General features: G+C 42.7%; 7 protein-coding genes across 12 annotated transcripts; 2 read left to right on the forward strand and 5 right to left on the reverse strand.

Moving 5' to 3' along the window:
- Nucleotides 1-18,503: 18,503 nt before the first annotated feature.
- Nucleotides 18,504-75,529, forward strand: LOC110498004 (fibronectin type III domain-containing protein 5-like). The gene is made up of 6 exons (XM_036953824.1): nucleotides 18,504-18,761; nucleotides 57,811-57,936; nucleotides 59,515-59,716; nucleotides 69,886-69,969; nucleotides 70,368-70,501; nucleotides 71,068-75,529. The coding sequence occupies exons 1-6, from the start codon at nucleotides 18,504-18,506 to the stop codon at nucleotides 71,125-71,127; spliced, it is 864 nt and encodes a 287-aa protein (XP_036809719.1). The 3' UTR covers nucleotides 71,128-75,529.
- Nucleotides 75,530-92,023: 16,494 nt separating this feature from the next.
- On the reverse strand, nucleotides 92,024-174,467 carry LOC110498005 (low density lipoprotein receptor adapter protein 1-B). 3 transcript variants are annotated; one of them, XM_036954934.1, is made up of 10 exons: nucleotides 174,131-174,466; nucleotides 136,114-136,256; nucleotides 134,902-135,014; nucleotides 133,527-133,641; nucleotides 133,099-133,171; nucleotides 113,086-113,181; nucleotides 105,936-106,069; nucleotides 105,328-105,362; nucleotides 94,363-94,394; nucleotides 92,024-93,450 (listed from the first exon to the last, which is right to left on the reverse strand). In XM_036954934.1, exons 1-10 carry the CDS (start codon nucleotides 174,405-174,407, stop codon nucleotides 93,404-93,406), a joined length of 1,065 nt encoding a protein of 354 aa, XP_036810829.1. In that variant the 5' UTR covers nucleotides 174,408-174,466; the 3' UTR covers nucleotides 92,024-93,403. The 3 variants fall into 3 exon arrangements, with proteins under 3 accessions (XP_036810829.1, XP_036810828.1, XP_036810830.1); XM_036954935.1 differs by lacking the exon at nucleotides 92,024-93,450 and adding an exon at nucleotides 93,457-93,872 and having other exon boundaries at nucleotides 174,131-174,467; XM_036954933.1 differs by lacking the exon at nucleotides 94,363-94,394 and having other exon boundaries at nucleotides 174,131-174,459.
- Nucleotides 174,468-179,603: 5,136 nt separating this feature from the next.
- Nucleotides 179,604-208,442, reverse strand: LOC110498006 (macoilin-2). Its single transcript, XM_021574534.2, has 11 exons — nucleotides 208,161-208,442; nucleotides 204,036-204,177; nucleotides 203,077-203,203; nucleotides 197,324-197,450; nucleotides 196,540-196,718; nucleotides 195,922-196,429; nucleotides 183,854-184,012; nucleotides 182,636-182,818; nucleotides 182,437-182,557; nucleotides 181,823-181,997; nucleotides 179,604-181,687 (listed from the first exon to the last, which is right to left on the reverse strand). The coding sequence occupies exons 1-11, from the start codon at nucleotides 208,238-208,240 to the stop codon at nucleotides 181,485-181,487; spliced, it is 2,004 nt and encodes a 667-aa protein (XP_021430209.2). The 5' UTR covers nucleotides 208,241-208,442; the 3' UTR covers nucleotides 179,604-181,484.
- An 8,706-nt stretch (nucleotides 208,443-217,148) lies between these two features.
- rhd (Rh blood group, D antigen) lies at nucleotides 217,149-220,626 on the forward strand. Of its 2 annotated transcripts, XM_021573120.2 has the most exons (10): nucleotides 217,149-217,468; nucleotides 218,096-218,282; nucleotides 218,552-218,702; nucleotides 218,787-218,934; nucleotides 219,046-219,224; nucleotides 219,429-219,566; nucleotides 219,640-219,767; nucleotides 219,981-220,060; nucleotides 220,146-220,219; nucleotides 220,355-220,623. In XM_021573120.2, the coding sequence occupies exons 1-10, from the start codon at nucleotides 217,318-217,320 to the stop codon at nucleotides 220,379-220,381; spliced, it is 1,263 nt and encodes a 420-aa protein (XP_021428795.2). In that variant the 5' UTR covers nucleotides 217,149-217,317; the 3' UTR covers nucleotides 220,382-220,623.
- Nucleotides 220,627-220,632: 6 nt separating this feature from the next.
- LOC110498008 (transmembrane protein 50A) lies at nucleotides 220,633-231,040 on the reverse strand. 2 transcript variants are annotated; one of them, XM_021574535.2, is made up of 7 exons: nucleotides 230,816-231,024; nucleotides 229,984-230,094; nucleotides 229,779-229,891; nucleotides 229,575-229,642; nucleotides 221,820-221,912; nucleotides 221,626-221,686; nucleotides 220,635-221,383 (listed from the first exon to the last, which is right to left on the reverse strand). In XM_021574535.2, the coding sequence occupies exons 2-7, from the start codon at nucleotides 230,083-230,085 to the stop codon at nucleotides 221,338-221,340; spliced, it is 483 nt and encodes a 160-aa protein (XP_021430210.1). In that variant the 5' UTR covers nucleotides 230,086-230,094; nucleotides 230,816-231,024; the 3' UTR covers nucleotides 220,635-221,337. The 2 variants fall into 2 exon arrangements, with proteins under 2 accessions (XP_021430211.1, XP_021430210.1); XM_021574536.2 differs by lacking the exon at nucleotides 221,820-221,912 and having other exon boundaries at nucleotides 220,633-221,383; nucleotides 230,816-231,040.
- Nucleotides 231,041-237,598: 6,558 nt separating this feature from the next.
- On the reverse strand, nucleotides 237,599-240,202 carry mgst3b (microsomal glutathione S-transferase 3b). The gene is made up of 4 exons (XM_021574537.2): nucleotides 239,684-240,202; nucleotides 239,036-239,158; nucleotides 238,410-238,482; nucleotides 237,599-238,021 (listed from the first exon to the last, which is right to left on the reverse strand). The coding sequence occupies exons 1-4, from the start codon at nucleotides 239,807-239,809 to the stop codon at nucleotides 237,921-237,923; spliced, it is 423 nt and encodes a 140-aa protein (XP_021430212.1). The 5' UTR covers nucleotides 239,810-240,202; the 3' UTR covers nucleotides 237,599-237,920.
- A 16,463-nt stretch (nucleotides 240,203-256,665) lies between these two features.
- On the reverse strand, nucleotides 256,666-264,836 carry syf2 (SYF2 pre-mRNA-splicing factor). Of its 2 annotated transcripts, none has more exons than XM_021574540.2 (7): nucleotides 264,723-264,836; nucleotides 264,206-264,301; nucleotides 263,915-264,040; nucleotides 261,945-262,062; nucleotides 261,134-261,224; nucleotides 260,434-260,532; nucleotides 256,666-259,527 (listed from the first exon to the last, which is right to left on the reverse strand). In XM_021574540.2, exons 1-7 carry the CDS (start codon nucleotides 264,813-264,815, stop codon nucleotides 259,362-259,364), a joined length of 789 nt encoding a protein of 262 aa, XP_021430215.2. In that variant the 5' UTR covers nucleotides 264,816-264,836; the 3' UTR covers nucleotides 256,666-259,361. The 2 variants fall into 2 exon arrangements, with proteins under 2 accessions (XP_021430215.2, XP_021430214.1); XM_021574539.2 differs by having other exon boundaries at nucleotides 264,683-264,781.
- Between the last annotated feature and the right edge of the window lie 23,522 nt (nucleotides 264,837-288,358).

A 288,358-nucleotide genomic window follows, 5' to 3' on the forward strand; every position in this document is an offset into this window, starting at 1 on the left:
TAAAAAAAGAAAAGAAAAAAGTGTATCAGACAGCAATATTAGAAGACATGATGACGCAGAGCAGTGATGATCAGCACGGTAATATATTGTTTTTAGCTAAATTACTATCTAGTTAGCTACTGATGTCTTCAGTGTAGCTAGCTGTAGTGTGTGAAAGTGAGCACTGAGCGAGATGTGAATCTGGGTCAACAATTTGTCATATAAACATCCATGGAAGGCCAATGTCGCGGGCTTAGCTGCATGTTTGATATTAGCCGGAGTATCTAACATTACATTATAAAAACATACTTATACTTTCAGAGGACATTCCTGAACCTAAAGACTCAGAGGAAGCTGCGTGCTCGAATAGTGAAGTCACAACCTCAGAGCCCTGCACCATCAGTCGCCAAATGTCCATTCTTGGATGGTTAACAGTGCACTGTCAATTGATTGTAAAAAGTCACACAATTTATCTAAATTAAACAGGGGTGGCCAAACTCATCCACAGATGATGTTCCTAAACATTATTCAAGGAGATAGTGTGGATCTAGGAATGCATATTTACAACTGTCACACTTATTCAAATAATCATAGTTTGACCCATAGCCTTTATTATTTGCATCATTGGTGCATCTGGTTGGTAGATCTGGTTGGCTCCCCACTGGCCTTTGCTGGATAATATTTAATAAATGTGATGAGACAATACATGGTTGGAGAACAAAACTGCACGGACACTGGCTGCACTCAGGTTTGCTTTGGAGTCTGTACCTTATCATTCCTGAACTGTACATCATTACGTCTGCCTATATATTTTCTCAGAGAAGAGAAAACACACTTCGAGCACAACCAGCGAATACCTGCATTTCATCAGGGAGACCGAGGCCTCATACCAGGAGACACTTGAGGCCCAACGTCAGCAGCAGGATCAGCTAATCAAATCACTTCAGTCAGCTGCGGGAAGATGAGGCAGCAGCCAGTGCAGCAGACAGGACAGCCAGTGCAGTAGACAGGACAGCCAGTGCAGCAGACAGGACAGCCAGTGCAGCAGACAGGGCAGCCAGTGCAGCAGACAGGACAGCCAGGGCAGCAGACAGGACAGCCAGGGCAGCAGACAGGAAAGCCAGAGCAGCAGACAGGACAGCCAGGGCAGCAGACAGGACAGCCAGGGCAGCAGACAGGACAGCCAGTGCAGCAGACAGGACAGCCAGTGCAGCAGACAGGACAGCCAGGGCAGCAGACAGGGCAGCCAGTGCAGCAGACAGGACAGCCAGGGCAGCAGACAGGACAGCCAGTGCAGCAGACAGGAAAGCCAGGGCAGCAGACAGGACAGCCAGGGCAGCAGACAGGACAGCCAATGCAGCAGACAGGACAGCCAGGGCAGCAGACAGGACAGCCAGAGCAGCAGACAGGACAGCCAGAGCAGCAGACAGGACAGCCAGAGCAGCAGACAGGGCAGCAGACAGGACAGCCAGGGCAGCAGACAGGACAGCCAGGGCAGCAGACAGGGCAGCCAGTGCAGCAGACAGGACAGCCAGGGCAGCAGACAGGACAGCCAGGGCAGCAGACAGGACAGCCAGGGCAGCAGACAGGACAGCCAGAGCAGCAGACAGGACAGCCAGAGCAGCAGACAGGACAGCCAATGCAGCAGACAGGACAGCCAGAGCAGCAGACAGGACAGCCAATGCAGCAGACAGGACAGCCAGGGCAGCAGACAGGACAGCCAGAGCAGCAGACAGGACAGCCAGAGCAGCAGACAGGACAGCCAGAGCAGCAGACAGGACAGCCAGGGCAGCAGACATGGCAGCAGACAGGACAGCCAGGGCAGCAGACAGGACAGCCAGGGCAGCAGACAGGACAGCCAGGGCAGCAGACAGGACAGCCAGGGCAGCAGACAGGACAGCCAGGGCAGCAGACAGGACAGCCAGTGCAGCAGACAGGACAGCCAGAGCAGCTGAGGCGGCCCAGACCGCTTCGTTAATTAAACAACAGCTGCATAGCTGTATTTGGACAGTTTGCCCAAGCTATAAAAGGACTTTAGACACCAGCAGTCACTAGACTAAACTGGCTGAAGGTCTTTTGCACTACACCAAAAGCATTGGGAATTTGGCTTTCATTTGGTTTTCATTGAATTTAGCCTACTGTTAAACAATGAAAAGGATGTAGATTTAGCAGATTTTGGAGCTATAAACTTCTTCAACATGCTTAGTTGTGTTGATTTTTAAATGTAAGAAATAAAGTTTAGACATAGTGTACTATGATTTACACACTTTTATTAAACAACAATCAAACATTGGTCAAACATAGAAGATACAATTGTGTATGTAGTATGGTATTCGCCGGGGGTAAAATAAAAACTATAGCATAAGAACATGCTGTACAGTACCAGTCAACAGTTTGGACACACCTATTCATTATCTTTAAAAAAAAATTAGACATATTTTCTACACTGTAGAATAATAGCGAAGACATCAAAACTATGAAATAACAGATATGGAATCATGTAGTAACCAAAAACTGTTAAACAAATAAAAATGTTTTGGATTTTTGATTTTTCAAAGTATGATGACAGCAGTCGGTTGCTTTAGCCTTACCACCCAGTCGAGCCCAATGTTTGCAGTGCTGATCATGGCAACGTCATCTCACTGAGTCTACCTTTAAATGATAAAGTAAACATCAATGTGATTCAAAAGCTTGAAAACCCCATGAGAAAAAATGCTTGAAAATCTATTTGATGTTTGCCCCCAGCCCCAGCCCCAAAACTAAAACCAAATATAATTAATTCTGGTTTTATTTTATTTTATTTTGTTTTGGAGTTAAAGCCCTTGGTGTGCATGCACACCCACAGAGAGAGATTTGGAGAGAGGGAGATAACACCAACCCTTCTCAACCAACTCACTTTCATCCGTGTCTGCTACTCTGATCCTGTGGAATCTCTGCGTCTGTGTTCCTCGGCTGAGGAGCAGCTCTAATTGGTGCAGGCTGGGGATGGAGATGCTCCATGGGGCTGAGGAGTCATGTGGGTCACCCTTCATTAGTGAGGGACTGGGACTGTTCCTTCTCTCCCTGTCAGATCCACATGCTGCATCTTCCATCTCCACCATCCTTATCTCTTATCATCTAACATTGTGTTTCCCAACCCTGGTCCTCGAGGACTCCCAACAGTACACAGTTTTGTTTTAGCCCTTGACAAACACACCTCATTCAACTCATTGATGCCTTGATGATTAATTGATAAGTTGAATCATGTGTACTTGTCCAGGGCTACAATTAAAATGTGCACTGTTGGGGATACTGCAGGGTTGGGAAACACTGATCTAACATGACTGACAGCAGGGAGCCATCCATACCCTGGGAGCCAACACACACATGTGAATGCACATACATGCACAATGCATAGAGAAGGGCTGCTTAGTGCAGATGCAAATACACCACATCCTATCAATACATTTCATTAGTCTATACTGTCTTCTTGGAAAGACAATAGCAATTAGAAAAGTAAAAACATAAACCGAAAGGTATCAAAGCTCTTTAAAGCAGACAAATCTCATGGATTTTCCATCAATATTTCGAAAAATGTTATTAGCTGTGTCACAGCCTCGCTAGCCATAGTGATTCCTCAATGGGGTTTTTCTGCTCCTCACAATACTCTGAATATTTCATCACACCCACAGCAAATAAAGAGCTTCAATATTCATTTCCTCTGAAGCAAAGATTCTTCATCTCCTCTCCTCTCCACTCCTCCCCTTTCCCTCTCCTCTCCTCTCCTTTCCAAAATTTCAAAGAGCCACACAGGCTTAGAAGAGATATGTTTTCCCTACCACTTACTGGACCTTATTATAAAGTGTTACCAAATGCTTGAACTGAAAGTGCACTCAGAGATAGGGAAACAGACTTGTACTTATTGGAGCAGTCAGAGAACTTTCAGCAGAGCCTGTAAGAGGGAATTGTAACACATTTCATCCACAGATTTTAAGCAGCACTCATGACTCAAATAGTGAGAGGAAGATGAAGAAAGAGGAGCCATGGGTGTCTGACACAGAGGACTCAGGTGTTGGGTAGATACCCACTGGGAACAGATGTCTGTTCAACGTATATTTTGGATTTGTTGTCAACTAATGTGACATCAACATCAAATCAATGTCACCATGTCATTGGCTTTAGGTCAAAAGTTGGGTGAAAAAAACATGAAAATTCCCTTGTGGTAATGACTTTTTGCAAACCCAATCAGTTTTTCACGTTGATTAAAATGTAATCACATTGCATTTTTTTTGTTGAAACGACGTGGAAACAACTTTGATTAAACAAGCTTTGCCCAGTGGGTAATGACTGAAATGAATGCCGTGGAACCTGTTCCCAACATTCCTGCACGCTAAACTGCCAGGGAATATTACACAGCTGATCTGAGCCCATTTCAGAACGTCACTTACAAGGTAAGACATTCACCCACACACTCATGTTAAATTAAAACAGCCTTGCCAGCTCTCTGTCTGTCCTTCTATGAGGTGTGCTATTGATCCTATTCCCCCAGGCCTCATAAAGTGATGGTTTCCAATCAGTCAATATTCATCGCTCATAAAAACCTTTCATGGTCTGTCATGTCTCCACCCTCTGCTGCTACAGTATGGTCTGTCATGTCTCCACCCTCTGCTGCTACAGTATGGTCTGTCATGTCTCCACACTCTGCTGCTACAGTATGGTCTGTCATGTCTCCACCCTCTGCTGCTACAGTATGGTCTGTCATGTCTCCACCCTCTGCTGCTACAGTATGGTCTGTCATGTCTCCACCCTCTGCTGCTACAGTATGTTCTGTCATGTCTCCACCCTCTGCTGCTACAGTATGGTCTGTCATGTCTCCACCCTCTGCTGCTACAGTATGTTCTGTCATGTCTCCACCCTCTGCTGCTACAGTATGGTCTGTCATGTCTCCAGACTCTGCTGCTACAATATGGTCTGTCATGTCTCCACCCTCTGCTGCTACAGTATGGTCTGTCATGTCTCCACCCTCTGCTGCTACAGTATGTTCTGTCATGTCTCCACCCTCTGCTGCTACAGTATGGTCTGTCATGTCTCCACCCTCTGCTGCTACAGTATGTTCTGTCATGTCTCTACCCTCCGCTGCTGCAGTATGGTCTGTCATGTCTCCACCCTCATGCTGCTACAGTATGTTCTGTCATGTCTCCACCCTCTGCTGCTACAGTATGGTCTGTCATGTCTCCACACTCTGCTGCTACACTATAATTATTTTGCATAAGTGCCCAAAATAGGCGGTCCAATGCCGTTAAAGGCTCAGCTATCCTGTAGAAACAGGAAACATTACAAGCTTAGAGAAAAAGGTTCTACCTAAAAGTGACTTGTTAATTGATTCCGTATAGAAGGTAAGCTGTGTGGTGTTGTGTGTTATTGGGGAGCAGTGTTCATAGTCGGCTGTGGTTCTGTTCTGTGTTGTGGTAATGTACTGTGAAGTGGAGGGGCTGGGGAGTTGGTGACACATCTCCGTGGTGGTAACATCGTCTTCTAAAAGACTCATTATCTCTTCCCTCCTCTGTTTCAGTCCATATCATCTATCAATGTAGACAATAACAGAGACAATCACAGAGACAATGCCAGGATGTTGTAGCGGGACCCAAGAGCATCCACAGTCGTGGCTGAAAATAGGAAAACAAATAATGTGCCATAGCTGGAAAGAACATTATGGAAAAATGTATTATGCTGTTTAACAAAACGTTTATTGTGTCCTGACCCTGCTTTCACATTAGGTCCAGTTAGGTGTTGAATTTGGACATGGAGCAGCTTGGCATGGTGTGTGGATCAGATGTGGTTACAGTACGTGCAGTGTGTAGAGTACATCAGAGGCCAGGGCTCATCAGAGGCCAGGGCTCAGTCCTCTCATTTGTAAATATTTATTTGTACCTTTATTTTGACATTGAAGTCATACTGAGACAAGGGTCTCTTTTACAGATGATCCCTGCATAAATACAAGTCAGTATACAACATCCATCCATGTCAGAGGACATTGGGAGAGGATGTGGAAACCTGCCACCAGGGGCAATAGTGAACACAGTTACCTTCAAGTAGGTGTTGTGGACGGGGATGGTGAATGGGTGTAAGTGTAACAGTATAGCTTCCATCCCTCTCCTCGCCCCTACCTGGGCTCGAACCAGGGACCCTCTGCACACGTCGACAACAGCCACCCCCGAAGCATCGTGCCACAAAAGCCGCGGCCCTTGCAGAGCATAATGAGATAATGTACAGGACACTGTAATATAATGATTTACAACATCTCATCCATACTCATAGTGTGTAGTGGACACCAGGCATATGCCCACATAATGGGATTGATTGTATGTAATGACTAACATAAACTCGCCATTCACTAATTTACAGGACAGCACATCTCCGCGATGAAGTTATAAACAATGTGTTACAAAACAATCAATTTGGTGATTATACAAAACAGCACACATACATAATTAAATACATACACAACTATTAGGGCACAGGGCGAGACCCAGACACAGACACGGGAGGCAGATGGTTTGAGTCTCTAATTTTTATTATAATCCAAGGGGCAGGCAAGAGAATGGACAGGCAAAAGATCATAAACTAGGTCAGAGTCCAGGAGGTACAGAGTGGCAGGCAGGCTCGAGGTCAGGGCAGGCAGTATGGTCAGGTAGGCGGCTTCAGAGTAAAGCCAGGCAAGGGTCAAAACTGGGAGAACTAGCAAAAACAGAGAAAAGGAAAAAACAGGAGCACAGACATAACATGCTGGTTGACTTGACAAACCAAAATGACATGGCAACAGACAAACAGGGAACACAGGAATAAGTACCCAGGGGACTAATTAGGAAAACAGGTGACACCTGGAGGTGGGTGGAGACAATCACAAAGACAGGTGAAACAGATCAGGGTGTGACAACAACTCTTTATTCAGTAGTGGATACCACAAAAATGTACTTTCATTGTTTGGCATACACTGTTGTAATTTTTAGCTGCAAGATTGTCTTGGGGTGAGACAAGGACATGTAATGCACACATGCACTCTCTTTCCTGCTCTCTCACACGCACACAAACATACACACACACACACAAACGTACACACACACACACACACACACACACACACACACACACACACACACACACACACACACACACACACGCATACAGCATGATGTCTCTGAACTCCTCTGGCTCTTAGATGTGGTGTTGCTGAGCAGCTGGTATATTTCTATACTGATGAAAGAGGGATGGAAAGATTGAAGATTGAAGAGGAGGAGTAGTGAGGGAGAGCAGAGAGGGGCTCAATCAAACAATTGCCTAATCAGCCATCTATCTACAGGGGCTCTGTGTGTACCCTCACATCGTCATCAAACATCAAGTCAGCACAGATCGCTACACACCACCATCAAACATCAAGCCAGCACATCCACACTATCTAGTTTAATCTAGATAGTGTGGATAGTCCTGACCCTAAGTCCTTAGCCTGGGTGCCAGTCAGTTCTACCAAATCTCTATCAACATGTTAAATGTGCAACCAGAGGGAAAAAAATTCTAGATCACCTGTACTCCACACACAGAGACGCGTACAGAGCTCTCCCTCTCCCTCCATTTGGTAAATCCGATCACAACTCTATCCTCCTGATTCCTGCTTACAAGCAAAAATTAAAGCAGGAAGCACCAGTGACTCGGGCTATAAAAAATGGTCAGATGAAACAGGTGCTAAACAACAGGCCTGTTTTGCTATCACAGACTGGAACATGTTCCGGGATTCTTCCGATGACATTGACGAATAGACCACATCAGTCACTGGCTTTATCAATAAGTGCATTGAGGACGTCATCCCCACAGTGACTGTGCATACATACCCCAACCAGAAGCCATGGATTACAGGCAACATTCGCACTGAGCTAAAGGGTAGAACTGCCGCTTTCAAGGTGCGGGAAGCTTACAAGAAATCCCGCTATGCCCTGCGACGAACCATCAAACAGGCAAAGCGTCAATAAAGGGCTAAGATTGAATCATACTACACCGGCCCCCGACGCTCGTCGGCTGTGGCAGGGCTTGCAAACTATTACAGACTACAAAGGGAAGCACAGCCACGAGCTGCCCAGTGACACGAGCCTACCAGACAAGCTAAATCACTTCTATGCTCGCTTCGAGGCAAGCAACACTGAGGCATGCATGAGAGCATCAGCTGTTCCAGATGACTGTGTGATCACGCACTCTGTAGCCGACGTGAGTAAGACCTTTAAACAGGTCAACATTCACAAGGCTGCGGGGCCAGACAGATTACCAGGACGTGTACTCCGAGCATGCACTGACCAACTGGCAAGTGTCTTTACTGCCATTTTCAACCTGTCTGAATCTGCGTTCAACACCATAGTGTCCTCAAAGCTCATCACTTAGCTAAGGATCCTGGGACTTAACACCGCCCTCAGCAACTGAATCATGGACTTCCTGACGGGCCGCCCCCAGGTGGTGAGGGTAGGTAGCAACACATCTTCCATGCTGATCCTCAACACCGGAGGTCCCCAGGGATGCGTGCTCAGTCCCCTCCTGTACTCCCTGTTCACCCACGACTGCATGGCCCGGCACGACTCCAACACCATCATTAAGTTTGCTGACGACACAACAGTGGTCGGCCTGATCACCGACAATGACGAGACAGCCTATAGGGTGGAGGTCAGAGACCTGGCCGGGTGGTGCCAGAATAACAACCTCAATCTCTCAACATAACCAAGACCAAGGAGATGATTGTGGACTACAGGAAAAGGAGCACCGAGCACGTCCTCATTATCATCGATGGGGCTGTAGTGGAGTAGGTTGAGAGCTTCAAATTCATTGGTGTCTACATCAACAACAAACTAGAATGGTCCCAACACACCAAGACAGTCGTGAAGAGGGCACGACAAAGCCTATTCCCCCTCAGGAAACTAAAAAGATTTGGCATGGGTCCTGAGATCCTCAAAAGGTTCTACATCGGCAACATCAAGAACATCCTGACCGGTTGCATCACTGGGGCACTTCAGAGGGTAGTACGTACGGCCCAGTACATCACCGGGGCAAAGCTGCCTGCCATCCAGGACCTCTACACCAGGAGGTGTCAGAGGAAGGCCCTGAAAATTGTCAAAGACCTCAGCCACCCCAGTCATAGACTGTTCTCTCTACTACCGCATGACAAGCGGTACCGGAGTGCCAAGTCTAGGAGAAAAAGGCTTCTCAACAGTTTTTACCCCCAAACCATAAGACTCCTGAACAGTTAACCAAATGGTTACACGGAATATTTGCATTGTGTGCCACCCCCCAAACCCCTCTTTTACGCTGCTGCTACTCTCTGTTTATCTTATATGCAAAGTCACTTTAACTACACATTCATGTACATACTACCTCAATTGGCCCGACCAACCAGTACTCCCGCACATTGGCTAACCGGGCTATCTGCATTGTGTCCCACCACCCACCAACCCCTCTTTTTACGCTACTGCTTGTCTCTGTTCATCATATATATCACTTTAACCATACCCACATGTACATACTACCTCAATAAGCCTGACTAACCGGTGTCTGTGTATAGCCTTGCTACTCTTATTTTCAAATGTCTTTTTACTGTTGTTTTATTTCTTTACTTACCTACACACACATACTTTTTTTCTCTGCACTATTGGTTAGAGCCTGTAAGTAAGCATTTCACTGTTTGGTCTACTACACCTGTTGTATTTGGCGCACGTGACAAATACACTTTGATTTGAGTCTGCTGTCATGCTAAACATGTTTAACAAGGAGTACAAGGACTAAAATGTTCTAAAACTAAACAGACTGGTACCCAGGCTAGTAATTCCTCACATCAGGACACACATCCCAACATGGCTGCTTCTACATATTTACTCTACACTTGCATACCCTCAAATTCTTCTGATTGTTCTCATTAGGTTCACAGTAAGAGAGGAAGCTTAAAAGAGATATGATGAGAGAGAGAGAGAGAGAGAGAGAGAGAGAGCATAATGGAGAGAGTCAGGATGGAACTGAACTTTGTTCTGTCAGTGAGCAAGTGCAGTTAGTGAGTTAGAGCAGTGGAGATCATTCCTCCATTAGAGTGTTTAACACACCTCAGAGGGTATATGATGGTCAATGGACTCTAAGCACACATTAGGAGCTGAGGGTATATCATGGTGGTCAATCTGTCTGTCTAAGTACACCGCAGGGACTTTGGATATTGCATGCTGGTCAATTCAACCTATCACTTGTGGATATACTCCTGTCAGTGGGATCTGGGCTGTGGGGTGTGTAACTGGTCGGTTCAAATAATTTCTCTTTTCATTTGCTATACCACAATAGCTTATCATAGGTCCAATTTGTAGTAACAGTCCTTGTGCAGTGGTCAGTAATACCTACAGTGCCTTGCGAAAGTATTCGGCCCCCTTGAACTTTGCGACCTTTTGCCACATTTCAGGCTTCAAACATAAAGATATAAAACTGTATTTTTTTGTGAAGAATCGACAACAAGTGGGACACAATCATGAAGTGGAACGACATTTATTGGATATTTCAAACTTTTTTAACAAATCAAAAACTGAAAAATTGGGCGTGCAAAATTATTCAGCCCCCTTAAGTTAATACTTTGTAGCGCCACCTTTTGCTGCGATTACAGCTGTAAGTCGCTTGGGGTATGTCTCTATCAGTTTTGCACATCGAGAGACTGAAATTTTTTCCCATTCCTCCTTGCAAAACAGCTCGAGCTCAGTGAGGTTGGATGGAGAGCATTTGTGAACAGCAGTTTTCAGTTCTTTCCACAGATTCTCGATTGGATTCAGGTCTGGACTTTGACTTGGCCATTCTAACACCTGGATATGTTTATTTTTTAACCATTCCATTGTAGATTTTGCTTTATGTTTTGGATCATTGTCTTGTTGGAAGACAAATCTCCGTCCCAGTCTCAGGTCTTTTGCAGACTCCATCAGGTTTTCTTCCAGAATGGTCTTGTATTTGGCTCCATCCATCTTCCCATCAATTTTAACCATCTTCCCTGTCCCTGCTGAAGAAAAGCAGGCCCAAACCATGATGCTGCCACCACCATGTTTGACAGTGGGGATGGTGTGTTCAAGGTGATGAGCTGTGTTGCTTTTACGCCAAACATAACGTTTTGCATTGTTGCCAAAAAGGTCAATTTTGGTTTCATCTGACCAGAGCACCTTCTTCCACATGTTTGGTGTGTCTCCCAGGTGGCTTGTGGCAAACTTTAAACAACACTTTTTATGGATATCTTTACGAAATGGCTTTCTTCTTGCCACTCTTCCATAAAGGCCAGATTTGTGCAATATACGACTGATTGTTGTCCTATGGACAGAGTCTCCCACCTCAGCTGTAGATCTCTGCAGTTCATCCAGAGTGATCATGGGCCTCTTGGCTGCATCTCTGATCAGTCTTCTCCTTGTATGAGCTGAAAGTTTAGAGGGACGGCCAGGTCTTGGTAGATTTGCAGTGGTCTGATACTCCTTCCATTTCAATATTATCGCTTGCACAGTGCTTCTTGGGATGTTTAAAGCTTGGGAAATCTTTTTGTATCCAAATCCGCTTTAAACTTCTTCACAACAGTATCTCGGACCTGCCTGGTGTGTTCCTTGTTCTTCATGATGCTCTCTGCGCTTTTGACGGACCTCTGAGACTATCACAGTGCAGGTGCATTTATACGGAGACTTGATTACACACAGGTGGATTGTATTTATCATCATTAGTCATTTAGGTCAACATTGGATCATTCAGAGATCCTCACTGAACTTCTGGAGAGAGTTTGCTGCACTGAAAGTAAAGGGGCTGAATAATTTTGCACGCCCAATTTTTCAGTTTTTGATTTGTTAAAAAAGTTTGAAATATCCAATAAATGTCGTTCCACTTCATGATTGTGCACCACTTGTTGTTGATTCTTCACAAAAAAATACAGTTTTATATCTTTATGTTTGAAGCCTGAAATGTGGCAAAAGTTCGCAAAGTTCAAGGGGGCCGAATACTTTCGCAAGGCACTGTATGAGAACTTAAGAGTGGTATCTGTAAGGATGGGTGGTTAAACAACACACAGTCAGGTCTACAAGAAGTTTGTGGAAGCTATCCCTCATCTCTCAGCTCACAGATGGAGAGAGAGTTGTGCAGCTTCTTGGAGTAGCAGTCCGTGAATAGAGCAGACACCATTTGCTGGAGTAAACCTCCAAACCTCCAAAGTCTCCCTGCACAGTCTAGCCCCAATGCTTAACGCCGTCACTTTCAAAGTCTTCCCATTAGTGTCAATAGCCGTGCAGCATTATCCATGGTGCCTATGGATTACAGAACCCAAGCTGCGGGAACTGCGGGATGTAATTCCAGAAAATGTGGCAGAAAAGATTTCCACTGTCATTTTCCTTTCATATGTGGCCAGTAGGAGAGGAAGTGGAGAGGAGGAGGAGGCAGGAAGCTGAGAAAGTTGATTTGTCAAATCGTGGCTGAATGGAGGCTCCAGTGATTGAGGGATTATAATGATTATCAAGCAGAAGCCTGTTGTAATGTTATAGGCACAACCAGCACAGCTTTACCACTTTTTTAGGCCAAATGATTTAGATCTTATACCTGGCTAATGATACCCATCCATCCTCCTCAAATGGCTGGGTAGTAATCTAACACGTCCAGTGTTAAACACACACACACGCTCGCACACACACACACACACGCTCGCACACACACACACGCTCGCACACACACGCTCGCACACACACACACACATGATCGTACACACACACACACACACACACACACACACACACACACACACACACACATGATCGTACACACACACACACACATGATCGTACACACACACACGCTCGCACACACACGCTCACACACACACACACACACACACACATGATCGTACACACACACACACACGCTCACACACACACACACACACACACACACACACACACACACACACACACACACACACTCAAGGGTTGACTTTCTGTTCCTCACCGAGCTCCATCTACATTCACCACATCAAGTATTGCTGATGTTACAATTTGTCTCAGAAAGGGTTTCCTGAAGTTGTGACTCTTCACAGTGAATTATGAGTGATAAGACAGAATGAGGGTAATTTGCTGTTTGGCAAATGTGATTGTGTTTTTAATCAGGCCATGCCTGGCCACCCACTAAAGAGGTGTCTGGCCCGAGACGACATATTGTATGGTCACAGTGAATAGAGTGGAGCTGTAACTCGTTTGGCCTTGTCACTATCGTAGGCTTTATGATTAAACACACATCCTCATTTAACGGCCCTCCTTCAAATGAACCACTCGGCTGTGAAACAGCGTAAGTGCTCCCTAAAGAGGAGTCTGGGTAGAGAGGGGAGGTTCAGGGCCGAGGGGGAGCGAGGCATTGGAGAAATGGCATATTCACCACATTGCTATTCATGGTTTTGTCCTGTCCATTAATTACATTCCAAAGCATTTCTTACAAAGGTGCTCCTGTGAAGAGTGGCTCCTCCACGGAAAAAATGGATAAAAGCACGCCTTGCCACCGTCCACAAAGTAATTTAGATTCATACATGAATAACTCTGGAGAGAAGGAGAAATTAAATTAAACATGGGCAGGATTTATGCTCCATGTTTCCACAACTTTAGTGAGTCTTATCAAACTCTCACACTGTCTACGTCTATTTTTCAATTATTGGTATTTTTTTCCAGAAGTGCCCAGACGGCAGGTTATTACTTAGAGGAAGGGCCCCAAACTTCCCTGATCAATAAAGTGCCAGTGGAGGAAAATAATTAATTTATTTGAGGCTCCCTTTGGCGGGATCAATGAATTTTAATTTCACCACTATGGCATCTCTGTCCGGAGCTACGGCCACCACTGAGGGGAAGGCGACACCGGAGTCAAAAACACCAATATTCCTGGAGTTATTCAATCATGAATGACAACCAAATCCGCATTAGCACAATAGCACAGAGTACTGATGAGGGTTAGGAATTGGCTGGTGAATTGATATTCCACAGCCACAATTCCCCTGCTACATGAATCAGGAGGCTGGCCTGTACATTCGTATCTCAGCAGGCCAAGGCCAGGAACAGCACCCGTAATGACCAACAATACCATTCTCCATCTCCACACGGCAATATAAATGACTCTATCGATTCCTCGAACTGCCATTACACTGCTCTACTGCTACCCACATCACTGCCATTACTGACACTCTTATGACTGGAGTTGACTAGTATGATGTGAGTAGCCCCTCCACACACACCCTCTTTCTACAGTAAGCTTGTGTATTGGTCTTCGGGCTCTGTGGTACGTCAGTAGAACAGAGTCCTCTCCATCTTGTCTGAGGGCACAATTAGCATTCTGTTGGCAGGCTGGGAGTGAGGAGGGGGGAGGAGCGGGGTTGCTGACAATGATGAGGGGGTGATGGCATCAGGCATCAGGCTCGTAGGTATGCACACACAAACTCACAAACTCATACAGTACACACACGCACACACTCACCTTGTCTGTTACACATGCAGGGCATACAAAGTCTGTCAAAATTATGGGTAATGATGTCATAACCTCTTTGTCACACCAAGAACGCATTATCATTAATTAAAGAAAGTACATTGGTGCAGAGAACCCCCCCCCCCCCCTCCCCCATCCCATTGCTCACAGATATGAGTAAATCGCATACATGACCATTCATATCATCTCAGGCATGGCTCAGTAGGCAGGGCTGGAAATTGCCAGAGACCTCACAATACAATATTATCATGATACTTAGGTGGCGATATGATATGTATTGCAATTCTATTTGTATCACGATTCTATATGAATTGCAATTCGATCATTTTGGAGGTAAAATCGCTCAAAACATGTTTGCTCACCATTTAAAACGTTTAAAAATAAGATGGAGCACGAGCTATAGGATGATAAATACCTGAGTTTTGAAGCAGGTATAACGACTAACGCTAGCTAACGTAAACAACCAATAAAAAAAAAAGTACAGTATTGATATAAAATTTGCTAAAATATTACTGCCATACTCACCTGTATCGATTTTTCCCTCAACCCTATTAGTATTTGCCAATACTGCTTCAGAATATCAAGTTTGATGCAGATACAATCATGATGCAGATACATCTGTTTAATTAGAAGGCATGTGAGAGGCCTCCCACTTGTCCATTCATTCATCTGGCATCGAACTAAACAACAAGCAAAGCTATTTTAATCCTTGTTAAAAACAGGCCTGGTTCATCTCATCATCAGCAACATTTTTGTCCTCCCAACAATGTATTGGCATTGTGTCACCACTCCAGAACTTTTCTCTGGAAAGCAATTAAACAAAGCAGGACCATACCGCAGCACTGATTAAATCATCAAACATGCTCTCCTCTAATTGCCAATATGTCATTTGGCTCTGCCAACTTAATGCTGGGGTGGCATTAGTATTAACCAGTGTGTGGACGGACAAGGGCAGGGGTGTGTGTGTGTGATATAATATATATAATGCAATATAATCTTCATTCGGATCGTCCACCTAGCTGACATTTATTCTGATAAATCATGAGGTTAAAAGATGATCCTTTTCACATCGTTTACAAGTGGCTGCCATTCGATTATGAGCGCTTGCCAAGTCCACTTTTTGAAATTCTCTGACAGGTCATTTTTCTTCTTTATCGATCCATTCCCCTGGTGTGTGGAGCACATCAATAATAAGCCACCCATCAGCTCTCCATCTGGTTCAATGGCTTTTTGATGTGAGGAGGGAGGTGACTCGTCACTCAGTGTCACACCTCTCTTTGACACCTGCCATTCTGGCAACACAGGTGGGAGTGTGGGTGTGGGTGTGGGACAATATGGAGGAGGGACACTTTCACTAAAGACAAAATGAGACATCTGCGCATAGGGCTTATCTGTGCATAGGGCTTATCTGCGCATAGGGCTTATCTGTGCATAGGGTTTATCTGCGCATAGGGTTTATCTGCGCATAGGGCTTATCTGCGCATAGGGCTTATCTGCGCATAGGGTTTATCTGCGCATAGGGCTTATCTGCGCATAGGGCTTATCTGCGCATAGGGCTTATCTGCGCATAGGGTTTATCTGCGCATAGGGCTTATCTGCGCATAGGGCTTATCTGCGCATAGGGTTTATCTGCGCATAGGGTTTATCTGCGCATAGGGCTTATCTGCGCATAGGGTTTATCTGCGCATAGGGTTTATCTGCGCATAGGGCTTATCTGCGCATAGGGTTTATCTGCGCATAGGGTTTATCTGCACATAGGGCTTATCTGCGCATAGGGTTTATCTGCGCATAGGGCTTATCTGCGCATAGGGTTTATCTGCGCATAGGGCTTATCTGCGCATAGGCTTATCTGCGCATAGGGTTTATCTGCGCATAGGGTTTATCTGTGCATAGGGCTTATCTGCGCATAGGGCTTATCTGTGCATAGGGCTTATCTGTGCATAGGGCTTATCTGCGCATAGGGCTTAGTCCTGATTCGAGATATGTGTCATTTATGCAATCAAGTCTTTTGTGTAGATATTTAACAAAAATAAATGGATGTGGCTATACCATATGAATGTTGCAGCCAGTTGAATTACACCTGACAGATTGTTGTGTTCTTCGGCTGTCGTGGCCTGTCCTCTATATTTTCTCCAATTCAACTGTCCCGATCTCTGCCATTCCATTTCCGAGGCACACTCCCACATCCCCATTCTCCTGTTCTCTGCTCCCATTCCATGAATCATTTTAAATGTGAGAGAATGTCTCATCCGCGCCACAGACAGAGATAGACTGCTCCACCCCCAGCATGTAATCCCTGCAGCAAATGTAACTGCGTTAAGCCTACTATTGTGGCCCATGTCAGATTTGCATAGGAAATGGCCCATGCTGTTACATACGTTCCAGTGTTTCAGTCAGTATATTACTTTACATTAAGCTATTAGACACAGAGATGAGATATAAGACCTTTAACAGGTTCACAGGTCATTATGAAGAATTACAGAGCTCATCTGTAAACATGTCTCCCATAATCGATCTCTATCAAGTACTGAAGACTAGTGGTATGTGCTGAAGGCTGTTAGCTAGTGAGTGAGGGATTTACATTTTGTTTTGTTTTATTTAACTAGGCAATTCAGTTAAGAACAAATTCTTATTTACAATGACAACCTACCAGGGAACAATGGGTTAACTGCCTTTTTCAGGGGCAGAAGAACAGATTTTTACCTTGTCAGCTCAGGGATTTGATCCAACAACCTTTCGGTGACTGGCCCAACGCTCTAACCAGCCTTCAGCAGGCTACCTGCCTGCTACGCTGCCTTATCATCATGGCTAACTGTGAAAAAGACTGCTTCAAGATATGGGATTAAATGGCCCATGTGTAATATATATTATTTGAGACAGAGGTAAGGACTTTGCGCAGGTAACTGTGTGGGGGAGGTCTTTTATATTTGGGATGTAGGTGTATGCATGTTCACAGTGTATGAGGGTGTTGGGTATTTGGGCTGCTGTATTGTAAGTTACAGATAGGGATGGTATTTAGTATTGGGACAGTTTATGCTGTGTTACAGACAGGGATGGTATTTAGTATTGGGACAGTTTATGCTGTGTTACAGACAGGGATGGTATTTAGTATTGGGACAGTTTATGCTGTGTTACAGACAGGGATGGTATTTAGTATTGGGACAGTTTATGCTGTGTTACAGACAGGGATGGTATTTAGTATTGAGACAGTTTATGCTGTGTCACAGACAGGGATGGTATTTAGTAGTGGGACAGTTTATGCTGTGTTACAGACAGGGATGGTATTTAGTATTGGGACAGTTTATGCTGTGTTACAGACAGGGGTGGTATTTAGTATTGGGACAGTTTATGCTGTGTTACAGACAGGGATGGTATTTAGTATTGGGACAGTTTATGCTGTGTTACAGACAGGGATGGTATTTAGTATTGGGACAGTTTATGTTGTGTCACAGACAGGGATGGTATTTAGTATTGGGACAGTTTATGCTGTGTTACAGACAGGGATGGTATTTAGTATTGGGACAGTTTATGCTGTGTTACAGACAGGGATGGTATTTAGTATTGGGACAGTTTATGCTGTGTTACAGACAGGGATGGTATTTAGTATTGGGACAGTTTATGCTGTGTTACAGACAGGGATGGTATTTAGTATTGGGACAGTTTATGCTGTGTTACAGACAGGGATGGTATTTAGTATTGGGACAGTGTGTGATGCGTTACAGACAGGGGTGGTATTTAGTATTGGGACAGTGTGTGCTGTGTTACAGACAGGGATGATATTTAGTATTGGGACAGTTCATGCTGTGTTACAGACAGGGATGGTATTTAGTATTGGGACAGTGTGTGCTGCGTTACAGACAGGGATGGTGTTTAGTTGCTATACTGTATGTTCAGAGAGATGGCAGACCTATGTAGTATTGGGCCAGTGTCAGTGTGCTGAAAGTTGTGGTGAGCAGCAGCAGTAACAGCAGATGGTGGATAACAGGTGGAATGTGTGACCAGTCTGATGGCTAATGAGTGGAGATCAGCCGGAGAGCAGCCAGCGAACAGCCGGAGAGCAGCCGGCGAGCAGCCGGAGAGCAGCCAGAGAGCAGCCAAAGAGCTGCCAGAAAGCAGCCAGAGAGCAGCCAGAGAGCAGCCAGAGAGCAGCCAGAGAGCAGCCAGAGAGCAGCCAGAAAGCAGCCGGAGAGCAGCCGGAGAGCAGCCGGAAAGCAGCCGGAGAGCAGCCGGAGAGCAGCCAGAGAGCAGCCAGAGAGCAGCCAGAGACACTGGTAGATGCTGAGCCCCTGGGACACTTCATAAAACCCCTTTTTGGATTGCTACATTTGAACCCCAGCACATGGATACTGTGGAAGAGGGATGGCTGATGTGGGATGAGGTGCTGGAGGTTAAATGAGAACTAATGCCATGTTTCCTTGTTGCCATGTTTTCAAGGCTGCAAGTAACACAGGTGCTTTTCTATACAGGCTGTCTGTGCTGAACTGGTCAGTTAGATGTATTCCTTGAACAAAGTGGGACATTGTATCTGCTCATAATACTTAATAAATGAAATGCTTAAGTTTTGATTTATCACACGTTTAACGTTTTTGTATTCAGAGAGAAAAATATCTGAACATACTGTAATCTACAATGTCCATCTCAGATGCAATCTGCAATTTCCCAAACTGAACTCTTCCACTCTCCTTCCATAAAATGAAGTTTGGCATAGCATGCTGTTACTGGGCATAAATCATATGCTTTATCATTCCTGCAGACTCAATAAAACTCCTCTAAATGTAAATGGATTCACACGCGGCTGCCTTTGCAGGCTGAATTTAAAAGAATAACCAAGTGTGTTTAAGGGACGTAAACAGCTTTCTCACTATTGTGATGATCAAACATACCAGCTGGTCCCCATAACCTGCCTGGCTTTCCTCTGGCACATATCCATAAAAACACACTATTATCAAGCAGCTTCTATCAGGCACACAAACAAACACAGGCTGGGGAATGTCTTTCAACTAAGAGGAATGAGAAATGTTGGATCATAACATTTTCACAACCACTAGCTACAGCAATGTCACAATCAGCATAGCTAGAGAGGGGGAAAGAGAGAGGAAAAGAGAGCGAGAGAGAGAGATGCCAAATATAGAATCAGATTGTGTGAGTAAGAGCTGGGGCAGAAGAGGTCTTGAATGATTACCACCATCTAGTATAACGCTGACAGCAGGTGGAAATTATAGGCATTTAGCAAGACACCCCAAATAAAGAAGTGGTTCTGCAGGTGGGGACCACAGACCACTTCTCAGTTCCTATGCTTCCTGGCTGATGTTTTGGTCTACCAGGAGACAGGCCAGTACATCAGGAGACGTGGAGGAGGCCATAGGAGGGCAACAACCCAGCAGCAGGACCGCTACCTCCGCCTTTGTGCAAGGAGGAGCAGGAGGAGCACTGCCAGAGCCCTGCAAAATGACCTCCAGCAGGCCACAAATGTGCATGTGTCTGCTCAAACGGTCAGAAACAGACTCCATGAGGGTGGTATGAGGGCCCGACGTCCACAGGTGGGGGACGTGCAGGACGTTTGGCATTTGCCAGAGAACACCAAGATTGGCAAATTCGCCACTGGCGCCCTGTGCTCTTCACAGATGAAAGCAGGTTCACACTGAGCACATGTGGCAGTCTGGAGATGCCGTGGAGAACGTTCTGCTGCCTGCAACATCCTCCAGCATGACCGGTTTGGCAGTGGGTCAGTCATGGTGTGGGGTGGCATTTCTTTGGGGGGCCTCCATGTGCTCGCCAGAGGTAGCCTGACTGCCATTAGGTACCGAGATGAGATCCTCAGACCCCTTGTGAGACCATATGCTGGTGCGGTTGGCCCTGGGTTCCTCCTAATGCAAGACAATGCTAGACCTCATGTGGCTGGAGTGTGTCAGCAGTTCCTGCAAGAGGAAGGCATTGATGCTATGGACTGGCCCGCCCGTTCCCCAGACCTGAATCCAATTGAGCACATCTGGGACATCATGTCTCGCTCCATCCACAGACTGTCCAGGAGTTGGCGGATGCTTTAGTCCAGGTCTGGGAGGAGATCCCTCAGGAGACCATCCGCCACCTCATCAGGAGCATGCCCAGGCGTTGTAGGGAGGTCATACAGGCACGTGGAGGCTACACACACTACTGAGCCTCATTTTGACTTGTTTTAAGGACATTACATCAAAGTTGGATCAGCCTGTAGTGTGGTTTTCCACTTTCATTTTGAGTGTGACTCCAAATCCAGACCTCCATGGGTTGATAAATTTGATTTCCATTGATAATTTTTGAGTGATTTTGTTGTCAGCACATTCAACTATGTAAAGAAAAAAGTTTTTAATAAGAATATTTCATTCATTCAGATCTAGGATGTGTTATTTTAGTGTTCCCTTTATTTTTTTGAGCAGTGTATTTCTATTTCTGAGTCATTTGTCTATTTAATTACGTAAATCTGGTTAGGAGCAAAAAACAATATAAAACATTTTTATTCTACAAAGTATGGTATGTACAAGGTATGGTATGTACAAAGTATGGTATGTACAAAGTATGGTATGTACAAAGTATGGTATGATGTGCTTCATTAACAAGATTGGACCAGATGGTGGAGACTGGAGTGGTTCATACCGGTGGTGGACAGGTCAGGCGCTTAGAGGTGACTGTCTGCTGCGTGGCCTGTACAGAAACACAACACTTTACCTCAAACTAGTGCTCCATAGAGATGGAGGTGTGTCTTGTTGTTGACTCCTATTCTGATATTGTTGATTTTTTCTTGTCGTCCTATACCGACTACTGTGCTCAATAGGGGGAATAGTTCAAACCTGCAAACCAAATACAAACAGTGAGGCAGCTCTTACATATAATTATATCAGAGAAGATTTCCATCGAACATCCAAGGAAACTCATGAGATGACTCAGCAACCATCTGGCCAGTTAACGATCAAGACCAACTTTATAAATACTGCCAAGTATCAAAGAAACACATCAATGAATCTGAGTGGTAAACATCTGATGACAGGATAATTTCCTGTTTACGACCAGCTATCCTGTCTCATCCAATCACAATAAAGTTTGTGAGTGCTTCTGCAATGAGGCAGTAGTCCTATTCCAGTGGCTGTGCTGACGAGTAGCCAGGGTCAACAACCTGTTCTCTCAGCCAACAACCAGCACAGTTGAGAAAACCAGTGCATCTATGAAAGGAGTCCCCAAAATGGTCAACTTGAAATGCTCTTGGTTCCTCCCTAAATGTTTTAGGCCTCCTATTTGGGTAAATGATGATAGTTAAGTAGGTACAGTAGGTGATGAACGCTGCCTTTATAATGTGGTTAGGCTGTTTATGAGTGATATTAAAGTGAGCTGCTTTTATCAATGGGTAATGAACACTTTATACTATTAATATACTGTACTTCCACCCTGCTTCAATCGATCTTCAATACCTGAAAGCTTTAGACAGCACCACTCTTCTCACTTCCTTAATTGCCTCCTTTATTTATTTGCATATTTATGGTGAAGAGTATTGATGTTCTACCTCATAAATGGTTAAGGTGTGTTTGAATTACAAATAATTTGCATATTCAATCTATTTCTCTCTCTCTCGCTTGATAATTATAAAGAAGTATTTAGCTAAGAGACCAAATGAGCCAGAAATGTGAAAGCCAATGACTGAGTCAAACCTCAAATGGATGGGAAGAGAGAGTTCCACCTAGTGTACCAGGTTCTCTCTACAGACTTCCATGGTACGTGACTCTCAAACAGTGGAAAGGCCACAGAACAGACATGTAAATTCACAGCCGCAAGGGCCATCCAGCAGGCGCTGTTGTAAATATCACACCCTGTGTCATGCATCTTCTCATCAACAACCATGTGCTACTGGTTTGCTGCTCAAACCATCTCTCTCTCTCTCTCTCTCTCTCTCTCTCTCTCTCTCTCTGCTTCCCCTTCTACTTTCCCTCTCCCCATATCTCTCCATATCTGTTCTCTTCATCTTTCTCTCTTCATCATCTATTTCTTATTCTCTCCCCTGTCCTGCTATTCATCATCTATACAGTAACAATTCAATGCTGCATCCTCTTCCTCTCCCCTGGGGGATAGCTTGATCTCATTGTCTAGTGACCCTCCACTCTGCTGTATAGGCCTTTAGTGCTAAGGGAGACACAGAAACCCCTGTGAGCCAGGAGCGTCAAGCCCTGAGAGCTCCAATAGAGAGACAGACACACTGGTCACAACACAGAGTATATAATAGACTGGCAGGCTGTGTGAGGTGTACACAACACACTGCAGCTGACCCCTACTAAAGTCATGTTCACCTCTGCTGATTTTCTATTTCTCCCTTCATCCCCCGCTCTGTAGCCATCCTCATCATTATATCACCCCAAGAACAATTCCCTTCCTCTCATTCTTCAACGTCATCTCTCCCTCCTGTACATCCATCACTGTCCGCTCCTCTTCCTATTCCCCTGAACACATGCAATCTTTTTTTTAACTCATCCTCAATCTGTCTGTTTGTTGCATTAGAGTACTCTGGCCAAGGCTGGTCCTGTGAACATTGCTCTCTGTCTGTATCAGCATTCAGCAGGTAGGTCTACGTCAGCCCTGAAAGATGGCTAATAGCAATGACCTGCACCGAAGGAGAAGAGAAGGATAAAGAAAGAAAGAGAAAGTGGGTGAGTGAGGAAGAGAGAGAGAGAGAGATCTCAAACCATGGCTTGGGAGTGAGAAGATTGACAGGTGTTTTCCCCATTCCAAACTATTAGGCTGTCTTGGACAGGTCCATCTTCACAGAGTGAAACTAAGTTTGGTATGATCGGTCATTTATATCCTACTCTATACAGTTCATGCTTGGGGAAGGTAATTTAATCATGGGAACACAATTGCGATGTATTCCAATACATTCCTCTCCACACAGAGACAAATCAATAGTGAGAAAGAGACTATGAGGACAGACCTCAGCGATTTATTCACAGATTACAGATAATACAGATCGCCTGCAAATGTGACCTATTAATGAACATACATAGATAACAAAGTCCAATAATACAAGTGTTTTAAAGAATAGCAGGGTCTATTCAATCACAGTGATTAATGACCCCACTTCCTGTGTGGGTAGCCATACAACTTACTGACACATTATCATGGACAGGGGTGTGTTTAATTTTGCATTGCATTAATGTTGATATCACTTTCCATGATTTGATGGTGTAAACCAAATTTAACGGGAAAACATTTGCAATCCAAACATACTGTAAAAGCAGGGTTTTCTCCCTATACTATGATGAATTTCCACTCAACTTTACAATGAGTACATTTCCATATGTTTTAACTAGTCTGCCTGGAATCTGCTAGTCTCCACATTGAAGCAACATGTTGCTACCATGGTTACCTGACCAAATGGACACACCCTTCTCATGTCAACCACATCAGTAGGAGCATTTCACTGTAAGGTGGGAGACACCTGTTGTATTCGGAGCACGTGACAAATAAACTTTGATTTGGTCAGGACATCATATGTTATGCTTAAATCTTGGCGGGTCTGTGGAAGACAAAGAGAGCGTACATACTGTCTGTATACATTACGTCAGTAAGATGTATGTGTCAAAGTACACCATTACATCCATGTGAAGGAAGGACACGTGGGCGTGTAGAAAGACAGCCTCATAATCAGAGGGCAGAGTGAAACTCACACTTTTAAATATGCATTGGTGCGTTGCCCTCCCTGGTGGATTAGTTCCTGGAATATTAGTCTGCTTTCCTCTTACACTCAGATCATGCATTACCAAAACATTACTTGAAGCAGTGCAAAGCCTGTTGCACGAGTGCACATAGAGAACTTATAGTGTGTGAGTGAATGTTTTTTTCTCCATCAAATAAACAGCCAATTCTAAAAGAACATTCATGACAAGACCTGTCATGAACTGGAACCAATATGAATTTCAAAATATCTATTTCTCTGTCATGTTGAAAACAAACACACTGTTTCCCCTGTGCCAGCCAGCCAGAGCTGCACATACCGGCCTTCTCAGAAGACGACAGTCACCGGTAACAGAAACACAAAGTTGTCATAGTGTCACGAAGTCGGTTTCTCTCCTTGTTCGGCGATCGACGTCACCGGTCTTCTAGCCATCGCCGATCCACCTTTCAATTTCCATTTGTTTTGTCTTGTTTTCCCACACACCTGCTTTACATTCCCTCATTACTAGTCGTGTATTTAACCCTCTGTTCCCCCCCATATCATCTGTGTGAAATTGTTTGTTATAAAGTGTTTCTGCACTTTGACTGGTTCGCAACAGGTTATTTTGTACCCATATTTTGTTGTTCTGGGTGCCGTTGGTTTTGCATATTAAACTGCTCTGGTTATTACCCAGTTCTGCTCTCCTGCGCCTGACTTCCCTGTAGCCAGTCACGCACCCCTTACACACAGCCCCATTGTCCTTGTCAATGTCCCCCTGAAATAGAGTTTATTATAGCGGGTGGAAAGGTTTGTCAGCCCCAGCCATTAGCCCCATGGCCGCTGGCAGGGAATCTCTCATTGGATAGTAATAGTTGTGGTTAGTGGGCCATTTCATTGAGATTGACAGTGAGTGGCAGGTAAAGAGGAGGATGGGGAGGCTTCTGTCAAGCTACAGTGGAAATGTGAGTTTCCTGCACTGCATTTACTGGCCTGTCACTGCAAGAACAGACGTTATGCGAAAGAGGAATTAAAAGCCATACACAGGAAGTCTGATGCTCTTGCTTCCATCTCATGAGGAGTGAAATATTATTATGATGTTCTATCTAATGTGTATTGCGTTTTTGACAATTCACAGCTCCATCATTTTGACATTTACAAAATGTCAAAAACAATTCCACAGTGGTTTCCTGGAGCGATGTATGGAACTTCAATGACATTGCAGCCCTGAACTGTCAGCATCTCAGCATCCTACAGATGCTGCTTGGGATTTTTCCTAACTCAATCACTCTCATTCACATGAACTGATTCATAAGAGGTGGATTTAGAGCTTTCTGCTTTGATGACTGGTGCAGAGAAATAGGAAACTAGTAGAAATAAGGCGTTGGTGTGTGATAGTGAATGAGATCCACTAAACCTGGGCAAAATAAGAAACTGGCTTGAACTGACTGAGCTAGTTTGACAAAAAATACTGTATGACACCATTCCACACATTCTGTCGCCTACAGCAAATTCCTTTGTTTATGGATTTGTGTAATTTCAAGAATTTCAGTGAGGTATTTATTTTAACACAATGCATTCCAGTGCCAGCTTCCCATTCAAATTGCTACATTGTGGATCTAAAAGGAGGTTATTATACGTGAAATCCAAAGAAAATATGTTTAAACAAAACTAAAATAGCATGCACATACTGTAATTGGTCGAGATTATCTGGGCATTTCATGCCAAGCAGCACTGTGCTTTACTGATTTACCTGACTATCAGGTACAAAGAACTGCCTTTCTTTTGGTGTGCAAAGTGCATCATTTAAATACTCTCTGATGCTTCATCTAATGATCATTTCCCCTCCTGCATCATTTCATACTTGTTTCATAAAATTAACATTACTTCTTCACAATTGCGTTGGATATTAAACCGTAGATGAATTATGGGACCATTGTAGAGGGAGACCATTTTCCGACTAGGGCTGCAAAACGCACTCATAAAATATATAGTAAAATAACTCTCTGCTATGCAGAACCATTCAGATTAAATTGACTTTTCCACTCAAGTAGCAAATGTCCCCTTGCACTGTAACCATGGAACCGAATGTAAAAAAAAGGTATTTAAAATATGGATTGAAAATGTTCTCTCCGTTACCCCTGAAAATCACCTATTTGATCATACATTAGAAGACACAGGGCCCACACTGTTATTGACATTGAATAGAACTGCATAGACTACAACTAGAAGCGGTGTCCATGGTCCTGAATGTAGACTAAAACCTTGAGTGCTGTCCATGGTCCAGAATCCCTTCCTTGGCTCATTCATTACCTTATTCATGGGTGTAATTATTTGGATAGACTTGCCTGGCTGAATTAGCTCTGACTGAGGGATAGCCCTAAATATTAAGGCATTGAGACATATCCTATTGTGGCACTAGGCATGGACATCCATACATAACTATTAACTGCGCCTGATATTGTCTAATAGGTACAGTATTTATACACACAGTGGCCAGTTTATTAAGTACCTCATTCACGAAAATCGTTCGCTCCTACAGAGTGAGTCACGTAGTCATGCTTGCTATATAAAGCAGGTAGTCTTGCTATATAAAGCAGGTAGACAGGCATCAAGGCATTCAGTTCCGTTTCGATTGAACGTTAGAGTGGGCAAAACGAGTGAGCTAAGCGACTTTGATCATTGTATGATTGTCGGTGCAAGGCGCGCCGGTGTCAGTATCTCAGAAATGGCCGGCCTCCAGGCTTTTCACACACGACAGTGTCTAGAGTTTACCAAGAATGGTGTAACAAACAAAAACATACAGTCAGTGGCAGTCCTGTGGGTGGAAACAGCTCGTTGATGAGAGGTCAAAGGGGAATGGCAAGAATCGTGCAAGCTAACAGGCGGGGCCACAAACTGACAAAGCAAATGACAGTAGAACAGTGTGCAGAACGGAATGACACACACATGTCCCTCTCACCACACACAACTTGTCGGTCCTTGTCACAGACGGGTATTGCGGCAGATGACCACACCGGGTTCCACTCCTATCAGCTAAAAACAAGAAAAAGCAGCTCTTTTCGGCACATGATCACCAACACTAGACAGTTGAAGAGATGAAAAACATGGCCGGCTCCGACAAATCCCGGGTTCCTGATGCGCCATGCTGATGGCAGATTCAGGATTTGGCGTATGCAGCATGAGTCCATGGCCCCATCCTGCCTGGTGTCAATGGTACAAGTTGGTGGCGGTGGTGTAATGGTGTGGGGAATGTTTTTCTGGCACACGTTAGGTCCCTTTATACCAATTGAGCAACATTTCCATGCCCTGAAGAATTCACACACACACAGTAGTGGAGTAGATCCACGACATTAGACATAGACATAATAATTGATTCAATTAAGTGTTCCTCAAGAAACTATTTATCTAAAGCAGTGATCACCATAAGAAGATAGACATTTTCATAAATGGGGACTTTTTGGCACATCTGCTCCTGCTACGCCCTCTGGTGTTCATCTGGTGTCTTCTTGACCTGCAGTTACTCCTGTACACTCTCTCTCTCCCTCTCCCTCTCTGTGTGATTGTGTGGTTGGAGACAGGTGTGCTGGAGTCAGAGCAGATCCCTACCAGCTGCAAGTTCCATAATCAAGAACTCTACAAATACTCAGTCCTGCCACTTCCATTCTGCCAGTTTGGAATCTCTGCTCAGTCAGTTCATGAGTCTAGCAATGTATGATTACGCAAGATCCTGTTACGCTGCTGTGCCTGTTTCCCTGCCTGACACGTTTATCCTCTCATTGCAGTTACCGCTGTCTCCTGTTCCACATCTCACCACCCAACTACCTTGCTCTGGATTTTACTCACCACCGCTACCTTGGATTCCCTTCAGGACCTGTTTACCCTGTTCTACTTGGCTAACTCCAACCTCAGTCTCCACATCTGACTTTTCTGCAACTCATCTGAGCTTCAACTCGTCTGCACTCCATATCTCTCTGTGTAACAACAAATATTTTGGTTCATTCAGCCCTGTTTCCCCATCTGTCTGCTCTTGGGTTCCCCTGTGTCGCTCCGCTTAACACTTTTGGGGATAAAAATAGCCACCGTGGATCATGAGTTTCGTTGCTAGTCCTTCCGTGACCGTTAAAATTTGTTTTGTTTAATTTATTTCTGAAACGGCATATTTCTTGTGTTAAACCTAAGAGGCTTTGTGGCGGTGTGCCTGTTCAGATTTTCCACTTTTCTGACGGGAGTGTGTCTCAGCACAAAGTGAAGAAATTAACTCTGAATTCAATGGAGCTGTAATGAGATTAGGACCGGGAAGTCAATCATTCAATGGCGAACTCCACATGAGCAGAGTGCTCATCCTCTTCTGCAAAAACAGTGTCGGGGGCAAGAATCCAAGCCACATGAACATTTTAGCGCATGTCATACATTTGCAGGTGTTTGGAAATTGTTTAGAAATCATAGATTAAAATCCATATTTTTGTGAATTGGTTCAAAGTATGAGACAAGGATTTGAAGTAATTTAGGTTACCTTCCTGTGAGTTCACACCAAAGCCCTGCATCTGTTTTCGTGACTCATAAACTGGTAATCTTCTTCCCTTATTTATTTCCCCTCTCTCTTCCCTTTATACAGTTTAGCAGATACTTTTATCCAGAGCAATTTACAGTAGTGAGCATATACATTTTTGTACTTCTTCATACTGGTCCACCGTGGGAATCAAACCCACAACCCTAGTATTGCAAGTGCCATGCTCTACCAACTGAGCCTCTCCTGTCATGGCCTTATCTTCCAGTCCCTTCCCTCCTGATGCTCTGGCCAGCTAGCCTCACATAACATATTCTGGGTCAGCATTCTAATCAGGTCAGCCTGAGACGGCGAACAAAGGAGTCCTGTCCTGCTGCTACCTCCACTGGACCTCCAACCAGAGTATCACTGCCCTTCAACCAGAGTAGCCCTGCCCTTCAACCAGAGTAGTCCTGCCCTTCCACCAGAGTAGTCCTGCCCTTCCACCAGAGTAGTCCTGCCCTTCCACCAGAGTAGTCCTGCCCTTCCACCAGAGTAGTCCTGCCCTTCCACCAGAGTAGTCCTGCCCTTCCACCAGAGTAGTCCTGCCCTTCCACCAGAGTAGTCCTGCCCTTCCACCAGAGTAGTCCTGCCCTTCCACCAGAGTAGCCCTGCCCTTCCACCAGAGTAGCCCTGCCCTTCCACCAGAGTAGCCCTGCCCTTCCACCAGAGTAGTCCTGCCCTTCCACCAGAGTAGTCCTGCCCTTCCACCAGAGTAGCCCTGCCCTTCCACCAGAGTAGTCCTGCCCTTCCACCAGAGTAGTCCTGCCCTTCCACCAGAGTAGTCCTGCCCTTCCACCAGAGTAGTCCTGCCCTTCCACCAGAGTAGTCCTGCCCTTCCACCAGAGTAGTCCTGCCCTTCCACCAGAGTAGCCCTGCCCTTCAACCAGAGTAGCCCTGCCCTTCAACCAGAGTAGTCCTGCCCTTCAACCAGAGTAGCCCTGCCCTTCAACCAGAGTAGTCCTGCCCTTCCACCAGAGTAGTCCTGCCCTTCCACCAGAGTAGTCCTGCCCTTCCACCAGAGTAGTCCTGCCCTTCCACCAGAGTAGCCCTGCCCTTCCACCAGAGTAGCCCTGCCCTTCCACCAGAGTAGTCCTGCCCTTCCACCAGAGTATCCCTGCCCTTCAACCAGAGTAGTCCTGCCCTTCCACCAGAGTAGTCCTGCCCTTCCACCAGAGTAGTCCTGCCCTTCCACCAGAGTAGTCCTGCCCTTCCACCAGAGTAGTCCTGCCCTTCCACCAGAGTAGTCCTGCCCTTCCACCAGAGTAGTCCTGCCCTTCCACCAGAGTAGTCCTGCCCTTCCACCAGAGTAGTCCTGCCCTTCCACCAGAGTAGTCCTGCCCTTCCACCAGAGTAGTCCTGCCCTTCCACCAGAGTAGCCCTGCCCTTCCACCAGAGTAGTCCTGCCCTTCCACCAGAGTAGCCCTGCCTCCCCTCCACCACCAGTCCTCCAATTCCCCCCCCCCCCCCCCCCCCCCCCCAGGACTCCTTGACAAACCCTCACCTCCCCACAACCTCCTGGATTTGAGATTTCACAGCTCCTAATCCAAAACTAATTTTGAATTGAGGGATAGTCCTACGTAAATCAAAATATCAGGAAATATTAATGCTCAGGTAAATTGTCTGCTTTCCCCTCCCTCAAATGCTGATTCAGGCTATGAATTCCAACAAGGTTTGGGATTACATTTTGTTTTCAGTGGGTTATAATCCATCCCTTAGGCTTGCACATGGTCATCATGTTCATTCAGAACAGATAGATATAACTTTCAGTCCTCCTTGAAAGTCACACAATATGAGTTCTGCCTCAGCAACTGGAAATGGCTGCACGTTTTTACCACTGTAAATGCACACAAAATACATTACAAATGAACCCATCTATCCAAAACCAAGGCCAACCATGTCTGCCTCAAACACCAATGGAATGCATTAAAACCTGTCAGTGTGACCACTGTAGGGCCTCCACAGCCTGATCTACATCCATCTATTAATGATCATCAAAATCAAGCTCTCTGATCAACCCAGAGAAACGCCAAATCAATAGTCCCTCAGCTCTTGTTTTCAATCTCTCCACCATATTGCTAGTCCACCATGAATGACTGGACCAATTAATTGTCTATGCAAACAGAGCCATTGGCTTCAACAGTCTCCACGTGGACGTGGCAGATGGGTCCCAGGCAGATTGGGAAACTTCAAAGGGTCGGGAAAACAACTATTTTTCGTATTCTCACTAACTCCAGTCTAATGTTTCTCTTTATGGCTCCCTTTTTACTTTGAGATGATTATAGCAACCATAGAAATGTACACACACACACACAGCAAAACAAACCCAGACAGAGTGTAAACATTCAGTATCTTCCATCAGTGAGGACCTCCGGGAGAATGGATATACCACAACGTCCATTAAAAACAGCTCTGATTTATTAGTGATTTTTCTGCTTGATCTACGTTTAATATTGTGAACTGTAAGGTATCAGTGAAGCCCTTTCCAAAAGCAAATTACACGCTTGGACTCAGTCCTTTATGTGTTTGCTGAGTGGAGAATTTAAAGCCCATTCATATTCTATAGGCCCTAGACTTAAGAGATCTCTTGCAATTCCTCAATTTGGGTCCGGTCAACAATCCACTGTGCTGTAGAAAAAAACAAAGAAAGCGCTGCAACATCCGGGACTCGCATTAGCCGCTGGTGGGAAATGGTGATTCATAAAGAAAGTAACCATATTTTTTCTGTTTTTTTCCCCCACCTTTTCCACCTCACCCTTAAAGGAGGAAATTGATGCATTTGCATACTGAATGGAGAATATTACATTTTTGAACACGGTCCACAGGGATAGGAGTTTATAACTGTGCATAGATTCACTTCGGAGGGTAAGATGAAACAACTCAATATCGCCATCTGCCGGCCTTTGGGCTCAAATTCTCAGTCGGCTCTATGACTCTGGAGCAGAGTGAAAATCACTTACACAATTACACAAGTGTTGGTATTGGTATTGTTTGAATAGAACACACATGACCAAAGCTGGACGCTACAACTTGGTCTCAGAGCATTTCGTAATAATCTGTATGTAAATCTGACACACTACATTTAGCATGATATGTATGTTTTAATTTGTGGATGTCCATAATATGATATGAATTCCAATTTGTTGTGGCTAGGTGGCTAACGTCAGACTGGGGGTTAAGGTTAGAGTTAGATGTTAGGTTAAAGGGTTAAGGTTAGGAGTTAGGTTAAAGGGTTATGGTTTGCGTTAGGGGAAGGGTTAGTTAACATGCTGAGTAATAGCAATATAGCTCAAAAGTAATAAGTAGTTGCAAATTTGCTAATTAGCAAAAATGCTAAAGTTGAGAATATACTCCTACACATCCACCCCAACCAACCACTCTTCTTTAATTGTTGCCTTAAATAAGTAGCTTTCTGTCTTATGCAACAAAGTCCTGAATTTACATTTACTATGTTATTATGCTAGTCTGAGACCAGCCTGGACTGAGTAGCAGCAGTATACTTCACCTGATGTCCCATTAACCATGCACAAGTGACACACTGAGGGTTTTGCATTTTAATGTTGCAACTCATAAACATGTACAGTAGCTAATTTCTAAGGAGTGTTCCTCTTTATCTTAAATGTGTGAGGTAAAATATAATCAACCTATACGGAATTGACTTGGAAACACTTGCTTTTATGACATTGCTGCAAAGAACAATTACACACACACACACGCACACACTTGCACACACTCGCAAGCACACCTTCATTCACTTATTCTCTATCACACGCACACACGCCATCACCCAGCCAGATGCTGTAAAGCTGTGTGTAGTGTGAGAGGAAGTGTGGTGTGGTGCCTGTCTTGGGGACACCGAGGACATTCGCTAACGTCGCTTCTCAGTTGGGCAGCCCGACTTCGGACGCGTGCTTTCTCAAAGTGAAGCATGCGCACACATCATTGAGCGGCGACTGATGTAGGCTACAGCTCAGGTAAGATCGGCTTTCATGTAACTTTTCTCTGTAAAATAATTATAGGCAGTTATATATATTGAAATAGAGGAGGTCATGGGTGTGGTGGTTGTGGCTGCTTTAACTATAGTGAATGGACGGATTTGTGCGGTTCAACAGCGTGTCAAATAACTACATAAGTTATTAATCTATGCACAGGCGGCTGTTTTTAGCGTGGGCTTGTACATGCATTATTTGATAATGGTGTAGACTGAAAATAATAATTAGATGCGACGGGGTGTCGGTGACAGAGTGCACTCGATCACATCACTGACATGACAGGCTCAGAATATTTAACTGGTCAATGACAAATGGGACGTCCGCTAGATTGACTTGGTCTTATTGATATCAATCACAGTGATAGATAGCTTCACCCCATGTGTAACTGTATGAAAACTGAAATTATTAAAAGTTTAGACTTAATTGGAATGAATTTTTTATTGTGAAAAAAAGTCCTTACCCCAGGGCTCTTCAACGGATGAAATAGGGAAACATGTTTGTATGTCCTGTCAATAAATGACCAGATCAGAAACAGAGTGCACATTTTTCTTTATTGCATTATTTCTATCCTGCAGGCATAACATTTTGTCAGAGCCATAATACACCATAATAATTGCCTATAGAGCACTAAGTACCCACAGGTTAAATCAACGTTTTTTCCACGTCATTTCAATGAAATTACGTTGAACCAACGTATAATAGACGTTGCACTGACGTCTGTGCCCAGTGGGTAAGCTATACAAACTATGCAAACTTGAAATATGCCCCATATCCTACCCCACTGCTGTATAGCCTACCAAAATGCAAATCTGAAATGTCTGAATATTCAAGCTTCAACACCTGAACTCAAGGCTCTCACAGTCTTTGTCTATAACTGAGAAAAATACAGTGACACTTTAAGCAAAATTCAAAGTTATTGCTGTTTAGTGTAACCAATAGCAATCTGTGAGATGCTTTCATACCTAATTTAATCATAATGAATAAAGTTTACAAGTGGACATTGTGTGCATAGAGGTATAATTGCTGCGCATATTAATAATAACAGGGGCTTAGAGTGTATGCCTGTGTGTTTGTGCATGATGCATCTCTCCTCTTTAGCCCATGATTACGCACGCGAGAGTCAATGGACAGGCATCTCGAGCCAGTGGCACAGGCAGTGAGAGCAGCGCGAGCACGTTCTGTCTGCGGTAGCCTAGTTGAATGCCACTGAGCACCACCCAACTTCAGTGGCACAGATGTGTCTGGTCTGGTCGTCTCTCGTCTGTACTTCAATGTCTGTAATTATCTCTCGTAGTTGAGGAAGAGCGGTCGTGGGCGACACACAAGAACAAGGTCCGCAGCATGTTTAAGCATGTTTAGCCACTGTTGAATGCAGGTGGCAGAACGCAGTCGCTGTCCCTGGTGCTGAATGCGCTCGCCAGTCGATCTGCGGCAAGCGTTGCGAGACAGTAAACGTTTTTTGGTCGAGAAAATACCCATGGACTGACGTGAATGCTGAACAACAACCAAGCGGTTAACATAGCGCTGTGCAGAGTAAATTGGATCTCAAGTCCTCTAATGTTTGAAGGATGGAGAGATTTCTCCTGTCAACCGTGCCACTGCTAATTCTCAGCTGTCTAGGTGTCTCTCGCGTTTTAGCGGGTAAGTTAATATTTCTGTAGGCTACTTAAAAATATATATTTTTCAGCAATTATTCACCCAGGCATTCACGTATTCGCCATGCAGTGAGAACGCTAAGGTTAATGTGTGAGCGTTAGGGGGATTGCATTGGTGTTCGTGCAAATAAACGATGGGAATAAGTGAATGTTTGTCCTAATTTGTTTCTAATAGGCATTTAGGCTAGCCTATTCTGTGCAATGAGTAATGAAGCCTGTGTGTGTAAGATCCTGTATTGATACAATGCAACATACATTTTACACTGGGACTAGTCTATACTGGTGAAGAAACCAAAGAATTTGGTAATATAATAGGATATCTTTGGGAAAAACACTCGATATGCTATGGAACAAGAGCCGTTACGTTTCTGGACAAATTGATTTGTAACAATTCAGCACCAATCGTTTTTTGTCTACTTTATGTTTCGAGGATGTTTTAATTACTGTAGCCTATTTCATATTTAGTACCAATAAGCAAGAATAGTACTAGACGTTGAGCCAAGCAGTTGCCAAATGATTACTTTCATAAGATTTAGACTCATATGATGTTAAACTGACTTAAATCAAATCAAATCAAATCAAATCAAATCAAATTTTATTTGTCACATACACATGGTTAGCAGATGTTAATGCGAGTGTAGCGAAATGCTTGTGCTTCTAGTTCCGACAATGCAGTAATAACCAACAAGTAATCTAACTAACAATTCCAAAACTACTGTCTTGTACACAGTGTAAGGGGATAAAGAATATGTACATAAGGATATATGAATGAGTGATGGTACAGAGCAGCATAGGCAAGATACAGTAGATGGTATCGAGTACAGTATGTACAAATGAGATGAGTATGTAAACAAAGTGGCATAGTTTAAAGTGGCTAGTGATACATGTATTACATAAGGATACAGTCGATGATATAGAGTACAGTATATACGTATGCATATGAGATGAATAATGTAGGGTAAGTAACATTATATAAGGTAGCATTGTTTAAAGTGGCTAGTGATATATTTACATCATTTCCCATCAATTCCCATTATTAAAGTGGCTGGAGTTGAGTCAGTGTCAGTGTGTTGGCAGCAGCCACTCAATGTTAGTGGTGGCTGTTTAACAGTCTGATGGCCTTGAGATAGAAGCTGTTTTTCAGTCTCTCGGTCCCAGCTTTGATGCACCTGTACTGACCTCGCCTTCTGGATGATAGCGGGGTGAACAGGCAGTGGCTCGGGTGGTTGATGTCCTTGATGATCTTTATGGCCTTCCTGTGACATCGGGTGGTGTAGGTGTCCTGGAGGGCAGGTAGTTTGCCCCCGGTGATGCGTTGGCCCCCGGTGATGCGTTGACTTAACCCGAACATGTTCATAGATAACCAACTGTGTGTGTCTGTGTTCCAAGTAAAGCTGATCTTTGAATTTAATTAAGTAGCACAATGTACAGGTTCAAGCCTAATGTCCCAGGTAATGAAATAGCTTTAATAAAATAATATATTTTTTACTATCCAGAAAAGAAGAAAAGAAGAAAAAAATTGGCTTTGATTCACATGTACTGTTATTACATAATGATGGAGTAGGATAACAAATCTATGCAAATCTTATTCTAAACACATCACAGTAATATGTCATATCTATGCAGCAGGGACCAAAATAACAGTTAATGGACCACTGGCACACGTTGGTATACAATCTGTGGAAGAAAATAACAATTTCACATTGTTCCTTGGAAGGCGTGCTGGCAGATCTATGTGTGGGAGTGAGCACGGGGAATAGACTGGTGAGAAGAACCCCAGCAGAATCCATATTGTGCCTGCCCGAAACACATGAGTGCTGCGGCTTTCACAGCTCATCTTGACGGAGTGCTGCTAATCAAACTGACACACTACTGCAATAAGAATTCACCTCTGGTCCACGCAACCTTGCCCTCTCCAGCATTTACATTTCAGCTGGATTGCATTGCTCCCATCGTCCTCCTCTTTATACCACCTATCTCTCTTTCGCACACACACTCATACATACACACAGATACTTAGACACAGCCTAGACACAGACAATTTCATGCATGCACACACACACACATCCTTCCTGTGTAAGCACATCATGTTTTGCAAAAAGTGGAGTGCACATATGGGTGGCATGGTTCCCCAATCTAGCTTCTCATATCCTCTTCTCTGGTTACCTGTCATGCTTTCCTTTCTCCTCTACATTGACTTTCTGAAGACTTTTGAGAAGAAACACATTCTGAAGAGTATTTTAGACAAGTGCAATGTTCCCTCCAATCCACTCCAATCCAATCTCCATCCAGAAGTGCCCTTGACTCTCTCCACTTAACACTTCTACTAAGGAGATGGAAGAGGATTAATGGTCTCTCTGATTGTCTGAGTGTTCTTCAATCCTGGTCCTGGAGACCCACAGGGTGTTAGAACTGGACTGGAAAAAAGCCTGCACACTCGATGTATCCCTAGGTCCACTGCATTGAAGAACACCATTAGATCTATGAATTAGGGGCTAGCTGCATCGCTATGTGTATTGTCTCTCTAGTACTGTCTTGTGAAATGACATACAATAGGTGAAAGTTACTGTAGCTATAAGGAGTTTGATGTAGATGGAGCAAATTCTCTCTGCACTGCCTGCAGGACTGGCTCAGGAGTCAGTGCTTTATCCAATCGTACAGCACAATCAGAATGTATGAAACAATTAGTGTGAGTAGGACGGACAAATTGAAACAAGCGTGTGGGTGGGCGTCAACACACTGTAAACTTTATAGTTGTGACATCCTTTAATGTGTTTCTATTTATTGTGAGTCATAAAGTGTAAGTCACCCTGGACTACGAATGCAAAGCTAATGTTTCCATTTAAAATTAACCTCACACTCTTTTAACGTGGGTGTAAATTCCACCAGACATTGTACTACTCTGAAACAGGCTCGCCATGACACACAATAAATCAGTCAATCAACCAATCAAATCAAATCAACCAATCAATCAATCAAATAATTAAACAGTAACCAATTAGTAGAAATGCCCAGCAAGTCCTCCTTTAGGGACCCTTTCATGTTCTGATGAACCGAGTAGCTGTTCTAAAGAAACATGTTTTTTACTATATAATGTAATATGACTATTAAACTCCCCCAATGAGGACTCTAACGCTAGTGAACCAGAGGAGTCTTGGCACTCGCTAACCCTGCCACAGATTTTCAGTAGCGGTAGTATATTAACTGTCAAGTGTCAAGTCATCACACCATCCACCTGGAGGAGTTACAGCACCCAGACAGAGTAGCCAAAGGTAGTTAAACACTCATCATCTCCACTCTACTGCCAAATCACTAGCTGTGGAAGTGATGATGTCGCCGGAGGGGATGGCTCCTAACCAACTGTGCTATTTTGTTTGTTTTTTCGCATTGTTTGTAACTTATTTTGTACATAAAGTTGCTGCTACCGTCTCTTATTACCGAAAATAGCTTCTGGACATCAGAACAGCGATAACTCACCTCAAACTGGATGAAGATTTATTCATTATAGAGTCCGACATGAAGGATACACTGCTTCCCGGAGACCAGGTCCAAATCCCCGTCATTTGCATGAAGAAAAGACAGAGATACTGGGGCGAAGGTCGGGGTGGCTTGTGAGGATTCGTAGGCGAGTGAGTAAATTGCCACTACCATCGGTTCTATAGGCCAATGTGCAATCATTGGAAAACAAACTGGATGATCTACTGTTGAGACTATCCTACCAACGGTACATTAAAAACTGTAATATCTTATCTTACAACATGGATAACACAGAGCTGGCTGGGTTTTCCGTGCATCGGCAGGACAGAGCAGCTACGTCTGGTAAGGGAGGGGGGGGGGGGGTCTATTTGAGTACCTCATGATAAGCTGTAGACCACACTATCTACAAAGAGAGTTCTCATCTATATTATTTGTAGCCGTCTATTTACCACCACAGTAAGACAGTAAGACCTGCTGGCAGTAAGACCTCACTCAACGAGCTGTATAAGGCCAAAGCAAACAAGAAAATGCTCATCCAGAAGTGGCACTCCTAGTGGCCGAGGACTTTAATGAAGGCAAACTGAAATCAGTTTTGCCTAATTTCTACCAGCAAATCACATGTGCAAACAGAGGTAAAACAAACTCTAGACAACCTTTACACCACACACAGAGACGCATACAAAGCTCCCTCGCCCTCCATTTGGCAAATCTGATCATTATTCTATCCTCCTGGTTCCTGCTTGCAAGCAAAAACTAAAACAGGAAGTACCAGTGACTTGCTTAATGATGCGGATGCTACGCTACAGGACTGTCTTGCAAGCACAGACTGGAATATGTTCCGTGATTCATCCAACGGCATTGAGGAGTATACCACCTCAGACACTGGCTTCATCAATAAGTGTATTGATGACGTCGTCCCCACAGTGACCGTACATACATATCCCAACCAGAAGCCATGGATTACAGGCAACATCCGCACCGAGCTAAAGACTAGCGCTACTGCTTTCAAGGAGTGGGACACTAATTCGGACGCTTATAAGAAATCCCACTATGCCCTCAGATGAACCATCAAACAAGCAAAGCGTCACTACAGGACTAAGATTGAATCCTACTACACGGGGCGTAGTAGGTGGCAGGGCTTGCAAACTATTGTTGACTACAAAAGGAAACCCAGCTGCGAGCTGCCTAGTGACGCGAGCCTACCAGACGAGCTAAATGCCTTTTATGTTCGCTTCGAGGCAAGCAACACTGAAGCATGCATGAAAGCACCAGCTGTTCCGGACGACTTGTGTGATCACGCTTTCCGTAGCCGATGCGAGCAAGACCTTTAAACAGGTCAACATTCACAAGGCCGCGGGGCCAGACGGATTACCAGGGCGTGTACTCAGAGCATGCACGGACCAACTGGCAAGTGTCTTCACTGACATTTTCAACCTCTCCCTGACCGAGTCCGTAATACCTACATGTTTCAAGCAGACCGCTATAGTCCCTGTAACCAAGAATATGATGGTAACCTGCCTAAATGACTACCGCCCTGTAGCACTCACATCAGAAGCCATGAAGTGCTTTGAAAGAATGGTCATAGCTCACATCTACACCATTGTCCCGGAAACCCTAGACCCACTTCAATTTGCCTACTTCCCAACAGATCCACAGATGACGCAATCTCAATCACACTTCACAATGCCCTTTCCCACCTGGACAAAAGGAGAACCTACGTCAGAATGCTGTTCATTGACTACAGTTTAGCATTCAACACCATAGTACCCACAAAGCTCATCACTAAGCTAAGAACCCTGGGACTAAACCCCTCCCTCTGCAACTGGATCCTGGACTTCCTGACAGGCTGCCCCCAGGTGGTAATGGTAGGCAACAACAAATCTGCCACACTGATCCTAAACACTGGGACCCCTCAGGGGTGCGTGCTTAGTCCCCTCCTGTACTCCCTGTTCATCCATGACTGCGTGGCCAAGCGCGACTCCAACACAATCACCACACAACAGTGGTAGGCCTGATCACCAACAACGATGAGACAGCCTATAGGGAGGAGGTCAGAGACCTGACAGTGTGGTGCAAGGACAACAACCTTTCCCTCAATGTGAGCAAGACAAAAGAGATGATCGTGGACGACAGGAAAAGGAGAGCCGAAAGGCATCCATTAACATCGACAGGGCAGTAGTGGAGCGGGTCGAGAGTTTCAAGTTCCTTGGTGTCCACATAACCAACAAACTATCATAGTCCAAACACAGCAAGACAGTCGTGAAGAGGGCACGACAACACCTTTTCCCCTTCAGGAGACTGAAAAGATTTGGCATGGGTCCACAGATCCTCAAAAAGTGTTGCAGCTGCACTATTGAGAGCATCCTGACCAGTTGCATCACCGCCTGGTAGGGCAACTGTTCGGCATCCAACCGTAAGGCGCTACACAGGGTAGTGCGTACTGCCCAATACATCACTGGGGCCAAGGTTCCTGCCATCCAGGACCTATATACTGGGCGGTGTCAGAGGAAGGCCCAAAAAATTGTCAAAGACTCCAGTCACCCAAGTCATAGACTCGTCTCTCTGCTACTGCACGGCAAGCGGTACAGGAGCGACAAGTGTTAGCCTTATTAACAGCTTCTATCCCCAAACCATAAGACTACAGAACAATTAATCAAATGGCCACCCAGACTATTTATATTGACCCCCCCACTGCTGCTATGCTGTTAATTATCTATGCATAGTCACTTTATCCCTAACTACATGTACTGTACAAATTACCTTTACTAACCTGTACCCCCGCACATTGACTTGGTACCGGTACCCCTATATAGCCTTATTATTGTTATGTCATCTTATTGTGTTCATTTTATTTCATTTTTTGCTTTAGTTTATATAGTAAATATTTTATTGAACTGCATTGTTGGTTAAGGGCTTGTAAGTAAGAATTTCACAGTAATGTCTACACCTGTTGTATTCGGCACATGTGACAAATAAAATGTGTTTTGATTTGGCTAAAAAGTTATTTCTATAATATTTACTGGTGAGGTGGTTTATCAGAAAAGCATCTAAAATCACAGTATGTTAAACAAACTAGGGGACATGCACTGTTGTTCCTGAAGGTCTGTCTTCAACATCCTCTTTCTTCACTTTAGTCTACTATTGTTCTCCTTTATGCTAAATAATGTTCTGAATCTTTTGAAATATGAATAATACGAATATTAGCCCATAGCTACTGTTTTGAACTTCATCTGGCTCAGGTGATTTCTCTAAATGGCTGGTTGTTATCTAGGCCAACCACTTCTGATTGGGTGAATCATCACAGTTTCAAAAGAGCAGGCTGTTTAAACTTGGACAATACCCAGCAGACAGACACACAACCAAAAGAGGAGGAAACAGAACATGCGTAGGGTTATACAGCAAAGGAAGGGTAGCTTACACGTACGTACTACATGTATGTAGGAGGCAGGGCATTTTACGATATAAGTAGAGTGTGTGCCAGTGTCTGCTTGAGTGTGTGTTTATGCATGTGTGTGGTAACAGTTTAATGGTAATCAAATAGTAATCATTCATTGGCTGGCTGTATTATTACATGTTTAATGAGTTATCTGGCAGTAGATCTGTAGACAAAAGTAGAGAATTCTCTCAAGAGGGCACTTGCAGCTCAGCATACACATAAATTAAAGCCATTACCACCACTAACAAGCACTAATAAAGCCATGTTAATCAAACAGAACAGCTTTAATGACACGCTGATGGTATTTTTGAACACAGCAGGCAAACACACTAGAGAGAAGGCAAATGTCAACGAGCACGAGCAGTGCTGCAGCACCAGCCAACAGCAGCAACAGAAACAAGTGGAATCTTAGACCAAAAAAAATAGTCTGGTTGGTATTGCCTTAACTCAGACACTGTAAAGAGAGAGGGGCCTGAGACAGGGCTTAGACCACACACACACACACACACACACACACACACACACACACACACACACACACACACACACACACACACACACACACACACACACACACACACACACACACATAGGGATGCTGATGCTCTGCTGCCTGCCCCTGCACATGACTCACAGCCCTAGAATGCGCAGATTAAGACGGATTAAGACAGAGGACTAAACCTTGTTGCTTTCCTGCTGGCTTCTGAGATAAAATGGCGCCGGAGCAGAAGGAAGAGGTTTTACATGCCCCCAACCAATTATGTTTTTTATTTGTTTATCTGCGTTAATTTGTAAGTAATTTTTTTACTAATTTTGTACATAATGTTGCCGTCTCTTATGACCGAAAATAACTTCTAGAAATCAGGACTGCAATTACTGACAACAGACTAGCAGAATCTATTTTCTTATTTGAAGACTCTCGAATAAGCCAGAAGGGGGAGTATATACGGCTCCCTTGGGAACAGGTCCTGACCCCCGTGATCTGCGTGAAGAGGAGGTGGAGAAAGAGAGGCTGGAGAGTGGGCTGCCTGCTGAGAATTCGAAGGCAATCGAATAAACCCCCACTTCCCTAAATTCTGCTAGCAAACGTGCAATCTTTGGAATAAAATCGGCAAATTACGGGGATTATTAAACTACCAACGGGGCATTAAAAACTGTAACATCTTATGCTTCACGGAGTCGTGGCTGAACGACGACAATATCAACATACAGCTGGCTGGTTATACGATGTACAGGCGGGATAGAACAGCGGTGTCTGGTAAGACAAAGGGTGGTGGACTATGTATTTTTGTAAATAACAGCTGGTGCACTATATCTAAGGAAGCCTCGAGCTATTGCTCACCTAGGTTGAGTATATCATGATAAGCTGTAGACCACACTACCTACAGAGAGAGTTCTCATTTGTATTCTTCGTAGCAGTTTATATACCACCTCAGTCAGAGGCTGGAACTAAGATTGCATTGAATAAGCTGTATTCCGCCATAATCAAACAAGAAAACGCACACCCAGAGGCGACGCTCCTAGTAGCCGGGGACTTTAATGCAGGGAAACTTAAATCAGTTTTACCAAATTTTTATCAGCATGTTAAATGTGCAACCAGAGGGAAAATAACTCTGGACCACCTATACTCCACATACAGAGACGCTTACAGTACAAAGCTCTCCCTCGCCCTCCATTTGCCAAATCTGACCATAATTCCATACTCCTGATTCCTGCTTACAAGCAAAAATTAAAGCAGGAAGCATCAGTGACTTGATCGCTAAAAAATTAGCTACAGGACTGTTTTGCTTGCACAGACTGGAATATGTTCCGGGATTCATCCAATGGTATTGAGGAGTACACCACATTTGTCATTGGCTTCATCAATAAGTGCATCGAGGACGTCGTCCCCACTGTGACCGTACGTACATACCCCAATCAGAAGCCATGGATTACAGGCAACATCCACACTGAGCTAAAGGCCAGAGCTGCTGCTTTCAAGGAGCGGGACTCGAACCCGGAAGCGTATAAGAAATCCCGCTATGCCCTTAGACGAGGGAGAGGACCCGACTTCGGCGGAAGCAATTGACTTCCGCCGAAGTCAGGTCCTCTCCTTGTTCGGGCGGCGCTCAGCGGTCGGTGTCGCCGGTCTTCTAGCCATCATCAATCCACTTTTCATTTTCCATGTGTTTTGTCTTGTTTTTCCTCACACCTTGTTTCAATTCCCTCAATCATTTGTTGTGTACTTAACCCTCTGTTCCCCCCCATGTCTTTGTGTGGGAATCTTTTTTGTAAGTGCTTGTGCACGTGTTTTGCTAATAAACTGCTCCGGCTATTACCAAGTTCTGCTCTCCTGCATCTGACTTCCTGCCACCGATTACGCATCCCTTACATTACTGCTGCTCTTTAATTACTTGCCATTTTTATCTCTTATTCTTATCCATCTTTTTTTGAAACTGCACTGTCGATTAAGGGCTCTGTAAGGTTGTATTCGGCGCATTTGACTAATAAAATTGTATTTTATTTGATTCTGTGAGGGTATGTATTTAGGAACTGTTGAGTATGGTTAACTGAAATACATCTCAACACAACAGCATCTGTTCAGTGTCTTTTTACAGTGGAACTCATTTCAGCAGCTTATTTTCCAGCGCCCCATGTAGTGTACTCCAGCGCACCATGTAGTGTACTCCAGCGCACCATGTAATGTACTCCAGCGCACCATGTAGTGTACTCCAGCGCACCATGTAATGTACTCCAGCGCACCATGTAATGTACTCCAGCGCACCATGTAGTGTACTCCAGCGCACCATGTAGTGTACTTCAGCGCACCATGTAGTGTACTCCAGCGCACCATGTAGTGTACTCCAGCGCACCATGTAGTGTACTCCAGCGCACCATGTAGTGTACTCCAGCGCACCATGTAGTGTGCTCCAGCGCACCATGTAATGTACTCCTGCGCACCATGTAGTGTACTCCAGTGCACCATGTAGTGTACTCCAGCGTACCATGTAATGGACACCAGCGCACCATGTAATGTACTCCAGCACACCATGTAATGTACTCCAGCACACCATGTAGTGTACTCCATGGCACCATGTAATGTACTCCAGCGCACCATGTAGTGTACTCCAGCACACCATGTAATGTACTCCAGCACACCATGTAATGTACTCCAGCACACCATGTAGTGTACTCCATGGCACCATGTAATGTACTCCAGCGCACCATGTAGTGTACTCCAGCGCACCATGTAATGTACTCCAGAACACCATGTAATGTACTCCAGCACACCATGTAGTGTACTCCAGCACACCATGTAGTGTACTCCATGGCACCATGTAGTGTACTCCAGCGCACCATGTAATGTACTCCAGAACACCATGTAATGTACTCCAGCACACCATGTAGTGTACTCCAGCACACCATGTAGTGTACTCCATGGCACCATGTAGTGTACTCAATTGCTCACTTTTTGTCTGAGTCCATATTTTCTAAATTTCTGATCTCAAAGAGCTGAGCTAGATGGAAATGAATGGATGTGCTTGTGTTTGTCTGAGACTGAGGGGCATTGTTGCTGTCATTGAGAACACACAGTAGATAGACTTTGAGAGACAGACACTAGCTCCTGGCCATCAGGTCTGCGATGGCCAGGACAGACTGACGTGTCCTTGCCATGTCTCTGACGCAGTCTGGAGTTAGCTCTGTTACCAAGAGTGGGTGGTGAGGAGGGGAATGGCAGGCGGTATTGATGGGGGGAATGAGGTTTTGGGTTCAAATTTGCCACTTAGAGCCCATGAATGCAATATGATAATGGAGGGGTGGTTTGCGCCAGTGACTGCTATAGTGCTGTTATAAGTTCCTGTTATACACACACACACACACACACACACACACACACACACACACACACACACACACTCACACACACTCACAGCCCCCTTGGCAGCTCACCAGAGAGTAAAAATACTGTTTTTATTTTCTCCTCTCTGTTAATGTCCTGGGGGATAGCCCAGATGGTGTGAGTTACATTAGTATGCTTCCAGGAGTTTACCTGTATCAGTTTCTCCCTCTCTCTCTTCTGTAATAACATGCTGTCTAACTCTGCTGCCAGATCTCTGCTGCGCTAGTTCCAGTGCTAATCCTCTCTGCTGCTGCTGCACAGTCTAAAACTCAAAATTTCCCTAGTCTTCCTGAAAGTTAATGTGTGTGCATGAGATAGACTGGATTGGGTAGCAGGAGAAAGAGTAAGAGCTACAGGCCTGGGGACATTCAGGCCGTTCAGACAGGGAAGAGGGAGAGAAGCATTCCCCCCCCCCCCCCCCCCCCCCCCCCCCAGAGGCGGCTCTCAGAGCAGAACAGTCATGCTCACCAGGAGAGAAAGAGAAAGTCAGAGAGAAAAGGAAGAGAGAGGCACAGAGAAAGAGAAAACAAGAGAGGGAGAGAGAGGGAGACCAAGAGTGTGAGAGAGAAAAAAGTGAGAGGGAAATACAGCCAGACAGAGAAAGAAAGTGAGAGAGATAGAAAAAAGCAAGGCAAAGAGAGAAAGCCAGAGAGAAAGTCAATGCCGACATCTCTTTCTCTCTCTCGCCACCATCTCCATCGCAGTGCCATCCTTTTAGGCAGGCAGCTAGACATTACCACAACAGCTGCCTCAACAGAGTGGCTTACACTCTACAGAGAGAGAGAGAGAGAGAGGGAGGGATAAGGAGGAGAGAAATAAATAAAATTAGACAGGAAGTGAGGGATGAGGAGAAAGAGGGAAACAGGGACAGGGAGATAGATGATGAGAGAGTGGATAGGAGAAGAGTAGGTTACAGGGAAGTGGAGTGATGAATAGGAGCGAGTGAAAGAAGGAGAAAGGGAGAATAGTGAAAAAATCCTATCATGTTTATGTGCTGTGTGTATTATGTGCCTAGCTCTACTGGGACATTGATTGTGCAGGAGCCTTGATGGGGATTAGATTTCATTTGCAGTTAACAGACGAGCAGATGCAGGTGCTTGTCAAATAATCAGCACCGCCACCCATGCTCTGGTTATGGTTATGTTTCTGGTTTTGTTTCCACTTGCCACTGTAGAAATATGTATTCAATGTTTATGTATTTTTATTGCTTGGTTGAATTTACATAGCAATAAGGTGTTATGCCATTGGTTACGCTTGCAGATAGGAAGAGATTGCGAATGTAAATTATTCTCAGTCTGATATTGACATGCAAGCAATAGGTCACATTCTGAAATACTATATTCTAATTTCATATTTACAGTGTGTATGAGTTCACTGTGTACATGTCCTGATGTATATATATGTGTACGGTACCTGTTAGATATCGGGGGCATCCTGGGATGTGCTTTTGCATGTTATTGATGTAGGAGCAAGTTATTTTTTATTTATGCTTTATTTAACTAGGCAAGTCAGTTAAGAACAAAATCTTATTTACAATGACGGCCTAGGAACAGTGGGATAACGGCCTCGTTCAGGGGTAGAACAACAGATTTTTACCTTGTCACCTCTGGGATTTGATCTAGCAACCTTTTGGTTACTGGCCCAACGGTCTAACCACTAGGTGTGCTCTAGTTGTAATGGCCGCATTAGCTCCCTGCTAATTCACAGTTATTTCCATGCTAACAGACGAATCACAAATCTTCAGCCATGTCCCCCACGTCTGAATGATCGGCTATGAAAAGCCAACTGACATTTACTCCTGAGGTGCTGACCTGTTGCACCCTCTACAACCACTGTGATTATTATTATTTGACCCTGCTGGTCATCTCTGAACGATTGAACTTCTTGGCCATGCATTGTTATAATCTCCACCCGGCACATGTCAAATACGACATAAGAAACTGGAGGTGTTGAGTACCATGAAGGGTTACTCACATTACCAATAACAAAAGCAGCACAGCCATGATGTCTACTTTGATTCTCTTTCAGACCAGATGTGTTAAGACAACTGGTGTCCTTAATCTTTATAGACTTAGGATCAGTTTCATCATGTGTGAAAGTCAATAGCAACCGTTTCCTGAGTTATTCAAACAAACACTATGAAGAAAGAGCCTGGTTCCTCTCTAGGTTTCTTCCTAGGTTTTGCCTTTCTATGGAGTTTTTCTAGGGAGTTTTTCCCAGCTAAGATGGGGAGAAGTCTATCCACAAAGAGGGACAGTAAAATTGCAACTGGCTCAGAACAGGGCAGCACAGCTGGCCCTTAGATGTAAACAGAGAGCTAACATTAATAATATGCATTTCAATCTCTCCTGGCTCAAAGTGGAGAGAGATTGACTTCATCACTACTTGTATTTGTGAGAGGTATTGACATGTTGAATCCCCAAGTGCAGAACAGACTATGGGAGGTGCACAGTACTACGTAGAGCCATACTACGTATGTACTACGTACATGAAAGTTTATTCCACGTCAAGTAACTCATGCAAGCAAAGAACTTAGATTTAAAAAATAGATAAACATACACCTTATGGAACAGCGTGGACTGTGAAGCAACACAAACATAGGCACAGACTAATGCATACAAACACACAATAACATATGCACTATACTCACGTACACATGGTTTTTGTGTTGTATCTATGTGGTAGTTGAGCAGGGGCCTGAGGGCACACAATCTGTTGTGAATGTATTGTAATGTTTTTAAAATTGTATAACTGACTTAATTTAGCTGGATCCCAGGAAGAGTAGCTGCTGCCCTGACAGCATCTAATGGGGATCCATAATAAATACAAATACAAATCTGTCACACTGGTACCGAGACCAGTATTCTTGTCTTCGTGGCACATCTGTTAATTGCGCGAGTGAGGGGGAGTGTGAGTGGGTGAGAGAGTGATAGAGTGAGATGATATTTTGGAGCTCGCCTCTTTGCTGCTCTCTTGGCCGGCGGGTTGGAGAATTCATTTGGTAAAAGTAAATAACTAATTTCTCCTCAAAAGAGGAAAGCCTTGGAGGTATGCTTATCACAACACTCATTTGTGGAGTGGAGCTACTGCATGGAGAGGGAAAAGACAGAGAAAAGACACACTTATGCATACACACACTGGTCTCTATGGTTTTGGGCAAGGGGTTTGAAGCCACACTCTGGTTCACATTCTGAGTTGTACATTTCCACAGTAAACTAGACCATACCATTTTCTATGTTAAACCAGGCCTTAATGAGCTCTTGGTTCGGAGCTGTCTGTGCCACTGTAACTCTGTATGTACTGTAAACCTGGAGTGTGTCTATTTATCCGTACTTCTTCTGCCAATCACAACCAGAGGGATGCATAGTACAAACCATGTTAACAGTATGCAAGTGAGTCATAGCGTGCTGTATTTTAGAGGCTGTGGATTGATCTGGGGGTGATGGAAGGATGCAGAGATTATGAGGGGGTGGGGAAGTGTTAGGGGTTGGTTATTCTATGCCAAGCCTTAACTTTGACGTTCTATTGTCTGAAGTGGAGGAGGCACTGAGCAGCTCCCACTGAAGTGTCAGTCCTCCTGAGCACTCTTTACATTCAGAAGGACTAGGATAATGTCTGCAGTCCACCTGTCAAACTAGGCCCTACTGGAGCACAAACACACCAGCAACATAGATGGAGACAGGTACAGATGAAGAGAGAGAAAGAGAAAGAGGGAGAGTGTTGAGTCAGATAGACAAGGAAAGAGAGAATGGCTGAACGAAAGAGGAGGGAAAGCGAGTATGTATGAGAAAGATGGAGATGAAGAGAAAGAGTGACCAAGAGAACAGGAAACTGTTTTGTTCCCCGGGCCCATGCAGCGGCAATAAGCAGCGGCAATAAGCAGTGGAGATAGAGTGAGATTGAAGAGCTAGATTTAATAAAACAGGTGATAGTGCATTCATAATTGAACATGCCATCATGTTATGGCTCCCAGTCTCTCCCTGCGCGCCTATCGCAGACCTTAATTATTCAACAGCTGCTTTAGATGCCAAATGAGACACATTAACTATATTGTTCCAACTCCGCCTCGGCCTTTCCTGCTGTTTCTTTAACTGCTGTGGGTTTGAAAGTGAGTATGTGACTGCGTGCGGGCAGGCAGGAGTGGGCGCCAAGGTCCGTTCTGGTAAACTACAGATCAGCACAAACCACTGATTTCTCTATCATGGCACACTAACTATGAATGAACAAAGAACACACCTGCCAACTGTTTTTGATAATGCAGGGACGTACTGCACAGTACAGTCAGCCTGAAGAAGAGTAGGAATGACTGGGAAGCACAAAAGGAGAAGTGTTTCCTCTTGCAATCTCAATGACACGTTTGGAGGATATTGAAAAGCCACTTGTGATTCCACCAGGGTGCTCGTTAGCAGTAGGCGAGGACGTGTTAATGAACATGTGCTAATTTATCGCCGCTCATATCCCCAGGAGGGCAGACTATGGCTGAGACAGCAACCCAAGGTTCAGTTCATTTGTCTGTTTACGGTCTCTCCCCACTGGGCACAGATGCCAATTCAACGTCTATTAATTTCATTGAAATGACGTGGAAACAACATTGATTCAACCAGAATGTGCCCATTGGGTCATTGCACACACACATTAGTGAGAAGCACCACCGTATGGGTCCACTTTGATATTCTACTCCCCTTAGCTATTACTGCCAGCATGTCTGTCTGTCTGTGTGATATTTACCAATGAAATGAGAAGGGTGTCATTGATTGCTGCAGTAAGAGCTGTATGAGCACAGAGGCGTGAAAGGATGAAATGCTGCCGGACCACACCAGGGTCTAAGATCAGCAAAGCAACTCAGTCAGACTCAGCCTTGGTTCAACACTCAGAGAGTGCATCTCTCTGGGACAGACGGACAGTACAGAGGGAAGGAAGGTCACAGGGGCAGGTGTGCCCACATCTCTGACTGTATTAATGTGTGGCTTGTGTCACAGCAGTGCAGAGAGACAGACAGACCGACAGACAGAGAGAACGGCTGGTCGGAGCTTTGCAAGAAGGGCCTGGGCAGGTCAGAGAAGTACATTCATTAATGAGAATGAGACTAGGTGGGAGACAGCCAGGGTTTGTGTGTGTGTGCGTGCTTACGTGTGTGTGTGTGTGTTTGTGTGTGCAAGTACTTAAAGGTCTAATGCAGCCATTTTATTTATATATCACATCATTTCTGGCTAACAGTTACAACTAGCTCTCACAGTATCACGTCAGAATCAGAAGTTCATCCATGTTTCTCAAACGTCAAATTTCAAAGTTGTTTTAAACGCCAAATGTAAAAGTGTTTAAGGTTAAGTTTAGGCATTACGTCCGCATTTTTAAGGATAGTGTTACGTTTAGGCATTAACTTTGAATGGTTAAGGTTTGGGATAAGTTTTGGGTTAAGGTTTGGGATAAGGTTTGGGTTAAGGTAAGGGATAAGGTTTGGGCTAAGTTTTGGGTTAAGGGTTGGGTTAAGGTTTGGGTTAAAGTAAAGATTAAGGTTTGGGTTAAGGTAAGGGTTAAGGTTTGGGTTAGAGTTTGGTTAAGGTTTGGGTTAAGGGTTTGGGTTAAGGTAAAGATTAAGGTTTGGGTTAAGGTAAGGGTTAAGGTTTGGGTTAGGGTTTGGGTTAAGGTAAGGGTTAAGGTTTGGGTTAAGGGTTAAGGGTTTGGTTAAGGTTTGGGTTAAGGGTTTGGGTTAAGGGTTTGGTTAACGTTTGGGTTAAGGTTTGGGTTAAGGTTTGGGTTAAGGTAAGGGTTAAGGTTTGGGTTAAGGTTTGGGATAAGGTTTGGGTTAAGGTTTTGGATAAGGTTTGGGTTAAGGTTTGGGTTAAGGGTTGGGTTAAGGGTTGGGTTAAGATTTGGGTTAAGGTAAGGGATAAGGTAAGGGATAAGGTTTGGGATAAGGTTTGGGTTAAGGTTTGGGTTAAGGGTTAAGGTTTGGGTTAAGGGTTGGGTTAAGGTTTGGGTTAAGGTTTGGGTTAAGGTAAGGGATAAGGTTTGGGATAAGGTTTGGGATAAGGTTTGAGTTAAGACATGAGTTAAGTTTTTGGATAAGGTTTGGGATAATGTTTAAGTTAAGATATGAGTTAAGGTTTGGGATAAGATATGAGTTAAGGTTTGGGATAAGGTTTGAGTTAAGATATGAGTTAAGGTAAGGGATAAGGTTTGGGATAAGGTTTGGGTTAAGGTTTGGGATAAGATATGAGTTAAGGTTTGGGATAAGATATGAGTTAAGGTTTGGGATAAGGTTTGGGATAAGGTTTGAGTTAAGATATGAGTTAAGGTTTGGGTTAAGGGTTGGGTTAAGGGTTGAGTTAAGGTATAAATTAAGATATGAGTTAAGGTTTGGGATAAGGTTTGAGTTAAGATATGAGTTAAGGTTTGGGTTAAGGGTTAAGGTTTGGGTTAAGGGTTGGGTTAAGGGTTGAGTTAAGGTATGAGTTAAGGTTTGGGTTAAGGGTTAAGGTTTGGGTTAAGGGTTGGGTTAAGGGTTGAGTTAAGGTATGAGTTAAGGTATGAGTTAATATATGAGTTAAGGTTTGGGATAAGATATGAGTTAAGGTTTGGGATAAGTTTTGGGATAAGGTTTGAGTTAAGATATGAGTTAAGGTTTGGGTTAAGGGTTAAGGTTTGGGTTAAGGGTTGGGTTAAGGGTTGAGTTAAGGTATGAGTTAATGTTTGGGATAAGGTTTGGGATAAGGTTTGAGTTAAGGTATGAGTTAATGTTTGGGATAGGCTTAACAAAAATCTCAAAGCAACTTTCTATCGCTGGATTGGAACTTTGTATTCAGAGGCAGATGCACATGCCCAAACATACAGCTTTGCTCTTCTACATCCCCCTCGCCTTAGAAGTCTGCAGGACTTCAGCCACCCTCGAGCAGTGCTCTGTAATTAAGGGAGATGTTAGTGAGCTGTCACCCACTGAACACAGTCACCCTCATGACACAGCCCAGCGCTCTACACACTACTGCCTGTCACTCTGATGAATCTAACAAAGACTTGCTAGTGTCTGCTCCCTCACAAGCATGCACACACACACACACACACACACACACACACACACACACACACACACACACACACACACACACACACACACACACACACACACATATACAGGAGCTTCATGCACCCATTACTTTAGAGGAGGCAAGAAGTACGTGAGAATGGAGGGGGGGGGGGCTTTTTCCTGCAATATAGCTTTGTTACCAAAGTACCTTATACCACCCACCACTGCGACCTGTATACTCTAGTGGGCTGGCCCTCTCTACATATTCGTCGCCAGTCCCACTGGCTGCAGGTCATCTATAAGTCTATGCTAGGTAAAGCTCCGCCTTATCTCAGCTACACCCATCCGTAGCACGCGTTCCAGCAGGTATATCTCACTGGTCATCCCAAAAGCCAACACCTCATTTGGCTGCCTTTCCTTCCAGTTCTCTGCTGCCAGTGACTGGAACGAATTGCAAAAATTCCTGAAGCTGGAGACTTATATTTCCCTCACCAACTTTAAACATCAGCTATCTGAGCAGCTAACCGATCGCTGCAGCTGTACGTAGTCCATCTGTAAATAGCCCACCCAATCTACCTACCTCATCCCCATACTGTTTTTAATTACTTTTCTGCTCTTTTGCACACCAGTATCTCTACTTGCACATCATCATCTGCTCATTTATCACTCCAGTGTTAATCTGCTAAATTGTAATTACTTCGCTACTATGTCCTATTTATTGCCTACCTCCTCATGCCTTTTGCACACACTGTATATAGACTTTATTTTTTTCTACTATGTTATTTACTTGTTTATTGTGTTATTGGCTTGTTTATTGTTTATTCCATGTTATTACATGTGTAACTCTGTGTTGTTGTTCTTGTCGCGCTGCTTTGCTTTATCTTGGCCAGGTCGCAGTTGTAAATGAGAACTTGTTCTCAACTAGCCTACCTGGTTAAATAAAGGTGTTCTCAACTAGCCTACCTGGTTAAATAAAGGTGTTCTCAACTAGCCTACCTGGTTAAATAAAGGTGTTCTCAACTAGCCTACCTGGTTAAATAAAGGTGAAATATACAGCACTGCTCTTTACCTGTTCAATTGTCATTTTAATCAGGGTGGCATTCTGACTGTTGTAAATCACACATCTCAATATACTACACTAACATGCCTACCCACTTGGCACAGACATCAGTTCAACATCTCATTTTTATGTGAATTTTAATAAAATAAGTTGGGTGGAAAAAAAATGAAATTCCCTTACATTGATGACAAATCCTATCTGTTTTCCACGTTGATTCAACGTCACCACATATACTTTTTTTGTGGGGGGTATTAGAGCCAAATGGAGAAAAATCAGATCAAACTGACTCAGTGACTGGAAGTACTGGACGTGAGGAGGACTCTTTGCATAGAGGATAAATAGTATATGTCGAACTGGGGAAACATTCAGAGGACATTTCTTCTCACTGCATGGGCCGCTCTCTGTCTTTTTATCTGTCTGTCTCAATATCTGCCTGTCTTTCTCTCTCTCTTTCGCTCTCTCTCTGCCTGTCTTTCTGTCTCTCTGTGTCTCTCTCTGCCGGTCTTTCTGTCTCTCTCTCTCTGCCTGTCTTTCTGTCTCTCTGTTTCTGTCTCTCTGTCTCTCTCTCTCTGCCTGTCTTTCTGTCTCTCTGTCTCTCTCTCTCTCTGCCTGTATTTCTGTCTCTCTGTCTCTCTCTGCCTGTCTTTCTGTCTCTCTGTTTCTCTCTCTCTGCCGGTCTTTCTGTATTTCTGTCTCTCTGTCTCTCTCTCCCTGCCTGTCTTTCTGTCTCTCTGTCTCTCTCTCTGCCTGTCTTTCTGTCTCTCTGTTTCTCTCTCTGCCTGTCTCTCTGTCTCTCTCTCTCTGCCTGTCTTTCAGTCTCTCTGTCTCTCTCTCTGCCTGTCTTTCTGTCTCTCTGTTTCTCTCTCTGCCTGTCTTTCTGTCTCTCTGTTTCTCTCTCTGCCTGTCTTTCTGTCTCTCTGTTCCTCACTCTCTGGCTGTCTTTCTGTCTCTCTGTTTCTCTATGTTTCTCTCTCTCTGCCTGTCTTTCTGTCTCTCTGTTTCTCGCTCTCTGCCTTTCTGTCTCTCTGTTTCTCGCTCTCTCTCTGCCTGTCTTTCTGTCTCTCTGTTTCTCTATGTCTCTCTCTCTCTGCCTGTCTTTCTGTCTCTCTGTTTCTCGCTCTCTGCCTGTCTTTCTGTCTCTCTGTTTCTCGCTCTCTCTCTGCCTGTCTTTCTGTCTCTCTGTTTCTCTGTTTCTCTCTCTCTGCCTGTCTTTCTGTCTCTATGTTTCTCTCTCTCTGCCTGTCTTTCTGTCTCTTTGTTTCTCTCTCTCTCTCTCTCTCTCTCTCTCTCTCTCTCTCTCTCTCTCTCTCTCTCTCTCTGCCTGTCTTTCTGTCTTTCTCTCTCTCCTGCTCTGTCATAAGCACTCATTCACTAGTTGGGTTATCATGCACAGAACTGGCAATACACAAAGCAAATGTGTGTGTGCGTGCATGTGTATATGCATACATCCATTGGTGCGAATGCACAAACAACTGATTTGTGTCACAGTCACAGAAATTATTGTATCCCCCTGCTGGCGGCGTTGGGAACTAAACACTGTCTGTCACATTTAGACCGGGGACTTGGTTTAGTGGTGGCTGCTGTGTGTCTTCACTGCCATTCCCTGGAGAGCAGGGGGACCAACCCACATGATGATTAATAAAGAGATAATGAGTGTGATTTGTCACCCAGTTTACGATGCCGCCTGCATGCCAGCCGACCAGCCTGCCCCAGTCGCCCTTCCCTGCAGCTTTTTTAGGAATCCCAAACAAACAAACACAAACTCTAGAGTCAAAAGAAACAGCGACCCAAAACCAACATGTAAAAACATCCACCTGAGCTTTGGTGGTTGGTGTTTGGTGCTCTGCACTAGAACAAGGCGCTTCACACTGCATCCACCTCTCAGCTGTTGTTATTCTTTGTGTCAACAGCAGGCCAAATAACACAAGTGGAGTACGTCCCAAATGGCACCCCATTCCCTTTATAGTGCACTACTTTTGGTAATATTTGATATCTATACATATTATACCTCCTATGTGACTCGTGATAAGACTATGCAATTAATATGTTAACAAAGTCTACTGCAGTTGGCTAAATCAGGGTCACACAGTGTTTCTCAGTGGTCTTAAACAAATCTACTGCAGTTGGCTAAATCAGGGTCACACAGTGTTTCTTAGTGGTCTTAAACAAATCTACTGCAGTTGGCTAAATCAGGGTCACACAGTGTTTCTTAGTGGTCTTAAACAAATCTACTTTGAAACAAAAGTAAACACCTCACACACATGGTTACGGTCTTTAAAAAAAGACACCTGTAGTATGTCAGAAACAGATTTGAAATGTATTAAATTGTTTGTTTGCATCCCATTATTACACTTTATTTACACCACAGAAGAATTAAACATAAAAATAAATAAAAAATTGAGATAGAAACTCCACATTTTTGGCTTTTAATTTGTTTCAATGTTTATTAATAATTAAATTGTAAAAAATATGAATAACATTCCAAGCATGAGGCCACTAGGTAATTTGACTGCAGGAAAGGGCCTCATGAATTATCTGACTCCATAAAGATGATCTAGAAATATGCAAGAGACTATAGTTGAGTTTCAGTAATAGGCCATCAAGAAAGGTCTGAGTATGGAATTACAAATATATTTAAATACAAATAGATTTAATATCATTGTAAAATTAACAGATTCACATACAAGGCAGAGAGATACATGATTACTGTTAAGGTTTTCTTGTGTCGAAGGAGAGGAGGACCAAAATGCAGCGTGGTTATCTCGATACATCTTTAATAAAGAATATAACGAACAATACAAAAACGTAATGTGAAAGGAGAAAAAAAATAAAAAAAATAAAAAATAAAAAAATAAAAAATAAAAAACAGCCCTATCTGGTGCAAACAAACACAGAGACAGGAACAATCACCCACGAAACACTCAAAGAATATGGCTGCCTAAATATGGTTCCCAATCAGAGACAACGATAAACACCTGCCTCTGATTGAGAACCACTCCAGGCAACCATAGACTTACCTAGACTACTCTACTAAACACAACCCCATTAATCTACAAAAACCCCTAGACAAGACAAACACATAAATCACCCATGTCACACCCTGGCCTGACCAAAATAATAAAGAAAACACACAAAATACTAAGACCAGGGCGTGACAATTACAGCACTGCATATAGACATAATATGACATTTGAAATGTCTTTATTCTTTGGGAACTTTTGTGTAATGTTTAATGTACATTTTTTATTGTTTATTTCTCTTTTGTTTATTATCTACTTCACTTGCTTAGGCAATGTAGACATATGTTTCCCATTCCATTGAAATAACATTGAAATTGAATTGAGACAGAGAGAGAGAGAGAGAGAGAGAGAGAGAGAGAGAGAGAGAGAGAGAGAGAGAGAGAGAGAGAGAGAGAGAGAGAGAGAGAGAGAGAGAGAGAGAGAGAGAGAGAGAGAGAGAGAGAGAGAGAGAGAGAGAGAGAGAGAGAGAGAGAGAGAGAGAGAGAGAGAGAGACAGAGAGCACGGTTACATGCACACGATAACCCGATTATTGTGGATAGTCAGATTAATATAATAATTAATTTAAAACTTTTACATGCTTTGCAAGAAGAACGAGTTCCCTAATAATCCTGTTTACACATCTGAAGTCAGGCTACCTGATGGGACTTAAATAAACTCAACAATCAAAACAAACGTTCTACCACGGTGACTTTTTTGAGAAGCCTGCCTGATTCTGTGTTCAAACAGTTTGTATGTAAAAACTGTTTCTAGAGTGCATACTTTCAGTTTTTTCGAACTCACCATTCGCCTATAAGAGGGAGGCTTGTGTTACCGCTGCTGGCACAAATACACCCTGGAATGTTGAATAAAGCTCTTTACATGTCCTAATGATTCTAAAGATTGCTCAGAAAACCAGGTGTAGATATAATCTGTAGGGGCGGCGCAGAATAGATTTTACCATGTCTCTCCTCAGGTAATAGGACACACACACAACAAAAATGAATTACACAGCAACAAATCATTACTTTGAAGTCATGTATCATATAAGCCCTAATGAAACTGCCAAGGTAAGCAGCACGTACAACGTATCATTACACCGAATAACAAAAAGTGATCCAACTCTATACAGTACCCCATTTTGAGTTGAGTGTAATTTAACTGAATATTCAACTGATGCTAAATGTGAACCTATTCAAAATTCTACCCTTAATTGCAAGGCTATTCAAAATCCAACCCCTTAATAGTAGCTCCACTCTAGATTTGATTGCAGTTGTATTTCTTATGTATCATAATTATGCTGAATGGATGTGAATAATGAATCAGGCCACAGCTCTCCCTCGGTAAGTAGTAGTGAACAATTAAACCACCTCAGGAAGGCTGATGGCCAATCTGTAGCCATACTGTCTAGACTAGCCAAGCTCTGAGATTTTCTGAATTGTTTGAAGTACTCTATTGAGGCAGTGTAAATAATACATGTACCCATGACTGTACCCACTCTACCCAGTACCCACTAGACAGTAAGAAAGTCTACTTAATTTGCTTCATGTGTATCTCCTCTCTCTCTTTTTCTCTTCCTCTGTGTGTTTGCAGACAGCTTGTCGGCTCCTGTCAATGTGACCATCAAGGCTCTGAAGGCCAACTCTGCCGTGGTGACATGGGACATCCCCGAGGGGGACCCCGTCATCGGCTTCTCCATCACACAGCAGGTGAGAGAGACAGAGCGCAACATGGAGGAGGATACACTCACACACACACCACACACACAAACACACTCAAACACACACACACTTGCCAACAGGAGATTAATTAGTACCTGTCACCAATCGTTACCCACCATCTCTCCGCTGCGTCCCCGGCCAGCCACTTGTTTTTCAGAACCGTTGTCACAGGACGTTATGTTGTCGGGACGATCCTACCAGAGCGCCTGTCTCCTCGACGACGGCAGTGGATGATGACAGCTATGTAAAGAGGGAAAAACAATATTATTTATCTTGGCACACACAGTCCCTGCACAGCACACATCTTTGCTTTGCACATCTCTGAACACTCACTCTGTAGTTCAGCATAGTAATGCAGATGGACAGGAGTGTGGTCAATCTGACAGTCAGTGTAGATAACTTGGCCAATGAGACAGCAAAGTGTAGGTTAGGATTAGAGCAGGGGGGTCAAGACAGATCCGACCCGCGAGGGAACAAACTCAATATCCTTTAAAATGACTAAAACCAAATTGAAACTGTTTAGAAATAATAATAAAAGTTTCTTGAGTTTGTTCAGCTAGATAATTATCACCGAAATTAAAGCTAGACAATCAGGGAGCATTGAAAATTCCATAAACGATAGATAGAGATAAATATTGCTTGCAAATTTTGATGGCGAGGAAATGTAACCAATTTTGAGTTTGGCCCCCTGGACCTCGTTAAAGACCAAATGCAGCCCCCAGATGATTTCCTGGTCTCAGAAGCCCACATGAGAGCCCTGGTCCCAGAAGCCGAGATTATTTCCTGGTCCCAGAAGCCCAGATGAGAGCTCTGGTCCCAGAAGCCCAGATGATTTCCTGGTCCCAGAAGCCCAGATGATTTCCTGGTCCCAGAAGCCCAGATGATTTCCTGGTTCCAGAAGCCCAGATGATTTCCTGGTCCCAGAAGCCCAGATGATTTCCTGGTCCCAGAAGCCCAGATGATTTCCTGGTCCCAGAAGCCCAGATGATTTCCTGGTCCCAGAAGCCCAGATGATTTCCTGGTCCCAGAAGCCCAGATGATTTCCTGGTCCCGGAAGCCCAGATGATTTCCTGGTCCCAGAAGCCCAGATGAGAGCCCTGGTCCAATCCATCTCCTGACTGCTGCTCCCTCTCTCCACTCCTCCACATACAGCTCCTCTCCACACAGTCTATTTCTGTCTACTATTACTGCACAGTACCTGCATGCTTCTACTACTAAGACTTGTTTTTGTTGTTTCTTGCCATCTTTTCAAAATATAACTCTTATTTTTTTATATACATTTAAAAAATGATTATTAGTTATTTAATGTCCTTGTCTATAACTGTTCTGTACTTTGTGATGTACAGTATTTGTATTATGTGGACCCCAGGAAGAGTAGCTTTTGCATGTGCAGTAGCTAATAGGGATCCTAATAAACTAAACTAAACTAAACTTATTGGGAGTGAGTGGGTGATATCTGTGAGAAGTTCACTACGGTGCAATGTTGTGTGTGAGACTTCTCTTCAACATCAGTGGATATGTGTTACACTGCTCGCTAAACGCCCCTCTGTGATGATGTGCCAACAGAAAAAGGATGTGCGCATGCTACGCTTCATCCAGGAAGTGAACACCACCTCCCGCTCCTGTGCATTATGGGACTTGGCGGAGGAGACCGACTACATTGTGCACGTGCAGTCCATCAGCATGAGTGGGCCCATGAGTCCGCACAGCGAACCCCTGCGCTTCCGCACGCCCAAGGAGGCCGAGACACAGGCCTCCAAGAGTAAAGGTAAACACCTCAACAAGCAAATACACACAGTACCTAAGGTAAAAACTAAGTCTAAAGTACTTCTCCGGGTTCCTGTACCTTATTATAATACACGTACAGTGCCAAAAAAGAACGAGGAAACTCTGTGCACAGCAGTGCCTCAACATACCATGTCTAGAGTACAGCTTGCAGTTGGAATCTTTACAACTCTTGACAGATTCCGTAAAGGCCAATTAAAATCAATAGGGACATAAAGCATGAAATTAAGTTCCACAACAGAATGCTCTTAAACATCAAGCACTCTTACCACAATTCCTGAATACAACACCTTCAGGGTGCTCTTCATGATGCATTGATGTGTCTACCCCAACTGCCCACAGGCCCTGCCCTGTGCTGGCACCCCTTACCTCACCCCCCTCGCCCACTCGCTCCTTCACTCACTACTCACCCCCCTCGCCGCCTCGTTCCTTCACTCACTACTCACCCCCTCGCTACTTCGCTCCTTCACTCACTACTCACCCCCTCACCGCCTCGCTCCTTCACTCACTACTCACCCCCTCGCTGCCTCGCTCCTTCACTCACTACTCACCCCCTCGCTGCCTCGCTCCTTCACTCACTACTCACCCCCTCGCCGCCTCGCTCCTTCACTCACTACTCACCCCCCTCGCCGCCTCCCTCCTTCACTCACTACTCACCCCCCTCGCCGCCTCGCTCCTTCACTCACTACTCACCCCCTCGCTGCCTCGCTCCTTCACTCACTACTCACCCCCCTCGCTCCTTCACTCACTACTCACCCCCCTCGCCGCCTTGCTCCTTCACTCACTACTCACCCCCCTCGCCGCCTCCCTCCTTCACTCACTACTCACCCCCCTCGCCGCCTCGCTCCTTCACTCACTACTCACACCCCTCGCTCCTTCACTCACTACTCACCACCCTCGCTGCCTCGCTCCTTCACTCACTACTCCCCCCCCCCTCGCTGCCTCACTCCTTCACACTCTCCTCCTCGCTCTTTCACTCACTACTCACCCCCTCGCCACCTTGCTCCTTCACTCACTGCTCACCCCCCTCGCTCCTTCACTCACTACTCACCCCCCTCGCTGCCTTGCTCCTTCACTCACTCCTCACTCACACTCACAGGAAGCAGAGGCAAGGACAGCAAGGGGCCTGTGATTCTGGGAACACTTCTGTCACGGGCATAGGCTGTTTGCACACACGGCCGTAGGCGCGCACACATAAACACACACGCGCACACACACACTAACACACATACACTTCTCGCATGTAACTTAGTAGAGACATTCTCATGATTATCAGCTAGGAGAAACTAGCAGAAAATGCTACCAACAGCTCCATCACATTGATGTCCAGTCCCCAGGGGCCCCAACCTTCCCAGAGCTACATCCATATAGGTGGATGAGAGGAGACGAGACCCTGTGCAGTGAAAGTGGTGGTAGTGTATGAGCGATGGCTGGGCTGAGATGAGATGGATCTGGCTGAGGCTGATTTGTGCGTGCCTCTGAGAAGTGTTTGTTTCCCTGTGTAAAGCCAGGCAGACACCTTGAAAAATGACTGTAGTCACACACACACACACACACACACACACACACACACACACACACACACACACACACACACACAGTTGCTTTGTTGTAATAGTTTGTTGCCGTAGTTGCAATAGCAATGTTCAGTAGTGTTGGCAGCGCAATGGTACTATTACCATTAGTAGAAGCAGGAGTCAAAGTTTATGATGATTTGTATATTCATACGCTACATATACAAACGTATATGGACACCCCTTCAAATTATTGGAATCGGCTATTTCAGCCACACCTGTTGCTGACAGGTAAAATCGAGCACACAGCCATGCAATCTCCATAGACAAACATTGGCAGTAGAATGGCCTTTCTGAAGAGGTCAGTGACTTTCAACGTGGCAATGTCATAGGATGCCACCTTTCCAACAAGTCCGTTAGTAAATTTTCTGACGTGCTAGCTCTAAACCCGGTCAACTTTGAGTGCTGTTACTGTGAAGTGGAAACTTCTAGGAGCAACAACGGCTCAGCTGCAAAGTGGTAGGCCACACAAGCAAATAGAACAGGACCGCCAAGTGCTGTCCTCTGTTGCAACACTCACTACGGAGTTCCAAACAGCCTCTGGAAGCAACATTAGCACAATAACTGTTCATCAGGAGCTTCATGAAATGGGTTTCCATGGCCGAACAGCCGCACACAAGCCTAAGATCACCATACGCAATGCCAAGCGTTGGCTGGAGTGGTGTAAATCTCGTACCCATTGGACTAGCAAGCAGTGGAAACGCGTACTCTGGAGTGATGAATCACGCTTTACCATCTGGCAGTCCGACGGACGAATCTGGGTTTGGCGGATGTCAGGGGAACACTACATGCCCCAATGTGTGCCAAATGTAAAGTTTGGTGGAAGAGGAATAAAGGCCTGGGGCTGTTTTTAATGATTCGGGCTAGACCCCTTAGTTCCAGTGAAAGGAAATCTTAATGCTACAGCATACAATGACATTCTAGACGATTCTGTACTTCCAACTTTGTGGCAACAGTTTGGGGAAGGTTCTTTCCTGTTTCAGCAAGACAACGTTGACAATGCATGACAATGCTGTTCACAAAGCGAGGTGGTTTGTCGAGATCGGTGTGGAAGAACTTGACTGGTCTGTACAGAGCCCTGACCTCAACTCCATTGAACACCTTTGGAATTAATTGGAACGCCGACTGCAAGCCAGGCCTAATAGCCCAACATCAGTGCTGACTTCACTAATGATCTTGTGACTGAAGGGAAGCAATGTTCTAACACCTGGTGGAAAGTCTTTCCGGAAGACTGGAGACTGTTGTAGCAGCAAAGGAGGGACCAACTCCATATTAATGCCCATGATTTTGGAATGAGATGTTCGATGAGCAGGTGTCCATAGACGTTTGGTCATGTAGCGTATATTTATGTGTTGTGAAATCCAATGAGGCCATTTAGAATAGACATCCCACTCAAGGGCACAACATCCCACTCAAGGGCACCACTCTGGGACTCAACAGCCTTCTGGTTCAGCTCAGACATCCATTTCCCAGAACACTGCACCATATCACACAAACACAGAGAGATCTATGTACAAACAATCACACTTTACCATCCCACACAAATACATACACACACTTTTTTATACATACCGGTAAACACTGACTGCACCATTTAACAGACACTGCAGTAAACACTGCAATGAACATCACACACATCCATCCATTTCCCCAAGCACTACACCATCGCACATACCAACCAAGTTCGCCTACACATTGCATCCCAAAAGCACACAGTCATCATACTAAGGGAGAGATGACCTGTGCTAAATGTACCGTCCTCTCAAATGACTCTCTCGGTTTGCTTGTATTGCATAACCTCTCTGGCAGTCTCATATACACAGTGACATGTATTTATGGATCTCAAGGGAAGCCACCAAAAAAAGTGTCAAGGGAAGCCAGTTTGGATTTGGCTTCCCTCCAATCATATCACATTGAGAGTAATTGACAGAAAAACTTTAATAGTTGCATCTCATTGTGTGGTTGTCCGGTGGCTAGCTAGCTAAAATTGGTCCTTTCCTAAATTAGCCATGGATGGAGATAGGGATTTGGACTTGTGGTTTTACTTAATTCTCCATAGTGGCCAATAATTAGAACTGTGATTCTGATCAAACCATAAATTCATACATTGTTCCCCTGGCCTGAGCGGATGGAAGTTCAGTATGTAGCTAGATGTAGAAGGCTAATGTTAACTAGATAACGTTGCCCATGAAAGGAAGTTAGGCTAGCGAGCAATAATTTTCGCCAGGTAGCCTAGGACAGTGGTTCCCAAACTTTTTATAGTCCCGTACCCCTTCAAACACTAAACCTCCAGGTGCGTACCCCCTCTAGCACCAGGTTCAGCACAATCTCAAATGTTGTTTTCTGCCATCATTGTAAGCCTGCCACACAGACAATGTACGATACATTTATTAAACATAAGAATGAGTTTTTGTCACAACCCGGCTCGTGGGACGTGACAAAGAGCTCTTATAGGACCAGGGCACAAGAAATAACATAATAATAATCTTTACTTAACCATCTTACATATAAAACCTTATTTGTTCATCAAAAATTGGGAATAACTCATCACAGGTTAATGAGGAGGGTGCACGACTGAGTCTGGTGCACATTAAATAGTACCCGCAAAACACCAGTCTCAACTTCAACATTGAAAAGGAGACTCGGGGATGCTGGACTTATAGGCAGAGTTGCAAAGAAAAAGCCATATCTCAGACTGGCTAATAAAAATAAAATATTAAGATGGGCAAAAGAACACAGACACTGTAAAGAGGAACTCTGCCTGGAAGGCCAGCATCCCGGAGTCGCCTCTTCACTGTTGACATTGAGAGGTGTTTTGCGGGTACTATTTAATGAAACTGCAAGTTGAGGCCTTGTGAGGCGTCTGTTTCTCAAACTAGACACTCTAATGTACTTGTCCTCTTGCTCAGTTGTGCACCGGGGCCTCCCACTCCTCTTTCTATCCTGGTTAGAGCCAGTTTGCGCGGTTCTGTGAAGGGAGTAGCACACAGCGTTGTACGAGATCTTCAGTTTCTTGGCAATTTCTCGCATGGAATAGCCTTCATTTCTCAGAACAAGAATAGACTTACGAGTTTCAGAAGAAAGTGCTTTGTTTCTAGCCATTTTGAGCCTGTAATCGAACCCACAAATGCTGATGCTCCAGATACTCAACTAGTCTAAAGAAGAACAGTTTTATTGCTTCTTTAATCCGCACAACAATTTTCAGCTGTGCTAACGTAATTGCAAAAGGGTTTTCTAATAATCAATCAGCCTTTCAAAATGAAAAACTTGGATTAGCTAACACAACGTGCCATTGGAATATAGGGGTGATGGTTGCTAATAATGGGCCTCTGTATGTCTATGTAGATATTCCATAAAAAATAAACCGTTTCCAGCTACAATAGTAATTTACAACATTAACAATGTGTACACTATATTCTGATCATTTTGATGTTTTTTTAATATACAAAAAAAGTGCTTGTCTTTCAAAAACAAGGAAATGTCTAAGTGACCCCAAACTTTTGAATGGTTCTGAAGCAATTCCAGCGTTGCTTTGCTGTGTGCTTGGGATCATTGTCCTGTTGGAACGTAAATCTTCTCCCCAGTCTAAGTTCGGTTGCACTCTGAAGCAGGTTCTCTTCAAGGATTTGCCTGTAATTGGCTCCATTCATTGTCCCCTCTATCCTTACCAGTCCCTGTCTCTGAAAAGCATCCCCATAGCATGAAGCTGCCACCACCATGCTTCACGGGAAAGGATGGCGTTATATGGGTGATGAGCTGTGCCAGGTTTTCTCCAGACATAGCGCTTTGCATTCAGGCCAAAATGTTCAAATTTGTCTCATCAGAACACATCATAGTTAGCCTCATGCTCTCTTTCACGTGCCTTATTGCAAACTCCAGGCGTGTTGTCGTGCCTTTTTCTCAGGAGTGGCTTCCGTCTAGCCCTTCCCCCATAAAGCTCCGATTGATGAAGTGCTCTAGAGACTGTTTTCCTTCTGGCAGGATCTCCCATCTCAGCCAAGGAACATTGTAGTTCTATCAGAGTGGTCATTGGGTTCTTGGTCACATGCCTGACCAAGGTCCTTCTTGGCGGGGTTGCTCAATTTGGTTGGACCGCCAGCTCTAGGCAGAGCCTGTATAGTTCCATATTAGTTCAATTTCCCAATGATGGAGACCGCTGTGCTATTGGAAACTTTCAACACTCTGGACATTGTTTTATACCCTTTCCCAGATATGCAGTACCAGTCAAAAGTTTAGACACTCCTACTCATTCAAGGGTTCATCTTTATTTTTACTATTTTCTACATTGTAGAATAATAGGGAAGATATCAAAACTATGAAATAACACATATGGAATCATGTAGTAACCAAAAATGTGTTCAACAAATCAAAATATATTTTATATTTGAGATTCTTCAATGTAGCCACCCTTTGCCTTGATGACAGCTTTGCACACTCTTGGCATTCTCTCAACCAGCTTCATGAACTAGTCACCTGGAATGCATTTCAAGTAACAAGTGTGTCTTGTTAAAAGTTAATTTGTAGAGTTTATTTCCTTCTTTAATGCATTTGAGCCAATCAGTTGTGTTGTGACAAGGTAGGGGTGGTATACAGAAGATAGCCCTATTTGGTAAAAGACCAAGCCCATAATATGGCAAGAACAGCTCAAATAAGCAAAGAGAAATGACAGTCCATCATTACTTTAAGACATGAAGGTCGGTCAATCTGGAAAATTTGAATAACAAAGTTTCTTCAAGTGCAGTCACAAAAACCATCAAGCGCTATGATGAAACTGGCTCTCATGAGGACCGCCACAGGAAAGGAAGACCCAGAGTTACCTCTGCTGCAGAGGATAAGTTCATTAGAGTTACCAGCCTCAGAAACTGCAGCCCAAATTAATGCTTCACAGAGTTCAAGTAACAGATACATGTCAACATCAACTGTTCAGAGGAGACTGCATGAATCAGGCCTTCATGGCCAAATTGCTGCAAAGAAGCCACTACTAAAGGACACCAGAAAAGACTTGCTTGAGCCAAAAAACACGAGCAATGGACATTAGACTGGTGGAATTTTAGATTTTTGGTTCCAACCACCAGGTCTTTGTGAGACGCAGAGTAGGTGAACGGATTATCTCCGCATGTGCGGTTTCCAACGTGAATCATGGAGGAGGAGGCGTGATGGTGTGGGGGTGCTTTGCTGGTGACACTATCAGTGATTTATTTAGAATTCAAGGCACACTTAACTAGCATGGCTACCACAACATTCTGCAGCGATACGCCATCCCATCTGGTTTGCGCTTAGTGGGACTATCATTTGTTTTTCAGCAGAACAATGACCCAAAACACACCTCCAGGCTGTGTAAGGCCCATTTGACCAAGAAGGAGAGTGATGGAGTGCTACATCAGATGACCTGGCCTCCACAATCACCTGACCTCAATCCCATTGAGATGGTTTGGGATGAGTTGGACCGCAGAGTGATGGAAAAGCAGCCAACAAGTGATCAGCGTATGTGGGAACTCCTTCAAGACTGTTGGAAAAACATTCCTCATCAAGGCAAAGGGTGGCTTCTTTGAAGAATATAACATATATTCTGATTTGTTTAATGTGACTAGGGGGCAGTATTTTCATTTTTGGAAATATAACGTTCCCGTAGTAAACAGGATATTTTGTCAGGACAAGATGTTAGAATATGCATATAATTGACAGCTTAGGATAGAAAACACTCTAAAGTTTCCAAAACTGTAAAAATATTGTCTGTGAGTATAACAGAACTGACATTGCAGGCGAAAGCCTGAGAAAAATCCAATCCGGAAGTGCCTCATGTTTTGAAAGCGCTGCGTTCCAATGCGTCCCTATTGAGCAGTGAATGGGCTATGAACCAGATTACTTTTTCTCCGTATTCCCCAAGGTGTCTACAGCATTGTGACGTAGTTTTACGCATTTATGTTGAAGAATACCCGTAAGTGGCTACATTGCGCAACTGGTCACCTGATGGCTCCCAGAGTGATTCTCGAGTAAAATACAGAGGTAGCCATTATTCCAATCGGTCCTACTGAAAAACCAATTGTCCCAGTGGATATATTATCGAATAGATATTTGAAAAACACCTTGAGGATTGATTATAAACAACGTTTGCCATGTTTCTGTCGATATTATGGAGCTAATTTGGAATATTTTTTGGCGTTTTCGTGACTGCAATTTCCGGGCGATTTCTAAGCCAAACGTGAAGAACGAACGGAGCTATTTCGCCTACAAAAATAATATTTTTGGAAAAAAGGAACATTGGCTATCTAACTGGGAGTCTCGTGAGTGAAGACATCCGAAGCTCATCAAAGGTAAACAATTTAATTTGATTGCTTTTCTGATATCCATGACCAAGTTATCTGCTGCTAGCTGGACAAAATGCTAGGCTATCGATAAACTTACACAAATGCTTGTCTAGCTTTGGCTGTAAAGCATATTTTGAAACTCTGAGATGACAGGGTGATTAACAAAAGGCTAATCTGTGTCTCAATATATTTCACTTGTGATTTCCATGAATAGGAATATTTTCTAGGAAGATTTATGTCCGTTGCGTTATGCTAATTAGTGTCAGTCGATGATTATGCTCCCTCATGCGGGATGGGGAGTCATTAGAGGTTAACACTTGGTTACTACAATATTTTTATATGTGTTATTTCATAGTTTTGATGTCTTCACTATTATTCTACAATGTAGAAAATAGAAAGAATGATGAGAAGGTGTGTCCAAACGTTTGACTGGTACTGTATGCCTCATCACAACTCTATCTCAGAGATCTACAGGCAGTTCCTTGGACTTCATGTATAGTTTCTGCTCTAACATACACTGTCAACTGTGGGACCTTATAGAGACAGGTGTTTCTTTCTAAATAAATCATGTCCAAACAAGTGAATTGGGAGCATTTGGCTGTCCAGCTTTGATTTGTTAATGCCCATCGATTGACTGAATCGCTCATTGGGAGAACATGCAGGAGGGTAGTGGAGCTACCCAGGGCCCTCAGAATGTCAGAGTCACTGCCTTCTTCTGTTTGGTCTTTAAATGGGGTGCACTCAGTATGCTGTTGTGTGGTGAACTTTAGCCAGCAATCTCCTGAAGTTGCAAACAGTCCAATATGTGATGTTGCTTTCAGTTGCTTTGTATGAGTGGACCATGAACACACACAAACATAGGCCACACATGCATGCAAACACACACACACACACACACACACACACACACACACACACACACACACACACACACACACACAACTCTGATTCTTTTTGGCGCTTTATTTGTAATAATAATGATTATTGAGTTCTGTCTAAGGCCCAGCACAATCATTCCTGGCTGCTGTGATTAACTGTCTCTCTCCAACCCCTTCAGAGTGGGGATCCCCACTGGCCCTGCCTCAACCTTATGTATTCACTTCATGCTCAGCTTCTACTGAATCATTTGACACTATTAGCCTCTCTCAGACAGAGTGATCTAATAGAGGCGTCTGCTGTGAGTTTCCCACATAGCAGCGCTCTTCATTGGGGAGCTACGCTGAACAAAAATATAAACAAAAATATAAACGCAACATGTAAACATGTAAAGTCCCATGTTTCATGAGCTGAAATAGAAGATCACAGAAATGTTCCATATGCACAAAAAGCTGATTTCTCTAAAATGTTGTGCACAAATTTGTTTACATCCCTGTTAGTGAGCATTTCTCTACCTGACAGGTGTGGCATATCAAGAAGATGACTAAATAGCACAATCATTACACAGGTGCACCCCGTGCTGAGGACAATAAAAGGCCACTCTACAATGTGCAATTTTGTCACACAACACAATGCTACAGAAGTCTCAAGTTTTGAGTGAGCGTGAAATTGGCATGCTGACTGCAGGAATGTCCACCAGAGCTGTTGCCAGAGAATGTTGCCACATGTATGGCGTTGTGTGGGTGAGCAGGTTTGCTGATGTAAACATTGTGAACAGTGTGCCACATGGTGGAGGTGGGGTTATGGTATGGGCAGGCAGGCATAAGCTACGGACACCGAACTCAATTGCATTTTATTGATGGCAATTTGAAAGCACAAATATACTTTGATGAGATCCTGAGGCCCATTGTGGGGCCCATTTTATGTATTTGTTATCTGTGACCAACAGATGCATATCTGTAGTCACAGAGGCTGAGGCTGTACACAAGTTTTTAGGGTTGTGTCAGAATCACCTGAAATCATGAAAAACCTGGTCTGTTTGAAGCAGTGCTAATTGACAGAGAGACAGAGAGTGATAAGTGGTGCCATTCTGGGACTGGAGAGGAATAGCAAGATCAGTCTACACAATACACTGTCAGCAGACAGTTCTATCCAGCTAACAAGGAGCAGAGCAACTACAATGTATATATAGTTACAGTAGAGAGGAGAGGGTATACGGGGCTCACTGAGGTTATGCCCTTCCTATTCAAATGATGACAGTCCCCCATCATTAATCTGGCCTGTTGTGAGCACCAGTGGAGTTATTTAATAAGATGCCAGTTACCAACAATAACTCTGATGATGGTGTTGCCATGGTGACCAAATGATTGTGCTGCTGTATCTTGACCCTCCAGACGAGGTGACCATGGAGGAAGTGGGAGCTCAGCTGAGGGCGGGGGAGTTCATCATTATCGTGGTGGTGCTGATCATGTGGGCAGGTGAGGGGTGGAATGTTCCAAAGGTCAGAGTGCTACCTACACACTAGGGATACAACATTCCAGTAAGTTTCCCCAAATTCCCAGGTGTTCCAGAAATATTTGGAAGATTCTGGATTTCCTGCTTATTCTGTGAATCTTCCAACCAGGATTATTGGAAATCCTGGAAATTTTGTGAAATTTACCGGAATTTCACAACCCTACCACACACACACACCACAGACCATCACACATACACCCTCAAGAGTGTAGAACAAAGGAAGGGTATATTTTAAACAAATATTGTCCACAATTTGTAGTAATTTGTCCTTGTAAAATTATTTCCGTCTGCTCTTCACTTCGGTAATGTGGTTGTTATTTACGATCTGTCTGTGTGTGCCCTCTTCTCCTCTCTCTGTCAGGTGTGATTGCTCTCTTCTGCCGTCAGTATGACATCATCAAAGACAACGAGCCCAACAACAACAAGGACAAAGCCAAGACCTCATCAGAGTGCAGTACTCCGGAGCACCCAACGGGGGGGCTGTTGCGCAGTAAGGTATAACCCCCCCACCCCGAGTCCCAACCGACACCGGGCAGGTGAATCGTCCCGGCGACTTAAAACCTTCCACTTCCACCAGCACCTAGCACAGTAACACACATAGTACCATCAGGGCAACGCCCACCCTATAACAGAACATGCATTGATTTACTAGCATTTTTGGCAGCACTTCGTCCTAAAAAACACAGTTAAAATGCAAACATGCATCTCTCTCAGGATATAAGCCACAGCAGTGCTATAAAGCCAAAGCCTTTCAGTCAATGCACAAACAGCCCATTTGCTGCTGGTATGATTGTCCCATGTCCATTCGCTCCTCTCCATCTCCCTCAACAACTGGCTGATGCCCTCTGGTCATCTCTGATCAAGCCAACTAGACCAATTCTGACACTAAAATGATCAAATACCCTCTATCTCCCTTCCAGAGAAAAAGCATCATAAGATCAAGGCATCCTCCCATTTTGTCCAGGTGCTCCGTGCTCATTGCAGAATGACCCTTTATTCAAGGCTTAGAGAGGAGCCTTCATCTTTCTCATCACTGCTGTTCCCCTTCTTCCCCTCTACAGTTCCCCAAGAACAATAACAACAACAACCGTACGCCATCTGTGAACATCATCGAGCTGTGATGACTAGGACCCTCTCTAATCCAAAGGACTGAGTGTCTTCTGAACAGAGCAACCAAAATGCCCGTTATGCCCATCTGCTTGTTAGGGTGAGGCTGGGACTGTGGGCGCGCCCCCTTGGCCGTGCCCAGCCCTTTGGCATGGGGCTGGATGTGAACTGGGCCCCCAGGACCCCAGGGGTTAGGCCTCAAAGGAGAGGCTCTAGGTGTGATGGCAGGACTGTGGCTGTCACTGCTCTAATCACTGCCACAGGGCCAAGGAGATAAGGGCCAAATGGATTCAGCTGTAAGCTGAGAAACAGACGGGAGATATGAACATGGCCAGGGGACTGCAGAGGTAACCAGGGCCAGAGGCCATCTCTCTATTAGCTTCAGTGCAGGCTGCTGAGGGGAGGACAGCTCATAATAATGGCTAGAACATAGTTTTATTATTATGATCCGTTCTCCTCTCAGCAGCCTCCACTGCTCAGCATGTTATCAATGAACTGAAACACAGTTTCCCTCCTGTTCACCATGCTGCAACCGAGGCTGGAGCACTGAGAACCGTGTGAAAGTGAATTCCACCTAATTCTCTCTTAAACAGTAACCTTGTTTCTTTATTTATTTGCCTCCTATCAAGCTCTTGCTGTAAGGCACATACTGTCTTTGATATCATTTATCTTGTTTGACATATTATACCTGTTATTCAAACTCAAACTACATCTCTGTATCAAAGTCTGTCTTCTCACAAAAACGTATTTGCAGGATACCAACCAAGGTTAGTTATATAGATCTCCTTATGGTTATCTAGATCTCACTCTTGTTATATACATCTTCCTATGGTTATATATACCTCCCTATGGTTATCTAGATCTCCCTATGGTTATACAGTATAGACCTCCCTATGGTTATATAGACCTCCCTATGGTTATCTAGATCTCCCTATGGTTATACAGTATAGACCTCCCTATGGTCATATAGACCTCCTTATGGTTATCTAGATCTCCCTATGGTTATCTAGATCTCCCTATGGTTATATAAACCTCCCTATGGTTATACAGACCTCCCTATGGTTATCTAGATCTCACTCTAGTTATATATATCTCCCTATGGTTATCTAGATCTTACTCTAGTTATATAGATCTCCCTATGGTTATCTAGATCTCCCTATGGTTATCTAGATCTCCCTATGGTTATCTAGATCTCCCTATAGTTACATAGATCTCCCTATGGCTATCTAGATCTCCCTATGGCTATCTAGATCTCCCTATGGTTATCTAGATCTCCCTATGGTTATCTAGATTTTCCTATGGTTATCTAGATTTTCCTATGGTTATCTAGATCTCCCTATTGTTTTCTAGATCTCACTCTGGTAAAACTCCCTGAAACATCCTCTGAGAAATGTTTTCATTCGATCAAGGAATCCAGACAACACAAGGCTAATTTGGGAGGCCTATCTGACGCAAGGCGATGGCAATGACGTCAGAGCAGGATCAAAAGATTACTCAAGACCCTTGTGCGGCAGAATTCTCAACATATCTGGAGTATTAAAACTCGTTAGCTCTGACAGCAGAAAGAACAATGTAATTGATAAACAAAGTTGGTCTGTGCATACACACACCAAGAAACGTCTTATTCACCATTGATCATCTTAAATATAGAATTTTCCTTTAAAGTTTTTTTTTTTTTTTACTGATTAGTAGATTTATATTTTCGAAGTGTATCCTTTCTCTTATCACCTACTTTTATTAGTGAGCATTCTAGAGAGGAGAAAGCAAATACGATTTAGGCAAGTCTTGTTAAGTTTATGGACTCACCTTTAAGAGGGACTTGACTCATGTGTATAGACTGGATGTATCTCTGAAGAAGGGCTAAACAGGCCTCTCCCATGTCAGCAATAACATCACTGAGTGGTACAGTGGAGCGTCTCACACACCAGCAGGCCATGAAGCACCTGGGAGAGTCACACCTGTCCACGTACTTCCCAACATTCTGAGCTCGGGGGCAACAATACTCAACAGACTTGATGCAGGGTGACTTTAAAAGGTGATGGACATTGTTAGGGTTTTTTGAGGGGTTTAAATACGTTTTATTTTATGAGTATCCTTGTTTATGAAAGACCTTTCTATGAAATGCCTGCCACCTCCAACTTGCCCTGAAAGTTGCCACTAGGGTGCCCAGGCCTAATCAAAGATTTGATCACAAGCTCCATATGTTGGTTCTAAACTTTGACCCCTTTAATTCAGTCCCATCTGACACCATCACTAGTTTCCAGCTTGACAGAAGGGCTTCTACCAAAGAGGAAGAGGCGAAGCGAGAGGGATTACTCCATCAAAATGTGTCTACGATAAGCAGACTGAAAGCAGACTGATAAGCATACCGATAAGCAGACTGCCTGCCCTCCCGCCTTTGGGACCACAACTCCCATTGTTAGGGCGGAGACTAACCTAACGTAGCAGGCGTAAAGGAAACGCTTGCCCGGAGTTCCAACATCCGATTTTCAGTGGAAAATTAAGCTACGGTTGACGATAGCGCAATGGTTGAATTCATGTTGTTTCCAGGTGATTTCAATTAAACTAAGTTGAACCAACGTGGAATAGACGTTGAATTAACGTCTGTGCCCAGTGGGCCGTACCCCTGAAAACCGGATGCATCTGCTAAGGGTGGGAGGAGACTAGTCCATCTCGTCTTTATATACAGTATCTCTGCTTCTACGGACTCATCTTCTTCACCGTGTGTGAGTCCACCCTTCCCACCCCATGTACTGTGTATCACAGACACAGACAGAAGTATTGTTGACATGCTGTATGAAGAGACTATAATGTGGAGATTCTCAATGGGCCTAACAACCTCCTCCACATCCCCATGAAGGGGACATCGCTGTGGTGAATGAGGTCATGTGTTTTAGGGCTGATTAAAAAAGCACTGCCTTAAATACCTAAATCTTCCATTTTCTTTGATAGGATGGAATGATAAAGGCCCAATTTGTTCCACATGTTTTCCATTTCGCCTTTCCCTGCCTCTTGTCCCGTGGGAAGGCTGCAGTATGGTGGTCTGTATACAACCGTTTGAAGTTGGTTTATGGGAAACATGCTAAGAGAAAAACTATAATTAGATTTCAGAGCACATTCCTAAGGGATGGGTGAACATAATGCTCAATGAAGAGCATGACAGATAAATGTGTACATACATTTTCCTCCATTATCATTATGTGGTTTCTAGAAATGCTACATATAAATATGATTTGAGATTATATTATTATGTTTTCAGGAAATGGTTTGAGAGTCTCAAGGGGAATTTAAATATAATTTCATTGTAGAAAATGTGTTCATGATACTTCTTTTCTTTCAATGTATTTCTATCACATTATATGGTTGTCTTATAGCCTATATCCATTATTAAACAATCTTGTTAATTGTGAATATAGAGGAATAGAGAAATCTTAATATTTTAATATAATAATATCTTAATATTAGGAGGATGGGCTCATTGAAATTGCTGGAATGGAATGAAATGGAATGGAGTCATACATGTGGTTTCCAGTCATTACAAAGAGCCTGTCCTCCTATAGCTCCTCCCACCAGCCTCCACTGGTTTGTACAGTATCTCATGAATTACTCCAGCTCTGTTACGACTCATCACCTTCTGTGTCAGATTAGCCATTACTGAACTGTGACTGTTGACACATCAAACAGCCTTCCGCTACTCCCCACCTTCCTATCGCACACACACACAGACCTAGACCTACACACACACACAAAAACACTGAGGTAGCACACACTTATGCACGGCGCACGCACACACACGCACATACTCATGCACACACACACACTCTGAGGTAGCACACACAGACTAAGGTAGCACACAGTAATTCCAGCTGTACCCGTTGCGGTGCAGACAGTCCTCCCTGCAGGTGATTAACCTTGGCTGTGGGGGAGAGGCAGACTGTAATGACAGGCATAGCCCAGCAATGTGTACATGGGTTATAGAAGGAGGGAGCTGACTGATAACTAATACAATGGCAGGGTTTTGTCTTTCTCTCTCTCCTCACTTCCACCTTTAATGAGAAAGACGGGAGCAGAACTCGGCTTCCATTTCTCCAATAAACTGTGATTCATGTCAGGGACAAGAGCAGGCTTCAGGCAGAGAGGGAGGAGAGAGAAAAGAAAATGAGGGAGGGAGAACGAAAGGAATGAGAAGGAGAGGGCCCATTTGATTGATTAACACAGACATATGGATGTTCGGAGGACAAACTTGGTGTTCTGCTGCATTACCCAAAGCACTTCTCACAAAAGTTTCTGTGCTGAAGGTTCAAATCAAATCAAATCAAATGTATTTATATAGCCCTTCTTACATCAGCTGATATCTCAAAGTACTGTACAGAAACCCAGCCTAAAACCCCAAACAGCAAGCAATGTAGGTGTAGAAACACGGTCGCTAGGAAAAACTCCCTAGAAAGGCCAAAACCTAGGAAGAAACCTAGAGAGGAACCAGGCTATGAGGGGTGGCCAGTCCTCTTCTGGCTGTGCCGGGTGGATATTATAACAGAACATGGCCAAGATGTTCAAATGTCCATAAATTACCAGCATGGTCAAATAATAATAATCACAGTAGTTGTCGAGGGTGCAGCAAGTCAGCACCTCAGGAGTAAATGTCAGTTGGCTTTTCATAGCCGATCATCAAGAGTATCTCTACCACTCCTGCTGTCTCTAGAGAGTTGAAAACAGCCGGTCTGGGACAGGTAGCACGTCCGGTGAACAGGCCAGTGTTCCATAGCCGCAGGCAGAACAGTTGAAACTGGAGCAGCAGCACGGCCAGGTGGACTGGGGACAGCAAGGAGTCATCATGCCAAGTAGTTCTGAGGCATGGTCCTAGGGCTCAGGTCCTCCGAGAGAGAGAAAAAGAGAAAGAGAATTAGAGAGAGCATACTTAAATTCACACGGGACACCGGATAAGACAGAAGTACTCCAGATATAACAGACTGACCCTAGCCCTCCGACACATAAACTACATAAATACTGGAGGCTGAGACAGGAGGGGTCAGGAGACACTGTGGCCCCATCTGAAACAATGTGAAACCATGTGTCCTTAAGACTGCTGGTACTGATAGCTCATTGCAATCGATAGGCATCCGTCGACTCAGTAACGGATGATGATCATCTCCCTGGATGATTTCCTTTGAACTGGGTCCATGTCTGTTTGTAGTGTACCAGTACTACATCCCACAATGGCACACAGGAATAGCTTCTTTCTCATTCACCTACTTACTTGCAGAGTTGGGTATTTTACTGTCCGCATTGGATTTGGCAACTCTAAACTTTCAGTTATGTTGAGATTCATAGTCAGGGCCAAACATAACCAATACAGTGCTCAAATATATATTTTAAAGTTTCTTGAAGTTCATTCTCAAAAAAAGTTATTGAATGAAGTGTACCTTAAGAACTTTTCACTATGGCACACCGTTTGCTCTATGTTGCCAATGTAAATAAAATCATAATGGCATTCCTGTTTCAATAATATTCACACATTTAGGGCTAATGTACTGTAAAGCATTTTTGTTATGTTGCCAAGTTGTGGTCCAACCATGCGGTTTCAGTTCTGCTTTGATGGATTATCTGCTTGACTTTCTCTGTGAGCCAACACATCCTGATGTCATAGTATATATACAGTGGGATTGATCAATCATCCATGCAAGGAGGCCAACAGCATCAAAATATAATATTATTTATATGGACAACAGTTCTCTGCAACCTTGCCATATATGAACTGGTTTCTTTGGATCAAAGTCCCTTGGGAGATATACTCTTTAAAATAACTCAGCTGTCAGAGGTTTCTGATATGACTTGGTGACATTTTCATCCAGTATTCAGATGGGCCTGATCAAGCTTAGGGCCCAGCTGGGGCTTCTGGGGGGATAGGTAGCTTTTTTTAAGACTGTAAGAACTTAACGTTCCACTTCGATCTTGTGGTGTTAACCCACACATTTTATAATGCTGAAAAATGATGTTCGCTAAACCGATTTGTTTGGGATTGTTGATTTGCTCTCCTCGTAGGACAAAAACCAGGGGATGGGACTTGTTTCGTGAGGTTTAGTCCAATGATAATATCAGGCAAATGCAAAGAGATTTTATTCTAAGTTGTACATTTTGCAGAGCCAAAAGAAACTTAAAATGAAAAGCAATGATTTTAGGGTGTGGGACTCTTTACTTTTACTTTGGTACTTGCAAAAAATATTAAAAGCTTTATCAATGTCATCATGTTTATATTCCATGTATAAAATAAACAAGTAATTGCTTAGTGAGGGCTAGCATGGTTCAACTATTATGCACATGGTTACACAATTTCTATAATGAGGAATATGGTTAATGCTTAGGTTACTTCTGGATGGTTAATCAAATAAAAATGATTTAACATTTTCAAATAAAGTATGTTAGTTTTTCTCCTTTTCTCACATTAGTTTTTGAGGTCAAATACTACTGTACATCAAATGATTTTCTTCCACAATTCCAACCATGTAATTGAGAGGGATGAACTCAAGTTTAGTATTCATATCCACATATAGGTACTTCCTAGACATTAGCACCAGTGAGCCACATCTCCTCAGTCACTGACTGCACTTACATATGGTATTCTGACTGGGCTATACATTTATCATTTACAACAGGGTTTCAGGCAACTGCTGTTATTGTAGAGTTTAGAAACCAGTGCTAGAAACGTGCTGAGATTCACAATGTCACAGAAATCAATACCCGAACATAACAGAACCCTACAAATTGGCTTTTATCTCACTTAATTCCCACACTAGATTGTGTTTACAGCTGTCTCTCCAACACAAGCATCAATACAGGGCCAATCCCTATCTGCATCACATTGCAGCACAGAATAGGCTAGATCAGGGGTACTCAACTCTTATCCTACAAGGTCTAGAGCCTGCTCGTTTTCTGTTCTACCTGATAAATAATTTCACCCACCTGGTGTTCCAGGTCTAAATCAGTCCCTGATTAGAGGGGAACAATAAAAAATGCAGCGGAATTGGGTGACTGGGGTGTTTGAAAATGTTTTGGGCCTTCCTCTGACACCACCTAGTATATACTGCAGGTCCTGGGTGGCACGCATACGCATTACCCTCTGTAGCGTCTTACGGTCCGATGCCAAGCAGTGGCCATACCAGGAGGTGATGCAAGCAATAAGGATGCTCTCGATGGTGCATCTGTGTAAGTTTTTGAGGATCTGGGGACCCATGCCAAATCTTTTCTTGGTGATGTGGACATGAAGGAACTTAAAACTCTCGACCCGCTCCACTACAGCCCCGTCAATGTGAATGGAGGCATGTTTTTCCTTCCTTTTCCTGTAGTCCATGATCAGCTCCTTTGCCTTGCTTACGTTGAGGGAGAAGTTGATGTCCTGGCACCACACTTCCAGGTCTCTAACCTCTTCCCTATAGGCTATCTCATCATTGTCGGTGATCAGGCTTGCCATTGTTGTGTCATCAGCAAACTTAATGATGGTGTTGGAGTTGTGCTTGGCCACACTGTCGTAGGTGAACAGGGAGTACAAGAGGGGACTAAGCAAGCACCCCTGGGGGGCCCCCGTAATGAGGATCAGCATGGCAGATGTGTTCTTGCCTACCCTTACCACCTCTGGGCGGCCCGTCAGGAAGACCAGGATCCAGTTCTTGAGGGAGATGTTTAGTCCCAGGGTCCTTAGTTTAGTGAATAGCTTTGTGGGCACTATGGTGTTGAACGCTGAGCTGTAGTCAATAAATAGCATTCTCACATAGGTGTTCCTTTTGTCCAGGTGGGAAAGGGCAGTGTGGAGTGCGACTGAGATTGCGTCATCTGTGGATCTGTTGGGGCGGTATGTGAATTGGAGTGGATCTAGGGTTTCCAGGATGATGGTGTTGATGTGAGCCATGACCAGCCTTTCAAAGCACTTCATGGCTACCGACCTGAGTGCTACGGGGCAGTAATCATTTAGGCAGGTTACCTTCGCTTTCCTTGGCACAGGGACTATGGTGGTCTGCTTGAAACATGTTGGTATTACAGACTCGGTCAGTTGGTCCACGCATGCTCTGAGTACACGTCCTGGTAATCCGTCTGGCCCAGGCCACACAGACAGCTTCTGGATGGCTGGCTAGAGACAGACTATCAGAATATGTGTGGAGACGGGCTTACTTTAACTGCCTGCATTATTTCATGGAAGGAGGACATAATGACAGGGCCTACACGGGCTCACTCCTACCGCTCAAATAAATAGCTACACATACAACATTATAGTATACAATAAACGTTAGGAGAAACACCAAAAATGTACACAGACACAAGGCGAAACAAGCTGATGGTATGCCAGAGGCAACCACCCACAAACATAATTATAATCCAACTTTTGGGACTGAGACATTTTACCGGATTCTATAGAGATCCATTACAATACCAAATATTGTCACCACTTCGAAAGCAAACAAACAAACTCAAATGTTACATCAGCGCCTACTGTTCAGTGCTTCTCTACAATTATAAGCATCAACAGGCTTGTTCACAGAGAGACCTCTAGAGGTTTGTGGGCTGTACAGGACTATAAATGTTATACAAGTTAAAGGACTCTGGGCTTATATAACATAATAAATGACCCTCTTCCTTTCCTCCACATTGAACTGACACTTGGCATTTTAGACCATTTCACAGACCAAGTGTGATATCTGCAGCAAAGGCACCTGAACCACATTAACTGTAGCTACAACACGGTTTTAAAAAGGCGTTTCATTCCATTAGGAAGTTCTGGGAAGCAGTACAATGTCACCTGTAAGGCCGAAGGCAGGTGCTCACAAGTCACTGATTCAATCATCTTTAGGCAAGGTTGGCATACATAATTCAGGTGAAATTACTACCCTTTCCCTGAAAATACTCTCAATAAGTATGTCAAGGAGAACTGCTCACCTCCTGTGAATGGTGCTGGGAACCAGAGGGAGGAGTGTCATTAAAATGCCTGGGAAGGAGTCAGATAAGAGGTATCAAAGGTCACTGAACCAGTAGAAAAAAGCATGATATGAAAACTGTCACGTAAAGCCTAGAAAGGCTAGAGACTCATCAAAATTAAGCATAACATGGCCTCAGACAAAATTACCTTAAATTCTGACTAATGCTAATAAACAAATGACAGATCATCTGAGGCAGCAAGTGAAGAGCATGTCTGGACATGTACATATCATATCACACCAGAAATGCGATGGATCAAAAAAGTGATTACTGAAAACAAAAGAAAAACAAACAATGACTGCAATCTCTGGGCTTCAAGCCACTTTAGCAATTCACATATTAAATATTGATGCAAATGAATACATTTCAGATAAAAGATCCTTTGTTGCTTGGATTTACAGAACCAGACTTCTCTTGAAGATCTGTGGGACCTTGGCAAAGCACCGGGAGTTCATGTAGTTCTGATCTGAGGGGGACCTGCCTCTGCCTGCCGTTGAGGCTTGGTGCCTGGTCAGCCACATGGTTCATCAGGTTCAGCAGCTCGGTCATCACCCCTGGAGACAAACCTAACCTACCTACCTACACACACATTACAGGCTGAACAAGTTCAAATAAAATGAATAAGAATAAGATGCAGGACAGAAAGAAAGAATATACAATATCAATGGCATGAAAAACCTGGGAATTATCATTCCATTTGAGAGTCATTATGAGTGTCGTTCAGAAAGCGTGAATAAGTGGCTTTGGATAAAACCGTATGCTAAGTGGCTTATATACCATTACTTAATAATACTAATACTTATCAAACTACTATTATTATGATTATATATTATATTAAGCTCGTGTCCATTATCAGGGATGCAATAATTGTATTCGAGATAAAAATGGAAATTATCAACGTAGAAAAATCACATCTGAAACAAGTCTGCTCTAACACGTGGGAAACTCACCAAAAACCATGTGATGTCATAGCTCGCTGAGAAATGGAAATCCAAGAGAGCTTCCTATTGTTACATGTGCGCCACCTGAGGAGGAAGGGCTTGTGGTAATGGCTGGAGCGGAATTAGTGGAATGGTATCAAACACATCAAACACATGTGTTTGATACCATTCCATTTGCGCCGTTCCAGCCATTATTATGAGCCGTCCTCCCCTCAGCAGCCTCCACTGATGTGCGCATGTACTGGTATATGGCGATGGCTTAAGCACTGCACAGATTTGAAAGCAGCTTTAAGATCCCTAGGTAGGTTAGGATTCAAGTTTATTAATACTGGTATGAATTAAAGAGATTGAACAGGATCTTAAGCACTTACACATGTTTTACATATTGTATGAATTGGAATTTGTGACATGTACAAACTGCAAGAGATTTTTTTGCAGGACATAACATATGAAATGGATGATGCTGTACACCAATCCTCCGTGGTTGGCTTATGAGCCCTACTTTCAGAATTACTGCCTGAAGTTATACAAAACCTTTATAACGCATCTTTAAGTCTCACTCCAGACTGGGAGTTCACACACAACCCTGCAGGTCATTACAGCCAACCACGGAGGATTCACGACAACATAAAATAAGGACTTGGTAAACGGAGGGGGGAATAAATACAGACTTCAAGAGGAGAATGAGAGGCAAGGCAACAATCAAGAAATAGAGTATATCCTGCTTCCTTATAAGACCTCAGATATGACCTGACAGAGTTGAATAAGTTATGCTATATTGATGCTTTCACCCTTCCAGTCATGTGAAAGCATTGATTAAATAATGATGCATTTGTGAAGTGTTTGAGTGGGAAAATAACCAAACTGGCTGTCTACATTCAGAGTAGAATTTCAGAGAAATAAACCAGTCTCTGGAAATAACACTTGTCAGGTATGAAATGATCAAATTGCTCCCTCTAGAGGAAATAGAGAACTTCACAAGGACTCTTTAAAATGTTCCCTCCTGAAGATTCTTCTCTGGAGAAGATTCCTGCACAGACCTGGTCTCGGATCCTTTCTGCTCAGGCGGCGTTGAGGGTTTGCTGCTGTTGCTCTGTTGCACGCTGGGAACCACCAGTACTGACCTCACCTGGACACGGCAGAAGGTCTTAGAGCAATATGAACAGTGAAAACCACACATACAGTCACAACCAAATCTTAACAGTTGATACAGGCAAAACAAATAAATAAATATGCATATGGACACAAAATACAGGAAACTTGTTTGTTAATGATGAAATATAGTTAGTTATATCTCACAGCTACATTAAGAGAAACAATATATTTGCATGTTACAATGTGTCAGCTTTAGGGGTGTGAACATTTAAACCAAATTGGAATCCTTAACATTAAGAAAAATCCCCAAAGGAAAAACTATACAGCATTCCATTGCGGATAGTTAGGCCTAGTGCACGATTCGGCCTGGTTGCCAACTGCCTATACTGTGTCCCTCCTCTTCTCTCAGTCCCTCGCTAGCTCTCTATGAAAGACGCAAGTGTTCTTGGAAGTATGGCAACTAATCAGTCTCCTCCGTTCCAAAATACTGCATCTTAGGAGTCAATTCCTAGCAGAAGATGTATTTTCTTTCCACTAACAAACTTTCAAGAACTTTCTTTTAAGAGAGAGTGGTCTGCGTCCTGTTTGATTGACAGTTCTGGTAGCCTAGTAATGGACGTTAGACCTGCTTCAGAAGCGGCATTCAGAGACACTTTCAAGGGTATACGACTGAGGTAGATATAACATTATTGCCCGGCCCTAGCGGTCATATATACGTAATAGGACCATTGTTCTGCATTATGAATTGAAGTGGAATTTTATGATTTTACGTTTTAAAGGAAAACCAATTTAAAAATGGCTGTTTTAACGTTCAGCATAATTGTCCATTTGTCACATCTCTGGTCAGCTTAAGGACCTCTTACCTGGACTTGGAGAGGCTATGGAATGAATGAAGCCCCCCTTCCTCCTCCACCTCCAAGCCCTCATCTGCACCCTCCACTGGGACTAGAGGTGCCCCATATAACCCATAAGAAACAACCTCCAGAGTGAATGAGTCGATCGGCTGGCAAACCACAGCCTGGCACTCATTAGGCTCAGGGAAACCTGGGGGATACGGTGGCTCCCCCTCCTCTGACGCAGCCACCTGCGGCCTCTGCAATCCTTCCCTTGACCAAAGGGCTGTACGAGATGTGGGGCTGCAGGGGCGTCACAACTTGCGACACATCCTTCCCTGCCCTCAGTGCTTATAGGTAGGACATGGAGAAATAACCCTCATCGCTTACTCTCTCCTCTTCCTCCTGTTGGTTTATCTTTTCCTTTCCCTCTTTTTCTTTCTCCTTCTCCCACCATCTTGTCTCCTTTTCCATCCTCCCCCTCTCCCACCTCATCATTTCCCTACCCTGTGTTGGACTGAGCCAAGAGAGGCTTAGTTTGCTGTTGTCTCCGTCACTGGGGTTACGGACACTGTCCTTGTCGTAAAAGCTGTTACAGCTTTCGACGAAGGCTTCAATGCCCTCATTAAATCCCCCTGTCGCTGTCAATGTGGCTCAGGCACACATCAACCACGTCAAAGTCAAAAACAGGCCTCAGTGTCATTAGATGCTGGGCTGCTTGGAGCCGCAACACCACCCTGTCTAGTGCCTGCTTCTCCTTCTTGCCCACTCTGGACATGATCAAAGTTTGACACACATACAGATTCTGGTGTACCTTTAACTTTATCTTTCACTGTATTTTCCACACTAGATGGAACTTCTTGGGTGTCAGTAGCAGGGGAGACAGTGACTTTATCTGGAAGGGGGTTGTATGAATCTACAACACAAGCCAGGTCTGGGGAGATTGTCTTTGGACTACAGGGCTTTTTGTAAGGAGTCTTGTTCCTGTCATCAATTCAGGAGCCATCTAATTGCCTCTTGTGACTTCTAGGGGTTTTGTTGTTCACAATCTCTATTTTCAAGTTGCAGAATGTCTGAATTGCGTGACTGGTTAGTGCTGCTAGGACTAACCCTACCACTTTTGCAAGTTATCATTCTGGAATACACAGAGTGGTCTCAAGTGGCCAAAAGTACAATTATCATCTACTTTATTCATGGTTTCTCCCTACTAAGCCTATGAAACCAAGCATGCCATGACAATGAAAATGATCCAGAATCACGCAAGGATCCACATTTTAATGTTATTTTTCTAAAGATTGAAATAAGAAAATCTAACATGAAACTAGCTTTACCTCTGTGCCGAACCAAGCCACATACCTACCAGCTCTTTAAAAAGTTGGGTAAACAATACTTTCCTGTGGATATTTTTGTCTCAGATTTAGAGCAGGACAAACAGTACAGCGACCGATAGAGTTTGCATGTAATTTTATTCAACACTCTGACTTGTAAGGAACATTTACACGGGTTCGCACACAAATGTCTCAGGCTGTATATACAGTGCATTCGGAAAATATTCAGACCAGCCCCTTCCCTTTTTCCACATTTTATTACTTTACAGCCCTATTCTAAAATTGATTAAATACATTTTTTCCTCATCAATCTACACATAATACCCCAAGATGACAAATTCAAAACAGTTTTTTTGAATTCTTTGCAAATTCATAAAAAAAACAAAAAACATAAGTATTCAGACCCTTTGCTAAGAGACTTGAAATTGAGCTCAGCGCATCCTGTTTCCTCAATTGATTGGACATGATTTGGAAAGGCACACACCTGTCTATTTAAGGTCCCACAGTTGACAGTGCATGTCAGAGAAAAAAAACAAGCCATGAGGTCGAAGGAATTGTCTGTAAAGCTCCGAGACAGGATTGTGTCGAATGCACAGATCTAGGTAAGGGTACCAAAAAATGTCTACAGCATTGAAGGTCTCCAAGAACACAGTGACCTTTATCATTCTTAAATGGAATTAGTTTGGAACCACCAAGACTCTTCCTAGAGCTTGGTGGTTCCAGGACCTCGGCCAGGCACCACTCCAACACCATCATTAAGTTTGCTGATGACACAACAGTGGTAGGCCTGATCACTGACAATGATGAGACAGCCTATAGGGAGTAGGTCAGAGACCTGACCTTGTGGTGCAAGGACAAGAACCTCTCCCTCAACGTGATCAAGACAAATGTGATGGTTGTGGACTACAGGAAAAGGAGGACCGAGCACGCCCCCATTCTCATCGACGGGGCTGTAGTGGAGCAGGTTGAGATCTTCAAGTTCCTTGGTGTCCACATCCCCAACAAACTAACACGGTCCAAGCACACCAAGACAGTCGTGAAGAGGGTATGACAAAACCTATTCCCCCTCAGGACACTGAAAAGATTGGGCACGGGTCTTCAGATCCTCAAACGGTTTTACAGCTGCATCATCAAGAGCATCCTGATGGGTTGCATCACTGCCTGGTATGGCAACTGCTCGACCACAAGGCACTACAGAGGGTAGTGCGTACGGACCAGCACATCACCGGGGCCAAGCTTTCTGCCATCCAGGACCTCTATACCAGGCGGTGTCAGAGGAAGGCCCTAGAAAATTTACAAAGACTCCATCCACCCTAGTCAAAGACTGTTCTAACTATAAGATTTCACCTTCCTTATAACTGTATACATCTTTGTATGTTTAATGTTAGAGAACATTTGCATATTTTCTAAAGGTCTCTCTTGATCAAATTGTCTGCCCTTTTAGATGTGCATGTCACAGAGCTCTAGCTTGGCTTCCTGAACTCATTAGGAACTCACCGTTCATCTCATATTAATATTGTCCATATTTGACAAACAAAGTGTTTTCTGTTTAAAGTCCATGAATTATTTTAGATTAATGGCTATGAATCGATCTCTGAACCATGATTAAGTCACTTTCTCCTGCTGCGCTATTATGTAATGATTGCAGTCATGTGCTTTGTCAGTGGCTGTGATGTTGAGTTCAGCCAGGAGTTGATGGACAGTCAGAAGAGTGAATGAAATGGTAGGAGGAACATCCCAGCTTCAAGTGGTTTCAGATTTCACATCATAAAAATATACTATTGTGTCCGTGGGAACCAGGGCTATCGCCCAATGCAAGCCATTTCGATCTACGGTATCCACAGATCAATTTATAAATGAAAATGTCGGTCGGAACCGGTACCAGAACCACACAGGTCCCCTTACATCTAAGAGGTCTTAACTAACAGGGTTTTAGTTTTTTACAAACGTTGATGGGAAAATGAGAGAAATGCTAACGTTTGTGGGCTAGCATAAAGCGGCTTGTCTGATGTTACTAGCTAGCTAGCTAACACATTTGCACTTATTTGCTTCCCTCCCCCATATCATATTTATAGTATTTACCATTACAAAGAAGCACTGACCTGTATGGGTTTGTACAACTTGTTGGACTGTGTGAGTGAAGTGTCAAATTTAGCTTATGTTCATAAACCATTTCTATTTTGGATAAACCACCAATGGCACGGCAAAAGCTTGGCACCTTCATTTTACATTTGCACGCATGAAACTAGAGGTCAGTGAGTTCATATGACGTCTTCACATTATGGATTTAGCCAGATCTCCGAAGATCTACAATCAGAAATAGGCAAAGATGCATTCAAATATATCTTGCTACAAAATCCAAAATGTCATGATGACCAATCAAATATAACATACTGGTGCCAAACAATGTGATCCTATGACCAACAATGCCATGAACAATACTAATAGGTACCATCTATGACCAATATCCCAGATAATTGGCACAGTTCATAGTGTAAGTCTTCCGAGCTTTGTGGCCACTATTTAGTGAATACATATTACTCAAAAATTCAATGTGTTGGTGTCAGAAATTAGTTTCCATGAGAGTGACATAATCAGAGGTGCATGTGGAGGCACAAAAGGGTTTGAAGTTGAGGCAGGGGACTCGCTTCCCGAATGAGAGTAAGTATAATGATAGTGTGGCAATAACATAGTGTGTTCACTTTCAAAGTTGACTTCAATTCCACCTTTTGGAGCAAATTCACTGCATTGTCCTCAGTCTTGAAGTGCATTCAATGTGCTTCAACTACCAACACCTCTCAAGGCCTCACACTACAGTGGAGCAACATTGGGGTGATAGAGGGCCACAAAATTGTGAACCACTATAAAAAAAGTATTTTGAAAATACAAAATACCATTCTCTGAAGTATCTTGTTACAAATTAAATTGTGATTTTTCCAGGCCTTTGAAATACAAATGACTAATGTAAATCCTCAAAAGTAATTGAAATACGCATTTTAAATACATGTAACAGAAATACTGCCCATCTCTGCCTACAGTGACCTAAACAAACAAGACCTAACATTATTATCCTCATATAACATGAATTTATATTAATGTTTAATATCAATGGCATTAATTACTTGAAAATAACCACAGAGATAGCTATTATTTGATGACGGAGCAGAGCAGTGTGTATTATATACAGGACCAGTCAAAAGTTTGGACACACCTACTCCTTCAAGGGTTTTTCTTTATTTTTACTATTTTCTACATTGTAAAATAGTAGTGAAGACATCAAAACTATGAAATAACACATTTGGAATCATGTAGTAACCAAAAATATATTTTACATTTGAGATTCTTCAAAGTATTCACTTGATGACAGCTTTCAACACTCTTGGCATTCTCTCAACCAGCTTCACCTGGAATGCTTTTCCAACAGTCTTGAAGGAGTACCCACATATGCTGAGCACTTGTTGGCTGCTTTTCCTTCACTCTGCCGTCCAACTCATCCCAAACCATCTCAATTGGGTTGAGGTCGGGTGATCGTGGAGGCCAGGTATTTTGATGTAGCACTCCATCACTCTCCTTCTTGGTCAAATTGCCCGTACACAGCCTGGAGGTGTGTTGGGTCATTGTCCTGTTGAAAAACAAATGATAGTCCCACTAAGCGCAAACCAGATGGGATGGCTTATCGCTGCAGAATGCTGTGGTAGCCATGTTGGTTAAGTTTTCCTTGAATTTGAAATAAATCACTGTCACCAGCAATCGACCCCCACACCTTCTCCTCCATGCTTCATGGTGGGAACCACACATGCAGAGATTATCCGTTCACCTACTCTGCGTCTCACATAGACGAGGCGGTTGGAAACAAAAATCTCCAGTGGTCTAACGTCCATTGCCCGTGTTTCTTGGCCCAAGCAAGTCTCTTTTTATGATTGGTGTCCTTTTGTGGTTTCTTTGCAGCAATTCAACCATGAAGGCCTGATTCACGCAGTCTCCTCTAAACAGTTGATGTTGAGATGTGTCTGTTACATTTATTTGGGGTGTAATCTGAAGCTGGTAACTCTAATGAACTTACCCTCTGAGGCAGAGGTAACTCTGGATATTCCTTTCCCGTGGCGGTCCTCAGGAGAGCCAGTTATCATAGCTCTTGATGGTTTTTGCGAGTGAACTTTTAAAATTTTCCGCATTGACTGACCTCCATGAAAGAAATTCCACAAATTCACTTTTAACAAGGCACACCTGTTAATTGAAATGCATTCCAGGGGACTACCTCATGAAGCTGGTTGAGAGAATGCCAAGAGTGTGCAAAGCTGTCATCAAGGCAAAGAGTGGATACTTTGAAGAATCTCAAATATAAAATTATTTGTTTTGTTGAACACTTTTTTGGTTACTACATGATTCCATATGTGTTATTTTTTGTTTTGATGTCTTCACTATTACTATTCTTCTAATGTAGAAAATAGTACAAATAAAGAAAAACAGTGGAATGAGTAGGTGTCCAAACTTTTGACTGGTACCGTGTGTGTGTATATATATATATATATACAGTCTATCACAAAAGTGAGTACACCCCTCACATTTTTGTAAATATTTGAGTATATCTTTTCATGTGACAACACTGAAGGAATGACACTTTGCTACAATGTAAAGTAGTGAGTGTACAGCTTGTATAACAGTGTAAATTTGCTGTCCCCTCAAAATAACTCAACACACAGCCATTATTGTCTAAACCGCTGGCAACAAAAGTGAGTACACCCCTATTCGAAAATGTCCAAATTGGGCCCATTTAGCCATTTTCCCTCCCCGGTGCCATGTGACTCGTTAGTGTTACAAGGTCTCAGGTGTGAATGGGGAGCAGGTGTGTTAAATTTGGTGTCATCGCTCTCACACTCCCTCATACTGACTGGTCACTGGAAGTTCAACATGGCACCTCATGGCAAAACTCCCTGAGGATCTGAAAAAAATTATTGTTGCTCTACATAAAGATGGCCTGGGCTATAAGAAGATTGCCAAGACCCTGAAACTGAGCTGCAGCACGGTGGCCAAGACCATACAGCGGTTTAACTGGACAGGTTCCACTCAGAACAGGCCGATCAAAGAAGTTGAGTGCATGTGCTCAGCGTCATATCCAGAGGTTGTCTTTGGGAAATAGACGTATGAGTGCTGCCAGCATTGCTGCAGAGGTTGAAGGGGTGGGGGGTCAGCCTGTCAGTGCTCAGACCATACGCCGTACACTACATCAAATTGGTCTGCATGGCTGTCGTCACAGAAGGAAGCCTCTTCTAAAGATGATGCACAAGAAAGCCCGCAAACAGTTTGCTGAAGACAAGCAGACTAAGGACATGGATTACTGGAACCATGTCCTGTGGTCTGATGAGACCAAGATAAACTTATTTGGTTCAGATGGTGTCAAGCGTGTGTGGCGGCAACCAGGTGAGGAGTACAAAGACAAGTGTGTCTTGCCTACAGTCAAGCATGGTGGTGGGAGTGTCATGGTCTGGGGCTGCATGAGTGCTGCCGGCACTGGGGAGATACAATTCATTGAGGGAACCATGAATGCCAACATGTACTGCGACATACTGAAGCAGAGCATGATCCCCTCCCTGCGGAGACTGGGCCCCAGGGCAGTATTCCAACATGACAATGACCCCAAACACACCTAAACTCTATTGAACATCTGTGGGGCATCCTCAAACGGAAGGTGGAGGAGTACAAGGTCTCTAACATCCACCAGCTTCGTGATGTCGTCATGGAGGAGTGGAAGAGGACTCCAGTGGCAACCTGTGAAGCTCTGGTGAACTCCATGCCCAAGAGGGTTAAGTCAGTGCTGGAAAATGATGGTGGCCACACAAAATATTGACACTTTGGGCCCAATTTGGACATTTTCACTTAGGGGTGTACTCACTTTTGTTGCCAGCGGTTTAGACATTAATGGCTGTGTTGAGTTATTTTTAGGGGACAGCAAATTTACACTGTTATACAAGCTGTACACTCACTACTTTACATTGTAGCAAAGTGTCATTTCTTCAGTGTTGTCACATGAAAAGATATACTCATATTTACAAAAATGTGAGGGGTGTACTCACTTTTGTGATATATATATATATATATATATATATATATATATATATATATATATATATATATATATATAGTTGAAGTTGGAAGTTTACATACACATTAGCCAAATACATTTAAACTCAGTTTTTCACAATTCCTGACATGTAATCCTAGTAAAAATTCCCTGTCTTAGGTCAGTTAGGATCACCACTTTATTTTAAGAATGTGAAATGTCAGAATAATAGCTTTTATTTCTTTCATCACATTTCCAGTGGTTCAGAAGTTTACATACTCAATTAGTATTTGGTAGCATTGCCTTTAAATTATATAACTTTGGTCAAACATTTCCGGTAACCTTCCACAAGCTTCCCACAATAAGTTTGGTGAATTTTGGCCCATTCCTCCTGACAGAGCTGGTGTAACTGAGTAAGGTTTGTAGGCCTCCTTGCTCGCACATGCTTTTTCAGTTGTGCTCACAATTTTTCTATGGGATTGAGGTCAGGGTTTTGTGATGGCCACTCCAATACCTTGACTTTGTTGTCCTTAAGCCATTTTGCCACAACTTTGGAAGTATGCTTGGGGTCATTGTCCTGACTGATGTCTTGAGATGTTGCAGGTAGCCTAATGGTTAGAGTGTTGGACTTGCAGTTATCCACATCATTTTCCTTCCTCATGATGCCATCTATTTTGTGACGTGCACCAGTCCCAGCCTGCAGCAAAGCACCCCCAAAACATGATGCTGCCACCCCCGTGCTTCACGGTTGGGATGGTGTTCTTCGGCTTGCAAGCATCCCCCTTTTCCCTCCAAATATAACGATGGTCATTACGGCCAAACAGTTCTATTTTTGTTTCATTAGACCAGAGGACATTTCTCCAAAAAGTACGATCTTTGACCCCATGTGCAGTTGCAAAGCGGCTTTTTTTATGGCGGTTTTGGAGCAGTGGCTTCTTCCTTGCTGAGCGGCCTTTCAGGTTATGTCAATATAGGACTCGTTTTACTGTGGATATAGATACTTTTGTACCTGCTTCCTCCAGCATCTTCACAAGGTCCTTTGCTGTTGTTCTGGGATTGATTTGCACTTTTCGCATCGAATTATGTTCATCTCTAGGAGACCGAACACGCCTCCTTCCTGAGCGCTATGACGGCTGTGTCGTCCCATGGTGTTTATATTTGCGTACTATTGTTCGTACAGATGAACGTGGCACCTTCAGGTGTTTGGAAATTGCTCCCTAGGATGAACCAGACTTGTGGAGGTCTACAATTTTTCTTCTGAGGTCTTGACTGATTTCTTTTGATTTTCCCCATGATGTCAAGCAGAGGCACTGCGTTAGAAGGTAGGCCTTGAAATACATCCACAGGTACACCTCCAATTGACTCAAATGATGTCAATTAGCCTATCAGAAGCTTCTAAAGCCATGACATAATTTTCTGGAATTTTCCAAGCTGTTTAAAGGCACAGTCAGCTTTGTGTATGTAAACTTCTGACCCACTGGAATTGTGATACAGTGAATTAATCTGTCTGTAAACAATTGTTGGAAAAAGGACTTGTGTCATGCACAAAGTAGATGTCCTAACCGACTTGCCAAAACTATAGTACATTTCTTTTTAATTTGTGGAGTGGTTGAAAAACAAGTTTTAATGACTCCAACCTAAGTGTATGAACACTTCCGACTGTATATAAATAAAATACAATAGCCTCACACTGATGCATACATTTTATTGAATTCAGAGGTAACATAATACCAGAAATTATAAAAATGTATTTCAAACTGTATCAAAAATGTCAGCGATATTAACACGGAGACTTGAACTTAACTCTCATATGATATCTTCAAAATGAAATCTCCAAACTGTCAAGTAAACTATCAAAATGAGCACAAACCAGATTAGACAATATTACAGTGGTACATGTAAGAGCTAGATGGTTATTATAATAACAATCAATGACATGAAAGTATGTGCTTTGTAGAGGGATGAGTGGAGAGTGCAAAAATAGATTTTGCAATAGAATAAAAATAAGATTCTTTATACAAACACAACCCACATATTATGTATGCAAGTAACGCAGGAGGCCGGTGAAACCTTAATTGGGGAGGACAGGCTCATAGTAATGGCTAGAAGGGAATACATGGAATTGAAAACACATCAAACACACGGTTTCCATGTGTTTGATACCGTTCCATTCACTCCATTCCAGCCATTATGCGCCATCCTCCCCTCAGCAGCCTCCTGTGGCAAGTACATTTTGTTAAAGCCCGTTTGCCCAATTATTAGAGCCATTGAGCTCAGAGGTGATGGTCACCCTCACTCTTTATTCTTATATTTGGCATCATGGGCGAAGTTCACTCCAGCTGGTGGCTTTGACTACATCACCAGTAAGTTTCCCCTCTGAGTGAGTTACTCCTCCATCCACTTCTATTAACAAAATGAACATAACTGTGGCATTCACCCAGACTCAAACACTGACCATGGATGTGTTGACCTTAAATATACACATTATTTTCTGCCTCTAACGCTTAAATGTACCTTCACCAAATGCTCAATAAGTGATAAATTATAGCTCCGTTTGTGTCAGATTATGTATACTGTACATTACCCACACATACATACAGTAAAAACCTACCAGTCAGTAGAGACAGAGGCTAAATGAATAATGGGGTATTGAATGTAGCAATCACCAGATGACTGGATGTTTAAAATTAAATTAAAACAAAATGGTTGTATTGCTTTGGTCTTAGTTCTGGAGGCTCTAGACCCCAGTAGGTCCCTCCTGGTTGGTCAGTTAGACACACTAACAGTCACATCCCTCAAGATGGCAAGACTGAGTGGACTTTCAGGGCGAATCATGTACAAACTCCACTAGGCCTGCTATTATTTCACAGACATCTCACAGTCACTGCCTCTCTACTGCTTTCACCCACATCCCTATCGCTTTCCTTCTCCATCTTTCGCTCTCCCCCTAGGTGCCTTGCTTCCGCAGTGGCTCCACCCTTAGAACCCTAACATATAGTCTTTTCCGGCGTCCTTTTTGTCCCAGTTAGCTGGGGACAGGCACTCTTCAGTGTTGAAGTCCTGAGGGTTTACCCCAATGTCCAGGACCTGGGGGTTATTGCGAGACTCAGCGAGTCTGGAGGGGAAGAAAATACATTTCACTTATCACATTCATAAGGCAAAATATACCAAATATCAGATGGGATGTGAAAACTCAATACATTGAAATTAACAGACGTGGTAGCTTTAACATTTAAAAGCATTTAAATGACAAATGTGTGTATTGACATGATAGGAAAGATACTATACAAAAATGTGTCAAACTTGAGTAAGCAACTATAAAGACAGTGTGTTGGTCTCGAGTTACAGTATCCAGACCTAAACTGTAGAGGCATGTCTTTTTAAATGATCAAATAGTGAGGTATGGTTATCTAAGTACTTCACACAGCTACAACTCTCAGGCCTGACTCTCAACACCACTTCACTGCTACGACAGCAACACCACTTGGCTCACCATGTCATTTCTCATTCAGTGATGTTGCAATAACGGCAAAATGGCTGTAGATGTGAAGCAGAATAACACACAAATCCAAGACCATGTGGGCATGGACAAAATGAGAATAAATGACAACAATCAACATGTTAGCAGAGAACCCTGCCGTTCATACACAGCACAGCCTTCCCAAACTCTGTGCACTTTGCTGGTGTAATGTTGGAACCTGTAGTCCAAATTTACATCAGACGGGTAACTTCTCTGTCTTGGTTTGAGCCATACGTTTGCTCAGCGTGGTCTCAACATAAGGGAAGTCAATAGGACAGGGTTCTGAGCCATGGTAATGGGATGCTCCTATGGGGACATATGCAACTACAGGCGTTTGTAATGGCAGAATGCTACAGATCCACATCCATGCTCAGACAGATGGGCTGGGTACGGTGAGGATGGAGAGTGACAAAGGGGTCACAGTTGTGGTGAGGGTGGTGAATGGAGTGGGGGTGACTGGGGGAAGTGAGGGTGGGACACTGCACATCCAATGGATGACATCATTACCTGAGTATGATTCAAAGCTATCCAGACTGCGGCTGAGGGGTGCAAAGGAAATGTCAATTGTCAGACAGCTGTTTTACTATTCCCCTATATTTGTATTATGAAGTACACCAGAGCATTCCCAATGAACTTAAAAGTTGCATTAACTTCCTGCAGCCAGAAGATGGCACTGTAATCCTTCTTGAGTTACAGCGATCTTAGTGAGGTCAGTGTCAGTGTTGAGAGTTCCGACTCCTGGGCACAAACTTCCTTCATATCGATGTTTAAAGGAATTTACAAGGAGAGAAGGTTTAGGTGCCCATACAGCTAAACTAAATCACTCACACAGAGAATGAATGCAAGAAATGTCAACTCTGTCTCTTATTTTATAACTCACTAGTAAAAAAACAAAATAACAGGGATGGAGGATTGTCACTAAAACTGTTATTTGCTTCAGAAGAAGTCCCGAAGGAGGAAAACCATTCAGTCTAAAATGACAGGCATCCCTGGACTTCCAGAGTTCTGCTACCCCATTATACCACCCACAGCAAGTTGAGGGAGAAAAGCCCATCTGCCAATAAACTGCCTTTTACTAAGAGTTATTTCCTGAAACTCAAGAGGAAAAGTCTGATCTCATTTCACCCCCTTCCCAGAGGTAAAATAAAGGAAAGAACAAGCATTAGCAACAACAACATACCCCTGACTGTCATTATGCAGGGAGTTTATAAACAACCCAGTCAAGAGAATGACTAAAGTCTCACAGACAGAAGCTTCTTTTCTGTCATCGCTGGTTTTGGTCTTTTTAGAAAGTCTATACTCAAAGTGCTCTTAGGAGCTTGTTGAAAATCTCCAGTTGCCACTTCAAAGTCTCCTCAAGTAACTAAAAACGATCCATACTCATATCATATATTGGCTACAGGCAGACAAGGAAAGCAAGTACTGACATCAGTCAGTTACTGACATCAGTCATGTTTGGTCAGTCCAAGTGACAGTGAATCAGTTCAGCAGCCCTCATATGGAGATACAGAGTGACAGAACTTCCTCTCACTCTTCACCACAGCTCAACACCCACTACTTCAATAATAAGAGTGCAGCTCTGCAATCAGCGCTCTCTGATAGATAAAAGGCTTGAACCGGGGGGACTCATTTATCAATGGTGTGTGCGTAACAAAAATACTCTAAACCTTGGGTGTGCCAGTTTTCCTGCATAGTTGGTATTTATCCATTTTGAACATGGGAAAGTGTGTGTATCAAACAACAGCTCTCACCATGCATACACACAACTTCTAGTGGTTGATCAATTGTATTGCAAGCAAATAACGTAATAAAACAGATACCTTTGCCATTGGTAAGGAGATCACAGCATAATGTTTTTGACTTAAGGCCTAAATCATACTCTATTTTCTGACATGACTAGCTTATTCCCGCTAGACAACAAATATTAGGCTACCATTTATCCATTAATAATTCAATAGCCAATAAAGCCTGGAAGTATATAGACCAGTAGCCTATTTAAAATATTTGATAGTACGGGTAGGCTACAGTATTGCTGTGAGATAGGAGTGCGACGTCATACCCCATTTAATATTAGAGCCTATACCAAGGCAGGAGATAGAAACCCAATCATCGATTGATTATTGATTAGCTAGCTAGCTGCTATCCGTGTGACAGTCGGCTTTCGTCGATTCCGGAGCAAACATCGATTGTTCCGGTGCTAGCCAGCTCCGTCAATCACTCCTGAGTTCCATCATTCACTCCTGGGCTGCAGTCACCTATCCGGACCCGTTTCACTGCCTACGCGGAGCCCCACCGGGCCTTCACAACCGGATTGCCGACGTTATCTACCTGAATGAGATCCGGCTGGCTCCTCTGTCGCGACGTTACCTGAACGCCCATCTGCGGCCCGCTAACCGTTAGCTGTCTTACCGGCTGCTATCTGAATAGACAATCGGACAATTTATTTATTTTTATTATGTTTTCTTCTCGGGCCTCTATAACTATATCTATTGTTCTTATTTTTGTTGTTGTTGTGTGATTTGGATTAATCCCCTCTACCACACGGAACCCTACTAATCTACTGACCGAACGCAAGAGGTGGCTAACAACAGACCTCCATCCTATGCTAGCTTGCTACCGGTTGGCCTGGCTAGCTGTCTAAATCGCCGTGACCCTAAACCAACCTCTCCACTCACTGGACCCTTTTGATCACTCGACTAAGCATGCCTCTCCTTAATGTCAATATGTCTTGTCCATTGCTGTTCTGGTTAGTGTTTATTGGCTTATTTCACTGTAGAGCCTCTAGTCCTGCTCACTATACCTTATCCAACCTATTAGTTCCACCACCCACACATGCAATGACATCTCCTGGTTTCAATGATGTTTCTAGAGACAATATCTCTCTCTTCATCACTCAATACCTAGGTTTACCTCCACTGTATTCACATCCTACCTTACCTTTGTCTGTACATTATACCTTGATGCTATTTTATCGCCCCCAGAAACCTCCTTTTACTCTCTGTTCCAGACGTTCTAGACGACCAATTCTTATTGCTTTTAGTCGCACCCTTATTCTACTCCTCCTATGTTCCTCTGGCGATGTAGAGGTGAATCCAGGCCCTGCAGTGCCTAGCTCCACTCCTATTCCCCAGGCGCTCTCTTTTGACGACTTCTGTAACCGTAATAGCCTTGGTTTCATGCATGTTAACATTAGAAGCCTCCTCCCTAAGTTTGTTCTATTCACTGCTTTAGCACACTCTGCCAACCCGGATGTTCTAGCTGTGTCTGAATCCTGGCTTAGGAAGACCACCAAAAATTCAGACATTTTAATTCCAAACTACAACATTTTCAGACAAGATAGAACTGCCAAAGGGGGCGGTGTTGCAATCTACTGCAAAGATAGCCTGCAGAGTTCTGTCCTATTATCCAGGTCTGTACCCAAACAATTTGAACTTCTACTTTTAAAAATCCACCTCTCTAAAAACAAGTCTCTCACCGTTGCCGCCTGCTATAGACCACCCTCTGCCCCCAGCTGTGCTCTGGACACCATATGTGAACTGATTGCCCCCCATCTATCTTCAGAGCTCGTGCTGCTAGGCGACCTAAACTGGAACATGCTTAACACCCCAGCCATCCTACAATCTAAACTTGATGCCCTCAATCTCACACAAATTATCAATGAACCTACCAGGTACCTCCCCAAAGCCTTAAACACGGGCACCCTCATAGATATCATCCTAACCAACTTCCCCTCTAAATACACCTCTGCTGTCTTCAACCAAGATCTCAGCGATCACTGCCTCATTGCCTGCATCCGTAATGGGTCAGCGGTCAAACGACCTCCTCTCATCACTGTAAAACGCTCCCTGAAACACTTCAGCGAGCAGGCCTTTCTAATCGACCTGGCCGGGGTATCCTGGAAGGATATTGACCTCATCCCGTCAGTAGAGGATGCCTGGATATTTTTTTTAAATGCCTTCCTAACCATCTTAAATAAACATGCCCCATTCAAGAAATTTAGAACCAGGAACAGATATAGCCCTTGGTTCTCCCCAGACCTGACTGCCCTTAATCAACACAAAAATGTCCTATGGCGTTCTGCATTAGCATCGAACAGCCCCCGTGATATGCAGCTGTTCAGGGAAGCTAGAAACCATTATACACAGGCAGTTAGAAAAGCCAAGGCTAGCTTTTTCAAGCAGAAATTTGCTTCTTGCAACACTAACTCAAAAAAGTTCTGGGACACTGTAAAGTCCATGGAGAATAAGAACACCTCCTCCCAGCTGCCCACTGCACTGAAGATAGGAAACACTGTCACCACTGATAAATCCACCATAATTGAAAATTTCAATAAGCATTTTTCTACTGCTGGCCATGCTTTCCACCTGGCTACTCCTACCCCTGTCAACAGCACTGCACCCCCAACAGCAACTCGCCCAAGCCTTCCCCATTTCTCCTTCTCCCAAATCCATTCAGCTGATGTTCTGAAAGAGCTGCAAAATCTGGACCCCTACAAATCAGCCGGGCTAGACAATCTGGACCCTTTCTTTCTAAAATGATCTGCCGAAATTGTTGCCACCCCTATTACTAGCCTGTTCAACCTCTCTTTCGTGTCGTCTGAGATTCCCAAAGATTGGAAAGCAGCTGCGGTCATCCCCCTCTTCAAAGGGGGGGACACTCTTGACCCAAACTGCTACAGACCTATATCTATCCTACCATGCCTTTCTAAGGTCTTCGAAAGCCAAGTCAACAAACAGATTACCGACCATTTTGAATCTCACCATACCTTCTCTGCTATGCAATCTGGTTTCAGAGCTGGTCATGGGTGCACCTCAGCCACGCTCAAGGTCCTAAACGATATCTTAACCGCCATCGATAAGAAACATTACTGTGCAGCCGTATTCATTGATCTGGCCAAGGCTTTCGACTCTGTCAATCACCACATCCTCATCGGCAGACTCAACAGCCTTGGTTTCTCAAATGATTGCCTCGCCTGGTTCACCAACTACTTCTCTGATAGAGTTCAGTGTGTCAAATCTGAGGGTCTGTTGTCCGGACCTCTGGCAGTCTCTATGGGGGTGCCACAGGGTTCAATTCTTGGACCGACTCTCTTCTCTGTATACATCAATGAGGTCGCTCTTGCTGCTGGTGAGTCTCTGATCCACCTCTACGCAGACGACACCATTCTGTATACTTCCGGCCCTTCTTTGGACACTGTGTTAACAACCCTCCAGGCAAGCTTCAATGCCATACAACTCTCCTTCCGTGGCCTCCAATTGCTCTTAAATACAAGTAAAACTAAATGCATGCTCTTCAACCGATCACTACCTGCACCTACCCGCCTGTCCAACATCACTACTCTGGACGGCTCTGACTTAGAATACGTGGACAACTACAAATACTTAGGTGTCTGGTTAGACTGTAAACTCTCCTTCCAGACCCATATCAAACATCTCCAATCCAAAGTTAAATCTAGAATTGGCTTCCTATTTCGCAACAAAGCATCCTTCACTCATGCTGCCAAACATACCCTTGTAAAACTGACCATCCTACCAATCCTCGACTTTGGCGATGTAATTTACAAAATAGCCTCCAATACCCTACTCAACAAATTGGATGCAGTCTATCACAGTGCAATCCGTTTTGTCACCAAAGCCCCATATACTACCCACCATTGCGACCTGTACGCTCTCGTTGGCTGGCCCTCGCTTCATACTCGTCGCCAAACCCACTGGCTCCATGTCATCTACAAGACCCTGCTAGGTAAAGTCCCCCCTTATCTCAGCTCGCTGGTCACCATAGCATCTCCCACCTGTAGCACACGCTCCAGCAGGTATATCTCTCTAGTCACCCCCAAAACCAATTCTTTCTTTGGCCGTCTCTCTTTCCAGTTCTCTGCTGCCAATGACTGGAACGAACTACAAAAATCTCTGAAACTGGAAACACTTATCTCCCTCACTAGCTTTAAGCACCAACTGTCAGAGCAGCTCACAGATTACTGCACCTGTACATAGCCCACCTATAATTTAGCCCTATCAACTACCTCTTTCCCAACTGTATTTAATTTATTTATTTATTTTGCTCCTTTGCACCCCATTATTTTTATTTCTACTTTGCACATTCTTCCATTGCAATACTACCATTCCAGTGTTTTACTTGCTATATTGTATTTACCTTGCCACCAAGGCCTTTTTTTGCCTTTACCTCCCTTCTCACCTCATTTGCTCACATTGTATATAGACTTGTTTATACTTTATTATTGACTGTATGTTTGTTTTACTCCATGTGTAACTCTGTGTTGTTGTATCTGTCAAACTGCTTTGCTTTATCTTGGCCAGGTCGCAATTGTAAATGAGAACTTGTTCTCAACTTGCCTACCTGGTTAAATAAAGGTAAAATAAAAAAAATAAAAAAATAACAAAATATTGAACAACAATTTGACTTTTGCATAGAAGTGTGGGCTGTAGCATTTACATTTAAATAGTTTGAATAGACAATCAATCTTGCAGAATGCGCGGCCAGTGGTTGGCACTCGCTATAGTCGGCATGCATTTTTAGTTTGAAAAAGTCACTGCAAAATATAAAAAAATATTCTACCCACACCTTTTCAGAAATGTGATAAAATTTGCCATTGCACTTTCTTTTCGAAACAGACATGTCCCAGTTCCAAAATGTCCAAATAGTACAGCAAATGAGGGTGGTTTTGTTACTATGAAAGATTAACGGAAGGCATTTTCCCGACAGGGTTGTATCGCAACAGTTCGATAAATCCCCATAATTTGGAATTTACACTAGAATCTCCACTTAAGAATTTAGTAAGAAATGTACACATGGTTGATAAATAAGGCCCCAAGTCCTCTGCCTACTAAATTTCCCTCAATTAAAGCAATCTCTGGTCAGACTGCCCATCACTACTCCACAGAGTCCCCTGTGGAGAAGTGATGGGCACAGCAGCATAGATTAACGGCCTAGTGAGTAATTACTGTGTGTGCAGACAAATAATTATCTGATAACAGCACTAGAATGGTCTCAATGCTTGATTACCGCCCCTCTGAAGCACACTGTCCCTACCGCCAGACAAAGACTGATAAACAGAGGAGAGGCCACCGTCACTTTCAAATGAAACAAAATGAAAAAAGCCCAGGGGGAAATGAAAGCACTGATAAGACTGGAATTAGACTATCTTAGTGGTAACATAAAAAATACATCTTGGGAATTGTGATTCAGCATCCCTAAAGACCTCATCAGGACATGTCATTGAAACAAGATGGACTCCTTTGAGCTCTGCAGGAGGTGGGTTAGTTTAAAATGAGCCCTTGAGCAGGGCTGGGCAGTAACTGATTACAAAACAATCTGTAAATGTAATCAGTTACATTACCAGCCACAATGTTGTAATCGGATTAAAGATACTTTTAAAAAACTAGATGATTACTTCTTGGATAACATTTACATTTAGAAATTATGTTTGTGACAAAATACATGATGACATCTTTCTGTTATCTCAATGAAATTAATCATTGAAAAAAGGTGCAAGTTTTAGTTTGTTCCACCTCAGAGAGTCTGACCACGTCAGAGACCGCTATGATGACACACCAAATGCATTTGATAGATCATTTTTGTGTTCTTCTAATGCCTCTTAAAATGAATATTCCACCCAAAAACAATATTTTGGGAAAATGTTTTGCATGTCAGCAATCAAGTTAAGATATATTACCTTCAAAATACAGAAATACCACCGGTATGATGCATTTTCAATCATATGATGCAAAATGCATCATACTGGCTGTATTTCTGTATTTTGAAAGTAATATATCTTGATAACTTAATTGCTGACATGCAAAACATTTTGGGACTATATCAACAATGGACTAATGAAACAAATACCAAAAGATAATTTTGGGGTGGAATTTTATTTTAAGGGGAAAGTAATCCAACTGTAACTAATCAGATTACATTACTGAGTTTGGGTAATCCAGAAGTTACATTACTGATTACAATTTTGGACAGGTAACTACAATAGTAACTAACGGATTACACTTAAAAAGTAACCTACCGAACCCTGCCTTTGAGGAATTCCAGTCTGTACAAGAACACAGAGAATACACTGAAGGATGTGTCCAGTTAACCTTGAACCTGCTAGTTGTAAGACCGAAAATCAATGCTCTGTGTATTTATCCCGCAACCACTGCCATTGAAGCTTGCAGAATACATTCTATCCAAAGTCCTCACTTAAAAACCTATTGTTAAATCACTGCTTGTGGGGCCTGGCCAGTAGAAAGGCAGGCTGAGAAAGCAGAAGATGAAGTTGGGCGTTGAGGCCAGTAAACTAAACACAGCCAGTTTCTTGGATATAAGTGAAGCGAGTGCCCAGCGGCGAGCCAGCAGGTGGGAATGGCAGTGTTTATAAGACAAGCCTTAACCTTTATGGGATAGGGGGCAGTATTTTCACTTTGGATGAATAGCATGCCCAGAGTGAACTGCCTCCTACTCTGTCCCAGATGCTAATATATGCATATTATTATTAGTAATGGATAGAAAACACTCTGAAGTTTCTAAAACTGTTTGAATGATGTCTGTGAGTATAACAGAACTAATATGGCAGGCGAAAACCTGAGAAAAATCCAACCAGGAAGTGGGACATCTGAGGTTTGTAGTTTTTTAAAGCTTGGCCTACCAAATTCACATTGAGATATGGATAAATTTGCACTTCCTATGGCTTCCACTAGATGTCAACCGTCTTTAGAAACTTGAATGAGGATTATACTATAAAGGAGGGGCTCATGAGACCCTGGCCTGGCAGAGTGCTTTGGTCTCATGACGCACGCTCCCGACAGAGTTACCTCTCGTTCCAGTGCTTTCTTCAGACATAGGAATTCTCCGGTTGGAACATTATTGATGTTTTATGTTAAAAACATCCTAAAGATTGATTCCATATATCGTTTGACATGTTTCTAAAGGACTGTAATGGAACTTTTCGAGTTTTTGTCTGGATGAAGTACCTGCGCCTCATGAAGATGGATTACTGGGCTGAATACGCTAACAACAAGTGGCTATTTCGACAAAAATGACAGACCATTTGGAACTTTATGGAACAAATCAGTCATTTATTGTCGACCTGGGATTCCTGGGAGTGCCTTCTGATGAAGATCAAAGGTACAGTGCCTTGCGAAAGTATTCGGCCCCCCTTGAACTTTGCAACCTTTTGCCAAATTTCAGGCTTCAAACATAAAGATATAAAACTTTATTTTTTTGTGAAGAATCAACAACAAGTGGGACACAATCATGAAGTGGAACAACATTTATTGGATATTTCAAACTTTTTTAACAAATCAAAAACTGAAAAATTGGGCGTGCAAAATTATTCAGCCCCCTTAAGTTAATACTTTGTAGCGCCACCTTTTGCTGCGATTACAGCTGTAAGTCGCTTGGGGTATGTCTCTATCAGTTTTGCACATCGAGAGACTGAAATTTTTTCCCATTCCTCCTTGCAAAACAGCTCGAGCTCAGTGAGGTTGGATTGAGAGCATTTGTGAACAGCAGTTTTCAGTTCTTTCCACAGATTCTCGATTGGATTCAGGTCTGGACTTTGACTTGGCCATTCTAACACCTGGATATGTTTATTTGTGAACCATTCCATTGTAGATTTTGCTTTATGTTTTGGATCATTGTCTTGTTGGAAGACAAATCTCCGTCCCAGTCTCAGGTCTTTTGCAGACTCCATCACGTTTTCTTCCAGAATGGTCCTGTATTTGGCTCCATCCATCTTCCCATCAATTTTAACCATCTTCCCTGTCCCTGCTGAAGAAAAGCAGGCCCAAACCATGATGCTGCCACCACCATGTTTGACAGTGAGGATGGTGTGTTCAGCTGTGTTGCTTTTACGCCAAACATAACGTTTTGCATTGTTGCAAAAAAGTTCCATTTTGGTTTCATCTGACCAGAGCACCTTCTTCCACATGTTTGGTGTGTCTCCCAGGTGGCTTGTGGCAAACTTTAAACGACACTTTTTATGGATATCTTTAAGAAATGGCTTTCTTCTTGCCACTCTTCCATAAAGGCCAGATTTGTGGAATATACAACTGATTGTTGTCCTATGGATAGAGTCTCCCACCTCAGCTGTAGATCTCTGCAGTTCATCCAGAGTGATCATGGGCCTCTTGGCTGCATCTCTGATCAGTCTTCTCCTTGTATGAGCTGAAGGTTTAGAGGGACGGCCAGGTCTTGGTAGATTTGCAGAGGTCTGATACTCCTTCCATTTCAATATTATCGCTTGCACAGTTCTCCTTGGGATGTTTAAAGCTTGGGAAATCTTTTTGTATCCAAATCCGGCTTTAAACTTCTTCACAACAGTATCTCGGACCTGCCTGGTGTGCTTCTTGTTCTTCATGATGCTCTCTGCGCTTTTAATGGACCTCAGACTATCACAGTGCAGGTGCGTTTATACGGAGACTTGATTACACACAGGTGGATTGTATTTATCATCATTAGTCATTTAGGTCAACATTGGATCATTCAGAGATCCTCACTGAACTTCTGGAGTGGAGAGAGTTTGCTGCACTGAAAGTAAAGGGGCTGAATAATTTTGCACGCCCAATTTTTCAGTTTTTGATTTGTTAAAAAAGTTTGAAATATCCAATAAATGTCGTTCCACTTCATGATTGTGTCCCACTTGTTGTTGATTCTTCACAAAAAAATACAGTTTTATATCTTTATGTTTGAAGCCTGAAATGTGGCAAAAGGTCGCAAAGTTCAAGGGGGCCGAATACTTTCGCAAGGCACTGTAAGTGAATATTTATGGTGTTGTTTATAACTTTTTTGTCTCCAAAATGGTGAATATTCCTCTGGCTGTTTTGGGTTCTAAGCGCCGTTCTCAGATTATGCTTTTTCCGTAAAGTTTTTTTGAAATCTGACACAGCGGTTGCATTAAGGAGAAGTCTATCTTTAATTCTGTGAATAACACTTGTATCTTTTATCAATGTTTATTATGAGTATTTCTGCACAATCACAGGATGTTTTGGAATCAAAACATTACTGCACGTAAGGTGCCAATGTAAACTGAGATTTTTGGATATAAATATGCACAGTATCGAAAAAAACATACATGTATTGTGTAACATGATGTCCTATGAGTGTCATCTGATGAAGATCATCAAAGGTTAGTCATTCATTTTATGACTCCTATCTTTGGCTGGAAAAATGTCTGTTTTTTCGACTTGGCTATGACCGAACATAATCATATGTGGTGCTTTCGGTGTAAAGCATTTTTGAAATCGGAAACGATGGGTAGATTAACAAGATGTTTATCTTTCATTTGCTGTATTGGACTTGTTAATGTGTGAAAGTTACATATTTCTAAAAAATATTTTTGAATTTCGCGTGCTGCCTTTTCAGCGGAATTTTGTCGAGGGGTTCCCGCTAGAAAGGTTAACCACCGGCTATTGTGTGTGTGTGGTAATGCAGAGGGACTGGACAGGGCACAGTAAAATCACACACCTTGAGAAAGCTTCATCCAGACCATCCTCAAGCTCCTGCCAGACAAAAACACACATATAGACAAGGTCAGGGAAAGAAGACCATATCAAAATAATTGAAATACTGTTTAAAAAACTAGATTTGTTTCAGAAAGGTTTACAGTAGGTAAACTACAGGAAGTGATGGCATCATGAATGGCTCTTTTGCCTTTACAACTATAAATGGAACGTTTGGATTCTGAGCAGCTAAAGGAAACACACACCTCTATCCAAACGTTCCCTGTAATATAAGTATATGATTGCAGAATAACAGCTCCACACCCTCCCCTGCTATGGGGACCATCTGATAAGTCTTGTTCTATTCAATGCACCATTGTCCTGAGCTAAACTCAACCCATAATCTTACTCTATAATAAAGACACTGCCTTTGAATCAAGTATGTATGCTAGGAGCTACTGTCAATACTGTATTATTTCAATCTTACCCTTACAGTATACTGGTAGCCATTCTATGTCCATTTGATGTAACCATACAGCTCTCCAAGCCTTCATTCTCTCATCCATAAAGCATCGCCCCTCTTATTAAGCATGTGTAGCTACAGTGGTTCTATTCTAGCCCCCATTCTCTTACCCATACAGTATTGTTGTTCTCTGTGGTGTGGTTGTGCGTCATGAATGGGTCTGGTTCGCTCTCCTTTGTCCCCGAGCGCAGCAGCGCCACGTTTGCTCCCTCTGCCAAGTCTAGAAGGTTCCCTGTGGCCACTTCTGTAACACAGAGAAAACAAACATACTAGATTAATCTCAGAGGGAAGAACCGTACTTTCAATATCAACAGCATTGCAGGACTTCTGTACAGACATCTATTACATATCTTATTGTCACATACCGGCACCAAAACCCCACGCACAATTATGACCATCATGTGAAAACATAACAGCAACATGAATCATGCAGACAAAGGCCATTATGGGAATCATTACGACCATTACGACCCTCATAATGTGTGTCATCAACATGGAAGGTTTGGGGCGGCAGGTAGCCTAGTGGTTAGAGCATCGGGCCAGTAACCGAAAGGCTGCTAACTCGAATCCCTGAGCTGACAAAGTACAAATCTGTCGTTCTGCCCCTGAACAAGGCAGTTTAACTCACTGTACCTAGGCCGTCACTGTAAATAAGAATTAGAGGTCGACCGATTAATCGGAATGGCCGATTAATTAGGGCCGATTTCAAGTTTTCATAACAATCGGTAATCTGCATTTTTGGACACCGATCATGGCCGATTACATTGTACTCCACGAGGAGACTGCGTGGCAGGCTGACTACCTGTTATGCGAGTGCAGCAAGGAGCCATGGTAAAGTGCTAGCTAGCATTAAACTTATCTTATAAAAAACAATCAATCTTCACATAATCACTAGTTAAATACACATGGTTGATGATATTACTAGTTTATCTAGCTTGCCCTGCATTGCATATACTCGATGCGGTGCACGTTAATTTATCATTGAATCATAGCCTACTTCACCAAACGGGTGATTTAACAAGCTCATTCACGAAAAAAGCACTGTCATTGCACCAATGTGTACCTAACCATAAACACAACGCCTTTCTTAAAATCAATACATAAGTATATATTTTTTAAACCTGCATATTTAGTTAATATTGCCTGCTAACATTAACTTATTTTAACTAGGGAAATTGTGTCATTTCTCTTGCGTTCTGTGCAACAGAGTCAGGGTATATGCAGCCGTTTGGGCCACCTGACTCGTTGCGAACTGTGAAGACTATTTCTTCCTAACAAAGACAGCCAACTTTGCCAAACGGGGGATGATTTAACAAAAGCGCATTTGCGAAAAGAGCATAATCGTTGCATTATTATTAAAATCAATACATAGAAGTATTTATTTTTAAACTAGCATATTTAGTTAAAAGATATTCATGTTAGCAGGCAATATTAAACTGGGGAAATTGTCACTTCTCTTGCGTTCATTGCACGCAGAGTCAGGGTATATGCAACAGTTTGGGCCGCCTGGCTCGTTGCTAACTAATTTGCCAGAATTTTACGTAATTATGACATAACATTGAAGGTTGTGCAATGTAACAGGAATATTTAGACTCATGGATGCCACCCGTTAGATAAAATACGGAGCGGTTCCGTATTTCACTGAAAGAATAAACGTTTTATTTTCGAAATGATAGTTTCCGGATTTGACCATATGAATGACCTTAAGCTCGGATTTCAATGTGTTATTATGTTATAATTAAGTCTATGATTTTATATTCGATAGAGCAGTCTGACTGAGCAGTGGTAGGCAGCATTCATTCAAACAGCACTTTCGTGCGCTGTTTATGACTTCAAGCCTATCAACTCCCGGGATTAGGCTGGTGTAACCGATGTGAAATCGGAAATCGGAAATGGCTAGCTAGTTAGCGGGGTGCGCTCTAATAGCGTTTCAAACTTCACTTGCTCTGAGACTTGGAGTAGTTGTTCCCCTTGCTCTGCAAGGGCCGCGGCTTTTGTGGAGCGATGGGTAACGATGCTTCGAGGATGCCTGTTGTTGATGTGTTCCTGGTTCGAGCCCAGGGACGGAAGCTATACTTTTACACTGCAAAATACTAAACTGCCTATAAGAACATCCAATAGTCAAAGGTATATGAAATACAAATGGTAGAGAGAGAAATAGTCCTATAATTCCTATAAACCTCAACCTAAAACTTCTTACCTGGGAATATTGAAGACTCATGTTAAAAGGAACCACCAGCTTTCATATGTTCTCATGTTCTAGGCAAGGAACTTAAACGTTAGCTTTTTTACATGGCACATATTGCACTTTTACTTTCTTCTCCAACACTTTTTTTTGCATTATTTAAACCAAATTGAACATGTTTCATTATTTATTTGAGGATAAATTGATTTGATTGATTTATTATATTAAGTTAAAATAAAAGTGTTCATTCAGTATTGTTGTAATTGTCATTATTACAAATAAATAAATAAATGTTTTTTAAAAATGGTTGATTAATCGGTATTGGCTTTTTTTGGTCCTTTTTTTTGGTAGGCATTGAAAAATCATAATCAGTCGGCCTCTAATAAGAATTTGTTCCCAACTGACTTGCCTTGTTAAATAAAGGTTAAATAAAAAAATATATAAAAACATGCCCGTCTGTTGTTTGTCACTTATTGTCTAATTGATAAGTGGGCACGGAATAATCCCCCGACACACACACCTCACCATGATGACTGTGCTGTAAGGGGATTGTCTCCAATGACTGCTGTGGACGCAACTGTTTAATAGGGTTGGGAATCGTGTGTGTGTGTGTGTGTGTGTGTGTCTGCGCCATGTGTGCTTATTGATTCCCTGGTCAGACAGACGGTGTCAGTCCCCTGAGAAGAGAAGGTCAAATCTCAGTAGGTTCTCCAAATCTGTCTCAAAGTTGTACTTGGGTCTATTAATAACCTCATATACTTCCTCCTCTTTTCTCTGCATAAGAGGAGGCCCCCAAAAGAGGAAGGCTCATAAATGATCAACTCAGCCATTGCAGCAGTTCCCCTCCACTGGTTCCCTCCATCCACGACCTCTGACATTTACTGCATCTTCCCTATCACTAAGAAAGCCATTATTAGCAGGTGATTATTCATTGTATCGGTCTGTCTGGGATGGTGAAGGATGCAGAGGGGAACCACAGCACTGTTCATCACCACATTGGGTCTGGGGCTGTGTGCGGGGGGCTTAGGTTGAGAGTGGGATGGGTGTGGGGGCTTGGAACGGGTCTGGGCACCGTCTGGCAGTCTGGCCACAGGGAGTGAGTGGCAGATTGAGTCAGGAATATAATTTTAAAGGCCTCTCAGGAACTACATCTCCAAGTAGAGGACACAGGAGCATGTGCCCACACCCGCGCACACACACCAGTTTGTGTGGCAAGCAGAAAACTGGCAGAGAGGGAAGATGGGAGGTAAGTATCATGTCTCCTGAATAAAGCTGAATAGTCTCCAGCAACACTCCTTCCTGAGGTGAATAGGAGGAGGTAAATACTTACTGTAAGCACTTTGCGTCTCAGTCAAAACAACTTCCTTATGGGTCTAACCCACACATCCCTCTATGGGACTATGAATCATAGCTCAATGACAGCCAAAAGATGAAAGGGACAGGGCTGCAATCCCCTTACACCAAGCCTCTCTGTTACAAAAATACAATTTCTGGGTCAAGGGTTTTGCTCTCCTTTCTAGAGATGATCTATAAACCACTGAACCCAAACGGGCCTGATCCTATTGTAATCGCGAGCTGATCCAGTCCCATCACATGTTAACAGTATCAGATGAGATTTAGATGGATCCCACTCTGGCAGGCTGGGGTCCACCTGGCCAGACTAAGGGGACGCATGGCCAAGCAGATGTTTTAAGTCTGCTCTCTCTGTCACGCCCTGGCCTTAGAGAGGCTTATATTCTCCATTTTGGTTAGGTCAGGGTGTGACTAGGGTGGACCTTCTAGTTTCTTTATTTCTAAGTTTTCTGTTTCTATGTTTTGGCCGGGTATGGTTCTCAATCAGGGACAGCTGTCTATCGCGGTCTCTGATTGGGAATCATACTTAGGCAGCCGGTTTTTCCACCTTAGTTGTGGGTAGTTGACTTTGTTAGTGGCCTGTATAGCCCTAGGAAGCTGCACGGTCGTGTTTGTTGCTTCTTGTTTTTGTTGGCGACATTCATAATAAAAAGAAATGTACGCTCACCACGCTGCACCTTGGTCCGGTCATTTCCCTGACGACGATCGCGACAGAACTACCCACCACAAACGGACCAAGCGGCGTGGCCGGGAGGAGCAGCCTTTTCTGGAGGAATGGACATGGGAGGAGATCTTGGAAGGCAAGGGACCCTGGGCAAAGGCGGGAGAGTATCGGCATCCAAGGGAGGAGATAGAGGCGGCGAAAGCAGAGTGGCGACAATAAGAGGAGTTGGCACGAAGCCTCCAGCGATGATCCATGGCCCGGAGCCTCCAGCGATGATCCATGGCCCGGAGCCTCCAGCGATGATCCATGGCCCGGAGCCTCCAGCGATGATCCATGGCCCGGAGCCTCCAGCGACAGGATCCATGGCCCGGAGCCTCCAGCGACAGGATCCATGGCACGGAGCCTGCAGCGACAGGATCCATGGCACGGAGCCTGCAGCGACAGGATCCATGGCACGGAGCCTGCAGCGACAGGATCCATGGCACGGAGCCTGCAGCGACAGGATCCATGGCACGGAGCCTGCAGCGACAGGATCCATGGCACGGAGCCTGCAGCGACAGGATCCATGGCACGGAGCCTCCTGCAGCGACAGGATCCATGGCACGGAGCCTCCTGCAGCGACAGGATCCATGGCACGGAGCCTCCTGCAGCGACAGGATCCATGGCACGGAGCCTGCAGCGACAGGATCCATGGCACGGAGCCTGCAGCGACAGGATCCATGGCACGGAGCCTGCAGCGACAGGATCCATGGCACGGAGCCTGCAGCGACAGGATCCATGGCACGGAGCCTGCAGCGACAGGATCCATGGCACGGAGCCTGCAGCGACAGGATCCACGGCACGGAGCCTGCAGCGACAGGATCCACGGCACGGAGCCTGCAGCGACAGGATCCACGGCACGGAGCCTGCAGCGACAGGATCCACGGCACGGAGCCTGCAGCGACAGGATCCACGGCACGGAGCCTGCAGCGACAGGATCCACGGCACGGAGCCTGCAGCGACAGGATCCACGGCACGGAGCCTGCAGCGACAGGATCCACGGCACGGAGCCTGCAGCGACAGGATCCACGGCACGGAGCCTGCAGCGACAGGATCCACGGCACGGAGCCTGCAGCGACAGGATCCACGGCACGGAGCCTGCAGCGACAGGATCCACGGCACGGAGCCTGCAGCGACAGGATCCACGGCACGGAGCCTGCAGCGACAGGATCCACGGCACGGAGCCTGCAGCGACAGGATCCACGGCTCGGAGCCTGCAGCGACAGGATCCACGGCTCGGAGCCTGCAGCGACAGGATCCACGGCACGGATCCTGCAGCGACAGGATCCACGGCACGGAGCCTGCAGCGACAGGATCCACGGCACGGAGCCTCCTGCAGCGACAGGATCCATGGCACGGAGCCTCCTGCAGCGACAGGATCCATGGCACGGAGCCTCCTGCAGCGACAGGATCCATGGCACGGAGCCTCCTGCAGCGACAGGATCCATGGCACGGAGCCTCCTGCAGCGACAGGATCCATGGCATGGAGCCTCCTGCAGCGACAGGATCCATGGCACGGAGCCTGCAGCGACAGGATCCATGGCATGGAGCCTGCAGCGACAGGATCCATGGCACGGAGCCTGCAGCGACAGGATCCATGGCACGGAGCCTGCAGCGACAGGATCCATGGCACGGAGCCTGCAGCGACAGGATCCATGGCACGGCGCCTGCAGCGACAGGATCCATGGCACGGAGCCTGCAGCGACAGGATCCATGGCACGGAGCCTGCAGCGACAGGATCCATGGCACGGAGCCTCCAGCGACAGAATCCATGGCACGGAGCCTCCTGCAGCGACAGGATCCATGGCACGGAGCCTCCTGCAGCGACAGGATCCATGGCACGGAGCCTGCAGCGACAGGATCCATGGCACAGAGCCTCCTGCAGCAAGGGTCCCCAGTCCGGGGCCTGCAGCGAGGTTCCCCAGTACAGAGGCGCCACCAAAGTGGGGGGAGCCAGAGGTGGAGCGGGGTCTGCGTCCCGCACCGGAGCCGTCACCGAAGTAAATGCCCACCCGGACCCTCCCCTATAGAGTCAGGTTTTGCGGCCGGAGACCGCATCTTCGGGGTGGGGTACTGTCACGCCCTGGCCATAGAGGCTTTTATTCTCTATTTTGGTTAGGCCAGGGTGTGACTAGGGTGACTAGCTTCTTTATTTCTATGTTTTCTCTTTCTGTTTTGGCCCGGTATGGTTCTCAATCAGGGATAGCTGTCTATCGTTGTCTCTGATTGGGAATCATACTTGGGCAGCCTGTTTTTCCACCTTAGTTGTGGGTAGTTGACTTTGTTAGTGGCCTGTATAGCCCTAGTAAGCTTCACGTTCGTTTGGTTGTTTCTTGTTTTTGTTGGCGACATTCTAAATAAAAAGAAATCTACGCTCACAGCACTGCACCTTGGTCCGGTCATTTCCCTGACACTCTCTGCGTCACACAGTGACTGACCCCTGTGATCCCCTCACAGGGGAGGGAGGGTGAGCGTCATCCTCTCTCACGCTCTGGATCAGGACTGCAGCACTTCAGTGCCTAAAACTGCACAGGCCTCACCAGCAGGATTTGAGGAAACGGTCACAGAGACTAGAACCTCTCTGCTTACAGAATTCTACAGAAGAGGAAGCTAATAGCCACAAAGAATGTAGATCCCTCACGCTTTTCAAACAAACAGTGTTTCCTGCTGTTTGGACTTCTCACGTGTCCATGGCAGAAGTCACTGATCTCCTTAACATTCCACAGTGCAAAATATATTTGAAAAACAAATAGCTCAAATAAGAGAGACAATATCCAGAGAAAAACAGATCACCATTACTTCCTACTGAAGTGTTGATCATGTCTACGTGAGTATCTTCAGGAGAATTAAGACTGTAACCAGCGTGAAGGAAGGATGGTGGATAGAGCTGTAGACAGAGGAGGCTTATCAAGCACCAGATTGACATAGTCACCTGCCCTGGGCTATATGAATAGCCTGCCCATTAAATATCATCCCATCCCTGAGGCCCTCAGGCTGAGACTTCAGGCCGGTGACTCACCTCCTCCCTTCAGACTGCCCAGTCTGGACGAGCTCTCCGACTGGCTACTACTTGCTCCTTCCCCATCTGACCCAGACTTCGCATGTTTGTCCTTCTCTGTGGGGGAGAGAGAGAGAGAGGGGGGGGGGGGGGGGCGTCAGCGAAATACAGGAGAACATTTACATCTAGCTGATCATGTTTGTGATGTCTGTAAATCATAGTTGATCATTCTCAGCAGATATCAGGCACTTGACCAAACACTCTAATACTGTATTTAGACAAGATGCCACAAAGACCACAAGCTCTGTAGTAGCTACACTTACACATGTCAGTCAGTAGCCACTGGCAAGGAGTTTTAAATAGGGCAGAACCAAACACTGGTCATGTCTGTAGCTTCAGGACCCAGTCAGTCAGGCAGGCAGTTCCTCCTTTGCCTTAATAAGGAGCATCTGGGTCACATGGATAAGGCCTGTCTCCTCTCCTAACATTCTCACCTGCTGGGAGCAGGGCTTATGCTGAGCATAGACCCAAAGAGCTTTCCTGGGATTTCCTGGATAATCTGAATGTTTTTCTCTGAATTTCAGTCTCAGTCTACACAGTACGGTTTATATACCAAGAGAAGCATCTCTACAGGATGTATAGTCCTATAAAATGCACACACAAACATACACATGTATGGACACAGTGCATTCGGAAAGTATTCAGACCCCTTGAATTTATCCAAATTTTGATACGTTCCAGCATCATTCTAAAATTAATTAAATTGTTGTTTTTCTCATCAATCTACACACAATATCCCGTAACAAAGCAAAAACAGGTTTTTAGAAATGTTTGCAAATGTATTAAAAGTTAAAAAACTGAAATACAGTGCCTTGCAAACGTATTCACCCCCCTTGGCGTTTTTCCTATTTTGTTGCATTACAACCTGTAATTTAAATGGATTTTTATTTGTATTTCATGTAATGGACATACACAAAATTGTCCAAATTGGTCAAGTGAAATTAAAAAAATAACTTGTTTCAGAAAATAAAAAAATAAAAAAAACAATGAAAAGTGGTAAGATCTGGTGCAACCAATTACCTTCAGAAGTCACATAATTAGTTAAATAAAGTCCACCTGTGTGCAATCTAAGTGTCACATGATCTCAGTATATATACACACCTGTTCTGAAAGGCCCCAGAGTCTGCAACACCACTAAGCAAGGGGCACCATGAAGACCAAGGAGCTCTCCAAACAGGTCAGGGACAAAGTTGTGGAGAAGTACAGATTAGGGTCGGGTTATAAAAAAATATCAGAAACTTTGAACATTCCACAGAGCACCATTAAATCCATTATTAAAAAATGGAAAGAATATGGCACCACAACAAACCTGCAAAGAGAGTTCCGCCCACCAAAACTCACAGACCAGGCAAGGAGGGCATTAACCAGAGAGGAAACTAAGAGACCAAAGATAACCCTGAAGGAGCTGCAACGCTCCACAGCGGAGATTGGAGTATCTGTCCATAGGACCACTTTAAACCGTACACTACACAGAGCTAGGATTTATGGAAGAGTAGCCAGAAAAAAAGCCCAAATCCTTCACACTTTTCAAACAAACAGTGTTTCCTGCTGTTGGACTTCTCACGTGTCCATGGCAGAAGTCACTGATCTCCTTAACATTCCACAGTGCAAAATATATTTGAAAAACAAATAGCTCAAATAAGAGAGACAAGATCCAGAGAAAAACAGATCACCATTACTTCCTACTGAAGTGTTGATAATGTCTACGTGAGTATCTTCAGGAGATTAAAGACTGTAACCAGCGTGAGGGAAGGATGGTGGATAGAGCTGTAGACAGAGGAGGCTTATCAAGCACCAGATTGACATAGTCACCTGCCCTGGGCTATATGAATAGCCTGCCCATTAAATATCATCCCATCCCTGAGGGCCTCAGGGATGGGATGATTGCTTAAAGAAAAAAAATAAGCAAACACGTTTGGTGTTTGCCAAAAGGCATGTGGGAGATCTCCCAAACATATGGATGAAGGTACTCTGGTCAGATGAGACTAAAATTGAGCTTTTGGCCATCAAGGAAAATGCTGTCTGGTGCAAACTCAACACCTCTCATTACCCTGAGAACACCATCCCCAGCATGGAAGCATGGTGGTGGCAGCATCATGCTGTGGGGATGTTTTTCCATTGGCAGGGACTGGGAAACTGGTCAGAATTTAAGTAATGATGGATGGCGCTAAATACAGGCAAATTCTTGAGGGAAACCTGTTTCAGTCTTCCAGAGATTTGAGACTGGGACAGAGGTTCACCTTCCAGCAGGACAATGACCCTAAGCGTACTGCTAAAGCAACACTCAAGTGGTTTAAGGGGAATCATTTAAATGTCTTGGAATGGCCTAGTCAAAGCCCAGACCTCAATCCAACTGAGAATCCGTAGTATGACTTAACGATTGCTGTACACCAGCAGGAACTCATCCAGCTTGAAGGAGCTGGAGCAGTTTGCCTTGAAGAATGGGCAAAAATCCCAGCGGATAGATGTGCCAAGCTTATAGAGACATATCCCAAAAGACTTGCTGCAAAAGGTGGCTCTACTTTTTTTGGGGGGGGGGGGGGGGGGGGGGTGAATAGTTATGCACGCTCAAGTTCTGTTTTTTTGTCTTTCTTTCACAATAAAAAAATATTTTGCATCTTCAAAGTGGTAGGCATGTTAAGTAAATCAAATGATACAAACCCCCCAAAAATAGATTTTAATTCCGGGTTGTAAGGCAACAAAATAGGAAAATCCTAAGGGCATGAATACTTTTGCAAGGCACTTTATCACATTTACATAAGTATTTCAGACCATTTACAGCGATTACAAATAAATCAAATGTATTTATATAGCCCTTCGTTCAGCTGATATCTCAAAGTGCTGTACAGAAACCCAGCCTAAAACCCCAAACAGCAAGCAATGCAGGTGTAGAAGCAGTCTTCTTGGGTATGATGCTACAAGCTGGGCACACCTGTATTTGGTGAGTTTCTCACATTCTTCTCTGCAGATCCTCTCAAGCTCTGTCAGGTTGGATGGGAAGCGTCGCTGCACAGCTATTTAAGTCTCTCCAGACATGTTAGATGGGTTCAAGTCTGGGCTCCTACTGGGCCACTCAAGGACATTCAGAGACTTGTCTCAAAGCCACTCCTGGGTTGTCTTGGCTGTGTGATCAGGCTCATTGTCCTGTTGGAAGGTGAACCTTGACCCCAGTCTGAGGTCCTGAGCACTCTGGAGCATGTTTTCATCAAGGATCTCTCTGTACTTTGCTCCGTTCATCTTTCCCTCGATCCTGACTAGTCTCCCAGTCCCTGTTGCTGAAAAACATCCCCACAGCAGGATGCTGCCATCACCATGCTTCACTGTAAGGATGGTGCCAGGTTTCCTCCAGACATAACGCTTGGCATTCAGGCCAAAAAGTTCAATCTTGGTTTCATCAGACCATCTTGTTTCTCATGGTCTGAGAGTCCTTTAGGTGCCGTTTGGCAAATTCCAAGTGGGCGGTCATTTGCCTTTTACCGAGTGGCTTATATAAAGTCCTGATTGGTAGAGTGCTGCAGAGATGGTTGTCCTTCCGGAAGGTTCTCCCAGAGAAATGTACTTCTGTTTTTTATTTGTAATAAAATGTGCAAAATTTTCCAAATCCTATTTTCGCTTTGTCATTATGGGGTATTGTGTGTAGATTGATGAGGGGAAAAGATTATCTAATCAATTTTAGAATAAGGCTGTAACATACCAAATGTGTAAAAAGGGAAGGGGTCTGAATACTTTCTGAATGCACCGAACATATCCACTATGGGTATGCATTGCATGCATGTCTCCATTCCCCTATGATAAATGGTGAGTTATTTTCTTGACGCACAAACACATACTTGTTATGCACTCTAGAAAACTAAAACACAGTATCTGAGCAGGCTTGGTCATTCTTAAAAGGCCTGGCTGCTGACCTACTGTACCTAATGCTTCCATTACCGTCAGTGGAGATTAAAAGTACATCTCAGCCTGTCCCTCAAGGGCATTGGTTACATTAAAGCCTTTTTAGGATTCCTTAGCCATCGTCCAGCTGAAGCATAAAAAAAACATAGCCCCCCCTTCTGTGAATCCCATTCTCCAGGAGAGCCAAGGTGTCTGAGTGGTGACTGGGTTCTAAACCATTCCCTGGGTGACTGCACGCTTATTTCCACTGAACTGGATAGACCCCAGATAGGTTGTGAGAGAGAGTGTCAAGCATTGAAACAATTCAAAATAATATTGAGAGGCAAAATCAAAGCTATGTGTTTACTGTAAAATACACTTCAAATCACTATTTCTCATGCAGAGAGATGAGAGCTTATAAATATTTGGGTCAGGGATGCAGTTTACAGAAATATGGCGGGGTGGGGGTGCAATGATGTTCAGCAAAGAGACAACCACCCTGATGTTCCTACCCACAATCCTCTAGGGCCATGTAACTCATGGAGCAGTCTCAAAGCTTTTTAGTTTTTAGTTCTATCTCCTTCTGCCACAAGAGAACACAACTACTTCCTTTGATATCTCCCCAAAGCCCCACTCCTTTCTACTCCTCTCCCTCATCAGCCACATTGTGTAGAACAAGACAAGACACAGCCCAGCACATCAGAGGGGTTAGCACTCCTGATGGCTTGGAGTCTGAGCAAACTCTGACAAGGGACAAGGGGGGTGAGATTGAGAGGACGAGGAGAGAGCGCAAGGGGAGAAAAGTCTGCACTCCTAATTTGCAGCTTTAATATTCATTTTTGAAATGCAGAGTGGAACACAGAAGCGGGGAAACTAAACAGTCCTCTGCTGCCTTGATCTCTAAAAAATAATGAAATAAAATGGAAATGCATCCAAATTAAAACACTATCAAAAGGCTCTGTGGTAAACACAACCTTCTCCTGTCCAAAACCACTAAAAAGGGGGGAGTAAATGAAAGGCTAGGGGGTGTAAAGGGATGAATAATTAACCTCTTCTTCACTCTCTGAGACAGGATCAACTGCACAGGCACCCAGCTGTCACAGACAGGACTGAACTGCCATTGTCACATACTCCCCCCCCCCCCCCCCCCTCACCCCCTCATCTCAGACAGTGACAAACAGAATGAGGGGTTTAGACAAGAAAAACAGGAACTTCACAAGGATCTAGGTAGATGTTTGAGCGGGATGGAGTTCTACATCCACTCCCACTAAAACCTGCAGCTTTTCATACCACACCTGTCCACTCCCGCTGGTTTTCAGTTATTAGACTAGATATAGTTTCAAGGGAGCAGAGTTGGAGAGAGAGCAGACGCTTGCACTTTCTCTTGAACTAAGTTTTGCAAATACGTAGCCTATCTTTTAGGAGTGGGAAAATTTGTAGGCAAAGACAATTAAGTGGGTAATAAATATTTATTGAAAAGGAAAAATGTGCAACGCTCACTCACCATGGTCCGCACGTTGCAATTTTTTGATAGCACCTCAACTCACGTTGGTTGAGTGCCCTCTACTTCTCTGCATTATCAATATTTATTTACAGACACTGTAGTAAACTACAACCTAATCATATTTAAGTTCATTTCCTTGGAAAGATAACTGCCACATGATTCTCAGTCCATGCATATGCAGCCTACTCTATTTCATTGAGACCACACATATAGCCTAATGTAGGACGCACTTGATCTCGCACGCCAAACTACTGTAGGAGAGGTAGGCTACTGAAATTGAAGAAGCAAATTCTGAGTGTGTGTGAATAATGCGTCAAAGGCTACAAACGCATACAAAGCATTAAAACGACCGTTTCCAAAAAATATGAGGGACAAAAGTAAAATGTCATCCCAAAGTTGTCTGACCACCCGAAAATGCAGAGCGAGCCCGCAATGATCTCTGTTGGGACCCGCAGGTCTATGCAGCCCTCTAGATCTAGTTGCCAGACTAGATACACAGTCCCAAAATACATTTTGAAACAAAATATAACTGTATGCTTGTTGCAACTGAATCTTGATAAGATTAATCATTTTATAATCAAACAAGAAGAATGGACCTCTGATTCTAAGGCACTATGTTCAGAAGACAACATAGTAAGTGCTATATGGAGGTGTGAATAGGGCTCTGGCGGTCAAGAAATTGTCAGCTGGTAATTGTCTCGCAAATATCTGCCAGTCTCACAGTAATTGATCGTTAATTAATATATATATTATATATTATATCATAGACTTAATTATAATATTACACAGAAATATGAGTCTTAGGTCATTAATATGGTCAAATCCGGAAACGATCATTTCGAAAACATTGCACAACCTTCAATGTTATGTGATAATTATGTAAAATTCTGGCAAATTAATTACGGTCTTTGTTAGGAAGAAATGGTCTTCACACATTTCGCAATGAGTCAGGCGGCCCAAACTGCTGCATATACCCTGACTCTGCTTGCACAGAGTGACAATTTCCCTAGTTAAAAGAAATTAATGTTAGCAGGCAATATTAACTAAATATGCAGGTTTAAAAATATATACTTGTGTATTGATTTTAAGAAAGGCGTTGGTGTTTATGGTTAGGTACACATTGGTGCAACAACAGTGCTTTTTTCGTGAATGCGCTTGTTAAGTCACCCGTTTGGCGAAATAGGCTGTGATTCAATGACAAATTAACAGGCACCGCATCGATTATACGCAACGCAGGTCAAGTTAGATAAACTAGTAATATCATCAACCATGTGTATTTAACTAGTGATTATGTGAAGATTGATTGTTTTTTATAAGATAAGTTTAATGCTAGCTAGCACCTTACCATGGCTCCTTGCTGCAGTCGCATAACAGGTAGTCAGCCTGCCACGCAGTCTCCTTGTGGAGTGCAATGTAATCGGCCTTAATCGGTGTCCAAAAATGCCGATTACCGATTGCTATGAAAACTTGAAATCGGCCCTAATTAATTCGGCCACTCCGATTAATCAGTCGACCTCTACACTAGTTCCTTTGTGACTTGTTTCAGGAAACTAGGCAACCTTCACGCTAGCCATGATTAGCTGAGATAATGAGTGTGCTGGACATGCCAACAGATGAGTTCAGATTGGTCTGCCATTTAGCATGCTTCTGTCTATAACATGAGCTGGTCAGTATGTGTAGGTAATCCTTTCTAACACGGCTTTATTGAAAGATATCATGTTGTAGAACTGCATAAGAGTTGCTCTCCATTTTCTGGAGGACCGAGTTTTGAAATCAGTGGAATTAGAGTATGATAGCTAAGGAGATGGAGAAAAGTCTGCCGTTTGATTGCAAATACGCAGACGGAGTCAAAACGAGAACACACAGAAGGCTGTTATATAACTTCTTCGGGATAGGGGGCAGTATTCGGAAGTTCGGATGACTGAGGTGCCCAAAGTAAACTGCCTATTACTCAGGCCCAGATGCTAGGATATGCATATAATTGGTAGTTTTGAATAGAAAACACTCAGAAGTTTCTAAAACTGTTAAAATAATGTCTGAGTATAACAGAACCTATAAGACAGGCTTAAACCCAAGGAGAATCCATACGGATTTTTTGTTTTTGAGGTGTCTGCCCATTCAAATGCTTGTTTATGGGAAAATAAAAGGAATACCTCCCAGATTGCAGTTCCTAGGGCTTCCACTAGATGTCAGTCTTTAGAAAGAGTTTCAGGCTTGTTTTTTGAAAAATGAGCTAGAATTTGTAGTTTTTCTAGGTGGTTCTCATTTTGACTGATGTCTTGTGGCGTGCGTGGATGAGGGCACACGGTAATGAACATACTGTTCTCCATCTTAAATTGTATAGTTTATTTACATATTAGGGTACCTGAGGATTGATTAGAAATGTTGTTTGACTTGTTTGGATGAAGTTTATTGCAATCCCAAGGGTCCCAGCTACATAACAAATGGTCGTTTTGTTTGATAAAATCCTTCTTTATATCCCAAAAAGTCAGTTTAGTTGGCGTGCTTGATTCAGTAATCCACCTGTTCCCCTTGTTCAAAATGCATACAAAGGAATCCCAAAAGTGTACAGTTAGCTAGCTAACGTCAGCTGGCTGGCTCGCTAGCTAACATTACGTGTATGATTTGTGTAGTTATATTATTTGTATATCAGAGACATTTGCATTGCTAGTTATAGCCTAATGTTAGCTAGCTAACATTGAACCTGGTTGGTTAGCTTCTTGCAGATTCATGTAGGGTAGTAACATTATGAGTTGGAATTATGGATCACTATTTAGCTAGCTAGCTACATGTCTAAACAAAAGACATGTAACAAGTAACCGTTTCAATAGTACGTTCAAGATGTCACTGGACAACTGTCGACAGACGTAGCTGGTAAAGTCGCTCTGGCTATCTACTCCGATTTCAGAGCACTCTCGTTTGAGTGTGCTAGAGCGCAGAATAACTGATGAATTTACTAACACTCAACACCCCTTGAATATGACCGGGTCAGTAAACGTTGGCAAAAAAGCGTAATTAAATTGTTGCCAGCAGCACAGTTGCAGTCACCAATGCTCTGGATAACATAAAAATAGCCTAACCAGCTCTGCTAGGGCAAGTAAAATGGTCAGAGTGAGCTGTTCTCTGTAAGTAGTTAGTAAGCTAGCCAACATTAGCCAGTTAGCGTGGGTGCTTGACTGCTGTTAGGGCAGAATGCTCGGATCAACCCTACTCCCCGGCCAGAGCGTCCAGTGTGCGCTCTGAACGCTTCGAAAACTAAATGCTCTGAATTTACCAACGAACAATCTGACAAGTTTATGAATGCCCAGAGCACACTCTGGCACTCCAGATTAAATGTACGTACACACCCGGAGTATAAACCAGCCTTTAGTCTTGAAATCTTTGGTTGTTTAGTACATGGCCTCATGTGAATCCTTGTAGAGATGGGTGAGGCTAAGGCTTTAGAGGGTGTGAACGATGCTGAATGGATGTAGACAAAGAGCCCTCCAGTAGGTGTACCAAAACATTCAATGGCCATTTTCTCAAAAGTGAGGTTACATGTTTATCAACTTTCAAAGCAGAATTACTTTCCCATTGTTCTTCAACTGTAGTGTATGATTATAACATTTTCTAGCTCAGAGTCTCTACTTTTATCCAATATAAAAACAATTTCAAATTTTGCCAAAGACGAGCAGGTTGGTCACATTTAGCAGACAAGATTTGCTTAGAATTCCATATTTTATAGTATGAAGAATACAATTGAAAATAGCTGAATAAAATATAAAGGATATTTTCTCCAAAAGATTTGAGGGAGTGAGCACATGTGGCTATTCTGTGTTAACGGTTAACAAAGAAACAGGTCTTCCTATATGCTTTATTTAGAGTTATTTATGCAACTTCAGCCCAACATTTGCATTTTTAATACATTCTATGTCTGCATGATGCGACACTAATGACAATTTGAAAAAAGTTGCAGGAAAGGCATGAGCGCTGCATGTTATTTGCGCAGGCTGGACACATTTCATCAGTCTCTCATTCACAATTTGACAAGCACAAGATAATGGCCTCGAATTTGCGTTCCCTTTGTGTGGCAGTTAGGCTCTACACCTGTTGTAAAGCAGATTCATAATCTTAATTTTAAGAATTTATTTTGCCACTTTCGTTGCGATACAAACCTTATCAAAACATATAGGCCTATGGGCTAGGCTAGTGTACATGAAAATTAGCATGCACCTGTCTCGAAACGGGCAGGGGGGAAAAATCCATGTCATCTCTCACAAAGCGACTTATGCTGAAACTACACTTCCAAAACCTATCGCTCGTTCACCCATCAGCAGACTTGTATCTGGGACACCAACACCAACTGCTGGTGGGGGGGGGGGTCCCGAGAAACAAAGGGGGGGGAATACAGGCCCAGACCCATTATGAGCCTCTACATGCAACACTGTACGAGGCTGCCCGATCAGGAATCAAATCAAATCTTGTAAACTTTCCCATGAGAACAAAGAGGAGCGGACAAGCCCCTCGACAGGGATAACTTTAGACTGCACCTTGAGATATCACTGAGGTGTCCCACACGGGCTTTCCACCACCCACAAAAAAATGGTAACGTGTTCCGGTAGGATAACATTACGCAAGCAATTGGTAGAGTAGCTGGTCCCCTTGGGTACCAATGCCAGCAACAGTCAGTCCAGCCACAATCAGTAAGAATTCAAATTGCCCTTGATAACAGATGAGGTAGTAGTCACTCAGATTGCAACACATGGAAGGGAATCTTCAAAACACTCTTCTGATCATTAACACACATGCCGCTAATAAATAGAACCCTCCATTCAGGAGGAAAGTTATTAGAATTCATGTACCATGATCACACCAAGTAAGACTGGTTCAGTTGTTATTGAGTACTTCCGCCGTGAGGTTAGTTCCTCTGTGAATAATGTCGCTATGAAATAAACTCCTTCATACCCATCGCCACTACAATGGTTGTGGCAAAACATCTACAGGCCCCCTCTTGGCATATGGCTTGAGGTCGGCACAGATTCTTACTGACACACTGTTATTTTTTTGTTTTTTTGAATTTTACCCCTTTTTCTCCCCAATTTCGTGGTATCCAATTGTTGTAGTAGCTACTATCTTGTCTCATTGCTACAACTCCCGTACGGGCTCGGGAGAGACGAAGGCTGAATGTCATGCGTCCTCCGATACACAACCCAACCAGCCGTACTGCTTCTTAACACAGCTGCGCATCCAACCCGGAAGCCAGCCGCACCAATGTGTCGGAGGCTACACCGTGCACCTGGCAACCTTGGCTAGCGCGCACTGCGCCCGGCCCGCCACAGGAGTCGCTGGTGCGCGATGAGACAAGGAGATCCCTACCGACCAATCCCTCCCTAACCCGGACGACGCTAGGCCACCCGGTCGCGGCCGGTTACGACAGAGCCTGGGCGCGAACCCAGGGATTCTGATGGCACAGCTGGCGTTGCAGTACAGCGCCCTTAACCACTGATGTATATAGAATATAGTCCAACTAGATGATTAAGGTGTGGTAAATATATAGTTTGTATATTTTTTGTTTGTGTTTTTATACATTTTTATTTCATTTTCTTTGAGTGATAGCGTTACAAACAAGTTCCCCATACGACCACCAGTTAGTGCCACAACGACGCTCATTTGGGGAAGAAATGTAATGATGTATTTTGTGAGTGTTGTGTGTTATTAACTTCTTCGATATAGGGGGCGCTCTTTTAATTTTTGGATAAAAAAACTTTCCCGTTTTAAACAAGATATTTTGTCACGAAAAGATGCTCGACTATGCATATAATAAGAAAACACTCTGACGTTTCCAAAACTGCAAAGATATTATCTGTGAGTGACAAAGAACTGATGCTACAGGCGAAACCAAGATGCAATTTCAAACAGGAAATGCCCCAGATTTTGAATGTGCTGTGTTCCAATGTCTCCTTATATGGCTGTGAATGCGCAAGGAATGAGCCTACACTTTGTGTCGTTTCCCCAAGGTGTCTGCAGCATTGTGACGTATTTGTAGGCATATCATTAGAAGATTGACCATAAGAGACTACATTTACCAGGTGCTCGCTTGGTGTCCTCCGTTGCAATTATTGCGTAATCTCCAGCTGCGTGCATTTTTCCATTTGCTTCAGAGGAGAAACTCAATGCCACGAATGACTTATCATCGAATAGATATGTGAAAAACACCTTGAGGATTGATTCTAAACAACGTTTGCCATGTTTCTGTCGATATTATGGAGTTAATTTGGAAAAAAGTTTGGCGTTGTAATGACTGAATTTTCGGGGTTTTTTCTTAGCCAAACGTGATGAACAAAACGGAGCGATTTCTCCTACACAAATAATATTTTTGGAAAAACGGAACATTTGCTATCTAACTGAGAGTCTCCTCATTGAAAACATCCGAAGTTCTTCAAAGGTAAATTATTTTATTTGAATGCTTTTCTTGTTTTTGTGAAAATGTTGCCTGCTGAATGCTAGGCTTAATGCTATGCTAGCTATCAATACTCTTACACAAATGCTTGTGTAGCTATGGTTGAAAAGCATATTTTGAAAATCTGAGATGACAGTGTTGTTAACAAAAGGCTAAGCTTGTGAGCCAATATATTTATTTCATTTCATTTGCGATTTTCATGAATAGTTAACGTTGCGTTATGCTAATGAGCTTGAGGCTATGATTACGCTCCCGGATACGGGATTGCTCGACGCAAGAAGTTAACGTATGTCTAAGTTACTGCCTAGATCCACCAGCCTGGACAACCAGACGACGGGTCTGGAAAGAAGATCCACAACCATGGCCATTCTTGTAGTGGTCTGCTGCTTGCAGAAATCCTACCAGGTTGCAACTTGCCAAATCCTTCCAAGGAGGGGGACTGTCATGACTGTCCAGTAAAGATCCAAATAGGTCAGATCAGCTTCGCAATAAATTACTTTGGCCAGACACCCTTTCACCTACAGGTGGGAGAAGGGAGCTGGTGGGGGGTTGACAGCTCACACCCTGTAGTAAATTAAGGACAAGAAAATGCAGCCATCTCCCTCTCCAAATTCACACAGGAATGTACCTTTGTTTCACAGAAAAGTTCCCACCGAAACTCTAACACATTCTAAAGTGAATACTGTAACAACATTTCTATCATAGAAGTGGGGAATGGTCAGAGGCGATCTAAAGAATGTCATTTTGGTTATTAATTTGAGATGTCATTAAAAATGTTAAAGGAAATATTGTAACTTGAAAAGTACACACACTATGTGTGAAGTGTCCATCCTCTACGTTGTGCATGAAATATGAAAAATGATTAAAGTGTTTTTGTTAAGAGAGGAATGTGATTTTAGAAACTATAAAAGGAAATTGTTTCTATAACTTTGAACAAGTATGTAGCCCCCTGAGTGAGGTCAGAGAGCGTGTCAGCCTGGTGAAACCGCTCCTTTTGAATGAACTGTATAAAGTGATGGGATAAGAATTAACATCAGACCAGAAAGACATTGAGCTACAGCTCACATTTAAAGTGGTTGGAACTCTTAATCTCAACACGAGGTAGAGACGATAGTCACCTCCTGGACAATCACTGGTACGGCTGATTAGCTGTTCTAAGTATCAAGAAAAGTAAAATAAAGTGGGACCATTCTACTACTCTTCTCAAATCACTGTAGTACGCTACTCTCATCACCCCACAGAGAATCATTGACACGGCTGTCTAGCCTATCTTCAAAGAATAATCTTCCAGAGCGAGTGGAAGTAGAGTGAGCTCTGTAGTTCTGTTCAGGACTACACGACAGGTCGCCGGATGCCGGGCGATGGCAAAGGAGAGCAACAGTCAGCCCCTCCAGGATTCTGTGATTGCATAATTCAATGCAAAACCAACCAATCAGCGCATATTATGCTAGAGTGAGCTAATTTTGACCAATCAAGGTGAGTGGCATTTTACTCAAACTTGTACTCCGCTAACCTTGACTTTAGTAGGGTGGTCGGCACTCTACTCTCCCCAGTCTGTCTATGGAGACGCTGCTCAAAGCACGGAGTGCAATTTGTCAGCTTTGCTGTTTTAAACTCTCTAAAACTTATGGTACCACAACCAATGACTCCGCAGTGGAGCAACTGATATGGAGGAGGATGAAATGGACGATTACATTAAGATATAGGCCTAGATGAGCTAGGCCCTTGGTCAATCTGCAATTAAGACATATTATATCTCAAGTTCATCTTCCATGAAAACACTTAGAGACAAAGTGCTCTTTTGGGCTGTTTCTTTTTTTGAATAAACACAGCTCTTTCTGAACAAAACGAGAGGTGGGGGGTGACCAAGGGCCTAGCTCATCTAGGTCTATATCTTTATGTAATCGTCCATTTCATCCTCCTCCATATCAGTTGCACATATAGTGTGTGTACTTATGTTGAAACTCTGAGCTAGCTTCCACACCTTTTTTGTTAAAAAAAATACCTATTTGTTCAGGAAAATAAACACTTTAAATGTTTCTAATTGTTTTTGTGTTATGTATTATGCTTAAAATTGTCCTAAAACTGAGCACATATTACATTTTATTGCTTTATATGAAAAGAAAAAACATCACAAAATGTATCCCAGAATTTCAGAAAAAAGCTGCCGCAAAATCAAGCATTTTTGGAACCAGAAATTACAAAAAATGTGGCAAATTCCTGGTGGGACTGAACAGTAAGAGACGGGTGGGGACCCCTTTTGGACAATCAGGGCCTTACAAGCGTGTCGCAAAAAGGCCCAACAACCTTTCTTCCAAGAAGGCCTGGTTCTGACAGAAATACATGAAAAACAAAGACATTTACATGTAAATACATTCATGTGTTCTTACTCCAAATGTGTGGCAGTTTGTGTGCAAAGAAAATGATTACTGTGAGAGTAGTTTCTAAATGTACCAAAGTATTTTGTCTCTAATTAAACCAATTTGTGTAGTACTGAATCATAAGTAAGGCTGGGGTTTTTGCAGAGGCAGGAGGTTACAACTGTTCAGAATTATATGATAAAGGTTATGATTAATAAGTTGACTGTTTATAGATGTGATAAGTTAAGACCTTTAGAGTTTAATTCGGGAGATGGTAACTCTTTAACTTCTTGGCGCACCCATCCCTTTATTTGGATCATGTTCGTCAAATTCAAATTAAATTACTTCAAATATTTAATTTTCATGAAATCACAAGTGCAATATAGCAAAACACAGCGTAGCTTGTTGTTAACCCACCTGGTGTGTCAGATTTCAAAAAAGCTTTACAGAAAAAGCTATCCACACGTTTATGTTAGGACATCTCTCTCAGCAGACAAAACATTACAAACAGCTAGCAGCAAAGTAGATGGTCACAAAAGTCAGAAAAGTCTGAATTGCTTACCTTTGATGATCTTCGGATGTTTGCACTCGCGAGACTTCCAGTTACACAATAAATGTTCCTTTTGTTCGATAAAGATTATTTTTATATCCAAAATACCTCCATTTGGTTGGTGCGTCTTGTTCAGAAATCCACAGGCTCGAGCGGTCACGACGGGGCAGACGAAAATTCCAAAAAGTATCCGTAAAGTTCGTAGAAACATGTCAAACGTTTTTTATAAATCAATCCTCAGGTTGTTTTTACAATAAATTATTGATAATATTTCAACCGGACCATAGCTTTTTCAATAGGAGAGAGAGAGAAAATGTCTGCTCCAAGCTGTTGCGCATGCAAAACTCTGCTGGCACCCAGCCATCCACTGACACGATGTGATCGTTCTCGCTAACATTTCAGAATAAAAGCCTGAAACTATGTCTAAAGACTGTTCACAGCATGTGGAAGCCATAGAGAAAGGAATCTGGTTGATATCCTTTTAAATAGATGGAAGGCATGCAATGGAACTGAGGTTTCAGGAAAAACAGCACTTCCTGGTTGGATTTTCCCCAGGTTTTCACCTGCAATATCAGTTCTGTTATACTCACAGACAATATTTTGACAGTTTTTGAAACTTTACAGTGTTTTCTATCCTAATCTGACAATTAAATGCATATTCTAGATTCTGGGCCTGAGAAATAGGTAGTTTCATTTGGATATGTTTTTCATCCAAACATCAAAATACTGCCCCCTACACTCAAGAGGTTAAAGAACTGCTCTCGTGGTGCCCCAATTCATAATGAGTTAATTGTTACCCGATTAACTATTTTAAAAAGATAAAAGATAAAAAAGAAAATCGGGTACCAATTAAACATACAGTGGCAAGAGAAAGTATGTGAACCCTTTAGAATTACCTGGATTTCTGTATAAATTGGTCATAAAATTTGATCTGATCTTCATCTAAGTCACAACAATAGACAAACACAGTCTCCTTAAACTAATAACACACAAACAATTCTACATTTTCATGTCTATTGAACACACCGTGTAAACATTCACAGTGTAATGTGGAAAAAGTATGTGAACCCTTGGATTTAAGAACTGCTTGATCCTCCAGCAATAACCTCAACCAAACATTTTCTGTAGTTGCGGTTCAAACCTGCACAACCGTCAGGAGGAATTATGGACCATTCATCTTTACAAAACTGTTTCAGTTCAGGAGGAATTATGGACCATTCATCTTTACAAAACTGTTTCAGTTCAGCAATATTCTTAGGATGTCTGGAGTGATCCGCTCTCGAGGTCATGCCATAGCATTTTAAAAATCGGGTTGAGGTCAGGACTCTGACTGGGCCACTCCAGACTGTATATTTTCTTCTGTTGAAGCCATTCTGTTGTTGATTTACTTCTGTGTTTTGGGTCATTGTCCTGTTGCATCACCCAACTTCTGTTGAGCTTCAATTGGCGGACAAATAGCCTTAATTAATTATTCCGTCGATGATAGAAAGCTTTCCAGGCCCTGAGGCAGCTCCAAACCATGACGTTACTACCATACCATACTTTACAGTTGGGATGAGGTTGATGTTGGTATGCTGTGCTTTTTTTCTCCATACATAGTGTTGTGTGTTCCTTCCAAACAACTCAACTGTAGCTTCATCAGTCCACAGAATATTTTGCAGAAGCGCTGTGGAACAGGTGCTCTTTTTCCAGGTGCTCTTAGCGAACTTCAGACGTGCAGCAATGTTTTTTTGGACAGCAGTGGCTTCTTCCGTGGTGTCCTCCCATGAACACCATTCTTGTTTAGTGTTTTACGTATCGTAGACCCGTCAACAGAGATGTTAGCATGTTCCAGAGATTTCTGATAGCATTTAGCTGACACTAGAGTTCTTCATAACCTCATAAAAGCACTCCGCACTGTGCTCTTGCAATCATCTTTGCAGGACGGCCACTCCTAGGGAGAGTAGCAATGGTGCTGAACTTTCTCCATTTACAGACAATTGGTCCTACCGTGGACTGATGAACATCATGGCTTTTAGAGATACATTTCTAACCCTTTCCAGCTTAATGCAAGTCAACAATTCTTAATCTTAGGTCTTCTGAGATTTCTTTTGTTCGAGGCATGGTACACATCAGGTAATGCTTCTTGTGAATAGCAAACTCACATTTTGTGAGTGTTTTTTGGAGGGCAGGGCAGCTCTAACCAACATCTACAGTGTCATCTTATTGATTAGACTCCAGGTTAGCTGACTCCTGACTCCAATTAGCTTTTGGAAAAGTCATTAGCCTAGGGGTTCACATACTTATTCCAACCTACACTGTGAATGTTTAAATGCTGTATTCAATATAGACAAGAAAAATACAAACATTTTGTGTTACTAGTTTAAGCATACTGTGTTTGTCTATTGTGGTGACTAAGATGAAGAACAGATGAAATGTTATGATAAATGTATGCAGAAAACCAGGTAATTCCAAAGGGTTCACATACTTTTTCTTGCCACTGTAGTTAGTTGATTAGATAACCGTCATCAGATGAATGAAAGTAAAGTCACGCCGGTGTGGCGGTAATACAGTGGTGAAGAGGGAGAAATACTGACACATGTAGAGAATACCCCCAGGAGTTCTCATTTACATAGAAGTCATTCATGCAGTAAATGACATACATGTTCTGCTGATCTGTGAAAACCATGCATGGGTGTTTGACACCTTCCTAAAACAGCACTTTCAATGTGCACACACACACACACACACGTTTAGCCTGGTACATGCTCAAAGTCAAAAATACTTATATTAAACAACATACCTAGTAAATAATTGATGTACTAGAAACAAATATTTCCACTCGGTTTGAAGGAGTAGGCCTCACTATCTCATTGGTGACTTCCATCTCTCCCACTTCTGCCTCATGTTCTCACAGCCCACAGTGAAAACACAGGAAACAGGGCAGATTGACTCAAACCAACCTAGGCTACGACTCGCTGAACTCCTGTCATTAAACATAACAAATCAAATTTGTCACATACGCAGAATACAACCTTACAAGCCCTTAACCAACAATGCAGTTAAGAAAAATAGCTAAAGAAAATAAGAAATAAAAGTAACAAATAATTAAAGAGCAGCAGAAAATAACAACAGCGAGGCTATATACAGGGGGTACCGGTACAGAGTCAATGTCCACGAGCACTGGTTAGTTGAGGTAAGATGTACATGTAAGGGGGGAGGGGGCAATGCAAATAGTTTGGGTAGCCATTTAACTAGATGTTCAGGAGTCTTATGGCTTGGGGGTAGAAGCTGTTTAGAAGCCTCTTGGATCTAGACTTGGCGATCCGGTACTGCTTGCCATGCGGTAGCAGAGAGAACAGTCTATGACTAGGGTGGCTGGAGTCTTTGACAATTTTTTGGGGCCTTCCTCTGACAGCCCCCAGTATAGAGGTCATGGATGGCAGGAAGCTTGGCCCCAGTGATGTACTGGGCGGTAGCACTACCCTCTGTAGTGCCTTGCGGTTGGAGGCTGAGCAGTTGCCATACCAGGCAGTGATGCAACTCATCAGGATGCTCTCGATGGTGCAGCTGTAGAAAGTTGAGGATCTGAGGACCTTTTCAAATCTTTTCAGTCTTCTGAAGGGCAATAGGTTTTGTCGTGCCCACTTCACCACTGTTTGTGTGCTTGAACCATTTTAGTTTGTTGGTGATGTGGACACCAAGGAGCTCTAAATCTGCTCCACTACAGCCCGTCGATGAGAATGGGGGTATGCTCGGTCCTCCTTTTCCTGTAGTCCACAATCATATCCTTTGTCTTGATCAGGAGAGGTTGTTGTTTATGCGCCACACGGTCAGGTCTCCGACCTCCTCCCTATAGGCTGTCTCGTCGTTGATCAAGCCTACCACTGTTGTGTCATCTGCAAACTTAATGTTGGTGTTGGAGTCGTGCCTGGCCGTGCAGTCATGAGTGAACTGGCAGTAGAAGAGGGGACTGAGCATGCACCCAAGGGGCCCCAGTGTTGAGGATCAGCGTGGCCGATGTGTTGTTACCTACCCTTACCACCTGGGGACGGCCCGTCAGGAAGTCCAGGATCCAGTTGCAGAGGGAGGTGTTTAGTCCCAGGGTCCTTAGCTTAGTGATGAGCTTTGAGGGCACTATGGTGTTGAAAGCTGAACTGTAGTCAATGAATAGCATTCTCACATAGGTGTTCCTTTTGTCCAGGTGTGAAAGGGCAGTGTGGAGTGCAATAGAGATTGTATCATCTGTGGATCTGTTAGGGCGGTATGCAAATCGGAGTGGGTTTCTGGGATAATGGTGCTGATGTGAGCCATGACCAGCCTTTCAAAGCATTTCATGGCTACAGACGTGAGTGCTACGGGTCTGTAGTCATTTAGGCAGGTTACCTTAGTGTTCTTGGGCACAGGGACTATGGTGGTGTGCTTGAACCATGTTGGTATTACAGACTCAGACAGAGAGAGGTTGAAAATGTCAGTGAAGACCCTTGCCAGTACACATCCTGGTTATCCGTCTGGCCCTGCTGCCTTGTGAATGTTGACCCGTTTAAAAGGTCTTCAATGCCATCGGAAGAATCCCGGAACATATTCCAGTCTGTGCTAGCAAAACAGTCCTGTTATTTAGCATCTACTTCATCTGACCACTTTTTATTGACCGAGTCACTGGTGCTTCCTGCTTTAATTTTTTATTGTAAGCAGGAATCAGGAGGTTAGAATTATGGTCAAATTTGCCAAATGGAGGGCGAGGGAGAGCTTTGTACGCGTCTCTGTGTGTGGAGTAAAGGTGGTTGAGAGTTTTTTCCCTCTGGTTGCACATTTAACATAACAGCCTTTAACCAGAGTAATCTGCCCTTAATATAGTGGGTTTACTGAACTAAGCCAGGTTCTCATTTCTGGCCTGGTTGTGCCAACAGAGGCAATGTTTTAATCAAATGTGGACCTTCCTGTTGGGGAGATAACTATTTCACACGCCTCTGAGTGGTCAGGGCCACGTACTATGTGGCAATTAATGTTGCCACATAGTACAGGAGCTATGGTGGGATTGAGAAACTCCACTTGATTGTCTCTCATGCAGCTGTTGCAGAGAATAGCTACATGCATTGCATGTGAACAGGAGAGAATGAAATGTGTACTGAAAGAGAAGGGGCAACATGGTGAAAGAATGAAAGAGTAGGGGGGAAGGAAAGGGAGAGAGGAGGATAAGAACGGTTACGCTCAAAGAATATCAGTCAGCCGTCACACTTCTCTAGTCGTCCGGGGTGACCATGCCTACCTTCTTTGGCAGCCTGCCAGAACTCAAACGCCACTCTGAAGGCCTGGGCCACTGTTAACGTCACTGCCTGGGCCTGGGGGGGAAGAGAGAGAGAGAGAGAGAGGCAGGGGGAAATAAACACAATAAGTATGACAAACAAGATGTTGGCTAAGTGTTTTAAGAGGGGGGAAGAAAATCCATTGATGACGGATGCGAGCAGAACTAGGGCCTACTTGACGAAGGAACATTAACCTAGGTGTCGTTCCCTACTGTGCAGTCCAACTTCTCCTTTTCATTACAAGTTGTTTCATGCAGCTGGGAGGAAGTGTGGCCTTTGGACCAGAGCTCAATTAACAAGGGGAAGGAAAGAGGGAGTGGCACAATCATTCACAAACCCCCCTTGGAGGGAGACTATTTGAAAGAGGGCCCACAGGCACGCACGGACTCACCACCTTCCTCTTGGTGCAGAGGTAGGCGTGGCACTCCAGAGTTTCGTTCTGTTGGCTCTGGGCGATGTAGGCAAACACTTTGTCGTGCATCTTGTCTGCTGTGCAGTAGGATATCCTGAGGCGGGGATCACAGAGAGACAAACTAGTTTGAATAAAAACCAAAAAATCTAAGAGTCACCGTGGATCAGACAAGGCTATCACACAACTTCATCTTCACTGAGCCTTTAAGCACACTACAATCAGATTTAGACCCTTAAATCTTTAATTTCCACATCAAATAAACCCAACACATTCCAGACAGATTCCGCCCACACACTATAGCGTGCGGGTGGAGAGCCACTCAAAAGATCCAGGCGAAGAGTTTTAACTTGAGGACATTATCTGTAGTTGATCCACAGCGTACCACGGCTCCATCCGTGTCAGCCATAAAGACTGATGCCTGCTGTGTCCGCCCAGCCCACCTGGGCCTGTGGTGTTTTAGCATTATTGGATTGGACCTGGACTCTTAACTACAGTTCTGCTCTTTCTCTAACGCTGGCCCCTGGAACATGCTCTGTTCTGCAGATGTTCAGAGAAATGACATCATTGGTGATATCGTCACCCCAAGACCTGATTGACAGGTGGTTTGGCCAGTCGGATGGGGACCAAGAGAAGAGGGATGACGGGCATAATGAATGACCATCTGCCCTCCCTGTTCTTTTCCACACCAGTACACTGCTGCTCAAACTGTCAACATCACTGCAGAGATCAAATGTCTAGTTTACTAATAACTCAGTGATATAAAAATGCAACGTGTAAAGAATTCTCCTATAAAAGCCGGATAGTTGGATAGTTAGTGCTTCAGTATGATGGAGAGTTGAGCGATGTAGTTGTGATTCTGCCAACCCCTCTGTCACTGAGAGCGTAATCCAAGTTCTGGCCTTGAGACCCAGTTAAAACTCCACTTCTCATAAATGTGGAATGTTAGACAAGTGATTGAAGTTTGACCTAAGCAGTTACAAGTCACACTCTGTTTTTGAAAGGAGAAATTGAGGGTGTGTGTTGTGCTTGCGCACGTGTGCTATCGTGTGTGCCCATTTGTCAGTATTCACACCCCAGGTGAGGGCTCAGACACACAGATGTTGTAGAGGCCTCTTGAGGGACAGGAGATCGCCGCAAATCCCAACACTTTTAGGCTCAACGTGATAGATGAGATGGTCTTGGAAGGGAAGGGAGATTCTGGTGGGGGAAAAAAACTATTTTTTTTGCAAGTAAAAAAAATTCTGAACTTGGCCTGATAGAATTTCACATTTCAGCTGCTCACAACCAGAGCATGAGTATATCTTCTTCTCTGTCAGTGAAAAGCAGAGAGAGAGAGAGAAACATGAGCACTAACCTGTATATGGAGATGTTCTCAATCAGCTGGTTAGAGGCGTAGTCGTAGAGAATGATTCCTCGAGGGGACACCTTTAATGTCACTTTCTGGAGTTTCTTGCCACTGGCTTTGGCCTAGAAAGACAGACAATTGTAAATATTTAAAATCAACTCATGCAATCACAAACATTTGAGACACTTGCCAGTGTGCAAATCTGTGCTAAAGGTACATATCTAGATTGTCTATTTACATTTCTGCTACCTCCTCCAGTGCTGACACAGAACTTGTCCAAACCTTGACAACAGCAGGCATTAATCAAACCTACACGCCCTAGTCTAAACACACTTCCCTCAGAGAAACAAAACACATGATTCAGAAAACCCTGGGGGACGATAACAGCTTTCTAGTTACAATGAATCATTATACTGGAGAAACAGATCTATTAGACAACTTCATACTATAGTCTGAAGGGATGCATCCAGACCCCTCAGCTGCTAATGATATCCCTAACACACAGAGTCAAGACAAGCAGCTTGTTAGAGTTCTATAACACACAAACACCACTCAGGTGCTTAACAATGTCGACAGAGAGCCTTGGGCAGAGCAATCAACAACAGAGCTTGTTTACACCCGGAAAGGAGAAGGACAGCAGTAGAAAGACTCAAGGCAGTCATCTAAGCCATTCTCTAAAATCCTGCTTTCAACCAGTCAATACAATAAGTATTGGGTCCAAAACAACACTACCTAGTGTATTAACTGTCAGGACCTTGTTAGTCTGGTCAGGGTAGCGACAGAGAGCAGAGTGAGTCACCTATGAGACTCTGTCCTGTGTGCCCTGGGCCTGATCAGCGTTCCCTAATTCAATTAGCGTGGAGCTGACAGATTTATTAACAATAAGCCTTTCTCTTACTGTAGAATAACCCTGGCCAAAGCAACACACAGATGCATCAGTACTAATTGCATCTGGTTCAAATGAAGGCTACAACTTAATGGGAAAATAAAATGGGACTGTTATATACTGTGGTGGTACGGGTATTAAAATATAAGGAGTAGATCACAATCCACTGTATGTTTGGGAAAATTGTCAAAAGGGCCTTTAAAGGTCAGGGAATCTATATAGAATGGAGTTTGCATTTTGAGGGGTTGGTGTGCACAACTCCTTGGGAGAGGATGAGTGGGAGTATCGAAGGTCAAGTGTGTGTGTGTGTGTGTGTGTGTGTGTGTGTTGCTGACCGTGGCAACAATCCTCTTGACGGCGGCTGCGGAGAGCTCCTCTCCTTTGGGCTGCTCCACCAGCGTGACGCCCAGGTACTTGAGCTGGAACACCATGCCCTCCAGCAGGGTCTCCCGTGTGTCTGTCCAGTTCTCTGGCAGCTCTATGGAGAGGAAAGAGGACACAGGTGAGAAGAGACAGGTACAGGGGACATACAGGTGACAGGTCAGACTGATGGCCCAGCGTTCTTCCATCTAGAAACAGACGATAGGCATATTTCTGACATTAGTTTATGATTACTTTAGGTCATTTAATTTGCTTCACCAGTTTCTGTGTAACATCCTCCAAGGCCATTGAACTGTACTCTGGTTGTGTGTGACCATTCCTTAGATTGGGGGGGGGGGGGGTAAAGGAGCAGACTTTCTCAGACCAAGGTTTATCATACTAACCACGTTTCCATCCTCAGTTTATATGCGAGTAAAGTCATACCAATTTTATAAATGCCGACAGAATTTGTTCGTTCGACATGGTGGGATCTTTTAGTGTCGGTAAAATGAATTATGAGATAAATGTTAGTGAAAACACCTTTATGCGCAAATATTGATATAATAACCGTCATATCGCAATGATATGGTGTGCGGTCCTCCCACTCGGGAAACCATGTTGTTTATTAGGCTACAGAATAAATAAGTTATGTTCTTATACAACAGGTGGTTTGGAATTCCCATTTTTAGAGCCTATCCTTACCAAGCAATGCACTACCACAACTAGCCTTAGCACCTGTAACTCGTCATGGATGATTTTAAAGTTACTTTAGATTTGTTTTATCCACTAACATTTGAAGAATGGTGCCAACAAGAAGGAAGAAATGAAACAAGAAGAAGAGCAAGTGGACCAGAAACCTGAGCCTAACATTAACATTAGACATGCTGAAATCAGTAGGGCAGTGAAGTTTTTTCTGGAATGGCTGTCAGAAAAGGGGATTAACTGGTAACCCGTTGTATAAAAGCAATAAAACACCAGAGTCCATGTCAAAACACCCTCGTGCATTATCGCTGAAATGAACTCCACAGGGTGGTGAAAGTGCACTGTGATGAGCGTGATGCTCCTTTCCAATAAATAGAGGGTCTTATTCTGTTGACATGATAATCTAATAAAAATATTCTCGCTCTTATACATAATAATCTTATCATGTAAACTAGCCTACCCACACTATCTGCGAGCTGTTGGCTACAGCGCACATGCCAAGACTGGAGTAGGCACATTTTAGGGCCAGTATACCAGTATCGCAATATTTTTTTTATGGCAAATATGAAAACACGAAGCAGACCACACTCTTTGGTCCTTTAAAAACCTGCTGTATGTTAAATATTATGTGCTATAGACTTGAAATAAATAAAATGTGACTCTGGATGACAACACTGTGGATTTTCAACATTAAGGCTGTTTTTATAAATAAGTAAAACCTGCTTTGTGTTTTGTTTCCTTGCCATGATGCTAACAGACCAAGCACATTGGCTATTTAACGCAACAGCTTTTGTGATAAAACTATTGGTAGAGTTGAAAATGCGATGGAAACACTTATTGAACATTAGTTTTATTCTGTACATGATAACTTAAGCGAAAAAGTACATTGTGTGCACTAGTCGTCATGCACTGATCTGTATCCGCAACAAGTCAATTTGGTGGAATCACCACTGTTGGGAAAATGCACATATTTTCTTAATGCAGATTCTTGAATATTTATATGTTCAAGAATGCATGAAAATCTGTCACCAATTCAATGGAAACCTAGCTTCAGCCTTTGGACAGTCACCTTAAAATGTGAAAATCTGCCAAACCAGGCATCTATCCAGCAGGACAAACGTTGGTACATGCAGGGAAGGGATTGGCACATCAAGAGCTTTTGTGTCTGCTCTATTAAAAACGTTATCAAAACAGTAAGAATCAGATACATTTTGTCAGAATGCTGCTCTCCCTACATAACCGTTCCTTCAAAAAGTTCATTTGAAATTCTATTAGTGTTCCTTGTTATTGTAGGTTCCCCTCTGGCCTATGAAACAATGACATTCAATTAATCTAATATTGTAATATTATGAGATGAATAGGAGCCCTGCCATTTCATTTCTTGAGCCTTTTAACTCCAGAATACGCTGTGAGCAGCTCAATGGCTCTCTCCCTCGATCTCTGTATAAGGCCAGATTGACTAAATGCCTCAGGCTTAGGACAGAACAACAGTTAGAGCTGAGCAAAGCAGAGGACTACTATTACCTATAGCCAACTACCCCTCTCACATGAGACCTCAGTCTCAGCCAAGGCCATGAGGGATCACTTCATATATTAAGTTATTCAATTCTTGTACCTGAGCTCCTAGAGTGTGCGGCTCTCCTTTAATTTCAGGGATCACTGCAATAGAGGAACACAAACGAATATGCACAGACATGCACACAATCCTCTACATAGCTGCGATTGACATATCAGGCTTCTTATTCAGAGTGCCTTAAGCACCATGTTTAAATACACTGACTTAATGATTTGTGTTACAGGCTTAGATCTGAAAGGCTGGCCAGTACACTGAAATAGCCTAATTCATGTTTCAGAGACAAAAGACGAATGACAAAGGTTGTTTTGGACTGTTTTCATTATAAAAACAAATGTTTAATCTTCATACTGCACTTCCTTCCTGAAAACAGAAAACAGAAAAAAGGTCTGTATCAAAAAAGAAAATGGTAGAAACTTACACTCGATAGTGACACAGGAATTTGGAAGGGAAGAGATGACATACACACAGCTAGGATTACAACAGCTAGGATCTCCAAGGACTGGGATGCTCCCCCACACACACCCTCCAACACTTCAAACCTTTTATTGACTCGTTGCTCTTAAGAGGAGCATTCACAAGCATCAGGGTGCTCATTTCTGTTAGACCACCATGAGACATGGCCACCTGCCCCCTTGCCACTGCTCATTTCTTGGGAGGTCTCTGGTGGTCAGTGATATATGTTGACCTCAGGGTCATCTAGATGGAAGATCCTGTCTTCACAGCAGCCGTGGTCTTACAGAGACATTTAGCCAAATGCAACGGTTACTACTGTAGGTTAAAATCATGCTGGGAGCATCAAAGGTAAACCCATGGATTGGATTCCATGTAGGCTATTCTTCACTGCAAAAGGTTCAGATTCTTATGCTTTCACCCTATGGAGCCACAGTCATATTCTACCAATGTAAAATGCCTGAGGTCTAGCTTGCTACTTTGCTTGCGTTTCAGAAACAAAATCAAAAAACACAGGCTTTGTCCATTCCAACCTCCTCAATCCATCCATCCTTCTCCATTTTATACTAAGTAGTACTGTGCACCTCCCATAGTCTTTTCTTGACTTGGTGACTGTGAAGAAACCTCTGGTGGCGTATGCATGGGTGTCCAAGCTGTGTGCTAGTAGCTTCTTAGGGCTGAGTTCCCGCTAACGGGATCGATACGACAACAGCCAGTGAAAGTGCAGGGCGCCAAATTCAAAACAACAGAAATCCCATAATTAAAATTCCTCAAACATAGAAGTATTTCACACCATTTTAAAGATACACTTCTTGTTAATCCCACCACAGTGTCCGATTTCAAATAGGCTTTACGGAGAAAGCACCACGAACGATTATGTTAGGTCAAAGCCAAGTCACAGAAAAACACAGCTATTTTTCCAGCCAAAGAGTCACAAAAATCAGAAATAGCGATATAATTAATCCCTAACTTTTGATGATCATCAGATGACACTCATGTTACACAATACATTTATGTTTTGTTCAATAAAGTTCATATTTATATCAAAAAATCTCAGTATACATTGGTGCATTGTTCAGTAGTTCCAAAAACATCCAATGATTTTGCAGAGAGCCATATCAATTTACAGAAATTCTCATAATAAATGTTGATGAAAATACAAGTGTTATGCATAGAACTCTTTGTGGCACCTGACCACACAACTGAACAGTAGCACAGGTGTGACAAAACTAGGGCCTGTAGGACCTGTCTTGTTGATAGTGTTGTTAAAAAGGCAGATCAGCGCTTAGCTACTGTTCAACAATATGTTTTGACCATGACAGTTTACAAACCAGGGTTACTCCAAGCAGTTCAGTCACCTCAACCTGCTCAACTTCCAAATTATTTATTACCACATTTAGTTGAGGTTTAGGGTCCCAAATACAATGCTTTTAGTTTGAAATATTTACAGTGCATTCGGAAAGTATTCAGACCCCTTCCCTTTCTCCACATTTTGTTACAGCCTTATTCTAAAATGGATTAAATGCACATTGTTTCCTCCTCAATCTACACACAATACCCATAATGACAACGCGAAAACAAGTAAAAATATTTAGCAAATTTAAAAAAACAAATATCTTATTTACATTAGTATTCAGACCCTTTGCTATAAGACTTGAAATTGAGCTCAGGTGCATCCTGTTTCCATTGATCATCCTTAAGATGTTTCTACAACTTGACTGGAGTCCACTTGTGGTAAATTCAATTGATTGGACATGATTTGGAAAGGCACACACCTGTCTATATAAAGTCCCACAGTTGACAGTGAAAAAACCAAGCCATGGGGTCAAAGGAGTTCCGAGACAGGATTGTGTCAAGGCACAGATCTGGCGAAGGGTGCCAAAAAAATTCTGCAGCATTACCGGTCCCCAAGAACACAGTGGCCTCCATCATTCTTAAATGGAAGAAGTTTGGAACCACCAAGACTCTTCCTAGAGCTGGCTGCCCAGCCAAACTGAATAAACAGGGGAGAAGCGCCTTGGTCAGGGAGGTTGACCAAGAACCCGATGGTCACTCTGACAGCGCTCCTCTGTGGAGATGGGAGAACCTTCCAGAAGGACAACCAGCTCTGCAGCACTCCACCAACCAGGCCTTTATGGTAGAGTGGCCAGACGGAAGCCAGTCCTCAGTAAAATGCACAACATCCGGCTTGGAGTTTGCCAAAGTCACCTAAAAGGACCCAGACCATGAGAAAAAATATTTTCTGGTTTGATGAAACCAAGATTGAACTATTTGGCCTGAATGCCAAGCATCACATCTGGAGGAAACCTGGCACCTTCACTACGGTGAAGCATGGTGTTGGCAGCATCATGCTGTGGGGATGTTTTTCCTGTGGCAGGGACTGGGAGACTAGGATCGAGGGAAAGATGAATGGAACAAAGTACAGAGTGAACCTTGATGAAAACCTGCTCCAGAGCGCTCAGGACGTTAGACTGGGGGGGAAGGTTCGCCTTCCAACAGGACAACGACCCTAGGCACACAGCCAAGACAACACAGGAGTGGCTTCGGGACAAGTCTCTGAAGTGGCCCAGCCAAAGCCCAGAATTGAACCCGATCGAACATCTCTGGAGAGACCGGAAAATAGCTGTGCGGCAACACTCCCCATGCAAGCTTGAGAAGAATGGAAGAAACTCCCCAAATACAGATGTGCCAAGCTTATAGCATCATACCCAAGACAAGGCTGTAATCGCTGCCAAAAGGTGCTTCAACAAAATACTGAGTAAAGGGTCTGAATACTTATGTAATTATGATTATTTTTATTTGTAATAAAATTGCAAAAACGCCCCAAAAAACAGTTTTTGGTTTGTCATTATGGGTTATTGTGTGATGAGGAAAAAACGATTTAATCAATTTTAGAATAAGGCTGTAACATAACAAAATGTGTAAAAGGTCAAGGGTTCTGAATACTTTCCGAATGCACTAGAACTTATTCCTTGCCACCCATTCTGAAACTAACTGCATTTCTTTGTTAAGTGTTGCAGTGATTTCACTCGCTGTAGTAGCTGACGTGTATAGTGTTGAGTCATCCGCATGCATAGACACACTGGCTTTACTCAAGGCCAGTGGCATGTCATTAGTAAAGATTGAAAAAAAAGTAAGGGGGCTAGACAGCTGCCCTGGGGCATTCCTGATTCTACCTGGACTATGCTGGAGAGGCTTCCATTAAAATAATGCCCTCTGTATTCTGTTAGACAGGTAACTCTTTATCCACAATACAGCAGGGGGTGTAAAGCCATAACACATAGGTTTTTCCAGCAGCAGACTACGTCAAAAGCCACACTGAAGTCTAACAAAACAGCTCCCACAATCTTTTCATCCCCAATATCTCTCAGCCAATCAATCATTTGTGGAAGTGCCGTGCTTGTTGAATGTCCTTCCCTAGAAGCGTGCTGAAAGTCTTTGCAATTTGTTTACATTAAAATAGCATTATACCTTGATCGGACCACAAAGGTCTTAAAAGCTATAGTACCCGAAAGGGCATCAAGCCGTCTGAAATTACAAGCATCTGCATACATTACACTTTACTTTTCCCTCCAGGGGCATTTCCTCCATTATTTTATCTCAACACACATGTACTGCGTGGTTCAATGAGACCAATCCCTACTAGAGGCTGTGGGGTTGACAACAGTTCACTCTAAATACAGAGGCTCAGTGTAATCCTTTCTCCTTGTCCCCTCCCCCCTCCCGCTCTCTCAGAACCATAAATATACATGGCTGTGCTCTTTCGCTTCTTCCGTCCCTCCCCTCGCTCTTCCCTCACACTCTCTCCTTACTTCTTAAAGAAAACCACAGGAGTGGCTGAGATAAGCAGGGCAAGAGATAATATACTCCAGCAAAATTATATACCATATACATTTTCATGCTATTTTCATGCCCAAAAGCAATTTAGTGATGGAGGGAGGGCCAATTCTCCACATGCCAATTACTCCTGAAATAGTTACATTAAAGTACATTCACCCTTTGAAGCCAAACTCAAATGTCTATAAGAAGGGGTAGCCTATTCTAAGAGTGCTGCTTCGTATGGATAATAATCCATTTCCATATTGTAACAGAGCGCCACATTCTCATTCTTCTCTTCTTGCTGCCCAGGAGAGGTTATTAGCTCACACTTCAAAGGCTGCCTATGCTGGCTGGATCACAGCGCTGCCTGTAACTGAGTGCTGGACGCTGGAACACTGCTGCACACACGGCCCAGGCCGTTTGGCAGCGACAGAGGACCACAGCTGCTCCCAGAACAGGGGGCGGGGCGTGAGTATGGTCGACCCAGCCCGTGATCTTCAAAGCCAAGCCTGGATAATGAAATGGTAGAGGTGTGTGTGTGTGTGTGGAGGCGACTCTGACTGAGGCACTGGAGGGACAGGTGTCTACTTCTGCTGCCATGGGACGACATTAAGAACAGACCATCTCACACCAAACCCAGCTTCTGCACAGTGCACACAAATTAATTGACCAAAGCATGTTCACTCCGCATGGGGAAATGGGCAGAGTGGAGGAAAACCCAGTGAACAGGCAAAAACACACACACACACACACACACACACACACACACACACACACACACACACACACGTGTGGACTGAAATTGAATCAAGGCCAAAGTAGGGAAAAAGAAAAGAGATTCCCCTAAAGTGGCCCACATACAGTGGGGCAAAAAGGTATTTAGTCAGCCACCAATTGTGCAAGTTCTCCCACTTAAAAAGATGAGAGGCCTGTAATTTTCATCATATGTACACTTCAACTATGACAGACAAAATGAGAAAAAAAAATCCAGAAAAATCACATTGTAGGATTTTTTATGAATTTATTTGCAAATTATGGTGGAAAATAAGTGTTTGGTCAATAACAAAAGTTTCTGAATACTTTGTTATATACCCTTTGTTGGCAATGACAGAGGTCAAACGTTTTCTGTAAGTCTTCACAAGGTTTTCACACACTGTTGCTAGTATTTTGGCCCATTCCTCCATGCAGGTCTCCTCTAGAGCAGTGATGTTTTGGGGCTGTTGCTGGGCAACACAGACTTTCAACTCCCTCCAAAGATTTTCTATGGGGTTGAGATCTGGAGACTGGCTAGGCCACTCCAGGACCTTGAAATGCTTCTTACGAAGCCACTCCTTCGTTGCCTGGGCAGTGTGTTTGGGATCATTGTCATGCTGAAAGACCCAGCCACGTTTCATCTTCAATGCCCTTGCTGATGGAAGGAGGTTTTCACTCAAAATCTCACGATACATGGCCCCATTCATTCTTTCCTTTACACGGATCAGTCGTCCTGGTCCCTTTGCAGAAAAACAGCCCCAAAGCATGATGTTTCCACCCCCATGCTTCACAGTAGGTATGGTGTTCTTTGGATGCAACTCAGCATTCTTTGTCCTCCAAACACAACGAGTTGAGTTTTTACCAAAAAGTTATATTTTGGTTTCATCTGACCATATTACATTCTCCCAATCTTCTTCTGGATCATCCAAATGCTCTCTAGCAAACTTCAGACAGGCTTGGACATGTATTTGCTTAAGCAGGGGGACACGTCTGGCACTGCAGGATTTGAGTCCCTGGCGGCGTAGTGTGTTACTGATGGTAGGCTTTGTTACTTTGGTCCCAGCTCTCTGCAGGTCATTCACTAGGTCCCCTCGTGTGGTTCTGGGATTTTTGCTCACCGTTCTTGTGATCATTTTGACCCCACGGGGTGAGATCTTGCGTGGAGCCCCAGATCGAGGGAGATTATCAGTGGTCTTGTATGTCTTCCATTTCCTAATAATTGCTCCCACAGTTGATTTCTTCAAACCAAGCTGCTTACCTATTGCAGGTCCAGTCTTCCCAGCCTGGTGCAGGTCTACAATTTTGTTTCTGGTGTCCTTTGACAGCTCTTTGGTCTTGGCCATAGTGGAGTTTGGAGTGTGACTGTTTGAGGTTGTGGACAGGTGTCTTTTATACTGATGAGTTCAAACAGGTGCCATTAATACAGGTAACGAGTGGAGGACAGATGAGTCTCTTAAAGAAGAAGTTACAGGTCTGTGAGAGCCAAAAATCTTGCTTGTTTGTAGGTGAGCAAATACTTATTTTCCACCATAATTTGCAAATAAATTCATTAAAAATCCTACAATGTGATTTCCTGGATTTTTTTCCTCATTTTGTCTGTCATAGTTGAAGTGTACCTATGATGAAAATTACAGGCCTCTCTCATCTTTTTAAGTGGGAGAACTTGCACAATTGGTGGCTGACTAAATACTTTTTTGCCCCACTGTACATTCCTGTAGGTATATTTCTGTTTGAGGTAATACAACATATGCCCCTCTATAAATAAGACAAGCCCCCTTTTAAAAATCCCATTATGAGGCACCACCATCATGAATTAACAATGAGACAGTTACAGGAATACAGAATCCCCTTTAATGTATAGACATTCTCCAAACAGTAGACTATACACCACAGTCAGTCTGTCATAGCTGTGAGAAGTGTGATCCAATTCCAGTGTCTTCAGTCACAGCAGATAGAATGGTGCTTCCCTCAGAGCTGTGGCAGTGAGATGTGTCAGACTAATCCTGCAGAGAGACAGAGAGCAGTCTGCTCCACAGCCCTCTAATCAAACAAGCTGTGAGGAGCCCACTGACACACTGCTGTGCTGATACACCACCACCAGTCCTCTGCTTCTCCTCTCCTCCTCGATCAGACCAGTCTTAACACATCAGTCACGAAGGGAGGGAGGGAGGGGGGGAAACAAATAAACCCTACTACCTTCCTCCTCCCTTCTTTCTCTCCATCCGTCAGTGTTCTACCTCATCTGAACCCAGAATAGTTTCAGGGGACTGTGCCTAGTGAAAATGACCTTATTTGGCCCCCACTGTCTTGTTGTGTCTTATGGTGAAGTGGAGCTTGTCTGGTAGCTGTATCGTGGGAAGATGGCAGCAGTGAGATAAAACCAGTGATCGGCTCTGAATATCAAACAGATGTGCCAGCGGCTACAAACTGTCTCCTAGACTACTGGTAGGCAAGAGTGTTAGCCGGTAATTGATTGACAGTGAATGGACATTCTGCCCATCTGAGGTCTCTCAGTACTAGTGGGAAGCAGGGTTCATTTGGTCAAAAATAACTCCCTATTTTTCCTGACTAAAACTATGACAATAAGGAGACACCTTTGAAAAAAATGATAACTATTACAAATGACTTTTAATTTTAGTCTATGAAATTTTTACAAAACAAGAACATTCGACATGAAGCTCCTTTTCATCGGTTTAGTCCAATCAATCCATACAAACCTCTTTTTGTCAGAATTGAAAATGTTCAGTTCTGTGGTTGATTGAGCTGAACTGCCCAGCTCTCCCACACAGCTCCCAGGCGGTCACTTCCGTCACTCGTCAGGACACTTGACTTGTACCTAACCTCAACTAGAAACAATGTTTAACCTTCTCTTACTTTCATCTAGGCTATCTTTTCTTTGATCACGTCAGAATCTCTATTTTCCCATGTGCACTGTTATTCATTCAGCTGTGTCGCTGCTCTGGCAACGTGGTCCACAAATGCGAGTTGTGGCTGCTTTTTATCATATGGGGAAAATAAATGCTATTTGTTGAATATTAGGAGTACAGTAATACTTCTGGCATTTTTGTAAAGCTCAAATTCTCCCCTTTTCAAGGAAACCACTGTTATTCAAAGAACACCCTCTTACCTGTCTAACAGAATACACTCTTTATCCACAATATAGCAGGGGGTGTAAAGCCATAACACATAGTCTGCTGCTGGAAGAACATATGATCGATAATGTCAAAAGTCACACTGAAGTCTAAGAAAACCGCTCCCACAATGCTTTTATCAATTTCTCTCAGAAAATCTGTAATTTGTGTAAATGCCGTGCTTGTTGAATATCCTTCTGTATAAGTGTGCTGAAAGTCTGTTTTACCAGATACAATGATATTTGACACAGTTAAGAACATTAAGAACATAAAGCCTCAATTATATTAACTCTTGAAAAAATAAAAAAATATTTTATTTAGTATGGGACAGACTATCAACCTCTCCTGGTACAATGAGCAGTGGAGATGCCAACATTTCTGATCAGGGGGATTGGAATCAAAGGGACTGCAGGCCTGACACCATGGAGAGGAGAGACAGAGGGTAAGCAGATACTGCAGGGTGCTGTGCCAAGAGGAAGTGAGGCTGGAGATTAAGAGGTGGGGAGACAGAGGGTCACATCAGATCACTGATGTCTCCACCATCAACAACCGCAGTTACCGCAGATAGAGGACAGGAATCCAGCCCGCTCATCTAAGTATAGGCTACCCTCTGCCCTGGAACTAAAGACAAGAGGGGGACTGGGAGGGTGAAAGACAGTGAGGGAAAGACAGACAAGGAGAGAGAGAACAAATGAGAGTCAAACAGAGCAAGACGAAATAAAGAGGTGCACACACACTCTCAACCAGAAGGAGACATCCCACAGCCAGTCTGACAGGCCATTACACGTTATTCAGATATGTGGGACATGCAACAGTCTTTAATCACCGTGGAAACAGGCAGCAACTCTCAGAGAATGCAGCCCGAGCAGACAGCGATAGGGAGGCTCAGAGCGACTGAAGGAGATAGGCATTCAATGATACCGACTATGAAAACACAAATCATGGCTGTGCATTTCCACCTTGTGACAGCCTAGGGTGTTCATGGTTTCTAGCCATGGTGTTAAGAATCTCAAGACAGGCTATTCACTAGTTGACAAGGGAATGCTGATGGCCCCTTAATAGCATCAACAAAAGGAAAGACACAAACAAACCCACCCCTCTCAAAGATCCACCTATTTTACACAACACCATATAGGCTGTGGTGATAAGCCAGATCAGGTTGCCAGGTCTTCAGTGAGTGGAGTAAAGTGGTAGCTGACGTGGGCTAACCCACTCACCTTACACATGGGCAGAAAAAAGGCACTTACTGTCTCTCAAGTACTCCCTCTCTAGTATCATCGCAACGGCAGCCCAAATCAAGTCACTGTAAAGCCACACAGACATGAGAAACTAAAACTATTAAGAAATGAGTTACTAAGTCAGTCAGTTACACAACAAGAATTTGTTCTTAACTGACTTGCCTAGCTAAATAAAAATAAAAAAATGTTTTAATATATATAAATATATATTTTTTTAATGTAGCGGTAAAAAAAAATAATAATAGGTGGGTAAACTGATTGCCGGTCACGCTGAAAAAGGTAATGCTTCCTATACTTAATGCATTTCCTGCAAAGGGTGAGTAAACAGTTGGGCAAATTAAAAAAGGTGGGAAAAATGGTGTTACCCTCCACTACACCACTGCTCTCTAACCTTTGGCCTTCCTCCTTCCACTGGCAGGCTGAATGACTTGTGCCTGAGCCAGTGGGAGGGAAGGGGTCTGCTGCTCTACTCTGCTGTGCTGTTCTACTCTGCTGCTCCAGGTTACATACAAACACAAACAAGACTTTCAGGTCAATTAACAAGCCCCGCAGCTCCAGAAAGTCAAGCCTGCTGTATCAAAAGTTTTGCCTTTGTAGAGCCTGAACAAGTTTCCGACAGTTGAGCGCTCCCTGCATGGGTTTGGTGTTGAGCAGAGCTGAATGCTGCCTGCCTGGCTAAATGAATGAGCCTGCAAATAGCTCCTGGTCCATGAAGTAACTAAGCACTCTGATCCCCAGCAGAATGCAGGCCTGTCAAAGAGGCATTGTTTAGACTAGAGCAGGCCCAACGCTCCGCTCTGCCCACCTGCATATGACCTACTGTACTCCCACCACATACAAAAAGAGTAGGGATTCATTTTCAACGGTCCTCTAATTCTTGCACTCATATGCACGTAAACTCTCTTTCGGTCATATAGCCACACAGAACTTCAATTGTCGGCTGGTGGGGAGTAAATGTCATGGCTTGCACTGGGATGTGCATATTGAAGATGGCAGTGGCCCAGTCAGCAGTGTGGCTGTTAACCAGGGACAGAGTTAACACACAACTAGCCACCCTGTGTATGTGTGAGCCCCATTGATCTGTGAGTACAGTAAACACAGTAGGGAATCTGGGACGGACACACACAACCTACCCACCAGGTCTGACAGTGACTATCTTTATGAGTGTGTGCACATGTATTTGCCAACATGTGGACACTTTCAAACACAAACAAGAGGTGATCCAGGGAGAACAGCCTTCGCGTCAGTGACAGAATGGACTGTGCTGTTTGGGGACAGAACTCAGTTTGGAAGCACACAGCCTAAAAACAAACAGGACTGAGATGTGTATTGATCTCATGGTCTGTTACAACAATGCTAGAGATATACAGTGCCTTGCGAAAGTATTCGGCCCCCTTGAACTTTGCGACCTTTTGCCACATTTCAGGCTTCAAACATAAAGATATAAAACTATTTTTTTGTGAAGAATCAACAAGTGGGACACAATCATGAAGTGGAACGACATTTATTGGATATTCCAAACTTTAACAAATCAAAAACTGAAAAATTGGGCGTGCAAAATTATTCAGTCCCTTTACTTTCAGTGCAGCAAACTCTCTCCAGAAGTTCAGTGAGGATCTCTGAATGATCCAATGTTGACCTAAATGACTAATGATGATAAATACAATCCACCTGTGTGTAATCAAGTCTCCGTATAAATGCACCTGCACTGTGATAGTCTCAGAGGTCCGTTAAAAGCTCAGAGAGCATCATGAAGAACAAGGAACACACCAGGCAGGTCCGAGATACTGTTGTGAAGAAGTTTAAAGCCGGATTTGGATACAAAAAGATTTCCCAAGCTTTAAACATCCCAAGGAGAACTGTGCAAGCGATAATATTGAAATGGAAGGAGTATCAGACCACTGCAAATCTACCAAGACCTGGCCGTCCCTCTAAACTTTCAGCTCATACAAGGAGAAGACTGATCAGAGATGCAGCCAAGAGGCCCATGATCACTCTGGATGAACTGCAGAGATCTACAGCTGAGGTGGGAGACTCTGTCCATAGGACAACAATCAGTTGTATATTGCACAAATCTGGCCTTTATGGAAGAGTGGCAAGAAGAAAGCCATTTCTTAAAGATATCCATAAAAAGTGTTGGTTAAAGTTTGCCACAAGCCACCTGGGAGACACACCAAACATGTGGAAGAAGGTGCTCTGGTCAGATGAAACCAAAATTGAACTTTTTGGCAACAATGCAAAACGTTATGTTTGGCGTAAAAGCAACACCCTAAACACACCATCCCCACTGTCAAACATGGTGGTGATAGCATCATGGTTTGGGCCTGCTTTTCTTCAGCAGGGACAGGGAAGATGGTTAAAATTGATGGGAAGATGGATGGAGCCAAATACAGGACCATTCTGGAACCTGATGGAGTCTGCAAAAGACCTGAGACTGGGACGGAGATTTGTCTTCCAACAAGACAATGATCCAAAACATAAAGCAAAATCTACAATGGAATGGTTCAAAAATAAACATATCCAGGTGTTAGAATGGCCAAGTGAAAGTCCAGACCTGAATCCAATCGAGAATCTGTGGAAAGAACTGAAAACTGCTGTTCACAAATGCTCTCCATCCAACCTCACTGAGCTCGAGCTGTTTTGCAAGGAGGAATGGGAAAAAATTTCAGTCTCTCGATGTGCAAAACTGATAGACATACCCCAAGCGACTTACAGCTGTAATCGCAGCAAAAGGTGGCGCTACAAAGTATTAACTTAAGGGGGCTGAATAATTTTGCACGCCCAATTTTTCAGTTTTTGATTTGTTAAAAAAGTTTGAAATATCCAATAAATGTCGTTCCACTTCATGATTGTGTCCCACTTGTTGTTAATTCATCACAAAAAAATACAGTTTTATATCTTTATGTTTGAAGCCTGAAATGTGGCAAAAGGTCGCAAAGTTCAAGGGGGCCGAATACTTTCGCAAGGCACTGTAGCTCCATGTCCACCAATCACTGTGCTGAACTCCAGAGTAGTGCTGTCGGACGGAGCAGAGTCTAATTTAAGGGCTCATCTGACCTATCTCTCCCCTCACCTCCTAGTGAAGAGTCATCTGATTCCAATCAGGGTACTTAGTGCTCATTGAGTAACCTGCAGACTCAGACCTGGAGAGAGCTCTGGGGAGCAGGAGAGATTCACTCGTGGTGAGATTCACTTCACTTGTTTTCACAGGTAAAAAGAGTGATTTAAACCACAGGAGATACATGATTTACTTCACATACAGTATGCTTGGCACAGTAGTGAGTAAGAACTCCTGTATGTCACATTATGCATTTAAACCCACTCAACCCTGTCTTGCGCCTACTAGCCTATGTGCAGAGCAGTGCCTGACACCAACTCCAGCTCCTCCCAGAGACAGAGAAGTGGCTGCTGTGGAGGCAGTGGACTGAAAGGAGGCTTTGTGAGACAGGCTGGGGGACAGTATGGAAAGGTTGATGAGGCCAGTGGAGACTGGAGAGTAAGGAGGTGTGCAGCTGTGACAGACTTCTTCTGCCTGGTACAGAGTAGTACACACTATTGCTGCTGCCTTCAACTCAGCTACTGAGGGGAGAGTTGAGATGTTTACATTACGTCAGAGGCTTAGAGCAATATTATACACTTTCACATATAAAACATGGACCAATGTACTCTATAGTACATGTCAAGTGTTTACTTTACAGCTGGAATATTCTCCAAGTCTGTCCAAGCAATTAAGAAAAGTGCACAGTGCACTTCTATGGAGGACCAGACCTGCCGTAATTAGAATTAAATAAATGCACACAATTTAAAATGAGCAAAGAAATACAAAAATAATGACTAAAATTAATACATTCTATACATATGTTTTTTCTTATTTATGTATTATCCAATTATTCAAACGTTTCATTTTATTAATTTATTTACACTGCACAAAAATATAACATATCAAAAATAAAATGTTATTTGTCACATACACATGGTTAGCAGATGTTAATGCTTGTGCTTCTAGTTCCGACCATGCAGAAATATCTAACAAGCAATCTAACCTAACAATTTCAAAACAACTAACTTATACACACACAAGTTTAAAGGAATGAATAAGAATATGTACATAAAAATATATGAATGAGTGATGGCCGAACGGCATAGGCAAGATGCAGTAGATGCTATAGAGTAGAGTATATACATATGAGGAGTAATGTAGGGTATGTAAACATTATATAAAGTGGCATTGCTTAAAGTGGCTAGTGATACATTTATTACATCAATTTTTCCATTATCAAAGTGGCTAGAGTTGAGTCAGTATGTTGGCAGCAGCCACTCAATGTTAGTGATGGCTGTTTAACAGTCTGATGGCCTTGAGATAGAAGCTGTTTTTCAGTCTCTCGGTCCCCGCTTTGATGCACCTGTACTGACCTCGCCTTCTGGATGATAGCGGGGTGAACAGGCAGTGGCCCAGGTGGTTGTTTTGTATTGATTTTAAGAAAGGCATTGATGTTTATGGTTAGATACACGTTGGTGCAACGACAGTCCTTTTCCGCGAATGCGCACCGCATCGATTATATGCAACGCCAGAGTATTTATTGAAAATGAATATTGTTGTTAATTTACATGTGTGTGTATATATATATATATATATATATATATATATATATATATATATATATAAACTAGTAATATCATCAACCATGTGTAGTTAACTAGTGATTATGATTGATTGATTTTTTTTATTTTTATAAGATAAGTTGAATGCTAGCTAGCAACTTACCTTGGCTTCTTACTGCATTCACATAACAGGCAGTCTCCTCGTGGAGTGCAATGAGAAGCAGGTGGTTAGAGCGTTGGACTAGTTAACTGTAAGGTTGCAAGATTGAATCCTCGAGTTGACAAGGTAAAAATCTGTCCTTCTGCCCATGAACAAGACAGTTAACCCACCATTCCTAGGCTGTCATTGAAAATAAGAACGTGTTCTTAACTGACTTGCCTAGTTAAATAAAGTTTTGTTGACATTGAGTGTGAGGTTATTTTCCCGACACCACACTCCAAGGGCCCTCACCTCCTCCCTGTAGGCCGTCTCGTCGTTGTTGGTAATCAAGCCTACCACTAGTGGCATCTGCAAACTTGTTGATTGAGTTGGAGGCGTGCATGACAACGCAGTCATAGGTGAACAGGGAGTACAGGAGAGGGCTGAGAACACACCCATGTGAGGCCCCAGTGTTGAGGATCAGTGGGGTGGAGATGTTACCTACCCTCACCACCTGGGGACGGCCCGTCAGGAAGTCCAGGACCCAGTTGCACAGGGTGGGGTAGAGACCCAGGGTCGAGTTTAATGGCGAGTTTGGAGGGTACTATGGTGTTAAATGCTGAGCTGTAGTCGATGAACAGCATTCTTACATAGGTATTCCTCTTATCTAGATGGGTTAGGGCAGTGTGCCGTGTGATTGCGTCGTCTGTGGACCAATTGGGGCGGGTCTACACGCAACAACTTCAAAGATTTTACTGAGTTACAGTTCATATAAGGAAATTAGTCAAATGAAATAAATTCACAAGGCCCTAATCACATGACTGGGAATACAGATATGCATCCGTTGGTCACAGATAGGGGCGTGGATCAGAAAACCAGTGAGTAGTTGGTGTGACCACCATTTGCCTCATGCAGCGTGACACATCTCCTTCACATAGAGTTGATCATGCTGTTGATTGTGGCCAGTGGGATGTTGTCCCACTTCTCTTCAATGGCTGTGATAAGTTGCTGGATATTGGCGGGAACTGAAACATGCTGTCATACACGTCAATCCAGTGCATCCCAAACATTGGGTTTCAGAATCTCATCACAGCATCTCTGTGAATTCAAATTTGCATCGATAAAATGCTATTGTGTTTGTTGTCTGTAGCTCAAGCCTGCCCATAACCCCACCATGGGGCACTGTTCACAACAATGACATCAGCAAACCACTCGCCCACACTGCCATCTGCCCAGGTACAGTTGAAACCGGGATTCATCTGTGAAGAGCATACTTCTCCAGCATGCCACTGGCCATCGAAGGTGAACATTTGCCCACTAAAGTCAGTTACGACGCCAAACTACAGAGAACAACGAGCACGCAGATGAGCTTCCCGGAGACATTTTCTGATAGTTTGTGCAGAAATTCTTTGGTTTTGCAAACCCAGTTTCATCCAACCCAAAAGGTGAAGAAGCCGGATGTGGAGGTCCTGTTATTGGCACCACGGTTATATACCCTCTTGACTGTTATGATGGGGAGAAAATCAGAGCTGTAAAATGATTGACCAGTCGCCATGGGGTTATAGCCTATATGGTTAATTATGGCTGGCATTGGTTACAATCTGCCTCAATATCAATGTTGCCAGCTAATGTATACGAGGGATAGTAGGCTTATACTGGACCAGGCTATCTGAATGTCCACATGATGGTGAGGAGGAAACCTAAATATTCATTATTTATTAGGAAAGAAAATGCATTAACTGTGTGACTAAAATGGCTGTGACTAAAACTAAACGTTTTTTAGTCGACTGATAACTAAAACTAACGAAGGATGCAATTACTAAAATGTGACTAAGACTAAAATGTGACTAAGACTAAAATGTATTAAGACAAACTCAAATGTAAAATATACTGAACAAAAAAAATGTATGGAACATGTAGTTTTAGTTCCATGTTTCAAGAGCTGAAATAAAAGATCCCAGAAATATTCCATAAGCACAAAAACTTTATTTTGCTCAAATTGTGCACAAATTTGTTTACATCCCTGTTAGTGAGAATTTCTCCTTTGTCAAGATAATCCATGACCAGTGTGGTATATCAAGAAGCTGATTAACATGGCACAATTATTACACAGGTGCACCTTGTGCTGGGGACAATAAAGACACTCTAAAATGTGCAGTTGTGTCACAACACAATGCCACAGATGTCTCAAGTTGAGAGTGCATGCAATTGGCATACTGACAGCAGGAATGTTACCAGAGCTGAGACCAGCCACCCAGACAGCTGATGAAACTGAGGAGTATTTCTGTCTGTAGTAAAGCCCTTTTGTGGGGAAAAACTTATTCTGAATAGCTGGACCTGGCTCCCCAGTAAAATCCATAGATTAGGACATAATTGATGTCAATTGACAGATTTCCATATATGAGCTGTAACTCTGTAAAATCATTGAAATTGTAGCATGTTGGGTTTATATTTTGGTTCAGCATAGATAATGGTTTATGATAATTGCAGTTTAGTTCATTATCTAGCTAGCTATTTGTAAAACTGAGAGTCTGGCTGTAAAACGCAGCCTCAGACTGTTGTAGCCAAGCTAGCTAGCTTGATGCTCACTCTGTAACCATACTTGTCTGGCCAAATGGGCAGTCCTCTCGCCCATCCCGGTCAAATCCTTGCCTACTCCAGTCGTCTTATTCTCGGTTCAAAACTATATGACTGTAGTCCGGTGCCTTATTGTCATAAGCAACACACTCAAAACAAAGCCACCTGGTCAATGGCTCAATGTTTCTAAACTGTTCACCTGTTTCTACATCAAGCAAGGTCAATGTTGCATCTGTTACTTTTGTGTTTTTACCGTGCGGTACAGCAACATATAGATTTTACCTCAGATTTCCCTCAAAAAGGTGACATACAGTGCCTTGCGAAAGTATTCAGCCCCCTTGAACTTTGCGACCTTTTGCCACATTTCAGGCTTCAGACAAAGATATAAAACTGTATTTTTTTGTGAAGAATCAACAACAAGTGGGACACAATCATGAAGTGGAACGACATTTATTGGATATTTCAAACTTTTTTAACAAATCAAAAACTGAAAAATTGGGCGTGCAAAATTATTCAGCCCCTTTACTTTCAGTGCAGCAAACTCTCTCCAGAAGTTCAGTGAGGATCTCTGAATGATCCAATGTTGACCTAAATGACTAATGATGATAAATACAATCCACCTGTGTGTAATCAAGTCTCCGTATAAATGCACCTGCACTGTGATAGTCTCAGAGGTCCGTTAAAAGCGCAGAGAGCATCATGAAGAACAAGGAACACACCAGGCAGGTCCGAGATACTGTTGTGAAGAAGTTTAAAGCCGGATTTGGATACAAAAAAAATTCCCAAGCTTTAAACATCCCAAGGAGAACTGTGCAAGCGATAATATTGAAATGGAAGGAGTATCAGACCACTGCAAATCTACCAAGACCTGGCTGTCCCTCTAAACTTTCAGCTCATACAAGGAGAAGACTGATCAGAGATGCAGCCAAGAGGCCCATGATCACTCTGGATGAACTGCAGAGATCTACAGCTGAGGTGGGAGACTCTGTCCATAGGACAACAGTCGTATATTGCACAAATCTGGCCTTTATGGAAGAGTGGCAAGAAGAAAGACATTTCTTAAAGATATCCATAAAAAGTGTCGTTTAAAGTTTGCCACAAGCCACCTGGGAGACACACCAAACATGTGGAAGAAGGTGCTCTGGTCAGATTAAACCAAAATTGAACTTTTTGGCAACAATGCAAGACGTTATGTTTGGCGTAAAAGCTACACAGCTCATCAACCTGAACACACCATCCCCAATGTCAAACATGGTGGTGGCAGCATCATGGTTTGGGCCTGCTTTTCTTCAGCAGGGACAGGGAAGATGGTTAAAATTGATGGGAAGATGGATGGAGCCAAATACACGACCATTCTGGAAGAAAACCTGATGGAGTCTGCAAAAGACCTGAGACTGGGACAGAGATTTGTCTTCCAACAAGACAATGATCCAAAACATAAAGCAAAATCTACAATGGAATGGTTCAAAAATAAACATATCCAGGTGTTAGAATGGCCAAGTCAAAGTCCAGACCTGAATCCAATCGAGAATATGTGGAAAGAACTGAAAACTGCTGTTCACAAATGCTCTCCATCCAACCTCACTGAGCTCGAGCTGTTTTGCAAGGAGGAATGGGAAAAAATTTCAGTCTCTCGATGTGCAAAACTGATAGACATACCCCAAGCGACTTACAGCTGTAATCGCAGCAAAAGGTGGCGCTACAAAGTATTAACTTAAGGGGGCTGAATAATTTTGCACGCCCAATTTTTCAGTTTTTGATTTGTTAAAAAAGTTTGAAATATCCAATAAATGTCGTTCCACTTCATGAATGTGTCCCACTTGTTGTTGATTCATCACAAAAAAATAGTTTTATATCTTTATGTTTGAAGCCTGAAATGTGGCAAAAGATCGCAAAGTTCAAGGGGGCCGAATACTTTCGCAAGGCACTGTATATTGATACATAGCTATATGCACTACACATTGTTTGGGGGATGCTAATGTGGCCTTTAAACACCATTGTTTAAAGGCACTGTATATTGATACATAGCTATATGCACTACACATTGTTTGGGGGATGCTAATGTGGCCTTTAAACACCATTGTTTCATACTGAACGCAGCATAGGCAAATCGAGCAACGCACAGTGGCATTGACCTCGGGTGGGTTAGATACCCCCTCATCATATTGGGAGGAAGAAATTCAGAAACAAATTGAAAGTGGGATTCATTATTTATATTTGTGTACATTCATCCATCCATCCATTTACTTATTTATTGATGAGTGCATTTAATTATGAATCTATTTATATGTGCATTTATGTATTAATTCATTTATTTCTAATTACGTCAGGTTTGATCAATATGCTTTCAGAAATTAATGTCAGCCCAATAAAATCATTATGGCAACAGCAGCAGTCACAGACATACAGCTGGTACAGGAGAAACTGCATAACAGTAGTTATCAGCGTTTGATTTGGGGTGTGTCCAAAACAATTCCAGCTGACTGAAGGGATTTACAGATCAGATACGAATCTTATCGCAGGCCTGTAAGTCCCAACAGTGAGACAGGTGCTTCTGTGCAGAACTGATCAAAGGAGGAGAACTGTCCTGTCAGTTCGGGATTAAACCAGTGGTCAGCTAGGGCCTGTGCTGTTTACATGTGCTGAAAGAATTAACTTGCCGCTGGTTAAATATACAGTAGACATCACAGGGGCTGTCCAGGCATAGGTCGTCATGGTTGGGGCCAGGAGTTTTTCCCTGATCAAGTGACCATGAATACCTCCAGGACCTAGTCATGAGGCCTAGGGGGTATTAATGCTTCAGCCTCAGCACAAATAGAACATCCTATCCTAATACCAGAATATGAGTGCAGCAACGTCTTACCGCTATGCAAAACAACATGAGGTCAATAGCAGAGACTCACTCAAACTGTCAGAAACATTCTTACCTGAATTACATGCACAGTGTATGTGGGACAGGCAATATGTGCAGCATCAGCAGCATGATGTCTCATACCTGCCTGCCAAAATGCCCTGAGAGATCTCTGGATTGCCTTTATGGCCCTCCTGACAGGTTAGACAACATGAATAGCATTAAGGGCCAGCCATGAGAATGTCCAGTGAGTCCAGAGGCTCATCAGAGGCTCATAATTATGCATATGGCCCTTCACACATCGTTCTCAGATTCCTTGTCATCCCCCAGAAGACAGAGAAAAGACGATAAATAACGTCCCAGAGTTCCACAGCTGGGACAGCTTGTTCAGGAGGCCACATCAATAAAAGCATACTTTAAAATGGCATTTGTTGGCCTTCAATTTTCTGTAAATAGCCTCAGGTGGCATGTATTTATGCAGCAGACCCCATCCAACAATGCACTGGTTTTTAGCTCTGAAATCTAAAACAATGCCTACTGTACAGCCCAAAACTTGCTTAACCATACTGGTATAATAAGCTGACAGAATGATCTGACATTTCCCTAAACATTAGAGTGACCCTTCAAACAGATGTAGGTCTAATCTCTTCAAAGACAATAAGGGCATTTCCATCTAAAAGGATCCATGAGCACTAACATGTGAAGTTGATAGGAGCATATCAAATTGGGTGCCAAATGAAAGCTCTATAATTTGGGGAAATGAAGGCATCGATACATTTTTCAACCATTTTGCAAAAAAAAAAAAAAAAAAAAAAGGCATAAGTACAGGCTTTTATTTTTGGATAAACTGATAGAAAAGGAGTCTTTGTAAACATCTGCCAGAAAAAAGTATCAGAAATACATCAAAACAATGTTGACAAAAAGACCCATGCCAACAAATACTGTATTAACACATTTTGTTTTGAAGAAATTGTTTACCTTCTGTAAGTTTAAGAAACATTGCCTTGTAATTCCGTTACCAAAAACCCACATATCTTTCAGATATTTTAAAATGTTTCTCCCTCATGAGAGGATAATGAAAGTTCACAGAAGTAACAAGTAAAAGGTAGACCTACCAATTAGTTAGTGATTTTACTGATATTAATATTGTTTGTTTATGAAGTGATTAAAACTCAATTACCAACAACAAAAACAACAGGAAAACTGGATTGGCTATAACGGGAATCATAATAGTCACAAACTACAGTTGGGCCACTTGTTACGGTCCTCCCGTCAACTGGCATACTGTGAACTTCAGCTCATAACTTTTCTTTGTCTTTTGGTTGTCTGGTGGTCAAACCAAGAGTTAAAATAATCAGAGTCTGGACAACCCCTCCCTCTCTAGTTAACGTCACCTCTCCCAGCTCCAGCCATGAGCCCCCTCGCTTTCCATTTACTGTAACCAGCATCCGCACCCACTGAGCACGGCCGACACCGGATGTCCACGGACATTGAAAAGTAGTTTAACGTTGGCCAGTCCACCCTGGCCTTGATGTTAACCCTATCTACGCTAAGACCCCAGCCAAAATGGGCATTTCATTTATATGCATGTCCAGGCCTTATATTTAGCCTCACAATTCTTCTCAGGACAACCAGGGCTACAAGTAGAACACACAACTATTTGACAAACAGTTGCATTTATGAGTTTTACTGACCAACGTCTAAAAAAATAATAATCTGCAAAAGCAAAAATCTGATAAGTCATTCATATGAATGCTGTAAGCACAAAAATGGTTTGCTCACTGGGAAATGAATATATTGGTCAGTGACAACTGTGTGGAGTTTACATTACATGTGCTTGTTCATGAGAGACTCAGCTTTTTATAGATTGGTTTGAGCTACAAACTACTAAAAGCATTCAGACTCGACAGACCATTTGGGATCCGCCTTTGTCTCACAAACACCGCTCTGGTTCAGCCCCCATTAATCACACAGACTAAATGGTTGGTATATACGGATGCAGAAGAAATAGAATCCCTACGGTACAACCCAGAAGTCTGTAGCTCCAATGCACAATGTATAAAAGGCGTTAGAAGTCCAAAACGCGCCAGCGTTACGGTGGGACTCAATGAATTAAACGTCCACAGACTGACCGAAATGGACCAAATCTGAACCCATCATAGACGTATGTTTCACAAGTTTGGCTAGCACAGTACAGTACAATACTGTAAGTAAACAGAAAAGTACAAACCAATACAATATTATAGTACAATACAGTTAAGAGAAGTATAGTATATGCCACTTGAGGCTACGTACAGTACATTGAAGGCCTACAAATCCCATTAAAGTATTAGTTAATTTATGTGGCCACCTGGACAACTGGCCCAGGCATGGAACTCTGGGACGTCATTTATTGTCCTCTCTCTAAATCTCTCTACTTTACTGAACTCTACGGCATTGTACTGCACACCTCTACCCTACTCTGCTGAATTGTACTCTAATGTGCTCTGCTGTCCAAACTTGTGAAACATGAGAATGACATTCGTATCCATAAATGACTAATTTCTGTGCCGTACAGATCAGGGACCCATGATGTAACTCAGTAACCGTAATTCCATTACCAGGTGTAATGCCACTTCACTTACTGTAGTTCAATAACCAAAATAGATGTGTTCAAACTCAAGGTGCATTGCCGTAGTTGACACACAATTCCTTCTGCAGACAACTTTGAATCTTTAATTCGGCGCAGATATTTAACACATTTTCCAAAAACTGTGGTGGCATAAAAATCTGAGGGAGATTTTGCAGTGATTCAGTTTGCATCTGCACAGTTCTTTTCACTAAATTCATTTTTTGTATATTTTTCCAGTGAAATTTTGTAAAAGTATTGTGTATGGTTTGTTAAATTTTGAAATCACTGTTTGTTTGGCATACATTTAAAATGAGTCAAAGCAGAATTGCATTACTGTGGAATTTCTCATAACAAAAAATTATTTTCAAGTTGTCCTATACAGAAATCGCTCCGCCATTTCGTGGTTGCTAAAACTAACAGTTAGCCTCATTTCAGTTTAGGTGACAAAATAAACTAGCGTAGTGTCATAGTACCATCTTACACCACTGTGAAATATAGTTCCCATAACCAAAAATAACCAAAGCTGGTGTATAAAACCAAAAGTAAAAGACAAAAAAAATTATAATAATGATGAACGGGAAGCATAGAAATAGCTCACATAGAACAGCTCTACCACCTCAGACTTGCTTTCAAGTACAATCATAGATCTATCACTCACATTTCTACGTGAATTTGGTCAAGTCACCCCAAAGGTTACATATTGTCAATCTAAAAAAAAAACTGTGACAAAGCATGATTGTTCAGTTCCATCCCATCCACACAGTGACACACGCATGTGTGGCTCCAAACACATACTGGAGATGTAACAGGGCAATACATCACTGGGGACTTTACAACTCCATAAAGGAATCATGCAGGAAGCAATCTCCATTACAACCTGGCAGTGGATTTTGGATGACTTTGTCTCTGGCCCACTGCACGGGCCAGAGGCAGCGGGCAAAAACTAGCCAGGACAGAGCAGAGAGTAAACTACAGCTCCAGTATGGCATGTCTGTTTTAGAAGACTGCCCACGAACCAGTAGTAGGGCACCAGAAAAGTAGAGCCTAGACAGAGTTTTACTCTTCCATGGCTCGATCTTTCCCCGATCATGGTTACACAGGCCACAATAACCAGTTGGCCACACTAGTCAACATAACACCAGGAAGTTACCGCAACAACAACCAACAGGGGAAACACGATTATAATCCAATCACATTTTATTTGTCACATGTGAAAACAGCAGAGAAAGGGAATACCTAGTCAGTTGTACAACTGAATGAGTCTTCTGCATTTCATCCAACCCCTCTGAATCAGAGGTGCAGGGGGCTGCTATAGTCGACATCCATATCTTCAGCACCCGGGGAACATTTGGGTTAACTGCCTTGCTCAGGGGCAGAACGACCGATTTTTACCTCACTGGATCAAATCCCGAAGCCGACAACATTTTGGTTACTGGCCCAATGCCCTAACCACTAGGCTACCTGCTGTAGACCTTACCGTGAAATGCTTACTTACAAGCCCTTAACCAACAATGCAGCTCAAGAAAGAGTTACTAAATAAACAAAAACAAACCAAAAATGTAAGAAGAAAATTACATAACAATAACGAAGCTATACAGGGGATACCAGTACCGAGTCAATGTGTGGGGGTACAAGTTAGTCGAGGTAAATAGTCTGGGTGGACAATTGATTAATTGTTCAGCAGTCTTATGGCTTGGGGGTAGAAGCTGTTAAGGAGCCTATTGCTCCTAGACTTGGCGCTCCGGTACCGCTTGCCGTGCAGTAGCAGAGAGAACAGTCTATGACTTGGGTGACTCGAGTCTGACCATTTTTGGGGCCTTCCTCCAACACTGCATAGTATATAGATCCTGGATGTCAAGGAGCTTGTCCCTAGTGATGTACTGGGCCGCCTGCACCACCCTCTGTAGTACCTTATGGTCAGAGGTCGAGCAGATGCCATACCAGGTGATGATGTAACCAGTATGGTGCAGCTTTAGAACTAGAAGGATCTGGGGACCCATACAAAATATGTTCAGTCTCCTGAGGGGGAAAAGGTGTTGTTGTGCCCTCTTCACAACATTCTTTGTGTATTTGGACCATGATGATGATGTGGACGTCAAGGAACTTGAAACTCTCGACCCGCTTCACTACAGCCACGTCAATGGGGCATGTTCAGCCCTGCTTTTTCTATAGTACACGATCAACTCCTTTGTCTTGCTCACATTGAGGGACCACCTCCCTATAGGCCGTCTCATCGTTGTCGGTGGTCAGGCCTACCACTGTTGTGTCAGCAGCTAACTTGGTGTTGATGGTGTTAGAGTCGTGCTTGGCCACGCAGTCATGGGTGAACAGGCAGTACAGGAGGGGACTAAGCATGCACCCGAGGGGCCACAGTGTTGAGGATCAGCATGGCAGATGAGTTGTTGCCTACCCTTACCACCTGGGGGCGGCCCATCAAGAAATTCAGGATCCAGTTCCAGATGGAGTTGTTTAGTCACAGGGTCCTTAACTTAGTGATGAGCTTTGAGGGCACTATGGTGTTGAACACTGAGCTGTAGTCAATGAACAGCATTCTCATATAGGTGTTCCTTTTGTCCAGGTGTGAAAGGGCAGTGTGGAGTGCATTAGAGATTGGCGTCATCTGTGGATCTGTTGGGGCGGTATGTGAATTTGAGTGGGTTTAGGGTTTCCGGCATGATGGTGTTGATGTGAGCCATTTCTGTCCATTTCCAAGCCTTGATAACTTGATCCTGGAACATGAGAAGAATACATGAACAAGTTCCACAAGCAACATTAAAACTAAAAGGACCCCAACATTTCAAAAGCATTTCATGGCTACCGACGTGAGTGCTACAGGGCGGTAATAATTTATGCAGGTTACCTTCACGTTCTTGGGCACAGGGACTATGGTAGTCTGCTTGAAACAGGTAGGTATTACAGACTCGGTCAGGGAGAGGTTGAAAATGTCAGTGAAGACACTTGCCAGTTGATCTGCGTAAGCCTTGAGTACACGCCCTGGTAATCCGCTTTGCGAATGTTGACACATTTAAAAAAGGTCTTGCTCAAGACGGCTACGGAGAGCGTGATCACACAGTCGCCCGGAACAGCTGGTGCTCTCATGCAGGCTTCTGTGTTGCTTGCTTAGAAGCGAGCATAAAAAAGGAATTTAGCTCATATGGTAGGCTCGCGTTACTCGGCAACTCGCATATGGGTTTTCCAAGCCCTGCCACATCCAACGAGTATCAACACCGGTGTAGTAGGATTCAATCTTAGTCCTGTATTGAGGCTTTGCCTGTTTGATGGTTCGTTTGAGGGCATAGCGGGATTTCTTATAAACGTCCGGATTAGTGTCCCGCTCCTTGAAAGCGGCAGCTCTACCCTTTAGCTCGGTGCGGATGTTGCCTGTAACCCATGGCTTCTGGTTGGGAAAAATACATTCAGTCAACTTGGGGACGATGTCGTCGATGCACTTATTGATGAAGTTGGTGACTTGAGTTGGTATACTCCTCAATGCCATTGGATGAACCCCGGAACATATTATATACTGGTACTTCCTGCTTTAGTTTTTGCTTGCAAGCAGGAATCAGGAGGATAGAATTATGGTCAGATTTTCCAAATGGAGGGCAGGGGAGCTTTGTATGCATCTCTGTGTGTGGAGTAAAGGTGGTCTAGAGTTTTTTTTCCTCTGGCTGCACATGTGACATGCTGGTAGAAATTATGTAAAACGGATTTTTTGTTTGCCTGCATTAAAGTCCCTGGCCTGTAGAGGGCCGCTTCAAGAGGAGCATTATCATGTTTGCTTATGGCTTTATAGAGCTCGTTGAGTGCGGTCCTAGTGCCAGCATTTGTTTGTGGTGGTAAATAGACAGCTACAAATAATATAGATGAGAGATCTTGGTAGATAGTGTAGTCTACAGCTTATGAGGTAGAATACCTCAGGCGTGCATTATCTTGAGACTTCTTTAATATTAGACATCGGGCACCAGCAGTTATTGACAAACTGACACAACCCCACCCTTCTTACAAGACGTAGCTGCTCTGTCCTGCCGATGCATGGAGAAGCCAGCCAGCTATGATCTGTGTTGGCGTTTAGCCACGTCCCGGTGAAACATAAGATATTATAGTTTTTAATATCCCTTTGGTAGGATAGTCTCAATCATAGATCGTCCAGTTTACCTTCTCGTCTGCGATTCTTACAAGGCACCCTGTCTTTTCTTCACGCTGAAGACAGAGTTGGGCCTTATCTTGACAAAGCAGTATATCCTTCACGTCGGACTCATTAAAGAAAGAAAAAAAATCTATATCCAGTTCAAGGTGAGTAATCGCTGTTCTGATTTCCAGAAGCTCTTTCCGTCATAAGAGACGGTAGCAGCAGCATTATGTACAGAATGAGTTACAAACAATGCAAAAAAAATGAAACAAAATAGCACAGTTGCTTAGGAGTCTAAAAACAGCAGCCATCCCCTCCGGTGCCATTATATTGGTAGATAAACCAAAACATTGAGTGGTTAAAATCCAGTCTTTCCAGTGTAGAAAGGGCTCCAGGCAGGTAACAGTGACAGTTCCTAGGCCAGCACTAAGGCACTGTTTGAAGCGCAGACAGAGGCATACAGACATAACATGGGGAATTGTAGAGGAAAGGAAGTAGAAACAAATTAACCTCGTCTCAGGCCATAACATTTGGTTTAAGGTTGATGTCAGAGAACATTTTTCAGACAAACTAAAGTGAATCAGATAAAGGCTTACTGTGCACAGCTATTATAGGCAGCACTGCCAAAATCACGAGAGCCGTTTGTTGTCAGCAGGAAATGGCACACAGTGTAGGAGTCTCACTCTATTATATGCTGAAGTCAGGCAGGGGATGGAAAACAGAGACAGAATTGATCCTTCACTAAGCTCCGCCCCAGAATGTGGGACAACCAATCGCAGCACTCCAATGGATCGCAACCATTCGAGTCCGACACCTCGGACAGGCTTACGTTTAAAAACACATGAAAGCCATTGAGGGCATTGCAAAACAGTTTATCCAAAAACAAAATTGTTTGACCTGTTGGTGTTAGGGGGCAGTATTTTCATTTTTGGAAAAAAAAACGTTCCCGTTTTAAAACGGGATATTTTGTCAGGAAAAGATGCTAGAATATGCATATAATTGACAGCTTTGGATAGAAAACACTAACGTTTCCTAAACGTTAAAGATATTGTCTGTGAGTATAACAGAACTGATGTTGCAAGCGAAAGCCTGAGAAAAATCCAATCCAGAAGTGCCCCAGGTTTTGAAAGCGCTGTGATCCAATGACTCCCTATTCGGCTGTGAATGTACCATCAACGAGCTTACGCTTTCTATGTATTCCCCAAGGTGTCTACAGCATTGTGACATAGTTTTACGCATTTCTGTTGAAGAATAGCCGTATGGAGGCACATTTCGTAAGTGGTCACATGGTGGCTCCGAGATAGTTTCTCGCGTAAAGTGCAGAGGTAGCCATTACTCCAATCGGTCCTAGAGAAAAAGGAATTGTCCCGACTGATATATTATCGAATAGATTTTAGAAAAACACCTTGAGGATGGATTCTAAACAACTTTTGCCATGTTTCTGTCGATATTATGGAGCTAATTTTGAAAAAAAATTCAGCATTGTGGTGACTGCAATTTCCGGGCGATTTTTCAGCCAAACGCGAAGAACAAACAGAGCTGTTTCACCTACAAAAATAATATTTTGGGAAAAAAATGAACTTTGGCTATCTACCTGGGAGTCTCGTGAGTGAAAACATCCGAAGTTCAAAAGGTAAACGATTTAATTTGATTGCTTTTCTGATTTCCGTGACAAGGTTGCTTGCTGCTAGCAAGGCATAATGCTATGCTAGGCTATTATAAACTTAAATGCTTGTCTAGCGTCTTCTGTAAAGCATATTTTGAAGATCTGAGATGACAGGGTGATTAACAAAAGGCTAAGCTGTGTTCCAATATATTTCACTTGTGATTTTCATGAATAGGAATATTTTCAAGGAATATTTATGTCTGTTGCGTTATGCTAATTAGTGTAAGATGATGAAAACGATCCCGTTCACGGGATGGGGTGTCACTAGAGGTTAAAATGGCTAAAGTGTTGCACCATGTCATTTCAGCAAGCCACAACACTCACCATCTCTTGTTCTGAACATTTTTCTATAGTTAGAAACTATAGTTAGAAACATGTTATCGCTGACAAATCACCCAAATTGCACAATTACATATTGGTTTTCTTACCCTGTAAGGAGTCTGTGGACCAGGTATGATGACAGCAACCCATGCTTTGGTTTTGTTTACTTGGCCACTGTTTCAAATGCTAATTCTTTTTGCATTTGTGGCACAACTTTTTAGATACTTTAGCATGAAAATGCTAATTTGTTCAGATTTCCCCCCCCACCCCACTTATATCAATATAATTATTTTATTGTTACTATGCATGAAGTTTAAAATGCATTCTATCATTACTAAATGTGTAATGTGAAAATGTGATACATTTTAACATTACTATACTGAAAAAAATATATAAAACGCAACATGTAAAGTGTTGGTCCCATGTTTCATGAGCTTTTGACCATTTCTTTGAAATACTAATGACTAACTCATTGGTAGAAAGAATGTTTGATCCAAATCGGATGTTAGGCACCATCTTTCCGATTTGGTCCTGCCGTACATACCTACAGCCACTACGGTCGATTTTGCCAGTGGTTCGTATGGGGAAATGGTCTTGGCAGGAAAATGTTGTCCAAGGTCAACAAGAATAACCAAGGGGGCGGGGCTTAGGGGAGGGTCAATTGACTTGTGGTTGTAGAGGACGCTAGCTTGACTGCGCCATCTTCTTCTATGGTATATTGGCGATCGCACAATTTAATATGCATCACGCCACCTACTGTGCGGAATGGAATCAAGATTCCCAAAATCAGAACAAACTACCAACATTTATAAATAAACTAAATTAAACAACTTTTCTGTTAAAAAATAAAAACAGATCTGCTCCCTACACAGGCTCAGGGGGAACCTTGGAGGGCGGGTCTTCCGGCACAAGAAAGCCCTTGCAAGTCTTCAGATGTAAAATCCATAAGTCCCAAAAACATTTCTGCCACAGACACAATAAATGTTGTTTTCAGTCTCTTGGAATTCTTAGAGACTAGTGCAGTACAGTCTATAACTGTGGCAATGAACACGACAAAATCCAACTTTTTAACACAGGGCATCTTTTGACTGGCAGCAAGCCGTACCATATCTTCACTAGCATCACTTGTTTTCTTAATTATTTTAATAGCATTCGCATAGAAGATTCGATTGACCACTAACTTTTGCCACCTCAATCTCTGTCACTCTTAAAAGGGCACTCCAGGAACTCGGGATTATGATCCCCACCGCAAATTGCAACACAGTCGTCCTTCTATACACCGTTCTTCAGTACACTCTGTCCGCCTGCACACACTTGAAACATGGCCAAATCCTTTACAATTCTTACACTGCAATGGTTCGGGGACGAAAGCACTTACCTACATTTGTGAAGCTTGGTTGTGTATTTGCTCTTTATCAAAAGACAGGACCTACTTTATTTCTCGATTCACCCAGCAGTTCAGACGCCGGGCACCAACCACATCAGGGATTCTCTTCAGGTATTGAACCTGAACATCCATCGTCACCCCTGAGATGACGTCTTTGACAGGTGCTCTACTCCGAAGTTCAAAACTCACTGCAATCTTCCTCTGTTCCTCAGAAATACATTTCATCAAAATATGCAGTCCTGGTAACTGACAGGCTCCATTTTCCACACCTCAAAACAGGTCTCCCACATATGCATTCTTACTCAAACGCGTCCCTAAAAGAAGTGATTCATTATCATTCATAAACTTATCCTCCACTCCAATTTCAGACAATTTCCTTTGTTCCAGTTTTCAATACTACTGTTGTCCATTTAAAATATTTGTCTTCACCAATTTGCATGACGCGCTGCTTGATTCAAACTCAGTATCCTCTTCCGCCATCTTTCCCTCCTTCCTGACCAAGTCGTCTATGACGGAATGTGCTTTAGACATCCATTATAGAAGGCATTCTTCAACACTGTTACAGAAGATTTTTTTGTTCTTACGATCTGGAATACCTCCTTCAAAATGTTGACCCCTTTACATCCCGAGACCCTGGATCATTGCTACTCTCCCTTCCAGGACGGCTACAAGACCATCCCCAAATCAGATCACACCTCCATTCTTCTCCTCCCTACCTATAGCCAGAAACTTAAACAGGAAGCTACCGTGGTAAGGACTGTTCAATGTTGGTCTGTCCAATCGGAATCTGTTCTTCAAGATTGTTTTGATCACGCAGACTGGAAAATGTTTAGGGTCGCCTCTGAGAATAGTATTGACTTGTAAAGTGCTTAGAGGATGTTGTTCCGACTGCAACGATTATGTCTTATCCAAACCAAAATCCATAGATACTACAGGTACAAAGTGGAGTCTCAATTCAACGGCTCAGACACAAGACGTATGGGACTAGAACTCCAGACAATCACAGGTCGCATTCACCAACACCTCTCTCCCGGACAAGCTAAACATCTTCGCCCGCTTCAAGGAAAACATTGAGGCGCTAACGCAGGCCACCAACACTCACAAAGACTGTGTTCGCGTGTTCTCTGTGTCCAACGTGAGTAAGTAATTTAAGTGTGTTAACCTTTGCAAGGCTGCCAGCCCAGATGTCATTCCAAGCCACGTCCTCAGAGCATATGCAGGCCAGCTGGCTGGAGTGTTAACGGACATATTCACTCTCCATATCCCAGTCTGTTGTCCCCACTTGCTTGAAGATGTCCACCATTGTCCCTGTATCCAAGAAAGTGAAGGTAACTGAACTAAATTACTATCGTCACGTAGCACTCACTTGTCATTATAAAGTGCTTTGAGAGGCTAGTTAAAGACCATAATCACCATACCAAACACACTAGACCCACTACAATTCGCACATCGTCCCAACAGATCCACGGATGATGCAATAGTAATTGCACTGCACACTGCGCTATACCACCTGGACAAGTTAAACAATTTAAAGGCAATGCTACCAAATACTAAATGAGTGTATGTAAACTTCTGACCCACTGGGAATGTGATGAAAGAAAGAAATCAATCAATCAATCATTCTCTCTACTATTATTCTGACATTTCATTCTTAAAATAAAGTGGTAATCCTAACAGACCTAAAACAGGGAATTTTTACTTAGATTAAATGTCAAGTATTGTGAAAAACTGCATTTAAATGTATTTTGCTAAGGTGTATATAAACTTCCGACTTCAACTGTATATTACTTTAAAAATATGAAAACGTTGGTTTTTAGTTCACTCAATGGTCATGCTGCAGATGGCCATTCCAACCCACCCCCTCAGTCTTTACTCTCCCTCCACCCAAATGAACATTTATTTATTCATCACTGCCACAGTTATGTATATAGTGCTATTTATTTGTATACCGTTTTTTTTATTACCATTTTCATAATTTGAATGTTGAAGCTCAAAGCCTAAGTTTTTCACTGTACACTGCAATCGCACCTGCAACCTTGTACATGTGACTATTAAAACTCTGAATTGGAATACATGGAAAGCGACAATACACAGCTAAGGATTATGCTCACAAATCTGACTGTACTTTAGCCAGAGAGAGGGAGTACTAGTACCAGTATGTATTTGCTTTTTGTGAAGTTGCAATAGTTGTGTCTGATGGCAGTGTGTTCCAGACATGGGAAGCTCTAACAGAGAAAGCAGTTTGACAAAATGTGCTTTTCCTTAAGGGAACTATACAGTTACCTCTCATGGCAGACTTTGTGAATCTGCTGCCATGGGTTTGGGTTTCTGTTTGACAAAAGCACTAAGTGGAGGGGGAGCCAGGCCATTTAGGATCTTGAATACAAGACATTGCAAAAGATTAGCCCAACTCAGGAGCTTATGCATTCTGAGGATGTAACAGTGGTGATGGCTATCGGGCTTTCTATCAAGAACATTGAGAGCCTGATTGTAGACAGACCAAATGGGTTTTAATGTTGTACAGCAAACTTGGGCCCAACTAGTCAAGCAGTCTGTTAAGTGGGGGAGAATCATAGCTGTGAATGCCTTGAATTATGCTCTGCAGACTTGAGTGGTCTCTCTTGAAAACACTTCAAATCTCAATGGGATAAATAAATTAGGAACAAATAAAGGCATGGTTAAAAAGAGACTGGGGCGGGAGGGGGCTCTGTGCATAGATGCCAAAACAAAATAGGCATGCATGTACAAGGCCTAGCCCAAAGCATAAGCACCAAGAGTTACTTTATTTGGGACTCAAACATTCTATCATGTAGGGGTGGAGGACACCAACATTGAATCCAGGTGTGTTTGGACTTGGAGGTACCTTGCATGGACTCCAGACATCTCAATAACAAGACCCTGAATACTTCTGTTTTTTGGTCTCAGCATTGAAAGCAGCATGCATCACTTGCCCACAACAAAACACAGACTATCTTACAGCAGTGGTATGCTTCCAGTTATGACAAGATGAAACATGTTACTTTCTATCAACAGCAGCTACCAGTGCACTCTACATTAGCCATGATGTATTGAAATAATCAGTGTTTTGGCCATACACACTACCCGACCTTGCTAGGAATAGGCAGCGTGTGGGTGAGAGGAAATGCAGGTCTAGACCAGAAACTATCACAGGCCAGGGCCCACATGACCTGCATTAGGAGGTCAACAACATAAAAGATGAAGATGTAACGCTGCCTTGATAAATCTGTAACCATGATTATATATGGGCATTATCAGCTTCCACCAACCCTGGCTGTTGGCCATGCATCGTCCCTGCCGGGAGAGACTGGGGACAGGAAGTAGACCTTTAGAAAGCCTCATTATTCACCCAGAGAAAGTGGACCAAAACAAAGCATTGATTGCACAGCATGGCACGTGTGGCATCATGCTACCAAGTCTGCCCACGACCCACCGTCTATGAAGAAAAGAAAGGCGAGACAAGGAGAGGGGGTGTTGTTCCCTCTGTGAAACCAAAAAAAAAAAAAAGGTTTTACCAAGAAGCTACACCGCTCTTTGAAAAACCATACTACACAGTAGTGTGATCATATGCACCCACTCGCGTGTCTGCACATCATATGGCTGTGTGTGGCAAACCACTGAAGACAGAGATCAAAGCCATTGTGAGAATCATGCAGCTCCACAGCCAATGGTAGTGCATGAAGATATAAAAAATATATAACCTTTATTTAACTTGGCTAGTCAGTTAAAAACAAATTCTTATTTACAATGACGGTCTACCAGGGAACAGTACCTTGTTCAGGGGCAAAACGACAGATTTTTACCTTGTCAGCTCAGGGATTCGATCCAGCAACCTTTCAGTTACGCCCAACGCTCTAACCACTAGGCTACCTGCCGACATGGAGAATTTATGAAGATGATTTATCTATACTGAATAATAATATAAAACGCAACATGGACAGTGTTGCTCCCATGGTCCATGACCTGAAATAAAAATATCAGCAAAAACAATACAAATTCATACACAAACTGCTTATTTAGCTTCAATTGTGGGCACACATTAGTTTATATCCCTGTTTGTGACCATTTCTTTTTCCCCAAGATAATCCATCCACCTGACAGGTGTGGCAAATCAAGAAGTTGATTAAACAGCATGATCCTTACCCAGGTGCACCTTGTGCTGGGGACAATAAAAGGTCACTTTAAAATGTGCAGTTTTGTCACACAATACAGACGTCTCAACTTTTGAAGGAGTGTGCAATTGGCATGCTGACTGAAGGAATGTCCACCAGAGCTGTTGCCAGAGAATCAAATGTTAGCTTGTGGTAGAGAAATTGTCTCCAACAATGTTTTAGAGAATTTGGCAGTACGTCCAACTGGCCTCACAACCGCAGACCACGTGTAACCACTCCAGCCCAGGACCTCTGGGGGCCTGTGCCATCCCTGGCACGTGAAATCCATAGATTAGGGCCTAATGAATTTATTTAGATTAAATTATTTCCTTATATGAACTGTAACTATAAAAATCTATGAAATTGTTGCATTTCTATTTTTGTTCAGTGTAATAAAATAAGTAAAGAAATCTGTTTTAAAGCCAATTTCCCAAGTGTTGATCATGTGTTTGAAAGGTGTTTACAGCTTGTTGGTTTTTAGGCTACATGTTAACCAAAACAAACTAAATCGAGCCCCCTCTAAGACCTCTCTGCTAACACTCCTTTACATTTGTTTGTGAAGCAAAATGTGTAGACAATTTGTTTTTTGAGCCATATGTCGTGCCGGTTCCGCAGTGTCTTAATCTAAACAGGAAGCCTGTCCGAACCTAGTCCTTGATCATGACTCAGTTCCATTACAATACACATAAGAGTCATTGGATGAAGGCGTTTTCTGTAGCGTGGAATTTTGTTAGGAGCTGCGACGCTTCGTCTGAACATTAACTGGCATCGCTTGCGGTACGGTTTTTGAAGCATAAGGACCTTATCTTTCATATCGGTGAGAAATTATTTCCAAAAAACAAAATGGTTAAACTGATACACACCTTTATAGGGTAAAGGTTCCCACACGGCCATATTTCCATGTTATAGCATTTGTTTATGGAAAACAGTGTGCTAATTAGCCATCTGTTTCTGAACACCTGTGTGTAAACTGAACACAGACGCCAAAAACGTCACCTGCAACAGTGTTAAGACAGTAAGTGTATTTGGCATTTGTGAAATTATTTTGATGTGATTTTTAAATTGAGGGATTTATGTTTCTAAAACTATACCGGAATTGAGATTCGATTCACGTTTAGATGGAGTAGGCTATTTGGCCGTTTTGGCTTCCAGGGCCAATTCTCTTTAAACTGAACATGCAAGTTCCTTGGACTAAGGAGTAACTTTAGGCTCCTTTAGTCCAATATTGGGCTAGTCCGAACCCCGTAAACAAGAGTATGGTCAGAATATATTCTGGCTAGACGCTTCCTGGGGGAAACCTGGTATGATAGCCAAACAATCTTCCTAGCACGTTTTAGCTTTAATGAGCTATCGGCAATCACATAAATGTTTACAAGTATTTGTCTCACGCGCCGAATATAACGGGTGTGTAGACTTGATCAGGAAATGCTTGCTTACATCCCTTCAACGATGCAGTTAAAATAATTACAAAAAAGTAACAATAGGAATAAGATACAAGAATGTAGGAATATACAGGGAGTACTAGTACCACATAAATGGGTATGAGGTATGTACATAAAATCAGGGTGAAGTGACTAGGCATCAGGATAGATAATATGTTTAGGAATAAAGAACGAACGGAGTAGCAGCTGCATATGTGTGTCGGTGTGTGTGAGTGAGCATAAATACTTTCAGTCTAGGTAAGATCTTTACTTTAAGTAAACTTTACTCTAGCTACAGAGGAACAAATTGGGGAATACAGCAGGTAGCAGTAACCTTCCGTACCCAGCGTTTAAATAACTACATAGGAAAGACTAGATAAGAAACATTTTCGTTTACCTTTTACTAGAATCCACATGCTAACTAGTCAGCTTGCTACCAATACTACTTACTTTTGTGTCTGCCCACACCCCATGACTGTTTAGCGAGACTGGGGCTCCGAATTATTGCCCTTCCAGCTGACTTCAAAGCGTCCATGTCGTAATCCAAAATTGGGGCAAAAAGCCCAGAGTTTCGATTCTTGTCTCTCGAAGAGCTTGGTTTGTCACACTCTCCCAAACTTTTCCAGCGGTTCCCCCCCGCTGTTTCAAAGACAGCCCAGAATAGAAACATTATCATATTCGTCCCACTGGGCGGTGTTATGTAGCTAGCTATGTAAATTAACCGCATAATGTACGTGACGTATATTTGTGGAATATTTAACAGAGATTTGGATATAATGACGAGATGCTTATGTCTCCACTCTAACAATGGGATTCGTTGTCCACAGAGCGGAATGGCGGGCTGTCAAGCTCCCGCCTATTCCTCTCTTTGGATTGGTGGAAACATCTCCTTATTTAAACTACGTTTTTAATATTCGATGGGGGTGCCGTTTACCGACTGTATTCAATGGAGACGCTTGCTAGGCTCATGAATATGCATAAACAGTCTCGAACGCCCACAGGGGACAACTCCGATATGGTGGGGTTTTTTCACAGTTGCCCGGATGTCACGTGCATTACACTTATATCAGTACACTCATAACAACATAAGCGTTAATAATCTTATAATATACCAATTTATGTTTATCTCGACTAAATCCGACACTCATTGCCCCCCCCCCTCACAAAAACTACTCACCTGCTTAATAATTAAGGACCTATTCAACGTGGACAGATTGGACAGATTTGGGCTCTCTTTCTACTATATCGCACGAGCAGCTCTTTCCGGGCCCTTGTTACTCGAGTAGGTGGTGCCTTCACTGTGACTGATTTTCCTATTCTTTTGAATAGTGAAGTTTATCAGAATATCAACAAAATAGACATAAATTACTGATTGATGTGTTAATAAGATGTTCATAAACTAATGTGGCTAAATAATTATTATGGACATGGTGAATATGTAAATCAATTAATACTGTTGCCATATATCATATCATATCATATCATATATATCTGACAGGACTCCTGTCATGGGCTACAATATTTGTCATCATGATGATGTGCACTGAACAGATGTTGGATTTCCTCTCAAATTACACATTCATTTGATAAATATTTCAACATTTTAGATTTTCTCTCAAGTTACACATTTCATATACATTTAAACCCGAGTGAGTACCCCCCTTGTGTAACCCAAGCCCCAATCTCCCTTGGTGCCATGACAGCCAGGCCATCATATAAATGGCCAGACAGCTGCTGGTGAAAAAACAAAGCCAAGCCAGTTCCAGTGAGCCTTTGCTCCATCACCATAGACCCCAGCTCTCAGCAAGTCCCTCCAGACTACACTGTTTCTGGCACACTCTGTGTGACATGATCACCTGTCTGAAGACAGAACTGTGTTGAAAGGACTCCCTATGGGACTCTTGGGTGTCATACACCCTCCCGGGCCATAACAAAAGCTCTTCTCCCCTAGATGGTTGTTTTTTGTCAATATAAATATTTTGAGTTGGCTCTGATTGAATCTGAATAATGAAACTGTTCCACACATGAGTTATGACCATCTCCACTTTGCATTTTTCAAATATCTTTTGTGAACCAACATCCATGATACACCGAACAAAAAAGTAAACACAACATGGTCCCATGTTTCATGAGCTGAAATAAAATATCTCAAATGTTCCATATACACAAATATCTTATTTCTCTCTTTTGTGCACAAATATCTTTAAATCCCTGTTAGTGACCATTTCTCCTTTGCCAAGATAATCCCTCTACCTGACAGGTGTGGCATATCAAGAAGCTGATTAAACAGCATTATCATTAAACAGGTGCACCTTGTGCTGGGGACAATATAATGCCATTGTAAAATCTGCAGTTTTGTCACACAATCTCACAGATGTCTCAAGTTTTGAGGGAGCATGCAATTGGCATGCTGACTCCAGGAGTGTCCGTCCACCAGAGCTGTTGCCAGATGAGAAATTAACATTAAATTACCTTAAGCCGCCTCCCTCGTTTTAGAGAATTTGTCAGTATGTCCAACTGGCCTCACAACCGCAGATCATGTGTATGGTGTCGTGTGCGAGAGCGGTTTTGAATCTAAACGTTGTGAACAGAGTTCCTCATGGTGCGGTTATGTTATGGGCAGGCATAAGTTACGGACAACGAACACAATTGCATTTTAACGATGTCAATTTGAATGCACAGAATTACCGTGACGAGATCCTGAGGCCTATTTTTTAAGCTACCTGCGACCAACATGTGCATATCTGTATTCCCATGTGTATTCCCATGTGAAATCCATAGATAATTTGTTTTAATTGACTGATCCTCATATCAAATCAAACTTTATTTGCCACATGCCATGAAAACAAGTTTAGACTTTACAGTGAAATGCTTACTTACAAACCATTAACCAACAGTGCAGTTTAAGAAGAAGAAAATATTTACCAAGTAGGCTAAAATAAAAAGTAACAACATAAGAATAACAATAACAAGGATATATACAGGACACGCCGGTACTGAGTCAGTGTGCAGGGGTACAGGCCAGTTGAGGTAATCTGTACATGTAGGTGGGGGCGAAGTGACTATTCATAGGTAACAAAAAAACAGCAAGTAGCAGCAGTGTACAAGAGGGGTGGTGTCAATGTAGATTGACCGGTGGCGATTTTTATGAATTGTTCAGCAGTCTAATGGCTTGGGGGTAGAAGCTGTTCAGGAGCCTTTTGGTCCTGGACTTGGCGCTCCGGAACCGCTTGCCGTGCAGTAGCAGAGAAAAGTCTAGAACTTCGGTGACTGGAGTCTCTGACAATTTTTATGGGCTTTCCTCTGACTCCGCCTATTATATAGGTCCTGGATGGCAGGAAGCTTGGCCCCAGCAATGTACTGGGCCATTCGCACTACCCTCTGTAGCGCCTTACCGAGCAGTTGCCATACCAGGCGGTGATGCAACCGGTCAGGATGCTCTCGATGGTGCATCTGTAGAACCTTTTGAGGATATGGGGGCCCATGCCAAATCTTTTCAGCCTCCTGAGGGGGAAAAGGTTTTGTCGTGCCCTCTTCACGACTGTCTTGGTATGTTTGGACCATGATAGTTTGTTGGTGATATGGACACCAAGGAACTTGAAACTCTCGACCCGCTCCAGTACAGCCCCGTCGATGTTAACGGGGGCCTTTTCAGCCCTTCTTTTCCTGTAGTCCACAATCAGCTCATTTGTCTTGCTCACATTGAGGGAGAGGTTTTTGTCCTGGTACCACTGCCAGTTCTCTGACCTCCTCCCTTTAGGCCGTCTCATCGTTGTCGGTGATCACTACCACTGTTGTGTCGTCAGCAAACTTAATGATGGTGTTGGATTCGTGTTTGGTCACACAGTCGTGGGAATACAGAAGGGGACTAAGTACACACCCCTGAGGGGCCCCAGTGTTAAGGATCAGCGTGGCAGACGTGTTGTCTACTCTTACCACCTGGGGGCGGCCCGTCAGGAAGTCCAGGATCCAGTTGCAGAGGGAGGTGTTTAGTCCCAAAGTCCTTAGCTTAGTGGTGAGCTTAAGATTGTGGAGTGCGATTGAGATTGCGTCATCTGTGGATCTGTTGGGGCGGTATGCGAATTGGGGTGGGTCTATTGTGTCCGGGAGGATGCTGTTGATGTGAGCTGTATGAACTGTAACTCAGTAAAATATTTGACATTGCTGCATGTTGCGTTTTTATATTTTTGTTCAGAATAGATAAGATCCTTATGTTGTACCCCAGCAAAAGGTGCACTTTCCACATTTAATTTCCTTGAGTTAACACCAGTCATCACCTATTCACATTGTGCACTCAGGGGTTTGGAATTCAAAATATCCAGCAGTTCCAGATTTCAAAGGAGATGACATGCCACAGATAAAGAAATAGTTCTACAATGTAGTGTTCCCAGGTGCATTAGCATAACTTGGTTTGAAATAGTACAAATGACAGTATCCTAGACTTTAAAGCAAAAAGATGAATGGTATTTATATTTTTCATTATCAATTCATTCAGCATTGGAGGAAAGAAAGTGATCCAAGACAGGTTCAAGTGAGTAGGTCAATTTTAGATGTGTGCATTGTTAGATATTACTGCACTGTTGGAGCTAGAATTACAAGCATTTCTCTACAGCGGCAATAACATCTGCTAAATATGTGTATGCGACCAATAACATTTGATTTGACGTAGGCAGCCGCTGAAGGCACATATTTGATATGAAAATGCAGCCAACTCTTGCTCTGCTGGCAGGGGGAACATGTGTGAAATAATTATTCATGTATAATGAATGTACTACCTAACTATAATTCATGCACATCATGTTTGTTTGACAGTTTGATAATATCAATCTTGGCCAGTCTTAAAAATCAGTTGTGGTGAGCGAGTGTCTATCCACAGGAGTACTGATTGTCCCCCACGTAATTCACACCAATGGCCTCCTATATTACATCCCCATTGCCAGCACAGTAGATATCTATTTAATAGCAGACAATAGAAATAAATCAAAATGCTGAGCTAAATTTGCATTGCATAATGGCTTCATGATTTGTTTACTGTATACTTTGCCAGATTCAGATTGCTTGAAAAGACCCATTTTAATCTGTCAAATCTGAATGGTCGATGTGCCAAATTGAGACGTTAATTTGGAACAAAGCACTCAGGATTAAATGTATGCAATTAATTATTTTTCTGCAGATTTATGCCTGATAGGGCACCTCTGTGAAATTGCCAAATATGCGTGGTTTGGGGGGCCTCTACGCCTTGCAGTGTGGAATGCCCATGCAACTCAGCTGAGTGGGTGCAACAATCTCCAAAACCGGATCCATGTGTTTGTCAGCGTATTTGGATACAAAGCATTTGAGGGAATTCTTTGTCAAAGCCATACTTCATCTTAAAAGGGTTAATTGAGAGCAACATCTTGAAGAACCTGAAATACAAAAATCGAAGTGAACAAACAGGCAGCCCCTATTGTTTCCATTTACAGTTCCGTTATTTAGAAATCGTTGGCCGAGAGGTCATTCTATTTCTAAAAGGCTCTAGTGATTATTTCACTGTGGCGCTCAGACAGCCAAAGATGTGGATAGAGAATACAGAGGGTTCAGTGATAGAAGAAAACAGGGCAGCGGGTTTAAGTGCTCAGACTGGTCTGGGGATTAAGGTAATCAATATATGGCGACCTCTGCCATTTACCATCTTATGTGTCCCAGGCTTGGCTGAACAGCGGCAGCTAGTTCATTAGCTGTGATTGGATTTCATTTTAGAGTGAACCCCCACAACAACAAAAAAGCTGAGGACCAGAGGCTTTGTAGAACTGAAGAGATGGACACTGCCTCCTAGTGGGAGTGAGATGACCGTAACATTTAATTGCTCTTTCTGACTTAACTCTACTGCCTGATGATGTTTAAGAATTATGTCATAAAGGACAAGGAAAGGAACTCCCGACTGAACATCTGCAAGAAAATAATTTATTCCTTGTAAACCTCAGTGTTCGAGCCTAGCCGAGGTCAGACTTGGGGAGAAACAGAGCAATGACTGGGCATAATTAAAAATAAATACATGTTTTTATACTTTCAACATCAGTTGAAGGACCAATTGACTAAACTAATCTGTAGAAAAAGTTTCCATATACAGTAGGTTATAACCACACAAATTACCATTTCAGATGACAGCAAACCACATCAGGCTCAAGCTATTCCTCCATGCAGGGAAGGAAAATGACGGGAATGATGAAGGTTAAATCAAATGTAAAAAACAATACCAAAGAAATTGTTGACTGTTCTTAACACCTATGTCCCAGGCAGTAGCCAATACTGTAACATTTACAAAGCTTTCAACTACGTAAACAGTCTACTACAAACAGGTGAGCAGTTTTCCCACCTGCTTGACATACTTTAGACAAGTCAGAGGAGAATGAATGTCAAACACGTCAACCAATGTCTTTGCAGTATATTCCTAGAAAACAATCAATCCTTTCTTGGCAAATGGGCTGAAGTTGAGTATTCTGCAATAAAAGGAGATTTATCATGCAGAATTCTGTGAAAAAAAGTAACGTTCATTTCCAGAGCCTTATTTCTTGTTTCTTGTAACTTACACACACACAGGTCAGAGAGACACACAACATCCATCAACGGTGGAATTTTAACCGTGCAATTAAGTCAAAACAATAAAAACATAAGTAGGGACAATAGTTAAACAGGAGTTTCCAGTAGAGAGATGTGTTATAGTTGGATGCAGTAGACTCCCATGCTGGGAGCCTGTTTGGAGTAGACTTCGTAGTAACGTTACCATATTAGACCATGAGTGGCCATATTGTCAGAACTGTTGAGATTGTAGGTGGGCTATCTTTTCTGAACCTATAGTTAGGGTCCAGGTTATAATTGTATGTGGTTGGAAAGCCCTGTACTTCAGTCCTTTCTAGCATAGCAGGCTACTAACTCCCACCACTGAGGTTCTGAATCAAGGCCCTGTGATCATGACAAGTTGCGAAAGACTATTGAGCTTAAAGAGAAGGCATATCATTAATTCTCTTAATACAGCCTTTGCTTAACACTTTTGGAAAGTATTGTAGAAATTAGGGTGCTTTTTGGGAAATACATTTAATTTTGTAGATGATACTCAACATTTGGAGTTGTTGAGGATGGTTTACGTTGACAGTAGTTTATCCCTTGTTATTCTAACATAACATCTTGGTACAGCTCTATTCTCATCCCAGTGATTTTTTTTATTCAACTTTGTGGTAAGATCAACAAGTAAATAGGAGACCACACAATCCACTTTCAAACATAATAGAACCAATACCACAAAACCCCAAGAACAGCCAATGGAACGTTCAATTTGGTCTGATATTCACGACTGAAAAATACCATTGACAAAACAGGGCTAGAGTCCATACCAATGTACAGAGTGTAGAGTCCTACCATATAAACAAAAGGGTATCCGCCCTCAGCAATCAGAACTTCCAACATGGAAATATGGGTGAGCACTCCTGCTAGCAGAGATCCACATCACAGATTTTAAATTAATAAAACCAACACCAGAATTAACCAAGACCAGAGACCAAGTAACAGGTGGAGTAGAAGGGGGAACTGAAACATCCTACATAAGCCCAATTCTGTAAGGTTTCACTAGACATTTACCAAAATAAAAAACTGGTTTACATGTGATGTCCCTTAGTCTTCTAAAATAAAAACTACAATAAATAGTCACAATACAACATATTTCGGATCTGACAAGGAAAAACAAGTCCCAGACCCCTTCCAAGCAGATCTGGAGGTCGGCTTAAAAAAAAGAAAAAAAAAAAAGAGAATGACGGGTTGGAGGAAGCGTTCACTTTTTGAGTGGCTGGTAGATGGAGGCATTTGGGTCCAAGCCAGAGGGACTTGTGTCCATGAACTTGGAGGAGTAGTGGGGGGCCATGGGAGTCATGTTGCTGCTGTCAGATGTGTAGGAGATGCTGGGCATGACAGCCATCACCTCAGCTATCTTCTGCTTCAGGTCCTTGATCTCCTGGTCCTTCTGCAGGATCTGACCTGAGACAGACGCACACAAAATGTCAGATAAGACATTCATGTCATGCAATCTATTCTACATCAATCACATACAGTAGGAAATAGGTGTGACTGAGGCAGTACTGCAGAGAGGCTAGACCCAAGCTAGACACTGACCTTGTGCGATCTCCAGCTGTCTCTTGGCATCACCCAGTGCTGAGAACAGGTCCAGTTTGATGCGGGTCTCTGCAGACAGGCTGTTCTCCAGGTGCTGGGTCTTTTCCTGCATGGCCGACAGCGCTGACATCAGCACTTCTGTGTCCTTCTCATTCTCCTTGTACTTCTGGAGCTCCTGAGGGGGAAGAACACATCACTCACTATAAGTGACATTGTCTGTGTGCCAGTGTACAGCAGGTGTGAATGAGTCATTTTACAGAGTTACAGTTCATAGAAGGAAATCAGGCATTTGAAATAAATTCATTAGGCCACAATATGGATTTCACATGACTGGGCAGGGCCATGGGTGGGCATAGGTTCACCCACTTGGGAGCCAGGTCCACCCAAATCAGAATTAGTTTTTACCCCATAAAAAGGGCTTTATTGCAGACAGAAATTCTCCTCAGTATTTCTGGACCAGGACATGTCACACACTATGGAATGCCCTTAGACCTAGTCTTCTTAAATAATTAGGGCTAATATTGGGCTAGAGTCAACATTTTAGCTACCTTAACCAAACATGTTCTTGACATCCTGTTTTCAACAAAACATACCCCATCTCAACTGAACCTCACCTGCACGGTCATCTCCAGCTCTCTGAGCTGGTCTTCTTTGAGCTTGATGTCCATGGTTAGTTTCTTACACTCCGTCTCCAGCTCCGTGACCCGCCTCCTCATTGTATCTGTGCACTCCCCCCTGTGGAGCAGACAGAGAGAACTCAACTAAACGCAGATGTATTTATGAAATAGTTGTGAATATCTCTGGAGCCTATACCTGGATGCGGCTGCTAGTGCGACGGTTCTGGCTGCGGTGGCATCCTCCAGCTTCTTGCGTTTCTTCTCATCTGCAAGTTGTTTCTCTGCGTTGGCGTGGCCCTCCTGCTCAACTTTCAGCCTCTTTTCCAGCTGGCCCATGGTCTGCTTGTCCTTCTGCTTGGCCTGGATGGTGTTATGGAGTCTGCACACACACAGCAGCCACAGACCATGCAGCACCATGCTAGCCAGCAGCCAGTGAGATTCCATTCCACCCCCAATGTGTGCATGCGCACTCTTAACAGTACTAAAAGGTAGTCATTTTCATCATGAGTGTAAGTTAACCGTGTGTGGAGATGGTGAGAGGGCAGGATGGCTGAGTTTGGTAACCAAGTAAACTTTAAATAATATCTTTGCACTTTCGTAATCCTTAGCCTAGCATCCTTTGCCTAGCTTTGAGCATAGCCAACAGAGCTATGTGCACCAGTCTCCACCAACAGACAGAACGAGTGAAACAGACTCTCTTGAGCGGCAATAGGAATAAGCTGGTCGTTAGGGGCAGGCTGGGAGGGCCTACATGTCACCTTTTAATTGCACAGGATAATTAACACCCATAACCACCGAGTTTGTGTCTGTATGTACATGCTAACTACCATATTAGGGTGGTCTTATGTAATGCTCCTTGTCAAGGACACCCAGGAGTCCCCAGCTGGTCAGTGATTACTTAATTGGCCAATTAAAGCAGCCAGATGCATAAGTGCTCTCTCTGCTGCCGTGATATGAAGCAGATAGGATCCCATCTATAAACTTCACTATGACCAGTCCTCACACCAGAATTATTTGTATTTCAGACTAGCATTTTGACATGGACATTCCAAGTTCAGTCCTGGGTTTTCAAGCAGTGATAACCTTTAGGTCTGAACTAGGTCCCCTGAGTTTTTCCTGACTGCATTACCCCGACTAGGAAAAACCTCACGTGCTATTGGAAGTATGGAGTAGGAAGTTCACTTCAATGACCAAGTTGGACCATTGTGTGTTACCCGAGTTGCGACATTTCACATTTTCAACCAGAAGATGGCATCCTTTTTTGACAATTACAAACTTATCAATGTGGATAATGTAGAATGTTTGACCATATTGTCAAAATTAAGCAAGCTACCTAACTTTATTAGCAGCGCTAGCCCCACTGGTCCCAGCAGGTGATCAGATCCAGTGGTCAATTCCTAACCTGCCCACTCACTTGTTCTGCAGCAGCTCGTTCTCCTGGCGCAGCTGGCCCAGTTCAGAGCGGATGGAGCGCTCAGCGCTGCCAAGGGAGCCGATCTGACTGCGCAGGTCCTGCTCCACCTGTCTGCTGGCCTGAAGGTCTGCCTTCAGCTTCTTCACATCCTGCTCCAGCCTGCAGTGGTAGAGGGGGAAAGGAAATAAAATGAGGAAGGGATGAATAGAGAAGGATGAGAAAGAATTTGATAAAGATTCAGTGTATGCGTTATGCAGAAACTATAGGTTTTGGATCATCCACAATTCCTTTCTCCAGGCTTTGGTAAAGGTTTATATTGGTTTCATCTGCTCATAAGACTGTTTTAGTAGGGCCATCTTTGTACTCAACTCTTTTCTGTGGAGTGCTGCTGCGTAGAGGTTTGTATTTGGCTGTGGCCTAAGTATTACGGCTGTCAAAGCCTCCTGCTGATGGCATATTCGCCTTCAGCCCTCCATTCGGGCCTTTGGCCTGTCCCTGACAGTTGTTTTAGTGTTTGTCTGTCGTCAGTTGTTTTCCTTAGCCAATCAGGTCATTGCCGATTGATATAGTCAGCGTTTTGATATTCCAAATTGTTGATTAAGCTGTAACCATTTAATTATGTGTGGTTCTGAATTGATGAAATGTCTCCTCTTTGCGCTTTAAAATTACTTATTTTTCTTTCATACTAGACACAGCTTTTGTCTTTACAAGTGTACAATCAATTCAACACTAACCAGTAAGAAAACACCCTTCAGCCAAAAGTGTATACAGCAAAAATTTCAACTAAGCCTATAGGCTACTGTCTAGGGCTGGGACTATACCAGTATGGCGATACTTGTTTCCTTGCCACGATACTAACAAAACAAAGCTGATTTAACTTTTAGGAAAACGGCCCTAATGTTGGAAACAAACATATTATCCAGTCACATTTATTTTCCAAGCTATAGAACACATTTGATATACACAGCAGGTTATTGAAAGACCGAAGAGTTAGGTCTGCTTTGCGGTTCCATTTTTGCCATGGAAAAAATATTGCAATACTGGTATCGTCACAGCCCTACTACTGTCCAAATAATGTAGGCAGGGAAGCCCCAAGTCTGAGTGTGGCAAAAGCAGGGCACACATGTTACCATGACAACTTGCCACAAACACCATCATTCATTTGACTTTCTGCTGATTTCACCAACAACCTTACACCCCCACTCACACCAATGTGTCTGTACAGCACCATCACACACCCAGTTGTACAACTAAAGAGCCAAAAAGGTCAGACATACAACTCAATGTTCTCATTTTCAGCCAGCATAAGTTTGTGGCAAACCATAGATTGTAATAGTCCAACTTTCTCACAACCCAGTCCAATGATATCACAGCTGAAACAGCTCTACTTAACGCCTATCTATGTGCAGCATGGTCCGTTTGAGGTCAGGGACTGTGGGATCTGATAAAAGGGAGGAACCCTTCATGCACCAGCAAGTTACTGATACTTTGGCCTGAAAATGTGAGAACTGTGACATCCAGGCAGGAGTTACTCCTGTTAATACATTAGTGTTGTCACAATACCAGTATCGCAACACTAGGAAGTAAGGAAGCAAAGGAAACAAAAAGATTTTGCAATTTCATGAGGAAAATGTTGGGGGAAAATAGCCTTGTCACCCAGAATCAAATGTGTTTATTTTGCAAGCTATAGCTCACATTATTTTAGAAAAGTAGGTTTTAGAAGGACCAGAGTTTACTCTGCTTCGTATTTCCTTTTTTGCCAAGGGTTTAAGATAAAAAGAAACAGAATAGGGCTAAGACAGGCAAAATCCTAAAAGAAAACCTGGTTCAGTCTGCTTTCCAGACACTGGGAGGCAAATTCACCTTTCAGCAGGACAATAACCTAAAAAACAAAGAAAAATATAGAGAGTGGTACTTAGTATTTGCCCCAAACATAACACTTTGTAATCAGAACAAAAGGTTTAATTGCCTTGCCACATTTTTGCCATATTACTTTAGTGCCTTGTTGCAAAAAGGATGCATGTTTTGGAGAAGAAAAAAAACAATTCTGTAAAGGTTTCCTTCTTTTCACTGTCAATTGGGTTAGTATTGTGGAGTAACTCAAATGTTGGGCCGTCCTTAGTTTCCTCCCATCACAACCATTAAACTCTGTTTTAAAGTCATCATTGGCTTCATGGTGAAATACCTGAACTGTTTCCTTCCTCTCCGGAAAATGAGTTAGGAAATCTTCGTAGTGACTTGGTGTATTGATACACCATCCAGAGTGTAATGACTAACTACACCATACCCAAAGGGATATTCAATGTCTGCATTTTACCCATCTACCAATAGTTTCCCTTCTTTGTGAGGCATTGAAAAACCTCCCTGATCTTTGTAGTTGAATCGCACTGTTTGAAATGTACTGCTCGACTGAGGAACCTGACAGACAATTGTATGGGTGGGATACAAAACTTAGGTAGTCATTAAAAAATCATGGGTAACACTTATTTCACAGAGTCCGTGCAACTTATTGTGTGACCTGTTAAGCAAATGTTTACTACTGAACCCATTTAGGCTTGCCATAACAAAGGGGTTGAATACATTGTCTTAAAACATCTTTCATTTTTAATTAATTGGTCAAAACTTAAAAAAAAAAAAAAAAAATCATTACACTTTGACATTATGGGGTATTAGGTGTAGGCCAGTGACAAAATCTCAATTTAATCCATTTTAAATTTAGGCTAACACCAATGTGGAAAGGGGTGTGAATACTTTCTGAAGGCACTGTAACTGATTAATGCTTAATATATGATAACGACAACTTATACTGGTACTGGCAAGGACAGACAAATTTTGGACAAACGATTTTGGACAAATCCGTCAAGACACCAACCATGAGAATGGGTTAAACATAGGCTTTAAATCAACTGGTGAATTTAATTGAATATAGCTATGATCCCCCATTATATCTTAACTTCTCTAGGGTAGGGGGCAGCGTTTGGAATTTTGGATGAAAAGCATGCCCAAATTAAACTGCCTTCTGCTCAGGCCCAGAAGATAGGATATGCATATAATTAGTAGATTTGGATAGAAAACACTTTTCCAAAACAAGTTTCCAAAACTGTTCAAATAATGTCTGTGAGTATAACATAACTGAGTTGGCAGGCGAAAACCTGAGAAATCCATTCAGGAAGTTGGATTTTTTTTTGTGTCGTTTTCTATTCAATGCCATTACAGTATCCATTGACTTAGGACTCAAATGCAGTTCCTATGCCTTCCACTAGATGTCAAGTCTTTTAGAAATTGTTTCAGGCTTGTATTCTGAAAAATGAGGGAGTAAGAGCAGCCGTGTCAGAGCTTTTTCATGCGCGACCGAGAGAGTGCCTTTCTTGTTTACCTTTTATATTGACAACGTTATTGTCCGGTTGAAATATTATCGATTTATTTAGGCTAAAAACAACCTGAGGATTGAATATAAACATCGTTTGACATGTTTCTATGAACTTTACAGATACAATTTGGATTTTTTTGTCTGCTTGTTGTAACTGTGTTTGAGCCTGTGGATTACTGAAGAAAACGCAAACAAAACGTAGGGAAAAAAAACATTTTTTCTTTTTGTATCATCTTTAAAATGAACGATAAAACAAAAATTCAGATAGGATGATGGGGACCATTTCAGTGAAAAATATAAGAGGGCAACAGTACATGTGCAAAGTTTCAGAATGATAACTTCCAAAATGTGTGCTACACGACATTTATCATGAAGTCACCCAGGTGTCCCACACAAGTAGCCCAAATGTACCCAAGTGGCCAAATTGGTGAAGGTATACATTTTGAAACAAATAACTATATAAAAAATGCCAAAATGGTATTCTAACACACCACCCCCCAAAAAAAATGAAAACAAAAAAAATAAAAAATGAAAACAAAAGAAAATTTGATTAAAAAAAAAATAGATACACATTTACAAAATAACATGGGTAACTATTTACACACTTTCAATATTTGGATGACCCTCAGTCCTCTATCAAATCAAATCTATTTATATAGCCCCAGCCTAAAACCCCAAACAGCAAGCAATGCAGGTGTAGAAGCACGGTGGCTAGGAAAAACTCCCTAGAGAGGCAAAAACCTAGGAAGAAACCTAGAGAGGAACCAGGCTATGAGGGGTGGCCAGTCCTCTTCTGGCTGTGCCGGGTGGAGAGCACAGTGGTTGTAGAGGGTGCAACAGGACAGCACCTCAAGAGTAAAAATGAACAGTTTAGGGTTCCATAGCCGCAGGCAGAACAGTTGAAACTGGAATAGCGGCAAGGCCAGGTGGACTGGGGACAGCAAGGAGTCATCATGCCAGGTAGTCCTGATGCATGGTCCTATGGCTCAGGTCCTCCGAGAGAGAGAAAGAGAATTAGAGAGAGCATACTTAAATTCACACAGGACACCGGATAAGACTCCCATTCGGAGTCAGTGTCACTGTGAAAGAAAATGTTCAGTTAGAATAGTTTCACATATGAGCCCTGTATCAACAGGTATAATGAACAGATATATAGAGAGTTGAAGGTTGAATATATTATTATTACCTGCTAGATCTACTGTCTCTTTTATATTATGACATTTCAGCTAGATCTACTGTCTCTTTTATATTATGACATTTCAGCTAGATCTACTGTCTCTATTATATTATGACAGACCAGCTAGATCTGTCTTTATTATATTACTGTCTTTATTATATTACAACAGACCAGCTGTATCTACCATTTCCATTTCACTTTGGCTATTGATGTGGTCCTGCACTCTCCTCAACAGCCTCAAATAGGCTATTTCATGTGGGTTGGGGTGGGGCGGCAGACACACGTGTCGGCGTCGGCAATCCACCGTCCGCCGACAGAGATGGCCGCCTCGCTTTGCGTTCCTAGGAAACTATGCAGTTTTTTGTTTTTTTACGTGTTATTTCTTACATTGGTACCCCAGGTCATCTTAGGTTTCATTACATACAGTCGAGAAGAACTACTGAATATAAGAGCAGCGTCAACTCACCATCAGTACGACCAAGAATATGACTTTCGCGAAGCGGATCCTGTGTTCTGCCTTTCACCCAGGACAACGGAATGGATCCCAGAAAAACCCCAAAAAACGACTTTGTAAAAGAGGAAAACGAAGCGGTCTTCTGGTCAGACTCCGGAGACGGGCACATCGCACACCACTCCCTAGCATACTTCTCGCCAATGTCCAGTCTCTTGACAACAAGGTTGATGAAATCAGAGCACGGGTAGCATTCCAGAGGGACATCAGAGACTGTAACGTTCTTTGCTTCAGGGAAACATGGCTCACTGGAGAGACGCTATCGGAGTCAGTGCAGCCAGCTGGTTTCTCCACGCATCGCGCCGACAGAAACAAACATCTTTCTGGTAAGAAGAGGGGCGGGGGCGTATGCTTTATGGTTAACGAGACGTGGTGTGGTCACAACAACATACAGGAACTCAAGTCCTTCTGTTCACCCGATTTAGAATTCCTCACAATCAAATGTCGACCGCATTATCTACCAAGGGAATTCTCTTCGATTATAATCACAGCCGTATGTATTCCCCCCCAAGCAGACACAACGATGGCTCTGAACAAACTTTATTTGACTCTTTGCAAACTGGAATCCACATATCCTGAGGCTGCATTCATTGTAGCTGGGGATTTAAACAAGGCTAATCTGAAAACAAGACTCCCTAAATTGTATCAGCATATCGATTGCGCAACCAGGGCTGGCAAAACCTTGGATCATTGCTATTCTAACTTCCGCGACGCATATAAGGCCCTCTCCCGCTCTCCTTTCAGAAAAGCTGACCACGACTCCATTTTGTTGCTCCCTGCCTACAAACAGAAACTAAAACAAGAAGCTCCCGCTCTGAGGTCTGTTCAACACTGGTCCGACCAATCTGATTCCACACTCCAAGACTGCTTCCATCACGTGGGCTGGGATATGTTTCGTATTGCGTCAGACAACAACATTGATGAATACGCTGATTAGGTGAGCGAGTTCATTAGAACGTGAGTTGAAGATGTCGTTCCCATAGCAACGATTAAAACATTCCCAAACCAGAAACCGTGGATTGATGGCAGCATTTGCGTGAAACTGAAAGCGCGAACCACTGCTTTTAAATCAGGGCAAGGTGACCGGAAACATGACCGAATTCAAACAGTGTAGCTATTCCCTCCGCAAGGCAATCAAACAAGCTAAGCGTCAAAATAGAGACAAAGTAGAATCGCAATTCAATGGCTCAGACACATGAGGTATGTGGCAGGGTCTACAGTCAATCACGGATTACAAAAAGAAAACCAGCCCAGTCACGGACCAGGATGCCTTGCTCCCAGGCAGACTAAATAACTTTTTTGCCCGCTTTGAGGACAATACCGTGGCACTGACACGGCCCGCAACCAAAACATGCGGACTCTCCTTCACTGCAGCCGACGTGAGTAAAACATTTAAACGTGTTAACCCTCGCAAGGCTGCAGGCCCAGACGGCATCCCCAGCCACGCCCTCAGAGCATGCGCAGACCAGCTGGCTGCTGTGTTTACGGACATATTCAATCAATCCCTATCCCAGTCTGCTGTTCCCACATGCTTCAAGAGGGCCACCATTGTTCCTGTTCCCAAGAAAGCTAAGGTAACTGAGCTAAACGACTACCGCCCCGTAGCACTCACTTCCGTCATCATGAAGTGCTTTGAGAGACTAGTCAAGGACCATATCACCTCCACCCTACCTGACACCCTAGACCCACTCCAATTTGCTTACCGCCCAAATAGGTCCACAGACGATGCAATCTCAACCACACTGCCCTAACCCATCTGGACAAGAGGAATACCTATGTGAGAATGCTGTTCATCGACTACAGCTCAGCATTTAACACCATAGTACCCTCCAAACTCGTCATCAAGCTCGAGACCCTGGGTCTCGACCCCGCCCTGTGCAACTGGGTACTGGACTTCCTGACGGGCAGCCCCCAGGTGGTGAGGGTAGGTAACAACATCTCCACCCCGCTGATCCTCAACACTGGGGCCCCACAAGGGTGCGTTCTGAGCCCTCTCCTGTACTCCCTGTTCACCCACGACTAGGTGGCCACGCACGCCTCCAACTCAATCATCAAGTTTGCGGATGACACAACAGTGGTAGGCTTGATTACCAAAAACGATGAGACGGCCTACAGGGAGGAGGTGAGGGCCCTCTGAGTGTGGTGTCAGGTAAATAACCTCACACTCAACAAAACTAAGGAGATGATTGTGGACTTCAGGAAACAGCAGAAGGAACACCCCCCTATCCACATCGATGGAACAGCAGTGGAGAGGGTAGTAAGTTTTAAGTTCCTCGGCGTACACATCACAGACAAACTGAATTGGTCCACCCACACAGACAGCATCGTGAAGAAGGCGCAGCAGCACCTCTTCAACCTCAGGAGGCTGAAGAAATTCGCCTTGTCACCAAAAGCACTCACAAAGTTCTACAGATGCACAATCGAGAGCATCCTGTCGGGCTGTATCACCGCCTGGTACGGCAACTGCTCCGCCCACAACCGTAAGGCTCTCCAGAGGGTAGTGAGGTCCGCACAACGCATCACCGGGGGCAAACTACCTGCCCTCCAGGACACCTACACCACCCAATGTCACAGGAAGGCCATAAAGATCATCAAGGACAACCACCCGAGCCACTGCCTGTTCACCCCGCTATCATCCAGAAGGCGAGGTCAGTACAGGTGCATCAAAGCTGGGACCGTTGTCAAAACAGCTTCTATCTCAAGGCCATCAGACTGTTAAACAGCCACCACTAACATTGAGTGGCTGCTGCCAACACACTGACAATGACACTGACTCAACTCCAGCCACTTTAATAATGGGAATTGATGTAAAATATATCACTAGTCACTTTAAACAATGCTACTTAATATAATGTTTACATACCCTACATTATTCATCTCATATGTCTACGTATATACTGTACTCTATCATCTACTGCATCTTTATGTAATACATGTATCACTAGCCACTTTGTTTACATACTCATATGTACGGTGCCTTGCGAAAGTATTCGGCCCCCTTGAACTTTGCAACCTTTTGCCACATTTCAGGCTTCAAACATAAAGATATAAAACTGTATTTTTTTGTGAAGAATCAACAACAAGTGGGACACAATCATGAAGTGGAACGACATTTATTTGATATTTCAAACTTTAACAAATCAAATACGGATAAATTGGGCGTGCAAAATTATTCAGCCCCTTTACTTTCAGTGCAGCAAACTCTCTCCAGAAGTTCAGTGAGGATCTCTGAATGATCCAATGTTGACCTAAATGACTAATGATGATAAATACAATCCACCTGTGTGTAATCAAGTCTCCGTATAAATGCACCTGCACTGTGATAGTCTCAGAGGTCCGTTAAAAGCGCAGAGAGCATCATGAAGAACAAGGAACACACCAGGCAGGTCCGAGATACTGTTGTGAAGAAGTTTAAAGCCGGATTTGGATACAAAAAGATTTCCCAAGCTTTAAACATCCCAAGGATAACTATGCAAGCGATAATATTGAAATGGAAGGAGTATCAGACCACTGCAAATCTACCAAGACCTGGCCGTCCCTCTAAACTTTCAGCTCATACAAGGAAAAGACTGATCAGAGATGCAGCCAAGAGGCCCATGATCACTCTGGATTAACTGCAGAGATCTACAGCTGAGGTGGGAGACTCTGTCCATAGGACAACAATCAGTTGTATATTGCACAAATCTGGCCTTTATGGAAGAGTGGCAAGAAGAAAGCCATTTCTTAAAGATGGAACTTGGAAAATGGAACTTTTTGGCAACAATGCAAAACGTTATGTTTGGCGTAAAAGCAACACAGCTGAACACACCATCCCCACTGTCAAACATGGTGGTGGCAGCATCATGGTTTGGGCCTGCTTTTCTTCAGCAGGGACAGGGAAGATGGTTAAAATTGATGGGAAGATGGATGGAGCCAAATACACGACCATTCTGGAAGAAAACCTGATGGAGTCTGCAAAAGACCTGAGACTGGGACGGAGATTTGTCTTCCAACAAGACAATGATCCAAAACATAAAGCAAAATCTACAATGGAATGGTTCAAAAATAAACATATCCAGGTGTTAGAATGGCCAAGTCAAAGTCCAGACCTGAATCCAATCGAGAATCTGTGGAAAGAACTGAAAACTGCTGTTCACAAATGCTCTCCATCCAACCTCACTGAGCTCGAGCTGTTTTGCAAGGAGGAATGGGAAAAAATGTCAGTCTCTCGATGTGCAAAACTGATAGAGACATACCCCAAGCGACTTACAGCTGTAATCGCAGCAAAAGGTGGTGCTACAAAGTATTAACTTAAGGGGGCTGAATAATTTTGCACGCCCAATTTTTCAGTTTTTGATTTGTTAAAAAAGTTTGAAATATCCAATAAATGTCGTTCCACTTCATGATTGTGTCCCACTTGTTGTTGATTCTTCACAAAAAAATACAGTTTTATATCTTTATGTTTGAAGCCTGAAATGTGGCAAAAGGTCGCAAAGTTCAAGGGGGCCGAATACTTTCGCAAGGCACTGTATATACTGCACTCAATACCATCTACTGTATCTTGCCTATACCGTTCTGTACCATCACTCATTCACATATCTTTATGTACATATTCTTTATCCCTTTACACTTGTGTGTATAAGGTAGTAGTTTTGGAATTGTTAGTTAGATTACTCGTTGGTTATTACTGCATTGTCGGAAATAGAAGCACAAGCATTTCGCTACACTCGCATTAACATCTGCTAACCATGTGTATGTGACAAATAAAATTTGATTTAAATGTTTATATATTGCTTCTAAAATAAATTTTAAAAAATCACAAATAATATTTTATATTATTAATTTCAAACAAGGGCATTAGCATGATAAGAACTTACCAGTCCAAAACGATGTCCTCTCCCGTTCAAAAAATATTCCTCCACAATCGCTAAATGAAGCGTCCTACAACAATCTCTGTCTCACCTTCCAATCAATTTATTCTAAAGTTGTGTGTACATCTGTATATCTAGACTTAGATTTAGCTTTCCCTGACTTAGTCGCCATAATGATTGATATATAAACAGCTGAATCTGGGCATTCACCAAACAAAACAGTGCGTAAATGCGTAGCTTCTTCCGGTAAGAAAATTCAATAGCGCATGACTCTCTTTACGCTGGAGCTTACTAGAGGGGTTGGTCTTACAACACATAAACATGGCATATTGCCGTTTAGCTCAGCTCATTGGCCATCTACCCAGCTAGATTTCAAGACGATCAGTAGTCATTGGGTTAAAAGACAGTCAATCAACGAAACAGCGGGCAAATCATTGGTGCACAATGATGTCATTACTTGTTGTCTTCAAATCAGTTTCTTTCAGTCAATACGTCCCGCGAAATGGCCCATCACGTTTGATTGTGTTACAAACAAACCAGTTGATTGCAGTGAAACCCAACATGACTGGAATAGTCACGTTCTGTGTGGGTTATTTACCTAGAATGTGTCAAATGGAATGAGACGGAATTCACGACACAAGCGGTTCACAAAATGTTTCGTGTTAGGCTATAAAAACAGATTTTATCAAACAAAAGATCATTCATTGTGTAACAATGAGCATTGGGATTGCAAACAGAGGAAGATCGTCAAAGGTAAACAATTTATTTTATTGCAGTTTGATTTTGTTACACCTGTGCTGGTTAAATAGTTGTTTTTTTATGGGGCTCTATTCTCAGATAATCGCATCGTATTCTTTCGCAGTAAATCCTTTTTTGAATCTGACAACGCAGTTGGATTAGAAAGATTCTAGGCTTTCGATACAGGTGAGACACTTGTATTTTCATGAATGTTTAATATGACTATTTATGTAGCGACCACCGTATGTTGTGGAATTTCAGCCCGCTAGCGGGTTCCGTGCGCAGAGAGGTTAAACCTATATAAAATAGTTGTATCTTTTATGAATTTTGAATCTCACTGGATGTTGGCCAGGTGGGACGCTAGCGTCCCACATACCCTAGAGAGGTTAACCTGTAGTGACACCCCATCCCGTGAACGGGACCGTTGTCATCATCCGACACTAATTAGCATAATGCAACGGACATAAATCTTCCTAGAAAATATTCCTATTCATGAAAATCAGAAGTGAAATATATTGGAACACAGCCTTTTGTTAATCACCCTGTCATCTCAAAATATGCTTTACAGCCAACGCTAGACAAGCATTTGTGTAAGTTTATCATAGCCTAGCATAGCATTATGCCCTGCTAGCAGCAGGCAACCTTGTCACGGAAATCAGAAAAGCAATCAAATTAAATCGTTTACCTTTGATGAACTTCAGATGTTTTCACTCACGAGACTTCCAGGTATACAGCCAAAGTTCATTTTTTCCCAAAATAGTATTTTTGTAGACGAAATAGCTCCGTTTGTTCTTTACGTTTGGCTGAGTAATCGCCCGGAAATTGCAGTCACCACAACGCCGAAAAATATTCCAAATTAGCTCCATAATATCGACAGAAACATGGCAAACGTTGTTTAGAATCCATCCTCAAGGTTTTTTCTAATATCTATTCGATAATATATCCGTCGGGACAATTATTTTTTCACTAGGACCGATTGGAATAATGGCTACCTCTGTTTTCGCGAGAATCTCTCTCGGAGCCACCATATGACCACTTACGCAATGTGGCCGCCTACGGCTATTCTTCAACAGAAAGCAGCGCTTCCAAAACCTGGGGCACTTCCGTATTGGATTTTCTCAGGCTTTTGCCTGCAACATCAGTTCTGTTATACTCACAGACAATATCTTTACAGTTTTGGAAACGTTAGTGTTTTCTATCCAAAGCTGTCAATTATATGCATATTCTAGCATCTTTTCCTGACAAAATATCCCGTTTAAAACGGGAACGTTTTTTTTCCAAAAATGAAAATATTGCCCCCTAACACCAAGAGGTTAATGTAGTGTAAAAAAAAATGGCAGATCAATGACTTAACAGCTGAAACAATTAGTCCAGTATTGGAAATCCTCAATGGTACTCTAGTTTATAGAAAGACCCTCTTACCGTACAATCGCCTCAGGCTTGCTTAGCTGATTGTTAGGGATGCAGTTGTCTGTTGGATCCCTGTGAGAGCCTACTGCTGGACCCTTCCCCACTGCACACTTCTGCTTCTTCCCCCAGGAAAAGGAGGAAGGGGCTGATAGGACACTGCCGTTGGTGGCGCAGTGTCTGCAGGGCAAGGAGTTGACTGCCACGTTTCTGCTGGAGTTCTTGTAGTTTTTCGAGGATGAGGAGTTCTCCTCCTTCAGCAGCAGGTTCTCTGTGCTGCCCACCAGCTCTGTGGTGAGTCTCTTATTGTTCATATGGTTCTCCATGTACTCCATCTCCTGGAGTTTAGAGTCTACCGATGACGGCTGGATGCTGTTGTGTTGCTTTTTGGCCTCGCGGCCCTCTTTCCCTTTATCTCTGTACTCCAGCTCCGCCAGCATAGCTGCCATTTTTTTACTGGCGGGGGCGCCATTCTGTGAGACTGGGATGGAGTCTATCTCAGATATCCCTTTAGCTAATGCAGCTGAATGGAAGGTGGAAGTAAGAAAGGAGAGAATGGAAGTGAGATTAAACACATATTTGACCAACATCACTTGGACTGTGTCTGGAGCATCAGTTGTGTGCATCTCTCACCTTCCTCTGCCTCCCTTTCCTGTCTCTGGAGCATCTGTTGCTCTGGTGGCAGGGCCTGCAGCAAGAGCTGCATGTAAAACTCGTTCTCCTTCTGCACCACCTCCTGCCTTCTTAAGCGCATCTTATAGCTGACGTAGCTGTTGAATCCAAAGCCCAGCGTCACCACTGGGTAGCCAATGCTACAGAGAAATGGAAAGAGTTCAGGGGGGTAAGTAAGTTCAGACAACACATCACCAAGACAATGATTCACAAGTTGAAAAGCATAGGTGCTATGAAAAAAGCCTTGAGATGAAGATCACTCCGGAAAGTAAAGCTGGAAGAATGACTTGCCCTAATATCCTGCATTACTACATAACAGCTCAATTACAGTACATTATACAGGCTAAAATCTAAATCCACTCAAATGTCTTAAAAAAAGAGTATTTAGACTATAAATGTAGGTATTTTCAACCAAACAGTGGTGTATGACCTTGTAGAAATATTCCTTAAGCCATCTTAGAATATGTATGCTTTTTAATAATGCTACAGACTGAAACCAGCATGCACTCTCTGTCTCTCTTTGTGGAAAGTGGTGTCTGAGCTTGGGGGATATACAGACATCATTACTTGTATATTATGCTTAACAAGCGGAAATAATGTTATTTTCCGAGAGTCAAATGGGGCAGAACACTTCCCTACTTGGCCTGTGGGTCTGAGACAGAATCTTAGTCCATCTTCCTCACAGATCCACACATGTAGCCTAGACAAAGATCCTGCCAGGGCTTGGACAAAACACTTAACTTACCAATGTGAAGCGAATGGGCGACACAAGTCGACATGGAAGAAGTTCTTCAGGTCTTTGAATCTGATGGCTGCCTCTATGTACACAAAGAGTATCCAAAGGGACACTGTGGGGAGACAGACCCCCCTCTCTGTAGAAGAAAAATATGTTTTAGAACAGAAAACGTTTTTTTTAAATAATTATATGTGCAGATTTACTTCCTCTGAACATGATACCAGAGGCTTACAGGGTGGTCAGTACAGCAGCCTCCCTCACCAGACAAAGAACAAACATCACAACAGCAGCAGAGTGGATCAGCTTTTGAGTGACGAAATGAGACACAGCCACAAAAGGGCAGCTTTTCAGTAGTGATAAGGAGAGGGGGATAGCTGTTACATTCTCCAGCAAGAAAAACAAAAGTTGCCGATCAAATAGAAGGGGGAACTAACAAAGAGTAACTGAAATCAACCAAAACAGGTGTGGTTTTAGGAGGGGTTCTGAAAGACAATCATGGGGTTGACTAGCAACAACAACTGGGACCCAAGACACCCACCAAGAGCGCCCACTACATTTGCCCAAGAAGAGGCAAACAAGATAAAAACCCACATCAAACTTAGACACAACAACTTAAAGGTGTTAACCCTCCACACCTCTCAAGACAACTGGAACACTGGGCCAGCCAAATTATTTCTGACTAACGAGATGACAAGCCAGCACAGGTGTAAAACATACTGCCTAGCGAGGTGACACCAATTGGTGCGCCCAACATGCAACCTCAAAATATAAATGGAAAAACCAAAGCCTGTAACAAATCAATATTATTTTTGGACAATAGATGAAAAAAAATAATGTAGTATGAATTAAACTGAGAGTGTGGCTTAACCCTCCTGCTGGGTTCCAGTGAAATAGGACCCATTTACAAGTTCTCTCTGAAAGTTCATTTAATCTGATTGTCATAAGGTTCCATGACTGTCCACACAAAATACATTTAGATCATTTTCATAACATTTTGGGTGTTTTTATTTAACTTCTGTACACCTGTTGTGTTCCCGGTCAAAATGACCGGTCATTAGAAATGAATGGGTTAGACTACAATTACTGTATACAATTGAGTTCAGGCACATGCCCATTCATCAGATGGAAAAACTTCCTCTCCCAGATCCCACATGCATGTGTGTTTGAGCGCACACACACACACACACACACACACACACACACCTCACTGCCCTTCTTGGCTTCCATGGCAACCCCCACGGGAACCTTTCCCCAATAGAATCTTTCCCCCACGGGAACCACGCCTGTTGGCATTCTCACAAACAAACAATCGCAACATTGTTTCAATAATATATAGAACTTTTCTAACAGCTCTGGTATATAAAGCTTTTTTGAGGCCTTGCTCACAATTCATTCTGTGACAGCACAATGACCAAATGATATACTGTATGTGAGGCTCTTGATCATATCTTTGATCATGACATTGGAGATGAGGAGAGAGGCCAGGAAACTGACAGTGAAGATGCATTAGAGGAGGAAGTGTCAGAAGTTGAAGACAACGCAGAATATGATCCAGACCAAGAGACAACCGATGTGGAACAATCCTGGAATGACGAAGAAGGCCCTGCTGAGGTTGTTACATTCCGGTCAAAGAATGGGAATTTGTCCTGGTCGTCATCCCCACCTGAGAGGAGAGGTCGGCTGAAAATGTTATCAGGATGATCCCAGGGCCCACGAGATACTCCATATCTCGGGTTGAATACATAAAATCCTGCCACTATTTAAAAAGGTGAAAGGGTTTCAAAACAAATGTCCTTGTTAAACTTTGACACAAAGTAGTCTGTGATAAATAGCACAATGTTTAATTTGAGTATTTATTATAGTCAACATAATCCATACATTATGGGTTTTTTTTACTCAAAAACGAGTTGTATGAGCTCAGGTCAATGTTTTTTTTTATTTCACCTTTATTTAACCAGGTAGGCCAGTTGAGAACAAGTTCTAATTTACAAATGCGACCTGCCCAAGATAAAGCAAAGCAGTGCGACACAAACACAGAGTTACACATGGAATAAACAAACGTACAGTCAATAACACAATAGAAAGGTACAGTGTGTGCAAATGAGGTAGGATAAGGGAGGTAAGGCAATAAATAGGACGTAGTGGCAAAATAATTACAACTTAGCCGAATGTGCCAGTAGAGATACTGGGGTGCAAAGGAGCAAATAATAATAATAATAATAATAATAATAATAATAATAATAATAATAATATGGGATGAGGTAGTTGGATGGGCTATTTACATATGTGCTATGTATAGGTGCAATGATTGGATGGGCTATTTACATATGTGCTATGTATAGGTGCAATGATCTGTAAGCTGCTCTGATAGCTGATGCTTAAAGGTAGCGAGGGAGATATGAGTCTCCAACTTCAGTGAGTTTTTGCAATTCGTTCCAGTCATTGGCAGCAGAGAACTGGAAGGAAAGGCGGCCAAAGTAGGAATTGGCTTTGGGGGTGACCAGTGAAATATACCTGCTGGAGTGTGTGCTACAGGTGGGTGCTGCTGTTGTGACCAGTGAGCTGAGAGAAGATGGGGCTTAAAACTAGCAAAGACTTATAGATGACCTGGAGCCAGTGAGTTTGGCAACGAATTTAAAGCGAGGGCCAGCCAACGAGAGCATACAGGTCGCAGTGGTGGGTAGTATATTGGGCTTTGGTGACAAAACAGATAGACTGCATCCAATTTACTGAGTAGAGTGTTGGAGGCTATTTTGTAAATTACATCGCCGAAGTCAAGGATCGGTAGCATAGTCAGATTTACGAGGGTACGTTTGGCAGCATGAGTGAAGGATGCTTTGTTAGGAAAATAGGAAGCCGATTCTAGATTTAATGTTGGATTGGAGATGCTTAATATGAGTCTGGAAGGAGAGTTTACAGTCTAACCAGACACCTAGGCATTTGTAGTTGTCCACATATTCTAAGTCAGAACCGTTCAGAGTAGTGACGCTAGTCGGGCGGGCAGGTGTGGGCAGTGATCGGTTGAAGAGCATCCATTTAGTTTTACTTGTATTTAAGAGCAGTTGGAGGCCACGGAAGGGTGGATCAGAGAATCACCAGCAGCAAGAGCGACAATATTGATGTATACAGAGAAAAGAGTCGGCCCGAGAATTTAACCCTGTGGTATCCCCATAGAGACTGCCAGAGGTCCGGACAACAGGCCCTCCAATTTGACACACTGAACTCTTACCTGAGAAGTAGTTGGTGAACCAGGCGAGGCAGTCATTTGAGAAACCAAGGCTGTTGAGTCTGCCGATAAGAATGCGTTGATTGACAGAGTCGAAAGCCTTGGCCAGGTCGATGAATACGGCTGCACAGTATTGTCAATGAGGCCTAAAGGCCATGATTAGCAAATAGAAGTTTAAAACTTGTAATGTTCACAAGAACTTAAGTTGATAAAAAGATCTAACACAGCATTAGGTGATAATATATGTATTATTATGGATATATAACCAGCTATAAATGGGGTGGTCATTTTGGACCGGGAACACAGAATGAATTAACAGGAAACGAACACAACAGGAGGGTTAATAAGCCAAGTCATATCAAATGGAGACAATAGAACATTTGGGCTTCTATAACAATAAGACACCAGAGTGTCCTCTATAGACTTCAGCTATTGGCCCAGATCATCCACATTTTTTTAAATGTTATTCTGACCGGACATTTTGCGCTGCTTTGGTGAGACTCTTAAGTCTGTCTACATTGTTCTCTTGATTTGTGCAAATAACATTTATTGAAATGAGCAAAAGCAAAATATTGAATGAGCAAATTCTGATTGGAGTAATTGTTTGATTGTGATTTTTCACTTATCCTATTCAGACAATTAATCTATATTCTGGTTGTCTGCCTTTTTATTTTTTTTAACTTGCCCTGGACAAGCATTAATGTCAAAGCCTGATGTTGTGGTGTGTGCAGCAGGCGTTTGGGGTCTCTGCTCTACTGTGGCATTTGGTCTCGTCAGGAGTTCAATTTTACACCGAAGCCCAACATGTCCTGGTCAACAGGGGCTACTGCTAAATCGCACTGACACCTGTTACAGACATCCACAATCGCTTACGGACGCTGCACGGGATTCTGAGAAGTAAGCCGGCTCGTTGTAAACATAACACGCAGCATGGGAACGTGGAAGAAATCTGGTAACGCATGCTTCACACCCACTGCAGAGAAACACACACCTGTGTGTGTTCAGAGGATACTAGGAGAGCTTGTCAATGTAGGTCACTCAAGTTGAGTGTATTCGGAAAGTATTCAGACCCCTAAACTTTTTCCACATTTTGTTACGTTACGGCCTTATTCTAAATTGGATTAAATAGTTATTTTTCCTCAATCTACACACAATACCCCATTATGACAAATCAAAAACAGGTTGACATTTTTGCACATTTATTCAATTAAAAAAAAACTGATATTACATTTACTTAAGTATTCAGACATTTTGCTCAGTATTTTCTTGAAACACCTTTGACAGCAATTACAGCCTTGAGTCTTCTTGGGTATGACACTACAAGCTTGGCACACCTGTATTTGGGGAGTTACTCCCATTCTCTGCAGATCCTCTCAAGCTCGGTCAGGTCTCTCCAAAGATGTTTGATTAGGTTCAAGTCCGAGCTCTGGCTGGGTCACTCAAGGACATTCAGAGACTTCTCCTGAAGCCACTCCTGCATTGTCTTGGCTATGTGCTTCGGGTTGTTGTCCTGTTGGAAGGTGAAACTTTGCCCCAGTCTGATGTCCTGAGCAGGTTTTCATCAAGGATCTCTCTGTACTTTGCTACGTTCATCTTTCCCTTGATCCTGACTAATCTCCCAGTCCCTGCTGCTGAAAATCATCCCCACAGCATGATACTGCCACCACCATGTTTCACCGTAGGAATGGTGCCAGGTTTCTTCCAGACTGACGCCTGGCATTCAGGCCAATCTTGTTTCTCATGGTCAGAGTCCTTTAGATGCCCTTTGGCAAACTGGCAGGCTGTCATGTGCATTTTACTGAGGAGTGGCTTTCATCTCGCCACTCTACCATAAAGGCCTGATTGATGTTGTGCTGCAGAGATGGTTGTCCTTCTGGAAGGTTCTACCATCTCCACAGAGGAACTCTGTCAGAGTGACCATGGGGTTCTGGGTCACCTCCCTGACCAAGGCCCTTCTCCCCCGATTGCTCAATTTGGCCAGGCAGCCAGCTCTAAGTAGAGTCTTAGTTGTTCCAAACTTCTTCCATTTAAGAATGATGGAGGCCACAGTGTTCTTAGAGACCTTCAATGCTGCAGAAATGTTTGTACCGTTTTTGCTCTGACATGCACTGTAAACTGTGGGACCTTCTATTGACAGGTGTGTGCCTTTCCAAATCATGTCCAATCAATTGAATTTACCGCAGGTGAACTCCAATCAAGTTGTAGAAACATCTCAATGGAAACAGGATGCACCTGAGCTCAATTTCGAGTCTCATAGCAAAAGGTTTGAATACGTATGTAAATATGGTATTTCTTATTGATTTTTGTACTTGTACTAAAATGTAGAAAGGGACGGGGTCTGAATACTTTCCAACTGCACTGTATGTGCTCTGTGTATAATATAGCTGGTGCCTCACTCCAGGAAATAGTATTGTGAGATTTGATCCTGTGAACCTCCTGTCACTACTCCCATTTCTTTACAGCTAGGCTTAAATAGTTCAATACAGTGACCATAGTCTTTATACCCACACACTAATTCACTAAGAAGAAGGCTTACCTGTGTGCCACACGTACTGCACCCACACATAGGTACTGGCAGCGAAGAACAGCCATTGTACTGGGATGAAGAGCAGGCATATGGTGTCAGAGGTAAACGCCACACACACAAAGAACACTGAGAATGCCTAGAAGAGAGGAGATGTGAGGGGGGTAAGTAGGAGATCTGCCAAAAAGCAGAAAAATACATTGCTACCAACAATGAGAGATGTGGGTCACATATTATCCACATCAACATGTATTGCTTGATGATTAAATCACAAGTTAAATACAACAAATCTGACATCAATGCCTCCACTTGAATTGACTACGCTACTTAAAAAAAAAAAAAATGTACAAAAAAAGTCAGCCGAGCCCTCCCGCTAGAATGAACAACATGCATCTTCAAGTGATCTATTGACAGGACAGGCACCTGTCAGTCAAAGTGAGCGATGACAGGGAAACCTTGCTGGTTTGACAGTCTGCTGTCTCTCTCGCCTCCCGGTACCTGGGTGTTTTGTGTTGTGCACTCTGTGGTTGCAGTCAAATTTCTTTACACGGAGGGAGAGAGAATGACACTCCATCGTCTATGTGAGTCAATTTGCACGTCCCATATAAAATGTGGTAATGATGAGTGAAATCCCCTTAGACTATTGTTTTCTGGCACATTCATAAAATTTTCTTTCACTTGTTTCATATGTGGCCACAAAGTTCTGGCGTATAGGCTTACTGTGATTTGATTGACAAACAGCAAGCTTTTTCTACTTTGCTAGCTACTCCATGTGCTTGTGAAAAACACTGGTTGGGGTAGCAGGGGGTGGAAAAACAAGGCAGCGCTAGAGAAGGGCTTGGGCTAGATGGAGCTTCTGGAGAACAACATAGGCCTGCTCTTTAAACCACAAATCTAGTTAAATAAAAGGTTAACTAAATAAAACAAATAAAGATCAGTCAGGCCCACCCAGGAGACAGCCAGACACTCACCAGCCCCTGGTATCTGAAGGAGTCGTACACACTTCTGATGAAGAGCCAGAAAGGCCACAGGTACTCAAATCTGAACTCGAGCACAAAGTCTGCCAACAGCACCAGAGCCCACACCACAAGGAACTTCAGGTACAGGAAGGTACTGGATATATATATATATATATATGAGAGAGAGAGAGAGAGAGACATTTATGAGTTTGTGTGTCCAACACCACAACCATTTTTCAATAAGATTGTATTGTGTCAAGGTGTGGGCTTTAAAAAGCACCTGATCAAAAACTCAAGGATTAGCTACTCCACCTCTAACCTATTCCCAGATGTCAACTACCTTAAGCGCCTACTGACGATAGTATTTTCTGGCTGGGGGAGTTTTGCTAAGAGCCCCGACACACATTCTGAACATTAAGATGCAGTGCTTGTGGTATGGTTTCAAAAAAATTATGAACATATCTTTCATATCAGCAATTACTACACACCTTTTAATGCAGTTAGTATTCAAGGCTTGACATTCAGGTAAATTTGCCAGTGGCACACCAGCCCAATACAAAGAGAAAACTACTGGTCAAAATGAGAAAATTACTGGTCAGGGCCAAGATCACAGGAAAGCAAGTCATGCACGCAGAATTTCAATCATGGGTGACTTCATGTTTCATTTGCAGTCTGGGAAAGTATCAATAGCCAACCATACAATCTGATATTTAAACTGATTTTGGTTTTATAAAATGTTTCTATACAATCTCAATGATGACAATAGCCTTAACATATGAAATGGTTTCAAATGTAATATTCCCCTCCAGAAATGAGCCCAATAACATTCATGAAAAGTAAAATGTTTAGGTAGTGTACATGCTTCATATTGTAAGCCTGTGTGCTATTTTAGCATTAAGCATCATCAACTGTATCCTGATGCAGCATCGTGGCTAGACTGGCTACATGGCTGAAGCATGGGGTTGCTCATCTGCATTGTTTACCCCAATAGTTGAATCATTATCTAGAGCAGACTAAATATTATCTTGTTGCTTGTTTAATCTCCTAAATAAAAACTCCCACTAGCCTAATAAAAATTGTAGATTTTTTTGACCGTTTATAAATAACGTAATTGTGTGAATATAGGTCTACCATTTATACACTCCAATGGCCATGAGGTGCTTCAGCTGTAACGTTTTTTGTCATGCCAGACACTCATTATAAAACGCCACCAATTTACCAAAAAATGTATGTTGAGAAAAAAAATCTAACAGCACCGGAATACTGGGATCTCGCTCTTTTCAATAATTGCCATCAAAATGGTTGCCTTTTCTCCAAGATTGCATTTATTAATGTTGTGAAGTGACTGGTTTTATTAGAACACATTTATTTCCACGGAGAGCAGGAGTTGCACAGTCTTGCCAGCTGACAGTTCATATTCCGCTGATAAATAACAAATTTGGGAATTAATGTGTTTTTTTAAACAATTATAGACTTCAGAATAGCATTATTACAATGACAAATGAAGTGTAAATAATTGTCATGTCTTGACAAGCAAGCAGCTACACTGAACAAAAAAAAATAACAAGTATTGGTCCCATGTCCCATGTTTCATGAGCTGATATAAAAGATCCCAGAAATGTTCCATATGCACAGTGTATTTCTTAGATTTTGAGCACAAATTTGTTTACATCCTTGTTAGTGAGCATTTCTGCTTTGTCAAGATGATCCATCCACCTGACATGGGTGGCATATCAAGAAGCTGATTAAACAGAAATATTGTTACAATAGTTTACCTTGTGCTGGGGGACAATAAAAGGCCACTAAAATGTGCAGTTCTCTCACACAACGCCACAGATGTCTCAAGTTGAAGGCGCATGCAATTGGCATACTGACTGCAGGAATGTCCATCAGAGCTGTTGTCAGAGAATAGAATGTTCAATGTAATTTTAGAGAATTATGCAGTTCACACGCATCCAACCGTGGGCGAAATTAACTGCTGACTACCCTACGGAGAAGGGTTTGAGAGCTATTCCACCTCAACAGATTACTAGCTGCAGGTGTCACATGGAGCTTGCTGTCACAGGTAGAAACAGGGCAGATGCATGCAGACTAAGCTTTTTTATGTAACTAGTGTAGGCCTAAATTATCATTTGTAGCCTACAATTTAAGACACGGGAATTGAACGTAAGAAGCTTTTAAATTAGGTAGTCTTATTTAGATGCATGTTGACATTTCTGCTGGCTGAATTACAGTGTGTTCAATTCTGAATGATAGGGTGCAATAAAGACAAAGTTATTTTGACCAACTGAGTTTGCAAATAAGCTGGAAGAGGGGTGGTTTACTGCTACAAACATCCTTTTCATATGCAGACCCAAACCACTAACTTAGTTTGTTTTTTATACCTGCTTTTTGTATATTTGAAAGGAGTACGGGGTAGAACATGGAAAAATAAGCCACCTAAAGTCTTTGTCATGATTCTTGCATTTTCACAGACCCTGTAACCAAAATACAGGTATCGGGTTGGCGTGAATGGTTCTCTTTTTTTTGCAGGTAAATTCATTAACACAGGGGTGTCAAATTTATTCCACGGAGGGCGGAGTGTCAACATATGTTTTTTCCCTTTCAATTAAGACCTAGACAACCAGGTGAGGGGTGTTCCTTATTAATTATTGACCTTAATTCATCAAGTACAAGGGTGGAGTGAAAACCCAGACACCTCCCTAATTTGAATTGCAAACAACCCCCTAGCGAACTAAACTCCACGGTGAAGGAAGTTTCTGATGGACTTAAACTAAATGGAGCAGAGACCAGACTTTGTGGAATCTAGCTCCGATTACATTGATTCGCCCAAGGTCAATATTTCAAGAAATGTAAATCATGAAAACTCCTACCTTGTACCTATGTTTGTTTGTCCTCTGTTGTGTACCCTTTTTCTCTCCTATAAACGTTCAAATACAACTACCGAAATGAATTTGACTCGTGACAAAATTAAGGAAATTAGGTGGGAGTATTTGGCAAGGCCATTTTCTTGCCTGCCCCTTCTAATTTCCTTAATTTTGTCACGAGTCAAATTATTTCGGTAGTTGTATTTGATTAAAAGTTTAAATCAAATAACGGGGGGATTATGGCAGGCAAGAAAATGGCTGGCCGAAATACTCTCCCCTTCTAATTTCCTTAATTTTGTGAGTCAAATACTTTGTGGCACACAGACCTTCCCAGGTAGTAGTAGCCTGCCTAGCTCACAAACTAGCATCAGGGCGCCCACTCCGACAAGGTTAATTGTCCCACACGGTGACTGATATCATTGACGTGACGTGCAAATGAGCGATAGAAAACCGGTCGCGCAAATGTCGTCATTCTGAATTATGAAAAAATAAAAATTGTGCGGGCGCCCCGTGCCGCCCCCGGCGGTTGCCCATGTAGCCTTTACCTAAATCCGCCGATTAACGTGTATAGAAAACGTTTGGATTTCAACAAACAAAGGCACGCAACAAGACAACAAACTTAGGTGGGCGTTTCATTATATATATTTAAGTATTTATCCAATCAGAGAACTCGATTCCAAAGCCTGGCCTCTGATCCACTCAGTTGGTGAAGTTCATCAAACTTCCTTCACCACGGAGTTTAGTTCGCTAACACCCTTCCCAATTTGCCAGTTTCCCACTTACGTATAAAAAGGTTATACCTGCAAATAAGGAGCTGTTTAAAAATGTTGATTACCCTTTTCATAGGTAACATAACAGCTCCTGTCTGAAATGGGTATAACTGTTCCATACCCCAGCTAGGGGGCTGTCTTAGTAGGGTGAATTTAGCTAGTTACTGCAGACAATATGGGAATACATAGTTAATTGAAGCAGGGGTGTTTAAAACAGCCCCAGGCTATGGCTTGGGGCCTATCAATTGGTAGTAGCCTAACGTTACTCCAAATATAATTTACACCTCTCCATTTAGCTATGCTAATCTGCCCACAAATATACTAGTTACCTACTTGATATCTAGCCAATTTCACTTGACTGCGAGTGTCAGTGACATTTTACATTTAGGAGAGACACAGTAGCTAGCTAACTAGATACTCGCACACAACTCAGCCAAGCAATGAAGGAGTCTTACAAACCCCCTTACGGACGTGAGAACCCATCGCTTTGCTTCATATACCTGCCGTATATGCCCTCGGTGATTCGGTTCCGTTTTAACGGCCGTCGGAGTTTGCTGCAGTCCGCATTGCGCCGCTTCATCCTCCTCTCCTTCGCTTTAGTTTTTGATTTCCTACTGTAATCTTATCCAGTTTTCTTGCATGAGAAGACAAATACAATAAATTAGGTCCCTGTGAAATATCGCTGTAATTATTTTTCATAAACATAAATAAAACTCTCTTTAAGAACCTCCTCTTTTCTCCCAGCGCAAGCTTGCGCTATAATTTACGTCTGTCAGGTTATGAAACAGACGATTTATCAAATCACTTTATTTGCCAACGCCTCTTATTTTGATTTAGGCAAAGATGAGCCATTTATATTGCTTGTGCCTACCAAAGACGAGCGAACAAGGAGGGGCCGTGTTCGATGAGGATTAAAACTGTAATGTATCAAGGGTAAATTGTGACTGACTGACTGATCAACAAATAATGAGTAGTTATTTATAATAAAATGTTTCTTGTAGATCAGTCAGTCGGCCGTCGTCTGTATTGTCGGCTGCAACGTCGAACAAGCCCAGGGTGTTCTATTAACCTGAGCAGCTGTGCATGTGTGTTGTGAACAACATTTAGCGTGAGCAACAATAGTGGAATTGGCATGAAAACATGCCACAATTGTACTAGGTAATGCTAAACCAGGTTGGGAATGTTATTATATAAATTCAACAAAGATCATTAGGCCTATCAGTTGAAATCGCATTGTGGATGTATTTATATGCAGAATTGCATTGGGGGCATGCGTACAGCCTGACCTATGGATGGGGTATCGGCCTACTCAGTGACACCCACAGAACACAATTCTAAGGACTTTACACACATATTAGCACTATAGTTCTTATTGCAGGATTTTGACTCTGGGAAATCACCATCCCAGTCTATTGTGTGCATTAGACATTCAAAGTGCACTGTACAGCCTAACCAATTTATTGTGCACCAGTGGCGGTCGGAGACGTTTATTACAGCATATTGGATGACTGTCATTCATATTCCATTCATCCAGTTTGGTATAACAGCGATAGGTTTAGGCTACTACGTGATACTCAAATTTTCACTATACCCATCATGAAGTTGCTACAACCTAGCCTACAACGTGGGTGCACACAGGTCGAGAGAACATTTTGAGGTGACAGACTGACACATGGACAGACAGTGGCACATTACATTTCACCTTGAAACCGTTTGCTTCTATTTAAGAAATGTTTTTAAACAGAATCAATGGATGGTGTAACAATACATCCAGTCACTACAAAGATACAGGCGTCTTCCTAACTCAGTTGCCGGAGAGTAAGGAAACGGGGAGTTCTCCATGAGGCCAATGGTGATTTGAAACAGTTACAAAGTTGTATGGCTGTGATAGGAGAAAACTGAGGATGGTACCACTCTCCATATTTTCAAGCATAGTGGTGGCTGCATCATGTTATGGGTATGCTTGTAATCATTAAGGACGGGGGAGTTCTTCAGGATAAAAAATAAACAGAATGGAGCTAAGCATAGGCAAAATCCTAGAGGAAAACCTGGTTCAGTCTGCTTTCCGACAGAAACTGGGAGATTAATTCCCCTTTCAGCAGGACAGTAACCTAAAAAGCAAGGACAAATCTACACTAGTTTCTTACCAAGAAGACAGTGAATATTTCTGATTGGCCGAGTTACAGGTTTAACTTAAATCTGCTTGAAAATCTATGGCAAGAGTTGAAAACGGCTGTCTAGCAATGATCAACAACCAATTTGACAGAGCTTGAATAATTTTGAAAAGAATAATGGGCAAATATTGTACAAACAAGGTGTGCAAAGCTCTTAGACTTACCCAGAAAGACTCACAGCTGTAATCGTTGCCAAATGTTATTCTAACATGTATTGACTCAGGGGTGTGAATAGTTATGTAAATTAGATATTTATGTATTTCATTTTAAATGCATTTGCAAACATTTCTAAGAACATGTTTTCATTTTGTCATTATGGGGTATTGTGTGTAGCTGGGTGAGAAATAAAATCTGTTTAATCCATTTCGAATTCAGGCTGTAACACAACAGAATGTGGAATAAGTCTAGGGGTATGACTACTTTCTGAAGGCACTGTATGTATAAAGTGACTGATAGTAAACAGTAGCAGCCGCGTATATGAGTAGTCAAAAAAGGGTCTATACAGATAGTTAAATAGTTAACCAAATATCTATCTGGACTAACTAATTATCAGTCTTATGTTTTGGGGGTAGAAGCTATTTAGGGTGCTGTTTGTTCCAGACTTCCAGACGTTCCAGCATTATTACCGCTTGCCATGCGGTAGCAGAGAGAACAGTCCATGACTTGGGTGTCTGGAGGTCCTGGATGGCAGAGAGCTTGGCCCCAGTGATGTACTGGGCCATACGCATTACCCTCTGTAGTGCCAAGCAACTGCCATACCAAGCGGTAATGCAACCAGTCAAGATGCTCTCAATGGTGCAGCTGTAGAATATTGATCTTTTACCAAATCTTCTGTATACCACCACTACCTTGTCACAACAAAATGGATTGTCTCAAATGCATTAAGAAGATAATAAATTCCACAAATTAACTTCATCATGTGAGTACCATATGATGCTGGTTGAGAAAATGCCAAGAGTGTGGAAAGCTGTCATCAAGGCAATGGGTGGCTACTTTGAAGATTCTAAAATACAAATACAAACACTTTTTTGGTTACTACATGATTCCAAATGTGTTATTTCGTAGTTTTGATGTCTTCATTATTATTGTACAATGTATAAAATAGTAAAATTAAAGAAAAACCCTGGAATGAGTAGGTGTGTTCAAACTTTTGACTGGCACTGTATGTAAATGTTATATTTCATTTTTTTGTATTTTTAATACATTTGCAGAAATGTCTAAAAACGTATTTTATCTTTGTCATTATGGGGTATTGTGTGTAGATTGATGAGGGGAAAAAATTATTTAATCTATTTTAGAATAAGGCTGTAGCATAACAAAATGTGGAGAAAGTCAATGGGTCTGATTACTTTCCGAATGCACTGTACATTGTTCGAGTTGACAGAAAACAATCTCTCATTCCTTTGTCACAAAATGTATTAATGCTTTGCCCTGAAATGACTGGTTTGGAAAACAAACATACATACACTGAAGAAAAATATAAACACAATGTTTCATGAGCTGAAATTAAAGATCCCAGAAATATTCCATACGCACAAAAAGCTTATTTCTCTCAAATTTTGTGCACACATTTGTTACATACCTGTTAGTGAGCATTTCTCCTTTGCCAAGATAATCCATCCATCTGACAGTTGTGACATATCAAGAAGTGGATTAAACAGCATTATCATTACAAAGGTACACCTTGTGCTGGGGACAATAAAAGGCCACTGTAAAATCTGCAATTTTCTCACACAACACAATGCCACAGATGTCTCAAGTTTTGAGGGAGTGTGCAATTGGCATGTTGCCAGATAGTTGAGTTCTCTACCATAAGCCGCCTCGCAACAGGAGACCACATATATGTAATTGTGTGGGGAACGATTTTCTGATGTCAACATTGTGATCAGAGTGCCCCATTGTGGCGATGGGGTAATGGTATGGGCAGGCATAAGCTACAGACAATGAACACACAATTACATTTTATCGATGACAATTTGGGTGCACAGAGATACTGTGATGAGATCCTGAGGCCCATTGTCGTGCCATTCATCCGCCACCATAACCTCATGTTTCAGAATGATAATGCACAGCCCCATGTCACATAGTCACAGACTGTTCTCTCTGCTACCGCATGGCAAGCGGTACCGGAGCGCCAAGTCTAGGTCCAAGAGGCTTCTAAACAGCTTCTAACCCCAAGCCATAAGACTCCTGAACATCTAGTCAAATGGCTACCCAGGCTATTTGCATTGACTCCGCACATTGACTCTGTACCGGCACACCCCTGTAAATATTGTCTTTTTTTTTATACTGCTGCTCTTTAATTACTTGTTGCTTTTATCTCTTACTCTTATCCGTATTTTTTTAAACTGCAATGTTGGTTAGGGGCTCATAAGTAAGCATTTCACCTGTTGTATTCGGCACGTGACTAATAAAATTTGATTTGATCTGTATGTTTGGGAAGCTCTGGATCGATGTGTTTCATAGCATGTTCCATTTCCCGCCAATATCCAGCAACTTCACACAGCCATTGAAGAGGTTAGTGGGACAACATTTCACCGGCTACAATCAACAGCTTGATAAACACGATGCGAAGGAGATGTGTCAAACTGCATGAGGCAAATGTTGGTCACACTAGGAACTGACTGGTTTTCTGATCCACACGCCTACCTTTTTTTTAAAGGTATCTGTGTCCAACAGATGCATATCTGTATTCCCAGTCATGTGAAATCGATAGATTAGGGTCTCATTTATTTATTTTAACCGACTGATTTCCTTATCAGAACTGTAACTCAGTAAAATCTTTGAAAATTGCATGTTGCGTTTATATTTTGTTCAGTATAGACACTTCAACTGCCGCCATCTGACTGTTTTTAAAAAAAATATTTAGGGCATCAATGCCAGAATTCATAATCAAGGACAATATCCATCACAACTTTATTGAATGCCTAGCATTACACAGCAAGGTATTTTTGCAACCAGTACATAGTACCCTTGATCTCCATTTTGTATTGCTGTAAAAGGAGTCCATTATTCCACAAGGTAATGTTTTTACTCACTCTCTGCTCCATGTCAATTGCTATGGCTACCCAATGTGATGACCTGACATTGTTACTACGCCTAACTCAGAATGCCACCAACTGAACTTTGCTATGTGTTGAACTCTTGAGAATTGTGTTCTGTGGGTGTCACTGAGTAGGCCGATACCCCATTTCATGGGTGCACAATCCATAGGTTTGGCTGTACACTGCATATAAGTATGCCCCCAATGCAATTCTGAAGATACATCCAGTGTGATTTCAACAGATTTGTAAGTTTTCGGATAAATGAACTAATAATTGTCTTTTGTTGAATTTATATAACAACATTCCACCCTTGTTTAGCATGATCTAGTCCAATTGTGGAATGTTTCCACTAATTGTATCGGTTTTCTTTTTTTTGAAGCTAACTGCCAATTCCACTATTGTTGCTTACTCTGTTGTTCACAAAACACTGGTAGCTGCGGTGCACACCGTTCTATGGCCCGTGGCCCATTACGTGAACTGGCAAAAGCAGGGAGGAGAGCCCTTCTCAAATGAACAGCAGTAGGCTACTGTTTCTTTCAAGATGACTGGTGCCGCATATAAAACATCTGGGAACAGTGATCTCAGACTCTGAAATCTTCAGTGCGTTCAAGACAACTGGGAGACAAGATGGCGCCGATAGACATGGCAGCTATGTTTCTGGCTCCTAAGCAACTTTGCAGTATTTTGTTTTTTTTGTGTTATTTCTTACATTATTAGCTCAGAACGTTTTTTTTGCATTAGTACATACAGCATAACTTTTGGATTTTGACCCCCAAAAATCTGGGAACTGATTAAACAGCATTATAATTACAAAGGTACACCTTGTGCTGGGGACAATAAAAGGCCACTCTAAAATGTGCAGTTTTGTCACACAACACAGTGCCACAGATGTCTCAAATTTTGAGGGAGCATGCAATTGCCATGCTGACTGAAGGAATGTCCACCAGAACTGTTCCCAGATAATTTAATGTTAATTTCTCTACCATAAGCCGCGTTTGTCATTTTAGATAATTTGGCAGTATGTCCAGCCCGCCTCTTAAACGCAGACCTCGTGTAACCAAGCCAGCCCAGGACCTACACATCCGGCTTCTTCACCTGCGGGATCGCCTGAAACCAGCCACCTGGACAGCTGATGAAACTGAGGACTATTTACAGTGCCTTGCGAAAGTATTCGGCCCCCTTGAACTTTGCGACCTTTTGCCACATTTCAGGCTTCAAACATAAAGATATAAAACTGTATTTTTTGTGAAGAATCATCAACAAGTGGGACACAATCATGAAGTGGAACGACATTTATTGGATATTTCAAACTTTTTTAACAAATCAAAAACTGAAAAATTGGGCGTGCAAAATTATTCAGCCCCTTTAAGTTAATACTTTGTAGCGCCACCTTTTGCTGCGATTACAGCTGTAAGTCGCTTGGGGTATGTCTCTATCAGTTTTGCACATCGAGAGACTGAAATGTTTTCCCATTCCTCCTTGCAAAACAGCTCGAGCTCAGTGAGGTTGGATGGAGAGCATTTGTGAACAGCAGTTTTCAATTCTTTCCACAGATTCTCGATTGGATTCAGGTCTGGACTTTGACTTGGCCATTCTAACACCTGGATATGTTTATTTTTGAACCATTCCATTGTAGATTTTGCTTTATGTTTTCGATCATTGTCTTGTTGGAAGACAAATCTCCGTCCCAGTCTCAGGTCTTTTGCAGACTCCATCAGGATTTCTTCCAGAATGGTCCTGTACTTGGCTCCATCCATCTTCCCATCAATTTTAACCATCTTCCCTGTCCCTGCTGAAGAAAAGCAGGCCCAAACCATGATGCTGCCACCACCATGTTTGACAGTGGGGATGGTGTGTTCAGCTATGTTGCTTTTACGCCAAACATAACGTTTTGCATTGTTGCCAAAAAGTTCAATTTTGGTTTCATCTGACCAGAGCACCTTCTTCCACATGTTTGGTGTGTCTCCCAGGTGGCTTGTGGCAAACTTTAAACAACACTTTTTATGGATATCTTTAAGAAATGGCTTTCTTCTTGCCACTCTTCCATAAAGGCCAGATTTGTGCAATATACGACTGATTGTTGTCCTATGGACAGAGTCTCCCACCTCAGCTGTAGATCTCTGCAGTTCATCCAGAGTGATCATGGGCCTCTTGGCTGCATCTCTGATCAGTCTTCTCCTTGTATGAGCTGAAAGTTTAGAGGGACAGCCAGGTCTTGGTAGAGTTGCAGTGGTCTGATACTCCTTCCATTTCAATATTATCGCTTGCACAGTGCTCCTTGGGATGTTTAAAGCTTGGGAAATCTTTTTGTATCCAAATCCGGCTTTAAACTTCTTCACAACAGTATCTCGGACCTGCCTGGTGTGTTCCTTGTTCTTCATGACGCTCTCTGCGCTTTTAACGGACCTCTGAGACTATCACAGTGCAGGTGCATTTATACGGAGACTTGATTACACACAGGTGGATTGTATTTATCATCATTAGTCATTTAGGTCAACATTGGATCATCCAGAGATCCTCACTGAACTTCTGGAGAGAGTTTGCTGCACTGAAAGTAAAGGGGCTGAATAATTTTGCTCGCCCAATTTTTCAGTTTTTGATTTGTTAAAAAAGTTTGAAATATCCAATAAATGTCGTTCCACTTCATGATTGTGTCCCACTTGTTGTTGATTCTTCACAAAAAAATACAGTTTTATATCTTTATGTTTGAAGCCTGAAATGTGGCAAAAGGTCGCAAAGTTCAAGGGGGCCGAATACTTTCGCAAGGCACTGTATATCTGTAATAAACCCTCTTTGTGGGGAAAAACGAATTCCCATGGCTGTGCCCCTGCACAATTTTATTTATTTATTTATTTAAATTGACTGATTTCATTATAGGAATTGTAGCTCTGTAAAATCATTGAAATTGTTGCATGTTGCACTTATATGTTTGTTCAGTATAATAAAAACTGTATTTACATGTTGCTTATGAGTGTATTTCACACTACTTTTGGATTATAATTGGATTTTAAGGCTTGTTTGAATGCCCTGCTTCATTTAATGTTCGTGTCATCATAGCAAATCAACTGCATTATACTAAAACACTTCAACTTCAACCAGTAAAATGTCTCTTTGGCTAGCTTTGCAGTGGTGTAAAAAGTACCCAATTGTCACACTTGAGTAAAAGTAAAGATACCTTAATAGAAAATGACTCAAGTAAAAGTGAAAGTCATCAAGTAAAATACAAATGTCAAATTCCTTATATTAAGCAAACCAGACAATACAATTTTCAGACATAATTTACAAACAATGCATTTGTGTTTAGTGAGTCCCCCGGATAAGAGGCAATAGAGTAGAATGACAAGGGATGTTCTCTTGATATGTGTGTGAATTGGACCATTTTCCTGTCCTGCTAAGCATTCAAAATGTAACGAGTACTTTTGGGTGTCAGGGACAATGTATGGCTTAAAAAGTACATTATTTTCTTTAGGAATGTAGTTAAGTCAAAAAAAGTCCAAAATATAAATAGTAAAGTAAAGATACCCCAAAAAAACGACTCTAGTACTTCAAAGTATTTTTACTTAAGTACTTTACACCACTGAGCTTCTGCTACAGCCTATGTCAATGAGCATTAGCATTCTAGCTAGCAACTGCTGCATCCAAAATAGTTATTTTGCAAATGACAGCCAAATATAATCTTAGCGACTGTTCAAGCAATAATCAAAACATCATTGTAAGCGTATGAGAACCTAAAAAAATTGTTTTTTTTGGAAGTAATATTGTAGTAATGCTGAATGTGTGCAGATGGTGATGGCTTTCTTATTGCGAGAGTCGCGCCATCTGTGCATGACGTTAGGATAAATTATATATTATTCAGACGCAACCACTCACCCTGGAGCAATTTGCACAACCTGTGCACGGGTTTTCAAAACATTTAATAATCCAGATCAAAATTATTGTTGTGTTAATATCTGAGTCAAAGGCCAATACACATGCTATGGGTGCTAAATATGTTGCCTATGTTGAGTATCTAGCTCCTTAATTAGGACAAAAGCCACATTACATAGGGTTTATATATGAAACGTTTTTGATAAATGTAGGCTACAGTAGGCTCCTGCAGACGATTTTCTACCGGGATTATGCCTACTAGCATATTTTTTCACTTTCAAATGCGGTTTAAAGTAAACTGATATTATTTATCTAAAATGAAAACACCATGTCTTCAAAACCGAACCAATGTGTAACGGCATCTACTCTACGTGCACATCGATACAAAATAGAGATTGCCCAAACACCTGCAGCAGCGTCGACATTTTGACTTGTAAACATAAACAGATAAAACAGAGGGTAAAGTAGCTGCTCTTCCTTGCCCAATGGGACATTCCGGTTTCGCGTAGAAGGGGTTGCGCGCAGAAAATTCTGTTTTGGAACCATTTGGTAATTTTTGGTTAGAAGCGCCGATGGCTCCCCAATACGCACAGAGTCTTCGCTTTCGTCTGCCGCCTCTGCTCTTTTTCCTGCAGACGGGATTCATCGTAGTATTTATTGTTTATGTTGACATTGAACAAAATGTACAAACTAAACAACATGCATTCAACAACTATTACTCAGGTGAGTTAAAATAACAATTGTAATGTGCTTTTTTGGAGAGGTGGTGTACAGAGGTATACTTCAAGATCATTATTAATATTGTTGTTATGATACACAAAAAGTTTCTTACTAAAGCATGCTCTGGGAATATATTAGCTAAATGTAATCAGCATTTCAAACAACAAAGCCATCTCTCCACTACAGCTGAGTGATGAGACTGGAGGATGGGACTGGAGAAATATAACCACTCAAATTAATAGACAAACAATGGGTACAAGGACGGCTCATCCATGGGATCAAAATGATAGTTTTCACATTGTTTTGAGGCTATAGCCTACAGTGTTTGTTTACAGACAGAGAGAGAGAGAGAACAGAAAAATGAGCAGGGGCTGCCAACACTGGTTATGAGTGATAAGTGCTTAATCTGGTGGGGCCAGCAAGAGTTGCAGCTGGACTTGTTGGGGTGGATATGGCCTCCCAAAGCTTTCCCACATAACAGCTAGCTGCATTGTGCAGTTTCAGTGATACACAATATTTGTGTGGGGCAACACAAAACAATTCAACTCTATCCTCTTACAGGCTTACACGACTAGTGATACAATGTCTTTCCCATCTGTGACGTATTAAGTGTTCCCTCTTTCCTCACAGAATTTCAGGATGTTCATGTGATGGTGATTCTGGGTTTTGGCTTTCTGGCCACATTCCTGGTGCGGTACAGCTTCAGTGGAGCAGGATTTACCCTCCTAGTGGTAGCCATGGCTGTCCAGTGGGCAGTTATCCTGAACGGTGTTGAGTCTATGTATCACAGAGGAAATATCTTGATAAATATGAGAAGGTACTGAGAAATAAGTTGAGGTGTATGGGTTAGGCATTTTCTTATTTCATTATTTTTAGATGGTGCACATCTTTCTTATTCATTCAGCATTGAGGCAAAGGGTAATTGGATCGAAACTTCAGATTTGATGGGAGATTTGGAAACATTACAAAATGTTAGATCTCAGATTTTTTTACCTGCCAATTTGATTATAGCTAATACCTGTATTTAGTTATATGTTGGAAGCATATATCATAAATATTGAACCCCTTTTCCTGTGTTTGGACCAGCTTGGTTGTTGCAGAGATGTGCACAGCTTCCTCCCTCATTGCCATAGGTGCTGTCCTTGGGAAGACCAATCCTGTCCATCTCCTTCTTATTGCCCTGTTGGAGATATCTGGATTTGTGCTGAATGGCTGGCTACTCCAGACATTCGTAAAGGTAAGCCGATAAAGTGATGAATCTGATGACAATGTGACAATTTTAGACTGTATACTGATGATTGGGTGGTCTGTTTACACACAGGTGCAGTTTCTGAATACCATCATGCTGCTCCACATCTTTGGGGCCTTCTTTGGGCTGATGTTATCATGGGTCCTGTACAGACAGGGATCCGAGCAACAGCATGAGAAAGAGAAAATTGACCGCAAGACCGGTCTGTTCTCTGTAATGGGTACATGGAAATGCTAGTGCTCCACTAATAATGTTTGTTGTTTGACTATCCTGTGTTTGCAATAATACAAGTGTTAACTTCTGGTGGGTACGTGCATCTCTTCCTCTCCAGGGACTCTGTTCCTGTGGATGTTCTGGCCCAGTTTTAACTCTGTGCTGGTAGAGGTGGATCATCTTGACAGGGGGAGGAGCCTGAGAGCTGTCTACAGCACCTACCTGGCCCTGGCAGTCAGTGCAGTCACAGCTGCTGGTTTCTCTGTCCTCACTAGTCCCCAAGGGAAACTCAACCTGGTAATGACCTGAAAACATGTTTGAATGGCCAGGGCCACCTGTAGGTGGGAAGTTAAAGGGCAGTGGTAGCCATTAAAGTGGGATATTGATCAAGTAGAATAGAAGTACAATTTAAGAATTTCACAAATTTTGTCATGTTGAGGGATAGAGTTGCCCTATCCAATCCACTAAAAATAATTGTGTGTGGATGTTTTCTCCTCTCAGTTTCATATTCAGAGATGTACTCTTGCTGGTGGTGTTGCTATTGGGGTTGCTATGTCAGCCGTTCATTTGCCGTGGGTAGCTACGGCGATTGGATTTGCTGCTGCACTGATATCAACCTTGGGATCCCGATACATTAAGGTACGTATGAACAAATTCCTGAATTGCCCATGGGCTTTCACTATCTCATATTACTGCTTTTTTTATCTTTCAGCCCATCATGCTGTTTGCATTTGAGTGTCATGACACCTGCGGAGTCCTTAGTGTCCATGGTCTGCCTGGAATCCTGGGGTGGATGGTTCAACTTCTCCTACAGATCGCTGACTCTGATGATCTCACAACGTACGCAGCATTAAAAAGCACCTATGTTAACAGGATATGAAGAGAATGGAAGAGCATTGGGAACATTTTTGTTTTAAATGTATCTCCGCATTTGATAAGGCATTACATTATAACAATCATTCTACTTAAATCATTTAAGGTGAATTGGTGAATACATAAGAACATGTTCAAATTCATTGGGGTTTCCTTTGAATGATGTTATACATCTTTCAGGGCCGTCCGATTTGCTGTGTTCCACATTTGCACGCTCCTCATCACCCTGAGCCTGAGCATGAGTCTGGGACTCATCACAGGTGACTTTCAACAGTACTGTACATATGTTATTGGAGTCACTGGTGGATTGGAGTTGTAACCACAAACATGTTCCTTCCTGCTCAGGTTTTCTTCTGAAATGTCATTTCTGGAGGCCACCCCAGAACAAGAAATGCTTTGATGACCAGGCCTTCTGGGAGGTAAGTAATCAGTGATGAAAGAAAGGCTCCGTTTGTATCAAACAATTGATAGGTTAAAAAAGATATGCATGCAGTTGAAGCAACACATTTGTGCCTCTAAAGTTATGCTGTCTAACTTAAATCATTGTTTTTCAGTTTCCCCACCAAGCAGGGAAAAGGTGAGAGGTTGGAAAAGAAAAAAAAAGGAACAAGTGTTGAGTGTCAGGAGAGCAATGAACCAATCATTTCAACCATGCAATATTCCCATGCATCTTCAACGTATTACATTTTTCAAAATGTGTTGTATGTGAAAACTGCACTGGAATATGTGATTGTGATTATTTTGTGTTAGTCAAACTTTAAATATTAGCCAAGAGAAGAGAGAAACTGGCCTGTGAGAGCTGCGAATAAAGACTTGTCATCTCGTACGTGTGTGTTGTACATTTTGTGTTTAATGCTGCCGTGGTTTTTCAGGATCAGAAAAGTGACCATGGTTAGGTTATTATACAAGTACTGTAAATGTATAAGCATTACAGTCAAATACATAGTCAAAGAATAGAGACGCATTGAAACCATGAAGAATCAAACCACAATAAAACTACAGCTTGATTTAAGAACCTTCAAATGATGATGATTCAGGATAACTACTCAATTAGAGACTCCACATCTAGACAAGTTATTGTAAAACTTTTGTTTGCCCACATTAAAGATTAAATTATTTTCAGTAAATGTACAGTAAGTAAGTCTAATTACAACATTAACACTCCGAGAGATATATACATATATATGTCCTGTCTTTTCCCCCTCAGATGAGTGCACAAATGGGTATTGTAAATAATCTGTTTAAGGTTTCCATTATAAATAATGTAAGATGGTAAATTGTAACAGAATAGCTCCATACTTTGAGTGAAAAGAAAATAACAATTCGTTAAGAGACGATAAATTGCAAATTGTGCTTTTTATATTGTAAAAAGTACATTTGTACAACAACCAATTTACTAATAAATTAAACACGTTAATCTAAAAGCAAAAAAAAAAGGTTATCATACAAAATTAATATTTTGTATCGCTTGAAAAACAGAAAGTAGGTGTTTTGATTAAACAAAGTGTAGACGGTCTCAGAAAAAGAGAACAGATCATTATTGCCACAAGTCTTCAGTGCGTCCAAATTTAAACACCAAGCCCCTGCAAGAAAAGACTGGGTGTCTATTTAGAGAAAATAACTAGCATAGACAATGTATTGTAATGTAGTTCTAGTTAAAGGTATTATAGTTCATTTTAGACTATTATACATTTAAGTGATGTATTCACTACTAGGCCAGAAATACATTCCAAGGGAATATCTGAGAACACCTATAGTACATATAACTTAACAGAAAATGACATTTAATTAAGGTAAAACATGAAGAAAATTGAAGAATACTTACCCAAAGAAAATGAATGCATTTTGAAAGAAAACTGCAATACCAGGATACACAACAGGTTTCTCTGTGAACAGATTTGAAAAAAACTTTACTATCATTCTTTACAATATTTTGCACAGTGACTGCTCAATGTCCATGAGCTATTAGTTTGGGGTACATAACCATAATCACATGCTGAGTGGGAATGCTGGACTTACTAGGCACTACGAAGCCTCCGAACAGGATCCACATGGAAGCAATAAGAGATCCAAACGCCAGCATGAAGCCAATGAAGAGCCACACACGAGCTCCTACAATCAGTGATACAATGAGGTGGAAGGGACTCATTAGGGTCCCAAGCTCCATCTTTTATTTCAAATCAAAGTTTATTCGTAACATACACTGAATACAACAGGTAGACCTTACAGTGAAATACTTACAGGCTCTAACCAATAGTGTAGATATGGTTAAAGTCACTATGCATATATGATGAACAGAGAGTAGCAGTAGCGTAAAAGAGGGGTTGGCAGGTTGTGGGTGGGACACAATGCAGATAGCCCGGTTAGCCACTGTGCGGGAGAACTGGTTGGTCGGCCCAATTGAGGTAGTATGTACATGAATGTATAGTTAAAGTGACTATGCATATATGATAAACAGAGAGTAGCAGCAGTGTAAGAGGGGGTGGGGGAGGCACACAATGCAAATAGTCCGGGTAACCATTTGATTACCTGTTCAGGAGTCTTATGGCTTGGGGGTAAAAACTGTTAAGCCTTTTCGTCCTACACTTGGCACTCCGGTACCACTTGCCATACGGTAGTAGAGAGAACAGTCTATGACTGGGGTGGCTGGGGTCTTTAACAATTTTTAGGGCCTTCCTCTGACCGCCTGGTGTAGAGGTCCTGGATGGTAGGCAGCTTTACCCCAGTGATGTACTGGGCCATACACACTACACTCTGTAGTGCCTTGCGGTCAGAGGCTGAGCAGTTGCCGTACCAGGCAGATGAAACCAGTTAGGATGCTCTCGATGTTGCAACTGTAGAACCTTTTGAGGATCTCAGGACTCATGACAAATCTATTTAGTTTCCTGAGGGTCAATAGGCTTTGTCGTGCCCTCTTCACAACTGTCTTGGTGTGTTTGAACCATTCTAATTTGTTGTTGTGGACACCAAGGAATTTGACGCTCTCAACCTGCTCCACTACACCCCCGTCGATGAGAACGGGGGCGTGCTCGGTCCTCCTTTTCCTGTAGTCCACAATCACCTCCTTAGTATTGGTTACGCTGAGGGATAGGTTGTTATTCTGGCACCACCCGGCCAGGTCTCTGACCTCCCCCATATAGGCTGTCTCGTCGTTGTCGGTGATCAGGCCTACTACTGTTGTGTTGTCTGCAAACTTAATGATGGTGTTGGAGTCGTGCCTGGCCATGCAGTCGTGGGTGAACAGGGAGTACAGGAGGGGACTGAGCACGCATCCCTGGAGAGCTCCAGTGTTGAGGATCAGCGTGGCAGATGAGTTGCTACCTACCCTCACCACCTGGGGGGCGGCCCATCAGGAAGTCTAGGATCCAGTTGCAGAGGGAGGTGTTTAATTCCAGGATCCTTAGCTTAGTGATGAGCTTTGAGGGTACTATGGTTTTGAACGCTGAGCTGTAGTCAATGAATAGCATTCTCACGCAAGTGTTCCTTTTGTCCAGGTGGGAAAGGGCAGTGTGGAGTGCAATAGAGATTGCATCATCTGTGGATCTGTTTGGGTGGTATGCAAATTGGAGTGGGTCTAGGGTTTCTGGGATAATGGTGTTGATGTGAGCCATGACCAGCCTTTCAAAGCATTTCATGGCTACAGACGTGAGTGCTACGGGTCTGTAGTCATTTAGGCAGGTTGCCTTTGCGTTCTTGGGCACAGGGACTATGGTGGTCTGCTTGAAACATGTTGGTATTACAGACTCAATCAGGGACATGTTGAAAATGTTAGTGAAGACACTTGCCAGTTGGTCAGCACATGCCCGGAGCACATGTCCGGAGCACATGTCCTGGTAATACGTCTGGCCCCACAGCCTTGTGCATGTTGACCTGTTTAAAGGTCTTACTCACATCGGCTACGGAGAGCAGGAAGGATCCCGGAACATGTTCCAGTCTGTGATAGCAAAACAGTCCTGTAGTTTAGCATCTGCTTCATCTGACCACTTTTTTAAAGACCAAGTCACTGGTGCTTCCTGCTTTAATTTTTGCTTGTAAGCAGGAATCGGGAGGATAGAGTTGTGGTCGGATTTACCAAATGGAGGGCGAGGGAGAGCTGTGTACGCATCTGTGTGTGTGGAGTACAGGTGATCTAGAATTTTTTTCCCCTCTGGTTGCACATTTAACATGTTGATGGAAATTTGGTAGAACTGATTTAAATTTCCCTGCATTAAAGTCTCTGGCCACTAGGAGCGCCACCTCTGGGTGAGTGGTTTCCTGTTTGCTTATTTCCTTATACAGCTGACTGAGTGCGGTGTAGTGCCAGCATCGGTCTGTGGTAGTAAATAAAACAGTCATGAAAAGTATAGCTGAAAACTCTCTAGGCAAGTAGTGTGGCCTGCAATTTATCACAATATACACTACTTCAGGCGAGCAAAAGAGACTTCCTTCGACTTCCTTCGATTTTGTGCACCAGCTGTTGTTTACAAATATGCACAGACCACCCCCCTCGTCTTACGGGGGAGTGTGCTGTTCTATCCTGCCGGTGCAGCGTGTCCCCGCTAGCTGAATATCCATGTCGTCATTCAGCCACGATTCTGTGAAACAGTTTTTGATGTCCCGTTGGTAGGATATTCGTGATTGTACCTCGTCTAGTTTATTGTCCAATGATTGCACGTTGGCGAGTAGTATTGACGTATTGACGTAAGGGCAGCTTTCCCACTCGCCTTTTTCAGGTCCTGACCAGGCATCCGGCTCTTTGTCCTCTGTACCTGCGCCGCTTCCTCTTGCAAATAACGTGGATGTTGGCCCTGCCGGGTGTTTGGAGGATGTCTTGTGAGTCTTGTTTGTTGAAGAAAAAAGGTGAGGTGAGTGATCGCTGTCCTGATATATAGAAGCTCTTTTTTTGCCGTAAAATGCGGTTGCAGAAACATTATATACAAAATAAGTTATAAATAACAACAAGAAAAAAACATAGCACAATTGGTTGGGTGCCCGTAAAACTGCTGCCATTTCAACTGTATGTGGGTGTGTATATATTATTTGATCTTTATTTAACTAGGCAAGTCAGTTAAGAACAAATTCTTATTTTCAATGACGGCCTAGGAACAGTGTGTTAACTGTCTTGTTCAGTGGCAGAACGACAGATTTTTACCTTGTCTGCACAGGGATTCGATCTTGCAACCTTTCGGTTACTAGTGCAACACTCTAACCACTAAGCTACCTGCCACCCCAATCTCTCTCTCTGTAAGTGTGTGTATTGTAAGAGCAAAAAGTTGCAGCTTCTGGGCCCCCAAAATCGAATTAAAGGAGAAGTTTACCCAAAATCCAGAAACGCCCAAGTGATTCCATACATTTAAACTAGTTCAGTGGAGTTTGCCCTCTCTCCCTAGTGCCCAAATTATTTGTTTTATTGAAAGCGTACGGTCAAATTAGCTTTTTGTCAAAAGTACTACCGGTTGTCAGGAAATGTGTACCTTTCCATCTAAAACATTTGCAAATATTTTATGTTATTTTATGTAGCGGCGATGGGTAACAACTGTGCATGTGCGCTCTCTGGGAAATACCTACTACGTAGAAACTGCACGTTATGCCCTTATTCACAGATACACATTGTTACACATTAGTTATACAAAGGAATCAATAACCTACAAATATACTGTATGTCTGATGACAAAATACTCATGAGCGATGAAAACTACTAGAGGGGTGCCGATGGTGTTGTTGAACCGTATTTATTTGAGCCAGAGTATTCGGACAAAGAATTGAGGCAAATTGAGCTTCAGATGGCTGCCGCTGCTCTAGCCACCGAAGCGTAGCAGTAGCTGGACTACAGCCCCAACCCATCCCCAGGATCAACACAGACTAGTGTTGCAGTTGTGGCAATTATGCTCCAATGCCACGAATGAGGACTGTTACCAGAAAATTTGACTACAATTCTTACAGAAATGGAGGCACGTAATGATCAGTTAATTTACATTATGAATCAAATAAAATGTTATTGGTCACATACACATATTTTGCTGCCCACAAATTCTGGTGTACTGGGAAAAAAATAATTGGAGACGCACCTCTGTTCCAGCTTGGCCAAATGGACAGTTATCTAACGAGTTAGTAGCTACTTTACCTTATTGAATGATTGCTTTTCATAAACCTCCATGACGGAGACCGTTAGTTAGCGGGTATATGTTTTCACATGAACCCAAAACACTACAGTGCCTTGCGAAAGTATGCAGCCCCCTTGAACTTTGCGACCTTTTGCCACATTTCAGGCTTCAAACAAAGATATAAAACTGTATTTTTTTGTGAAGAATCAACAACAAGTGGGACACAATCATGAAGTGGAACGACATTTATTGGATATTTCAAACTTTTTTAACAAATCAAAAACTGAAAAATTGGGCGTGCAAAATTATTCAGCCCCCTTAAGTTAATACTTTGTAGCGCCACCTTTTGCTGTGATTACAGCTGTAAGTCGCTTGGGGTATGTCTCTATCAGTTTTGCACATCGAGAGACTGAAATTCTTTCCCATTCCTCCTTGCAAAACAGCTCGAGCTCAGTGAGGTTGGATGGAGAGCATTTGTGAACAGCAGTTTTCAGTTCTTTCCACAGATTCTCGATTGGATTCAGGTCTGGACTTTGACTTGGCCATTCTAACACCTGGATATGTTTATTTTTGAACCATTCCATTGTAGATTTTGCTTTATGTTTTGGATCACTGTCTTGTTGGAAGACAAATCTCCGTCCCAGTCTCAGGTCTTTTGCAGACTCCATCAGGTTCTTCCAGAATGGTCATGTATTTGGCTCCATCCATCTTCCCATCAATTTTAACCATCTTCCCTGTCCCTGCTGAAGAAAAGCAGGCCCAAACCATGATGCTGCCACCACCATGTTTGACATTGGGGATGGTGTGTTCAGGGTGATGAGCTGTGTAGCTTTTACGCCAAACATAACGTCTTGCATTGTTGCCAAAAAGTTCAATTTTGGTTTCATCTGACCAGAGCACCTTCTTCCACATGTTTGGTGTGTCTCCCAGGTGGCTTGTGGCAAACTTTAAACGACACTTTTTATGGATATCTTTAAGAAATGGCTTTCTTCTTGCCACTCTTCCATAAAGGCCAGATTTGTGCAATATACAACTGATTGTTGTCCTATGGACAGAGTCTCCCACCTCAGCTGTAGATCTCTGCAGTTCATCCAGAGTGATCATGGGCCTCTTGGCTGCATCTCTGATCAGTCTTCTCCTTGTATGAGCTGAAAGTTTAGAGGGACGGCCAGGTCTTGGTAGATTTGCAGTGGTCTGATACTCCTTCCATTTCAATATTATCGCTTGCACAGTTCTCCTTGGGATGTTTAATGCTTGGGAAATCTTTTTGTATCCAAATCCGGCTTTAAACTTCACAACAGTATCTCAGACCTGCCTGGTGTGTTCCTTGTTCTTCATGATGCTCTCTGCGCTTTTAACGGACCTCTGAGACTATCACAGTGCAGGTGCATTTATACAGAGACTTGATTACACCCAGGTGGATTGTATTTATCATCATTAGTCATTTAGGTCAACATTGGATCATTCAGAGATCCTCACTGAACTTCTGGAGTGGAGAGAGTTTGCTGCACTGAAAGTAAAGGGGCTGAATAATTTTGCACGCCCAATTTTTCAGTTTTTGATTTGTTAAAAAAGTTTGAAATATCCAATAAATGTCGTTCCACTTCATGATTGTGTCCCACTTGTTGTTGATTCTTCACAAAAAAATACAGTTTTATATCTTTATGTTTGAAGCCTGAAATGTGGCAAAAGGTCGCAAAGTTCAAGGGGGCCGAATACTTTCGCAAGGCACTGTATATAGTCTATATTCATTTATCACAATGTTTTGGGGATATTATATTCTGCAATGCAAGGTGACATAATGTCTCTTGTCTCTCAACCCCCCCCCCTGTCAAAAATACATAGCTAAATGCTAAAATGTGGAGAGCACATAAGCCTACACTACATGACTAAAAGTATGTGGACGCCAGCTCGTCAAACATCTCAATCCAAAATCATGGGCATTAATATGGAGTTGGTCCCCCTTTGCTGCTTTAACAGCCTCCACTCTTCTGGGAAGGCTTTCCACTAGATGTTGTAACATTGCTGCGGGGAATTGCTTCCAATCAGGCACAAGAGCATTAGTGAGGTCGGGCACTGATGTTGGGCGATTAGGTTAGGCTAGCAGTCGCCTTCCAATTCATCCCAAAGGTGTTCGATTGGGTTGAGGTCAGGGCTCTGTGCAGACCAATTAAGTTCTTCCACACCGATCTCAACAAACCATTTCTGTATGGACCTTGCTTTGTGCACAGGGATATTGTCATGCTGAAACTGTTGCCACAAAGTTGGAAGCACAGAATCGTCTAGAATGTCATTGTATGCTGTAGCATCAAGATTTCCCTTCTCCCTCACTGGAACTAAGGGGCCTAGCCCGAATCATGAAAAACAGACCCAGACCATTATTCCTCCTACACAAAACCTTACAGTTGGCACTATGCTTTGGGGCAGGTAGAGTTCTCCTGGCATCCGCCAAATCCAGATTTGTCCATCGGACTGCCAGATGGTGAAGCGTGATTCATCACTCCAGAAAACGCGTTTCCACAGCTCCAGAGTTCAATGGCAGTGAGCTTTACGCCACTCCAGCCGTCAATTGGCATTGCTTATGGTGATCTCAGGCTTGTGTGCCGCTATTCGATCATGAAAACCTATTTTGTGAAGCTCCTGACAAACAGTTGAAGTTGCTTCTAGAGGCAGTTTGGAACTCCGTAGTGACCATTGCAACGGAGGAAAGACCATTTTTACACGCTACGCAGCCCCCGTTCTGTGAGCTTGTGTGGCCTACCACTGTTGCTGCTAGACTTTTCCACTTTCCAATAACAGCACTTAAAGTTGACCAGGCAGCTCTAGTAGGGCAGAAATTTGAAGAACTGACTTGTTGGAAAGTTGGCATCCTATGACGGTGCCACATTGAAAGTCACTGAGCTCTTCAGTACGGCCATTCTACTGCCAATGTTTCCTATGGAGATTGAATGGCTGGGTTTCCGCATACACTATATATACAAAAGTATGCCTACATGATGATAAAATGGTAATAACCCTCAAACGTCAAATCAGGCTAGGCTACATAACTCTGCACGCTTTCTCTTCTCAAACGTGCCTTTGTATTTTGCCACTGCACCATTTCAGATTGCATATCCCATTCATATGCATCGTCGCTGAAGTGCTTGCTACACACGCAGCGGTGCAATGTGGGCTGCAGGAGTATTTACTATTTTACATTTCTGCTAACCATCCTCTGCATCTTTTATCAGAAAACAGTGACATTTGGTACCTTCTCTTAGCTACTTCTCACCCCCCAAAATGTTTTATCTGTGACATCAAGCTCCATATAAGGGCATATCGTGAAGCTTCTACGCAGCAGGGTCTAACCTCATAGGGTGCTCATAGGCAGTTATTACCCATCTCCATTGCTGTGGCAGTTGGCTACATACAAGAATCGCTAATATTTTTAGGTGGAAAAGTACACATTTCCTGACTCAAAACTGATGCTATTTTTGTCAAAAAAAAGCTAATCCGGCCATACTCTTTCAATAAAACAAAGAATTGTCCACAGAGTGAGGCCTGCATTCAGCAACTGAACACAAGTTCAGCTCTGAGCTGCTCGATTTATCTACATCATTTTGCATTTAGGATTGAATCTTAAATTCAAGGAATGGTACGCAGTTAGGAAAAGGAATGGAGTTAGAATGGAATAATCCTGTCATACACATACCTGTCTGTCCAATGCAACCTTCACTGTAGCTGTCCCCTCTCACTTGGCCATTCGAGACAGCATTGATCCTAGAGAAGTACCAAAGACAAAAGTTGAAAGAGCTCAATTTATTTTCAAGGAGAATTTCAACAGACTGAATTCCTGAATTAAAATGAGACTGACCACAACCCCGTTGGGACACATTCACAATACAGCATGACTTACATGAGAAAGGCCACAGTAGCGATGACACCACAGGCATGATAGGCATGATGGAAAGTCGCCTCATCTGGATAGTTCACAGCTGCATCAATGATTATCCACCAACCAGTGAAAAACTGCAGGAATATGGATTAGGATTTAGGAATACACCTTCTTTCTCACTTCAGTGATGTACAGTTGTCAAATGTGATAGCAAAGTAAAACATACCAGGACTCCAGCAGCTATAGATGCAATGGTGTTTCTCCTCTCTCCCCAGTCCACATTGCATTCGCATTCTCCGCACCGGATGCTGTCCAAAAACCCTGACATGGTTCTGAGCTGTGAAGGGAAAAGGAGCTGGGTTAGAGTAAGAGACCCAGGCAGGGATGGAGTTAACTATTACTAATTACAGTTCATGTATAATGCCTGCCCAATGAATACATTTACTTATCAAACCCACTACTGGTCAAATGTTGCCCAGATACTAGTTAATGAGATGGCATAAGTACCTACTCCATGCATACGGAATAGTATACCGTTTAGCACTGTGAAACGAATGTTTAGTTGGCAAGCATCTGCTATTTGCTATGCCGACTCAGTTTACCTGAGCTTTCAGTGCTAAGGATTCACCTATTTAGTGCCCCATAAATGCTTTTTCCACCTATCCATATTGTGCAAAATTAGGTCAAGCTGCGTAAACACAAAGCTGTTACGATGCTCTAAAGCGCATAAACTCTCAAACACAAATAATCTAATCAACAACCACCAGAACAAACGTAGTTTTCTTGAGTCAAATTAATTATGGTAATTTACACGTGTATCAATCGATAGCTAAATATTGTTTCAAATAAATCGATATTGCGCCATATCCATGTGTGAGTTTGATCGCAGTCTATTGTTCAAAGCATTGGGTGCACCAGCCCTTCCTTGAACGAGCCTGCGTGTTGTTCGCAACGCAAGACCCAGTATCCCAAAATACAACAATATCTTAACAGCAATAACAAACAAAGATTAGAAATTAAACTGTCACCTAATATTCATAGGTAATAAATGACCTTACCTTTTATTTGTTATGTTCGTTATGGACCCACCCAGACGCCGTTTAATACTTTGCTTCCGTGTGAGCTCAATCACACGCCTGCTCAGTTTACTTTCCACGCCTCTTTGATGTTAGAGGTGCCAATATCAGCATCAGTTGCGCATTTTTGTAGATCTGCTCTGCACTGTACCCCGGTGTACAGTACTCCCCGTAGGGCAACTCGATTCGTTGAAATACTACAGTACGAGCGCTTACTTCAAAAAGCGCACGCCCCAGTAGGCAGAGCTATTATGTTGCACTGGGACACACCTCTCACTTTACTGTGTCCGGCGTCGTTCTTTGTAGTATTGCAGTTCATTTCCTCTTTGAATTAATAAGTAAAGAATATTTTTTTCGCAATAGAAAATACCAGAGGGGCGCATCGTTTACTACCTTACATTTTTTTTTGGATAATCTGGTTACCACCTGTGTTTGGAATACATTACAATTACAAATATAGATATAATTAAATTGTGTTTTCTTTGAAAAGATGCTCTGCCTGAGAATAGAACATTCCGTTTTCTGCCTGAGTGTGGCAAACAGTGTGGCGCTCAAAGTAATGTGACCATGAACATTGGCTGCATATCCATTGTCCTTCTCCGAAAGCGTGGACTTGCACATTTCTTCTCATCTCAGCGATTTAACAATGGTGTAAAGTAGCCAATGCTTACACATATCCAATGCTTGGATATCCAGGAGGAGAGGGATTAACAATTGGTATGCAGCCATTTATTTCAGGTGGCTTCATCAACAGATGGAATGTGTTCCATTGACTAAAATACAGTAGAATAAAATAAAGTATATACATATGAGATTAGTAAAGCAGTATGTAAACATTATTAAAGTGACTAGTGTTCCATTATTAAAGTGGCCAGTGATTCCAAGTCGATGTATACAGGGCAGGAGCCTCTAAGGTGCAGGGTTGAGTAACCGGGTGGAAGCCGGCTAGTGATGGGTATTTAACAGTCTGATGGCCTTGAGATAGAAGCTGTTTTTCAGTCTCTCGGTCCCATCTTTGATGCACCTGTACTGACCTCGCCTTTTGGATGATAGAGGGGTGAACAGGCCGTTGCTCGGGTGGTTGATGTTCTTGATGATCTTTTCGGCCTTCCTGTGACATCGGGTGCTGTAGGAGTCCTGGAGGGCAGGTAGTTTGCCCCCAATGATTCATTGGGCAGACTAACACCCCCCTCTGGAAAGCCCTACAATTGTGGGCGGTGCAGTTGCCGGACCAAGTAGTGATACAGCCCGATAGGATGCTCTCAATTGTGCATCTCTAAAAGTTTGTGAGGGTTTTAGGGGCCAAGACATATTTCTTCAGCATCCTGAGGTTGAAGATACTCTGTTATGCCTTCTTCACCACACTGTCTGTGTGGGTAGACCATTTCAGATCATCAGTGATGTGTACGCCGAAGAACCATCTCCACTGCGGTCCTGTCTATGTGGATAGGGGCGTGCTCTCTCTGCTGTTGCTTGATCAGCTCCTTTGTTTTGTTGATGTTGAGTGAGAGGTTATTTTCTTGGCAAAACTCTCACAGGGTCCTCACCTACTCTCTGTAGACTGTCTCTTCATTGTTGGTAATCAGGCCTACTACTGTTGTGTCGTCTGCAAACGTAATGATTGAGTTGGAGGCGTGCATGGCCAGGCAGTCATGGGTGAACAGGGAGTACAGTAGGGGGCTGATCACGCACCCTTATGGGGCCCATGTGTTGAAGATCAGAGAAGTGGTGTTGTTTCCTACTTTCACCACCTGGGGGAGGCCCGTGAGGAACTCCAGGACCCAGTTGCACAGGGAGGGGTTCAGACCCAGGACCCCTGAGCTTAATGATGAGCTTGGAGGGTACTATGGTGTTGAATGCTGAGCTACTGTTGAAGTCAGAAGTTTACATACACCTTAGCCAAATACATTTAAACTTAGTTTTTCACAATTCCTGACATTTAATCATAGTAAAAATTCCCTGTCTTAGGTCAGTTAGGATCACCGCTTTATTTTAAGAATGTGAAATGTCAGAGCAATAGTAGAGAGAATTATTTATTTCAGCTTTTATTTCTTTCATCACATTCCCAGTGGGTCAGAAGTTTGCATACACTCAATTGGTATTTGGTTGCATTGCTATTAAATTGTTTAACCTGGGTCAAATGTTTTGAGTAGCCTTCCACAAGCTTCCCACAATAAGTTGGGTGAATTTTGGCCCATTCCACCTGACAGAGCTGGTGTAACTGAGTCAGGTTTGTAGGCCTCCTTGCTCGCACACGCTTTTTCAGTTCTACCCACAAATTTTCTATAGGATTGAGGTCAGGGCTTTGTGATGGCCACTCCAATACCTTGACTTTGTTGTCCTTAAGCCATTTTGCCACAACTTTGGAAGTATGCTTGGGGTCATTGTCCATTTGGAAGACCCATTTGCGACCAAGCTTTAACTTCCTGACTGATGTCTTGAGATGTTGCTTCAATATATCCAAATAATTTTCCGACCTCATGATGCCATCTATTTTGTGAAGTGTACCAGTTCCTCCTGCAGCAAAGCACCCCTACAACATGATGCTGCCACCCACGTGCTTCACGGTTGGGATGGTGTTCTTCGGCTTGCAAGCCTCCCCCTTTTTCCTCCAAACATAACGATGGTCATTATGGCCAAACAGTTTTATTTTTTGCTTCATCAGACCAGAGGACATTTCTCCAAAAAGTATGATCTTGGTCCCCATGTGCAGTTGCAGACCTTAGTCTGGCTTTTTTTATGGCGGTTTTGGAGCAGTGGCTTCTTCCTTGCTGAGCGGCCTTTCAGGTTATGTCTATATAGGACTCGTTTTACTGTGGATATAGATACTTTTGTACCTGTTTCCTCCAGCATCTTCACAAGGTCCTTTGCTGTTGTTCTGGGATTGATTTGCACTTTTCGCACAAAAGTACGTTCATCTCTAGGAGACAGAACACATCTCCTACCTGAGTGATATGACAGCTGCGTGGTCCCATGGTGTTTATACTTGCTTACTATTGTTTGTACAGATGAATGTGATACCTTCAGGCATTTGGAAATTGCTCCCAAAGATGAACCAGACTTGTGGAGGTCTACAATGTTTTTCTGAGGTTTTGGCTGATTTATTTTTATTTCCCCATGATGTCAAGCAAAGAGGCACTGCGTTTGAAGGTAGGCCTTGAAATACATCCACAGGTACACTTCCAATTGACTCAAATGATGTCAGCTAGCCTATTAGAAGCTTCTAAAGCCATGACATAATTTTCTGGAATTTTCCAAGCTGTTTAAAGGCACAGTCAACTTCGTGTATGTTAACTTCAGACCCACTGGAATTGTGATACAGTGAATTATAAGTTAAATAATCTGTCTGTAAACAATTGTTGGAAATATTGTGTCATGCACAAAGTAGATGTCCTAACCGACTTGCCAAAACTATATGTAACTGACAAGTAACCTGTAAGTCTATGTCGTTTTTTGTTTGAATTGTTTACATGATCGCTATGCGGGGATAAACAAGTAGAACTACGTAGCTAATAACTGTTGTAACGGGGACAGTATTGTAGCAACACACCTTTGGAGGGAAGGCAATCCCGCGTTGTTAGCTAAATTTTCATGTCATCGGGTGTAGTTCGTAAAAGTTGAAGCGTGTATGTTATGAATGTAACGTTATAATAATTAAGGATGAAGTGTGAATTCCTGCCAGGAATAATAAGTGTGAAGTTTGATTTCCTCCCTTCTGTAATAAGCAGCCAATTAGCTATTTTTCCTTTATTCATGTGTTTAATCTGATACTGTTAAAGCTCCGGCTAAACTGTTTATGTATGTAAGCACTTCAGAGTTATACCAAACTAATAAGTCACTCGTAAGATAAGAAGGTTGTAAGAGTGTGCTTAACTGTATTTTCATTTACTTTATAGTTCTCACGGAAGGTGATAATTCTGACTAAAACTACATAATAAAGCCGGCAGTTAAAATCAAGGAACGGTTGTGCTCGTGGTTACTGAAGGGAGCTACACTATAGTTTGTTAACAATACATTTGTGGAGTGGTTGAAAAACTAGATTTAATGACTCAACCTAAGTATATGTAAACTTCCGACTTCAACTGTTTAGTCAATAAACAGCATTCTTACATAGATATTCCTCTTGTTCAGATGGGATAGGGCAGTGTGCAGTGTGATGGATCTATTGGGGCGGTAAGCAAATTGATGTAGGTCTAGGGTGTCAGGTAAGGTAGAGGTGATATCATCCTGATATTACATGATTCTGATGACGGAAGTGAGTGCTACGGGGCGAAAGTCATTTAGTTCAGTTACCTTTGTTTTCTTGGGTACAGGAACAATGATGGACAACGTAAAGCAAGTGGGGACAACAGATTGGGATAGGGAGAGATTGAATATGTCCATAAACACTCCAGCCACCTGGTCTGCGCATGCTCTGAGGACACGGCTAGGGATGCTGTCTAGGCTGGCAGCCTTGCAAGGGTTAACACGCTTACTCACGTCAGCCATGGAGAAGGAGAGCCCACAGTCCTTGGTAGAGGGCCGCGTCGATTGCACTGTGTTATACTCAAAGCGGGCGAAGAAGGTGTTTAGCTTGTCCGGAAGCAAGACATCAGTGTCCGTGACGTGGCTGGTTTTCCCTTTGTAGTCCGTGATTGTCTGTAGACCCTGCCACATTGCGAGCTGTCTGGGACTCGTGGTTTGTCTGTTTACTACTCAAAATGATTTTAGTTATTAAGTCAAAGACAAAATTAACTGCAATACACTGTTCTCAAAACAGCATTACAAGGCTACACAGAACGACGGCAGACAGTGGTGTAAAGTACTTAAGTAAAATTTCTTTAAAGTACTACTTGTTGTTTTTTTGGGTATCTGTACTTTACTTTACTATTCATATTTTTTATAACTTTTACTTCACTACATTCCTAAAGAAAATAATGTACTTTTTATTTTCCCTGAACCAAAACGTACTTGTTACATTTTGATTCCTTTAGCAGTGCAGGAAAATGGTCCAATTCACCCACTTATCAAGAGAATATCCCTGCTCATCCCTACTGCCTTATGTCAGAGTTGGAGTGTGCCTCTGACTATCTGTAAATTAAATTAAATACATTAATTGTCTGGTTTGCCTAATATAAGGAATTTGAAATTATGTATAGTTTAAATTTTGATACTTAAGTATATGTTTGAAATTACATTTACTATTGATAGTATATTTAAGTATATTTAAAATCAAATACTTTCAGATTTTTACTCAAGTAGTATTTTACTGGGTGACTTTCACTTCAGTAATTTTCTCTTAAGGTATCTTTCCTTTTACTCAAGTACGACAATTGGGTACTTTTTCCACCACTGACATGCTGTCATATATATGCCCACTGGGGAGTGGCTTATGGAGCGCTCTTTGAAATAAGCGCTCGTGTTGTCATATACCAACGGATCAAGTAATCTCGCCAGTTAGGCAGGAAAAGCCCATTTAAAGCCATTGTATGCTTGATCCAAAAATATGGTCAGAGGCTTCATATGTGACGCACTTGCGGAGCCTCCGGATGCATGCAGAGTCCAAATCAAGCCGCATCGCCATGCCCCTATCAAATTGTATATCATTGCAGAGAGCTCTGTATTGCTCCGCATTGACATGATCGGTTCACTGTAGGTGGGGGATGGAGGTCCTTTATAATCACAAACTCACTTCCTTGACAACTTCCTTCACAACCACTCTGCTCCATGAAGCCAAAAAGTATGGTTGCTCTGACTTCTGCGGAGGCCGCATCACAGAAATGCTGTAATGCCACTGCAGACCTCGGATTGACCATGCAGCGCCTTTAATGCTCATTTATATCCACTAGCTAGCTACTACTAGTAGAGGGACTAATTTAATGGCACTGCATGGTCAATCTGACATCTGCATTGGCCGTGGCGCATTTAGGGTGATACGGCCTCTGCAAAGTCAGGTCATTCATACTTTTTGCACTTCGCTGAGTTAATTCTATTAGCACGCTAACTTCATGATAAGTTAAGCATTTTAGCTAACATTACTATTTTTATCTTCCTGTCACACAAATGTCTAATCCTTTCTCTGTGCTGCTGAAAGTACTGCAGTTCAACCGGCTATGTGTTGTGAAAATTATATTTGGGGGCGTGTACTTCCAGGTAAACATTTCAATAAAACATTTGATACATTTTGTTATTTGTTTTCTGATACTCTATACCCAATTTGGAAACCATAAACAAGAAAATTAATTTAGATCCAATTTTCAACTAGAACAATTGTAAAATTTCCTCATTCGACCTTGCCGAGATGAAAGGAAATAGAAGTTATCCATAAGCACAGGGACTCACATGGATGGGCATTCATAAAATTCCATTGCAGACAGACCTTGTAGGCTACAACCAGGACTGAGCCTGCTAACTGACATATACTGTTCAATATCAATTCAGTTGATGAGATACCTTCCTTAAATAAGTGTTTCAATTGCACTATTTTATAAAAACATTTTGAAAATAGTATTCATAGAGCAGTGTGAAGTCAGCGATCACAGAGAATCACTATGGGCCAGCGGGCCACAACAGTTTAAGCTACTGTCTGCATCTCACTGGCATATTAAGGGGTGTGGTAGATTGTTTCATGACCTAGTTTGAAGTGCAATTCCACCAATTTACATGAAACAGTCACAAGAGACCACAAGTGTCATTATTTGCCTTCTATATTTCTCTACCCTTTAGAAAATTATATATCAAGTCTAGCACATAGGAATTTATAACATGGTTGAATATGAGAACTTCTGACAATGTTTACATTCATCTTTATTAACATAGCGTTGCCAGTACATGGGCATGAAAGGTTACAAATGCCTGATAATCATATAAAAATACATCAATGGTCCTCACAGTATCAACTAACAAAACTCAATTATGTTGCAGTAACACATAGGCCTATAATTGTTTACACACTGGTAAGACGACAGTAATTAAAGACTACCATAATTGAAAATATATTTTTCAGCTACATGATATCATAGTGGCTGTTTGAATGAAAAGGCTCAAGCAATTGCAAGACATATGTTTCTTTAGTAAAAAGGGCAAATAGGGGACAGAACCAGCTGGCTCACAAGACTCCAAGCAACTGCAAAGCCACTGCGATGGAAAGAATGATGACTCCAAAATAACCAATGTACCCATAGGCACCCTTCATCCTCTTGGCTGGATCTGGGGGGGGGATAGAATTATTATAGTTTACAGCCATTTAGAAAATGCTGAATAAGAGTGTGATTCTTCCAATCATTACCCGCTACCATTTTTCAGAATGTGGGGATATTTCAGCACGTTTCACATTACATTTTCATAAAATACAGCTGTAGTACTAATTTCCATAATGGTATACAATAATGATAAAATGCAGTTATGGTTGAAATACTAAATAGTTGCTAAAAGCATATCTAATCTACAAGGAGTGGATTGGGAGTTTAACCTTTTTCACTCATGCCCTGTGACCCTGTTTGTGAATTATTGAATGGAAACTGGCTCAAAAGTCATAAACAAAGATAAGAGGTGTTCATGTCATGGTGTGCAATGTCATTACAACAGATGGTCTTACCTCCGGTGTAGTAACCCCAGGCATAGGAGAACCTGCTGGTGACCCAGATGGCTCCCAGCACAGCTGCAGAAGTCTTATAAGTGGAAGGATGAGTGATTGGGTAACAGGAAAAAGGGTAAAACAAAGAGTGAGGATGTCGGACAGTGTAACAGGCAGTGAACTGTCAAATAGAGAAGACACCGAATCATTGTCACAACACCAGTGAGGTGTGGCCTATACTAGTATGTGCTGTCATTGGTTGTGTAAAGAGGACAGATCAATGCAGCACATGCTGTCAATGATCATCCAGAGAACATGGTATGCCACTCCCACTTGGTTTACTTATTATCAGAAAATTACACTGGTGATAAACCTTTCTTTAGAAGCATTTATATATCAGTATTCACACAGGGATAAGGTCAATAGTGCACTGTGTGTGAGTTGAAAAAAGAATGCTGATCAACTAGGTAGTAGCATGCAGTAATTTGGAAGAGGATTTAGAGGATTTTAAAATGGGCGACTACTAGTTTCTGAATGTGGTTGTGAAAGAGCCACTCAAATGTAAGCTGACATTAAATCCAACCCATGTGTGTGGCGGTGTAAGTGATGTAACCTGGTAATACTGGTTTGTGTACGCATTTACGTACTGGATAGACAAGAGCTGCAATGGTTTGGAACACAAGCCACTGTGGGTAGACTTCTAGTGTGTTCTGGTGGGCCCTCTGGATGCAGTTGAACACCTGCTCCTTGTCACTGTACATGGTAGGGTACTGCCCAGTGGAGGAGAAAAAAAGTCAGTGAGAAGTGGCATAGTAATACTCTGAGCTCCTGTACCAGCAATAGGAATAGTAGTAGCTGTCTACTGCATCGTAATCATTAGGATGGAGTTGTGGTGCATTAGGGACAAGTTCTTGGAGACCAGATTCAAAATACTTGACATACTGGAAGAGGGGAAAGACATTAACATATACAACGTCTGCATCATCAGGAGACCTGTATTTCTCATGTACACATTGTTGTTTGCATAACAGACATAGGGCAGGTCAAGTTCACTTCAATGTGTTTTGCTTTAGCCCCAAGTACATAGCACCTCAAGTACGGTCAAGCCAAGGCAAGAAGTGACCGACTGACATTGAATGAAGCTCCCAATTTGAGCAGGATTGGAATTCGTTTATATAAACTCGGCTCAGAACAGAAGAAGGTTATGTTTACAGTGCTAAAATGTACTTATCTGGCATTGCAGCGCAGTTATTTCATTTCCGCATCATCATCAGACAGAAACGCCATGTACTTACCTTCACATCGTATTTCTTTCTGGCAGCTCCAACCTTAACACCAAGATAACTCAACATGATCCAACTATAAAAGTATGTAAATATGACATATCCGAAGCTTGATGGCAAGAGCTCTAGAATTTCCATTGTAAAATAATTCAGCAAAATAACTAATTCTAAATTCGAGAATAACCTCCGCCTGTATTCACGGCTTGTTTATTTGTGCTGATAACGAGCAGGGGAGAGGTTATGTATGCTGTTGTCTCGCGATATTATTTTCTCGCGTTGTGTTTAGTACCATCCATGTTTTTATACGATCTATTATGGTCCATACTGCTTGTACGGATTGCTTGCCAGTAAACAGTAAACTCGTCCAAAACAATATCTACTTTTTAATAACTCCGGTGTATTGAAAATAAACTTTGTTTGTAAACCACATAATGTGCACTCTATTTCGGAAAGACTTGCGTATCACCCCACCGTCCTAACTGCTGTGGAAAGAGCATAGAATATGCGCAGTGCCTTGTAGCAAACTGACCCTCAAGAACAAGCGGAATGTTTCCGAGGGGAAGGGGTTGCAGGGTGGAATTTTCAAGAGCGACACTCGATGACCTGACTTCATCATTGTATGGCTAGTTTGGTCAAGTAGCAGACTAAACTCCACTCCATCACAGTTTATACACCATTTCAATAATACAAATAATAAAAAATAACCCAAGATAGATCACAGCCTGTCGTTTCCAATGCGAGCAAATTAGTCATAGTGGGCAGAACCAACTTCAACTGGCAAATACCTACCTTCAATGGTCACTGGCACGCTGGATCAGTGTGCAGTTCATAGATTAATGGCGATTTCAACTGTACCGGGCAGATGGCAGTGTTAACCATGGTGTGCAGTTCATGGCGGGGGGGTTATGGCATGGGCAGGCATAAGCTACAGATAAGGAACACAATTGCATTTTATCGATGGCAATTTGAATGCAGAGATACCGTGGCGACCCGTCATTCATTTGGGCGGCAGGTAGCCTAACGCTTAGAGCGTTGGGCCAGTAACGGAAAGGTCGCTGTTTTGAATACCCGAGCCGAAAAGGTGAAATTCCTGTCAGTGTGTCCTTGAGCAAGGGACTTAGTCCTAATTTGCTCCAGGGGCCGACCCTGTAGGTAGGCCGTCATTGTAACTAAGAATTTGTTCTTAACTGACTTGCCTAGTTAAAGAAAATTCAGGGATAAAATGGTGGGGCTGTTGTGAGCCCCACCTGTTTAGCAAAAAACTAAAATGTGTTCCCTGTTTTGAAATCAAATCACATATCTACCATAGCTTTGTCTGGAGTGATCATGTCAACATCATACTTTCAAAATTTAGCTAGACAAGTAGTCATCATGAATCAAGTCGACAATCTACTGGCAAATCTTTTTCAAACCTTGTCACATGAAGAACAATTCATGATAAAATGTGTCGGTAATCATCGGCAAGTTGGAAATTGTAAATTCAACAATGAGTGGCTTGGAAGGAATAAGTGGTTAACTGAAAGCCTCGTAAAGCAATCACTAGCCTGCTATTCAGTGGAGTGGGTGTGTGACCCCAGTCAGGGTTTACAGGTCTCTTTTCCAAGCTTAAAAGGATAAACATTCACATGCAACCACATTGGCCATGCTGTCAATCTAGCATTACTTCTGCCGCATTCAAAACAAATGGAAACTTGGAACTGGGAAATCTCAGACTTCAGAGAGTTCAGGACCACTTTTGAACGGTCATCCAACTCGGAATTCCAAATCTGGGACTCTGACTTCTTTCTAGAGCTCCGACCTGATGACCACTGACGTCATGATTCAACCTGTTTTTTTCAGAGTTCCTAGTTGTCGTGAAAGCACCATGAATCCAGAGAATGCCAGACTTTGATGACAAAATTTGCCCACAAGGACCACCTATACCTTCCTGTTCAAGTGAGCCCAGCATAACAAGTCCAAAAAATGTATTGTATGCTGCTGCATAAATGATGTAATATGCCAGGAGATATGTATACTGTAGCTAAGAAAGTAATACTAAGTGTATGTTGTGTAGTAAGCTGTTAGTAGAGGTCGACCAATTATAATTTTTCAATACCGATACTTGGAGGACCAAAAAAAAAGCCGATACCGATTAGTCGGCCGATTTTTATACATTTGTAATAATGACAATTACAACAATACTGAATGAACACTTATTTAACTTAATGTAATACATAAAATCATATTCAATTTGATTTAAATAATGCAAAAACACATATGTGCCACGTAAAAAAGCTAACGTTTAAGTTCCTTGCTCAGAACATGAGAACATATGAAAGTTGGTGGTTCCTTTTAACATGAGTTTTCAATATTCCTAGTTAAGAAGTTTTATGTTGTAGTTGTAGGAATTATATGACTATTTCTCTCTATACCATTTGTATTTCATATACCTTTGACTATTGGATGTTCTTATAGGCACTTTAGTATTGCCAGCCTAATCTCGGGAGTTGATAAGCTTGAAGTCAAACAGCGCTGTGAATATTGCCTGCTAACATGAATTTCATTTAACTAAATATGCAGGTTAAAAAAAATACACTTCTGTGTATTGATTTTAAGAAAGGCATTGATGTTTATGGTTAGGTACAGTTGTGCAACGATTGTGCTTTGTTAAATCATCACTCGTTTGGCGAAGTAGGCTGTGATTCGATGATAATCAACAGGCACCCCATTGATTATATGCAACGCAGGACAAGCTAGTTAACCTAGTAATATCATCAACCATGTGCAGTCAATCAATCTTCACATAATCACTAGTTGTTTTTTTATAAGTTTAATGCTAGCTCGAAACTTACCTTGGCTCCTTGCTGCACTCGCGTAACAGGTGGTCAGCCTGCCATGCAGTTTCCTTTTGGAATGCAATGTAATCAGCCAAAAATGCAGATTACCTATTGTTGTGAAAACTTTAAATCGGCCCTAATTAATCAGCCATGCCGATGAATCGGTCTACCTCTAGTTAGTAGCCCATATTCCGCATCCTAATCATTTGGTCCCTTTACCCCTCATAACTTATCACACTGTTCTGACTTGGTGGTGCACATGTAGCGTATAGCCTGTTTTAGAGAAAAATGTAATCATCCAATATTGTAAAAGCTTGTTTGCTTATATGCCCCCTTTATTTGTCCTAGAGTTCTGACTTGGTGTACTGGGAGAATACTGTAAGAACGGCCCATGTTCTGAATTCTGTCACTTTTTTATATTTCAAAAGTGATGAACCAATAAATCAAATGTATTTATAAAGCCCTTTTTACATCAGCCAATGTCAAATTGCTCTACAGAAACCCAGCCAAGATGTTCAAATGTTCATAGATGACCAGCAGTGTCAAATAATAATAAGCACAGTGGTTGTAGAGGGTGCAACAGGTCAGCACCTCAGGAGTAAATGTCAGTTGGCTTTTCATAGTCGAGCATTCAGAGTTCGAGACAGCAGGTACGTTAGAGAGAGAGAGCATCGAAAACAGTGGGGCTGGGACAAGGTAGCACGTCCGGTGAACAGGTCAGGGTTCCATAGCTGCAGGCAGAACAGTTGAAACTGGAGCAGCAGCATGACCAGGTGGACTGGAGACAGCAAGGAGTCAGGTAGTCCTGAGGCACGGTCCTAGGGCTCAGGTCCTCTGGGAGGAGAGGGAGAGAGAGAATTAGAGGGAGCATACTTAAATTCACACAGGACACCGGATAAGACAGGAGAATTACACCAGATAACAGACTGACCCCAGCCCCCCACACAAACTATTGCAGCATAGATACTGGAGGCTGAGACAGAAGGGGTCGGGAGAAACTGTGGCCCTGTCTGACGATACCCTCGGGCAGGACCAACTAGGCAGGATATAACCCCACCCACTTTGCCAAAGCACAGCCCCCACACCACTAGAGAGATACCCGCAAACCACCAACTTACTACCCTGAGACAAGGTTGAGTATAGCCCACAAAAATCTCCCCCACGGCACAAACCCGAGGAGGTGCCATCCCAGATAGGAAGATCACGTCAGTGACTTACCCCACTCAAGTGACGACCCCTCTTAGGGACAGCATGGAAGAGAACTAGTAAGCCAATTACTCAGACACCGTAATAGGGTCAGAGGCAGACAATCCCAGTGGAGAAAGGGGATCCGGCCAGGCAGAGACAGCAAGGGCGGTTCGTCGGTCTCGTGCCTTTCCGTTCACCTTCGTACCCCTGGGCCAGACTACACTTAACCATAGGACCTCCTGAAGAGATTAGTTCAATAAAGACAAAGGTCGAGACCGAGTCTGCGTCTCTCACATGGGTAGGCAGACCACTCCATAAAAATTGAGCTCTATAGGAGAAAGCCCTGCCTCCAGCTGTTTGCTTAGAAATTCTAGGGACAATAAGGAGGCCTGTGTCTTGTGACCGTAGCGTATGTGTAGGTATGTACGGTAGGTCTAAAATCGGAGAGATACATAGGAGCAAGCCCATGTAATGCTTTGTGGGTTACCAGTAAAACCTAGACATCAGTGTGGAGAGGAGAGGCTAGCACTGGAGTAATATGATTTTTTTTTAAAATGGGTTCTAGTCAGGATTCTAGCAGCCGTGTTTATCCAGGTAGCCAGAAAGTAGAGCATTGAAGTAGTCTAATCTAGAAGTTACAAAAGCACGGATTAGCTTTTCTACATTTTTGGACAAAACGTTTCTGATTTTTGCAATGTTACGAAAAGCTGTCCTTGAAATATTCTTGATATGTTCGTCAAAAAGAGAGATCAGGGTCCAGAGTAACGCCGAGGTCCTTCACTGTTTTATTTGAGACGACTGTACAACCATCAAGATTGTCAGATCCAACAGAAGATCAATATTGTTTCTTGAGACCTAGAACTAGCATCTCTGTTTTGTCAGAATTGAAAAGTAAAACATTTTTTGCTGCCATCCACCTTCTTATGTCTGAAACACAGGCTTCCAGGGAGGGCAATTTTGGGGCTTCACCATGTTGAATCGAAATGTACAGCTGTGTATCGTCCGCATAGCAGTGAAAGTTGTCATTTGGAAACAATGTTATCACCAAGAGGTAAAATGTATAGTAAAAACAATAGTGGTCCTAAAATGGAACCTTGAGGAACACTGAAACTTACAATTGAGTTGTCAGAGGACAAACCATCCACAGAGACAAACTGATATCGTTCCGACATATCTAAATCATGCCAGAACATTTCCATGTAGACCAATTAGGGTTTCTAATCTCTCCAAATGAACCAAATGAACGTGGTGATTGATGGTGTCAAAAGCAGCACTAAGGTCTAAGGGTACGAGGACCGATGCAGAGCCTTGGTCTGACGCCATTTAAAGGTCATTGAACAAATAGTTATTGACTACTGTTATTGTCTGTCCTAGCTCGCTCATTAATGTCTTAATCAAAATTACGGATTGCCTCTTATTACGCTCGTCGTCCCCTTATGCCATAGTTTGTACATGTCAATTGTCAGTAGAAACCACATTTGTTTAAGCAAGTCAGCCACATCAGCTATGTTTTTTTTAAAGGCAGTAAATTAGGCTGAATGAACTGTTTCGCTGCCAGGCAAGACACCACTGATGGTGCTGAAAAAAAAGCTCTGCTAATGGGACAGCTTTATGTAGGCCCTAACAGTTTGTGGGCACCGTTTGTCACTGTTATAGTGCAATTAATGTATTGTTTAGTGTTGTGTAGTGGCTTTGCTGGCATGCATAAAAAAAATATTTTAAAAATTGGGGAGTTTGCCCCACCAAGATTTACATGCTAAAATCGAGATCCTGAGGCCCATTATTGTGCCATTAATTTGCCATCATCGCCTCATGTTTCAACATGATAATGCACAGCCCCATGTCGCAAGGATCTGTACACAATTCATGGAAGCTGAAAATGTCCCAGTTCATCCATGGCCTGTATACTCACCAGACATGTCACCCACTGAGCATGTTTGGGATGCTCTGGATCTGGGCCATCACCCGAGTTTCATAACGTTTGGGGCTCAGTCCTGAAGACCAGGGTCAGAGGAAAAAAGGCCTTTTCTAAAATAATTTCCTACAATTTTACGTCATTTTACATGACACAATACAATAATATATTTTTATTCCAAGCAAATGACAAGAATGACAAGCTACTCCGACATTCACATACTGAGATCAACAAAACAAAGGACCCAAGTCTTAAATGCAATCACTAGCATAGGCAAATGAAAAGAGTGGGTACACAGATTTTAGGCCTACAATATGAGGAAATCCTTGTCCACCAACTTGCCAGTGGCATTCACCTATTCAGACTTTTCCCCAATTGTATTTTAAAATATTGCAAAATACCTTCTAGCTGCTGCCTGCTGTTCATTGACAGCCACAACTAAACTATCGGCTATTTTATATTTGCCGTGTGGACTGCCCAATTGCGGGATTCCCGACTGTAGACTAGGCCTGTGCGCTCATTATGTGACAAAACACAATCTACAGCATTTTAAAAAAGATATTGATTCTACGTGGCTAAATTATGCTGGTGTAGTATTTTCAATTTTCAATTTATAGAGATAGGAGTAATTATATAATTTGGTAAATGTATTTCAATTTACAGTTGAAGTCGGAAGTTTACATACACTTAGGTTGGAGTCATTAAAACTCGCTTTTCAACCACTCCACAAATTTCTTGTTAACAAACTATAGTTTTGGCAAGTCGGTTAGGACATCTACTTCGTGCATGACACAAGTCATTTTTCCAACAACTGTTTACAGACAGATTATTTCACTGTATCACAATTCCAGGGGGTCAGAAGTTTACATACACGAAGTTGACTGTGCCTTTAAACAGCTTGGAAAATTCCAGAAAATGATGTCATGGATTTAGAAGCTTCTGATAGGCTAATTGACATCATTTGAGTCAGTTGGAGGTGTACCTGCAGGTGTACCTTCAAGGCCTACCTTCAAACTCAGTGCCTCTTTGCCTGACATCATGGGGAAATCAAAAGAAATCAGCCAAGAAATAAAATTGTAGACCTCCACAAGTCTGGTTCATCCTTTGGAGCAATTTCCAAAAGCCTGAAGGTACCACGTTCATCTGTACAAACAATAGCACGCAAGTATAAACACCATGGGACCATGCAGCTGTCATACCACTCAGGAAGGAGACACATTCTGTCTCCTAGAGATGAACGTACTTTTGTGCGAAAAGTATTTGGTCACCTACAAACAAGCTAGATTTCTGGCTCTCACAGAACTGTAACTTCTTCTTTAAGAGGCTCCTCTGTCCTCCACTCGTTACCTGTATTAATGGCACCTGTTTGAACTTGTTATCAGTATAAAAGACACCTGTCCACAACCTCAAACAGTCACACTCCAAACTCCACTATGGCCAAGACCAAATAGCTGTCATAGGACACCAGAAACAAAATTGTAAACTGCACCAGGCTGGGAAGACTGAATCTGCAATAGGTAAGCAGCTTGGTTTGAAGAAATCAATTGTGGGAGCAATTAATAGGAAATGGAAGACATACAAGACCACTGATAATCTCCCTCGATCTGGGGCTCCACGCAAGACCTCACCCCGTGGGGTCAAAATGATCACAAGAACGGTGAGCAAAAATCCCAGAACCAGAGTGAATGACCTGCAGAGAGCTGGGACCAAAGTAACAAAGCCTACCATCAGTAACACACTACGCCGCCAGGGACTCAAATCCTGCAGTGCCAGACGTGTCTCACTGCTTAAGCCAGTACATGTCCAGGCCCGTCTGAAGAATGAATGGGGCCATGTATTGTGAGATTTTGAGTGAAAACCTCCTTCCATCAGCAAGGGCATTGAAGATGAAATGTGGCTGGGTCTTTCAGCATGACAATGATCCCAAACACACCGCCCGGGCAACGAAGGGGTGGCTTCGTAAGAAGAATTTCAAGGTCCTGGAGTGGCCTAGCCAGTCTCCAGATCTCAACCCCATAGAAAATCTTTGGAGGGAGTTGAAAGTCAGTGTTGCCCAGCAACAGCCACAAAACATCACTGCTCTAGAGGAGATCAGCATGGAGGAATGGGCCAAAATACCAGCAACAGTGTATGAAAACCTTGTGAAGACTTACAGAAAACGTTTGACCTCTGTCATTGCCAACAAAGGGTATATAACAAAGTATTGAGAAACTTTTGTTATTGACCAAATACTTATTTTCCACCATAATTTGCAAATAAATTCATTAAAAATCCTACAATGTGATTTTCTGAATTTTTTTTTCTCATTTTGTCTGCCATAGTTGAAGTGTACCTATGATGAAAATTACAGGCCTCTCAACTTTATAAGTGGGAGAACTTTCACAATTGGTGGCTGACTAAATACTTTTTTGCCCCACTTTACACTATCCCAAACTAAATGTCTACTCAATTTGGAACATCATTGCTTACAGTTGAAATGGAACATTGTTATTTAGCAGTCTCCCTCCCACTCTGAAGAAGCACCAGGCATTTCAACTGCGTTATGGTGACTGTATTCCTGACAAGAGAACTTAAAACAGACCAAACTCCCACCGTCCATATGCCAAAGAGAACTTGGTACACAAGTGGTGTTCTGGATGGGGTTTGGAGAACTGCATCATCATCATCAAGCCACTCATCATGCCAGTTCTTTCTACAATATTTTGTTTGTTCTGAAAACTACCCTTGTAGAATTCTTGTAATGACCAGATGCTTAGCTTTGACTTCAATAAAGCAAGGGTGCATGGGAACTGCTGTTTGTTGAAGCTATGTACAGTTGAGGCCAAAAGTTGAAAATGACACATTAATTTCCACAAAGTTTGCTGCTTAAGTGTATTTAGATATTTTTGTCAGGTGTTACTATGGAATACTGAAGTACAATTACAAGCATTTAATAATTGTCAAATGCTTTTATTGACATTTACATGAAGTTGATGCAAAGAGTCAATATTTGCAGTGTTGACCCTTCTTTTTCAAGACCTCTGCACTCCGGTCTGGCATGCTGTCAATTAACTTCTGGGCCACATCCTGACTGATGGCAGCCTATTATTGCATAATCAATGCTTGAGGTTTGTCAGAATCTGTGGGTTTTTGTTTGTCCACCCGCCTCTTGAGGATTGACCACACATTCTCAATGGGATTAAGGTCTGGGGAGTTTCCTGGCCATGGACCCAAAATATCAATGTTTTGTTCACCAAGGTGCTCCATCATGCTGGAAAAGGCATTGTTCGTCACCAAACTGTTCCTGGATGGTTGGGAGAAGTTGCTCTCGGAGGATGTGTTGGTACCATTCTTTATTCATGGCTGTGTTCTTAAGCAAAATTGTGAGTGAGCCCACTCCCTTGGCTGAGAAGCAACCCCACACATGAATGGTCTCAGGATGCTTTACTGTTGGCATGGCACAGGACTGATGGTAGCGCTCACCTTGTCTTCTCCGGACAAGCTTTTTTCCATATGTCCCAAACAATCGGAAAGGGGATTCATGAGAGAAAATGACTTTACCTCAGTCCTCAGCAGTCCGATCCCTGTACCTTTTGCAGAATATCAGTCTGTCCCTAATGTTTTTCCTGGAGAGAAATGGCTTATTTGCTGCCCTTCTTGACACCAGGCCATCCTCCAAAAGCCTTCGCCTCACTGTGTGTGCAGATGCACTCACACCTGCCTGCTGCCATTCCTGAGCAAGCTCTGTACTGGTGGTGCCCCAATCCCGCAGCTGAATCAACTTTAGGAGACGGTCCTGGCGCTTGCTGGACTTTCTTGGGCGCCCTGAAGCCTTCTTCACAACAATTGCACCGCTCTCCTTAAAGTTCTTGATGATCCAATAAATGGTTTATTTAGGTGCAATCTTACTGGCAGCAATATCCTTGCCTGTGAAGCCCTTTTTGTAAAAAGCAATGATGACGGCATGTGTTTACTTGCAGGTAACCATGATTGACAGAGGAAGAACAATGATTCCAAGCACCACCCTCCTTTTGAAGCTTCCAGTCTGTTATTTGAACTCAATCAGCATGACAGAATGCTCTCCATCCTTGTCCTCGTCAACACTTACACCTGTGTTAACGAGAGAATCACTGACATGTCAGCTGGTCCTTTTGTGGCAGGGCTGAAATGCAGCGGAAATGTTTTTTGGGGGGATTCAGTTCATTTGCATGGCAAAGAGGAACTTTGCAATTAATTGCAATTCATCTGATCACTCTTCATAACATTCTGGAGTATATGCAAATTGCCACCATACAAACTGAGGCAGCAGACTTTGTGAAAATTCATATTTGTGTCATTCTCAAAACTTTTGGCCACGACTGTACTGTAGACAAGTGAGCTTTAGCTCATCTAGGACAATGTATTGATAGTTATGCTTTGTGTGTTGATAGTGAGACTAGAAAATAACTTAAAGCAGCTGATTTTTATTCAACTTAGTCTTTTGTTTTCTCTTTGCTGCAGAACAGTGACATAGAGCCTGAGGATTCCCCAATCCCTAAAATGTCTCCCAAGAGGAAGATACATCTCATGCATTATTCATGTAAGTGCCACAAGTGTTTGAGTTAGCAGAAATGTTATATTTGAAAATTCTTAGACGTTTCCTTGAAGTATTGTGCACCACACTTGAATTGTATTATTCTAATGTTTCTCTTTTATTTGTTCACACAGAACAATTCAATGGCCAAGCCCACAGCAATTTCAGTTTCCACCACATCAACACCAAGAGTGGATTGCTTCACAGCGTGCAGGAACCTGTTTGGTCACTGGGTCCCGGAAGCGTATTGTGGTGTCTATTGCTGATTAGCGAACCAATAAAGACACTTAAAATAAATTCCTTGCTCCTTGACTTAACTGTGTTCTCTCATTCAATAATTACCAATACAGGAATGACTTAATTTGTTGTGGCATTAGTCAACACATAAAGGTTGTCTGCATACAGCAGTATGAAATCATTTTTAAGTATAGCAGAATCAAATCAAGGTTTCCTCCAGTATATGCTGCTGCTGTGATATTAGTCAGCTGTAATCAGGGGCGCAACTTTGGCTTTAGAAGTGGGAGGGGGACATAACCTGGTGGGGTGTCTGGGGGCCCCCAGTCAGAATTTTTTGGGCATCCAAACCTAATTTCCTGCATTTCTAAACAATCTAATTGGACTCTTCTGAACATTTTGGGGTCACTTTTATTGTTAATAAGAATAGAATATGTTCAGGGCCTAAATGTAATGCCCACATGCAGGTAGATTTTGGCATTGGCGGGTACAATGTATATTTCACTACTCAACGGAGGTCAGGGCTCCACAGTGCAAGCATTTCTCGCGTTTGTGAAATGTACTTTTCTGTCCATCAGCCAATGTGGCAGGTAGATTTAAAAATATATCAGCCACTCGGTTTTTTTTTACCAGCCAAAACACATTTTAGTGGAGAAAATTACACCAACAAAACACACCAACATTTTTTTTTTTTGCTGAGCATGCTTTATTTCTAAAGCAATAAATGTATTACTAGTGTAACGATTCTCTTCTTGTGAAGTAGAGGCGGACCAAAGCGCAGCGTGGTGGTTGTTCATTGTACTTTATTTACGACACTATACAAGAACAAACTAACGAAAAAACAAGAAACGTGAGAACTCAAAACCTAATACAGCCTATCTGGTGAACACTACACAAAGACAGGAACAATCACCCACAAACACACAGTGAAACCCAGGCTACCTAAATATGGTTCCCAATCAGAGACAATGACGAACACCTGCCTCTGATTGAGAACCATATCAGGCCGAACATAGAACTAGACAAACTAGACATGAAACATAGAATGCCCACTCAGATCACACCCTGACCAACCACAACATAGAAATATACAAAGTAAACTATGGTCAGGGTGTGACAACTAGTAAGAAGTAATATGGTATATTGTTTAATTAAATTTATTGTGGCCTGAGTCTAACCAAAATATCAGATTGGACAATGTTAATGCCATTAACTTCATCATCATTGTTTGATTTTAAGTATAGAGCCAACAGTAGGAGTAAAATGCTTCACTGTAATTCAAATCATAGACCTAATAGTACTGTAGAGGTATTTTTTACTTGCACACAATATAGCTGGATCACCCCGTCCTGGGTCTAGGGGTCCACTGCCCTGCAATGCCTCAATCCAACACATCCCATTCAGCTTTAGGATCTTAATGAACCATTCATTATTGGTTTCAGATGTGTTAGGCCCAGGCTAGAGTGACAACCACCAGTACGGCAGACCCCTAGGGCCAGGACTAAGCAACCTAGCAGCTAAGGAACGCCTAAATAGGTATCACCCCTGACGTGGGTAGGACTCTTTTTGTCGTACAGTATTCCATATAACACATCCAGACCTTATGAAAGTTGCTTAGTATACCCTTAATCTTGTAATAAAATCTAGTGATACATAACTTAACATCCATTGTGACATTGTGGGAGGAAAACCTCCATCCAATTAATGGCAATGCATTTCTTAGCCGCTATAAATGCTTGGTTACACAGTTTCTTCTGATAAGTCTCCAGTATCCACATTTCCAAGCAAACAAAAACAGGGAGAATCTGTAGACATGCTGAGATAAAATAACATACTCTTTGCCAGAATTCCGCCAGCCTTCACAATAGCATAACATATTGAAATGTCGCCATTTGGATTTTACACCTCCAGCAGAGGAACTACTTCTAAATGCATGATGTTCAGTTCCACTGTCATATAGTACCTTCTATGGATGGTCTTAAACTGCAGTAATATGTCTGAGATTATATCAACATGACTGAGCATTCTAACATCTGAATCCATTCATCAGTTGTGTCTCCCAGGTCTTCCTCATCTTTTTGTTTTACATGTTTTGTGTCAACAGGGAAGAGACTGTCAACCCTTGGCACAGTTTGGAAATCAACTTTGGAGGTGTCAGACTGTCTTAAAATAGTTTCCCTGGCTGCCTGACCCTGCTGACACCCCTGTCACCATCTGATCCTGCTCAGATGAGGCATGACAAAGAATTACATTGGTGTACGTTTATACATTATACAATATAATCAATGGTTCAATAATTGAAATTACCATTATTCCCAGATCCCAGACTGTAGCTTTAATTTCTTATGGCTGGGGGTGCTATTTTCACGTTTGGATGAAAAGCGTGCCCAGAGTAAACTGCCTGCTACTCAGGCCCAGAAGCCAAGATATGCATATTATTTGTAGATTTGGATAGAAAACACTGAAGTTTCTAAAACTGTTTGAATGATGTCTGAGTATAACAGAACTCATGTGGCTGGAAAAAACCAACCAGGAAGTGGAAAATCTGAGGTTTGTAGTTTTTCAAGTGATTGCCTATAATGCTATTTCTGACTTTTGTTGACTCCACAACATGGCGGGTATCTGTATGGTGGCTGAGCGCTGTACTCAGATTATCGCATGGTGTGCTTTTGCCGTAAAGCTTTTTTGAAATCTGACACAGAGGTTGCATTAAGGAGAAGTATATATTTAATTCTATGCATAACACTTGTATCCTTCATCAACATTCATGATGAGTATTCCTGTAAATTGATGTGGCTCTCTGCAAAATTACCGGATGTTTTGGAGGCAAAACATTACTGAACGTAACGCGCCAATGTAAACTGAGATTTTGGGATATAAATATGAACTTTATGGACAAAACATACATGTATTGTGTAACATGAAGTCCTATGAGTGCCATCTGATGAAGATCAAAGGTTAGTGATTAATTTTCTCTCTATTTCTGCTTTTTGTGACTCCTCTCTTTGGCTGAAAAATGGCTGTTTTTTTTGTGACTAGGCGTTGACCTAACATAATCGCATGGTATGCTTTCGTCGTAAAGCCTTTTTGAAATCGGACACTGTGGTGTGATTAACAAGTTTATCTTTAAAATTGTGTATAATACTTGTATGTTTGAGGAATTTGAATTTGAATTTGGCGCCCTGCACTTTCACAGGGTGTTGTCAAATCTATCCCGATAACGGGATATCTGCCGTAAGAAGTAGAGGTCGACCGATTAATCATAATGGCCGATTAATTGGGGCCGATTTCAAGTTTTCATAACAATCGGAAATCTATATTTTTGGACACCGATTTGGACCCCAAAAAATGTACACCTTTATTTAATCTTTATTTAACTAAGCAATTCAGTTAAGAACACATTCTTATTTCAATGATGGCCTAGGAACGGTGGGTTAACTGCCTTGTTCAGGGGCAGAACGACAGATTTTTACCTTGTCAGCTAGGGGATTTAATCTTGCAACCTTACAGTTAAGTAGTCCAACGCTCTAACCACCTGATTACATTGCACTCCACAAGGAGCCTGCCTATTACGCGAATGCAGTAAGCCAAGGTAAGTTGCTAGCTAGCATTAAACTTACCTTATAAAAAAACAATCAATCAATCATAATCACTAGTTAACTACACATGGTTGATGATATTACTAGTTTATCTAGCGTGTCCTGCGTTGCATATAATCAATGCGGTGCGTATTCGTGAAAAAGGACTGTCGTTGCTCCAATGTGTACCTAACCATAAACATCAATGCCTTTCTTAAAATCAATACACAAGTATATATTTTTAAACCTGCATATTTAGCTAAAAGAAATCCAGGTTAGCAGGCAATATTAACCAGGTGAAATTGTGTCACTTCTCTTGCGTTCATTGCACGCAGGGTCAGGGTATATGCAACAGTTTGGGCCGCCTAATTTGCCAGAATTTTACATGATTATGACATAACATTGAAGGCTGTGCAACGTAACAGGAATATTTAGACTTATGGATGCCACCCGTTAGATAAAATACGGAACGGTTCCGTATTTCACTGAATGAATAAACGTATTGTTTTCAAGATGATAGTTTCCGGAATCGACCATATTAATGACCTAAGGCTCATATTTCTGTGTTATTATGTTATAACTAAGTCTATGATTTGATAGAGCAGTCTGACTGAGCGGTGGTAGGCACCAGCAGGCTCGTAAGAATTCATTCAAACAGCACTTTTGTGCGTTTTGCCAGCAGTTCTTCGCAATGCTTCAAGCATTGCTCTCAAGCCTATCAACTCCCGTGATTAGACTGGTGTAACCGATGTGAAATGGCCTGCTAGTTAGCGGGGTGCGCGCTAATAGCATTTCAAACATCACTCGCTCTGAGACTTGGAGTCTAAACTGCTGTCCTGTAGCTACTGTAGGTCTACCAATCAACTCAAGATGGAACTTTGTATCATTCACGGATACTGTTAATATTACTGCAAAATTACTGCAAAATTCACCTGAGCTCCGTAGACTGGTCTTCTCTGTCTATCTGACCATACTGGGACCCCTGTCACCATCTGATCCTGTTAAGACATGGTGAGCAGTGCTGTTGCACCCGTGGATGTGATGCACATATTGACCACATAGTGTCAGGGTTGCACCACTGAAGTGAGTGCTGCAGAACTTGTTCTGATTCCTAAACACTTCAAGAGATCAGTGACACTGACAACTAGTTTAGTGATGGAATGGTTTTTGGTGGTTAAAGCCAATCGAATTTCAGTAATTAATTGGGGGACAATGGCTATGTTAGTGATTTGAGGTCTGAATTGGAAAAAAAAAACAACTGCATAGCTTAGCTTGTCATAGCACCTACCTTCAACACGGCCACCTCATGTTAAGTGGTTTTAATGAATGATTTACTCAGGCTCAGATTTCAGTGTAATAAACTTGCCATACATCATCCAGAAGTCACAGCCACACTCATAGAGCAGTATTTGTGAAGGTGGGGTTTGGTTTTGGCGGGTGAGTTAAACTCTTTGTTCAGGGAGAGGAGAGAACTCAGACGGGTGCCAAATGTCTGCTAACACATGACTGAGCTTTTTTTGAACATGTGCTCTCCTGAGTTACCTGATCTAACCCAAAGTGTCATTATGGCTCGTAAAACTGGCTAGTAGTCAGATACTTTCCTTCAGATGCATTTTACCTGAGACTCAGTAAGCCTATTATTATGACAAGATCTTGGCGTGTGTGTAAATTTAACTGATTCATTTACCATAAACTGATTTCCTGTGTTTTATCAATGGGGGAGGAATAAATTAAACTGCAATCCCATGGCTTGAGGTTTGAATCTGATATTCCCATGTCATGCCACACTAAGATCTTACATTGTTCAATACAGTACATGCTTAGCAACTGTCTTATCTCTATGAAAATGCAAGTATGATCACCACACCTTTGATGTCAATATCAATGTCATTGTGCATAGTCTCAAACAAATCACAATACATTTGTAATTTCATCAGATGGGGAGGAGGAAAGGCAGGTCTGACTTGTCATCCTTGTGTGTCTAGAGGATTCCTCATGCACAATGATTTTTTTTAAATCATTACTTTTATACGCATAAATTACTGCATAATGAGCAAGCTTTCAGGCAGGAGTAATGCAATCAGCCACACCTCAGGACAGATATTCTCCCTTCTGTCTTTTTACATGACATGAGGGTATTTCTCCCCTCTGATTGTATGATCTGGTCACAAAGGAGCTGCAGTCTATAAGGTCAAGGGTGTACCGGCGATAGCACACACACGCATAGCAGATGTTTTGGCAACATTGGAGATGAAACTGCATTTGCGCTGTCAAATCGCTGAGCAGCTGCACTTGCGATCATTGTCATGAAGCCACACCCACCCCACTGGCATTAGAAGTTCAGAATGTGTAGGCTATATAGAAATAATGACGCTCAAATTGAGAAATCATTCAAATGAGCATTTCTATCTTCATAATGGAGGTGTAAATTACATCTCACATTCCAGTGTTCCAACTTGTAAACAGGGCTGTATTTCTGTTAATGCAACCAATGGCAATGTCTACTTTAAGTATAATGCCGGGAGCCACTTGTGGATTTAACAGCTCAAACGCAGTTCCACCTCCTACACCATCAAAATAACCTCTATGCAGATGTCGGCTATAGCGGATATGATTGAATAGAGCCCTAAATCGGGAACATTCTGGCAATACCACAAAAGTGTATTTACACATCTTTAGGAGAGAAAAAAAACTAGTGTTTACAGCAGGGCATAAAGGATTACATTGTGTGTGGAACACAGAATGCCTTTTCAGTTTGTCGTGAGAAAAATGCTAAAAGTCTCCCCTTGCAGGCAAACTTTATTTGATATTTAAATGTGTCCTACTAGGGATACCAAGCATCTATTTGGGTAAATCACATGAATTAGATTTTTCAAAAACACCTAGCCCTATACCATATAGGGGTATTAACAAGAGTTATCACTGTGTAACAGATTTCCAATTGATACATGCTCTTATCTAATCAATATTCAAAGAGAATAACTTCCAACAACAGCCGTTTGGCTAACCTATCACATTCTCATTGTACTGGGAAAAAGCTCTTTCATGTGATCTCTCTGATGGAAAAACATGACATGGTATCTGTGGGTCATTGCCTGCTCATCAGGCACATGATTGTGGATAGGCCCAATAGTGAAAAGGGAGAGGAAATACTTATAAAATGTATGGTACGGCCCATTTAAGACCACTAAAGATAACTGCCAAAGTTGGCTCTCCATGAGGCTAAAACACAAAGCACTATCATAGTTTTATAGCCTTAAATGTAAGCTGGTTATTTAATGTTTTGTATTTATTTCCTTTACATCACGTGTCACTCATTCCACAGAGGGCGAGTGTCTGCGGGTTCTCTCCTCCCTTGTACGTGATTGATGAATTAAGATCACTTATTAGTAAGGAACTCCCATCACCTGGTAGTCTAGTTCTTAATTGAAAGGAAAAAACAAAAACCAGACACTAGGCCCTCCATGAAACGAGTTTGACACCCCTGCTTTACATCTTCTGCCAATATCCTCAGGCTGATCAGAGGATAATCCAAAAGAAACAACCCTCACCTGAGAACCAAACCAGGTCCCAAATACTCTGCAAAGTAGAATCAAATGCCAAAGAAGTGATTGCCCTAGTCAAATAACCCAAAAGGATTCCAATAAATATAAAAACCCAGTAGAAAATCATATTTTGGAACCTATCCTAGACCTTACATCCTGTAGGATTTTATCCAATAGGAGTCCAATATGACTGGTTCCAAAATTTGATAGGATTTTTCTACATGGGATCTACCAGAAACCGTGAAAATGGCGCAGTCTTGCCTATAAAAGGGCACAAACATTTAGAAATAACAAACTAGAAAAAACGTATCTGCTATAACAATACAGTGACTCAAAAACCACATACAAATAGTTACAAAAGCTAGCGAGCAAGTCAGCTGACAGGCAAAATAGTTTCTTAGCTAGCATAAAAACGAGTGGATAAAATGCTGCAGTTACAAAAATGTGATTAAAACGTTTCAAACTTCGTCAGGAAACAAATACTGTACTCAGTGTTTGCATTCACGCACAGTGAATGATAAAATAGTTAGAATAATAATGTTAGAAAACCGGAGATTCTCTGCACAGCCACAGTTGGCGAGCTAAGCTTGGGTGTTACGATAATTAACACTGCAAGCTCACGTTAGTTATGACGTCATCATCACTCAAAAACGACATAGAACTGATCAATGGAAATGTAGTAATTAATGCTTTTGTATTGTACTGGAACCAATGACAAATTATAATTTAATGGGTTCATTTGAGAAAAATGCTATAATAGCATTCTGATTGGGGTAACAAAATCCTAGGAAACGAATCAAAAATCTATAGGATTCAATCGAATTACTTTTGATTCCCAATAGGAAATAATTAGTCAAATAGAATTCCAATAGGATTCTGATACAGGCGACACAAAATCCTATAGGATTTTTCGACTAGGGTGTATACTCCCCACACTCCGTCCTCATCTACCAAGAAATCATAAACAACTTTTCAAGCACGCCAACCTTTGAAACCCCTCTTCCCCATCGTATTACCATATCCCATGAGGCTTATTCAAAACAGATTCATTAAGTCCAACGAAACATTACACAGATGTCTGATTCAAATTACGAAGGATGAGGATCAAATTCTATTCGTGTTTATAGGACCCCCACATCGTATTTTTGAATAACCCATAGTGTGCATTGATACAGAATGAGAAACTGAATATAGCATGTGAATCTGTTGACTGTCTTTGATCTCAATTTAGGTCACAAGCCTCTCCTAGCTCATATTCTGCTTGGGGGCAGTTGGCTTAACAGAGATGAGTGATAACGATGAAATTGTTTAATTTGTTTATCCCCTCGTGCACCTACACTAGCACATTCTTCTGCTGGCATAACTAATAAACACAGTGTAGCCTTAAGGTGAATGATAGCATTTCATTCTCACGTTAAGCCACCCCCAACCCAACCCAACCCAACCCAACCTGCATGCTGCAATCTGAGGGTAAGACCTACAAATCAGCTATATTACAAAAACTTTAGTTTAAAAAAAAAAGAAGACGCTTTAAAAAAAAATGCGTGTTCATACACACACGATAAACATTGGCAGAAAGGCATAAATAGCATTACAAGATTATTCAGGATGTACTCAAAAGTTAGCCATTACACCTGATTCACAGTGTTATAGAAACAATACAGTAAAATTTGTTAGAAAATGCCTCTAAAAAAATGTCAGCGTCAAAATACAAATTTAGATCTCAGATACGTAAGCATTGTGACCAACTGAAATGGGGATTCTATGTACATGGCCGGTCGTGTAACCACAGTGACTAATTATGGCCTTCAGTTACAACAAAGCATTGGAAATGGTAGCGTCCATTTGATTGACCAGTCCAGTTAGACAGCTGTGCCTCTCTCCAGATTCTGCTTGATCTCGGCTGTGTATTTGCCATAGAACCGCTCTGCCTTCTTGTTGAACTTGGCGTTCCTCTCATTGATGTAGTCGATGTCTGCGTCATCGTTATAGGCCCTGCGCCGGCTGTATTTGGCCCGCTTCTCAATCCTGTGAAGAACAGAAAAGGATCCGTGTCAAGAAAACAAAAAGGACAACTTACAAACCAAAAGAATTACAATCATAGTAGAAAAACCTCCTTCAGTCACTGAAAATCTGACCTCTCCAGAACAACTCAATCCCACACAGGCAACAATCCCTAAACGAAGACAGTCTACAAGTTCATAATTATGCCAAAGCACCAATGGAAAACCTTACTCTTCTACTCGAACACACAGGCTGGCACACACAGTCACTTTTCTGACTCACAGCCTTAACTTAGTGTCTTCAAAGTGGAGATGTGCGTCATGCCCTGGCAGCTCCTTCTCTGTCTAATCTCTCACAGGAGCATCACTAACACAAGGCCTCACAAAAATGGTTTAGCACTGAGAGGAAAGAAAAGATAGAAGGCAAATGTAACCAAGGGACACTACGGAAGGGAATATGCCGGTCAGTTGTGAGGGACTTCAGGACTTGATCTTAGCTGGTATGGAAGGTCTAACGTGCAGCCATTCTTTTGAAAGGCACGCCATGCATTACTTTATCGGGGAAAATCTGTTCTGGCCAACTTAACACCAAATAATGCAGATGCAACAGAAACTAGGGTAATCTAAGGGGTGAGAATCAGAGATGAGTGCTCATTAACTAGGCCACATATCTTCTTTTTAAGTTTTCCAGCACCTCCCCAGTGGGAGATACCATAAAAGAGCCTTATCAGCCAGTCCCATCAGGCTCCCAACACTGGGGTTCATTCAGTAGGCATCAGATACGCCCTGGTTTCATGCACGCACATGTCTGCCGCTTCCATTCACAGAGGGCTCTCACTCTTTCCACAAATGGACCTTGTTTTGGACTCCAGTGCATTAAATGGGAGGTCAGAGAAGGTTAGGATCTCGCTCTCGTCTCTGTTACACTTACTGTTTCTCCACATCCTCCACCATGCGGTCGATGCCCTCCTTGGATGGGACGTGGGTCCCATGGATCAGACTGTTGGATGTGGGGTGGAAGTCCTCACCACTGTAAGAGAGAAAAGGGGAGTCGGTTAACACAATATTCATTTTAATGATCCTCCTCAGCACCATCCATCTCTCCAAGCTGAATATGACCCATCTCTATGACTGGAAACATTATGCTGTAGTGCACCCTTCACAGCTCCACATGTGGCAGCAATTAAGGCGAAAAACCTGTGGGTTCTGAACTCATCTTTGGCTGATCAAGAAAACCCACCATAACTATAACCATACCGTTCCTCTCTGAGCGTATGCCTCACATTGACACTTAAGACATTAAATTATTTTGTGACTATGTCAAAACTAACCATGGGGCAGGAGTGGGGCACACTGCCTGACATTTAATTGAATCCTTTGTGCACATGATCAGTGAAAACTGTGTGATAGTAGCGTCAATTATCCATTTGACGCAATTAAAACATTTCATAGTTTCATAGTGTATGGGGGAAACAGTCTTTGAAACATGTGCCTTTTCAAAACCAATATATAGGACTTGTGCTTGAGGACATTGGGAGGCAACCCTGCATAGTCGACTCATTGGAGACAATATCAAAGACACTCAGTAATGGAAAACGAGAGAGGAGTTTTATAAGGGGGCTCCGGCTCACCACTGCTCTCGCTGCCTCTCATAGCCGTCCATGTCTGGTTTGATCTGTTTGGTGAGGCGCTGGTACTGTCGCAGCTGGGCCTCCGCGTAACCTGCGGGCCAATGGCAGCAAACAAGAGAGGTTATAATTACCGGAACAAACGACAAGCAGGCGCAAAGCTCTGCGACAAAACCTGCGTCTGGTTAGGGGAGATGAGGAGGCCGCTTTCAAGCCCCTCTGGTGATAATTTTCTCCCCAGAGGTTTAATTCAGAGACGTTTTGATGCAACAGATGGCAGCCATATTTGGGGAACGCAGTTATCCCTTTTGGCAGATTAAATTGGAGGCAGTTAAAAATGATTTATCCCGAGGGGTCTTTACACGCACCCAGAATTCTGTTACAGAATACCTTGGTACAGGGCTGCCCTGTTGTGGAATGACAGTACCACCTCCAGTAGTCGTCTTCCACAATCTAACTTCTGCTGCATTACTGACTGGCCTTTGTGGAGTTGGTGTCTTCAAAAACAACAATATTAAAGAGTCCCACATTCCCACTTGTATCTCCAGGCGTATCTTACGTTAGATGATAGCATGTTTAAAATAAAATAAAAATGGATTGAGGATGTACAGCATGACATACTGGTATCTACCTCTCTCCGAGCGCACGATTGAATGGCCCTCAGCTAAAGAGGCAGACCTTAGCGCTTCCTGACCATGTGGCCTTAACAGTTATAGCTTATAAGTAGAAACCCTAGTTTTTGTTGTTCAGAAAAACTGACCAGCTGAGGCATAGCTATCCAGTTCGCTCAAAAAAAACGAGTAACCTCTCTCACCTGAGAATCCTGGGTCAGGGTTCTTCTTCTTCTTCTTTCTCTCCCACCGCTCAGCATCCTCAGCACCGATCTCTAGCAGTTTCACCCGGTCATAGTCCTCCCCTTTGGCCGCACACTCCTGAAATCCCACAGACACACACCAAGTAACTAAACAGCAACAGTGTGCATACAATTACTATATAACTTCTAAAGTTACTTATTAGAGGCCAACCAATTAAATCGGCTTGGCCGATTAATCAGGGCCGATTTCAAGTTTTCATAACAATCGGTAATCAGCCTTTTTGGACATAATTATGGCAGATTACATTGCAATCCAAGAGGAGACTGCGTGGCAGGCTGACCACCTGTTACGCGAGTGCAGCATCAAAAGGACCTTGTGGCTGCAAGGAGCCAAGGTAAGTTGCTAGCTAGCATTAAACTTATCTTATAAAAATGAAAAAAACATTCTTCACATAATCACTAGTTAACCTAGTAATATCATTAACCATGTGTGGTTAATTAGCTTGTTCTGCGTTGCATATAATCAATGCGGTGCCTGTTATTTATCATTGAATAACAGCCTACTTTGCCAAACGGGTGATGATTTAACAAAAGTGCATTCGCGAAAAAAGCATAATCGTTGCACAAATGTACCTAATCATCAACGCCTTTCTTAAAATCAATACACAAGTATATTTTTTAAACCTACATATGTAGTTAAAATAAATTAATGTTAGCAGGCAATATTAACTATGGGAATTGTGTCACTTCTCTTGCGTTCAGTGCAAGCAGAGTCAGCGTATATGCAGCAGTTTGGGCCGCCTGGCTTGTTGCAAACTGTGTGAGGACCATTTCTTCCTAACAAAAACCGTAATGAATTTGTCAGAATTTGACATAATTATGACATAACAATGAAGGTTGTGAAATGTAACAGACAGACTTAAATATTGCCATCCATTCGATAAAATACTGATCGGTTCCTTATTTCACTGAAAGAATAAACGTTTTGTTTTGATAGTTTCTGGATTTTACCATATTAATGACCAAAGGCTCGTATTTCTGTGTGTTTATTATAATTAGGTATAGGATGATATTTGACAGAGTAGTCTGACTGAGCGGTGGTAGGCAGCAGCAGGCTCGTAAGCATTCATTCAAACAGCACTTCACTGCGTTTGCCAGCAGCTTTTAGCAATGTTTGAAGCACAGCACTGTTTATGACTTCAAGCCTATCAACTCCCGAGATTAGGCTGGCAATACTAAAGTGCCTATAAGAACATCCAATAGTCAAAGGTATATGAAATACAAATGGTATAGAGAGAAATAGTCCTATAATAACTACAACCTAAAACTTCTTAACTGGGAATATTGAAGACTCATGTTAAAAGGAACCACCAGCTTTCATATGTTCTCATGTTCTGAGCAAGGAACTTAAACGTTAGCTTTTTTACATGTCACATATTGCACTTTTACTTTCTTCTCCAACACTGTGTTTTTGCATTATTTGAACCAAATCGAACATGTTTCATTATTTATTTGATATTAAATTGATTTTATTTATGCATTATATGAAGTTTTTAAAAAGTGTTTAGTGTTCATTCAGTATTGTTGTAATTGTCATTATTACATATATATATATATATATATATATATATATAACAAAAAATATAAAAAATAAATTAAAATAAAACAATTGGCCGATAATCGGTATCGGCTTTTTTTGGTCCTCGGGAAAGGCGTTGAAAAATCATAATCGGTCGTCCTCTATTACTTATCTATTATCCTAAGGTACACAACTTGCAGTTGACTTCTGACATCCTGCTCTCTGTCATCAGCCAACAAAAAAACATTGTCCTACACATGTGACGGTTCATCCAGAAAGCAGTGCCTCTGTGATAATAATAATGTTCAACATAGCTGTTGACATCTGTAGCTCAGTTGGTAGAGTATATATAATTCATATATTATAATCAAGTCCGTTGATGAACATGTACCTTTTTCTTTTCATCAGTCATTAGTTCCCACTCCAGACGGGCTTTCTTTGCCTCCCAGTTAGTTGGTAGCTTCAGTCTTTTGTCCTCCTCCACAACCTCCTTGTGATTGAGATTGCGTGCTTCATTCTGCAATGGATACCACAAAATACATACATTCCAGAACGTGAATACAAAGAACACAGATCCAAGATATACCATGTAAACTCAAGCTACTGCCAAACTCAAATAAGGATAGGCTTCACATGACGTTACTAAAATGTGTCTGAAATGGGATAACCTTTGAACACAGACCCTTTTGAGATGCAGTTCCCGGAATTTTCGCAGTCTCTCCTCTCTTTTCTGAGATGCAGCACTTTCGGTCTGTTCATCACTGACCGACGCAGATACCTATGGAAAATATCATAAACATTAGCTAGCTTTTTAGCTAACGTAAATTAGCTAGCTTGCATAAAGTACTAACTCGAATGTCGGATCCGTGCTGTACCTTACAGTGGCAAGACAAAGCAAGGTAACGTTTTCTACGTATCATGCTAATCCACTACAAACATCAGCAACTAAAAGCAAATTGAAAACATATAACGTTAACTAGATAAGAGGTCGAAATAGAATGGTCTGAAATGCTAGCAAATTAGCTAACGTTAGCTTGCTAATGCTATTAGCGCTGGCCATTGGACTATAAAAGACAGGAGTCCTCCATTGGGTACACATTTCAAATGCCATATTTATTTTCAATAATTGTTTATCTTCATCACAAATATGGAAAAACACCTTTTCATTATTGAAGGATATCATTCGTCAAAACACCAACCTCAAAACAGGACGCCATTTTTGAGCTGGCAGGCAGGAAGTATTCACTCTGAATGTCGGATGTTACGCAATGAACGGAAATGCAGGTAGTCATGTAAATAATGAGATTTTTGGAAATACATAACACGTACCATAATTACTCATAAGGGGGAAATCCAATAACGGGCTACTGTCCTGTCATGGTGTCAATACGATTTTCAGTAGCCTAATACATTGATAGGTGGATAAAAAAAAGTTTTTTGATAAAAAATATATTTTAAATTTAAGATTTCAAACTAGCCACCCTTTTCCATGATGACAGCTTTGCACACTCTTGGCATTCTCTCAACCAGTTTCATGAGGTAGTCACCAGGAAAGCATTTCAATTAACAGGTGTGCCTTATTGAAAGTTAATTTGTGGAGTTTCTTTCCTTCTTGATCCATTTGAGCAAATCATTTGTGTTGTGACAAGGTAGGGTTGGTATGCAGAAAATAGCCCTATTTGGTGAAAGAACAAGTCCATATTATGACAAGAACAGCTCAAATAAGCAAAGAGAAACAACAGTCCATCATTACTTTAAGACATGAAGGTCAGTCAATCTGGTAAATGTCAAGGTCTTTAAAAGTTTCTTCAAGTGCAGTCACTAAAACCATTGAAATTGGCTCTCATGAGGACCGCCACAGGAAAGGAATACCCAGAGTTACCTCTGCTGCAGAGGATAAGTTTATTAGAGTGACCAGCCTCAGAAATTGCAGGCCAAATAAATGCTTCACAAAGTTCAAGTAACACACACATCTTAACATCAACTGTTCAGAGGAGACTGTGAGCCACTACTAAAGGACATCAATAAGAAGAAGAGACTTGCTTGGGTCAAGAAACATGAGCAGTGGACATTAGACTGGTGGAAATCTGTCCTTTGGTCTGATGAGTCCAAATTTGAGATTTTTGGTTACAACCGCCGTTTCTTTTTGAGTCGCAGAGTAGGTGAACGGATGATCTCCGCATGTGTGGTTCCCACCGTGAAGCATGGAGGAGATGTGATGGTGTAGGGGTGCTTTGCTGGTGACACTGTCAGTGATTTATTTTGAATTCAAGGCACACTTAACTAGCATGGCTACCACAGAATTCTGCAGCGATACGCCATCCCATCTGGTTTGCACTTAGTGGGACTGTCATTTGTTTTTCAACAAGACAATGACACAACACGCCTCCAGAAAGTGTAAGGGCTATTTGACCAAGAGGAATAGGGATGGAGTGCTGCATCAGATGACCTGGCCTCCACAATCACCTGACTTCAACCCATTTGAGATGGTTTGGGATGAGATGGACTGCAGAGTGAAGGAAAATTAGCCAACAAGTGAGCTCCTGCATGATGCAGCGGTCTAAGATACTGCAACTCAATGCAAAAAGCATCACTGCAGTCCCTGGTTTGAATCCAGGCTGCATCACATCCAGCCGTGATTGGGAATCGCATAGGACGGCGCACAATTGGCCCAGTGTCGTCCGAGTTTGGCTGGGGTAGGCCGTCATTATAAATAAGAATTTGTTCTTACCTGACTTGCCTAGTTAAATTTAAAAAATACACATTTTGATATGTGGGAACTCCTACAAGACTTTTGGAAAATCATTCCAATTGAAGCTGGTTGAGAGAATGCCAAGAGTGTGCAAAGCTGTCATCAAGGCTACTTGAAACACTTTTTTGATTACTACATTGTTATTTCATGGTTTTGATGTCTTCACTATTATTCTACAATGTAAAAAATAAAGAAAACCTTTGAATGAGTAGGTGTGTCCAAACTTTTGACTGGTACTGTATATTTTTTTCAAAATTCTGTAAGAATTGAGGATCAAGTATCAATGACACTTATTGGATATGTCAGGGAGACAGGCATTAGTTACACAAACAATTTTTTTTAAAGGTTAAATTATGAACAAATAGAGAGCTATCTGAATATTCACCGTAGCTATTGTGTCACTGTGTGAGAGCCAGATCTATTATCGTGACACCATGACAAAAGTCATTGCTTTGCATCTTGCATTTCATAATAATGTCTTTGTGCTGAAATTATAACCAGACGTTTACTTTTTTTCTCCTGATGTCTAATCAAACAATGGTGTGATTACAGATATGTCTGGAAGTAATAGAAAGCATGAAAGGTCAAGTGTAAAGTCAGACATCAGTTTTCCACACTGACAGAGACCAGAGACCATGACAGTGACTGTTGATTTGTTTGACGTCTCAGTTGTCATGCTCTTTCACTGCACAAAAAAGGGCAACTCATGCCAATCAACAATACATCCTTTTCTTGGCAAATTCAATACAGTATGCAGTAAGCCTTGGCCTGAATTTATTAAATATGATTTTAAGATCTGTTCTTAGACAATAGTGAACCCTGTTTAATGGCAACTTTTGCATGTTTGACTCGCCAGAATGGATGTATTCCCTATTTGATTGCATTATACTAATAGAGCTCTTTTTGAGGATGTAATTAAGTGGAGTTTATAGTCTTAGATTAAAGCATCCTCTAGATCACAGGCAATGTTAATGGAGTGATGCATTTTCACTGGGAACCAGATGGGAGCACATCACAGCGAAGCAAAACAGCACTAAAGGAATGGGCAGGGCCCTGCCATTGCTGTTATAGGAAATAAAAAAGAGGGCAAAGTGCATTAAAAACTACAGCAACTCAAAGAAGGTCTATTTCAACACAAAATGGTGGCTTGCAGAACATTCATCTTGATATAGTGAAGGAGAAAGTAACCTGACAATGGCTTTTTTGGAACAGTTCTTTTGCCTCCATGTTATCCTTAAATTCTGGCAAATGATGATACGCGTGTGAGTATCTGCACTTTTGAATATGAGCGTGTGGCTTGTCCTCTTTGTTGTTACTCAAGAGCAATACATCACTCTAGTGCCATTAATATCTTTCCAGATTTTGACACGTATCTCAGTTGTATATCATAAACACACTTTCACAAGCAAGCACACACACATGCGTGTAATTACGCAGCACGCACGCATGCACACACACACACACGCACACACACACACACACGCACGCACGCACGCACGCACGCACGCACGCACGCACACACACACACACACACACACACACACACACACACACACACACACACACACACACACACACACACACACACACACATTAACCAATAACTTCCTTCAGGAGTTCTCCATTACAAATAACTTGAATGGGTGAACACCCCAAATCAATGGAAGAATGTTCTCAGAGAGGGAGCGAGAGAGTCCTTCCATGTTCCGATGTGGAGGACTGTTTCTCCTCCAGCCCTTCTTGAATAAATCACCATCTCATTCAGAGCTGTAAAGGCTGATTAAAGCAGCTCACTCAGGACCATTACTAATGACACTGTTTGGAGATCAGCTTTAGAGACAACATATCAGACACAATTACTCCAGGAGCCAGGAGGACACCCATATTGTGTTTACTGGAAGTGTCCATCTGGACAAAAGGCATGTTGACGCATACTGGCGATTGCAGTTAACAGGCACGCCACCTCCAATAGACCTGGGTTATTGTGGACAAAGATGGCTTATTCTAGAACCACCAGTGTCAGTCTTTTTTATAGGCATACAGGAGAGTAGGCCACAGCAGGGTTCAAATTCTTGACTTTAAATTAGGAACCCTGGCTAGCCCTGGGCCCCACAGCCCTCCAATAGAGAGACTCAGCAGTTCTGTCACTGCCTGTTAAGGGATGTTAAGCCCCCATTACAGTAGGAGATGGGACGACCATGGGTTTGGGCCACCCCAAAAATGCTGAACCACCACTCTTCAATATTAACTTTTCCAGTCAGGCAAATCGGGCCTGTAATAGGGTAATTTGATATGTGCAAATACAAGACACACTTGCAAAAATGCTACAGGGGACGTTTATAAATATGGCATATAACAGAGTACTTCATAATCTTTCCTGATTCATAAAACAACACATTATATTAGTCTTATTGGCTACCAACCACTGCTATATGTTTTTTACATGGGGAAATGCATTTGGCTTGTGTTGTTATCTTCCTTTAATAACCCACCCCCTTTCCTCTAGCCCAGTGATATCGCTCCGAGGGCAGGGCCTCTCTGCATGAGCAGCTGCCTCACATCTGGAACTTAATATAAACATCATGGCCAATAAAATCATTCCATTTCCTTAATTACTATTCCTGTCATTTCCGCACTAAATGAAAGTTATTAATTCGGGGCCAACACAAACACACTCCTCCAATATGAGGAGCTACTCCTGAAGCTGCATCACCCTGACTACAGAGCGCTGTCACTGGGCTGGAACCCCCACATGTAAGGGATCAAGGCCCCCCCGTGTATGTGCGGGGATAGGAGGCCATGGTGCCGCATATATTAATGGAACACGAAATAGCGTCTTGTTTTCCATCCCCACCAAATCCACCACTGAAGCCAGTAAAACCATGACAGGCGCAACCACTTGTTTTGTCTCTCCCTCCCTCTTCCTCTCTCACTCTTTCTTTTTCTCTCTCTCTTTCTCCCTTGTTCTTTCACTGCTTCTCAGTATGTTCAACACATGCCTTTAATGACCGACCTACTGTTTTTCTCTCTTCAGCTCAGTACTTCTCTTTTCTCCAAAACAATTTTTCACTCACTTCTTTCACACACTCTGACTGTCCCAGTGTTCCTCCCTGTCTGTGTGGTTGCTGGTGAAGGTGAGATTATCTGTGGTGATGACAGCCATGGCCCTGGTGGTGGCCAGTCTAGTGGCCAGCCTGGTGGCCAGCCTGGTGGCCAACCTGTGCCCATAATTCCAAAGGTGTTAAAGTAATTCTCCTTCTTGCCTGCCCCAGACACGTGCTGGAAGGAAATCACAATCTTTCACAGTGTCATATGTCCCACACAGAATTATCAACGGAAACCAGCTCTACAATACGTCATTATCATCTCTTCCTAGCAGTTGTAGTGTGTCCCATTGATTTCACGGCTCCCACTGCCTTCGGGCATAGCCAACGGGCACAGAATGGAGGCTGCACATGGATACATAGATGCATCTCCTTGTAAAATGTGTCACACCAAATGTATCTTTGCATCTGCAGACGTACATGGTGATGAATGCTTGACACACATTAAATACAGCCAAAAGCTTCACTATCCCTCACATTAGTATGTTTTATATGATGGAAATGAATGTTCTGATTCTTCTTGAACCATTTTATTATCCACGAGTGGAAAAGGATTAAGTGTGCGATATAAGAGAATTTAGAGAGTGATTCATACACAAAGATGAATGTATGCACTCAAATACCACTGGTTTTGTAGTCAATGCTCTTTCTGCACCACACACACTTACATTCCCAATTAAAGCCCATTATGGTTGTTCCACTAGAAACGACCACGGAGAGCAGCACCACGGACTCAACATTGTGGGTAAACAGATGTCTCTTGTGCTGTTATCCAAAGGAACTCAGGCTAATCCACAAACTTTATGATCATAATTAGGGGAGAGTGGGTTGAGCCAAAGGGGTAAGTTGAGCCACCCTTGTTTCTAGGAAACCATAATTTGACCAAATATTTAGGAAGAGGTCAACATTTCATGGAGTCTGTGAAGGAAGAAAAGTGGAAAGCAAGTTAGGTCCAAAAAACTGATTTTCACCATGTTAAATTAATTTATTGCGCTAGAGGTTTCATAATTCTTGTATCTAAACCAAAGTAGATCATTAAGATTGTTCTATACAACAGTTGGGGTCTCCATAAGCTTCGATATGAGGTCCTAAATTTACAAGAAAGTACATCCTGGTAGCTGTGTGGGCTAATATCATCAAAATGTTTGCCAAAATGAGCCAATGGCTGTGGGGTAAGTTGAGCCAATGGTTGAGCCAATTGCAAGTTGAGCAAATTGAAGAGTTTTCACCCCAGGCGTACTGCAAGGCATTATCACTGGGATATGAGGTAACAACAGGGCCTGGCCTATGTTAAAAGTGTTTTTAAAAAGTACATGGGTTTGTTAGGTGTTAAGCTTGGACTAAAATATATTTAAAACGATTGAAAGACAAAAAAGCGATTGTGATTGTGTTGAATTGTGTTTGGGAAATAAAGATAGACGTGATTTAAAAAGTTAGTGGTAATATTTCATTCAGTACAGAAATGTGTAGGTAGCTTAACTTACCCTGTCCCCATAAGTTGTATAAGGTGAGCCAAGAGACCACTTTGTTTGGACAAGCTATGTTTTAAAAACTGTAATGTTTACATGAATACTGATTATTTCCAGGGATACACAACATCCTGAAATATACTGTATGTAGATATCTTTGTTAGAAGAATACTATATTTCCCTTGATACAGTGATGCTGAATGTAAAAAATAAATAAACTTACTCAACTCTCCTCTACTGATCAAAATGAAAGTGAGAGAGCAGCCTTTATTGAGGACAGCAATACAAAAGTAAATGGAATTTGAGAGAGAAGTGTGGGCATTTGCTTTTCTTGTTGAGCAAACGTCTTACTGGCCCTGGGGTGATGGGATGCCCATGACCACAAGAGGGCGACATACAGCACCATTAATGAGCAACTATGTGTCATAGGGTAAAAACCAAAAACCTGCAGTTGATATTAAACCAAGTGAGATAAAATGTCCATTGTGATTCACTTTTAAAGGGCCATTCTCAATAAATAAAATTATACCATAAACAGGACATGTAGTGTGGCTCCATAGAAATAAGCCCACCATTATTTTTTCGAACTCATCAAAGCTTAAACCATTAATAGATTTGGATGCGTTGCACTGATGAAAGCAATAAACTAATTCATAAACACACAAGTTCAATATAGGTGTCACCCGGTTGCGCGTTGCCAAAAGTGTCATGTGTTTCCGCATCTCTGTTCCCATCGTCTTTCCCCACAAGCTTAATTAGACATTACAGTACTCACTAGGCTTCACAATACTCTGTTGTGGACAGCTGCGTAGGAACCTGGCCTTGCCAACAGCCTCTGGATATACAGCTGTGTGGGGAACAGTCCTTCCTATCTATCCTTTGGTCAACGCAGCAAATCAGGCCCAACATCAAACCAACTGACCGCGGAACACACACAGCAGCTTCCTCCCATCAGAACATTTGGAACAGTATAACAAACCATTTTACATGTAAAAAATAAAAAACAGATTGGTATTTTTATCTCCAGTTCACACCACCACCAATGACATAATATTAAATCAGGTGATGTGTAAGCTACTGGCAGATTGCTTCTTTGACATTCAAGTGGTAAATGAGATCTTTCTTTAAGAACAACGGTATCAATTATTAACTGAGTTTTCCACAAGTTGTGGAGGCTCATGACCACTTGTTTAATGTGCAACAAGCAGGCCTCGCTCTAAACGATTGTCTTTTACAAGAAATTTGGCTTGGCCCCGAAGACCCTTACAAACTTCGACAGATGCACCATTGGGAGCATCCTGTCAGGCCACCGCCTGGTACGGTAATAGCACCGCCCACAATCGCATGGCTCTCAAGAGGGTGGTAAAGTCAGCCCAACGCATCACTGGTGGCACACTGCCCTCCATGACATCTTCAGCACCTGGTGTCACAGGAAGACCAAGAAGGACATCAAGAACCTCAGCCACCTGAGCAATCTCCATAGACAAACATTTGCAGTAGAATGGCCTTACTGAAGTGCTCAGTGTCTTTCAATGTGGGACCGTCATAGGATGCTACCATTCCACCAAGTCAGTCCATCAAATTTCTGCCCTGCTACAGTTGCCCCGGTCAACTGTAAGTGCTGATATTGTGATGTGGAAACGTCTAGGTGCAGCAAGAGCTCACCCGTGAAATGGTAGGTCACACAAGCTCTCCTCAGTTGCAACAATCACTACTGAGTTCCAAACTGCCTCTGGAAGCAACGTCAGCACAATAACTGTTTGTCGGGAGCATCATGGCCGAGCAGCCGCACACAAGCCTAAGATCACCATGCGCAATGCCAAGCGTTGGCTGTAGTGGTGTAAAGCTCGCGTTCTCTGGAGTGATGCATCACGCTTCACTATCTGGCAGTCTGATGGACGAATCTGGGTTTGGCGGATGCCAGGAGAACGCTATCTGCCCCAATGCATGGTGCCAACTGTAAAGTTTGGTGGAGGAGGAATAATGGTCAGGGGCTGTTTTTCATTGTTTTGGCTAGGCCCCTTAGTTTCAGTGAAGGGAAATCTTAAAACTACAGCATACAAAGACATTATATTATATTATATTCTGTACTTTCAACTTTGTGCAACAATTGGGGAAGGCCCTTTCCTGTTTTAGCATGACAATGCCCCCATTCACAAAGCGAGGTCCATATAGAAATGGTTTGTCGAGATTGTTGTGGAAGATCTTGACTTGCCTGCACAGATCCCTGACCTCAACCCCATCAAGCACCTTTGGGATTTATTGGAACACTGAATCGCCCAACATCAGTGCCCGACCTCAGTAATGCTCTTGTGGCTGAATAGAAGCAAGTCCCTGCAGCACTGTTCCAAAATCTAGTGGGAAGCCTTTCCAGAAGAGTGAGGCTGCACCATTGGGCGCAGCAAAGGGGCGATCAACTCCATATTAATGCCTATGATTTTGGGATGAGATGATCGACAAGCAGGTGTCCACATACTTTTGGTCATGTAGTGAATCCCAGAGTAACTGACCTGGGCTGTTGGACTGTTTCACCTATTGCTCTCTAAACACTCCAACGATGTAGAGGTTGTGGGTTTCAGTATGTAAACGTATGAGGTGTTTCCTCTACAATGGGTTATAATCCAGTCCTTTAGGGAGAGCTCACAGAGTGCCATGCAAAGTATTCTGTGTGAATTTATTCTTAATCCTGATACATGAGGGGAAAGTTCCAGCAAAGAATGTATATGTGTGTGTGTGTGTCTCAGAGAGAGAGAAGCAGAGAGAGAGGGAGAAAGAGAGACATAAAGAGAGAGAAATAGAGAGAAACTGTGTAAACAGGGTGTAGAAACCAGATATCCCCCCAATAGGGAGAGAATGTGTTTAGCAGAGTCCATTAAAGCCTAATGCCTCGGAGGGAGAGGCTTGTGTTTGGCATGGGGGTAGTCTATACTATGGAGGTGCATGTTCCCTGCTGTAACTAGCGGGCCGGCTAGACTCTCCCCAGACCAGACTGGGAGTGAGTAATGGGCAGTGGTGTTTCCAGACTCACAGCCCCTCGTGTGCCCAGTCCAGCTCTTGTGATGAAGTTACAGGGAGGGTAAGTGAGCTAGAGACAGAGAGAAACAGAGAAACAGAGAGAGAGAGAGTGAGAGAGAGAGAGGCGCTTATCTCCTCTAGTTGATGGAGGTCCTTTCAGATCATATTGCAGAGGAAGCTGAACTGACAGAGGAAGAATCTATCTGATTCAAATTCAAATTCACAATATTATTGAGCCTTGTTTATAAACACAGATTCAGGAGTATAATTTATTGTGTGTCTGTAAAGATCTTTAGTATTTTGAGAATAGGGCCTAAAGCAGGCCTCTTTGTACACCTTTCTTTTTTATATTTGTTAAACTTTGACCACAAGCAATATGTAAACTGGCACTTAGTGTGAGGTTATAAGTAGGGTTGCACATTTTATGGAATATTCAGAGGTGGAAACTTTCCATGGGAGTAACGGGAATATATGGGAATTAACGGGAATATATGGGAATTAACGGAAATATATGCAAATTATATTAATAACATTTAAATGTAGATGTTTTTTGCATTGGATATATTTACCATATCATATGGAGACAGAAACAAACTTTTACATCATCATAAGTAGAGATAATTGCAAATGATTAAAGCCTTCCAATAAAAATGTTAAAAACAATTTAGTTAAAACGTAACTTGAATTAAATGAGGACTCTTCACATGGGATCATTTCACTGAACAACAAAATATAGGAAATATTGAATGGTCCCCAATGATCCATCAAATCTCCAAAAAACATTTTCAACATGATAGTATAGAAACTAAGTCTTTGGTTGTCTTCCTCTTAGGCTTCCATGTCTTCTCCCTGGACCTCCTCAATGTCCACCTCTTGAACATCAGACTCTGAGGCCTCATCTTCACTGTCACTTTCCAACCTTGTTGAGGATGGCTCGTTGTCAGGCTCAAAAAGCCTCAAATTTGCCCGGGTGGCCACCAGTTTTTCAACCCTTGTGTTGGTCAGCCTGTTGCGTGCTTTGGTGTGTGTTCCCAAACAAGGACCAGTTGCGCTCTAAACTGGCTGATGTTGATGGGATTTGGAGGATGATGGAGGCAACAGGGGAAAGAGCCTCAGATCCACAAAGTCCCTTCCACCAGGTGGCTGATGTGATATGTTTGCACGACTGCCATATTGCATCTCCATCCCAAAGCCATTGCTTGGAAGTGTCCCGCCCTGATTTATTTCACCTGTCCTTGTGCTTGTCTCCACCCCCTCCAGGTTTCTCCCATCTTCCTCACTCATCCACTGGGTATTTATACCTGTGTTTTCTGTCTGTCTGTGCCATTTCGTCTTGTTTGTTCAAGTCAACCAGCATTTTCTCAGCTCCTGGGTTTCCCCAGTCTCTTATCTCGTCCTCCTGGTTTTGACCCTTATCTGTCCTGACGCTGAGCCTGCCTGACCACTCTGTCTGCCCCTGAGCCTGCCTGACCACTCTGTCTGCCCCTGAGCCTGCCTGATCACTCTGTCTGCCCCTGAGCCTGCCTGCCGCCCTGTACTTTTGCAGCTACTCTGGATTATCGACCCCTGCCTGCTTGACCTGTCATTTGCCTGCCTCTGTTTGCTTCGTCCAGGCCAAGGTGGTGAGACACGGTAGCGATGACACCAGAGGCGTTGTTGATCTCTGCACTAGACAGGATGCTCTTGCCAGCATACTTGGGGTCCAACTTATGCTGCGGCGTGTATGGGCTTCAAGGCAGAAGTCTTACTTGTTGATGTATTTCAGAACTGCAGTTTCCTCTGCTTGGAGCAAATAGTGAAGTGTGCAGGGCAGTACGGATTTCTTCTCTTACATTTGCAAGCAGTCTGAACATTAGACAGGATAGCATTGTCTCCCTCAATCCGTGCAATGGCTACTGCTATAGGTTTCACTTTGCTTACCACTCTCTCCCAAAATACGTCATCCAGGAGGATCCTTTTGATGGGGCTGTCCATATCGGCAGACTGTGATATGGCCATTTCTTGGAGAGACTCCTTCCCCTCCAGGAGACTGTCAAACATGCTGACAACACCACCAGATGGGTGTTGCTGGGCAGCTTCAATGTGGTGCTCTTATTCTTCTCACTTTGGTTGGTGAGGTAGATTGCTGCTATAACTTGATGACCCTTCACATACCTAACCATTTCCTTGGCTATCTTGTAGAGTGTATCCATTGTTTTCAGTGCCATGATATCCTTGAGGAGCATATTATATGCATGAGCAGCACAGCCAATGGGTGTGATGTGAGGGTAGGACTACTCCACTTTAGACCAAGTAGCCTTCATGTTCACAGCATTGTCTGTCACCAGTGCAAATACCTTCAGTGGTCCAAGGTTGTTGATGACTGCCTTCAGCTCATCTGCAATGTAGAGGCCGGTGTGTCTGTTGTCCCTTGTGTCTGTGCTCTTGTAGAATAGTAGTTGAGGGGTGGAGATTATGTAGTTACAGTGGCAAGAAAAGGTATGTGAACCCTTTGGAATTACCTGGACTGCATAAATTGGTCATCAAATTTGATCTGATCTTCATCTAAGTCACAACAATAGAGAGTCTGCTTCAACTATTAACACAAACAATATGTTTTCATGTCTTTATTGAACACAACATGTAAACATTCACAGTGCAGGGTGGGAAAAGTATGGGAACCCTTGGATTGAATAACTGGTTGATCCTCCTTTGGCAGCAATAAACTCAACCAAATGTTTTCTGTAATTGCGGATCAGACCTGCACAACGGTCAAGTGGAATTTTGGACCATTCCTCTTTACAAAACTGTTTCAGTTCAGAAAAATTATTGATGTCTGGTGTGAACCGCTCTCTTGAGGCTATGCCACAGCATCTCAATCGGGTTGAGGTCAGGACTCTGACTGGGCCACTCTAGAAGGCATATTCTCTTCTGTTGAAGCCTCTGTTGATTTTTACTTCTGTGTTTTGGGTTGTTGTCCTGTTGCATCACCCAACTTCTGTTGAGCTTCAATTGGCGAACAGATAGCCTTACATTCTCCTGCAAAATGTCTTGATAACTTTGGGAATTAATTTTTCCGTTGACGATAGCAAGCTGTCCAGGCCCTGAGGCAGTAAAGCAGCTTCAAACCATGATGCCCCCTTCACCATACTTTACAGTTTGGATGAGGTTTTGATGTTTGTGTGCTGTGCCTTTTTTTCTCCACACAGTGTTGTGTTCCTTCCAAACAACTCGACTTTAGTTTAATCTGTCCTCTGAATATTTAAAATATAAAATATATTCACCCCATCCAGTACTGTAATCAAAACTTACGAGAAAGTATGTAGTCATTGGCTCAGACAGTGTAGTAGTGTGAGCTCAATAGCATCTCATTAGTGTGCAAGATCTTAAGAATCAGCTGTACATGTGATGGATGAATGCACTGCACATGTGATGGAAGAATGCACAGCACATGTGATGGAAGAATGCACTGTGCATACAGAGGGTTGCAATTTCATTGAATTGGGGATAGTTTAACCAAAAATTGCCACAAGACCTAGAATTGCCTTGTGTATCCCACAAAAAAGATTGACTGTTATAAGCTAACTTTTTTTGATGAATTTAAGCAAAATTCCTGGCTTAACTTCCCATGGAGCATTTCTGGAAAAATTCCCTTTGCACCCCTATTTTTAAGCCACAGTGACCTCCAAACCCTGCACCAGCGATGGTTGTATGGACTGAATCGGTCTGGTCTGTGGCCTTATCTGGAGAAACAAACCATAGAATACCATACTATTTATCCTGTTGGGGGTTGAGGACTTGGGATGTGGAGAAAATGATACAAATTAGATTATTGTTCTGGAACATGCCTCGACAGTAAAGAGCAATCTTCCCTTCTGTCTCTTTATTTATTGCACCTCCATGGCTTTTTTTCCCTTGTGATTAACTGGTTATTGGCTCTCTCCTCCTCTGCTCCACCATCCCCATTATAAGACCATCACTACTGCTTGCCAAGCCAATGCGCATGATGTCACTTCCTCCCCTGGTCATGATGGTTTGAGCTTGGCCAGCGATGGCTGTGACAACTTGTGCCCTACTGGGAAGACTGGGGTCTGCCAACCTGGCAGCCAGCCATCACCCCAACCCACCACCCTGCCCACAGCAGAAACTATTGCAGTCCACAAAGGAACCCCCGTCCCTATGATTTCCTTTTCAGAGGGCAGCTTTATACTGTGTGTCCGGAATGATGTATGCCCAGTGTCAGTTAATGCCGGTTCCTCCTCCTCTCTCTCTTCCTACCTTTCATCCTACGTTTCCTCCTCCTCCTCCCATCTTATTTATTCTTATTTAGCCCAGGTCTTTGTTGTTGTTTTGCGAGGCAGAGCGGGGCAGGCGCTCGGCGGGCCTGTGGCGGGTGATGGATGGCTTCTGGAGAGGAAACGCAGTGCTGCCGATGAGAGAATGTGGAAATGTACGGATGGCACAAGGCCCGTTTGGCCTGGCCCATGCTGGGTTCTGTTAAAACAGCCTTTCTTCCTTTGCCAGAGGGCAAACATAGCGGGGGCTGGAGGCAGGGGAGGCACAGGGAGGGTGGGTGGACACAGGGCTGGGATCAAACAGTGCAGAGGCAATGAGGGGTGATGCTGGTGGGGGGGTAAATTGAGTGGACAGTTTTAATTCAAATAAGATTAATCATGCCAGAAAGCCCCCCTCCATTCCTTTCTCGTGTTCTCTCTCTCTCCTGTCTGTCTGTGTCTGTCTGTCTGTCTTTCTCTCTCTGTCTGTCTGTCTGTTTATGGGGATTTTCACCACTGTGGTCTGTTCAGTGCTCAGCTCACTGTCTGGGCTGGGTAACTGAAGTCATTAGTGTTCAATGCCTAAAGACGTTAGCTGTGTTTCATTTCCTACCTTGATATGAATCCCATTAATAACATACATTTTGATCGTCATTAAAACGCCACTCTACACAATGTGCTCCTGTGAGCCTGCAGATGATATAGCAAGTGGAGGACGGATCCAGAAATACTGTTTTCAATTCCCTGTATTATCTAAAGTTGGGGATTTTGCTTGCGGCTGATGTTGGTACATGATGGTATGGAGAGAGGATGCAGCTGCCGTTGTTGTCTTCAGTAGTGTGTGATTATACAGGCCTCCCAACCATGGCTGTGGCTTCTGGGTTGGAAACCAAACCCCAGAAACGTGGTAAAACTGGGAGAAACCACCCGCCACTCAGTGGGTCAGATACCGGCGGGAGGAGAGTACAGTGATGATTTGGAGGTTAGAGCCCAATCACTTCCTTATGTGACCATCCCACTCTGATCAGAGCCACTTCCACCAATGCTTGGTGAGATGGAGAGAGAGAGATGAAGGGATGGAGGGAGGGAGTGATGGAAAGGGGGAGGAAGAGGAGTAAGTCGAGATGGGAGAGAGAGTGCACATCTCACTTTTAAATAGTGCACTGTCCCAAAATTATGGCATGAAATAGCATGAAAAATATTATACAAAAGTATGTGGACACCCGTTCAAATAAGTTGATTCGGCTATTTCAGTCCCTTTGCTGACCGGTGTATAGCACGTAGCGCGTAACAATTGTCTGTCCTCAGTTGCAACACTCACTTCCAAGTTCCAAACTGCCTCTGGAAGCAATATCAACACATTAACTATTTGTCGGGAGCTTCATGAAATGCGTTTCTATGGCCCGCGCAACCGCACACAAGCCTAAGATCACCATTTGCAATGCCAAGCATCGGCTGGACTGGTGTAAAGCTTGCCGCCAGTGAACTGTGTAGCAGTAGAAACACGTTCTATGAAGTGACCGACCGACAGATAAATATGGGTTTGGCGGATGCCAGGAGAACGCTACCTCCCTCAATGCATAGTACCAACTGTAAAGTTTGGTGGAAGAGGAATAAAGGCCTGGGGCTGTTTTTAATGATTCGGGCTAGGCCCCTTAGTTCCAGTGAAAGGAAATCTTAACACTACAGCATTCAATGACATTCTAGACAATTCTGTGCTTCCAAATTTTTGGCAACAGTTTGGTGAAGGCCCTTTCCTGTTTCAGAATGAAAATTCCCCAGTGCACAAAGCGAGGTCCATACAGAATTTGTTTGTCGAGATCGATGCCGAAGAACTTGACTTGCCTGCACTGATCCTTGACCTCAACCCCATCAAACTCCTTTGGGATGAATTGGAACGCCAACTGCGAGCCAGGCCTAATTGCCCAACATCAGTGGCCAACCTCACTAATGTCTTTGTGGCTGAATGGAACATCTAGTGGAAAGCCTTCCCAGAAGAGTGGAGGCTGTTATTGCAGCAATGGGGGAACCAACTCCATATTAATGCCAATGATTTTGGAATGAATGGGTTGACGATCAGGTGTCCACATACTTTTGGTCATTTAGTATATACATTTGTATTCCGAAAGCTAATTTCCTGCAATTCTAGTCATTTTGCCATGGGGTTTTGTACTGTGTATTTAAATACTTCATTCTCGACATAGATCATTCTAATATTTCTACAACTGTACATTGTATTTTAGTTACCCTGTTTACCCACCACATATTTATTTACAGTATATATACTGGATTCTTGATGTACAATGCTGTGAAAAAGTATTTTCCCAATTATGATTTTCACTACTTTTGCATATTTTTGATACTAAATGTTATCAGATCTTCAACCAAAACCTAATATTAGATAAAAGAAACCTGAGTGAACAAATAACATAACAATTACATACTTGTTTAATTTATTTCATAACTTTGTTTATGTAACACCTGAAGCCCCTGTATAAAAAAGTAATTACCCCCTTACACTAAATAACTGGTTGTGCCACCATTAGCTGCAATGACTCCAACCAAACGCTTCCTATAGTTTTTGGTCAGTCTCTCACTTCGCTGTGGAGGAATTTTGGCCCATTCTACCATGCAGAACTGCTTTAACTCAGCGAAATTTGTGGGTTTTGGAGCATGAACTGTTCGTTTCAAGTCCTGCCACAACATCTCAATTGGGATCAGGTCTGGACTTTGACTAAGCCATTCCAAAATGTTATATTTGTTGCTTTTTAGCCATTTCCATATAGACTTGTTTTTCGGGGTTTTGGATCATTTTCTTGCTGCATCTTGCTGCTTTTCAGCTTCAACTCAGACGATGGCCTGACATTCTCCTGTAGAATTCTCTGATGCAGAGCAGAATTCATGGTTCATTCTATTAAGGCAAACCCACCACCACCATGCTTGACCGTTGGTATAAGGATCTTACTGCGGAATGCAGTGTTTGGTTTTCGTCAGGCATAATGGGACCCATGTCTTCCAAAAAGTTATACTTTCGACTCATCTGGCCAAATAACATTCTTCCAAGAGTCTTGATGATCATCCAGGTGCTTCCAGGTGCTTTTTTGACAAACTTGAGTCAAGTTTTTGGATGAGATGGGTCCCATTATGTCTGGATTCTTGCATTGTTAGGAGCCAGTAACATCAGCATTTTGTTGCACCAGCTATAACATCTGCTAAACTGTGTACGCGACCAATACATTCATATTTATGAAATGGCTTGAACATCATTTGAGTCATTTGAGAATGGGGTAACTCTATTGTTTTTTATAAGTATGAGAAACGGTTGGGTGTGTGAGGAACTAGAAATGAATAATAATAATGCATGGATTGTTGTATCCTCTCCTTAGATGTTCCCTGAGTATAATCAAGGATGTTGAAAGTACATATTTGTACACAGTGCACTATTTCATAATTGTAATTGTATTGCATTGAGCTGTAACATTTTCAGAACATTTCTGTTTCATCCACAGTTGTATTCCCTCCCTTATTAAACATTCTAGGTTCTACATTTCTAAACATTTGGACAGAAATAAGAGACGTCAAAGTACAGTTCTGCAGTGAATAACATTCTTGCATGACAGAAATGTCAGTGTCTGTCAATGATCTAAACCAGACATTGTTTTGGAGGATTTTTTTACTTTACCTCTGAAACTCAACCATGTTTGAAAGCCTATCCTATTTCCAAGAGAAGTACATGGATGGATTGGGATATATAATCAATGTCATTTTTGTCTTATTCTGCTATGTTGCTCTCACCCTCCTCTTTTTTCATTCTTCTTCACAGTTGAATGGAGTTGGTTTATTGGCCCAGCCTTCCTGTTCTGTGGCAGTGGGACCTTGCCAGTCGTCGTGGTTACTATAAAAACTAATCATTTCAATTTCCTTGTATCTTATTTCGTTCATTTACTTTAATCACAGTCTATGGGAGACGCCAATGTTTCCCCATAAGTGGCGTCTGTTAAAGAGAGCAGAAATGCAGAGAGGGCCTTTTGAGCTGGCACCAGGGCAAGACATCCATACTACCTCATTTAATGACTGCACTGGAGCTCAAGCGATTAGGGCTCATCTCAAAAGATCTCAATGCCCTTTTGATGTTCGGATCCTACAAATGAAATAAGGAGGAGGGGAAAAAAATGTATGACATCTGGTTTTGGAAATCATTTAGAGCGGACTGGCTTTCAAAACTGATAGGGGGTGAAAATGGCTTGATCTGAGTTGGCCCTTCCCTGCGAGCTGAGTAAGAGAAAGACAGAGAGAGAGAGAGAGAGAGCAAGAGAGAGAGAGATACAATAAGAGAGGGCATGAAGGAGTGGCGGAGTGGCAAACCAAGGCTATGACTAGTAGTCCTGTAGGATGCCTGAGTGAAGGCAGCAGCAGGCCAGTGAATGATTATGGTCCGTCTGGGAAATTAATTAACAACGATTCAGACAGGAAACTAGAACCAGAGCTCAGGACTGCTTTCATGTCTCATTTCATTTTCCAAAAGAAACCTCATTTTTCTTTATTTATTATTTTCATACAAGCTCATTCGAACTTCATCAATATTGTGTCCATCAAAGAATGGGAAAAGCCCATCCATTGTCAAATATTTTGGAAAGGTCTTAGAAGATGTGATAAGATTTTGTTGAAATATTGTTTATAGTATGTGTTGTTGGTGATGGAGGTGAGCGAAAACAATCTTTGCCCTGTCACAGCATGACACAGAAAGCAGGTTCTGTTGGTCACACTTGGAGGCGTAACAGTAATGACCTGAGGGACTGGGGGAGAGGAGGAGAAGTGGACACAAGTGTTTTATGATCTGGCATCACAGTGAACAAAGCAAGTAATCGCCAGACACAGAGGAGCAGGTAGTTTCACTTAACCCCTTTTCAGGACCAACTGCTGCCTTAACTGGAAGCACATGGCACATTGTACATTAGAGAGGCAGCTTCGCCTTCTGCCGCCGGCTCCACCTTCAGCAGATCCATCTCTCTCAGAGCCGACATGGGGCCTCCGGCCACACCTCCAGGCAGGGAGAAATATTCACATAGCCTAACAGAAGATGACAGGTTGGTCAACCCCAAAACTCACTCTACTGCCCCACTGCATCATGGTAGAAGGGTGTTGCAGAGAAGCCAAGGTAATGACACTGTTATTCCACAGTAGCTGATGCTCTCCTATATGCTCTGTAGACACTTAAGTTACAGCAGCTAGCTGACCACACAGCAAATAATACATAGAGACTTGAGAAAGTCACAACCGTGGTTTGTGCGAGGGGTACCTGTACCTTCAAATGGAGCAGGAAGCATACATCTCTTAGACTGTGGTCTGGTCTGCTGTTTACTGGATATCTGTGGGCTGTGGCTTTCCCTCTCTCCCATTAGTGTGTTTGGTGTTGTTAGCATGCCAATTGGCCTACGGTAAATGCTCCTCGTTGGTCGGCCACTCTGGAAGGCAATATGGCCGCAGAAACCCCTGAGATGGTGTAGGATGGATAAGGTGTGTGTGTAGTTGTGTGTGTATATATGTGTGTCCATAAGTCCATGCATACTGTAGATGTGTGTGTGTGTGTGTGCCTGTGTCTGTGTCTGTCTGTGTGGGGAGGGTCAGGATCAATGGCTATGACCACCATCCATCTTGGAGGTCTATAGCTGCCTGGCCAGGTTAACTCCTTCTCTAGTCCAGCATCCCCAGTATCAGGTTCCTGCATGTGGTTCCACTTAAACCACCATGGTTGGGCCACAGACAGTAAGGCAGGCAGTCCACAGAGCTGGGGTGAGGAAGACCCAGTCCCAGACACTGGCTAAATGACTGGGGTGCAGTACTCCTGTCCTGATAACACAAGACACTTCATTGTAATAAGCTACGTAGTCTAGCTTGCTCTAAGGGAAAATCTTATCTATTCATATGAGACCATAGATCATCACAGTTACTCTTCAATGGACAGATTTGCCTACTGAAGCTGATTAAAGCATTCATTGTGAAGAAAGATTACACTAACTGACCATTGGGTTATCAGCGGCAAGGCAAAAGGCAAATTACAATTCAAATGGGCTCAGGAAAAGCACCTCGGAATTAGAGCAAGTCAATGAAGCAACAGAAAATTCTAAAAAGATCTAGCTCTCTTTTAGAAATACAAACAGAAAATAGCATGCACAGCACATTACTTTTGTCCGTTTGAAACAGATGGCCCACTCGCCCATGTCCCTGTTGCACCACTTACTGTGGACCCTGTATCACTGTATTCTTAGTGATGCGTCCAGACAGCCATTCTCCAATGCAGCAGGAGAAATATGATATCTACACATTCACCCTTCACAGAAATGAAAATAAAATACCCACTTCTAGGTTTCACTCTGTCTTAATTTCCTCCTTCCAGTATGATAATTTTCTTAAATATCAATTCCTCAACCGAGACACATAATCATTATGGAGGAAAGGAGAAGCTACCTGTGTAATGTGTTTAACAGAAATTAACCTGGTTAGCTGCTGGCACTGTTTGAAAATGAGAAAGTGCTGATGGTCCAATTCAATTTCCCTACCTCCAAATTACTCCCTCTCTGGCTTAGGATTTCACCTAAATGGCCAAACCTTAAAACACTGATGCTAATTTCATCATATTAGAGCCCCAATCAAATAGTTTAAATGATTGTTAATGCTATTTGCTTTATTTATTTAAGTACTGGGAATGCACTAGGGCTGGGCACTATAGAGTTCTGTTACTGTCCCTGACGTATGTGTGTGTGTGTGTAGTGTAGTGTACATATATGTTGTGTATACTGTAAGAAACAAGGACTCAAACAATGGAAGACAATATGCAGTGTGTGCATTACCCCATAATAACACAATAATATATTATATTAGTGTCATTAGATATGGCTTATTAGCTATGTGGCATCACCAAATTAATACAACTTCCCAGTTTACTTTTATGCAGAGGATGTTTTTACTGGGTGAGAGCAGAGCTAGCTGCTGTCCTCAATATGTAAAGACAAACACTGTGTGAGTGTGTGTGTGTGTGTGTGTGTGTGTGTGTGTGTGTGTGTGTGTGTGTGTGTGTGTGTATGTCGGGCTATAGATCTGTGGATTAGGGGCTCGGTTGGCTTGTGGTCGTGGGTGGACCACCTGGGCCAGCCACATCATAAACAACAGCTTTGTCTCAGCCTGCCTGTGTGGACATTACCATGCAGCAGGCCACTCGGGCTCCACCTTCACTTAGGCTTCATCTCTCCTGAGTCCTGACCTGTTGTTGCAGGAGAGACCTACAAACAATTGGCTTGTCCAACATGTAGGATTGCACTCTATGGAACACCACGTTGAGGATATAGTGGAGGGAAACTGATGGAAAGAAAGGACCAACAAGAGGAAAATGCTGGAATGTTTATTTTAAAGTGATTTTGTTTTATAATTTATTAGTGATAAATTAATATCAAGATGCTGCTCCCTAACTTCCTGCCCCATCTGAACCCCCCGCATCCTATTCCCTGGGCTTATGGCTCAACATTACATAGCTGGTCCAGATCTGATTTATCTGTTTGGCCCCTTCTACTGCAGCGTGGGTCAGCCTAATAACCTTTGTCAGCTCTTTAGGTGTGAAGAAGGTGTATTATAACCATTTGGGCAGAAACGGGCAGGCTTTCCCGATATTGACTCAAACACAATGAGGGGAGAAGGAGGGGCAGCACAGAATAAAGTGACACTAATGGAGCATTGATGACAAAACAAGCCGCGCATGGGGACCACTTTCCAGCGTTTTTGATTCTTAATGCCGTAGCCTCGGGTTTCAACATGTCTTGAGTTGGTGCAGCAGCCCGCGCCTGGCGGATCTGCCCGGGGATTAGGATTTCCTCGCGAGGAAATGGTCACGTGATTTACTGTTGCTGGAGAGGCGCTACAGGTGCTAGCCCGCAAGGAGGGAGGTATAAGATGACAATAAATACAGCTCTCTGGAACCACACTGGGTTCCGCGTCTTGGTCCGGAATTGGCTCTATCGTGACCGGGCTGGGAGGCTGGAACGTCACCCTATACTTTGAAAACACACTTTGATGGCAATTAAATATTAATGGAGGAATTATACCCTGAAAGCTGTATCCCCGTTACACGGAACACACAAATCACTCCAATCAGTGAGCCAACTGAAATAGAAATGGGAAGGTTGGACAAATTTCACTATTATCATCATCACTGATATACTTACTATTAATAAAACAAATAGAGAGGAGTAAGAGAAATAATATAGCAACTATGTGATTACTGCAAGTTATCTGTATAAATATACAAGAAAGGAAAAGGTCATATGCATGTGGTTATTGTTTCGTTTATACCATCATGCATGCGTGACCTTGAGTGGGATCTATCTTGAAGAATGCTCATACGTAGGGGTCAAGGGGTCAGACTTAGGGTGTCATTAAAGAGGCACAGATCCAACTGTCAAAGCTTTATATTCAACCTCCTATATCAAAACCCTGGTCCAGGGTGAGAAAGACGGCAAATTGAATTAAAGAATTACAAGTCACTCACAGTACAATTACTGGGCGAAAGAGTGAGAAACAGCACAACTTAAAGAACATCCCTTTCTTACTCCATTTAACTCTCTCTCTCTCTCTCTCTCTCTCTCTCTCTCTCGAATGCTTTCTCTCTAATGCTTTCTCTCTCTCTCTTTCTCTCTCTCTCTCTCTCTCTCTCTCTCTCTCTCTCTCTCTCTCTCTCTCTCTCTCTCTCTCTCTCTCTCTCTCTCTCTCTCTCTCTCTCTCTCTCTCTCTCTCTTTCCCCTCAATATACAGGAATGGCTTCCTCCCAAAGGAAAACGACCCCCTCTCTCTCGCCTGTGTCTGTCAGCGATTCTGTGTGGGCCTGACTCAGCTCAGCCTGCAGCCCAAAATATCCCCTCATGGTTCCTGTGAATGAGACAGACCACACAGACCACAGGCACACAGCCCTTAAAATACAGTCCAACTCAGCCACTGCTTCATTCATTCATTAAGAAAAAGAACAGAGCCCAAGCTGAGGCCCTGGACTGCTAATAGAGTGGCTGACACTCAATGCTCTTTTCAATCAAAACCTTTATCTGGAAATTTATGGGGGAAGGAAGACAACGTGTCTGAATTACAGTTATTTCTAGTTGAGTCCCATGTCTTCCACAAACTAACACTGTTCCCAAAACCCATTTTTGAAGCGCACAAAGAATGTTGTTTTGTCTGATCCCTGAAACATCTGGATATCGGTTTTGCTTGTGTACTCTGTCAGTCTTGGTGATGGCCCTCTGCGTAGGAGAAATGCATTACCTTAGAGAGAGCTGTTTCATCACTATGATTCATTATCCCATAAAGGAGTGTGATGAGCATTGTCTCGTCAGATCGTACTACTGATCGTGCTGCCTTTAACTCCCAGATCAGCCACAGTTCGGACAAGGAGGAGTGTTGGAGGGAGTTGTATAAAGAGCAGTCTGAGGCAGAGAGACTATTCATTGCAGCAGTATTGTTTAATAAAGACAGCTATTTGTCTGCATTCCTTTCCTGCTGTTCACTGGGTACCCTTCCCGGCTGAGAGGAATGCCAGCCTGGGCGACAGCGTTACGTGTGGGCACCATGCTAACACATTCCGTACCTCTCATCTGCCAACACACAGACAGTCCTGTTCCAAATCATATGCTATGTGTGTGTTTATATTCTTCGAAGTGAGTGAAGAATTGCTGTATACAGATTTGTGTGTGTGTGTGTGTACTCTATGTGCATGTGTCTGTATGTGTGTGTGTGTGTGTGTGTGTGTGTGTGTGTGTGTGTGTGTGTGTGTGTGTGTGTAAACAGCTGGCAGGCCTGACTGTGGTCCTCCTGTGTACACAGAAGTGAAGGTATTCTGGCTGGGGTTGCCAGGATGGTTGGGGGATACTGACCTGAATGGGGCATTTATAGGAGACAGTAAAAATAACCCAGAGCTGGGCTAGTGGGGCTGTTTCAGCTAATGCCATCTGACTGGAGCCAACCAAACCAGCTCGCCGCACACATTTCACATTAACCACTTATTTCAGGCCTGATCTTGGCCGTGGCCTGCAACAACAAACCTGATGTAAGATAATGGTTAACCAGAAGAAATCCTCCCACACAAGACGACCTCTGGGTTCACGATGGTTGCAGACGAAACCGTTTGATATTCAAAACTCAACAACGCTGCGCATGATGCAGAGAACCACCCTCACACCTCCTCATTTACCATTTAAGGTATTC

The sequence above is a fragment of the Oncorhynchus mykiss genome, chromosome 19, assembly GCF_013265735.2.
Source record: "Oncorhynchus mykiss isolate Arlee chromosome 19, USDA_OmykA_1.1, whole genome shotgun sequence".
Classification (NCBI taxonomy): domain Eukaryota; kingdom Metazoa; phylum Chordata; class Actinopteri; order Salmoniformes; family Salmonidae; genus Oncorhynchus; species Oncorhynchus mykiss.

Excerpts from the sequence above, each read along its gene's own strand:
- LOC110498004 (XM_036953824.1), top strand. The coding sequence starts at position 18,504 with ATGAGTGGAGATCAGCCGGAGAGCAGCCAGCGAACAGCCGGAGAGCAG. Across the intron at positions 57,937-59,514 it reads GCTTCTCCATCACACAGCAG|AAAAAGGATGTGCGCATGCT; the intron begins GTGAGAGAGACA and ends ATGTGCCAACAG. Across the intron at positions 59,717-69,885 it reads ACAGGCCTCCAAGAGTAAAG|ACGAGGTGACCATGGAGGAA; the intron begins GTAAACACCTCA and ends TTGACCCTCCAG.
- LOC110498005 (XM_036954933.1), bottom strand. The coding sequence starts at position 174,407 with ATGCGGTTAATTTACATAGCTAGCTACATAACACCGCCCAGTGGGACG. Across the intron at positions 133,172-133,526 it reads TCTGCACCAAGAGGAAGGTG|GCCCAGGCAGTGACGTTAAC; the intron begins GTGAGTCCGTGC and ends CTTCCCCCCCAG. Across the intron at positions 93,451-105,327 it reads CTGGATGAAGCTTTCTCAAG|ACTCGCTGAGTCTCGCAATA; the intron begins GTGTGTGATTTT and ends CTTCCCCTCCAG.
- LOC110498006 (XM_021574534.2), bottom strand. The coding sequence starts at position 208,240 with ATGAAGCGGCGCAATGCGGACTGCAGCAAACTCCGACGGCCGTTAAAA. Across the intron at positions 197,451-203,076 it reads GCAGTACGTGTGGCACACAG|AGAGGGGGGTCTGTCTCCCC; the intron begins GTAAGCCTTCTT and ends TTTCTTCTACAG. Across the intron at positions 196,719-197,323 it reads CGCCCATTCGCTTCACATTG|CATTGGCTACCCAGTGGTGA; the intron begins GTAAGTTAAGTG and ends ATTTCTCTGTAG.
- rhd (XM_021573120.2), top strand. The coding sequence starts at position 217,318 with ATGGCTCCCCAATACGCACAGAGTCTTCGCTTTCGTCTGCCGCCTCTG. Across the intron at positions 218,703-218,786 it reads TACTCCAGACATTCGTAAAG|GTGCAGTTTCTGAATACCAT; the intron begins GTAAGCCGATAA and ends GTTTACACACAG. Across the intron at positions 218,935-219,045 it reads CGGTCTGTTCTCTGTAATGG|GGACTCTGTTCCTGTGGATG; the intron begins GTACATGGAAAT and ends CTTCCTCTCCAG.
- LOC110498008 (XM_021574535.2), bottom strand. The coding sequence starts at position 230,085 with ATGTCAGGGTTTTTGGACAGCATCCGGTGCGGAGAATGCGAATGCAAT. Across the intron at positions 229,892-229,983 it reads CTATAGCTGCTGGAGTCCTG|TTTTTCACTGGTTGGTGGAT; the intron begins GTATGTTTTACT and ends ATATTCCTGCAG. Across the intron at positions 221,384-221,625 it reads AATGCATTCATTTTCTTTGG|GGGCTTGGTGTTTAAATTTG; the intron begins GTAAGTATTCTT and ends CTTTTCTTGCAG.
- mgst3b (XM_021574537.2), bottom strand. The coding sequence starts at position 239,809 with ATGGAAATTCTAGAGCTCTTGCCATCAAGCTTCGGATATGTCATATTT. Across the intron at positions 239,159-239,683 it reads GAAAGAAATACGATGTGAAG|TACCCTACCATGTACAGTGA; the intron begins GTAAGTACATGG and ends TCCACTGGGCAG. Across the intron at positions 238,022-238,409 it reads CTGGGGTTACTACACCGGAG|ATCCAGCCAAGAGGATGAAG; the intron begins GTAAGACCATCT and ends TCCCCCCCCCAG.
- syf2 (XM_021574540.2), bottom strand. The coding sequence starts at position 264,815 with ATGACTACCTGCATTTCCGTTCATTGCGTAACATCCGACATTCAGAGT. Across the intron at positions 264,041-264,205 it reads GGGAACTGCATCTCAAAAGG|AATGAAGCACGCAATCTCAA; the intron begins GTCTGTGTTCAA and ends TATCCATTGCAG. Across the intron at positions 262,063-263,914 it reads TGACTGATGAAAAGAAAAAG|GAGTGTGCGGCCAAAGGGGA; the intron begins GTACATGTTCAT and ends GTGGGATTTCAG.